At 46.0% G+C, this 240,085-nt stretch overlaps 1 protein-coding gene across 5 annotated transcripts; it reads left to right on the top strand.

Annotated features, from left to right (window-relative positions):
• The first annotated feature begins 14,305 nt into the window (after window positions 1–14,305).
• SFMBT2 (Scm like with four mbt domains 2) lies at window positions 14,306–133,918 on the top strand. 5 transcript variants are annotated; one of them, XM_054989227.1, is made up of 21 exons: window positions 14,306–14,387; window positions 23,938–24,095; window positions 28,436–28,530; window positions 30,865–31,105; window positions 55,555–55,643; window positions 59,917–60,163; window positions 64,135–64,232; window positions 77,952–78,053; window positions 81,180–81,327; window positions 92,220–92,302; window positions 96,588–96,714; window positions 103,987–104,100; window positions 108,425–108,467; window positions 110,962–111,032; window positions 111,699–111,838; window positions 114,381–114,490; window positions 120,626–120,801; window positions 123,050–123,228; window positions 125,384–125,632; window positions 129,748–129,876; window positions 131,033–133,918. In XM_054989227.1, the coding sequence occupies exons 2-21, from the start codon at window positions 23,990–23,992 to the stop codon at window positions 131,171–131,173; spliced, it is 2,688 nt and encodes an 895-aa protein (XP_054845202.1). In that variant the 5' UTR covers window positions 14,306–14,387; window positions 23,938–23,989; the 3' UTR covers window positions 131,174–133,918. The 5 variants fall into 5 exon arrangements, with proteins under 5 accessions (XP_054845202.1, XP_054845206.1, XP_054845205.1 ...); XM_054989231.1 differs by lacking the exon at window positions 14,306–14,387 and adding an exon at window positions 15,383–15,457; XM_054989230.1 differs by lacking the exon at window positions 14,306–14,387 and adding an exon at window positions 16,302–16,407.
• Window positions 133,919–240,085: the final 106,167 nt, after the last annotated feature.

The raw sequence follows: 240,085 nt of genomic DNA, 5'->3' as shown, positions 1-240,085 counted from the left end.
TTGGTCTGTAGTAGGAAACTAAGATTTGGGTCCAGCAGCACCTTAAAGACTGACTAGATTTCCAGCTTTCTAACTCTCTTCTTCAGAGTTAGAGCTCTGATGAAGGGAGTCTGACTCTTGAAACTCATACCCCAGAAATCTTGTTTGTCTTTAAAGTGTTACTTAGGGTTGCCAGGTCCCCATAAGCTTGTGAAGGGCAGGAGCATGCACACTACCGGCTTGATTACATCACTTCTGGAAGTGACATCATCGCACTCTTGGGGAGCGTCTGGGGCCTTCCTCACACCAGCCAGGTGGGTGGTGGCAGGAGGTAGATGTTCGAAGGGGGGATCCCCCACCCCCAAGGGGGGACTGGCAGCCCTAATGCTACTGGACCAGAATCCTGGTCTTCCTTGGAAGTCTCCCATCCAAGGCTTTTTTTCTGGGAAAAGCGGTGGTGGAACTCAGTGGTGGAACTCAGCGGTGCACAATAACATCATTTTGGGTCAGCTGGAACAAGGTGGGAGTTTTTAAAAGTTTAAATCGCCCTCGGCGAAAATGGTCACATGGCCAGTGGCCCTGCCCCCTGATGTCCAGACAGAGGACATGCCGCGACGCAGAGGGCAATCTAAACTCCCCTCTGTCTGGAGATCAGGGGGCGGGGCCACCGGCCATGTGACCATTTTCAAAAGGTGCCGGAAGTCCATTCCACTGCGTTTCAGCTGAAAAAAACCCTGCTCCCATCCAATTGCTAACCAAGACTAACCTTGCTTAGCTTCCAAGATCTGATGAGATCATGCTTGCCTGGGCTATCAGGATTTCCCCTACTCCTCTGCCACTCACACTGGAGTAAATACTGTAGTTACTAGCATTGCCAACCTCCCACATTTACAACTGATCTCCAGACTAGAGAGATCAGTTCCCCTGGAGGAAATAGCATTGCTGGGAAGTGGGCACTACAACATCGTACTGTGCTGAGCTCCCTCTCTTTCCCAAATTCTGTCCCCCGCCGTCTTCACCCGCAAATCTACAGCAATTTCCCAACTTGGCATTGGCACCCCTGGTACTTATTAACGATATTTCAGGGCTCTTGCATCCAGCTGTTTCCCACTTCACCCCAAAACCTCCTTCTTAAGAAGATGAGCTTGAAGAAGTGGTTACCAAATAAATGCTGGTCTGAGCAACTGAGATAGGGGAGGAAGCTAGGCCCAGATTTGCCAAGATAAAATGAGGCGATATTCAGTTTCCCCGCAAGAGGCAATTACTTACTGCTTTCAGCAGAATCTTCATAAGCAGATCTATAAATTTCATGTAAGCTTGGAGAGGGAAGGAATAAATAATAACTGGTCTTCTTATTGGGATGCAGTTATTTAAAGAGATCATTATATTTCTGGTTATTTACAGAGTCACTCTTTTCCAAATTTAAGGAAAGCACCCAGAGAACTGAGACTCTTATTGATGGTTGCAAGCTATTTGGAGGGCAAGTTATCAGTGTATCCCTACTAAAGATAGACTGTGTATATGTCAAGGTAGTTATATCGAAAATCTAGTCTATTATTTATTGTATTGGCCATTGCATGATTCCCCAAGAGGGACATTTTTGTCATTTCAGCTTTCTCAAGGTATTCATCAACATCGCATGATATAATTATTTAACCACTGTCTGATGAAGATAAATGTATTTCTTATCAGGTTGCTTTATTTGCAATCTCACCAAAGAAAATTTGAGCAAGCTACAGAGTCTAAAAACATCGTTTTTAAAATATAAGTAGGATTTGAGTGCGATGACACCTTAGAAACCATCACGAGTTCCGGAGTGTAAGCTTTTGAGTGTTGGAGCTCCTTTCTTCAGACAGGTAGATACGTGGAGCCTCCATTAACAGTGGCAATATACCAGACACAAAGAATAAAAGAAAAGCTTTGGTGCTTTGCTTCTGAGAGATGCCTGAAGAGGGGAGCTCCGACTCTCAAAAGCTTACACCCTGAAAATCTTCTTGGGCTCTAATGTGCCATTGGACTCAAATCCTGCTGTTCTACGGCAACCCAACGTGGCTAACCACGTAAAATATAAGTGATCCTTCTCACTAGTATGGATCTATAGACATGGCTCCTCTAATTTATTAAAGATGTCAACTTGTTGCTGAAACACACTTAGATTGCTGTGTGGAAGAAGGCAATGGCAAACCACCTTGTCTCATCTCTTGCCTGGAATGCCCCGTGGATAGGTTCGCCATGAGTCACTTGCGATGTGACGGCCCATTCTTCTTCAACCCAGCGGCCTGCAGCCTTTAATTAACCTGCCATCAATTAACCTGCCATCAATTAATTTAATTAACCTGCATCTTGCTCACACTGTTTCTAAAGGATGAGACAGATTCGTGGGGTAGATATGTAGAGCCTCCATTAACAGTGGCAATATACCAGGCACAAACGTCAAAGGAAAAGCTTTGATGCCTTGCTTATGAGAGGAGCTCAGAGCAATCTGGAGGGTGCTGTTGGAAAGAGAATGCTGGACTTTGGTCACACTTTCCACTCCCAGTTTCAGTTGTACCTTTTAACTTCACCCTGGCTAGCCCAATCTCATCAGATCTCAGAAGCTAAGCAGGTCCGGCCTTGGTTAGTAATGGGATGAGAGACCTCCAAAGAAGAGGTTGCTATGCAGAGGCAGGCAATGGCAAACCACCTCTGTTAGTTTCTTGCTTTGAAAACTCCAGTAAGAGTTGCCGTAAGTCAGCTGAGACTTGAGGGCACTTTACTGTACACACACACACACACATTGAACCTCAGAGGCACTTTAGTTTGAAATTTCATTTAGTCAAAGCTGGCCCTAGATCAAATGGTGCCCTAGGCATGAAGCCTCTTTATATATATATATATATATATATATACACACACACACACACACACACACACACACACACACACACACAAATTTGCATGCTGCCATATGCCCCTCCACCAAAGCAAAGCAAAATGAATACTGGGTTAATGTGGATTTGATACTTATTAAACATACAATGTCAGATTGTATTTTATGATACCACAAATATGCTGTTTCAACCGGCCCTGACAAGATCAATTTTCTCATGATTTTTAAAAAATAAATGTAATGCTGACCATGCAGGGCATCTTTTCTAATTAAGCGGAATTGTTCACCCTAATTATTTTAGCTCTTGGGCTGATACTGGAGTAAACACTCCCCCACACCAGCAAACCTGACACCCCCACTAGGGTTGCCAACCTCCAGGCAGTGGCTGGAGACCTCTCAGAATTACAACTGATCTCCAGGCAACAGAAAGTAATTCTCCTGGAGAAAATAGCTACTTTAGAATGTAAACTCTATAGCACTATACTCTGCTGAGGTGTCTTCCCTCCCCAAACTCTGCCTTCCCCAGGCTGTACCTCCAAAATCTCCAGGAATTTTGCAGCCCAGAGTTGGCCACCCTACCTTCCTCCTATGGGGGGTGCTGCCTTCCTTTGAATCCAGCCCAGTTTGTTGTGATTTCTAATCAGAATTTCCTCTTGATTTACTCCATCACTATACATAACCTGCCGCTCTTTTTTAGCAATGTGATTTCCAATGGGTGTTTAAGGGGAAATAATCTTCAGGGTTATGCAGCATCCCAAGGTTAGACAGCAGGGAGTGATTTTTCAGTCTTAACACAAAAGAGGAGGAGGGAATCTTTTTGCAGGTGGCAGTTATTGATCTAGAAGTAGGCCAGTATATAAAACCAAACAAAAAGAGAGGTCTCCACCCCCAGGAGTAGCTGGGTTCATCTAGTGTGCAAAAATAAAGAGGAGTCTTGTAGCACCTTCAAGATTGCAACATTTTGTTGTGGCAGAATTTTCCACAGACTATCCACATCTTCAGATGCGCTGAGCAGATATACATTATGCTGGCATTTTATGTATGGAGTATGAAAAAAAATTCCCTCCCCACCCTGAAAGTATCTGCATAGAGAGGATCCGTTCATTGCATCTGAAGAAGTCGACTCTAGTTACTTCTTCTGAGAGTCTGTGTATATATGGGAGGTTTATTTTGCTCCTCTGATTCCTCAGCTATTATTGCTGTGAAATTAATTGCATGTGTATTTATCATCTGCTGCTTTTTTCTGCTGTCATGCCTTTAAATATTAACTGGTGTTTTAATCCTGTTTGCAATTGATTATATTTGAAAAGTTCTATTGCACCCTTGTGTGTGCGTGTTTTACCCTGATATGCTGCCTCAAGTTCTTTGTGGTGGCCTATAAATAATTTTTTTTAAAAACTTGAGTTCAGAATGCCTGTTGAGCATGTATTGAGTATATTTCCCTCTTAGCCTGGTTCCAAAACCTCAAGTTGGCAACCCGACTGCCATGTTGTTGTTGTTGTTGTTGTTGTTACTGTTATGCATTTCTTACTGAGATCCAAGGCGGATTACTCCATGCAAGTGAAAATACAACATAATCCACAGCGAGGACAATCACTGAGCAAAGTACAATAATGAACAACAGTTAGGGCATTTACAGTGAAATCCCAAGTAGAGTTACTCCGGTCTAATCCCATTGAAACCAGTGGGCTTAGACTGGAGTAACTCTGCTTAGGATTTCACTGATAGTGAAAAGCAATACAATACGTAGCAGTAGCAGAAAATTTGAAAAAAGAAGCATAAAGCCAAGCACAGAGATAAAATCTTTCCGAAACAAAGCATAACTAATTTTCATGGCATGTTTAGCAACATGAAAAGCTCCCTAGTAGATCATGTATGCTTATACCAGCAGACAGTACCCAGCAGAGTAACATATAGTTCCCATCCCTACCAATGCATCTCTCTGAGCTACTTCTTTCGACACTGTCCTATAATCTGGGCAGAAAGCCCGCCTGAATAATTCAGTTTTGCATAGTTTGTGGAAAGCTGGGAGAATGGGAGCTTTCCTGAACTCCTCCGGCATGCTGTTCCCTAAGGTGGGGGCTTCCACAGAGAAAGCGTATACAACTTCCTTCCAGCTGTCCACCCACACCTCTTTCTTCTTTCCATCCATCATGACCCCATGATGGAATATTCATACAACTCTGACTGTCTCAGAGAGGTAGACTTCGTATGTGTGTGTGAAGTGCTGTCAAGTCGCAATTGTCTCAAGGCAACCCCATAGGGTTTTTCAAAGCAAGAAGTGGTTTCCCATTGCCTGTCTCTGAGTAAAGGCCCTGGACTGGTGGGCTCCCATTTAAGTACTAACCAGGGCCGATCCTGGTTAGCTTTCAAGACCTGACCAGACCAGTCTAGCCTGGGCCACCCAGGTCAGGGTTAGACCTCAGGCTAAGGGCCAAGCTACAAGTGAGGAATGACACTTGCCTGGCAAGTGAACAGACTCACGTGTATTCCTCCCTGTTCACTTGCCATTCACTTGCTCTCCACCTGATCAAGTGGAGCGCAAGTGGAGGGCAAGTGAACAGGGAGGAATACACTTGAGTCTGTTCACTTGCCAGTCAACTGTCATTCATCACTTGTAGCTTGGCCCTAAAAAGAGAGAAGGACCCAAGGGTATTCATCTGAATGGGGTGGGGTGGGGTGGGCAGTAGCAAGAAGAAGGGGCAGCTTGGAAAGCCAGTAGCACTCCCTTTTTTCCAAGAATTGCAGATTCCATGGAAAATCATATTTTTAAAACAGAAACAGTTCACTTGCCAGGCAAGTGTCATTCCTCACTTGTAGCTTGGCCCTAAGTAAACGGCTGCGGTCTAAGGATTGCATTCTAAACCAGAAACTTCTTCCCAGCAGGTGGTGCTATCTGGTCAGCATTCAAGTTGCCTGCATCCTTACTTCTGCTGCTTGAGAAATGAAGCAGATTCTATAACACGGGTGCAGAAACTTTCTCGGTGCTTGAAAGAAACCGAATTGCAGCTGCTGTGGCAGAGGGTGAAACAGTCAAATCTGAGCTGTGGGATACATGCATGGACTTTGGTTTACTGCATGGCAAAATCTTTTTGCAAATGGAAATGCCACAGGTTGATCATAAATAAATGGTGCCCAGGATCGGCTCTCTAGCCAAGAGAGTGTTGGGGGTGAGAAAATAAAGAGGGTACCCTGTTGGGGCTTGACTGGCTACCAGCCATGGGCAGCATGGGGGGCAGCTGTCATTGCCTCGTGGACCCAATTCCCTGCTGACCGTGTCTAAGCCAGGCCCCTGTCGCTACAGTGCCAGTGTCTCCCAGGCCCAGCTCCGTACACAGACAGAAGAGGATCCAAGCTGTCCACAACTAGCTTTGCCCACAGTTTCATCTTTTGCAGTAGCTGAACCCCCAGGCTCGGCAGATCCTCTCTCCAGCTAGTCCTGCCTAGAGAGATGTATGAAACATTTTCTTTGTGACTTTCTTCACAATACTGTTGTGTCCCTATCCCATCTGGGGTTACCAGCTCAGTGCTGGCACCCAGTGGGCAGTTAGAGGGGCAGGTGTCATGATATCTGATTGGACTCATGCCAACGCCATGACATCATTTCCGGTGTGAACAGCAAGTGATGCCATCACATTACAATGGTACTCTAGGATCCATCAAAAACTCTATAGTCTAACCATTGAGTTCTGGGAGAACCCTAAGATGTTGCACCAACACAATGACATCACTTCCGGTTTGGGCCAGAAGTGACATCATGAAGTCAGCTTGATGCCACATCGTCCTCCACGTTTCCCCCATCACCTCTGATGGCAGAGAATGGAGGGTTGAGAGTAGCTGCTCTGACAATAGTGGACCTGGCCTCCTTAATCCTATCCCATCCATTGAAAAATCAGTGGGATAGTTTTACATCTGCCTAGAAATAAATGGCATGTTTTCACACAGCCACGCGCTCGGAAGATCACGCGAAACTCACAGCATAAAAGCGTCTTCCCAGCACGATTTCCCGGCACGATCCCGTTTAACGGCCCTTTTTCTGACATCATCGGGCCATTAAAGGGGATCGTGCCGGGAGATGGTGCTAGGAAGATGCTTCATGCTGTGAGTTTGCACGATCTCCCGGGGCGCATGTGAAAACAGCTCCACTTTGTCCTGCTTTGAGCGCTGTCTGGAAGCAGATACCTCCAGAGATGTCATTGGAAAGAGCAGAGTGCCAGCTGTCAATGAGGAACTTCATGTTGTTTATGCTGGTGGCGTTCCTTGTGGAGCAATGCCCAGGGCTGTTGAGCAGAGGGAGGAAAGGGGAGCATTGCCCTCGCCTCCTTCTAGACATCCCATTCATTTCTCCTCACCCAGCAAAGATATAAATGCTTCCACATTAGGCCTGAGTCTCAGTCCCTTGGGTGGCTTCCCCACTTTGAACTGTAAACAACAGAGATTCACATCACTGAATCAAGCCACGGTTCAGCCCTCTGTATTCACGCATCAGGCAGGCTTTCTTCCTGTTTTCTTAAAACACTGTGTTTTTTATTCCTTTCGTTGCCTCCTTTTGGGGTTTTGGTTTAAAAGTACCATCAAAGTGTTGCAAGACTGCTCTGAAGATGAAAAGAAGCGGGTAGGTGAAGGACTTCACAGGCATCGGCCAATCAGCACTGATGCAGTCGATTTGCCCACATGATGGGTTATTATAACATAGCTGTATTTTTTTAAAAAGCATAAGAGAGACACAGGGCAAATTAACAGGGATAAAATCAATCTAGCACATGCATGGGTGAAACATTTTTGGTCCGTCTTTGTAGTAACGATGGCAAAAGAAGCAAATACTCAAATTAGCCTCACGTGCAGCTGGTTTCTTCTGTAGCTCCACAACCTTGCCGCCACCCCCCTCCGCCCCCCAAACTTGAAAAAAACAGTTTGCATTTTCCTTTTATTTTACATTTTAAAATATCACAAAAATCGCACAGGAATTCATAGGCATGCACATCTACAATTAAAATGTATTACCATTTTCACACCATTACTATCATGTGCCTGTTTCTATTAAAGATTATGGTCTGAATAATTAACACGGTGATTATAGGAAAGTTAATAATGATAATAACTTATAATAATGTTTGTACCTGTGAGTTACACTTAATGTGGGCTTTCCTCTATTCTAAAAACATATAAATTTTCTCTCATTTCCCATTTTGAAACATGGTTTCTTCTGTGGACCCACTACTCAAGCATTATCTGTAACATCCTATCAAGATAGCAAAGAGTCCAGTAGCACCTTTAAGACTAACCAACTTTGTTGTAGCATAAGCTTCCGAGAACCACAGCTCTCTTCATCAGATGCAGATCCTATCAAGAGTTACTCCAGTCTAAGCCCATTGATTTCAAAGGGCTTCGATTGGAATAACTTTTCTTAGGATTGCACTGTAAGTCTGTCTGTACTGAATTTTTATGCCATCTCTCCAGAGACCCACTCCGAGAATTAAGGTTGCAATTAACATCTGTGAATGTTTAGGCAGCGTTCATTTATTTGTTCCCTAGACAGACAGACATAGATATAGCCATAGCTATAACTATAGATAGATTACACTTGACAGTGGTGTTTTATTTTTGCAATTTTTTTATTGAACTGCTTTGGGTGTGTTTATACTGTTATATTGTTTTAATATACTGTTTTGGTGCCTTGTTCCCTAGTTTGTAATCCAGTTTGATTCACAGTTGATCACGTTAAATTCTCCTTCTTTCAATATTTCAATTGTGTGACCTACCTTGAGTTTCAGACAGAAATGACCAAGATGAAAAAGAAACGTCTCCAACACTTCAATCATTTGGGTTGCCCTTTTCTAGCGGTGCAAAACTCTAGCTAGATTACTGACCCCAACATGAAAACTAGATATAACATCCCTCTCTTTCTCTAATACCAGTAGATAACACAACAGTATATTAACGTATATGTTTGTGAGAGAGAGAGAGATGATCCCTGTGGCTCCCCGTGGAATTCCGGATAAGGTTCAAGCTTCTGGTTCTGACCTATAAAGCCCTAAACGGACTGGGACCAGCATACCTGAGGGACTGCCTCTCCACATATGTACCTCGGAGAGCTCTTAGATCTGCAAGTAAACACCTACTGGTGGTCCCTGGCCCCAGGGAGGCTTGGCTGGCCTCGACCAGGGCCAGGGCATTTTCTGACCTGGCCCCAACCTGGTGGAACTCTCTGTCGGAAGACACTCGGGCCCGCCAAGATCTCATATATTTTCAGCGGGCCTGTAAGACAGAAATGTTCCACCAGGCATATGGTGAAGGCCAGCGCAGGATCCATCTAATTAGCCTCCCTGCCAGTCTCCTACCAAATGGGGGGCCCTGTATGGTCCATCTGCCCCCCCGCATGCTTGAGGAGTTAGAGGTTCACCAACCCACACCTCCACCCTTTTCTTCCCTTGTGTATGGTGGGCAGGGAAAGGGGGAAGGGTGCACCATCTCTAATGCTGAAATCCATATTGGTTCTGAGTTGTATTTTACTGGTTTTATTTGTTGTAATTTATCTATGTTTGTAACCCGCCCTGAGCCTGCTTGCAGGGCGGGCTAAAAATCCAATCAATCAATCAATCAATCAATCAATCAATCAATCAATCAATCAATCAATCATAATTTTATGAGATCTATGGTGCTTTTTCCTGGCCATATCTGACCCAAACTACTGAAATAAGGATGCTACAAAGGGATTTTTCCAGATAAGGTTCGTGTTTGTATTAAAAATCATCTAGGAAGTGACCATTCCTTTTCAACAGGGCCAGTGTGGGCATATTATAATAAAGATCATATTCCATAGCAACTTTACAAGTTATTCCAATTATATGATCTGTTTGAGTCCGAGCTACTATGAAGAATTCCGTTGCTGACAAACCATTCTTCTCCTAAAAGGCTGGACTAAGGACCAGGGGCCTTAATGTGCACAAGCGGTCCCCTGTCCCTCACTCACCTTCGCCCCTGCTGGTTTCCACCTTTCTCCCCATCCCACCCTATCCTGGAATGCTTAAAAACTCCTTGCAAATAGAAAAACTAGCACCCAATGCAAGGAAACTGGGTAGGTTTCCAGTGCTCTTTTTCTATTTGCAGGGAGAGTTCGATGCCAACGTTCCAAGCTAGTGTTGGACACAACCGGTGTCCCGAATGTCGCTTTAGCCAATCATAATAAGAGACGGATGCGGAGTCCTGTGGATGAAGCAATCTATAACCATTTATTAAACGATGGAGGGACAATGGTTACACAAAGAGTAAAAGGTCCCCTCGTGCCCAGCACTCATCAAAGCTACAATAGCAGTACAAAGCAATTAATACCTTTTGGTTAATTATAATATTTGTTATTCTATCAGCTCAGAAAATGCAGTGGCCTCCATTGGCTCAAGTGGGCGACCACCTCTCATGATACAAGTGTCTAAGGGTATTCTGATTGGAAGAAACAACTTAGGTCAACAACATAATTACAACATTGCCCGATTGCCATTTCGCATCTTATCTGTCCTTGTTTCTCTCTCTGAAAGGAACATCTTTCTTCCTTTCCCGCACATCTCTTCCATAGGCTTCTCATTCATGCCCATTCCTTTGGTCTATGCAACATTTAGTAAAGGCGCCCCGTTGTCGCTTCTGGCAACCTTGTGGGTTTCAAGCAGAGAATATTTCTCTGGGTTCCGTGAGAGAGAGGCGCTCTCCCTTCCCTAGGAATATACTTAAAGTTACATTCAGCACCCCTTCTTCTTTGTGGTTTTCTCTCAGCCTTGAAAGGTTTTGCTAATCTAGTTAGCTTTCATGGCAACATTTTGCATAGGCAGTTTCACAAAGGGGTTTCTGTATCAAGTAAGGAACAGGCGTCAAGGAACAAGCAGGTGCTCATTAAGCGCCATCTACCTGGTAGCAAGCTTCACAGTACTTTGATCTTACTTCTCACAGTGATTTACATGTGTAACATACATTCTGCTTTGGTCTTTTGTTTCAAGTCTCATTTTCTTGCAAGTTGCGTTACAAATACTACATTAGCTCCTGAGAATAGTAAGAGTGCATAACAGTAATAGAAGGCACATAAAGGTACATAAAATCTCTTTCATTAAATCTATTTCCCGCACTAGAATCCATCACGTGAAATGGTGCAATCTGTTCTACCACCTCAACAAGCCGGACACTTCACTGTCCTGCATGTGTGAACCAGGCACAAGGTTTCTCCAGAAGTGGAACTTTGGAAACACACGTTGGTTGTAAAACGACTGTTCTGTGATTGCAATTAGAGATTCTGCATCCTGAAGATCTTGTTCTCTCGGACGACATTTTTCAAGCGATGAAATCTGCTGTTCAAGAAGAGCTCTGGGGGTATCCCAGAGGGAGAGAATGTACATTTGTGGCTCAATGAAAATTGAAGAGGTCGCTCATTTATCGGCCCATTTCTAAAAAGGATGTGTAATGGGCCCATGAGATTCCAGATAACATTTTGGCTAGATGAAGAAGAGACGTTTGTAACCTATAAAAGTAGCAGGATTGGAGGCTGTATTGGGAAGGCAGGCTATTAATTGTAAAGAAGAGGAAATTTAATAGCAACTTTGGGTATTGGCAGTGAGGTTTTGCAGTGAAAACTTATGCAGAATTACTGCAGTCTCTCTACACCAGACATCTTACACAAGAATGCCCCAGTGTAGGGAGACGCCATGCTAGCCAGGAAGCATAGTTTAAAAAGACAGAGGCGAAGGCTCTGTCAATTTCACCTCTCTACAGAGCAGGCAAAGATTGCTCCTCAGAGGGTTTGTTAATTTCCTCTTCCCCTCTTCCATTGCTCTGTCAATTTCACCTGCCCTTAGGGGAGGCAAAGAGGATAAAATAAGGTGCAACACCACTATGCAACACCATCTCATCATGCTGCTAGTTCGACTTCCATTACTGCCATGAGCTCAGCAGGTGGCTTTGGATAAGCAGTTGGGTTGAGAATCAGCACTTTGCTGGTTCGACTCCCACTACTGCCATGAGCTTGGGTAAGCTGCTTCTCTCAGGCCCAGCTCCCCATCTATATTGTGAGATAATGGTAACAGTGACTTTGTTCACCACTCCGAGTGAGGCACAAATCTGCCTAGAAGAGTGGTATATAAGTACAGTTATGTTATTAGTGTCAGTGTTAGTTTTAGTATTCTTAAGAGGGAAGAGTTAGGCTTTGAAGGCAGTGAAAAAGATGATCGTCACTCTGTGTTTTCCCTACCGTTCTTTCAAGGAGCCCAGAGCAACATGCCAGGCTTTCTATTTCTCTCATGTTATCTTCACAAACACAACAACCCTGTGAGGCAGGTTAGGCTCAGGGAGAGTTGCTGGCCCTAAGTCATTCAACCGCAACATACCTCACAACACTTAACCACATTTTACCTGCAAAGGTAAAATGGAGCAGCCCTGTGCACAAGAAAGGAAAGAGAAAGGAGCATGCTCAAGGAATATAAAAACAAAGTACACGAGCACAAGAAGGTATCTCAGAAACAAGGGTGTATTAGTGAACGGCAAACTGGAAACACTGCCTGAACCCACAACGTGAAAAAACGCAACAAGCATATGAGTGTGAACAGGGCTTTTTTTCTGGGAAAAGAGTGGGTTGCCCTCGGAGAAAATGGTCACATGGCCGGTGGCCCCGCCCCCTGATCTCCAGACAGAGGGGAGTTTAGATGGCCCTCCGTCTGGAGATCAGGGGGCGGGGCCACCAGCCATGTGACCATTTTCAAGAGGTTCTGGAACTCCGTTCCACTGCGTTCCCACTGAAAAAAAGCCCTGAGTGTGAACAACATCCAATGCACCAGTAACCAGTGTATAAACTGACAGAAAAATGAACAGTATAAATGTAGAAATATATCATCTGTCAAAAAGGAGTGAACACACCAGATAAACTACGGATTGCTAGCCGGACTCCGTTTTGAGTATATTTTTGGCTGTTTCCACACTGCTCACCTTCATCCGGAACGCTGCGGAATGTGGCGAAAAAAACACAGAACATAGCGTCTTCTCGCACGAGTTTTGCGCGAAACTCGCGAGAGAAGACACTATCTTCCGTGTTTTTTTTGCCACGTTCTGCAGTGTTCCAGATGAAGGTGAGTAATGTGGAAACGGCCTTTGCCAGACCATTTTTGCGTTGTCCTTTTTTTTAAAAAAAAAATTAACATCAGCTAATGCTATTTTGCATCTTGTAGAGTATGGGCCAGAAAGGGCTCCTACCCTATTTGAATTGGTGGCTGTTTTAAAATGAAACAAACAGGATAACAGATTTACTTGGAAAAGAGTTTAGTTGGCAATCCGTAGTCTGGTGCAGTAATTCTGTTTTGATGGATTGTGTATTTCTACATTTTTGTTTATTTTTTCCCCTGTGAATTCACACCCTCCTTATTGATACATTGATTATTGTTCACAATTGTATGCTTGTCACATCTTTTCATATTGTGGGTTCAGGGGATGTTTCGAATTTGCATTTCTGCTCCAACATTTTAAATATACCTTCCTGTCCTTTGAGTTCGGTGGGTCTGAAGAAGTGAGCTGTGGCTCACAAAACCTCATATCCTACCTCAAATTTTGTTAGCCTTATAGGTGCTACTGGACTCTTGCTCTTTTCTATTGCTTTCTGTCCTTTGTTTTTGTAGACCTATGCACGCACATAGGAATTGGAGAAATTTTATATTTTGTATTTAGTCTGGATTTTGTGATGTATTTATTGTCCTGTTCTACCTACTTATGTATTTATAGTTTTGTATTTATGTGAGATATTGAGACCCGCCCTGAGCCTGTTTGCAGGGAGGGAGGGCTAGAAATTTAATCAATCAATTATCCTGGGATTTATAAAATACACATAACATAAAAATCCGCTGGGGTTAGAGTTGCCAGCTCTAGGTTGGGAAGTTCCTGAAGATTGGGGGCTGGGGGGGGGGGCTGGGGAGGATGGGGTTTGGGGATGAAAGAGATCTCAGCTGCGTATAACTCCACAAAGTCCATTTTCTCCAGCCACCACCTGGAGGTTGGCAGCCCGACATAAATTCCACCCTCCGAAGTATCGACCTTTCCCAAGGGAATGGTCCTTTGTAGTCCAGAGACCACTTGTCATTCCGGGAGATCTCCAGGCTCCACCTGGAGGTTGGCAACCTGGCAGTGATAAGCTCAGTGGGCTTTCTGAACAAGCGTGTTTTTTGTGGGGGAGGGGGGGAGCAACCTCAAGCCCATTCTCAGGACTGCCATCCTTCCTTGCAAGCCGGCTCCATTGAACTCTGCAGGACTTCCTTGCGAGTAAGCCCCGGCCGGCTGGCGCTGCACAGAGGTCGCTGCAGGAGGCGGCGGCACACAAGCGCACACAAACACACTCGCAGTCACCAGAAGCCAGAGAGAGAGAGAGGAAAAGTCAAATTGAGCGTCAGGCATGCGCAGTGCGCGGATGCCATATTGGAAGGAGTGTGTAGCGAGCGAGCGAGGCGGAGAGAAGCGAGAGGGTCGCTGGTTCGCGGCCGGACGTAGCCGGTTCGTCGCTGGGGAGGGAGATTTCGTGCAGGTAATACGGGGCGCGCCTGGCAGCGGTTCGAGCCCCGAGCTGGGCGAGGATGGAGTTTTTCTTGCGGGGTGGGATGGAGAGATTTGGGAGTCCCCTCCCTTCTTTTTTTGGCAGGTTTATTCGCAGACAAGGGTGGGACGCGCCAGTGCATTTGTGCCGAGCTCCCCTTCAAAGATGCAAGTTCATTGCAAAGTGTTTTCCGTCTGTGCGGCCTCTGTGGCTTCCTTTAAAAAAAAAAATCTCAGGACGTCCGGCTCGACCCCGCGCACATTTACACAGGAGCAAGCCCATGGAGTGGGATAGGGCTTCCCGTCTGCATAGAGTTGCAGGCGTGCAGCCCCAGCCTGAGCTATGCCTCCTTGGAAGCGAGCCCCTCTGGATACAGCGGGCCTTACTCCCGAGTAAGACTGCAGCAGCTTTCCATCCGTTGGGCGAGCCGGCCCCAAAAAAAAACAAAACGACGGGGCTGAGGGCGAGTGCAACTCGGCTCGGGCTCCGGACCGATGCACGCCTGCCTCCCTGAAAGGAAGCTCCGTTGCACACCGCGGGGCTTGCTTCCGAGTAGAGAAATAAATGCACCCGATTGGGCTGGCGTTGCATGCTCGCGCGCCGTGCAAATGAATAAAGAGGGCGACGCACAATTTGCGTGGATGTTTGGAAATGCGCCGGAACAACGCAGGGTCTCTTTTAAAAAAAAAAAAATCCGTGCTTTTTGGACGCGTTCCTCCTTCATAAATCCCATGTGATCTTTGTTCCGAATCGAGGAGCATGGATGTATCTTTGGAAAGAGTTTCACTTGAGACGGGAGGGGGTTGGAAAGAGCGGTGGGGCAGAGCTCTTGCAACTGCGCCGAAGATGCTCCGGAGGGTGGCTGGAAATCTCTTGCTTTCTCTCTCCCCGACGCGTCCCTTTTCCTTGCAGTTATTGAGTTAACGGTGGTAAATGGATATTTAAAGAGCGTGTCCATTTCAACATGGCGGGTTTCGGGTAGAGGAAACTGACACGACGGAGCAGCTCAGGGCAATCCTAAAGCGGTTTTGCCCGCTCGGAAAGAAGTCTCCCTGTATACGGTGAGGCTTACTTCGAGGTCACCGCGTTTAGGATCGGGACGGGCGGACCTTGATAATGAATAGCTGTGCAGTCCTGTGGCATCTGAAGAAGATAGCTTTGACGCTCGAAAGCTTACACCATTGTCGGTCTCTAAAGTGCCACTGGACTCCAGTCCTAGTATGCAATCCCAAACGCCCCTTCCTCAACTGTATATATTGGAAGGGGAATTCCAGGAGGACTCGAATATAACTTACTCGCAAGTAGTAAATAGGCAGGCGGGAGCGGGGTTCCGACTAAACCGTGCGCAGGATTGGATTGTAGGTGCCCTTGCTTACTCGCAAGTAAGCCAGCTGTGTTCTGTGGCATTTGTTCCCGAGTAAGCGTGATGATGGCGGAGGGGGTGCAGAGAGGAGTTAGAAACTGACAGTGCAATCCTAAACAGAGTTATTCCAGGCTAAACCCATTGAAGTCAGTGGATTTAGACTGGAGTAACTCGGCTTCGGATCGCACTGTAAATTTTCCTTTTTCCTGGAGCAGAGGCGCACCTTAAATACAAAGGCTGCGATCCTGTGCGCGCTTGTTTAGGTCTAAGGATCTGGTTAAAAGTGGATTGTGCGTGGTTGTTTGCGGGATCGAGACCCCGGGGCTGCCTTTATTGGTGGGGAAAAGGCACCGGAGCGGGCGCGGCTGCGCGCCCGGCGGTGGTCACATTTGGTGGACTTTGGATTCTGCGGGTTTTTTTGTTACGCGCCCCGCCGCTGTAGCTCGGATTATGCGAGATTTACAACCCCGAGGTTTTCTTGGTTTTTATAACCAAGGAAGGACTTCGTTTTTACAAGTGTCTGCCGGCGCTGAAGATGGGCCAGGAGTCGAGATGCGTTTTCCACTTTTCTTCCTGCCTGCGTTTGGCCACCGGGGAGCCCTGTACACACGAACGCGCATCTGTTTTGCAAGGAATGAGAGCCAATACGTGGGTTTTTTTTAAATAGAGAATAAAACTAGGACGTGGATCAGAGTCTGGTTTTATAGCAGGTTCGGCTGCGCATGGCTTGAACACAGGACCTAATGGGGGTGCCTTGCTCTGGAGTCATGGTTCATATTTCTTCAAGTCTGTATTGGATTCCTGCTAGTTTTAAAAAGTTGCAAATTTGCATTTTTATACCCTGTTACATTGTTTATTGAAATGTCTTGTGCTGACTCGCCCTGTGTAATCCGCCTTGAGACTCAGTGAGAAAGGCGAACTATAAATAAGGTAAATAAAGCAATAGCCCAGGTACAATCCGTGTAGAGCGTAAGCTTGGTTTTTCCTTAGAAACTGTAGGTGGTTTGAGTAGTTCTCGTTTTATGTTCCCCGCGTGTACAGCTGAACGTGTGTACTGTTCTCCAGTTTCATTTGCCAAGCGGGCAGGTGTTTGCGGGTCGAATATGGTTTCAGTGTAACGTGTGAACCGGGACTGCGTGTACATGTGTTGCAAAAATACATGGTGGGCAGCCCGAGGGAAACCAACCTATGCATCCGATCACATTTTTATCCCGCCCTTCTTCCCAGGGAGCTTGGGGCGGTGGACGTAGTTCTCCGCTACTCAAGAGTAAACCCTACTGCATTCAGTGGGGTTGCTTTTTCTTTAAATGTGCCTAGAATTACCACTTCACAGTGGGATCTGCCTCCTAACTCAGTAAATCCAGTTGGCTCCAGTATGACGTGCTCAGTTGCAGACCTACAGGGGAGTAAAGCCGCTTTACGCCTCTTTATTCACATCCAGCGCAGAGTGAATCGGCTCCCTGCTGAGCATGCGTGGGTCTGCCAAGCTAACAGGCGCCTAGGCGTGGTTTTGCTCATAAATTAACCCGGCCTGCTTCAGATTTACTCCCGAGTAAGCATGCCCGAGATCAGGCTTTCCCTTTTCTCGTGTCGCGAGGGCGTCCGAGAGGCGCCGCTGGAAAAAAATTTGGACTCCCCCAGTTCCCTCCTTAGGCGTTCCTCCGTGCGCTTACTTAGGTGTAAGTAGTAGGAGCGGGACGTCTGTGTAAGCATGGCTAGGCGGCTGGAGCTGAGAAGGTTCCGTGGTTGGAACGGCTCGATCGACGGAAGGTGTTTTTTGGCAAGAGGTGGGAAAGGAAGACGCGCGCTTCCTAACGCGTGTGGACGGGAGGGCGCAGCGAAGGCGAGCGGGGCAACTGCGTGGCAGGAAAGCCGTCGGGTGGGATAGGGGGAGGACTGGGGGCCGTTTTTGTGCAAGAGAGCAACTCCAGCTGAGCAAGCGAGGCATAGGTTGTTGGTTCCCAACCTCCAGGTGGCAGCTGGAGATCTCTTACAATCCACTTAGAGAGATCAGTTTCCTCTTTTCCTTGAGGCTCCACCCTTATCCTAGCCTCGCCCTCCCAAGACTCCGCTGCGAAATCTATGGCATTAAAAACATTGGCTTGACCAGCCCAGAAGTCAAGGTTTGGGGAGAGAGCTCAGCAGGGTATAATGCCATAGAGTTCACCCCCCAAAGCAGCCATTTTTTCAAGGGAAACCGCTCTGTCACCTGGAGAGCTCTCCAGGCCCCACCTAGAGGTTGGCAACCCTCACCTTTTAGGCTTTAATTTTAAATGCGGTGTAGTGCTCCGTGGCGCAGAGTGGTAAGCTTCAGTACTGCAGCCCAAGCTCTGCTCATGACCTGAGTTTGATCCTGGTGGAAGCCGGGTTCAGGTAGCCGGCTCAAGGTTGACTCAGCCTTCCATCCTTCTGGGGTCAGTAAAACAAGTACCCAGTTTCCTGGGGGTAAAGTGTAGATGACTGGGGAAGGCAATGGCAAACCACCCTGTAAAAAGTCTGCCATGAAAACGTCATGATGCGACGTCCCCCGGTGGGTCAGTAATGACTTGGTGCTTGCATTGTTAGGATTGCCAGCTTCCAGGTGGTGGCTGGAGATCTCCAGGAATTGCAACAGATCTCCAGGCCACAGAGATCAGTTGCCCTGGAGAAAATGGCTATTTGGAAAGGTGGACTCTATGGCATTATAGCATGTTGAGGGGCCTACTCTCCCCAAACCCTGACTTCTCCAGGCTCCACCCCCCCCCCAAAATCTCCAGGAATCTCACAATTTGGAGCTGGCAACCCTAAGCATCGTTCACTGGTTTTTGTATGCTGTCTGATCACACTGTGGCCGTTTTCACAGGTCTTTACATAGTGCAGAACTCACAGAACGAGGTTGTCTTCATGGAGCGATTTCTGACATCATCGCACATGGTGCACTGACATCAGAAATCATGCCATGTAGACACCCTCGTTCTGTGAGTTGTGTGGCCTAAATCTATGCTACAACCTGCCGTTCGTCTCAGTGAGAAAGGAGAAAGTAAATAAATAAAATAGTGGTTCTGTGTGAGAGTTGCTGTTCTAAGGCCAATTCCTGATTGGAAGGAGGCAATGTTAGAATAGGGACTCATGCAGACTCACAGTGGGCAACCTCTTCTCGGGGCTCCTGTTGTGTTTTTGCATAGGGGTGTGATGGGCTCGTTCAATAAACGTATGTTACAAAATTATCCACTCCCCACCAGAGGTAGATTAGAAGAAGTTAAGGCTAAAGCAATGGGTCATGCAGAGATACAACAGGCAGCCCCCTCTGTGGGTTCATGGGACTATATAATGATTGGGTTTATTTCTTGTGCTACGCAAGATTGATTTAGTGCTTTAAGCGGAGGTCTGGAGGGTGAAGATCTTTGATGCTCAAGAGAACTAAAGGGCCAGTACATTGAGGCTGAAGGAGTCTTTCTTTCAAGGACTCAAAGCAGAATTGATTTGAACATGCATGAAATGATGCAGTTGAAACTTGATGCAGAGAGAAAAGCCCATTTTGCAATGCTGTTATATGTGTTTTAAACACCTTCCACACTCCGGCTGTCTTGTATTTTGTGAGACAGCCGCTGCTTAGCTGAAGACGAAAGCCTCTCGTATTAGAGATTCATAATTGTTGAGACAGGAGGAATTCTTGGTTTTGTTCTGTTGGAACTTTTGTTCTGTTGGAACTTACGCTGCTGGTGCAAAATTGCCTCTTCTTTCGGAAGCCTTCTGGTTTTCAGTGTGTGGGGGAGTTATTGCTTCAGATGAACGGCTCTGCTTAAAAATCTGTTTTAAGGGTTGTTAAGAGAAATTCTCTTCATTCCTCTTTACCCAGTTTCTCCCTGAAATCCAGAAATCCTTTTCTTTTCCTCTTTTTAGGAATTTGGAGAAAGTTACTAATCAATTCCTTTTTGAAGAAAGGAGGGGCAGGAGTCTGCAGAATTTTAGAATTTAACTCTGTAGATGCTCAGAGGCAGGCAGTGTCTTCCCAAGTCTTCTTTTCTTCCTGCTCGAGCATCACTTTGGGTGTATAACATAAAACAACTGCAACATAAGAGAACTGCAATCTTTGCCACTTGGTTGTTTCTCTCTCTTGGGTTGTATTCGTGGGACCCCTTAATTGTAGTGACGTTTTTTAGATGTAATACATAATATTTGTTGTTTTTAGTTGTTTTTAATGTCGTAAACTGCTTTGGGCCTTGTTTGAGGGAGAGGCGGCATAAAAATCGAACGAAGGAATAAATAAGGACTGAAGTTACAAAAGGGCACCTTGATTTTTTTCAAAGGGAAAGAGAATAAGAGGAACCAGTGGCTACATCTAAAAAAGGGAATTTCAGAAAAAGAAATTCTCCACCCATAACAGCCCTGTTTTAAAGAAAGACCATAATGAGTGGTGTGGGGGGGGGGGGGAGGGGAGGAAAGTGCCATCAAGTCACAGCTGACTCGTGGTGATCCTGTAGGATTTTCAGGGCAAGAGATGAGCAGAGGTGGTTTCCCGTTGTCTGTCTCTGGGAAACCACCCTGGACTTGTATTGTCGAAGTACAGCCCGGAAAATCCACAACAACCACCCTGGACTTCCTTGGTGGTTTCTAGTCCAAGTACTAACCAGGGCTGACCCTACTTAGCTTCTGAGATCTGATGTGTTCAAGCTAACCTGAGCCATCCAGGTCAGGGTATAATGGGGGAAGGGTTATTTATTATTTAGTGCATTTTTATCTTGCCCTTTCTCCTCCGCGATTGGTGTGTACATTGTTCTCCCCTCCTGCATTATGTCCACACAACAACCCTGTGAGGTAGGTTAGGACAAAACAGAATGTTAGGTCTCAGGTCACAAAGTTTCATGATGTGATTTGAACCATATACAGTTTAACCACAGCAATCAGTGCTTTTTTTTTTTAAAGAAAAGAGCAGCAGAAAGTTAGGGGGGGGAACAGGATATGTGCAGTTGTCTTTCGAGAAGTTGTGCCTATGTCACTATTTGGTGTAGTGGTTAAGAGCAGCAGGACTGTAATCTGGAGAACCAGGTTTGATTCCCCGCTCCTCCACTTGAAGCCAGCTGGGTGACCTTGGGTCAGTCACAGCTCTCTCAGAGCTCTCTCAGCCCCTCCCACCTCACAGGGTGTTTGTAGTAAGGATAATTATAACATACTTTGTAAACAGCTCTGAGTGGGCATTAAGTTGTCCTGAAGGGGAGTATATAAATTGAATGTTGTTGTTGTTATTATTGCAGAGAGTGCTTTTGAGATGTGGCAGGGAGTGAAACTTCCTCTGGTCGGTGGTAAACTGACATTTATGGCTGGTCCTAGTTTGGTGGACAGAGTTAGAAGAATTTGTACTTCATTATAGAAACCTCCAATGCTATCCAAAAACACAATGTATCAGGGCAGGAGTCCACCACCCTAAACATTGGTAGAAAAACACTTTCATTAGAAGCCCACCATTTCAAAGGAAGCGGGGACTATTTTGCACATGAATGGGCCTTCCTTAATGGCACTGTTGTGCAAGAGAACAGCTGCTGTTCATATGGGTTGTTTAAAGCCGTTCACGGACTGGGACCTGCATACCTGTGGGATCGCCTCTTCCGTTGCGTCCCCTGCAGGGCGTTGCGCTCTGCAGACAAGCAACTCCTGGTGGTCCTCGGCCCGAAGGACATCCGTCTGGCCTCGACCAGGGCCAGGGCTTTTTCTGCCCTGGACCCGGCCTGGTGGAACGCTTTCCCACTGGAGATCCGGGCCCTGCGGGACCTGTTACAGTTCCGCAGGGCCTGTAAAATGGAGATGTTCCGCCGGGCCTTCGGCTGAGGGCCAGTGGGTGTCCCCCTTCTTCCACCTAAGACCACCACTTTTTCTGGGACTGCCCTCGGCCGTGTGCTACACCCATATATACAGACTCCCATCTGTTTAATTAAGTAGCCTGCGCCTGGACTATTTTAATGATTGTATAAAGATTTTATAGTTTTATGATTATGAATGTTGTGAGCCGCCCTGAGCCCATTTGTGGGGAGGGCGGGGTATAAATCACATCAAATCAATAAATAATACATTGTCTTGTGGTGTCTGGTTTGGTGTAACCAGTCCTAGGTGTGTGATGTTGCTTGATTTTCCAGTTATGGGGAGAAAGCTGTCCAAATCCGATGGAATGGAAGAATAAGCTATATGAATCCACATAAATGGCAAAATTAATATACACTATAGGCCAATTTCAGAATTTGAAGAAAAATGGAAAATGTTTTTGATTATATAACTGAAAATTAAGAATACTTAAGAACAATTATTTTGAGATATGAAGACAGATGGAAGGATATTTAAATAGAAGTGAAAACTTAAGAACATATATAAGCAAGTTCTATATAGATATATGATTTAATTGATGATGATATTTAAATGATAGTTTATTCATTATGTTTTTATATGATTTCAATGATGTGTTTAGGTTTTATGTATTATCTTGATGATTCTTGATGACCGTAGTAGTGGATGATTGTAGAGGTATGATTTAGAAGATTGTATGACTGTAGCTTATGTCTTAGGTGTTTCAGTTTATTAATTGAAAAGATAAAAAAAAAGTTTTTCCAGTTAACAAAATAATGAACATGCATTTATAAGCTGAGTTGGGGGGAGCTTGCTGCTATAGAGATTTCTTTCGGAGAAGCAACATTGCTCCACAATTGATACTTAGTTTGTATCTGCCTCTCCAATAGTCACCACTGTGCAACAGGAGTCGACCTCTTCTCTGCACTTGGGCTAATTCACATGTTACAAGGTTCTGTATAGAGTAGATGGAAGTGGCCAGAGAGTTCCTTGCTCAGAACGTAATTGCCAGGTACACGGGGCCTAAATCGATTGGGCTGCAGACAGAGGGGTTTAATCCTTCCACCCCGTGCCATTATTTTTCCCACTGGGGAATTTTTGGCTCCCTGTGGCTATTTCAGATTGGGAATATGGCAGGAGGGGGCAGTAGGGTTGCCAGGTCCCCCTACTCCCCTCCCCCAGCGGGAGGTGGGAGGCCTGGCATCTACCTGCCATCCTGTGGTCATGTGCATGCTGCCGGCCTTAGCGATGATGTCACTTTCAGGCAGTGACATCATCGCATGGGCTGCAGGCCACCCTGGGAGCGCTCCTGTGCTCCACAGGGGCCTGAATCGGACTGATCCAGCCCGGATTGGGACACTGAAGAGTGTGTCAGTGTGCCACACGGCCCAGGAGTATATCTCAGGAGTCGCGTTCCCCCTTGCTGGCCAGGTAAGTGGGGGTGCGGGGTGGGAATCCATTGCCCTCTAAGAGGAAGGGTTATGCCAAGGGTTGCCAGATTCTGGGGCGGGGAGGGGGACGCAGGAGATCTACTGAAATTAAACTAATCTCCAGACTACAGAGATCATTTCCCCATAGGAAACAGTTGCTTCGTTAGGTGGACTCTACTGCATTATACCCCGCCGGGGGAACCCAGCACTCACCCTCCGTGGCGATTGGTGTCCCTTCTTGCGTGCGCACATAGCATGTGCGCGCTCCCAGCATGTGTGATGATGTCAGTTCCAGGAAGTGACGTCATCACGTGAGTCAAAGGGTGGCCCGGCGTGCGTTCCTGCACTCACCGAAGGGCTGAATCCCCCCATGGGCCCAATCTGGCCCAAAACGGGACCATTGTGGGGTGCGGGGGCATAGCACAGTGGGTCATGGAGGTGCGCCATGCTGCTGGGGGGGTACCCTGGGGGCATGCCCCCCCACTGGCCAGGTAATTGGGGTCAGGGGGAGGAGGTGGGAACGGGATCCCCTGTCTTGGGTGGGGGATTGGCAGCCCTATACCCCGCCCTCCCCATGATGTACCGCCCCCCCAAATCACCAGGAATTTCCCATCATGTGTTGACAACCCTAGTTAGGCCACAGCCCCAATCTTAATCAGGCCTATGTTTGTTTGAGCATTAAGTTCTAAGCATGGAATTCCCATAGAACAACTGATTGACCTGTCAAGTGACAGCCACAGAGAGGATAAGAGAACTTCATAATGTGTGGATAGGCTCAGAAGCTGGGGTGTGGGTAGCCTTTGCTCCAGTGACTCCGAGGTCCTGTAGGCCTCCTGCTGCTTTGACTCAAACCTAAGTGATTTGAAAAAGGTCTGGAGAAATGTGCTTCCGTGGCTGACAGAGTCTTCTTGGTTTCTTCCCTCTTCCCACACAGGAAAATTGTATCCAAGGATGAATTAGGAACCTGAGAGCCCTTTGTCTGCGTGATGGAGACCAGGGGGTCTGTGATCTTCAGCATGCAAGAAGCTCAGCGCCTCTCAGTGGAGAAGAATCCAAGCCCAGCCAACGGGAATGCAGAACCGTTTGAATCAGGTGGGCTAAAGACGGCATCTGCCTCGGTTGCATGTTCGTGTCTACTCTAACCGTTACTGTGCAATCCTATGTTGAGTTACTCCAGTGTTTTGGTGGGATTAATCTGGAATAACTCTGCCTAGGATTGCGCAGGGTGTCTTCCAATGTCAGAACGGTTCACTGAGGGGTCCATAGCTCAGCGACAGAGTGCACGCTTGGCTGTTGGTTTGTTTATTTATTTTCAACCAGCTTTCTACCCAAAGGTCCTCCAAGATGCTTGACAAAAGAAACGTATTTAGAAATGTTACCGATTTTAAAATGTTATTTAGATCTGTTATTTAGATCTGTGGACATCTGCAAATACACAAAAAGCTTATTGTCACAAAACCACAAATGGATATTTCATTGGTTGTCATAGAAGGGACCGGTGGTGACCTGCATCCAAGCAACCATAGCTGCTTGGGCTTACTCTTGTGCAATTAGGTGATGACAATGTCCATAATCCTGAAGCGCTCAGCCAGAAGTGTTTCTCATAGTCCCCCATGGAAGGGTCGGTTCCAAAGATGTTAGGTGGGTTAATGTTATCCAGGGACTAGAATTTCTTCCATGCGTGCTTGCTTCCCATCTGTTCAACTTATATAGTTGTAAATGAACAACCAAGGGCACAGTAAGTCTTCAGTATTTGTTCCTCCCAAGGAAACTGAGCCTGTGAAAATTCTGTCCCTGGAACTCTTTGCCACTTGGGGGAGAGGGAGAGTACGGCATGCTGTTAGAGCCCCCCCCCCCAAGCCCTACATCTGAAATTTGTGCTCTTCCCTGGGCATCTTGTAAAGTCTGTTCCTCTTTATTTTAATGTTTGCAAAATGCATTTTTCCACTTTGTAGAACCGGATCTCCCAGAGCAGTAATTGCAATACTGTTATATCTGCCTTTTAGTTCATAAAACGATCTGGGGGGAAGTTCCTTAATTGGGTTTGTCAGCAAGTCCCTTTAATGGCCCCGTAGCCTTAATGATGGATGAGTCTGCAGACAAAGGTCTTCTTGCTTTGCCGTGATAAATGCTCACTTTACTGGGCAGTTCGATGCCTTTGTTTGTACAGAGCACATCGCTTTGGAGCTTTCTAGGATCAAAAGCCGGACGATGAAATATCTGTTTCGGGGGCTTTGCTGCTGGAAGATTTTGCTGTTGTTAAACTGTTACGGAGTTGTTAAACTCTTATTGAGGCTCGGCAGTTAGATCTAATCTGCTTTAGAGATAGTCCACGGGGGAGTTTTTCCTGCCCAAGCGCCACTGAAATGAATGACTTGTACAAAATGGCACCTGTGTATTTCAGTCTGGGGTGGGGGAGTAGCTCCTCTGAGGAGCGTGAATCCCTTATAGATTGGTTTGCCAACCTCCAGGTGCGGCCTGGCAATCTCCTGGAATTACAACTGATCTTCAGATTACAAGACAGTTCGGTGCAGTGGTTAAGAGTGCGGGACTCTAATCTGGAGAGCCGGGTTTGATTCCCCACTCCTCCGCTCGAAGCCAGCTGGGTGACCTTGGGCTAATCACGGCTCTCTGGAGCTCTCTCAGCCCCACCCACCTCACAGGGTGTTTGTTGTGGGGATAATAATAATACTTTATAAACCACTCTGAGTGGGCATTAAGTTGTCCTGAAGGGCGGTGTATAAATCGATTATTATTATTATTATGGATCAGTTGACCTGTAGAAAATGGCAGCTCTGGAGGGTGGACCTTAGGGCATTATACCCTGTGAAGGTCCCTCCCCTCTACAAACCTAAACCTCCCCAGAATTTACACCCAAATTTCCAAGGATTTCCTCACGTAGGGCTCCTAAACCCCTGGTGGGGGTGGGTGATCCCCTGCCCTGAATATATGTTGCCCACTGCCATTCCAAGTGGTGGCAGGGGTGGGGTGGGGAACCTGGTGTCACCACAGGTGTGACAGTGTAACCTCTGGAGACAACCTGGAAGTGATGGCAGGTAGCTCTAGGAATCACTGGGAACCCTGTGGTTTTTCCAGCACTACCCACTTCTGGATTTTCCCCAGAATTAATGTTGTCACGTCTGTGAAGACACCCTGGCACCATGTCCCTGCCTCAGCCCTCCCACCTTAGTTAGCAACCCTTGTTTGGAGATAAGTTTAACCCCTTCTTTTTGAAGCATCTGCATCAGAAAGGGCCTGCAACATTCAGACATAGCATTTTCCAGCTCATCTTAGGGTCACTCTGCTTGTTACATTAGAGATCCGCAATCAGATTTTCTGATGTGCAATTTAACCTTCAAAAGCAGTCTCGCGGAGCGGGCCGCTTGGAATTGCAGCCAGGGTGCTGTGGAAATGGGGTTTTGTGTGTGCGGTGCCCTCAAGTCGTAGCTGACTTATGGAGTCCCCTGGTGGCGTTTTCATGGCAAGAATCGAACAGAGGTGGGTTGCCGTCGCCTGCCTCTGCAACCCTGGTCTTAATTGGAGGTCTCCAGCCAATTACTAACCAAGGCTGACCCTGCTTAGCTTCTGAGATCTGACAAGATCAGGCTCATCTGGATTAACCCTCCTCTTACCATTTTCCCTATAGAAATTACCTCCAACCCCCTGGATGCTCGTGGCTTGTAGAGGGGAATGCCCCAGACAACTAATAACATACCTGTCTTTCCCCCTTACTAAGTCTAATAGCACATAATGAGGCAGGGGATGATTTCTATGGGGGAAGGGGTGCAGGAGGAAACAGCAGGGACCTCTGGCTTTAATCCAAATCTCGACTGCTTTGAAAATGGCTTAAGTGCACATTGGGAAATCTTGTCATGGATCCTCAGCAGAGGCCAAATCCATGTGTTCCGGGTAGCCAGTTGGCATCTAACCCACGCACTTCAAGCAAATGGCTACTCCAGAAATGAAATCAGAAGAGCAATTAAACCAAGGATAAATCAAACAATCAAGGAAAAACAGTCTCCCACAGGAAAAGTGTTTTTGCCATATATCAAAGGAATCACTGATCAGATGGGAAAGCTTATGAAAAAGCACAGCCTACAAACAGTATTCAGACCCACCAGAAAAATACAACAGATGCTATGATCAGCAAAAGATAGTAGAGACCCCCTCACCTCTGCAGGAGTATACTGCATACCCTGCAGCTGTGGACAAGTTTACATCAAGACCACACAGTGTAGCATCCAGACAAGAATAAAAGAACATGAAAGACACTGCAGACTTGGCCATCCTGAAAAATCAGCAGTGGCTGAACATAGCCTAACTCAAACAGGACACAGTATCCTATTCCAGGACACTAAAATACTGGACAACACTTCCAACTACTTCGTCAGATTGCACAGGGAAGCCATTGAAATTCATAAGCATAAGCACAATTTCAACAGGAAAGAAGAGACCTTAAGAATGAATAGAGCATGGTTTCCAGTCCTGAAAAACACCAGGCTAACAAAATACTCTATACCTGACAATAGCCCTGCAGAGAAGATTAGCATATCAAGCACCAATCCATATGCAAAAGAACCTCCTCAGGATACAGTGAAGCCTCCCTCCATTAGCATTCCACACCCTGGGAAACTCTTACAGGATGACTCAGCCCAACCCCACCTTCCTGAGTAGATATAAATTACCTGCCAACTTCTTTTCCACACTGTGACACTGAGAGATCTCTGTCTTTTGGTGCTACATCTTTGAAGATGCCAGTCACAGCTGCTGGCGAAACGTCAGGAACTACAATGCCAAGACCACGGCTATTCAGCCCAGAAAATCCACAACAACCATCAGTTGGCAGAATTTTTTATGTTATTAAGGGATGATTTACCCATTGCTGACTGTGTCCTGTGTTACAGTTAGAAGATAGTTGCAGATTCTCCTCGATACTCATGTATGTTATGCTTTATTCAGATGCTTGAAACCTGGCACCCTGAGTTCAGGAACTTAGAAGAACTCACATCTGATTATTTTGCAGGGCACAAGGTAGGGACCCCAGACCCAAACTACACCCATTGTTATGTGTCAGTTGGCGGAGAGGCTGTGTTGTATAGTGGATGGAGGCAATTTGGGTTCACATCCCTGATCTTGAGAAGATAAAATGTGGGAGGGGAAAAGGTGTGTACATGGCCCTGAGTTCCTTGGATTAAAACGTGTGTGCACACACGACAAATCGGAGAGCTTGATGTATACGAGTGGGCAGATCCACTCGTAGAATCGTTTTCTCTCCGGAGCGGATGAACTGTCAAAACCTTCCTGCCTGCTAAGCACAGCGATTGAAATTTGCATTTTGGCTATAATGAACATTGTTGGCTTGTAGGCTGTCGGTACAGGAGACAAAATTGCTTGCAGTAACCCCCTTTTTCTCTATTTTTTGTGGTTTTTAGATGAAAGTTCAAATTCTGAGGATGATGATTTCAACTGGGACGAGTACTTGGAAGAATCGGGGTCGAGCGCCGCCCCTCACACTTCATTTAAGCATGTATGTACTTGGCCAGGATTTTCTAATCATACTTGTTCAGGAAGAGAGTTTGAAATCGGGGAGGCCGAGTCTGACAAAGACTCAGAAGGAACTTCTCTTTTCTGGGGTGTGAGAATATGGGGAGTGGTGAATGTTGTTTTTTCTTTTTCCGTTGAATCTGAAAAAGTTTTTTTAAGGGGGTGGGTGTGGTATAGTGAGTAGAGTGTCACTCGGCCTTAGAGATGCCAGGGCCTACCCATTTGGGGCCCAAATCGGTCCTCTGCAAAGCGCGTGTGCTCTCCCACGCCTGCACAATGACATCACTTCCTGGAAGTGATGTCATTGTGCTTCCCCAGGAGCATACACATGTGAGGAGCACTCTTCGGTCGCCATGAGGGTGAGTACCAGGTCCCCACCCTCCCGCTGGGAGGGTAAGGGAACCTAGCAACCCAGCTAGGCCTGGAGCAAAACTCTGGTTAAAATCCTCACTCACCCATGAAACTCACTGGGTTATAGGATAACAAATCTACATTGGGGATTTCCTGGAGATTTGGGGGTGGAGCCTAGAGAGGATGGAGTTTGAGGAGCGGAGGGATCTCAGAGTCCACCCTCCAAAGCAGCCATTTTCTTCAGAGGAACTGGTGTCTGTCATCTGGAGAGCAGCTATAATTCCAGGAGAACTCTAGGTGCCACCTGGAAGTTGGCAACACTTCCTGGTGGCCGGTCAGTCTGTCTCTTAGATGAACTAAGACTGCCGGGGGGGGGGGTCGGAACTAGAAAAAAATCAGGGAATTGTTTTCTTGTTCTCCTCCAAATACTTAAAAAATAATCCCATTCAAACACTGGACATTTTCAAGGGCATTGAAAATAGAATTCCTATGAAATGTTTTCTCTTTGGGTGTGAGAAAAATACTTTTCAAGGCATAGCTTTACTTGTTGAAGATGTATAATATGAAGGTTTTTATATAAGACACACAGTGAAGCTTCAGCCGCAGCGACAGCGGAAGAATCCGCAGCAGATCCTTCCACTGTCGCTGCGGCTGAAGCTTCACCGATGCGGCCGCTTTCTCCAGAGCAGCTCCCCGGGAGCAGGCAGCCCGCAGGACGCCCTGAGAGAAAGTAGCAGCTGCCCGCCCCCAAACGAAGCCCTCTTGTGGCTCTTCAGGCAGTGATTCTAACAGAGAGGGGAAGGACCACTCGGACTTCACTTCCCAGGTAACTTTGCGAGAAAAATCTAGAACATAAGAACATAAGCAAAGCCATGTTGGATCAGGCCAGTGGCCCATCCAGTCCAACATTCTGTCACACACAGTGGCTAGAAATCCAGTGCCATCTAAAGGACTGTCAGTGAGGCCAGGACACCAGAAGCCCTCCCACTGCCTTCCTTCCAGCACCAAGACAACAGAGCACCACCTCCCCACAAAGAGAATACCATCTATCTCCTGTGGCTAATAGCCACTGATGGACCTCTGCTCCATATATTTGTCCAGTCCCCTCTTGAAGCTGGCAATGCTTGTAGCTGCCACCACCTCCTGTGGCAACGAATTCCATGTGTTTATCACCCTTTGTGTAAAGTAGTATTTTCTTCTATCTGTTCTAACCCGACTGCTCAATAATTTCATAGAGTGCCCACGAGTTCTTGTATTGTGAGAAAGGGAGAAAAACACATCTTTCTCTACCTTCTCTAACCCGTGCATTATCTTGTGAACCTCTAAATCTAGTGTTCTCCACGTGAAGGAAGTCACTTGTAGTCACACTCTTAGAGGAAATGTTTTCTCTATGAGCGAAATACTTTTCAAGGCACAGTTTTACTTGCTGAAGATGTATAATATGAAGGTTTTTATATCAGACACACAGAATTACAGAATGACAGTTTCTGTGTATACTTGTACACATGCACAACTCTCAAACCCAAGGTGCATTTTTTTGCATCTAGAAGGTGCAGCTGTCGTCATGAGGGCAGAAAACATAACCTTTAATTTCTTTCCTATTGCTTTGCTGTGCCTGTCTTTAAAACTAAGACACATGTGCCAAGGTAGCATAAGGTGCAGAAGTTTGCAGCTGTCTCTCTAACATGTCTGTCTTTAAAATTAGGAGGGGGGGGGGCGATAAACCAGATACATCACTCTGAGCTTCTTAGAGGAAACAGGATTTTAAAAAATGCAAGTGTCATCACCTAATCTGTGCCCGATTCTTCTGATCCTCAATGTAAGACCCACTGGAGATGTCAGTCCCAGCAGGCCATAGCTCAGATTGGCCGAATTTCGTTTCCACCAGGCTGTAGTCCTATTCCTCCAAGGAGCTTGCGCCTTGCTCCTTAGAAATAGCAATATCATTCCTTTCTTCTTGTGCAAGGTGGAAACCAGCCTCCAGAGCAGCTTCCAGCCAGGGATGAAGCTCGAAGTGGCCAACAAGCATAATCCGGATACTTACTGGGTAGCGACCATCATCACGACATGCGGCCAGCTCCTGCTGCTGCGTTACTGCGGTTACGGGGACGACCGCCGGGCTGATTTTTGGTGTGACGTCATGACGGCTGACCTCCATCCTGTGGGCTGGTGCACCCAGAACGGCAAAGTGCTGATGCCGCCAAACGGTGAGTCTGGTACATTCTTCTAAGGTTACGCTGAAGTGCTCGAGATCTTCCAGTAATAGAGAACTGTGTAAGATGCTGGAAGAGCAATGTCGGCATTTGCAGCATGTTTTCTATTGCTAAATAGAAACTGCGGCGGGGGGGGGGGGTGCATTGGGATCGTGGCCACAGTGTGAGTAGAGTTTGAACTTCTTCTCCGCACCTTTTCTCCAACCATAAGTGGCCGCCTGGAGTTGGGGATACAGATATGCTGGGGTAGTATGGAGGGGACTGGTGCTGGAGGAAGGTACGTTCAATCCTCTTTCTCCCACCTGCCTTGATCCAAACAGAGGCTTTCCATGGCTGCTGTTGAGCAATAAAAGCATGCAGGACATTCGGTGAAGGATCATGAACACATAAGGCTAATAACTCAGATTATCAGTCCATTAAAGTCAGCAGTGTCTATTCAGAGTGGCTGTGCCTCACCGGGGCTTCAGGTAGAAGTCTTCCTCATCACCTAATCGTTCTACCTGAAGATGATGGGGATAGAACCTGTGACCTTCTACATGCCAGGCAGATGTTCTTCCACCGACCCCTTCCAGCACTGTCATGTTGCTCTGAGGGGCCATCTTGGACAGCAACAGGAAGCTGACTTTTGGCAAGCAAATCCCAGTTAGTAAAATCTGTCCTCTGCCCCTGTTTCAGTTACTAAGTACCGAGGGATGCTCAAGCGAACCTAATTTCATGTGTCCTCCCTCCAGCTTTCAATGCACTCACTCGCACAGTCGCACCTCATTTTGCTTCATATGAATACATCTATATGTTTGATATCAGTTCCTCCTCAACTGTTAAAAGTATTCCAGGCTGTTCACAACTGCCAGATTCCCAGTTTCCCCCACCTCCCACATCCGTTCGTTGAAATGCAGATCTTGACACTTTCTCACACTTAAGCAGGGCTCATTTTGAGGGGGAACGCGCAGGAACGCAGTTCCGGTAGTTCTCCAAAGAGGTCACATTTTGGGTCCAAATTGGGCCTAAAACAGCCAGGATTGGTCCGAAAATGGCCAGGATCAGGCCTCTGATGGGTGGCAGATCACTCTCCCACTCAGCAGCAGCTCAATTCTGACCATTTTGGGCCCATTTTCAGCCCTCTTTTGCCATTTTGGGCCCAATTTTGGCCCTGAATGGCCAGGATTGGGTCCAAAACAGCCAGGATAGGTGAGGTCAGGGGGTGTGGCATATGCAAATCAGTTATGCCAATGACACACTTCCGGTGATGTCAAGGGGTGTGGCATATGCTAATGAGTAGTGCTAATGAGTTCCTGCAGCTCTTTTTCTACGAAATGACCCGACTTAAAGAAACGCAGCTTGGCAAGTCAGAGGAGCCTAAAGGACTTGTTCTGCAGTGTCCATCCCTGAGAGTTCTTGCTATGGAAACGGAGCTGAGTTGGAGCTCTGCCCTCTCGACTTGGCGCTCCTACTCACTTGCAAGTGTAATCACGCAAAGGGAGCTCCCGTGAAAGCAGCAGTGCCAAGCGAGAGACAGCCTGAGTGTCAGTTGAGGACGGCGCATAAAATCCTGCACTTGAGCGCCCCCCAAATAATTCGTAACGTGTATTTCCACTCTTACGAGAGTGGCGTTTAAGTGAAAACGTCTCCTGCCTCCTTCGGCCTGGTATTCAGAGGTACACTGCCTCTGAACTTGGAGGTTCCACTTAACCCTCCTGGCTAATTTGCCACTGATTGACTTCCTGAAATTGTCTAATCCCTTTTGGAAGCCAACAAAAACGGGCAGCAGTGCCAGAGGAGGCAATTAATGAGCAGCATTGCTGGTGAAGGGTCCAAGCCGTGAGCCCCTGGCTGTTGCTGGTGATTGATCCTGTATGCCAGTGACCCACTGGGAGATTTCCCTGTAAGTTAAACAAGCAGCCCTGTGCAGGCTTCAGGGAGTGACACTTTCCCCCTCCTCCTCCTCCTCCTTTCTCCTGCTGTAGCCCACTGAGATTTTGTTCCTGGGGTTAGTGGTTAGTGTGTGTGTGGGGGGTGTGTGTGTGGGATTGGACAGAATAGTTGCTCCTACTTCCAGGGCCAGGGCCAGGTTTTCTGGCGCCTGAGGCCAGATACCTGCACCCAGGGGGAGCTTCAGGGGTGTTGCTATGCCCACGTGCATGTGCGCAAAGCGCATGCGCACACGCGGACTGCGTGATGACATCACTGCGCATGACATCATCATGCAGGGTATGCCGCTGCAAGCCTGCTGTCCCATTGGCAAGGCAGGCAGCTGGGATGGCACGTGGGTGGCCTTCCACCCTCCCGCTCAGTTGCCCTGAACTGTCGCAGCCACCTGCCATGCCTGGCTGGCCTGCAGCTGTGTGCTGGCGGCGGCAGCGGTGGCGGCAGCACGAGGCAACTGAGTGGGAGAGCTGGGAGGCTGCCTGCTCAGTTGCGCTGCACTGCCACCGCCAGCACACGCTCCTGGCTGGGCACCTGCAGGCCAGGTGTGGCAGGTGGCCAGGGCAGCACACGGGAGCGGCTTCCCAGCCCTCACGTTCAGCTGCCGGCGCTGCCACCGCCAGCCCCATGGTGCGCACCCCAGTCCCCAGTCAGCACTCGAGGCGGCTGCCAGCACCACCTCAATGGACGCACCAGCCCTGCCTGCTTCTGCAAATGGAAGTGCTGTTCTGCTGGAGGGGAACTGCTTGGTTGGATTCAAGAGCACGGCTTGCTTCGTTTCAAACCAACCAAATTGCTATGGCTGTCTTCCGAGGCCTGGTTTTGGGTGCCCCTGTCTTTTTGAGAGCAGGCAGGTGGCAGCTTGGGAGAGGGCCTTCTTAGTGGTGGCCCCGAAACTCTGCAATTCCCTTCCCAGAGAGACTTGCCTATCCTCTTCTTTTACTGATGGGTGATGGCTTTTTCATTTTGTCTGGCATTCTCCCAGCGATCCCTGCTTCCTGCCCTGTTTTTGATAACTTGTTTTAAGTGTGTATTTTATGATGTGGTAGGTGTATTTTAACTTGGCTTTAATTGTAAGAATGATGGATTTTTGTTTGGATGTATTGGTTTTTATTATATATTTTTACTATGTACGTTCTAAACCTATTAGCCACCTTGGTGGCACTGGTGAGGGCAGAAAGATGGGGTATAAATTCAATAAATAAAGAATTCTCTAAAATACAATCAAGAAAAATACAGAAACCATTCACAAATGGTGGTAAAATAATTTCTGGAGTGTTGCTAAGCCCTTATTGGCTGAATAATCCCAGGTTCTTAGAAAATGCAGTTGGATCTCTTGATGAATTCCATTTCAGCAGTTTCCCACTGGACTCTCCCTTAGAAGTTCTTTTGCTAAGGAATGGCTTTATTAAGTCTATGTGTTTTTTACTATGCTTATATGTCAATAAATTAATAGAAGCAAAGCAGAAGTGAGAGCAAGTCCGTGAATATTACTGAAAGGGTTGTGGCCTTGGCTATAATAAATTTGTTTGAATCATGTGGAGTTCGGATTTTTTTTTATTAGCCTCCCAAACTAAGCTTTCACGATTTCTAATTAATTCTGTCGGACGGAGAAGAAGCTTGGGTGGCCGGGGATTATGCAGTGCCATAAAGCGTATAATAAAATAAGGGGTTCAAAGGACAAGAGATTTTTATCATGTGCCATAATAGAAACCAGTGATTGGTGTATAGCTTGAGGCTTTGTGGAGATGCTGAGCTCTGCTTGGCTTGAGCTTGTGAGCGTATGTAGAATCCAGGGCACTTCTTACAAACCTCCAGGGTATATTGTATGGGTAACCCTCAACTAGAGTGGGTTGCTATGCTGGAAACCAGATGTGCTGTGTGTTCTGAGACCTGGAAGTTGACATTGGGAAGGACGAAGGACCAGTTTGGTGTAGTGGTTAGGAGCGGCAGGACTCTAATCTGGAGAGCCAGCTTTGATTCCCCACTCCTCCGCCTGAAGCCAGCTGGGTGACCTTAGGTCAGTCACAGCTTCTCAGAGCTCTCTCAGTCCCACCCACCACAGGGAGATTGTCATGAGGATAAAATAACACACTTTGTAAACTGCTCTGAGTGGGCGTTAAGTTGTCCTGGAGGGCAATATATAAATCGAATGTTGTTGTTGTTATGTTGTCGTTTTGTTGTTGTTAATTCATATAGTGCAAAAATGTATTCTGGAGTTCTGTGCCTCCCATTCTTGCAAAGGCCTGATTTGGGAACATGGCTTGCAGGCCGCTTCCTGCGTCTAAAATGGAGCCACTGTTTACCCCATTGGGGAAACTTGCATACATGCTGATGGCTAGATGCGTATTTCCTTACTGGGGCAAATGGAGCAAATAACAATTCCCCAGGGCAATTGCAGGTTGAGAAAATGGCCCAGGGCAGGGGGGGAAGGCAGGCTCAAGTCTTCTTCCCCTGTGTGCCATGGGTCCATACTGGGCTCATGGGCACCTGGGAAACATGGAATTCCAGCATGTCTCTCTGCTGTGTGGATAGGCGTGTGGAGGAGGTGTGGCTCTGTGGGATTCACCCGCAAGGCTGAAGACAGATGCAGAGTCTTGGTAAGAGTCACAGCAGGTTCCTTTCCTGTCTGTATAACCATCAAGTCAAACACTGGTTCCTCTTTCAGGGAGGTCGCCATGTTCTCACTTCCAACAGGGATCTTCTGCTTTGAGCTGCTAATCAAGGCCAGTGGGGGAAAGAAGACCCCCCCCCCCCAAATCACAGAGGACATGACATCGTTTCCAAAATAAACCCAGAAAGCATGTCATGCTCTAGGATTCAGTAGAAACTCTATGGTGAATCATAAAGTTATCATTAAATCCTAGAGCGGCATGATGTCCTTTCCAGGTTTGCCCCCAAAATAACATCCTGCCATTGGTGTGATGGCACCAGCCCATGTTTCTGCCCCCATAGTCTTGCCATCGGTTGGCAACCCTATCTTTCAGTCTTGAGTATCTCTTAATAGGCAGGAGGGAGTAGGGAGGAGAGAGACAGAGAGACATCCCCCCAGAAGTAACTGAGAGCGGAACTACAAGTGACAAAAGGCACAGATTGGACACTTGTCAGCTTCCCTCCAGTTTTGATGGGAAATGTAGGCAGCTTGGCAGAATGTTGGACAAGTGACATTTGAAAAGTCCATTGGACAGCAGTCAGAGAGGCAAGTTGCAAGACTAGGATGCCTACATTTCCCATCAAAACTTGAGGGAAGCAGACAAGTGTCCAATCTGTGCCATTTGTCACTTGTAGTTCCACTCTTAGTGGCACAGAAGACATTGCATGTTCTTCCCTAACCCTCCCACCAAGGGCCAGTCACAGCTTGGCAGCCCTAGGCAAGACTGACCCTCACTGACTGGCCCGAGGTCACTGTGATGTTTGTGAGAAGTCTGTTCCTTGAATCCAGGCCAGTGTTTTAGACTGCCCAAGTTCACTCCAGAGCTTAATGTGGGCAAGAACAGAGGGGAAAGGAAGTTGTTTGCTACTGTGGTTGCCCACAGAGCAAGAACCTGCCTTATTAAACTCTGCTCCTGCTTAGAACCACACTGCCTCTTTACTCTGATTCCTGGCATTAAGGACACAACACCCAGCAGGCTTCATGACTGAGTGGGCATTTGAACCTGGGTCTCCTACTCCAACCCCTAGATCAAATTGAGTAGCAGCTCTTTTTAATCTGCAAACCAAGTGCATTGAGACGTTGTCCCCATCCCCCCTCCAGTTGTCACCTAATCGTAGCTAACCTATCCCATTTAAGTATTAAAATTAACAGGAACATGCTGTAAATTGCATTAGAGAAAGAGATGGCCCGAGATGGCAGGCCCGTGTGCCTGAGCGAATCATCGGGACTTGATTTATTCTTTGGCTTCTGACAGGGAGCTGCGAAGTAGCTGTTATATGGCCCCAATAGAACATAATGGTTTAACTCACTGGCTGTTGTCATTTCTGTTGGCTTTTAGCATCTGGAAGCACCACAGTTTGATTGTAATAACTTGCAAGGGTGCTCAGGTGGTTCGTTCATGTATTCGTCACTTGATGGCTCTAGCATCACATGGCGGCTTTTGTATCTGGATGATGTGTTATTTGTTTCCAAGTTAAGTCTGTTGAAGCAAAAATAAATGGTTGTTTCATAGCACCCTAAAGAGTAAAAAATTTTGTTTGGGCAAAAGGTCCAGCAGATGCATGTGGTATTAATTACATATTAATTATTATAGGCTAATTGCATTCTGGTTGGTTAATTTGTTTATTATTATTATACTTATAGTCAGCTTTCCCCATGAACAGGCTCAGAGCAGTTCATATTAATGAACACAATATAAAAGCTAAAAACAGGTAACATGACAATAAAATTTACAATTTAGTAAAAACACAGCCGCGTACATGTTGCAAAGATTCATCAACATCAAAAACCCTTATAGCAGGGTTGCAAGTTGCTAGATGTATCGCAGACCATAGGGCAACCCGCCCCCCGCCCCCCACCCCATGGCAGGAGGCTGCTAGGATGGCTTCCGTGCCTCAACCACAGTATCCCTGGCGGAACATCTGTCTTACATGCCCAGCGAAAAGATAGCAAGTCTTGCTGGGTACGAATTTTCACAGACAGAGAGTTCCACCAGGTTTGTGCCAGGGCTGAAAAGGCCCTGGCCTTGGTCGAAGCAAGGCAAGGTGACCCTCCTTGGGGCCGGGAACCACCAGTAGATGTTTTTCTAGTGAGTGAAGGGCCCTCCGGGGAACATATGGTGAGAGGCGGTCCCGCAGGTATGCTGGTCCTAGTCCATTAAGGCCTTTAAAGGTTAAGACCAAAACTGTGAACCTGATCCAGAATTCCACTGGGAATGACTTTTCAGAATTTCTACAATCCTATGGACATCATGATACTATCTTTAAGTCCTGTGAAGGAAGGAAGGCAGGATAGAAAATATAATAAATTAAAATGATCAAATACAATATTTACTTCTTATTAACATCTTTATCATACTGTATGCAAAATAATAGCTGGGTGCTGAGTCCTGGGCCGTGGCCGTCCTGAACCAGGATCCGTTAGCCTCAGACAGAGATGAGCGAGAGTTTGACCAAAAGGTCCTCCCTTGGGCCGAGTATCACCCTATTCTGCTTCCCCTCCTCGGCTGTAGTCCCTTCTGAGCTGGGAGCCAGAGCATGAGTCTTCCTGCCTGGAGCCTTTTAAACGCTGCAGCTGGGTCTCGGGCATGCCCATTGGGCTCCCTTGACCCAGATCCCCTAAGCGGATGTGGCCAAACCCATGATGGACCAATAATGGCCACTGAGCAATCTTTCCTTTGCTGCCCCCCTCCCTGCCCCAAGGTGGCTCCACCAGACAGCTGATTGTCAAATGGCCGGCTGTTAAAGGGCCAGCTGTCATTGATCAGCCACCTGGCATGCAGATCTTTACAGGGCGCAACTGTGGTTCTACTGGGCCCGATGAACTCTGGGTTTGATGCTGCGGCGTGCTAAGAACAGGGGTGAGGGGGTGGGGTCTGGCATTGTGTTGGGGGGGAAATCGAATTGGATGAACATAAGTTTACCAGGCACAGCCTGGCAACCAGCAGGAGACTGGGAGTCAGTGAGGACATGGGGGACAGCTGTCAGTGACGGCATGATATCACTTCTAAGAAAATCCAGAAGTGATGTCACGCCTCTCTAGGGATCATTGGAAATTCTGTGGTAAAAGCATAGAGTTTCTGGTAATTCCTAGAGAGGATTGAGTGGTGGTGGGAAACAGGAGCTGAGGCTGGCAACCCTAGATGAACTGTATCTCTTAAACATTAAGGCAGCTAACCGAAGGTGATTTAAAAAAAATTAAATTCAGGTGAAACAATCAAACTTAACTAAGTTTAGGTTCAATTGTTTGTAGAAATTAAGACAAGCAACAGAGAACCAAGTTATTGTTTCCGCTCCTTCCTCTAACCTTTACATAGAGCACTTGAAGCTGCTTTATCAGACTGTTGCTCAACCTAGTCCAACATTGTCATTTCTGAGTGGCGATATCTTTCCAGGGTATTGGGCAGGAGAGCAGTCCTTCCCAACACTGACCGCCTGAGAGCTTAGGTGGATACTGCTGGGACTGAACATGGGACCTTCTGCGTCGCAAGCAGTTACTTTACCATTGAACCCTGATCTCTCTCCTGAAATATTTAGGTCTTTATTTAGACATTTCTACAATTTTTCTGAATTGAGACATGTATTCTTTAACAGAGAAGGTGAGAAGGGACTGTAGTTTGGAAGCAATCGTATCTTAACAGTTGTTGGAGTCCAAATAAAACGTTGATGCTTTTTACTTAGAGTGCTACATAGGACTCCACCTTATCTGGCAATGTTGCCAATACTCCCCCACATGCATGCATGCGCGCGCGCGCACACACACACACACACACACACACACTGAACTACACAAGCTATCGGAAAATTGAACAGATAATTGAATTGAGATTCCTTCCTTTTGCAGTTGAGAAATCATAGCTAGGAAAAGGTAGTTCTATCCCGTCTCTTCCCTAATGTTATCCAGATACACACACACACACACACACACACAAATATAAATATATCGTGTCTCATTTTTAAATGGACGTCATTTGAATTGCAAACACAAACCTCTCCGTTTACCCTTCAGAGCAAAATGAACTTTATTTAAATGAGAGAATATGCTCTTCATTTCAATGAGTGGATGTTGATTGTAGCACTAGCAGTGACAAAACAAGAAGCTGTTCTTCTGAGCTATGTAGCCAGAAGTATCCAGGCTTTCTAAGACAAAGGACTAAATCTCATGCTCTCTGCAATTCCATCAATATTCCATATACCATCATAGTCCCTATTTCCTCCTCAAGTGGGAGGGGGACAGGAAGTAGGGTTGCCAGGCCCCGTCAACCTCCCGGCGAGGGACAGAGGCCTGGCACTTACCTTTGGGGAGAGGGGGGTGAGCACGCGCGGAGCGTGCATGCATGCCCCCACAGGCGCAGTGACATCACTTCAGGAGTGATGTCATCGCATGGCCCCTGGGCAGGCCTGTTTTCGGCGCTGCACTCCTGCGCTCCACAGTGCTGGAAATGGGCCATTCTGCCGCAGATTGGGCCTGTTTTTGAGGTGCTGTGGAGTGCAGGAGTGTTCCTGCACTCCGCAGTGCCTCAAAATGGGCCCAATCTGCGGCAGAACGGGACCGTTTTAGGTGCTGCAGAGCGCAGGAGCATTCCTGTGCTCCACAATGGCTCAAAAATTGGCCCAATCCGTGGCAGAATGGGCCTGTTTTTGGTGCTACGGAATGCAGAAGCGCTCCTGCACTCTGCAGCACCTCAAAACGGGCCCAATCCACGCCGAAACGGGCCCATTTGGGGGTGCTGCAGAGCGCAGGAGCACTCCTGTGCTCTGCAGCTGCTGAAAACGGGCCCAGTTTTCTGTGGATCGGGCCCATTTTGAGCACTGCAGAGTGCAGGAGCGCTCCACAGCGGCCCCGATCCAGGTCAAAGCGGGCCTGATCCCGGTGACTGCAGCACATGGGAGCACACTGTGCTGTGGGGGAGTGCGCAAGGAAGGTGTGCGCCCCCTGCTGCTCAGGTAAGTGGTGGCAGAGTGTGGGGAGTGGGGGCGGGGGATCCTGCACCCCCACTGGGGTCTGGGATCCCTAACAGGAAGTGATGACAGAATCTCTTTCTCCCCTACTCTCGGGCATGGTGTCATGTCTGTCTGTCTACATACATGCCATCATTGTGTCGCTGACATTTCTTGTTCACTACTGCTGACATTATGCAAGAGCCATGCTACTGTATTAATGTGTATTAATTAATATGCTCTCTCTCTCTCTCTCTCTCTCTCTCTCTCTCTCTCTCTCTCTCTCTCTCTCTCCCTCCCCCTGCATAACTGTAGTGCAGATGTTACTGAGGACCCAAGCAAGGGCCTCTCCCTTATCTTAGAGAAATATGTGAGTCTCGGCTAGCTGTAACCTTGAAGTGTCTAAATGTCAGTTTCAGCTACTAACCCCAAATGCTGGGAATAAGTTGTTGTCTATCTGATTCATAGTCATAACTAAGCTGAGTCTCACAGAACCTGTGTAAGCTGTGCGTCAAAACTCTGTTGTCTGAAGTGCGGGAAAATTAAGTATAACCGAGATTGCCTGATTTGAATTGCCACTTCTGTCAAACTCTGTGATGGCGTGCAGACCTGAACTGTATGGATTCTAATAAACCAATGTGTGTTCACTGTAGATGGGCTTGAGGGATCTACCTGCCAGGGACTAACACATGGTCTCAAATAAGTCACAAGAAGTGGGCTCAGGCAGTAAATAGAAAGAAAAGATGGACAGGACAGCTAGATTATGGTAGTGAAGATTAACAGACTTGCAAGAATCAAGAATTGGAAGAGCAAGTTTCGGGTGCCTTCCCACCCTCTGCCTGGACTATAAGGACTCCTCCTTTTTTCCACTCCTCATATCTGATGAAGGGAGCTTTGACTCTTGAAAGCTGGAAATCTTGGTCTTTAAGGTGCTACTGGACCAAGTCTTGATTTTCTACGAAAGGCCAACATGGCTACCCACCTGGAAGAATTGGAAAGTAACTCTGGTATTGCTTAGAAGTAGGGAGGATAAGCAAAAGCCAACAAACAGCAAGGGATCCAGTCAGCATGTAAGGATCAGTTATACAGTAAGTTATAGTGAGAGCCCATCTAAATCTGGTCTCTCTGGTCCAGTATTTTACATGGGGTTGCCAACTCCAGTTTGGAGATCTCTGTCCTGAATCTAGTCTGTCCTCCGAGAATTTTTCTAATTCTTTTAATAATAATAAAAAAGTGAATGGCTGTCAAATTTTGTGTCAATGATTTTCAGAATTTTAAATGTGGGCTGCTTCTGGGCTGCCCATTTTCCGCAGCTTCTGCACCCTGAACTGGCCGAGTAATCAGGGCCGGCCCACCCATTGAGGCCAGTGAGGCCACCGCCTCAGGGTGCTAAGGTGCCAGAGGGGCACCGGCCCAGGGGCAGGGGCACGCGCCACGGAGCTGCTGCCGCCACCGGCGACCAGGAGCGTGTGCTGGCGGCGGCAGCGTGGGGCAGCTGAGCGGGCAGCCTTCCATTCAGTTGCTCTGCGGACCAGGCACAGCCAGCGGCCAGGCCAGCAACTGAGCGGGAGGGCTGGAAGGCCCCCCCGTTTGCACGCCAGCCCCTGCGTGATGATGTCATATGCAGTGACATCATCACGCAGTCCGGTGTGCGCGTGTGCACGTGTGCGCATGCACAGAGGCAGCATTAAGCTGCCTCAGGTGCTAGCAACGCTGGAGCCGGCCCTGCGAGTAATACTTGCAGCTTTTAAGAGCCGCTTGAGCCAACTGACAGACAGAGAGCAGCTCATAGCTGGCTGTACTTTCCATTCCTAATAATATGCTTAACAAGGCAGGAAAGTGCTCTTGTCCCTTTTTTACCCTTGTGCAACTGCAATCTCTAACTCCATAAGAACTGCAGATTCTGTGCTGGGCTAGTTTCCTTGGCCGATGGTGTGGTTGAGTTCACACAGCATTGGCCTTGAGATGAATTTGTAATTCTTACGGAGTTAGAGATTGCACATTAACCCTGCTTAGGGTCGCAGCCTTTGGAACAAGATGTTTCGTTATGTTTGTGTATGTGTGTTGAATGCAGGTGGCACCAAAGCCTTAGTTCACTAGGGTGCTGAAAACTCTTGGACCTACAATAGAGACAAAGATAGGCTTGCCAACCTCCAGGTAGTGTTTGGAGATCTTCCAGAATTACAACTGATCTCTAGACCACAGAGGTCAGTTTCCCTGGAGAAAATGGCTGCTTTGGAGGGTGGAATTTATGGCATTATGCCCTGTTGAGCTCCCTCTCTGCCCCAACCCCAGCCTTTCCAGGCTCCTCCTTGGAATCTCCAAGAATTTCCCAACCCAGAAGTGGCAACCTGAGTCCTACCGCAGGACCCCATTTGGTTTCTTCAGAGAGATACAGATGGTGTCAGACAAGGGGGCGTTACTCAGGTCCTTGGCTTGGGAACCTTTCCACTGATTTTATATTTCTGTTGCCCCTGGGCCAGGCTTTTCAGATGTGGCATCCCTTGATGTCAGCTTCTCCCCGAGCTCACAAACCTCTAGCGCATTAATGCCACAATGCCCACAATATGCAGTCTGCACCAGTCACGCACTGCGGCCTGTCAGGTACACGGTATGCCCACTCTTTGTGGGGAGGGGGAAGCCTTCTGGCCTATAATCGCTTTTAAAAACAACAAAATGGTTGTGCGGGAACATATGAAGAGCAAGACCACACAAACGGCATATAATGACTTGGAAATAGTGTTATGTCTGAAGAGAAATAGAGAGTGGGAATTTATGGAAGGTTTAATGAATAGATATTTTTTGCCGACTTTGTGCTTCGGCAGTAGTGGGTGACCGGGGCAGAAAGCAATAAACAAAGGAGCCGGCTTCGGGGGTTTGTTTAGGCTTTTAAATTAAACTAATTTAATCAGCTTCTGCAGTCATGCTTGATATTGGTTTATTTCTGTGTGCTGTACTGTATGCAAAGCGTAGTTGGGGGGGTTCCTCCTGTACTCTGACTGGAGGGCACTCTTTTCTCAAGAGTTTTGTGTTTTGATTTTTAAAGATGCCTGGCAAGTTTGGCAAAATAACACCTTAGAGTTGAGTTTTCATGAGTGAGGACACTGCCTTATTCGCCATCTCCAGAATTCTCTTCTGCAACCAATATCTTATTACATTGAAAACACTGATGTAATGGCTTGGCATCGCAGTATACTCGGGACTAGACATGGGCACGAACCGCATTACGAACCAAAAAAACCCACGAACCACCTGATCGTCTGTTTGCGATCCGTTGGTTTGTGAGGGTCCATGGCCAACGAACCAGCATTTGTTGGCAGCCCATTTCATTGTGTTCGCCCGCGGTTCATGAAGCCAGACAGTCAGGCACCATCAATCAATTCCCTTGGAAACGGAGCTGGGGGAATGCCTGAACTCTGTCTGCACTCCTTCTGTCGCCCTGGAAACCCAAATCGAAGCCCAGCTTACCTTGATCGGCAGGTCTTCCTTCCAACCATGGAGCTTACAATTGGTTACATGGGAAAAGACACCTGGGGGAAGGGGTGTGTGTGTTCTGTAGCCATGGGCACTCCAATCTCATCCCTGCAAATCCTAATAGGCAGTTCTGATGGCCAACCCCTTGTATACTGGGCCAATGTCAACCGGTGGCTCTAATTGTATTGAATGGGAGTTTCCTGGGGGCCTTGGATTGGAGAGGGTATAACTCCAAGATCCCTATGGCAATCTTGACCAAACTTGGGTACTGGCTGGAGGAGAGCCTGCTAAACACTCCCTGGGAATATGGGCTCTCTAAGTCCAACGGGGGCCATTCTGACACCCACGAACCTCGAACCGGTTTGTCAGCGGGCAATGTTTGTTTCGGCTCATTAGTTCGGCTTCGTCGGCGGCATCAAACCATGAACCGCTGGTTCATTAAATTTTTTTGGGTTCGTGCCCATGTCTACTCAGGACTGCCAAAAGGAAGCATTTCTTTGTTTATTAGTTTGAGGAATTTCCTACCACAAGGTAGGGAGCACTCCTTTCGCTTCGATGTAGGGTTCCCAGGTCCTTATCCCTTCCTGGCGTGGGGGGGGGGACCTGGGACTTATCCTCCGAGGCACTCTGGAGAGGCGTGATGACATCACTTCTGGGAAGTGACATCATCATGCCAGCCATGGGGGTGCTTCTATGCTTTTCTGGCCTTTTTGGGGCCAAAATTGGTTCCAACAAAGCCTGGGAGCACACCGACGGCCAAAGCGATCCCCTCACTTCAGGACGTGATGTTGTTGCATCCCCTGGGAGCACACCTGGTGCACACTTTTCCTGGTTTGCCTGCTGGTGGTGAGCGATTTCTTGGGGGGTTTACTGTCTCCTGCCAATAGGCGGGCAAGCCAGCAAACTCCTGGGAGATGGTGGGCAACTGGTAAGCCTACTTAGACTGGCTGAATGGAACCTCAGAGGCAATGTTCGTGTGATTGCCTGTTGCTGGTGGGGGGACAACAGAGCAAGGTTTTGGCCTCTGTGCTCCTTTTGTGTCCCTTCTGAGAATCAGGCCGGCCTATTTGGGAAATGGGATCCGGGCCGTGGATCCAGCCGATTTAGATGTTGCCGACTATCCATCTTTCATTACCGAATGTCTCTGTTTCTCCCTCCTTTTGAAACACAACGTAAACAGGATATTGACTTTAATAGGAAGTCAACAGGGATTTCAAGACATGGATTGCTGGTAGCATCTGGGAAATCTCAGTCAAGACAGATATAGGGGTGCTGTAATATTAGAGTTTTCTCAGCAAAATAGCCTTTTGTGTCTTGGGCAGTTGAGTGCATATAAAATCCTTCCTTCTGTTGAATGAGGACTTAGCCTTGATATTATTCATAGATTTTTAAAGCCTGCAATGCTGCACAGGAAAAGAGGGCTTATTTGGGGTATCCTTTCCATGAAGATAGGTTCAGGCGGGTAGCCATGTTGGTCTGCAGTCGCAGAGCAAGGTACAAGTCCAGTAGCTCCTAAAAGACCAACAAGATTTCCAGGGTATAAGGCTGTTTTCACACATCTTAACCGCTGTGCAAAATCGTTCAAAACTCATGGAACAACGGCATCTTTTTTTTCTTGAATTTTTTTATTAAAACTGTAAAACCCACGAAAATAATACAGTAAGATAACAGTGTAAAACAACAAGCAATACAACATAGCTTTCTGAAGTACAAGAAGATACAGCTGGTTGTATAAGTACATGTTCAGAGAGAATATTAGCAGTATCCAACTTGGTAGCACAAAGTATAAGCATGTGTATATATATATATAATATACATATATCGAAAACCTAAATAAAACTTACATATTTACATACATGTTAAAGATTTTCAGTCCAGGTAAGGAACTATTATTTTCTATATGATCAAAGAACGGAAACCATTTCTCAATAAAGTTCGTGGTGTTCGGAAAATGCTCTATATGATATATTTTGTCGTATAGTTTTTCAGAAATGAAATGATCCCAGATTTTAGAATACCAATTATCAATTGAGGGGATAGATTTTGTTTTCCATAATGTAGCTATTGCACTTTTCGCAGCTACTAGCAAAGTGCCTATAAGATCTTTTCTTATCTGGGGAATCAGGGTCTGGATTTTGTCCCATGGGTCCAGGAAAAGAAACTCTGGTGCAAGAGGGATCTCATACCTTGTTATATGCTTGACGACATCTTCATGGCATGATTTCCTGTCATGATTCCGTTTCGTGGCGCCATTTCTGACATCATCGCTCCATGAAATGGAGTCATGATGGGAAATCGCACCATGAAGACGCTGTCGTTCCATGAGTTTTGTGCAACTTTGCATGGCAGTTAAGATGTGTGAAAACGACCTAAGCATATACAACTTGGAAATCTCGTTCGTCTTTAAGGTGCTACCGGACTTGAATCTTTGGGTATCCTGTATACCTTGCCAGTATTTCACATCTGAAAAAAGGAAAGCACTTTTAAAGTGCCTTTCTCTGCACCCGCGTTATTACTCGACCTACCAAGCATTGCAAATAGCCAAAGGCTTCTCTGTGGCTGTTGCATTCATTTATAGCCATCGCCTGTTCTATGCCAGTTTGAGAAGGTGTTTGTTCTTTTGGTTAATGATATACTAGAAAAACATCTGTCCTTTAATGCATTGCTCGGAGTTCAAAATGGAGCTCACCAGCTGTAGCATGCTAAATAGCTGTAAGCCAGGAGGGGCGGAGACATGCAGAAGGTCCCAGGTTAAGTCCCTGACATCAAGAGATCAGATAGCTTGTGATGAAAAAGACCTTTGCCCGGAGAGCTGCTGCCAATCTGAGTAGACAATGTTGATATAAGGCAGCTTCATGAGTTCCTGTGTGTTTTGCTGCCATTGTGTGTAGCATCCATGCACGTTCTTTTCATCCTCATGGGAGCTCACTGGGAGAAGAAATCCCAGCACCACCCCACACACAATCTTCTGTGCTTTTCTTATTTCCTCCTCCTCATGGTGATACCCACTGCTGAGAGCGCTGGGTGCCATTTTGGATAGTTGATGCTGATAAACCTGATTTTTTTCAAAAAAAAATAGTACTTTTTAATTCCACTCTTCAAAAAGCTCAAGATGATGTTCATCTTCTCTCCCTTCCTCCGTTGAATTCTCACAACAACCCTGCGAGGCAGGTTAGGCTATGATTAGCCCAAGATCACCTAGTGAGCTTCATAATTAGGGTTGCCAAGTATCCGGTATTCACCAGGACAGTCCAGTATTTGGGGGGACTGTCCAGGGAAAATGTTCCCCAAATACCGGACACCTCACCCTTCTCTTGCAGCCATCCCTGCTCCATCGCCTGGCCGCCCAGTCTACAGTGATGGCATGACACTGCTGCTAGCCCAGAGAAGTGGCCAGCCAGCTTGGGTGCCAAACCAGCCTCCTGTAGCAGTGCAGCTCCAGCCTGGACGCCTGGCTTGCTTCTGCAGCCGCATGGCACTAGCCGGAGTGGCCAGCCAGCCTGGGTGTCCAGAAGTGAGGTTGGCAGGGGTCATTTCGTAGAAAAAGAGCTGGAGAAACTCATTAGCATAACTCATTAGCATATGCCATGCCCCTTGACATCACCAGAAGTGTGTCATTAGCATAACTGATTTGCATATGCCACACCCCCTGACATCACCTATCCTGGCTGTTTTGGACCCAATCTTGGCCATTCAGGGCTGAAATTGGGCCCAAAATGGCAAAAAGGGTTTGAAAATTGCTAAAAAGGGGCCCAAAATGGTCAGCTGCTGAGCGGGAGAGTGATCCACCACCCGTCAGAGGCCCGATCTGGGCCATTTCAGCCCCAATCCAGGCCGAAACGGAGCCAAAACGGCTGAGTCAGGTGGGTGGGGCTACCTGTCATGTGACCTCTGGGGAATTACCGGAACTGCATTCCTGCAGTTCCCCCTCGAAATGAGCCCTGGAGGTTGGCATGCTGATGCACTTCTGTTAGTGATGTCATTGCGCCGATCGTGAGTGCGAGAGAGAGTGTAAAAAACCTCCTAAATTATAGCTTTGGCTAGCCCGTTACATGAATAGCTACTTTTGGCTATTTAATATAAGGGTATATGCATATATATAAGATGTTCCAGCTAGAGATTATCTGGCTCCTGAGTTCCATGCAAATAAAAAATATCCATACAAATTCCATGCAAATAAAAAATATAACAAATGAGGATACTGCTAGTATGTATGTCTAGAAACTCAAGCTGCTTTCCCACAAATCAGGTGTGGATTAATGTTTTTATTTTGGGGCCTACCACTGTGCCCTTGTTTGTGTCCGGTGGGGAGAAAAAGTTCTTTTTCCCCGTTAGAGAATCAGTTGTGATTTCTTAAGTGGAGGTTGCACTGTTTGTAAGCTTGGACCACTGCATGTTTCTTGATGTGTGAAGGAGACTGATTGGATGTTGCCATGGTAATGTAAAAATGTCTGAAAGCAAAGACAAAATACAGGTTACGTGGCAATCCGATACAAACCCGAATGCACTTAAGGATAGAAGTTGGAAATCCTGAGTTTCAGGTACAGCATCTTCTCCTGGTAGAAGGGCTTCTTTCTTCTGAAATGACATACGTCCTTTTGGCAGGATACATATGGGCATGTCTGCAGTAAAACAAAGAGGTGGGATTTATGAGGCTGTAAAAATGAAATAAGGGTCGCACTGGGATGTCATGGAACATTTTTTAATGAAATGACCACACGCCGTGTTTGCGAAAATGTCTCCTCTACCTTTAATATAGTTGAGAAATTTTTGAAGGAAGGAAGACGTTTATTATGCTGTCAACAAAAATAAGACAAGTTCCCACCCCAAGTTGCTTACAGCCTAACTTTTGGGAAGACTGCAGAGAGAGAACGTGCAAGATAACCAGGTGTGAATGAAAGCAAGGTGTATTTTCTCTTAAGATTGATAGGAGAGCCAGCTCCAGGTCAGGAAATTGCGGAAGATTTTGAGGGTGGAGCCGGGGAAGGGTGGGGTTTGGGGAGGGGTAGGACCTGAGCTGGGTTTCATGACATACAGCCCACCTTCCAAGGCAGCCATTTTCTCCAGAGGAATTGATCTCTGTCATCTGGAGATCAGTTGTAATTCCAGGAGATCTTCAGCCACCACCTGAAGGCTGACGATCACAAAGGTTGAAGACTTGGGCGTAGTGTGTTAGTGTAGGAAAAAGAGATGGCGAAGCCCTGAACTGGCAGAATGGGCTTATACCACTTGGTGAAGGGGTTCCCCCTTTGAATGTTTCTTCACATAAAACATATTCTATGCAAATAAAAAATTAAGCGCCTTGACCTGGATAGCCCAGGCAAGCCTGATCTCGTCAGATCTTGGAAGCTAAGCAAGGTTGCCTTTGGATAGTAATTGGGTGGGAGACCTCCAAGGAAGACCAGGGTTGCAGAGGCAGGCAAGGGCAAACCACCAGTGTTAGTTTCTTGCCATGAAAACCCCAGCAGGGGTTTCCATAAGTCAACTATGACTTGATGGCACTTTCTGCCACCAGAAAACGTAGCATAGCATGGACTTTCTGTCTACAAATCCAGTTTTCTCTTTGCAAGGAGAGCTCTGGAGAGCTTTCAAGGGAAGTGCGAGGAGCTGATGCTGGTGACGGAAGGGCTGGTGATTGGAAGAGACTAGGAAGCCAGGATGAATATCCGGGTCAAAGTTTTAGTTCCAGCCTTCCTCCAAAGAACTCAGGCAGCAAACAAAAGTTCACTCCACCAAGTGTTGCCAGTTCCAAGGTGGGAAATTCCAGGAGATTTAGGGGATGGAGCCTGAGGAAGGCATGTTTTGGGGAGGAAAGGGACCTCAGTGGGGTATAATACCATAGAGTCCACCATCCAAAGCAGCCATTTTCTCCAGGCAAACTGATCTCTGTCATCTGGAGACAACTGTAATTCTGGGAGATCTCCATCCACCACTTGGAGGTTGGCAAGCCTATCTCTGCCTCCATTGTGTTCTCACAACAGCAGTGTGAGTAGCTTAGACTGAGAGCGGGACCACAAGTGACGCCTGACACAGGTTGGACACTAGTCAGCTTCCCTCAAGTTTTGATGGGAAATGTAGGCAGCTTGGCGGAATGTTGGACAAGTGACAGTTGAAAAGTCCATTGGACAGCAGTCGGAGAGTCAAGCTGCAAGACCAGGATGCCTACATTTCCCATCAAAACTTGAGAGAAGCTGACTAGTGTCCAACCTGTGTCAGGCGTCACTTATGGTCCCGCTCTGAGAGATTGTGACTAGCCCAAGGTCATCCAGAAAACTTCATGGGCAAACTGGTGTATGAACCTGGTTCTGAGTCTCAGTTCGACACCCTAACCACTATGCTGTACTGTGAAGTGGCTCTGTATTCACATGCCCTTTTAACTTTTGAATTAGGGCATTTACCACTGAAAATGCTCTTGCTGTGATAAGGAACGTCTAGGATTGCCAGTGGTCCAAAGCTTAAAGACTGATGATGTCACAATGAATAGCAATAGGAAGAATAAAACTTCCACAAACCACCGCATGACACCCCTGAATGTGGCCCTTAAATTCTTAAGAGGCAATTTGGGAGCAGTTCCTCTAAGGCCTGGTTTCTGTGGTCAGAAGAGAATTTTGTGGGTAGATTGGTTGTGCGGGTGTGTGTGTTATGTGCCATGAAATCACTTCCAACTTATGGTGACCCTATGAATAAACGACCTCCAAAACATCCTATCGTTAACAGCCTTGCTCAGATCTCGCAAACTGGAGGCCGTGACTTCCGCCTGTTTGGTTGATGATTGAGTCAAAGGATAGAAAATATTTAACAATCTCAGTTTCTTCATTGTCAGCCTTAAAACTGGGCAATTCCTCAGTAATCATGACTTATGTCTTCTTGATGTTCAGCTCTAATGCTGCTTTGGCACTTTCTCCCTTAACCTTCATCAAGAGTCATTTTTTTGTATGAGTAACATGGCGTCATCTGCATATCTCAGATTTTTAATGTTCCTTCCCCTAATTTTCACTTCACCGTCTTCTAAATCTAATCCAGCTTTCCTTATAATATATTCTGCATATAGATTGGATAGAGGGATAATACATGACTTTGTCTGACACGTTTGCCAATTGGTAGCCATTCTGTTTCCCCATGTGCTGTCCTGACAGTAGCCTCTCGTCCAGAATAAAGGTTGTGCATCAACACAATCAGATGTGGCATGCCTGGTGGATCGGCTTCCTGCAATACCTGCCCAGCTGATCACAGCAGGGAACTGCAGGGCATGTTCATAGGAACCTCTGCACATTCTGGCCTCGAAAGACAACCTGGCAACTGGTGGAGGATTTGGGGGGGGGGGAGATGGCAGACAGTGGAGAAGCTTTTCCCATGCAATAAGCATAAGACAATGACATCACCTCAGGTGGTGACATCATGGCATCCCCACCAAGTTGGAACCGCTCTAGTATTTGGACAAAAATTCAACGTTTTTTGCCCAAACAACGGCTTTACCCAGTAACATGATGACATCACTTCCATGTGCACAGGAAGTGATGTCATTGTATCAACAGCGATGTCATGATGTTAGCTGGAAGGGCTCCACAGCGACGAGTAAGTCTCCCTGTCTTTTTCCCGGCCAGCCAGCTAAGCAGTGTCGAGGGGCACGGTCTGGGGGTGGGGATTCCCTGCCCCCCTAGCAGGGGGGCTGGCAACCTTACAAAAAACAAGCATCTCCTTATTTTACTGGTGATGGGTTTTGCCATTTGGAATTCTTATAATCTGACAGGGTCTGTGAATTATCTGTAGTCCTGGTTCCTTTAGAAGCAGCCAAGTCCAGGCTGAGCTAACTAGAAGTGCTCATGAAAATGCCTTTGCTCTTGCAAATATTGCTTTAATTAACTTGTTGTTGAGCTTTTGGCGTATGGAAAACGCATTTATTTTTCTTAAATAGCAAAGTAAGTAGATGGGCTTTGAGGAGATGGAGATTGTGAGATGAAATCTGTAGGGAAAAGCCGGAGCCATTTATGCACACAAACCCTGGAGCTAACACTGCACTTTATTATAAGGGCCATAAATTTGCTAATTCCTCCGGAGACGTTATTCAAAGATAGCGTTATGCAATACTTAGTGGTTAGTTATTTCATTTTTTACAAGCGACAGAACAGTCGCCTTTTAATTTTGCTAGTTTAAATAGATTTGTGTCAAGCTATAAAACCAGAAATGTAATAACGTGTGCCTTTCAGAGAGGGTAGATTTAAATCGTAGCATTAGCTATATCATAGTTTTGAGCCCAGTATGCAGCAGGGTTCTACCTACAATCTTTGGGAAATCTTGGAGGGCACAGCCTGGGGATGGTCACTTCTAATCTGCAAGAGGCAACACTTCCAGATGGTGCTCTAGGAATCCCATCCCCAGAACTCTATGGTAAAAACCAGAGAGATTGGGAGGATTCCTAGGGTATAACCTGAAAATTACATTCCTTCAGTGTCAGATACCTCCCTTTTTTTTTTCCTTCTGCCACAAATATCTCCAGTAGTAGGAATACTGGTATGGCAAGGGAGAATCTCTGCTGGAAGTGGGGGAAAGCTATTGTGTTCTCACAAGAAGCCTGTGACATAGTTTAGGTTAAGAGACAGATTTGCCCAAGCCCACCACCATGACTAAGGGCATTTTAAAAAAATGTCGGGGAGATAAAAAGAGAAAAGCATCTCTTTGCAACAAAAGGAGTCTAAAACTTTTTTTAAAAAGGAAGTTGGAAGCTCACAGAATCTGTTATATTTGTTGTTATAACAGTATGTTGATATAATAATATTCAATTCAGTCAATTTATCTAAAACCAGCACACATCTGAACAATGCAAAATACAGAAAGTTCGACCAAAATATTTTCAATTGCCAATTAAAAAAAAAATTGAAAAAGGCCCGATGGCCAGTGTGAGTGGAGACTGGGCTAGGGAAACTGCGGGGAAACCTGGCCATGTGGAGGACTTTGCCACTGCCCTCTGTCAGCAGTTGCACCAACAATGGGAAAACCACACACACCTGTCCCCGAGTGATTCCGCACACATTGGATAATGCACTTCCAATCCTCTTTATAGTTCATTTGGAACGGATTTTTTTGTGTGCGGAACAAAAAATCCACCTCAAACGATTGATAAAGTGCATTGAAAGCGCATTATCCAACGTGTGCGGAATCAGCCCCCTTGTGGAAGCCAGCGGTGGTGAAAGGGAAAGCCTTTGGAGTGATGGTAGCAGCCAGTTCTTCTGATTGGCAAATGGCCCTTTTGCCTGGGGGGTGGGGTACAAGTTAATTAAATAGCCAATTCATAATAGTTCCATTGTATGGCTTTATTAGGATTTGTCATGCTGTTCTTCCTCTCCTCCACAGCTTGCAAATTATACAATCAATTGATTTTCTTTTATGGGTAACATTTTACAGCTTTTGACACCTGCCATTTGGTTGATGCATTTGCTGATGTCAGATTTTGCTGTGGGCTGTAAATCTTTTTGTTAGTATTTTTTCTTAGCTCCCCCTCCTACAAAGTTACCCTGCTGTTTTAGGAGATCTTGTTTAAATATGCTTGCTTTGCAGTTCTGCTGGATATCTCTTCCCACTTTTGAACATTTTATCCACTGTGCAATTGGTTGACTCCTACTTTCCGTTGTGGCAGAACAGGGAACTGTGGGTGTACTTCATATAAACAGTCCAAAATCTCTATCGGTGCTCTGCCCATTCTCCCTTCCTGCCCCGTGAAACTTTCTCTGTCTTGCTCTAGGTGCTAGATATGGTGGATGGGGGAATGAGGGAGGACACGCAAGAATGGCTAAGTTGCAATATCACTTCTGGGGAAAACCTGGATGTAGGGTAGTTCTAGGAATCGCCAGAAAATCTATGGTAAAACCATAAAGTTTCCAGCGATTCCTGGAGCTACCCTACATACTATGACATAGCCAGTATTCCTGTTCCTTAAAAAAAATCTCTTGCTGACACAGAGAGGCCCTTCCTCAAAAGCTACCTTTCCCCCATGTCCTTTAGTTTACTCTCCATCCTCCTCTCAAAATTTAATCATCTTTACCCATACTTTTGCCTCTCCTTCTCCTCCTGTTGTTTTCCTGATTGTCTCTTTTAAATTGTAAATTCCTTGGGGCCCCAAACTCAAGGAGCATGTTACTGTGTGTACCCAAAAGGAAGACTAGGGTTTTTTCTCCCCAGGTATACATTCAAGGGGGGAAATGGGTCATCTTTAGAGGCAGGCATGAACCGAAATATGAACCAAAGTTTGTCATGAACCGGGCCAGTTCGTGGTTTGTGGACCAGCGGTTCATAGGAGCTCATTCCTCACAAACCACAATTTTAGCCCAGTTCATTTGGTTTGTATTTTGGTTCATCACTGCAGACAGCCTGACGCCAATCAATCAGTTTCCTAGGCAAAGGGGGAGGGGCGCTCTCTGCAGACCTTCCGCTGACCTGGAAGTGACATTTCCACTAATCGAACAAACCAGTTCTTGAACCAGGGCAAGTTCATGAAAGTTTATGGTTCATGGTTTGTGAAACGCGACGAACCACAAACTGCACGGTTTGGAATTTTCCCGTTTCATGCTCATCTCTAGTCATTTTACTTCACCTACAAGTTGCAAATATGTTCAGTAAAAATTTGGGGGGGGGATGTACATTTCCTTGGGGGCATTGTTGTCTTGCATTCAAAAGCAGGTTAATCTTTTTGGGTCAAATACGGTAGTTTTAGTTGTGGGTGGCTGAAAATATAACTGTCCCCAGGAGATCTGGGAATCTCTGTTAATTGTGAAACACTGGCCCACTGCTCTCAGAGGATCGGTGGCAATCTGCCAAATTAGGTTTTAGATGTAGGAGTTCAGATTTGAATCACTGTCTAGCCATGAAGGGGGGGTCTCATGATGAGTGGGGGGCATTCACTGTCTTCTGTACCATTCTCACGTTGCCTCCGGGAGTGTAAATGAAGTTGGAACTCTAAGCTAAGAAAGAGAAATGATCACCCTGACCAGTTTCTAAAGCTGAGTGATGGAGACATTGAAAGTAATTTCCACAATGAAATATTTTCTGGCACTTACTCAGAACTTCAAATGGTCTCAATTAAAAGCAAAATAAAAAAAGAAGTGCAATACAGCTTTCATCATGGTGGTATATCTGCACTGCAAGCATATATAGTATAATATCAGTTTAAAAGTCATGGCTCCTGTCCCCCTGCCCAGAAATCCTGGGAATTGTAGCTTGGCGGTGCTGAGAATTCTACCTAGGACAACTGCACCAGCTTCCAAAGTCTAGGGCCTTAGATTCCCTGAGCAGGAGGAATGGTGGCTCTTCAATGTAGAGAGGTCATGGAAATGCTCTCAAGAAATGAAAAAGAACCTCACACAGTTTCAAAGAAACCATGCATGCTCTGTCTCTGGATATCGCCATTCAGCCGGTCTAGATCTTTGTCCTCAGCCAGTTGTGTCTTTATCTTGTTTCAGCTATCAAAGAGAAGTATGCGGACTGGACAGACTTTCTCATACATGACTTGACGGGCTCCCGAACAGTGCCTGCAAACTTATTGGAAGGCGTATGTATTCCGTTAACATCTTCTCTGCTTCTCTTGCAATATTTGTGGTACAACAATTTCTTTTGCAACGTTGCAAGGCGCTATGGTTTCCTGCCCCCCCGACTCCTAACCTGAAGAGGGAGGGTCATAAAATGTAATGTAAAATACACAATTTTTTGCATGTCACAGGATAATACTCTATGCTGATGGGAGCAGAGGCATGGACCTATTTGTTCAGGTTTGGTTCCCAGGACCTTTTGAATGCCTGGATTTTTTATTTTTATTATGGAAAAGTTAAAAGATAGAGCAACATAAGAAAAATAAGACATAACGTAACAATAGCACAACTACAAAGAGCTAACAGAGGCCTACACAACAAAGTAAAAACAAAAAAGTAAAAAACATAATAAGCATATTGTTGGTCTGTTACAGTTTTTTCCCTACAGCACTTCTTCCTTTAGTATCAATCAGCTTGTGGTCTAATTAATATCCTTTTTCTATATCTCATCTTCTTAATATCTCCAAATCCTTACTCTTAAAAATCAGAACCACAAATCATTAATTCATTTTTTTCTTTGGCCGTTTCCACACACGTTGAATAATGCACTTTCAATGCACTTTAGTTATCCTTAGAAGTGGATTTTTTGTTCCACACATGGAAAATCAGTTATAAATGTTCACTAAAGCGTATTGAAAGTGGATTATCCAACGTGTGTGGAAGCAGCCTTAGACTCTCACAAGAAGTCCATAAAGGGTTATATAAACAGTGTTTATAAACAGTTTATAAACAATAAATATAAACAGTGTTTTGTCTCTAATTAGCACTGTAAGTTTGGCCATCTCAGCTAAGTCCATCCAGTCCAATCTTCCAATGAGGGTAGATCCTTTTACTTCCATTTTTGAGCATATAAAAGCTGTGCTGCTGTTACCATATATAGAATTAAAATACCATACTCTTTTTTTCCAATTTTTTATCCATAATTCCCAACAAATAGAACTTTGGTTTAAACTGTAAGTTTACCTGTAGGATTCTCTTCATTAACATATGTAATTGTGACCAAAACTTTTTCGCACTGTTACAAGTCCACCAAAGATGGTAAAATGTTCCTTCATGCTGATCACATTTGCAGGGGTCAGTTCGTAGAAAAAGAGCTGCAGGAACTCATTAGCATAACTTATTAGCACATGCCACGCCCCTTGCCATCACCGGAAGTGTGTTATTAGCAAAACTGATTTGCATATGCCATACCCCCTGACATCACTGCAAGTGTGTCAGAAGGCAACACCCACCCCTCAGGCTCCACCCCCAAAAATAGGACTTCTTACTGTTTTTACAACCTAAGTCATAAACAGCAACCCTCATCCCACAAGAGGAGAACCAAAAAAAAATAGTTATTATGTAACTTAACAGCAGCTTCCAAAAGTTTCTGCAGATTTCAATACAATAGGACTACAATGACAGACTAGAACATAATACCACCCCCCAAATGCTCCTAAAATATGACATACCAATGGGGAGGAGATAATAGCAACACTCACCACCACTCAGCACCACGGCTTGCAGGCCAGGAGGACGGGCCGCGCAGGCTCGAGCGGCCCAGCTGGCAGCGGGGCTGGGTCCGGGGCAGAAAAGGAATCACGTGGGCGGGGCCACCACCCACGTGTTCTCTTTTCAGAGGTTCCGGAACGGCGTTCCGGCGCGTTCCCCCTCAAAAGAAGCCCTGCATATTTGTAATGTAAAGTAAAATACACACATTTTTGCATGTCGCCAGATAATACTCTATGCTGATGGGGGCAGAGACATGGACCTGTTTGTTGAGGTTTGGTTCCCAGGACCTCTTGAATGCATGGGTGCAAATTCTTCTCTAGGGGATGAATTATGAAGATGATAGGGGGCTGTGAGATTGCCAGCTGCAGTTGGGAGGAATTGGAAGGAATGGGACACGCTCTAGTGTTAGCAGTCAGACCCCCTCTTCTCTGCTATGGGGGCAGTTTATAGATGGAATATCATAAATACCCTTTCCCATATATCCTAAATCCAGGGCACTGCCTAGTCCAGCACGGATGATCACTGGGCAAATCCGGTGGTTAAACTGTAGTGCTTGAGAGGAATCCTAGAGAGTGGCCCTACATCTCTTCTATCTTTTTTGTTCTGGAACTGATGTTGAATGCTGCCACGCACTCATATTTCCCACCAGCTTATGAAGACGTGGCAGGAAATGGGAGTCGTTGCTGGGAGACCTGGTCCCGGGAGGTCCTTCACACCAGCATTCCAAATAGTTGTTTGGGGTGGGGAATTCTGGGACAGGTTAACCATTTCCTAGTCTTGCTAACTCCAGAGAAGAGCAGAGGTCACTTCAGCCACACAACAACCCTGTTACTAGCAAATGAGTAACTTGTGATTTGTGCAATTACCCCAAGGCACACTTTAGCTAGCAACTCAAATGCCAGTACATACTTAAACAGACACACACCACATACCTGGTCAACGCAGATAATTCACCTATTACTGGTTAGACCGTTTATTGGTTAGACTGTGCAAAGGACTTAGTGGACTTTGATTCTTTCATAAGACCAAAGAAATGTCCTCTTTTTTTCTTCTCCCTTTTTTACAATCATTACAAAAGTAAATAACCAGTTTGGTTTTGGAACAGACAAAATACTTTGTAACCAATACTATTTGTAACCATTTTACTTCTGTAAAGTGGGGTGATGTCCAGTAGCTTAAATGACTTTAAAACAGAACGTTTTTATTTTATTTTATTTACATTATTTACGGTCCACGTTTCTCTGAGATTCAAGGCAGATTACATAGAGTCTTGCTAGACAAGACATCTTACATGAGGATGCTCAAGTGTAGGGAGATGTAATGTTAGCCAGGAAGCATAGTTTTAAAAGACAGAGCCGAAAGATCTGTCAATTTCACTTCTCTATATACAGAGCCAACAGAGATCACTCCTCAGAGGGTTTGTTAATTTCATCTTCGCCTCCCCAAATGCTCTGTCAATTCTTCCCTTCCAGGAGGGGAAGATGAAATTAACAAACCCCTGGAGGAGCAATCTCTGGGGCTCTGTGTAGAGAGGTGAAATTGACAGCCTTCGGCTCTGTTTTTTTAAACTACACTTTCCAGCTAACATTGCGTTTTCCTACATTTGAACATCCTCGTATGAGATGTCTCATGTATAGAGACTCATCATGTAAGTCAATATAAACCATGGCAGGAACCAAACGAACTGGTTTGTGAACCGGGGCAGGTTCGTGAAAGTTCATGGTTCATGAAATGCGACGAACCATGCACAGTTTGTTTTTTTTCTGGTTCGTGTCCATCTCAAATCACTGCATAGCATTAGCTGCATTTATGAAGAACTGAACAAGAAGAACATGTCCTCTGCTCCAACAACCCAGCTGGGTATTTTCATTTTCAGTAAAATAAATCATAATGATGTCTCTCCTCCTTAACCATTTCCATATGGCAGTAAACCTGTCTCTGATCTTCCCAGTATTTAATGCCGATGTGTAACACAAAGGAGAAGAATATTTAGCTGACTAGAACTTGCTTTGAGAATTCTGTTCATTGTGAACTTTGGATATGTGAATGCACTGAAGGAATTCCTGTCTTTAGTAGAATTTTAAAAGGCAAGAGATTTATCCAATGGTGAAAATGCAAAGTTTTGCACATTTGATCATTGTGTAACTTCTGATACTAGAGTGATAATTCCTATGCTAAAATATCAGTCCGTCACAAAAAAGTGGTTTCTTTCACATTCTAAAATGCTGTATTTGCCCCTAAAATTAATTCTGTATTTGACCCTAAAATTAATTCAGATGTCAGAATTTGAATTGATAGAATCATATGAATGTCACCCCTTGCCCTAAAAAACTGATTTTGAAACTCCTGTTTCAAAAACTTTTTTAGGGCAAGGAGTGAAATTCACATGTTTACGTATGAACATATCAATAAACATATGAACATACCTCTGCACTTGGGGAAAAGTTGTGCTAATGAACAGATTTGGGGATTTCCCCCCCCCAAAAAAGACCCATTTTGTGAAACCAATTTATTGTTGAGAAATTCAGCTCCGCTGTTTATCTTTCTGTTTTTTTCCTTTGCTTCTGTGCTTTGAATGCATGCCTGGGTTAAAATTAGGAGGAAGGCGAGACGGCTGGTGTAGCTGAGATAAAAGACGAAGAAACCGACAACCGTTTTTTTTTTCTAAATCTGCTGCTGTCTCTGTTACCGTGAGAAGACTTCAAATAAAGTTTAAAATAAGGAGTTTTGCTTCTATTCAAACAGCCTCTGCGAGGGAAAAATCCTGTAGACCTCATTACAGTTGATTCCTTAATAGAGCTGCAGGATTCGCAATATCCCTTTCAATACTGGATAGTTAGTGTTCTTGAGAATGTTGGAGGAAGATTACGTCTTCGCTATGTGGGAATGGAGGAGACTGAATCCTATGACCAGTGGTTGTTTTACTTGGATTACAGACTTCGACCAGTTGGTTGGTGTCAAGAGAATAAATACAGACTGGCTCCGCCAGCAGGTAAGGGGGAGGGGACTTCCAGAAATGTATTAATTTTTTAACCTCTGACTGATGCGTTCTTTATTTTTTTTGGTTGTTGTGGATTTTCCAGGCTGTATCGCCGTGGTCTTGGCACTGTAGTTCCTGACGTTTCGCCAGCAGCTGTGACTGGCATCTTCAGAGGTGTAGCACCGAAAGACAGAGATCTTACAGGATGACTCAGCCCAAACCCACCTTCCTGAGTAGATATAAATTACCTGCCAACAAGACAGAGACTGTGACACTGAGAGATCTCTGTCTTTCGGTGCTACACCTCTGAAGATGCCAGTCACAGCTGCTGGCGAAATGTCAGGAACTACAGTGCCAAGACCACGGCGATACAGCCTGGAAAATCCACAACAACCATCGTTCTCTGGCCGTGAAAACCATCGACAATTCATTTTTTTAATTTTTAAATGTTGTGATTCTGCTTAGCTGGAATTTTTCTTTAGTCTAGTACTACTTATTCAATATAGGTCAAAACTGGTTTAAAATCTTTCTTATAACCGACTGTGAGTGGGTTGCCAGTTTCCCGTTGGGGGCTGGAGATCTCCCAGAATTACAATTGATCCCCAGCTGACAGAGATCCACCTCCCCAGGACAAAATGGCTGCTTTGGAGGGTGGACTCTATTGCATTATACCCTGCTGAGGTCCCGCCCCTTCCCAAACCCCACCCATTCCTAGCTTTTCTCCCAAATCTTCAGGTATTTCCTAAACATGAGTTGGCAGCCCTAGCGTAGCAGTTACATACGGAAGATCTGGGTTCATCATATCTCCACTCTGTCACAAAGCTGACTTGGGCAAGTTGTTTTTTTCTCAGCTTAACCTACCTCACAGGTTTGTTGTGAGGGTGAAATGAGAGGAGGAAAGGAACCTGTGCCACTCTGCGTTCCTTCTCAGAAGGGCAGTATAAAACTATACTCGACAGATATTATTGCAGATTTTAAACCGATTTGAAATCAGTCCCATCCTATTTACACTTTATGGCATTTTTGTGTTTAGAAACAGTATATTTAAAAAAATGGAATGTCTATAAAGGCAATCAGGCACATCTTAAGCAGTAAGAGAAATGTTCGGTGTCCCTAGCAGGGCCGTCTCTGCTGTTAACTGCCCGGAGGCAGTTTTGAGAAGTTTCATATTTGCTTAACTTCGGTGCCCCCTCTCCAGAGCCTTGCTCACAAATACAAATAATACCATAAACTCATAAAAACCTTCAATTTCCAATATGCAAAACGAACATGGGGAATTACAACAAAAAACAGCCGCCTAAAAAGGTTCCCAGAAAATACTCTTCAGGCAAGAAGTAGAGAATAAAACAAGCGAAAATGGCTAAAAACTCATAGTCAAAAACTTAGATAAAAAGCAGTACTTACTTACCTTCTGACATTGGGGGCCGGTTTTTACTAAATCGATCCCTGGTGCGAACTTGTGCTTCCATGTCATGCCGGGAATCATATCATTCTTGGCATGACACAGAAGTGTGGTGGTGGGGGGGGGGGGTTGTTGACTCATTCCTGCGCCCCCCCCCATACCTGGGTGAGAGGTGGGGTGAAACTGGGAGCAGGGGATCCCTAGATCTACCACATCCAAGTTTGCGCATGTGCATACTTTCTCTCTCTGATACCAAATGGTGTTTGCTACTATTAAAAGAATTCAGGGCCTGGGAGTGAATTACATCGAACTGGCTGAAGAAAATACTTACCTATGATGCCAGAGGCCCAGTGGTCACTGCTGTTCTGTGCTGTGGTGCATTAACTATGCTTCCAACAAGACAGTGTGCATACCAACCACTGTAAATATAGCCTTGAAAGATTGATGTTCCTCTTTAAGTGTACATAAACTCATATCTATCCCTCTTCTTTGTGTTGGTCCAACATTGGTGTCGGTGATGCAGAGGTGATGTATAAAGACACCCTCTTTAAAATGGCGAGTCTGCAAATCCGCACTTCACAAGGTCTTAAATCTGTTGAGATCAGCGTGTAAAATTGCCTTTTAGTTTCATCGCAAAGGCAATCGCAAGCATATCTGCTTTCCCCCCTCTTCTCCCACTCCTCAGAAACACAGAACAAAAAATGATAAATTCACTGCTAGGATTTGTGTGACTGAAATCTTTTGCAGCGGCGCATGGTGGATTTGCCATTTATGGCTTTGTAAAGCAACGTGCCAGATTTATGTCTGTAAGGCAACAAACTAGATTTCTAGCAACAGCTTGGAGTGCCTATAATCTCTGTGGAAGAGGAGATACCAACAGCAAGGGTCACTGGTTACTACAGTTGTGTGCTATAGCAGATTTGGCCCAAGCCTGGTTTACTGATTACACAAAAAGCTAGCCCTTCTCTCCCCTTGTGTTCATCTCATATGATAAAAGCTCCAATTAAGCGCTCACGGTCAGTGTAATTATTCTACCACCATCTGTCCTTCCAGCCATCTTTTCTACTCTCGGGCTTGATCCTCACATTTGTTTTTGGACTGTAGAACTGCTTCCATCTGTTATGTTTGTGTGTGGTGATTGGATGCAATTGTGTATAGTGATCTGAGAAAACGTACACCTAGCTTTGCAAATGTGGGTTGAGGGAGACTGGTGGCCTATGCTACTCCTTTTCAAATAATGGTGGTGATTGTGATATGTAGGTACTGTTTTGTGGAGGGTTGCCAGGCCCAGCAGGAGACCTGAGGGTAGGGACATTGTGGGAGTGGCTGTCTGCAATGACATAACCATAGAGTTTCCATAAACTGTGACGTTTCCAGCAATCCCTAGAGCGGCATGACATGATAAACCATAGAGTTTCCACCAGTTCCTAGAGAGGCATGACATCACTTCCAGGTTTTCCTTGGAAGTGATGCCACACCATCAGCCTGAGGGCTGTGTTTTATTTTTTTCCTATCACCACTCTGAATGGAGGCAAGGGTGGAGGCATCCCCACCCCTGAGAGGCAGGGGTGGGGGATCCCCTGCCAAGGAGTGGCAGCTCTAGATCTGTTGACATTAGTGGGCTTAGAAAACTAACTCTATTTAGGCTGGCACTACAAATGGCTTTAAAGGGGATTTCATCAGAGTCATAAGCGGCTGGTCCATCATTGTCTTATTAGCTATGATGTTGAAGTAGAACCTCCATGTTCAGAGGCAGTACTCAATACTTGTTGCTGGCAGGGCAGCAGGCCTTTCTGTTTGAAAATACACAAGGCAACTTATAATAAATCATAAAATGTTGATCCATATTAAATACAATTTGATTTAGGAGGCTGGGATGGTTAAGAGGCTCCATCTTCTTCGCCTTTGGCAAAACGTAAAACCACAGAGTTTTAGTAGAATCCTAGAGTGTCACCCCTTGGTGCGATGATGTCACTTTTGGGTTCACGCTGGAAGTTGTGTCACACATTCAGAGCAATAGTGATTTGCATATACCCCCGCCCCCCGCCCCAAGCCTCCTGCCAGTTGCCAATACAGGCCACAAGTACAGTCTGAGAGGGGGGAAGACGAGAAACAGGTGAGCCAACCAGACTGGCAGAAACTTTTTGTACACTGAGTGCCGTTAGCTATATTGGTTCAAAGAAAAATCCAAAGTGGAAAGCCATGCAGTACGCTTCACCAGGAGCAACAAAAATTCCACAAACTAGCATGCAAGTCCCCTAAAAGTCCTTAGTAGACTGGATGTCCCGCATGAGAATATTAAAGAAAGGAAGGGGGAAGGAAAAGAGGGTTCCCGAGGGATTCCTGAGGATGCCTTTCCAAGATGATTAAAGCACCGAGTTCAATAGAGATCTCTGGAACTGTTTTATAATGAGTTTGACACGGCCACGCTGTTTAGAACGAGTCTAGCAATACTACCTTGTGAATAGCTGTATAATAATCTTTTTGTTTGCTGTTATAAAAATGTCCACATGTTCTTTACTCATTGGAGAACCTGGTTGTGTTGCTTAAGCATCCGCATAACTTTTGCCATTTCTTATAGAAATCTATTCTCTGAAGACCGTGTCTCATTGGCAATCGGCTCTAGAAAAATCCCTTACTGAGGCCGCAAAGTTTCCTCTCCCAATGGAGGTGTTTAAGGTAAAATCCACTTTTCTGTCTTCGGCTGGAATCCACCGAAATGTCTTCATTCTAAGCTAACTGGGCTGGAAGGAGGAGGCATCACAGAGGGTTTTGCTTGATTGTCCTCATTGTTCCTCAGAGATGGTTGTCCCCTTCCCTGCCACCATTTTGAACTCTGGGCAGGTCTTAATGAATCTCCTGTGCTCTCTGTTGATGCTATCTTTCTTTTGTATATTTAGAGGTGGATTGGAAAGCCTTTTGGGGTACAGTTTCCATGTTTGATGCTGTTTTGTCATGGAGAGCAATCGAACCCTGATCTCTGCCCATGAGCAGGGGTTCCATTTGCCTCAACAGCACATGTTGGAGGGAATACATGGAGCTGCCCCCTACTAGACTGTTGGCCCACCCGTTCTTTTGATTCCAACTGGCAGCCTAACTCCAAGGTCTCAAGCAAAGGTCTTTACCAGCCCACCTTCCCAAGATGCTTTCAACGGGAATTAGATCTGAAGCTTTCAGTGTGCTGTTGAACTATGGGCTTCCCGCATTACGGCACATAATGGTAAATTGGCCAGCCGCTGTGCCAATCGCAAAAGATGCAAAACCACGAATTAAAAGTATCTTCCACCCAGTGGCTACCATTAAAAGCCCCCTCCTCATGAAAAAGAGCACCACCCTCATGAAGACTGAGCATGCTTATGGAGTAGGGTTGCCGGGTCCCGTTACTTTCCCGGCACTCACCTTTCTTCTTCTCTTCATGCATGATGCGCAAGTACGCTCCTGGTGCCAATGTGATGATATCACTTCCGGAAATGATATTACACTGCCAGCCACGGGAGTGTGCCCACGCTCCGTGCAGGGCTGATTCTTTGAGAATTGGCTCGTTTGGGGCCAAACGAAGCGTGGCCGGTGCAACGACATCCCTTCTGGAAGTGACGGCAATGTATCCAGTGGGAGTACACATGCTACTCGTGTTCTCTGGCTGCCTGCCAGTGGCACGCAATCTCCAGGCAGCTCAAAATGACCAACGGGCACCTGGGATCCCTATTCAGGAGAGCAATTGAGAGTCAGTTAAAGGGAAAGGCCGGGGGGGGGGGGCAGAGGGAGAAAGCCCTGAGAGATTAGACAGATTCTTGAAAGAGACAAATCTGTAGGTGGTGGGATTCCCAAATCGTTCTTGACACTTGTCATTCTTTTTAGCCTTTCCAGCTTTGAAATCTTTATTTGGAAGGGGTTTTTTTAATGGCTGTTGTTGAGTATTGACTGCCTACATAACAACCTTAATGGCTTTTAAAGGAATTATCTGTTTCTTTTACTGCTGACCCATTTGCCTCCCACTTAGCGTGTTGTATTCTTCTGTATTGTAAACTTGGTCGCTGCCTGGCGGAAGTGGTTTTTTGTCTGCAGAGCGGCATGTAAATGTTTGGAATGAAATAAATAATACCCCTGCTGGGCTTTTGAGGGACGGACGTATGAATTGGTGACAATCTGTGAAAGTCTAGTAGTGAATATGCTGTACCTTGTCTGAAGTTTTAGCTTGTATTCTGGATTTTCATGAATGATCGAACAGGCTGTGTTATTGCTCCTGTATCGATGCAAGCTGCTTCGAAGGCCCAAGGGGCATCAAAACAGAGGCAAAACAAATATGTGTTATTAATTATTATTTGGTGTGACCTGGATAGCCAAGACATGCCTGATCTCGTCAGATCTCAGCAGCTAAACAGGGTTGGCCTTGTTTAGTAATTGGATAGGAGACCTCCAAAGAAGACCAGGGTTGCAGAGGCAGGCAACGGCAAACCACCTCTGTTAGTCTCTTGCCTTGAAACCCCAGCAGGGGTCGCCATAAGTCTCCTATGACTTGATGGCACTTTCCACCTCCAATTATTATCTATAGGTTGGCTCTCGCAAATCCATTCTGCTAGTGGAGGTGTTTTCCTCTGGCCAAAAGACATCTTGCGGAAAGGGAAGGTTTCTTCCACTGAACAAAAGCACTTCTACTAGTGGAATGGATTGGCAGGACCCAACTTACTTTCTTTCTCCATTCCGTCACAGATGCACTAAAGAGGGGACCCCCCCAAGACTCAAAAGGGAGGTAGAATCCCTCTTTCCTCTGCTGCCTGGTGCCAGCTCCAGCTGCCCGCTGTGCAGGCCACCAACCATGTGACCATTGGTGACCTGGGGCCATGTTTTCAATCCCAAACCAGATCCACCAGTCAGATGGTTACACTCCACTCCTTGGTGATCCCTACCCATTTCCTTTCTCCTTCTTTGCTGGGAATATGTTGCCCAGGTGTTTTTGTGTGACATCCGCGTGTTGCTGGCTACTTTCTGGTTTTTTTAAACTCCCATATTTTTTGGAGGGTGGGGGTGTCAATTTTTCAGATTTTTCTCAGGTTCCCCCCAATTTTCTGAAGCGTATACACTATTCCTGGATGTCCCTGTAGTGTGGATTTTTTGATCCATATGGCAAGGCCCTCCTTAAAAATTAGTTATGATAGGCATATTCCCTCCACGACCCAGGCAACATCCCCCGGTGAGTTCTCCTGACTTCCCCTTGCTGAAATTTTAGTCTTCCGTCAGCAACATTTGTCCGAGTAGTAAATTCTCACACTGAGTCCTCTTGCTGGTGAATACCGGCTTCTCTGCAGTGGGGATATATCAGTATGGAAAACACTGCAGGGTTAATAAAAAGAGAAGGTGATGAATTGCAAAGCAGTCCAGAGTAGCTTACATACTTCCTGTGATATAGTACATAATGGGGGTTTCTTGTTACTGCTTTGAAAAACACACTCGGTTCCTGTGGAGAATGAATCGTGGATTCATTAATGATCACCGTAGCCTCTAAAGCCCTAAACAGCAGGGAATGAGGGTGTTTAAAGAACCACCTACCGTTCGGACCAACGTACCCATTAAGGTCTGTTTCAGAGACCCCGCCCTTTGTGTTCTCTCCCCTTAAAAGTAAGGCGAGAGACCCTAAGAGATTGGGAGTCTTTCTGTCCACTAGGGACCACCCAATCTTTTTTTTTATTACTAAGTTTATATAAAGGAAATGACAACATAACAAAAACCGCAGCTATGCAAAAAAATAGCAAAGCAAAAAATATAACAAAACAGACAAGAAACTAAGTAAACTAAAAGGAGGTTTCCAGTTTTCTTGGCAACAAATATAATGATCAAATTTTCTCTCACTTTTATGTTACAAACAAAAGCTCTTATTTCTTAGGTCCAGATTCCTTATTCGGCAAACCCACAGAGCATCAAATCATTATTATCTATTTTATGCAAAAAGTCTGGCCTCGGGACCAGCCAATCTGTCTCCTTTTCATTGTTGTTTGATTCCAAGGTTACCCAAGTGAGCCGTTTCGTTTCTCCTCATTTGCATTGCTTTTTACGCAACTGATACAAAAATAGCATTGAGAAATGCTTTCATTTGAATTTGGGAAGTTCAGCGCCAGGAAGGAGAACCTGTATAAAGTAATACTCTTAAGTATAACAATGTAAATAATTCAACTCAGTCCAAATAGACAATCAATGCGTACAAAGGTGCAGAATAACAATCATTGATATATAGGGGTCATTTCGTAGAAAAAGAGCTGGAGGAACTCATTAGCATAACTCATTAGCATATGCCACGCCTCTTGCCATCACCAGAAGTGTGTCATTAGTATAACTGATTTGCATATGCCACCTCCCCTGACATCACCTATTCTGGCTGTTTTGGACCCAATCCTGGCCATTCAGGGCTGAAATTGGGCCCAAAATGGCAAAAGGGGCTGAAAATGGCTGAAAAAGGGCCCAACATGGTCAGGATCAGGCCACTGATGAGCGGGAGAGTGATCCACCACCTGTCAGAGGCCTGATCCAGGCCGTTTTGGCCCCAATCCAGGCCGAAACAGGCCCCAAATGGCTGAGAGTCAGGTGGGCGGGGCCACCTGACATGTGACTTCTTTGGGGAACTGCTGGAACTGCGTTCCTGTGCGTTCCCCCTCGAAATGAGCCCTGCTGATATAACAGGTAAGTAATCAATCACTGAAGCACAAGGACGCCGGATGTGACTGTGTTTATTGCGTTGTTGATGGTGCTTTAAAGTATATTTCACTCACCATTTACTTCTGTGCTGTATGGTGGTAGCTTTTCAATCCCTGAAAAGGTTGTCTAGACGAAACGTCAGAATCAAGCCGGCGCCGTATTTAGGGCGGGGCTGTCTTGCTGGTTGCATCCCGTCCTCACCGGCTCCACCTGAAATAGAAGACGAAGAGATTTATTACCTGCCTAATGGACATTTTTGTGACTGAATGCCCTTAACGGATCAACTACTTACCTTTGGATGTACTGACTGTATTCTTTGAAGGGATTGATTACTTACCTGTTATATCAGTGATTGTTATTCTGCACCTTTGTACGCATTGATTGTCTATTTGGACTGAGTTGAATTATTTACATGGTTATAGCCGGCTCAAGGTTGACTCAGCCTTCCATCCTTCTGAGGTCGGTAAAATGAGTACCCAGTTTCCTGGAGGTAAAGTGTAGATGACTGGGAAAGGCAATGGCAAACCACCCCATAAAAAAAAGTCTGCCAAGAAAACATCGGGATGCGATGTTCCCCCTGGGTCAGTAATGTCTCGGTGCTTGCACAGGGGACTACCTTTACCTTTACCTCTACTTAAGAGTATTACTTTATACAAGTTGATATTACAAGTGTTGATTGTTAATTACCTTACTTGTGTGATTTCACCTTTTGGTTGTATATTCCAGTAGGATCCTCTTTCCTACGTGCCTAGAAAGGAGAACCGGGCATGCAAGGAAAGGGGGTCCATTCATTGAACTGCCAGTATCTCGCGTCATTGAGCCTGCAAGTACATTTGAAGTATGATTGTGGCGTAGAATCATTTAGATAGCTTTGAATCCTGCAAATACTGCAGTTTGTTTTTTTTTTTACAAAAATTTAGCCAATTTTCTGGCTCTTGTGATTATGAAAAGGGGGAGAATGTGCAGGGCAGCCTTCTCCTGAGAACAGGCGAGCAATGCATCAGAGCATCGCTTACTCGAACTGGCAGTCGCTGTCCAGGCTCTCCATAAGGGAAGAGTCTTTCCCACCTCCATTACCAGGTACGCCAAGGATCGATCTGTGGACTTTCTGCGTGCAAAGCATGTGCTTTACTACTTCTAGCCTTGGCTCTTCCCCCATTGATACCTCACTAGTTATTTTCATCAGTAGCACGCCGACAGACCCACCTGTTTGGACTCACAACAGTGGTTTGTGCTGCCCCCACAAATCCATTTAGGAGAGGGGCCGTGACTGAGTGGTACAGTGTCTGCTTTACATGCAGAAGATCTTAGGATCAGTTCCCGGCATCTCCCGTCAAAGACCAGGTAGTAGGCGATATAAAGACCTCTGCCTAAGACTCTGGACAGCTGCTGCCAGTCTGAGCAGACACTGATCAGGATGGGGAGCCGTGTTAGTCTGTCTGTAGCAGTAGAAAAGAACAAGAGTCCAGTAGCACCTATAAGACTTACAACATTTGTGGTAGGGGATGAGCTTTCGTGAGCCACATCTAGGATTGCCAGTCCCCTGCTGGGGGCGGGGGATCCCCTGCTCCCACACCCCAGCCCCGCTTACTCGGCCGGTGGGGGAACACGTCTCCCAGGGTGCACTGCCAGCAGCGCAGAATGCTCCCATGCGCTGTTGTGCATGGATTCGGGCCCAATTTGGCCAAATTGGGCAACTGTGGAGTACAACAGCACTCCCGTGCTCCGCAGTGGCCCAATTATGGCCTGATTTGGGCCAAATCGAGCTGCTACAGAGCACAGCAGCACTCCTGTGCTCCACAGTAGCCCGATTCAGCTCCCCCCGCCCCAAGGAGCGCATGAGTGCTCCCTGGGTCGCACGTGGCCTGCGTGATGATGTCACTTCCTGGACACGAGAAGGTAGGTGCCGGGCCTCCCTTCACCTGGGGGTGTTGGGGGACCTAGCAGCTCTAGCCACAGTTCACTTCTTCAGATACTCACTGAAGAAGTGAGCTGTGGCTCATGAAAGCTCATACCCTGCCAGAAATTTTGTTAGTCTTATAGGTGCTACTGGACTCTTGCTCTTTTCTACTGAGTAGACGCTGCCCTTGATAGACGAACTGTCTGACTCAGTAGAAAGTACATGTTCAAATGTGTTCACGTGACTGTCCCCAACGGTGTAGAGGGCTGAGCTCTGCAGCTTTGTTCTTTGCCAGAGTTTTCTTTCTCTGTCTTTTACGAATTTTTTGTGCTTCTGCTGTGGCGTTGTAAGATGCAAGTGGGAACGCAGGATGCCATTAAGATACAACCATGTTATCTGTGCTGACCTTTCAGCGGTCCAGAGCGGCAGGATGTGAGCTCGCTATGGGCAATGCGCTGTATTTTAAGGAGCAGATGCTCGGAGCTCAGGCATTCAACTGCTTACGCCAGAGCTATACGGATGGGCTCTGTACTCTTGGGAAAGATTTGCACTGGATTTATGCCTCTTCTCCCGAGTCCTCTGAATTTTTATGAATGTTGCTGAAAAATGACTACAGCTTTGGGGACTTAGCAACAACAAAAAAAGCCCTAACTTTTAGTCAAGCCCAGATCCAGTTCCAGTTAGAGAGTATCCTGTTCTGGCAGAATATATTCTCTCTCTCTCTCTCTCTCTCTCTCTCTCTCTCTCTCTCACACACACACACACACACTCTCTCTCTCTCTCTCTCTCTCTCTCTCACACACACACACACACCCTTTTAAAGAAAGTTTGTTTGTTGAAGCATTGGGGTTAATTGGCAATGTTATAGGGGCAGGGGAGAAGAAAAGTGTGTCCCATCACCAGTGGTGTTGCAGGCACTGGCCAGTATGTGTAGTGGTTATGAGCATAAGACTCTAATTTGGAGAGCCGGATTTGATTCCTCACTCCTCCACTTGAAGCCAGCTGGGTGACCTTGGGTCAGTCATAGTTCTCTGGAGCTCTCTCAGCCCCACCCACCTCACAGGGTGTTTTGTTGTGGGGATAATAGTAACATACTTTGTAAACCGCTCTGAGTGGGCATTAAGTTGTCCTGAAGGGTGGTATATAAATGGAATGTTATTATTATGTTATCATTATATACTTAGAAGGGTTCACATTGTGTTGAGGTGCAAACTGCAGTTTTCCAGGGGTAACATATTATGGTTTATAGCTAAGGAAAAGAGATTTATGTTACAATAGATTTCCTGTCTATCTAGGCTTTAGATTCAGAGGTGGGGGGATCACCTGTTTTGTCTTTGCTTTTCATAGAATGCTGCTAATTTCACTGCCCTAAGAGATGTGTGCAACTTTATTGTATGTAAACAATAAAAATTATTTCAGCCTCATTACACAAAGGTTATATGCCTCATGGGTGCCACTTGACTAGATTATCTAAAGCTTATAAAGCCTTCTCAGAGTCACAGCTATAAAAATCACATTATTGTGATTTGAGTAAGCCCTATAAAATCCTGTTATTTAGTAAATTATAGTATAGTGCAGTGAGATAGCTGATATGTTGTCTGTTGTAAAAACTCTCATTTCCTTACTTTTGTCTGCCATGTAGTTATGATTTTATACCCTGCTTTTCTCCCCAATGGGTTTACACCATCATTCTCCTCTCCTCCATTATATCCTTACAACAGCCCTATAAGGTAGGCAGGAGTGAATGACACAAGGTCCCCCTGTGAACTTCTGTGGCAAAGTGAGGCAATATCACTTTTGTGTGGGAAGCAAAACACTTTCTAAGTGTTTTCATGGGAATATTTATGGCAAGGCCACAGTGTTAATTCACCTGGATACCACAGAATATTGGTTCTTCGTTTTAGCAGGGGTGACAGGGTCTCATGGATTAAGTTTCCCTTACTGTTGAATTTGGAGAAACTGGGTTGAGCTAGGGTTGCCGGGCCTTCACCAAGAACCCCTGGAGCTTTTGGAGGTGGGGCATGGAGGGGGAAAGTTGCATGAAGCGGTGATATAATTTCTGGGTAAAGACCAGGAAGTGACATCCCTGTGTCAAATGACATTCTTGGAATCCCCCCTCAAAAAAATCTGCAGGAAAGACCATAGAGATTGGGGGGGGGATTCCTAGAGAGTTGCTCAACATGGTGAGATCACTTCCACATGGCATTGTCCCCCCACCAATTCCCCCCTGCCAGTCTGAGGGTAAGGGTGCAGGTGGGAGTTTGCCTGCTATCAGAAGACAACTGGCAGACCCAGGTTGAGTGCATCATATTTAGGGTCCACTCAGTATTATCTACTCTGGCAACAGCCCTCCAGAATTTCAGGCATAGAAAGGTTTTTCTCAGAAAGTGCTATGAGACCTTTTTAGCTGGTGATGACAGGGACTAGTCCAGAGAGCGGTCATGTACTCTGCCACTGAGAGCTAAACTACAAGAGACGAATTACATGAGGATGCTTACATGAAGGGAGTCGCAATGTTAGTCAGGAAGCTGAGTTTTAAAGGACAGATTGGAAGGCTCTGTCAATTTCCTCTTGCTCCCCAGAGGGTTTGCTAATTTCCTCTTTACCTCTGTCAGTTTCACCTCCCCTTCTAAGAGGTGAAGAGGAAATAAACAAGCTCTCTGAGGAGTGATCTTTGCTGGCCAACTTTATTATATCATAAGCTTTCGAGAACCACAGCTCTCATCATCAGATTCGTCAGATGTGGTTCTCGAAAGCTTATGCTACAATAAAGTTGGTTAGTCTTAAAGGTGCTACTGGACTCTTTACTAGAGATGGGCATGAGCCAGGAAAAAAATGAACCATGCAGTTCGTGATTCATCACGTTTCATGAACCACGAACTTTCAAGAACCTGCCCCGGTTCGCATACCGGTTCGTTTGGTTCGTCACTTCCGGGCCAGCAAATCACCACTTCTGGGTCAGTAGAAGGTCTGCAGAAATCCCAACCCCCGTTGCCTAGGAAACTGATTGTTTGGCACCAGGCTGTCTGCAGTGACGAACCAAACGAACCACCCTAAACTTTGTGGCGGTTCATCAGAAATGGGCTCTGATGAACCGCTGGTTCGCAAACCACGAACCAGCCTGGTTCATGATGAACTTTGGTTCGTATTTCGGTTCATGCCCATCTCTACTCTTTACTATTTTGTTGCTACAGACTAACACAGCTAACTCCTCTGGCTCTTTTAATATGAAAAACAGCCTTGGAAGATCTTGTCTAGGAGAAGAAAAACAGCAAGGAAATTGCATTATTTCCCCCTTCATTATAGTTGTTATAAATTTGGTGCAATAAGAGACTTTAAATATGATATGATCACATAAAATGTTGGGTCCCTTTTAATAAAAGAAATTTGATACACTGAATAGCAGGAATAAGCATTTCCTCTCCTTTTTCTCCTTTAAAAAAATCCTGGCCCGTCTCCGTTTGTTGTGCGCAAAGGAATTAGGGAGCAATTCATCTTAACAGTGTGTCAATTTGAGTCTAATCCCAATTAAAAGCTTTCCTTTCACTCCAGTGGAAAATTTCCCCTTAGAAATTATGTAAATTAATTGGCATCTTGTAGGGAAGCATATGTTGGAATTTCACAAATTCCCTTTGAACGCAGGCAGCCGTCACAGCCACGTGGAAAGATGTTTGGGGTTTGTTGGGGTGGGTGGGTTGCATGATGCCTGCTTCCACCAAAACTTAACAGGGAGCCACCTTCCCCAGCCCCACCAAGATCTCTGGACGATGTCCCCAGAGATAAGCAGAGAATCTTAATTATTATTTGTCATGACCTATGTATTAAATTTTGACCCTGCCTTTCCTCCAAGAAGCTCAGAGTAGCATGAATGGTGCTCTTCTCCTCCATTTGATCTTCAGAACAACCCTGTGAGGTAGGTTAGAGTTAACGGCCCAACATCACCCAGCGAGTTTCACAATGCAGTAAGGATTTGAACCCAGGCCTCCTCCGTTGTAGTCTAGCAGTATAACTAAAGTGCCACATTGGCTGTAAATTAACGTGGGTTCAGTTCAAACAAGGGAAAAAACAAAATGGATGGGGGGGGTCAAGCTGAAAAAGCAGAGCCCAGTCTCTCTTGCATATTAGAGTTCATGTGAGCGACTTGAAGCCCTGTGAGTATGGGCCAATGGTTGTGCTCTTTGAAAGGTCCAGGACAGCAGCTGGTGCTGAGATATCTGCCCATCTCTCCAAGCAGTGTTGGACTGCGGCAATGGAAGGAGGTGGTCCCAGATAGTGGCAGACTCTCCCTGCCCTTTTGATCTGAGGCCACGGAAGTGAGTGTGAGTTGGAAAGAAGACTCAGCCGGAGAACTGATAGGGGTGGGTGTGGATTTTTGGTTCCCTGTTACCCTTGTCTGTTGGCAGGGCAATCTGCAGTCATGTTGGAGACCCATAGACTTCCCAATTGTCCATGCCCAATGGGAATGTTCTTTGTGTGTTATGTGCTGTCAAGTCATTTCTGACCTATGGCGACCCTATGAATGAAAGACCTCCAAAATGTCCTATCTTTACCAGACTTGCTCAGATCCTGCAAACTGGAGGACGTGGCTTCTTATATTGAGTCAAGCCATCTTGTTTTAGGTCTTCCTCTTTGCCTGCTGCCTTCCACTTTTCCTAGCATTATTGACTTTTCTAGCGGATCTTGTCTTCTCATGGTGTGACCAAAGTACGATCGCCTTAGTCTTTTCATTTTAGCTTCTAAGGAGAATTCAGGCTTGATTTGATCTACTGCCCACTTACTTGTCTTTTTGGCCGTCCATCGTATCCGCAAAACTCTCCTCCAGCACCTACCCTGTCCTACCCTTGAGAAATTGAGGAGCAGGAGAAAAAATGGCCTCAATAGCAACGCTCTAGGAATTTCTCCCAGTCTCTATGGTCTTTATCATAAATATTGGAGAAATTGACATCACATCCTTCCCAAAATCCAACCCTCCCCAAGCACTGTCCAAAAATCTGCCGCCAGCATTTTCCTAGGTAGTATTGGGAACTTGAGAGACCCATGGGACAGCAGGGGAAAGATCGTCATCTGTGTAGGTGGCCACAAATGAGCCACACCCCATTAAAGGGACATTAACTCATCAACAGTTGATTGGCAGTGTCCCAGGGTGGAGCAGCGGGCAGGGGCACAGCCACACAGCCAGCCAAACCTAGTGGTGTAAAATAGAGCCAATAGATGGGCAGACAACAGACAATCCGGGCCTACCGTCCTTATAAGGTAGGGTAGGCCTAGGATGTGTGACTGGCCCAAGGCCACCCCATAATTTTCAGGGTTGAATGGGGACCTAAAACTCGGATCTTCAAGAGCTTAGGCACAACTGATGCAAAACCACTGGGAAAATGTGTTCTTAAACAGGAACATTTGAGTGTAGAAAGAGAAACGGATGCAAAAACAGCAATTCCCAATCCCATTTCTTAAAAGGGAGAAGCAAAGCCAAGATGGTGCCTTTTGAACCAAATGGGACTGTTTAAGAAACTTGGGCTCATCTCTAACTATCTCATCTCTAACTATTTTGTCCCTTCCAAAGGGACCTGAATAAAAACCTTATTAATCTTGTAATAACCTTGGGAAGTTCCCGGGCTTGGAACAGCCGTGGTGGAAAGTATAAGCAACTCTAGGCGTCTTGTTAAAAATTCATTTATATACCATTAGGAAGAATTTGTTTTATTTCTTTTAATGTTTACTTTATGAATGTTCGTAATTTTCTAATATATTTTCCTTTTTGTAAACTTCTTGCATGTAATAAAAAAGGCTATTAAAAATACATTAGTTCCACGAAAATAAATATATTTCTGTCTCCAAGAGAAACTGTTAAATGTGGTGTATAACGTTGTAAGCAACGAGGGGGAAAAAAACCTAATGCAGAGTTCGGAGTCTATACAAATCACCTTTGATCGAGAATCAATTGTAAAAATGGCCAGCATCGGCGGGATATTCATTGATCGCTTTCGGTTAAAGGCATTCTTACTGCAGGTTTTTGAGAAGAACATATTGGTTTCTAAATTGCTGTTTAAACCTTCCGTAGAATGAGCTGTGATTGTAAATGTAGAGATAAGGCAGATATTCCTTTGCTGCTGAGAGATTACTCTTGATCTAAGTATATTGGAATAAAAAACGTACTCCATATATGCCTTAAGGATTTGTTTCATAAAGGCACAGTTGAAACGTTGGGGTATGTGCAAAGTAAGGCATGCTACCAGCTCTGTAAAAATTCATTCTTGGTTCTTGGGGGAGGGAAAGGGGGTGTAGCCCCCACTTGGAGCTCTGGTTCCTCCCATTTAAAGTTTCTTTTTAACAGACTCTTAAATACGTGGCATGGAAATTTCCCATGAAAGAGCTTGGGGTTTTTTTTTCAAAAGAGAGAAATTTCAGATTAGAAAATAACGAATGGCAGCTAATTCTATACCTCCAATAGGGTTTCCAGCCCAGCCTGAAAAAAAAGCTGGAGACTGGAGGGGTGGGGACCGTGGGAGGCAGTCATTGGCCAATGGCATGACATCACTTCTGGGAAGACCTGGAAGTGATATCTGTCCTTTCTAGGAAGCGCTGATTTCTGGTGATTCCTGGAGAGGCATGACATCTTTTCAAGGTTTTCCTGGAAGTGATGTCATATCATTGCCAATGATGATTTTTTTAAAAAATTCTTTCTCTAACCAGTGTTCTTAAATGTTGGTAAGAAAGAACCACTGGGGATAAGAGATTCCCTGCCCCCAGAAGGCATATGACAGCTCTACTGCCCTTGGTGACTCTCAGCACTGCTATGAAGAAAGTGCATGATGTATTTTGGGTGCATAAGATAAATGGGGTCCAGATTTTTCTGGATGCTTTGACTATGATGGATTCAGACGACTCTTGGGGTAAGAGTGGACTGTAAACTAAATATGAGCAGTCAGTGTGATGCAGTGGCAAAAAAGGCAAACTCAGTCTTGGGTTGTATTAAAAGGGCCATTGCATCGAAATCGCAGGAGGTCATAGCCCCTCTCTATACTGCCTTGGTCAGGCTGCACCTGGAGTATTATATGCAGTTCTGGAGGCCACACTTCAAAAAGGATGTGGACAAAATTGAGAGGGTGCAGAAGAGTGCAATGAGGATGATCAGGGGTCTGGAGACTGAGCCCTACGAGGAAAGGCTGAGGGCCTTGGGAATGTTTCGTTTGGAGAAGAGGAGATTGGGGAGGGACATGATTGCTCTCTTTAAATATTTGAAAGGCTGTCATTTGGAGGAGGGCAAGGAGCTGTTCCAGTTGGCAGCAGAGGCTAGGACCCGAAACAATGGGCTTAAATTACATGCCGAAAGGTACTGGCTGGATATTAGGAAAAACTTTTACACGGTCAGAGTAGTTCAAAGGTGGAATCAGCTGCCTAGGGAGGTGGGTGAGCTCCCCTTTACTGGCAGTTTTCAAGAAGAGGCTGGATGAGTATTTGTTAGGAATGCTTTAGGCTCATCCTGCATTGGGCAGGGGGTTGGACTAGAAGGTCTGTATGGCCCCTTCCAACCCTGTGATTCTGTGACTCAGATTCTTACACTTCTATTTCTTTTTTTAAAAACTTAATTTTTTTCATAACATCCATCAATACAGATCAACTACAAAGATGGTCGCGTCTCTCTATTGATAACGCCATTTAAAGGAGGAAGCCAAATTGTGTCTTGTCATTCCAGTGTAGTAAGAACTCACTGACATACAATGCATTAATGCACAGTTGCAGTGCTTCGCAGAACTTTTCTGAAGACTGTTTGCAACTTTTTACGGGGGTCTAAATCTTTTGTTTCATAGGATCACGCTGACTTGAGGAACCACTCGTTCGCTGTGGGGATGAAGATGGAGGTGGTGGATAGAAAAGAGCCATACAGGATTTGCCCAGCAACAGTAACTAAGGTAAGAACGCAGAATGGTGATGACAAGAGAGGGCTGGAATTATTAGGGTTGGGTCAAAATGTGTGCCTTTGTGTGGACTCTTTTACCCACTGCAAAAAGCTCCTGTCCGTTTAGTGATTTCTTGTTTCTTAAGGTTAGAGGCTGGGAAATGGGCAAACGTGTTCGCCAAATGACAACAGGAAGCCTCAGAGCCAAGCTACAAGAAACGAATTACACGAGGAGGAGCACGTGAAAGGAGTCGCAATGTTAGCCAGGAAGCTGAGTTTTAAAAGAGATCAGAAGGCTTTGTCAATTTCCCCCTCTCTATAGAGCCAGGGAGATTGCTGCTGCTCACAGGGTTTGTTAATTTCCTCTTCGCCTCTTAGAAGGGGGGTTGAAACTGACAGAGCCTTCCAGAGGCAAAGAGGAAAGTAACAAACCCTGTGAGCAGCAATGTCCCTGGCTCTGTAGAGAGGGGAAATTGAGAAAGCCTTCCGATCTCTTTTAAAACTCAGCTTCCCGGCTAACATTGCGACTTCCTTCATGTGCTCCTCCTTATGTAATTCATCTCTTATAGCTTGGCTCTGAGTAATTTGTGCAGCACATCTGGAAGGGGGGCAGGATGGAGCCGTGTGAAGCATTTGAAGGCCCTCCCCCATTCCCTTGCACTGCCTGAGCAGTTGCAGTGACATTCCCCGGGGGGCAGGAGCAAAATTTGACAGAAACCAATTAGACTTCTCCATGCTCACATTTAACCAGATTGTGCCTTTCGTATTAAATTAGAAGAAAAGCAGGAGACCAAATGAAAAGGGAGGATGCAATGCCAAGGGTTGAGGGCCTTTTTGCATATTGTTCAGTAACAAACCCAGGTTTGCACCTGCCAGGTCCTCTTAGAGCGGGACCACAAGTGACGCCAGACACAGGTTGGACACTTGCCAGCTTCCCTCAAGTTTTGATGGGAAATGTAGGCAGCTTGGCGGAATGTTGGACAAGTGACAGTTGAAAAGTCCATTGGACAGCAGTCAAAGAGTCAAGCTGCAAAACCGGGACGCCTACATTTCCCATCAAAACTTGAGGGAAGCTGACTAGTGTCCAACCTGTGTCAGGCGTCACTTGTGGTCCCGCTCTCAGTCTCCTGGCAGGAGGGAGGACTCTACACTCGCTTTTGCATTGCCCTGGGAGTCCTCCTTGTGTGCATGTTCGGGGCCCAAATCGGCCCGTTGCAAAGCACAGGAACACTCTCAGGGCAGAGTGATGACATCACTCTCAGGAAGTGATGCCATCACTCTCAGGAAGTGATGCCATCACTCCCAGGAAGTGTTGTCATCACTTCCAGGAAGTGATGTCATTATGCTGCCCCAAGAGTGACCCAGGAGGCCCATTCCTGAGCCTTTCCCCGCTGCCAGCCCGGTGAGTGGTGGTAGGGGGTGGAGGATGGAAGTAAGGGATCCTCTGCCCCCATCGGGGGACCTTGGATCCCTATCACCTTAAAACTGATCTGGCTTCCTCATGAGCACGTATGTGTGATTCAGGTGTTCACAAATGCCAGTATGTTCCCCAATGGTTCGTCATCTCTTTCGTTAAGAAATTTTAACTGTATATCTTTTTTTTTGAAAAGTAGTGTATGAAGCAGCCGTGGCACTCCTGTGTTCAAAGAACAGTAGTTAAGTAATTTTAGCCTCTGGACTTTGAGGGTCTTATGGAGGCCCTCCTTTAGATAGTTAATGCATACCTAAAATGCTAAGCTCCCAGCTGCTGAGCCCATGATCAGGGGCCCTGGACTTTCACCCCTAAATCCAGTGTTGATAGCATCGCTATCAAACAGTAATCTCATTTATGATCAGTGTGGTTTCAGAATGTTATAGTGAATGCCTAAAACCTCAGATTACAGGACAAACCTTGGATTTTATTATGAAATATCCAAAACAGTTATTGGTTGATAATGATAATTGTGTAACGTGATTGTCTGAAGCAGAGAAATGATTTCAGTTTGGCGACCCGACCGCACCTTTTCGTCTTTGACAGCCTTCTCATGTGACTATTGAGACACCACATTTTGGTCCTTTGCTGTATTGTGTATATAACACTATTGCTGAACATGGTTCTTTCTAAGGATGTCACATGTATCATGGATTTTCTGATGCCTGCAAGTACACAGAGCAGTCATTCACTGCTGCAAATAAGGTCCAATTTATACATGTGGCAGAATGAAGCACGGAGAAAGTGGCTGAATGAACCACACTACTTCCTTTTGGATAGCAGAGGACTTATAGAGGGATCACATTTTGGAATGCTCAGTTACGTTCAAAGCTCCTTGTAAACAAACAACCAGCAAGCAAACAAAGGGGTAGAGCTGTGGTGGTTTTCCAGTGGTATAAAGTTTTTAACGTGAAAGATCATTTATAGCTAGAATCGTGCGCCTGCTTTCCAAAGTGGAAGGATCCGTTCTGGGATTTCAGCATTCTACCCCCTCCTTTTCTGGAACGTGCCAGCATTAATCAAAATGATACACTGATCACAGGGAGATTTCAATTTTCACATGATGTACTTATTCTTTAAAGTTACCATTCGCCTTTGAAAAACTGAGTTGTTAGCCGCTGCAGGAACCTTCAAGACTCCATGATGATTTTATGGGAATTTTTTTTTGCTCATGGCATTATGATAATGCTCCCAAGGAGCGATGCTTTTGGTATCTTCCACCATACACAATTAAAATACATACACAATTTCCTTTTAAAAATCTCGCAATGCCTTATGGGATTAGAAGCCTCCATAGCTCTGGAATGGGAGAGACTTTCTGATGGAACCCCCCCCCAAAAATACTGGTTAATGTTTACAACAGATATACCCACACTAGATATCACCTCACGTCTGGGAACATTGTAAGAGATTGTTGAGACTCAGCCTGAAGTTTTATAATGTTCTTAACAAGTCACAAGAGTGTGGAGGAAATCCGATATAGATGCAAGACGTTGCACAATGATAACTCACCTGCGATGCACAACGGTATTTTGACTTTACTTTGTGAAAACTGCAAGCCTACTTCGTTGATACGTATCCAGAAAAAGGAACATAGAAGTCTGAAGTTGTTTGAGACCACATGAATGTACGCAAGCAATTAATGTTGTACGTTTTGGTTTTCTTCAGGTTTTTAATAATCATTTTGTTCAAGTAACCATTGATGACCTCCGCCCTGAAGCTAGCAAAACTTCAGTCCTCTGCCATGCTGATTCCCTAGGAATCTTGCCAGTACAGTGGTGCCTTAAAAATGGAGTCCATCTCACACCTCCCCAAGGTCTGTATTTCTGTACTTCCTTCAAAGTGTTATGTTGTTTGGATATGATCCCCCGTCCCTGCCTTTGAACCCAGTTTTAGAGCTGTGTAATCCAGGACTAGAGACAGAGAGTGTTTTGTAAGTGGTAGAAAGAGACAAATAGGATTTGTTGGTTTTCAAGTGTTACAAAACCAGCAACACCTGTTTGTTGGGACAATGGTTTTGGGTTGTTTTTTTTTGAAAATTATTTTTATTTCAATTATTAACAAAACTGTTTACAATATGAAATACAACATAGGTAAATGGTTGAAAACTACATTACAGAGAAAGGTAAAACATGGAAAGACAAATTCAAGTTGAATGATCTGATATATTTTGGATTATAGATTCAGGATTGTTTGGTATATTTTATTGGGAGGATATAGATTTTCTTTAGAAATGTTTTCAAAAAAGGGGAACCATTTTTCCATAAAATTTGTTGTTTTGGGGAAATTTTCAACTTGATAGATTCCATCGTTGGGGACAATGGTGAGATAAGCATTTATACCACAAGTATGAAAGCTTCTGTGTTATACCATCTTAAGTGCTTGGTTGAGAACTTTTGCAGACTGGTTCCAACCAAGTTTCTTAACAGGAGTATCCCCCCAGCGTCATGCAGAAAACCTCTTCTGAAACTCAGATGACTTTCTGAAGCAGTTTTGTTTGTCACTTGGCCTGTCTGACTGCAGATAAAATGGAGAAAAAGTTGAAAATGCCTAGTATAGCCCTTTGGATCCCAGACTCTGAAAAGTAATTACCATCTGTCTAAAACACAGGCGGATTTCTTCCTGTAGTGGTTTTGAGTCTGGTTTCTGTTATATTTACTAAATGAAAGGGGAAAGGCAAGAGGCCAAGATAATCCTGATTGTCGAGATGAACAATAACATTCCAAATGCATCCAAGGGTAAAATAAAAGAAAACCTTCGAATCAAGGAATTTGACAAAAAAAGAAAAGCTGCTACCGGTACAAAACATTCGAGGCTTCTGAAGGCCTTCCAGCAGCCAGTGAAAGCCAAGAAATCTCTTTTAGCTGAAGAGCACGTGAGCACAGCCATTATATGAATCCTGATGGTCTTTTAATAAATGGAAACATTCTCTTCCTGTACAAAATAGCACAATTCCTGTTACGCCTAAGGAAAGAGCTGCTACAGGTGCCAAGCTTTTGAGGCTTCTGAAAGCCTGGTAGGAGCCACTGAAAACCGAGAAATGCCTGGTTCAAATATAACTTCAGCCATAAATTTCTAAACATATGCACTGTTGCTGCTTAGGCCATGCATGCAATAAATGGCTTAATACTTCTTCATTCACTGAAGCCTCTCTTTCCCACTCATTAAAGCCTGTTAATTGCATGGAGGAGAGCGAGTATCTGGCCTGTTACTTTATAGTAAGTCGGAGGATAGCCAAACCTTCCTGGCAGTTATTCTCCTGTATCTTAGAGCAGAACCACAAGTGACAAAAGGCACAGATTGGACACTTGTCTGCTTCCCTCAAGTTTTGATGGGAAATGTAGGCAACCTGGTCTCGCAGCTTCGCTCACCGACTGCTGTCCAATGGGCTTTTCAACTGTCACTTGTCCACCATTCCGCCAAGCTGCCTACATTTCCCATCAAAACTTGAGGGAAGCAGACAAGTGTCCAGTCTGTGCCTTTTGTCACTTGTGGTTCTGCTCATAGGCTGAAGGGTTTCTGGCCTCTGTTAACAGGAGCCTGCTTACAGTGGTTCCCTGGAGGTAGGGTTGGGTAGGGACCAATTACACCCAGAGAAGATACGGTGTGGTCTCCTTTTGTGACAAAAAGGGCACCTGAGAGCCAAGCTACAAGTGACGCCTGACACAGGTTGGACACTTGTCAGCTTCCCTCAAGTTTTGATGGGAAATGTAGGCGTCCTGGTCTTGCAGCTGTAATGGAGAGCCATTGTAATGGAAACAACGCTTGTTTCCAGACTGCATCAGGGGCCAACAGGCCTCTCTTAGTTGGCCGTGTGACGGAGAGGTGTGACGGACTGCCGCTGAAGTTTGTAACAGCGGCAGCAGTGAAAGTCTTATACATTTGCAATTTTCAGAGATGTTTGGTGAGGAGGTCTGTTGGCCCCTGATGCAGTCTGGACACAAGCGTTGTTGATGACCGGTTCCTTGTCGGGTCTCGGTCCTGCAGAGTGTTCCATCTCCTTGTTCCACCTGTTGAAAGAAAATGAGAAGAGTACATCTATCTAAGAGCTTACCTTGAACAGGAACGAGGGGTCCTCACGGCTTCTCTGGTTTTCTGTCTATGTTTCATCTCTGCTTTGAACTCTGATATGAACTTGATTGCACCATTGGATATTTCTGTCTTGGCCGATTTTGAGCTGTTTATTGCACACTGTTTGCTTATGTGATTTGATATGCTTATAACAGTATTGTTATTTATTCATTGCACTGTGCCACTTTAATACACTAGAATTTCAGAACCTGACTGACTGTATCCCTTAGTTGTGGGTTTCCACTTTGATTACTCTGTAATGGAGAGCCAAGCTGTAAAACCAGGATGCCTACATTTCCCATCAAAACTTGAGGGAAGCTGACAAGTGTCCAACCTGTGTAAGGTGTCACTTGTAGCTTGGCTCTAAGAAGATACAGCCGCCCCTATCCGGGAACATTACTGCATTGATTTGTCACAGCAATGATAAGTGTCCTCCTACACCACCACACTCCTGAGGAAGAAATTCTGCGAAATCTGAGCCTTTCAGCTGGCCCCAGATTGGGCGTAGGACTGTGATTTGCTAAGCTCCACAGCAGCTAATGTACAAACAACTAAAGAAGAAATAGGACACACTATTGCTTTTGGCACAGTCTTTATTTTGAAAGAAGCAACGGGACATAATAATTGCCCTTGGCAGAGACTTTATTTTGGATAACGGGACCAATTACACCCAGAGAAGATACGGTGTGGTCTCCTTTTGTGACTCTCCCGGACTTTTGTTTCCTTGCTTGCTTATATGAATGTCATATGAATACTTACGATATTGAGTTCTCTTGATATAATTTGGTCATCCTATTGGTTATACATGAAACAATAGAAATGACTGTTAGCATTTGTGCTTTAAACTGAACCAAGAGTTGTATTATTTTCTTTTTTCCCGTGAGGGTTTCCTTCTTTATCGGCAGTTTCACACGGGAGTTGCCACTGTTGTTTGCTTTGTAGCCTCCAGGTGGTGGCTGGAGATCTGCGGGAATTACAACTGATCTCCAGACAACAGAGGAGGAAATGGCCTCTTTGGAGGGTGGGCTGTGTGGCTGTATACCCTGCTAATGCCCCTCCCCAAGCCCTGCCCTCTCCAGGCTCCACCCCCAAAATCTCTAAGAATTTCACAACCCAGCTCTAAGGTAAATACACACTGGCTGATCCCACACATGTTGGATAATGCATTTCCAATCCTCTTTAGAGATAATTTGGAACTGGATTTTTCGAGTGTGAAACAAAAAATCCACTTCCAAATGATAGCTAAAGTGCATTGAAAGTGCATTATCCAACGTGTGCGGAATCAGCCACTGTCTGCAATTCTGTACATAAGAATGGATCCAGACTTAATTTTCCCCTAACAGAAGGGGAAGAGCAATTTCTACCACTTCTCTTTTCCTGCTGCAGACCCTCGATTTGGCTTCCATGCTGTTCCAGGGGTCCCCCGTCCCCCAGGAGAAACATTTTGGGGAGACCAGTGGGCTGCAGCAGGAAGGGGAGGCAGAAAAGTTCTGGTGCACTGACTTGCATGAGTGGAAAATATCGCGTGGATCCAAGCCATAGGAGCATACATGTAGAAGCACACACCAACATAGCTTGATTCAAGAAGGTCAAACTACACTTCCACGTTAAGGCGATTCTGGGTGAGTGTAACTGCTGCTGCAAACATGAGGGCATTTAGCATGGCAATGAAGCATCCACACAGCACCCCGCTCACTTTCCTTGACTACCGCCCCTGCCCGCGGTCACAATTTGCTCCCCTCCTGCCAAAGGGCTTTTAAAAAGAAATTGGGAATTGCCGGATGGCCGAGGCTAGCGTGATCTTGTCAGATCTCAGAAGCTAAGCAAGGTCAGTCCTTTTTGGTACTTGGATGGGAAACCACCAAGGAAGTTCAAGGTCCCTACACAGTGGCAAGCAATAGCGAACAACCTCTTTAAAAAAATTATTGGTGAGTACATGCAATATTATTCAATATACAAATTCCCCGTCTTATCTAAATTATATCAGCCCCCCTTCCCCCCTCCTTACTGACTTCCAACAGCTTGCCAACCCCAAACCCCTCTTATTACTCAAATTACTCTTAACCATAATTTTTCTAAATCCTATATATGTTATATCACTTATTCTAAGCATGTTCAAATTCTTCTATATCTCCAATTTTCTAATATATCAATCTACATTTCACTGTTTAAACTATCTATTTTTAATACAATCTCCTTATTACTAATGTTAGCTTAGATTAATTAATAGCTAAGTTTCCCCATTAATGGTAAAGTTACTTCTCTCTCCCCTTTATAAAGTCACATATTAATAATTCTCAAACTGCCACAATCCTCCTTTCACATCCCATTTTTTTTCTAGATATTGTTTCAATTTCTCCCAGTCTGCAATATATTCTCCTGGATCAAGATCTTTAAGTTTTCTTGTCATTTTGTCCATCTCAGCCATGTACAGCAATTTGTAAATCCAATCTTCTATAGTTGGTATTTCTTGCACTTTCCATTTCTGCGCATACAAAAGTCTTGCTGCTGTAGCCATGTAAAATAAATAGCGAACAACCTCTGAGGGTCTCTTGTCTAGAAAACCCTATGGGATCGTCATAAGTTGGCTGTGACTGAATGCCACTTTCCATCACCATAGCAATCTAGAGTTACAACATTATAACATTCAAAATATTTTGTGGCCATAGATCGTTGTTATAACACTATAGTGACCTAGCAATTCTCAATTTTTTAAAGCCCTCTGGTATATGTGGGAGGGGGTAAATGGTGGCTGTGGAGGTGGAGGGAAGGAAAATACGGTATAGTGGTTAAAGCGTTGAATTAGGATCTGGTAGACTAAGGTTTGATTCCCCACTCTGCCGTTGAAAATAGTTGGGCACCCGTGGGCCGGTCACACAACCTAACCTACCTCACAGGGTTGTTGTGAGGTTGTAATGGAGGCGAGGAGAAGGAGGTAATCTTACCCAACTAAATGTTGGGTAAGACTTACAGAAATGCACACCTTCCTGTCCACATGACATCCAAAGGTGCTTTGACTGCAGTCTTTCTGAAAAGACCATACCAGATCAGATGTGGGACAGGTTGCAGCAGAACAGGGTAAATACCTGGCATGTCACATGGATGCTCCCAAAACAGCTCTGTGGTAAGGAAGCCGAAGGGGAGCAAAACATCCATGTGGAAACAGTCTAAGTTTCTAATTTAATTTCTCTCTTTCACTTCAAGTTGTTGGGAAGAGAGAAATGGAAACAAAGCAGTAAGGAGAAAAAGAATGTGCGGGTCTGTACTGCCTTGGTCAGGCCGCTCTTAGAGTGCTGTGTGCAGTTCTGGAGGCCTCATTTCAAAAACGGTGTGGACAAAATCGAGAGGGTGCAGAGGAGAGCGACGAGGATGATCAGGGGTCTGGAGACTGAGCCCTACAAGGAAAGGCTGAGGGCCTTGGGAATGTTTAGTTTGGAGAAGAGGAGATTGAGGGGGGACATGATTGCTCTCTTTAAATATTTGAAAGGCTGTCATTTGGAGGAGGGCAAAGAGCTGTTCCAGTTGGCAGCAGAGGGTAGGACGCGAAGCAATGGGTTAAAACTATATGCACAAAGGTACCGGCTGGATATTAGGAAAAACCTTTTCACGATCAGAGTAGTTCAAAAATGGAATCAGCTGCCTAGGGAGGTGGTGAGCTCCCCCTCACTGGCAGTTCTCAAGAAGCGGCTGGATGAATATTTGTCAGGGATGCTTTAGGCTGATCCTGCACTGGGCAGGGGGTTGGTCTAGAAGGTCTGTATGGCCCCTTCCAACTCTGTGATTCTGTAACTTCTGTTTCCTAGACCTTTGATTCTCGCTTGGTGCCAGCCCACAAATGAGTACCCATTAACAGCTGCCACGTATAAGCAGAGAGCACACACTGTTTATATTTATTAAGCTGGCTTTATAGACCTCTTTCCTTAAACGTATTAGCAGTTGTTCTGTGGTGCACACTATTAAGGGGAGAGAGTTTTCCATTTGCTAAAAGACCCTCACGCTTAATGCAACTTAATATGGTCACACGCTCGTGGGCTATGATAGATGCCAACAGCTGGAATCTTTACAAAGTATGCAGTTTGGGTTTGCTATATTATAGATTGTAATTAATAAAATATTGACATAAAAAATACACTGCCAATGTTTTGAGCATGGCCGCCCTCCAAAGAAAGCAGTATGTGCATGGGTGGTAGGCAGATTGCTACGCACAGCTGCCATTTGCAACCGGAGAAAAGTCGTGGTTCTGTTTTCAGAGAGATGGCTAACAGTTACAGAATTCAAGACCGCCTAACGAAATAAAGCTACTCCAAGTCAGTTTCATACGAAGTATTAATCATACATTAAGTGTTATTAATTGCCGTTCAATTCATTCACAATCATTATACAGTCTTCCTCACCAGGCCTATAAAGTGCTTAGTGCAGATCACAGATATTATTATTGGTAATGACCATTCCACCTCATACTATTTTTTTGTTTTGTCCAGTAGTTCCAATTATTTGTATAATGGTCCAAATGGTCACAAGTCCATTATAGGTCCAATAGCACATAGATAGAAACGTCCATCTGACGGGATGACCGGTTGAAGGTCCCGTTTCCGGATTCCCTTTTTCAAAGATGGAAGATGTAGACTGTTCCGACGTTACTTTCAATAATTACAGACCTTGTGCAAAGCACAAACACATACACAATAACACTTCATGCACAGATCTGACCAGTTTCTTCTTGCCCTCCATGCATCTGACGAAGAGAACTGTGATTCTCGAAAGCTTATGCTACAATAAAGTTGGTTAGTCTTAAAGGTGCTACTGGACTCTTTTTGATTTTGCGACTACAGACTAATACGGCTAACTCCTCTGGATCTACTTCATGCATTAAATCCCATAGTCACTTACTTCCATTTAAATCACTATTATCCCAGCGTCGGGTGCTGCTTCAAGTGATGGCTGTAAGGAAAATCTCTAGCGCCCATGTCCAATGAAAATCGGCTACACAGACAGTTTTGCATTCACACTCGGTGGTGGAGAGTGCCCTCAAGTCATAGCTGACCCCTCGCAGAATTTTCATGACAAGAGGCTAACAGGTGGTTTGCCGTTGCCTGCCTCTGCAACCTGCTTAGCTTCTGAGATCTAACAAGATCAGGCTCACCTGAGCTATCCAGGTCAGTGTGCATTCACACTTAACTCCGTGTGAAATATGAAACCGTTCCAAGATGAAATTCGCACGTGCCTTGGAAAATGCAGGAAGGTTGCTGTACCATTTGTAAAGACGTTTTCCTGCCTGGCCATCGATCCGTTCAGAAAGCTGATACCAGCGCGTTTAAAAGCAGCTTTCACAAGCACGTCCAACAGCAGGAGAGAAACTGAAAAGCACTTGTGGCATGTATGAGTATGATCTGAGAACTTGTTATTTTAAGGATCAGAGAAATGGCACAAGGGTGCACGACACTCTGAAAACGTAGCAGGTGTCTAGACGGGAGGCTCAAAGGACACTGTTCTGAATTTCCCAAACAGTTGATTTCCTAATTAGCTTAATTGTAAATCTTTGAGAAGTTCAGAGTGGTTTCCATGGGGATCCCATTAGACCTCCCATCTATCAGCCCCCAGCCCAATTTCCTGCCTCCGAGGAATTCATAGTGATGCTCTAGTAATTTCCCTTAATCTTGACAATAAACACCATAGAAACTAGTAGAGGTAGCCTAGAGCATCACTCAAAAGTGATATCGCATCATCTCCAAATTCCACCCTTCCCTGTCACACACCCCAATCTCCAGCATTTATCTTGGCAGTGTTGGGAACCCCCACCTTCCGTACAGTTTATCTATCCATCTACTTGTGTTATACAATAGTAAAGAGTCCAGTAGCACCTTTAAGACTAACCAGCTTTATTGTAGCATAAGCTTTCGAGAACCACAGGTCTCTTCATCAAATGCATGCATCTGACGAAGAGAGCTGTGGTTCTCAAAAGCTTATGCTTCTGTTATAGAGGTACTCGTGCCATGTTTTGTTGTAGTTCCAGAGAACCAGAATCCAGAATAGATGCAAGTCAGGTCTTAACTTTAAGGCATACTCTCTCTCTCTACAGGCTGGATCTAAGCTAGGTGCTGTGAAAGAACTGGGTGGGCCTCATTAGGGTTTCCAGATGGCTTCCCCCCCCCCAACCAGAGTGGATTGGGACCCTAGCGCATACCATTTTTTCTTTCCTTCATGCTCTCATGCACCCGCCTCAGCATGATGATGATGTCACTTCCAAGCTCAAGACGCTTATTGAGCTGGCTGGCAGCTGGCCAGCCACTCCCTGGGCATGTGCCATGCAGCAAACCAGACTGGCAAGTGCGCCAGCCACTCCCTGGGCATGCAGTCTACCAGGTGAGCAAGAGCACATGTGCCACACAACAGGCCAGGAAGATGAGTGGGCTGGCCACTCCCCAGGTGTGTGGAAGGCAAGGAAGTCAGGTGATCAGGAGTATGCACGAAGCAGGTGACCAGTATTTCATTTCGCCCGGACAGTCTGACAAAAGACCGGACTGTCTGGGGGAAAACCAGACACCTGGTAACTCTAGGCCTCATCGTGTTGTCTTTGCTCATATTCGTTTGCCCTAAGTAGTCATAGCCTGTTGACCTAAAAAGAAGCTCAGCATATTCCTCCGTGCTTGGTGCATCTTGCTCTAATATATTTTCATCCCATTCGGCCTTCATGACAACCCTGTCATTTAGGTTAGGCACAACTAGCCCAAGGCAAGTCACTGATCTTCTTGATAGAGCTGGGATTTGAACCTGAGTCTCCCAGATCCTAGGAGCCCCGTGGCGCAGAGTGGTAAGCAGCAGTACTGCAGCCCAAGCTCTGCTCACAACCTGAGTTCAATCCTGGTGGAAGCCCGGTTCAGATAGCCGGCTCAAGGTTGACTCAGCCTTCCGTCCTTCCGAGGTCGGTTAAAGGAGTACTCAGTTTCCTGGGGGTGAAGTGCAAGATGACTGGGGAAGGCAATGGCAAACCACCCCGTAAAAAGTCTGCCAAGAAAACGTCGTGATGTGACGTCCCCCCATGGGTCAGTAATGACTCGGTGCTTGCAAAGGGGACTACTTTTACCTTTTACCCTCCCAAATCCTAGTCTAACACTCTGATTACTATGCTACAACACAATGTGGAGTTCCGTGCTGAACAAGAAGTGTGGGGGCGGGGGGAATTCCAAAATTTGGAGTTTTGAGGAGCGGTTTGTGCATCTTCCCCCTTTATGTCCATCTTGCTTCACTAGAGTAGTAATACCTCCTAAGATTCCGCAAGTTTTCCATTTAAAATTTGTCCATCTCTCCTCGTCATCTGCTCTTCACTGTTCCCTGAGACTGTTACCTTTGGATACTCAGTGAAAAAACCATAAAGTTAACAGTTTACAGGGTTGTTTTTGACCTCAGCTTCTTTACAGAAAGAAAATGGCAAGTGGAAGTGCTTTGGGGACAGTGTTTACTGACGTGTAGGTGACAGTATTGCTTTCCATATGGGGAGGGGCTTGTGTAGTTTCCTTGTTACTGCTGTGGCTGCCAATTCAGCTCAGCAGCATCGGGGCTTCCACGTGGCAAGTTTCCGTCATTTTTCTTTCCCCAATTTCCACAGCAGCTATTTCACCCCCACCACCATTGGGCTTTTAAAAAAAATAGACGATTAACATATTGTCAGACAGTTATAATGTAATAACAATCTGTCTATCAGGTTCCCTGAATTCCCAGCTTTCATTTTTTTAAAAAGTAGGTCTCTAGCCCCTTTCATTGCAGAGACAGGAAAATCTAGAGTTGCCAGGTATCCGGTTTTCTCCCGGACAGTCCGGGTTTTTTGCTAGACTGTCCAAGGGAAACAAAGTTGAAATACTGGACACTTGTGTGCGTGCCTAGGATGCGCCCAGGCGGGTGAGCCTTACACGAGCCCAGGGAGCGGTCAGCCCACTTGCCCTCCCAGCCTGCTTTACACCCCCTACTGGCCCGATAGTCTGACCTGCCACAGGTACCTGGGGAGCAGCTGGCCAGGCATCTGCCCAGCCTCTTACACTCCAGCAATGATGTCACAGAAGTGATGTCATCACGCTGGGGCCAGAAGTGGGCATACATGCAAAGGGAAAAAAGGATAAGTACCTGGGCTCCCATCCAGTTTTGGGAAGCCATCTGACAACCCTAGGAAAGTCATGTGGGTGCCGCCCTAGCGCTCTTTCTTAAAACCTCACAGCAAAGCAAGTCTGGGAAAGATCACAGGGCGCTAATTTATTTACTTTATTGATATCCCATCAATCTCCCCAATGGGGCCCTGAAGTGGCTTACATCGTTCTTCTCCGTTTTATTCTTGCAACAACCCTTTGAGGTAGGTTAGGCTGAGAGTGTCAACCAGCAAGCTTCGGTGGCAGAGTGGGGATTTGAATCTGGGTCTACCAAATCCTAGTCTGTCATTCAAACCACCACACCATAATGGCTTTTATGAGGAGCCATTGTGTGCGCTCGAAACAGCCAATTTACAGATGATCGGTGCGCATTTATCTCCATCCGCACATTGTGTCCTTGCAGGAAACCATTGTTTATGAAGTACCCTTTGTTATATCCTTGTATGGAAGCCCGATAACTGTGTGATGGAGTTTTTTTGTGTTCTGGGTATTACTGCAGGTTATTCCAGCCATGACTTTGACTGGGCGGATTACCAGAAGCAATGTGGGGCGGAAGCCGTTCCAGAGGTCTGCTTTAAAAACGTAAGGCTCCTGTTTTTCTTTTTATAATATCTGTCTTGCAATTCTTGCTGTTCCTTTGCCCCCCTTGCTTTTTGCGTGTTTTCTTCAACGTTTTTTCTTTCCAGTGCTAGAAAACAGGCAGCCAGGAGGACTGCTTGAACACTGAAAAGGAAAACATGATGTAAAAAAAAAAAACCACATTCAAATGAGATCGCCACGTTCTGCATGGTGGGGAAACACATGTAGAGGGAAGAAGAAAAAACGAATGAGGGGGAAGAGCACGTTCGTGTATTCAGTGAACCCCTAAAGCTGCCTTGTGCAGAGTCAAGGCGCTAGTCCACCAGTTTTCAGTATTCTGACGCACAGCAGCATTTCAAACATAAAGAGGAGTCTTGTAGCATCTTTATTTATTTGATATATTGTCGAAGGCTTTCACGGCCGGAGAACGATGGTTGTTGTGGATTTTCTGGGATGTATAGCTGTGGTCTCGGCATTGTAGTTCCTGACGTTTCGCCAGCAGCTGTGACTGGCATTTCAGATTGCACAGGGAAGCCATTGAAATTCATAAATATAAGCACAATTTCAACAGGAATGAATAGAGCATGGTTTCCTGAAAAACACTAGGCTAACAAAATACTCTACATCCTACAATAGCCCTGCAGAGAAGATTAGCATATCAAGCACCAATCCCCATATGCAAAAGAACCTCCTCAGGATACAGTGAAGCCTCCCTCCATTAGCATTCCACACCCTGGGAAACTCTTACAGGGTGACTCAGCCCAAACCCACCTTCCTGGGTAGATATAAATTACCTGCCAACATCTTTTCCACACTGTGACACGGAGAGATCTCGGTCTTTTGGTGCTATACGTCTGAAGATGCCAGTCACAGCTGCTGGTGAAACGTCAGGAACTACAGTGCCAAGACCACGGCTATACAGCCCAGAAAATCCACAACAACCATTTATTTATTTGGAACATTTGTTTAAATACAAGTGAAATTTTCCTCCAGCATAAACTTTCAGGGACTAGAGTCCACTTTCTCGGATACAGCAAATGGATCCTCAGTATGCAGTTGTATGTAGGCAGGATTTTGGGGGGGAGGAACAGCAAGCAAGGTCAACAGGACATGAAATGTAGGAAGTACAGAGTGAAAATGTAATTATGTAAAATTCTGATCTAATCAGGAAGAAACAGAGACCATTTGCTAAATACCAAGATAGTTAACACCAGTAATGGGGTGGGATTATAAAATAGTCATAGGGCCAAGCTACAAGTGGTGAAATGACACTTGAACGGCAAGTGAACAGACTCGCATTTATTCCTCTCTGTTCATTTGCATTCCACTTGCACTCCACTCAATCACATAGTGGAGTGCAAGTGAACAGGGAGGAATACATGTGACAGCCAAGCTACACGTGACGAGCCAAGCTACAAGTGAAGAGTCTGTTCACTTGCTGTTCAAGTGTCATTCGTCACTTGTAGCTTGGCCCACAGTTACATAAAAATCTTAACTCCAGGTTCAGCCCCAGAGAGGGAGGAAATAGTCAAGGTCTTTTCAGCCCTTCTGTGTGAGATTCTTTAATTGGACATGTCCAGAACTGAATCTGGTGTTTGGTTTGGTTGCCTGTAAATTGAGCTGTCTGTCTGTCTCTTTTGCCTTATACCCTGCCCTTGGCAGCTTACAACAGAGAATATACAATTAAAACATCATAGGAACTATAAAACCAATATGACAGTATTGTAACAGCTACACATTGCAAGCATAAAATGAAATGGGAAATGTGGACGCATAAGAGGAAATAGGAATCTTGCTGTTGGTTGCTTCAATTCAGAGGGGTTTTTGTACACGTGTGAGTCCCAGTGCACTGGGCCCGTGAAGCTTGTAACAACAGCGCAGTGAACGGATTTGCTCACAGGAATTCTGGGCATACTCTGGAGCATTGCAAGAGCTTGGAAGCGAGAACAACCGATTCTGCTACCTGTTTTTGTCATTTGTATTCGTCGAATCAAATAAATTGTACAGATTAGCATTTTTCAAAAAAGATTGTTCTGAATTAATACAGTTCTCTCTGGTCTTCCCGTCCGTGATCAGCGTGAAATCGTTGGGCCATGAGCATAATTTGTTAAGTGGTCTGCCTGAAGATTAATTTTGCAATGTCTGTTAGCTGCAACTGTTGATCTCTGCATTCAGTGGAATGTGATGCTGGCTTCCAGGAAGGGCGGTTAACCATGAAAGCCTAGTGGAACCTCCCTGTTCAGGGGCAGTGTACCTCTGAATGCCAGCTCCTGGGAGCAACTTGAGGGGACTTCAGCCTCTCTGCCTTGCTTGTAGGCCCTCCCAAGAGCACCTAGCTGGCCACCGTGCTGAACAAGATGGACCACTGGAGGTTCATATCGTCTCTTATTTTCCACAATTATTTTTACCTAGCAGCTCTCCATCCATTCAAGGTGGCTCGTAACAACTATTAAAACAAATGTTAAAAAAAAAGTTCTTGAAACTGGGGTGAAGAGATAGTTGTACTCATTTCAATCACTTCTTTGTCCAATTTCGAAACAGAGGGTTCAATTATATGTGACCCTGGGAATTCCTACCTTTAAAAAAAAATCACAAGGGGCATAATTAAGGTTAGGACTAGACATGGGCACGATCGGAATAACGGACTGAAAATTGCCCCGATTTTGGCGTTTGCGCCATCGGGACCGGGCTGATCGGTTCCGTCCACGGCTCCCGGTTCAGCACTCGGGTGGGGCGCTCTATTCGGTCTCGATCGGATCGATCTGTTTATGTTCGGGATTGCAGTCTGCAGACAGTCTGGCACCAGCCATCTGTTCCCGAGGGAACGGAGCCCCGTGGAAACGGAGCCTGGGGAATGCCGGAGCTGTTTGCCCTCCTTCTGTCGCCCTGGAAACGTGAATGGAAGCCCAGCTTTCCTTGACCAGCAGGGCTTCCTTCCAACCATGGAGCAGCCAGAAAAGCGTGCGCCCATCTCGTCCATTTGGGAGAAGAGAGGGGAGGGCGGGGGACGGGGGTGTTCTTCTGTTGCCATGGGAACTCAAATCTCATCCCTGCAAAGCCTGAGAAGTAGCTCTTACGGCCAAACACAGCCCTCCTGCGTAGCAGACCCAGGCTTTATAAATAGCCATGTGCTGCGCAACAAAGTTTCACTTTCCGCTCGCGAGTGGAGTGGGACAGAGGTGGGCTCTCGCTTGCCGCTTTTGGAGAGAGAAAGCGCAAGAGAGAGAGGGAGGGAGCTTTAGCTTTGGGCTTCAGCGGATAGGGAATTAGGGAATAGGGAGCTATCTCCTCTGGTTCCGCCCCCCCCCCGTGACAGTACCGGCACACTCCCGTGGGGACAGACCCCCCCGCCCCCTGAGGGGTGGTGGCTCGCCGCTGCCTCCACAGGCCTGCCGGGCCCGGCGGCCGCCATCCTCCTCACCCACCATTCCTTTAGCGCTGGAAACCGCGAGGTGCCCTCCCGCGTCGGCCTTCCCGATTCCCAATTCTGTATCGGAAACGGGACTTGATCAGTGAGGTTCAGGTACCTGGGTTCGGTGCCGCCACGGAATCACGATCAGCTAAATCGGGATTATTTTTTGGACCGTGCCCATGTCTAGTTAGGACCATTGAGGGAGAGATTTTAAATCCCTGCTCCATGTCCTTTTCCCATCCTGAAACTGTCCCAAAAGTCAGTATTTGCCTTAACATGCAGATAGCCAGAGATGATTTTTAAATAGTGCACAGCCTAGAATGGTCAGATTTTGAACTTCGGTGTTTGGATTTTGCTAATTTTCCATTCATTTGGGTGGTTTCCTCCCCAGTTTTGGCAGTCACCCTCTCTCCTCTACTCCTGCATTTCTTTTAACACTGCTCTGGTGAGTCCTTTTTCAACAGGATCTAGGTAAGAGGTAATTTTAAGAGGGCTGAAAGAGACTTAGAGAGGCACATCGTGTCCCGTACTGTAAATTTACCAATTTCTGTTGTCCTGCTGTTTGCCTTTGACCAAATAAGGATGTTGGTCAAAGCCATACAACTCCCACAAAAGCAGTTTGTCCACAGGTGAAAATGAGGCCAGTACACTCACCATGAGGAGCACGCGCACACACACACACACCCTGTATTGGCATGTCAGAGCGAAAAAAGGTGCATTAAAATTAGTTGATAGCTTCCCTGATACAGATTGCAGATACGAAGAACGAATCTTTCTTTTAAATCACTTTCAATTCTCTTTTAAAAACCCCAAACCCGAAATTACCCCTTGAGAGAATGTTGGTCTTCATTTCTGTCCCCTCCCCTCTTGTTTTAGGTATCCTTCAGCCGCGGCTTTATGAAAAACATGAAGCTAGAGGCTGTGAATCCCAAAAACCCAGCCGAAATTTGTGTGGCTTCTGTCACCTCAGTGAAGGGAAGGTTAATGTGGCTCCACTTAGAAGGTAAGCTACAGTTGTTACTATATCACATTGGATTTTTCATTTATTATTTGATATTTGGGGTTTTAAATTCTAAACAAATGGTTAAAAGATTTTTGGGCTTGTGTGTGAATTTTACCTGAATTTTACCAAACGTGTATTTCAGCAACACGTTCAATCAGCAAACCCCAAAGGATTTTTAAAAAAATATTTTACCCATGATCAAATATCGGATCAGTCTCCAAAAGTACATTTGAATTAAACGTTTTGCCTGGTTGAAGAACAGAGGTGTGAGAGCTAAACTACACAAGACGTATTACACGAGGATGCTCAAGTGAAGGGAGATGCAGTGTTAGGCGGGAAGCTAGTTTGAATTTCACCTCTTTATGGAGCAGCAAAGATCCTTCCTCAGAGGGTTTGTTAACAATTGACAGAGCCTTTGAGGAGGCAAAGAGGAAATTAACAAACCTTCCCAGGAGCCATCTTTAGGGGCTCTGTAGAGAGGTGAAATTAACAAACCCTCTGAGAAACTATTTTTGCTGGCTCTGTAGAGAAAATTAACAAACCCCCTGGAGAGCTATCGTTACTGGCTCTGTAGAAAGAGGTGAAATTCAAACTACGCTTCCCAGCTAACATTGCATCTCCCTTCGCTTGAGCATCCTCATGTAATTTGTCTCATGTAGTTTAGCTCTGAATGTAATGTTGTTAAGTGTGTTATTCCATAGCTCCCAGCTATAGCTAGTAATTAAAGTATGAAACCAAAATGATTACTTGTGACAGGGCTGCAGGCGTGGTGGGAATTGTCTAGGACAGGCTTGCTGGTCATGACCTCCCACTTATGCTCACGATTTGGACTGTGACAGTGTTGTGAAGTGGTTAGTGTTAGACTAGGAGCTGGGTTCCCATAATCAGTTTACCATGGATTGCTGGGTGACCTTGGAACAATCTTTACCTCTCTGCCTAATTTACCTCACAGGGTTGTTGTGAAAATAAAAAGAGTGTGGGGGCAAGGACGTGGGGCGTGCCATCAGGCAATGGTAGCCATAAAGTGTCTGGTGATTTTTAGAGCAGCCTGACGGCACTTCTAGATTGATTGATTGATTGATTGATTGATTGATTGATTGATTGATTGATTGATTGATTGATTGATTGATTGATTGATTGATTGATTGATTGATTATATTGGATATTTAGCCCATCAGGCTCAGGGTGGGTTACAAACAGAACAAACAATACATAATAAATATCATATACAAACACCATTAAAATTTCTACATTTACCTCAGATGTGACATAACTCTGTTGCACCAATTGGTGATTTTTAAGGGTTTTTTTTTACCATTTTCCCGCTGCTAGAGTGGTGGCAGGCCACAGGAACTGAGGGCAGGAAATCTCTCCTCCTTTGCAGGTAAAAGTTAGGCCTTCTCTTGATGGTCTCTCCAGACAAAGACTTTGGCTGCATTGTGTATAATATTGGCTTTTCCCTCAGCCTGACCTGGAAACTAATTAGTTGAAATAAATGGCAGGGAATAAGAATTTCTTCGTCAATGCCCAACTTTTGCATGTGGAAATCTGATAATTTTTTTTTGTTTCATTTTGAAACCTAGCCAGATTTTTTTTTTTTGAATTTGTGCCAAATTAAATGAGGACAGCACATAATTACACCTTTTGTCTTCTCTTATTTTACTCTGGGGGCTGTCAGGGATGGAGCTGTATGTTCTCTCATAGACAGAGAAGCTTATTTTACACACACACACATCTTGAGCATCGTGACAATACCAATAGAGAATAATAATTCAGTATAGAAGAACTAATGATGCTTCAATTCGCTTTCAGCGTCTCTCTGTTAATAATCTCTTGGAACGAGGAGTTGATGAGGTGCTTATGGGCTTCGTTTCTCGAACGCTTAGCTGAGTAGATGTTTGTCATTAAGCCTACTTAGTTTAATGTGAGACCGTCTTAAAGAGAGAGCGAGAGTGTTGTAGGATTGCCTACTCCATTTAGAATATACTAGGGTATTTTTCCTCCTTCCCCACTATCCAAACTACCGTCTTGCCTACTCCAGCTGATATAGGCTGTTCTCTTTCTTTAAAAAAAAAACCAGTACTAAAGGCCAGTTAGAATATTCATACGATATCCTGGAGTCAGCTAGGTCATAGAGAGACCTTTTGCCATTTCTTCTTCATGCCTGTACTCATGTATTACACGGCTCTGAGTGGTTGTGGTAGCTGTCTGTTCCGACAAGGCATTGCACTCTGCCCAAATCTCACCGTATTACAAGTTTTTCCACGCACATACTGAACTTCAGCGACCCAAATAGATATTAGTAGAAAGCTCTCTGAAATAGTCCTGTTCAGGCCTTTTCTCTCAGGGCCAAACCACACGAGACGAAATACACTTGAATTACACTCAAATACACTCGAATTACCCGTGTAATTCGAGTGTATTTTGTCTCGTGTGGTGAGACCCTCAGTAAGGCCAAACACACTGCCCAGTGAGAGGGGGGATAGATTGTTAGGCTGACTTAAGTGTGTGATATAGGGTACATACCAGGAAAAGAAAGTTAATCAGCTATTAGGGTTGCCGGGTGTCTGATTTTCCCCTGGACAGTCCGGTTTTTTCTTGGACTGTCCGGAGGGAGCAGGGTTAAAATACCAGACATATGAATGTCCAGTGTTTTTATGCGTGGGGGAGAAGTGGCTGGCTGCTGGAGTACAGGAGCTGGTGGCAGTGCCAGCCGGCTTCCTGCTCCACCTCCTCCACCTCCCCCCTGTGTCAAAGCAACCCAGACTCTCGTACGCTGGGGAAGCGGCCGGCCAGCCAGCTCAGCCCCTTCCTGCGTACCAGCAATGATGCGACTTCCGGAAGTGACGTTATCACACTGGAGCTCGGAGTATGCGTGCACATAAATCAGTCCTGGGGTGAGTACAACCATCCACCCTCCCCCAGTGACCAGTATTTCCACAGGGACAATCTGGCAACCCCATTAGCTGTGTGGGACCCAAGTCAGAAAGATAACTAGCACGTCAAATTGAATCTGGGAGCCAGAGTTACGGTTACCAGTTCCAGGTTGGGAAATTCCTGGAGGTTTGGTGAAGGAGCCTTTACAGGGTGGGGTTTGGGGAGGGGAGGGACCTCCGCAGAGTATAATGCCATAGAGTCCACCAGCCGTTTTCTTCAAGGGAACTGATGGCCTGGAGATCACTTGTAATTCTGGGAGATCACCAGCCACCACCTTGAATGTGGCAACTCTAGCCGGGGCAAGCGCCTCCAAGTTGGTGTAATGTGTTCAAGCCAACTTCATCAAGTGAGCATATGCACCGCCTTCGCTCCTATTTGTTCCTGTGTCATTGCTCTGTGCTGTGTTGTTGCACTCATGCTGTGCATTGTTAACTTTTACTTGTTCGTTTTAGGGTCTATTACCAAGTTTTAGGGTTTGCATTTCTAAAAGGAATAACGTCAGTCCTTTTTATGGGTTAATTCTGCATTGATTTGAAAAACTGGATGTCACCAAATAATCCTTTTGGTTACATTTTCACAGCAGGATCTCTAAGCATTGCTGCCAAAAACCACACAATCATGTGAACTGGAACTGTTATTTCCCCCTCTTTAAGAGTGTTTATGGTTCTCGTCTTCTGCTCTGTCCACCGACCCATCTCCAGCGTTTAACACGTCTTGTGTCTCTTGGTTGGTCCTTGAGTGTTTTTCGATGACAAATGAATAAATCCGGACAAGGGAAACAAAATCCAAAATGCTTTTGATTTTCAAGCACACTGTACCAACGTGCACCTTTGTATTGTATTACTGCAATAATCATGCAGAACTTTCTCCATTCTGGCACGGGAATCCAAATGCCTTTTGCCCAGGTAGCGTTGCTGTCGCTTGGGAATTGCATTTTCCCAGCAATCAGGCTGTGATCAAAAAATGGAATTCCCCCCACCCTGCCCTGCTTTCGAATACAACCAGTCTTAAAGGTGGAAAATCACATGTGAAGAATGGCAAAAAATATATAACGAGGTTATGATAGGTCAAATTTCAAGTGAATATATTATCAAGTTTACATAAACTTCTATACACTCATTCTCTCTACTCTATACATAACCATTAGATATTCTAGAGCAATACAAAATTCAACAGGTGCAGTAGAAAACTCCATCTGGGAAGACATCCAACAGGTAAGCCTCAATAGTAAAATGTAAGAAGAATCAAGGTAAGCACTGCATATTCATAAACTTTATGCTGACTTTTCCCCTTTTTCTTTTGCCATCCTCCATGTGTGGTTTTCCACTTTCAAGATTGGTTGTAGTCGTTGGAAGGAGCCTCCTTGCCTGTTTTTTCTCTGCTTCCAAATACAACACTTTTGTGTTCAACCATTCTACGAGTCACCTTTGGAAAAAGGAAAGAACCGTGCCGGTCTCATTTTGCCCATTTTTGTTAGCCAAGTGGAATTAATAATGCTTAGAGGCACAAGGCAAAGTTCTGGAGTGCCTCTCGTGTAGCCAGGTGCTATTCCATCCCATAGGGACTAGGTACATGCTACGATTGGGAGAAGAAGAAAAAGACTGTTGCTTCATGATTGTGTGGTTTAGGCCTAAAGAAATGTGCAAAGATTGGCAACAGTCTCAGACACTGGAGTAAGAAGAGAGAGGGAGCTGCCAGAAGGAACAGGGGTAGAGGAGATCACCGAAGATAAAGAGAGATGTAAAAAGAGGACTTGCTACAAGTTTTTCAGCTCTGCTGTCTCCCCACTATGCAATTGGCAGCACAGCAGGGAATTTTATACTTCTTCAGCCTTTGGTCTTGTCTCTAGGGTAGATTGCTTGCCTTGTTTGATCTTTGGTAAGAAGGATGGACAGGTCCCCTAAGCCTCCTGGAGGGGGGAGCTTGGCGCTCACCTTTCTTGTCTACTTGTGCAAGCTCCTGGGGCAGCACGATGATGTCACTTCCGGGAATGACATCATCACATAGGGCCTGGGAGCGCTCCGCCCCAAATGATCTCATTTGGGGCCCAAATCACCCAGTGCAAAGCGTGCATTCCCAGGGCAGCATGAAGACGTCACTCCCAGGAATGATGTCGCAGTGCCCCGAAAGCGTGCCCGGGAGGCCTGTTCCCTCACCTCCCCCTGCCCCTGGCCAGGTGAATGGTGGTAGGGGATGGAGAGTGGGAGCAGGGGATCTCCCACCCCCACCGAGGGACCTGGCAGCCCTATTTTAAGACCAGATGACTACTTATCATTTTCTATGCCCATCGTTAACCTTATTTAACTTTTTAAAAATTCAAAATTGTTCTGGGGACAGGTGGGAGAGTGGGGTATGTAACGTCACAGGTATCAGCCAATCAGCACTGTCTTCACCCAGCCTCAGCAGGGTGTGATGCCATAGAGTCCGTCCTCCAAAGCTACCATTTTCTCCAGGGAACTGATCTCTGTAGTCTGAAGATGAGTTGTAATTCCAGAGAAAGCAGCTAAATCACACCAACCTCTAGTCTAATCCAATAGTCTCTTTTTAACAGCAGCCAGTAGATGCTTTAAAAATGTAGAAACCTAACAACAGTGGGGTGGGGTAGGGTATAATGGGACTTGAAGAAAGATTCCCCAACAACACAGAGCAGTTGACTCAATGTTCAATAATTTGACTTCTTTGTCCTCAACATTCAAGTGCTAACCAAAGATAGATGTCGATTGGCATCTTAGCAAGCCATTATACCAACTTAAGATGATAATACCTTACAACCGTGTGATTAGGATCCCTGCAGAGGTCCTTCCCTACCCCAAGCTCCACCCTCCCCAGGCTCCACCTCCAAGTCTCCTGGAATTTACCAGCTCAGAATTTACCTGTGACAGAATTACTAGAACATAAGAGCTGGATCGCTCCAATGGTCCTTTCAGTCCTGCGTGTTTCCCACAGTGGCCAGCCACAAAGTTGATGACTTGCATTGATGAGGAAAGGTTGGAGGAGCTCCAGGCCATGTTTAGCCTGGAGAGGAGACGACTGAGAGGTGATATGATAACCATCTTCAAGGGCTGTCATATAGAGGATGGGGCAGAGTTGTTTTCCATTGCCCCAGAAGGTCAGACCAGAACCAACAGCTTGAAAATAAATAGTTTGAAACTCAACATTAGGAAGAACTTCTTGACAGTTAGAGCAGTCTCTCAGTGGAACAGGCTTCCTCGGGAGGTGGTGGGCTCTCCTTCTTTGGAGGTTTTTAAGCAGAGGCTAGAGGGCCATCTGACAGCAGTGCTGATTCTGTGAACCTGGACAGATCATGAGAGGGAGGGCAGGAAGGGTTACATCAGTGCTTCATTCTTGTGGCCCCTTCTTACATGCCCAACGTAATGTCAATCACCACCTTGGGGTCAGGAAGCAATTTTCCCCAGGCCAGTTTGGCTGGGGATCCTGACAGTGTTTTGCCATCTTCTGGGCATGGAGCGGGGGTCACTGGGTGTGTGTGTGGGGGGGCGGTCATTGTGAATTTTCTACATTATACAGGGGGTTGGACTAGATGACCCTGGATGTACCTTCCAATCCTATGATTCTATGATTCAGCTTTGGAATTGTTTAAGTTGACTGGAATATTGCTTTAAATTTGACTGATTTACAATAGAAACATTGATTAGTTAGATTTCACGGCCTGTTTGCTTTTTTTCTTTCAGCAGAATTATGTTGCTTTAAAAAAATGCATCAGCAACATTTATTTTTGTACTTCATTGATACCCAGGGCTTTTTTTCAGGTGGAATGCGGTGAAATGGAGTTCTAGCACCTCTTGAAAATGGTCACATGTCCGGTGGCCCCGCCCCTGATCTCCAGACAGAGGAGTTTAGATCGCCCTCCACACCACTCCAGCGGCACGGAGGGCAATCTAAACTCCCCTCTGTCTGGAGATCAGGGGCGGGGCCACTGGCCATGTGACCCTTTTCGCTGAGGGTGATTTAAACTTTAAAAAACTCCCCCCGCCCCCCCCCGCCAGGAGTTGCCCCCTATGCTGACAACCCACTGAGTTCCCCCACCTCTTTTCCCAGAAAAAAAGCCCTGTTGATACCCCATTTTTCTTCCCAAATGGGGAAGGGGATCCAAAATGTCTCCTCTCCTCTATTTTATCCTCACAACAAATCTGTTAAGTAAGTTAGGCTGAGAGGTTGTGCTGCTGTGTGTGTGTTTCCTACATGCGCACATGGAACAGTGGTGTGTTTGCAGAAGGTAGATTTTATTTCTATGTATTGTTTAATACGATGCTCTGCATTTGCTGGAGCAACCTTCCTGGCTTTAAAACTTGCGTTATACATTTGTTTTTATAGGGTTACAAGTGCCTGCTTCAGATTACATAGTTGATGTAGACTCAATGGCCATTTTCCCGGTCGGCTGGTGTGAAGCAAATGCTTACAAGTTATCGGCCCCACGAAAAGCAGTTCGTAAGTAACGAGAGAATTAATTTATGTTGGTAACTGTGACTACGATATTCCCGCATTTAATCCTTAGCTAATGGAAGGCAGTCAGATTTTGTGAGGTTCCTAAAAGCGATGAGATCCAGGACCTCGTTGCTATCTGGCACGTGCGAGTCGGGGTTCTATCAAACTTTTCATCGCTGCTGGTTCCAAATCCCTATTTCCTTTTCGCTTCTGCAAGTGATCTTTACATCTCTTTCTTACGTTGAATTTTCCAACAGATACGCTTGTTGCAGGGCTGGGAGTCTAGAAATCATGTGCTGAGGGAGTCTGGATATTAAACCCCTGGTCGCCAGTTCAATAGAGGAAGTGGTGGCTTGCAGTGAATTGAATGAGGTGCCTGGTCAAGATTCAGAGAGAATGTAAAAGGAATAGCGTTGCCCAGTATCCCACTTTTAGACGAGAAACGAAAGTCTGTTTCATTCCAAGGTTCGTCAAGCGGTGCAAAAATCCCACACCTCTCCTGCAGTGTTAGCTCAGATCTTATTGCGGGAGAAAGTTTGAAGATACCGAGCAGGGCCGGCACGCCCATTGAGGCAGGGCTGGCCCCTGCCTTGAGCGCTGAGGCGCCGGTGGGGGCACCGTTGGGGGCACTGGGGGGCGGAGGCGTGCGCCGCGGACCTGGCATGCCTGGCCTGCAGCTGCTGTAGCCTGCCAGCCCTCCCGCCCCCTGCCGCCACTGACGCCACCAACACATGCCCCCAGCCGGGTGCAGCAGCCGCAGGCTAGGCACAGCAGGCATCCAGGGCAGTGCGCGGAACCTCCCCAGCCCCCCCCCCCAACTGTACTCTGCGCACCTTCCCAGCTGCCCGCCGGCCAATGGGACCACACGCACTGATGTCATCATGCAGTCCGGGGGCACGTGTGCATGCACTTTGTGCGTGCGTTCGTGCATAGGGGCAGCCTCGAGCGCCAGAAACCCTGGCGCCACCCCTGATAACGAGGGCTTTGAATAATCTGGATAACTGTTTTTTATGGACGAGAAGGGGGAGGGGGCAAAGAGAGGGGCTTGGCTGATCTTTGTGCTCCCGGGCTCTTTAATTTTTATGATTCAGCTGGCCAAGGTTGTTTTCAGGCTGCCTGGTGAATGTAACCCCCTCCCTCCCAAAAAACATTGCAGGGGGGGGAGTATCAACTGTCTGTTTACATTAACATTTACAAGTCAGATTTAAAAACCTGCTTCTCCTTTTTAAAAGAGCAAAACATGCTTGATTTTAAAATCAGGGAGCCATGCCTAATTTTGGAGGCTGCGGCTGAATGCTCGCTGTGGAGCCTGGGAGCTATTAAGGCCGTGGAAAATACACCAGGGGACAGCCAGGCTTTCAAAATGTAATCACCCGATATGTTTTTTCTCAATGCGAAAATGAATTGTATTGTATGTAACTAATTTGGTTTATTAAGTATAGGTTGCATAAAAGCAAGATGTGCAAACGTGGGGGTCATAAGGCACTATGTTTTTCCTGGCAGAGCAGCATGATGGTTTACGTGCATTTGCTCACAGCTCTGGAGAAATAGCAAGTTAGGGTTTAATGTCCCAATGAGTGCAGTAAGCGGAAAGGGTTGCCCGGTCCCCAGGGGCCAGACCAACGTGTTGTTGTGCGGTGGTGTGGTGGTGGTGGGTACTTACCCCGCATTATCAGCTGATGATATAATTTACAGTGCAATATGGAAGCAACAGGTTGCACCAGGGGCCAATTCTCTTTTAAAAATTCTCTAAGAATTGGCTCAAAACTTAGTGTTTGGGGCCAGCTTTTAGAGGATCAGCTTCCAGCACAACCTGATGTTTCCTCGTTGTTCCAGAAATTATGCCATTGGTTGGCAACTCGGGAGTGTGTACACCCATTTCAGCCATAAGCCTCCCAGTTCCCTGCACCTTCCCCCCTCCCCCCACCAGCCAGGTGAGTGGTGACAACGGTGGCTAGGGGTGGAGGATCTTCTGTTCGTGCTGGGAGACTGGCAACCTCCATCAAAAACTGGTGGGCTGGGCAATACTGGTGGTGATGGCCCTTCAAGGTTCTGCCCTAGTCTGTTCAAGTGTTTCCTCTTATAGTAAAGAGTCCAGTAGCACCTTTAAGACTAACCAACTTTATTGTAGCATAAGCTTTCGAGAGCCACAGCTCTCTTCAAAAGATGCAACTTTATTATAGCATAAGCTTTTGAGAACCACAGCTCTCTTCGTCAGATGCAACTTTATTGTAGTATAAGCTTTTGAGAGCCACAGCTCTCTTCGTCAGAAGCAACTTTATTGTAGCATAAGCTTTCAGATGCAACTTTATTGTAGCATAAGCTTTCGAGAACCTCAGCTCTCTTCGTCAGATGCAACTTTATTGTAGCATAAGCTTTCGAGAACCACAGCTCTCTTCATCAAATGCATCATTTGACAATGCCTCTGACGAAGAGAACTGTGGTTCTCGAAAGCTTATGCTACAATAAAGTTGGTTAGTCTTAAAGGTGCTACTGGACTCTTTACTATTTTGCTAGTACAGACTAACATGGCTAACTCTGGATCCTCGTACAGGGGACTAAGATCTGAAAGAGGTTCGAATCCCAGGTCTGGCTTGGAAAGCTGATGGGTGACTTTATCCCACTTGCAGACTCGTATCCATTTGTGATGAGATCTAGTACAGTGTAGTGTTTACAGTATCAGACTAGGATCTAGGAAATCCAGGTTTGAATCCCCGCTGTGGGTGATTTCAGGCCACACTCCCAGCCTAGCCTACTTCACAAGGTTGTTGTGAGAATAAAATGGAGGAAAGAGGAATGAGATAACAACAACAACAACAACAACAACAACAGCATTCAGGACAACTTAATACCCACTCAGAGCAGTTTTCAAAGTATATTATTATTATTCTCGCAACAATCACCCTGTGAGGTGGGCGGGGCTGAGAGAGCTCCGAGAAAGTGGGACTGACCGAAGGTCACCCAGCTGGCTTCAAACAGAGGAGTGGGGAATCAAACCCTGTAAGCCAGTTATGGGCCCCCACTTGGGAGAAAGTCTGAGTATAAATGAAGTCTACAAATAAACTTTGAAAAATATGACCCTTCACCTGCAGTCCTTTGAAGCAGAGCAGTCTATTCTACCAACTTGGCGTTCTGTCATTTCGTTACCACCTCTAACATGTATAACAAAAGCCTGGCAGACCCAGAAATTCCCCGGCAGAGAGAAATATCTAATATGAACAACTTCGATGGTGACATGGAATCTCCGTGTTCGGCAGCAGTGTTCTGGCTACCAGAATCTTGGGGCCAGCCTGAGTTAATGATGCTCTTTCTTAGTAGTGACTAAATCATTACTCGCTAAAAACTGGAACTCGTTGAAAATACCAACAATTGATAATTGGATGACTAGAATCTGGGATTTTTATCTCCAGGAAAAAATTCATGATAAAATCTACCGATCAGAACACTTTCCAAAAAAACCAAACTTCACAACAAAATAGTATCCTTTTCTTGATTATATTTCTAACAGTAATTTGCTACTGCCTAAACACGTGGCAACTTATGTTATGCTTTTGTAAAATTTTAGAATTATGATAGTTTATGTAACATGTAGACATAAGTTGTGTTGTTTAATTACCTTGAGAAAGCTTATAACGGATTCATTCTGTATTTTCCCTCCTATTATTCATTGTGATCGTATTTACTAATGTTGTATTTTGTTTTAGTTACAATATGTAGATTGATATATTGTCAAAAGCTTTCACGGCCAGAGAACGATGGTTGTTGTGGATTTTCTGGGCTGTATCGCCGTGGTCTTGGTATTGTGGTTCCTGACGTTTCGCCGGCAGCTATGACTGGCATCTTCAGAGGTGTAGCACCGAAAGACAGAGTTTGACACTGAGAGATCTCTGTCTTCGTACACCTCTGAAGATGCCAGTCACAGCTGCTGGCGAAACGTCAGGAACTACAGTGCCAAGACCATGGCGATACAGCCAGGAAAATCCACAACAACCAACAATATGTAGATCACCTTCTGTACTTTTTATAAATAGTCAATGTTGAATCTAATAAAGTTAAAAAAAAAAGAATCTTGGGGCCAGCCTAAGAAAGGCTATCCACACCACACCAGTCTAGGGAACTTCTCAGAGGTTTTTAGCTTGCTTTGGTTGGAGAGAAAATGCTGTACTAGGTGCATCTTCAGGCAGACGCAATAAGGCACTCGTGGTGTTCTTATGAAAACGTGAGGAGGTCTAATCTAGCTTGTAGTTCCCATCCTAACACAGAGAGCTGAATATGTAAGACCTTTGCAAACCTATATTGCAAAACTCCCTTCCTCTCATTTTTGCAGTACAAAGGACGAGAAAGATTGCAGTGGTGCAACCAGAAAAGCAGTAAGTAGGCACTTAAAATGTAACTAACAATGCTGCTGTAATATGTAAATAAATAAGATTTGCTCTCTAGGATGGCATAAAGCTACTAAGCTGAACAATTTGGTGTTCAGAAGCGTACCATTTAGCATGTGCACGGATACCTCCTTAAAATAATGTGTGTGCGTGGCTGGAATGCACATTGCCTGACTCAACAGCTTCATGTTTACCTCTGTAGAATTAAGGGACTGTATCAAAATGTTAGACTGACTTGTTTCGGGAATGGAGAATAATTCCTATCTGTGCCAAACAGGTCAACATAGATTACAAGGATCCTCTGGGAGCAGTTCTGAGAGAAAGGTTCATTGCAGCTAAAATGCTGACTGCAAAAAGCTAGAAGTGTACTAAACATTTAAATCGAAAGCCCAGCTGGAAAAAATATGATAAATAGCAAAATCATCTAAACTAATTGAGATTGTCTGGCTAAGAGAAGAAAAAATAAAGAAGCTAGTGTTTAACAAAAAAAGAACTGGAAAACATGCTATGATTTCTGTCTCAAGAGTTAAATCTGAGTATTGACCAGTATAATTGTATAATACTTTTATTCTACAGTTTTTAAATTGTTCTGCTAAATAATGTAAGTCGTTGCTAAGAACGATCGTATCAATGTAAATACAGGTGGTTATTTTTGTAGTAATTGTGGTAGTTTGTTATAAAATAAATAAAGTTTTTTTAAAAAAGAAGATATCCTCTAGCCACAGTCCCGAGAGATGGGTTAGGTTTAAAGAAATGGCTTAATAGTAACAATGCTTGACATTTGTGTGAGGCTTTTGAATACTCAAAGTGCTTACTTTGTAATCTTTACATCAGCCCTGTCAAGTAGGCCAAGTTAATATCTCTGTATTGCGGATGAGAGGTGGCTGTGATAGATGGAGAAATGCTTGTGTCAGCCAGTCGCAGAGGCATGATTTAAACTCTTGACTGTATAGCTGAGCTTCTTAGCTAGATTTGCCCAGAACTGAAGAATAAGCTTCATTTCTCAATAGACAACCAACCCCAAAAATCAAAATCTATAGATAATAAACAGTCTGAGACAGCCTCAAGACTCTCTTGAGTTTTGGGGATGACTTTCCCATAAGGTGAGTTTCCCACACTGAAATACTAGGGTTGCCAAACTCCAGGTAGGGCCTGGAGATCTCCTGCAATTACAACTGATCTCCAGAGGTCAGTTCCCCTAGAGAAAATGGCTATTTTGGAGGGTCAGCCCTACGGCATTATACACCACTGAGGTCTCTCCCCCTTCAAATCCAGGATCCCCCCCTCAAATCTCCAGGAATTTACCAACCCAGAGTTGGCAGCACAATTTCATACAGACTTTTATGCTATCTCTCAGCCTCAAGACCACATCTGCATTATGGAGAAAATAATCCTGGCCTACCTCATAAGGCCCTTTTAAAGATTACAGTACGATGTGTGCTTTGAACTGTGAAAGTGCCATTCTAAAGGTTCAGTTGCTGGTTCGAATCCCATTATTTCGTGGAACTCAGCAGGTGGCCTTGGGGAAGCCACTCCGCTCAGCCCAGCTCCCCAGCTGTATTGTGGGGATTATACACCAACTTTGTTCACTGCTCTGAGGGAACCGCTAATCTCTGTAGAAGAGTGGTATATAAGCGCTGTTGTTGTTAGGTTCAGGGTTCATTTCGAGGGGGAACGCACAGGAACACAGTTCCGGCAGTTCCTCAAAGAGGTCACATGTCAGGTGGCCCTGCCCACCTGACTCTTGGCCATTTTGGGCCTGTTTCGGCCTGGATTGGGGCCAAAACAGCCCGGATTGGGCCTCTGACAGGTGGTGCATCACTCTCCCACTCATCGGTGGCTCGATCCTGACCATTTTGGGCCCCTTTTCAGCTGTTTTCAGCCCCTTTTTGCCATTTTGGGCCCGATTTTGGCCCTGAATGGCCAGGATTGGGTCCAAAACAGCCAGAATAGGTAATGTCAGGGGGTGTGGCATATGCAAATCAGTTATACTAATGACGCACTTCCGGCAATGGCAAGAGGAGTGCCATATGCTAATGAGTTATGCTAATGAGTTTCTCCAGCTCTTTTTCTACGAAATGTGTAGATTTCGGAGGAGCCCTTGACTTTTACTACCGATGAGTGGAGGAATAATTGTAAGACCCTTTTAAAGAAGCTACTCACAGCTTTCATGTTAAGTGAGATCCAGTTTGTACAGTCGAGAATGTTAGACTTGCTCTTGGGTTCGAATTTGCACTCAGCCCCAAAGCTTGCTGGATGTCCTGAGCCAACCCCTTTCTCTGTCAACCTTGACACATTCCACTGGGTGGCTGCCAGGGTAAAATGGGGAGGAGTGACCCCTTATGTGCTGCCCCATGCTTCTAAAAAGCAGGCAAGGATTTAAATGTAATAAACACATAGAAAGTTTTGTCTGGTGTGAAGTGTTACTGGTCCTTCCCCTAAATGGCGTATAACGGAAATGCACTGTTCTGTTATCAAATAGGCTACCGTCTGCAGTGCCTGTGGAGAATATGCTTCATGACCCTTGTATAATCCCTCAGCCCGATGCAATGGGTGAGTTTTTGGTGGGGCTTTTGGAGAGTGCGAGGAAGCTCCTGTAGATTTCTTGCATGGAATGCTAAACAAGTTGTTTGATGAACCAAAAAGTCAGGTTTTTTCCCCTGTCAACATGATTGTATTAGATGCTGTGACGGACCGCCCCTTCACTCGCCCACTAGGAGGCAGATTTTCCCGCCAAAATTCAAGTTTGCCTCATAGAGGAGGAATGAAGCGGGAATCTGTTATAATTGGTGGTAGTAGTGGGATTCAAAAAGAAAACCCACACCCCGGAAGAGACAGGAGGAATTGTCATGCTGAAGGCTGGTTCTCACTGGCCAATCAGAGAGGAGGGAGCCGCTTGTCAATCAATTCCATTCCAGGCAATTGTTAACTCTTTCCCTGATTGCTGCACTTACGAAACCTTCTTTAAATTGCATGCCGTCAAAGATGCCTTTAGCACGTTCCAATTTTGTCTCAGAGCTCAAAATTGAACTGTAGAGTAATTGATCCACATTTAAGTAATCTTCAATATTATCCTTAAATGCATCCGGGTTCTTTCCCCTTTGCTTCAAGAGTGTGGGAAAGTTGCTTTACTCTTTGGGAAAGGGAAGGAAGAGAAATACTCAATTACGATATATGCAACATGAGCCAGTGCAGGCACCCTTGTCTTCTACTCTACAGGTCTCGTCAACGGGCGATACAGTTGTCCTGCCCTATTCATCAACCACCGTTGCTTCTCAGGACCCCATTTGAACAAAGGAAGATTAGCAGAGCTACCTCAATCTGTTGGGCCTGGCAAGTGTGTACTTGTTCTTAAAGAGGTGAGATTCATTGGTCATGGAGCTTACTTCCATACAGTGGACTTCCCTCTAACTGGGCTAGAAGTAAACAAGGTGGGGGGGACAGCAGTGAGGTTGGGGTGCTGGCTCCCATAAGGAGATTACGGGCCCAGAGAATGGAGAGAGACCCTTGACTGGGGGAAGAGAGAAGCAGGGAAGAAAGTATTAAAAGTTCTCTTCCCAACAGTCGCACCTATACAATGAACCAGTGCAGACTCCCAATGCTCATATTGAGAGCTAAACTACAAGAGACGAATTACACGAGGACGCTCACGTGAAGGGAGTCGCAATGTTAGCTGGGAAGCTAAGTTTTAAAAGAGATGGGAAGGCTCTTGTCAATTTCCCCTCTTTATAGAGCCAGCAAAGATCACTCCTCAGAGGGTTTTTGTTTGTTTATTTCCTCTTCGCCTCCTAGAAGGGGAGGTGAAACTGACAGAGCCTTTGGGAGGCAAAAAGGAAATAAACAAGCCCTCTGGGGAGCGATCTTTGCTGGCTCTGTAGAGAGGGGAAATTGACAAAGCCTTCCGATCTCTTATAAAACTCAGCTTCCTGGCTAACATACCTATATTCCTCAAACCGCTGAGCATTTTACAGGGTAACCCTTCCACAGCCTGTCATGAGCCTGTCTCCTGCTCCTAGCTCAGCACTTTAGCACGAAACTGAAAATTCACAAGACTATCCCCCGAACAGTCGGTACAAAGTTCGCTCCAATAGCAAATGAAATAGCCTGGCTGTGCTTTCTCTCTTCTGTGAACATTGGCTGAGGTGGAGGGGGGGTGCACCTCGGGATCTCATGAGCTTTGATGTGCTGAGCACATGCAAATGCTTACCACCCCCCATCCCCCAAATCCCTTTTGGAAATCTTTCCGGTTTCTCTCTACCCTGTTGGTATCAAGTTTAACCAAACTGTTCCCCTGAATGGAATTCCAGTGGAGATGTTAAACCCAATTAGATCTCCTTCCTCAGAGAAGTCAAAAAGGTGAGATCCCCCCCCTTTCCTCCCCAATGTTTAACTGTGTGTGAGATTGTGAAAGAATGTTATTGCAAAGAGAACATGGCTAAGGTGATAATGGACTCCCACGTGAGGTAGACATGAAGCTCAAGCAGCTTGAAGAAAATAAGAGCTACTGATACCACCTCTTCATTTTTCATCCTGGAAAGGAAACTACTCTCTTCTCAAAGCACGTTTCTCTGACATGAGTGTAAAGATTAGTACGGGTCATGTGGCCAGACAAGGCAGTCAAGGGGGGGGGGAGCTATAGAGGAGGAAAATGGACTCAGGAATTCCAGTATTTATTATAAGATGTACACAAAAACAATTAAAAATTTAAAAAGATAAAAGTCTGAATATCAGATCACATAGTAAGTACGTACACGGTTGTAATATTTCATACACAAGGATGGATTGCCCAATGACTAATAACAATTACATCCAAATAAATAGTATCTCATAGACACCTGATGGAGTACCTAAAAACAAATGGACCATATGTGTTTCGGCCCCTAAAAGGCCCTTCTCAGTGGTCAATGTATTATTGTGATAAGCCACACACATCCAGGAGTAAATAAAACCAATAATAGTTATACTAAAATTAAAATGGCCATTTGATTGCAACTTTTGATGGAGTCTTCACACATCCGGGGATAGGAGATACTTTACACCAGAACAACATTGAATATAATAGCCAGATGTGTGGGTGAAGTTACTATGAGAAAAGGAAGCTGATGACTTGCCGGCAAGCTGGGTTGGCACTGGGTGCAAGACAAAGTGGAGGTGGGATTAGTTGGAGGAGGAGGAGCGTCCATCCTGCGCTGGCCCAGCCGCAGGGTCAGCGCCATTTACACCCGAGCATCCGCAGGAGCAGCTTGTCACCCACCCTCCGCTGATTAAGGACTGTTGGGGGGTACTGTCACAACTTTATGGGTTGGCGGTTTTGAGGCATTGGGCTGGATCCCAACAGGGTGAGTGGGCCTTTGGGATTGCTCACCCCGATGGATCTGGAAGCAAGGTTCGCCAGGCAGGACTAGCGACAGAACAACGTGTGCCAAGGTGCCAGCGGGAGGCTGGCAGGTGTTGCATTGGTCGGCAGCCAGGCCTACAATGCCAACGGGGATCCGTGCCCAGATGCCAGGCCAGTGCTTCATCCAGCTGTAATCAATAAAGTTGTGGCCATTTCTAACCCAAGCAAGTGTCTGGTGTGATTCTTAGCCTCAACACAGTCTGACATAGCACATAGGTGACAAACAATACATGGTTCTCTGTATAAATCCTAGTAACTACGCATCATGCAATTCGCAGACAGCAACACCTGGCTTTCAATTTTTAATTTGAAGGTGCCACAGAGCACATGTGCTCTGATGCTCCGAAGTCATCAACTGCAGTGCCAGGCAAAGAATGTGGCTTCCCGAAAGATCTTATTGTCGGTGACCCTTTTCTTGCTCCAGAAGACAAACTGGAGCGCCCCACAGATTGGAACACCATCCCACTAAAACGAGCGCCTCTCCCCTTGCTGACTTTCCACAGGTCCTTCGCATGGTCATCAACTCGGCTTACAAGCCCGGGAGCGTTTTACGGGAGCTGCAACTCGTGGAAGACCCCAGGTGGAACTTTCAAGAGGAGACGCTCAAAGCAAAGTAAGGGCTTCGTTCAAGGGCTCGTGTTTTGTTTAAAACTTGCACTAGGAAAAATGAGCAGACCAAAATTAGGACACTTTATATATTCAACTCATGAATATATATTCAACTCATGAATCTTATGCAAATTACACAATATACAAAATGTACATGAATAGTTCTCATACACAAATAAACACAAATGCCCTCTGATGAAGTGACATACGAAACAAGCAAAATTACCCGGAAGCTTGTCGGGCATAAATAGCATTTTGTTTGCTTTCCTCCCACATTTGTTGCTCACCGCTCCTCCTTAAGAGACTACTTCTCTGGACGTGAGGGATTCCTCGTCCGTTGCCACTTACCTTGCGGCTGAAGAGACGACGAAATTACCGCAACAAAGACAGTAAAAGACTTGTGGCTATTACGGTCGAGGCTTGGCCTCAGTTGGGACTTTAAATGAAAACACTTGATAATCATTAGAAAGTTTATTTGTGTATGAGAACTATTCATGTACGTTTTGTATATTGTGTAATTTGCATGAGATTCATGAGTTGAATATATAAAGTGTCCTAATTTTGGTCTGCTCATTTTTCCTAGTGCCAGTTATATTGGTGAGCAGTATCATAATAGCCCTTTCTTATATCATTTTGTTGAAAACTTGAGCATAGAGCCCTTTCGGGGAGGGGGAATTGTTGAAAATGTTATTGCATTCCTTTAGTGTCTTGTTTTTATTTCATTTTGCTTTGGCGATTTCTGTATAAACACACTGTGTGCATCTACTGCGCCAAGTAACCGCAGGTCTGCTTTTCACATATCTTGCTGGATGTTCAGCAGCAAATGCATGTCCGGGCAGCTACTTCTGGGCCGCAAAGCAGAGAGGGATGGGATTTGCAAGAGGGTGGCTTAACTCCGCCTGTCGTTTTTTTCATGCCCTTATCGTCCTTAGTCCTTTGACCTCACTTGAGACATGCCCGTGGGCATTTGGGTGTTGGGGGGATTGAAAGGAAAAAGCAGAGGTGGGCATAGAATTAAGCAGTCCCTCTGGGAATCATGCTACCCTGCCCTCCAGCAGAGAAGTGACAGCTGAGATCCCCAGATCCTGATCTTAAGAAAGCAATTACACGCTCACAGTAATTTGCCTCTTGGCTGGACGTATCCAGTCGCCTCTCAGCTAAGGTGGAAATGCAGCCGTTCTTTGCCAAAGGACAAATGGTGCCCTTTTGTGCATAATTTGCATAACCTCTCGAGAGTATGCAATGACGTATTCTGCAGTGTATTTAGCTTGCTTCAGTATTTATTTTATTTTTATTTATGTTATTTATTGTCCTCTTTTCTCACTAAGACTCAAGGCGAATTTCACAGGGTGAATGACTGCAGTTAACAGGGTGGGACATCCCATAAGTAATGTAATAGGATTAGGATTGCAGAAATCTGAATCAGAGCGGAAATAAAGCATAAATATTATATTAATTAATGGAGAAATCACATAGTAGGATCATACGTAGAACTACAGATAGTATGTACTATACACAGTAGTGCAATCCACAGTCCGTTATATTGTTACCCAAGCATCTTTATAAACCATTTTGTTACTGTACAGCTATTACCTGTGTAAATAATTCAATTTTGCCCAGTTTTCAGAATACTAGGAGGGTGGAAGCCTTCCTGGGTTCATCAGGCACATCATCCCACAAAGTGGGGGCCACAGCAGAGAATGCACATGTACAGGCAGTTGTGGTTTTGCGCATTTACAGGGTGGCACCTTGAGAAGGCCCCGTTCAGATGAGCGAACCTGCAGTGGTGGACTCTAAGGAGAGAGGTGGTCCCACAGACATCAGGGTCCCAAGGGCATGAAGGGCTTTGTATTTCATTTCATTTATTTTATTTATAGCCTACCTTTCTCTCCAGTGGGCACCTAGCTGGCTTACTTCGTTCTCCTCTCCTCCATTTTATCGTCACAACAACCCTGTGAGGTAGGTTAGGCTGAGAGTGTGACTGGACCAAGGTCACCCAGCAGGCTACCATGGCAGAGTGGAGATTCGAACCTGGTTCTTCCAGATCCTAGTTTGACACTCTAACCACTATACTACACTGGCTTTGTGTGTGATAGCCAGTACTTTGAACTGAACCCAGTAACTGATGGGCAGCCAATGGAGGGACTGCAGAAAAGCCAGTTTGGTGTAGTGGTTAAGAGCGCAGGTACTGGCTGGATATTAGGAAAAACTTTTTCATGGTCAGAGTACTTTAAAAGTGGAATCAGCTGCCTAGGGAGGTGGTGAGCTTCCCTTCACTGGCAGTTTTCAAGAAGAGGCTGGATGAATATTTGTCAAAGATGCTTTAGGCTGTTCCTGCACTGGGCAGGGGGTTGGACTAGAAGGTCTGTATGGCCCCTTCCAACTCTTATGATTCTATGACTCTAATCTGGAGAACCGGGTTTGATTCCCCACTCCTCCACTTGAAGCCAGCTGGGTGATCTTAGAACAGTCACAGCTTCTAGGAGCTCTCTCAGCCCCACCCACCTCACAGGGTGTTTTGTTGTGGGGATAATAATGACATACTTTGTAAATCGCTCTGAGTGGGCATTAAGTTGTCCTGAAGGGCGGTATATAAATCGAATGTTATTAAAAGGAGTAACATGCATGTTCCTCCTAGCTCCTGATGATAACCAAGCTGTGGTCTTCTGCACCAACTGGAGTCTCTTGAGTTTACCTCAGAGAAAGACCTATGTATAGTGTATTACAGTACTGAGTCCAGGAGCTCCTATAAGACTAACAAAATTTGTAGTAGGGTATGAGCTTTCATGAGTCATAGCTCACTAGAGTCACTAGAAGTGAGCTGTGACTCATAAAAGTACACATCTTCCCACAAATTTTGTTAGTCTTATAGGGGTTACTGGACTCTTGCTCTTTTCTACTGCTACAGACAGACTAACACGGCTACCCATCTTGATCTGTCTACAGCACTGAGGTTCTCTTTGGCCTCTGTAGCTGGGAGAGCTTAGAAATCTACTTTTAAAAAAATTGATGTGGTTGTTAGTGGTGGTTCTCCTATATGAAATTCTTCCTCATATGAAACTTGTGCTGTGCACAAAATAAAAAAGGCCAGATTGTAAAGCCCCATTCAAAGCAAGACTTTCTCCATATTCGTAGATATCTAAGCTTGTTGATTTTTCCCCCCTCCTTCAAAGTTCCCTTATGTGGGTCATTACTCTGGTGATCTTTGATCCCCGTTCGCTTTAGCCTCGCTTGTAATATGTTTAATTGGAAAAGCAAAATGGATTTTACGGAGGAATCTTTAATGCTACAATTGACACGGGGCCCAGTGAACTTTAAAGTCTTACAGCGCTCCCGGCTAATAGGCCTGATGTTTTTTATTACTTAAAGATAGCTGGCAAAAATGAAAGGCCTGTTGGAACGGCAATTATGCTATTAATAACGTGAATAGTGGAGCTGACGACATTTGGTTCAGTGGTCTTTTTTTTTTTCCAGTCGGGCTTCTACCCAAGCAGCTTGTTGAAAATAACAGGGAAGGGGTTTTCGAACTCTGTGCTGGAAAATTGTAAGATTCCTTGATGGACTTATCCAGGGTTCTTAACAGGAATCACCAATCGCAAAGAAGCTGCATGAAAACAAAACTTGTCTGCGGTTAATTGCCTCCAGTGTTGTTCTGAGTAGCATATAGGATGCATTTACACAATGTGACCAGGGACCCCCGCAGGACAGCGTGGTGTAGGGGTTAGAGTGGTGGACTACCACCTAGGACCACCGGGTTCGAATGCCCGCTCTGCCGTTGAGGCTCAACAAGTGACGTTGGGCTCGTCGCAATCTCTCAGCCTAACTTACCTCACAGGGTGATAGTTGTGGGGAGAAGGTGAAGGTCAGGAGAACTAACTGTTAAGCCACTTTGATTCCCCAATAGGGAGAAAAGTAGTCCGTAAATAACTAAATAAAAATGGGACTTAGCAGCACCTACCCAAACAGCGTATTCATCCCAGAGTACTCTGCAACGTGTAGGGGGCCCATGACAGATGTACAGGGCCATATAAGAAAACGGGTTCATGCTTGCGGGGGTTCCCTCAAAAATGTAGAAACCAGTTTGGTGTCGTGGTTAAGAGCGGCAGGACTCTAATCTGGAGAACCGGGTTTGATTCCCCACTCCTCCACTTGAAACCAGCTGGGTGACCTTGGGCTAGTCACAGCTTCTTGGAGCACTCTCAGCCCCACCCACCTCACAGGGTGATTGTTGTGAGGATAATAATATTAACACACTTTGTAAACTGCTCTAAGTGAGAGTTAAGTTGCCCTGAAGGGCAGTATATAAATCGAATGTTGTTGTTGTTGTTAATTTATGCATGGGTTAATTGTGCAGTTTTGCATTACTTGGAAAACTACAAGGCAAGAGTCCAGCCGGCCCAAGGAGGTTGGACTGGAGGATCCAAACGGCACATGATGGCAAGAGTTCTGTGATTGACTCCCTTGCTCCTTTCTTTTTCTTCTATATGGTGTTGCTACTGCCAGCAGGGCCGGCTCCAGCATCTCTGGCGCCTGAGGCAGCTTAAGGCTGCTGCTGTGCGCGCATGTGCATGCACCAGACTGTGTGATGTTGTCACTGCATGTGATGTCATCACGCAGGGCTGGCATGCACACGGGGGGCTTCCAGCCCTCCCACTCAGTTGCTCTGTGGGCCGGGCGCAGCAGGCAGCTGGGGCAGCGCATGGCGGCGTACATCCTCCCAGCCCTCCGGTTCAGATGCTCCGCGCACTGCCCTGGCCTCCTGCTGCGCCTGGCCCGCAGCTGTGTGCCGGCGGTGGTGGCAGCACAGAGCAACCGAGCTCAGTGGGGCGCGCCCCCACCCCTGGGCTGGCGTCCCCTCAGGCACCTTAGCGCCTGAGGCGGCTGCCGGGCCAGCCTCAATAGGCAGGCTGGCCCTGACTGCCAGTCTGTTAAATTGACTGTGGAGAAAGCACAGGATTATGAGAGTGCTAATCTGTGGGTCCCCAACACTGCTGAGGCTGTGAACACTTTCAGGATTCTGAGAAAAATCCCGCCCCACAATTCCCGTCATGGGAAGAAGGATCAATCCTTAAATGACTGCAATGGGGGAATTCGCATTTGGGGGAAGGTTCGAAGCCTATGAGGGAGGCCGTTATGTCTCAGTTGGTGTTTCTTGCAGACTTCTGGGCTCTTCTGAAGTAGTTTCTGTTCCAGTGAGGTAGAAGAAACCCAGTACAATGTTTTGCTTTGGGGAAGTGGAAGTGGGTGCCAGGAAACACATTGGCAGGCACTGTGGTGCCCACAGGTGCCATCTGGGCCATGTGCATATGTGTGTATGCGTACCATCCTTTGTATGAGAGCCAGTTTGGTGTAGTGGTTAAGAGTGCGGGACTCTTATCTGGAGAACCAGGTTTGATTCCCCGCTCCTCCGCTTGAACCCAGCTGGGCGATCAAGGGTCAGTCACAGCTTCTCAGAGCCAAACTACAAGTGACGCCTGACACAGGTTGGACACTTGTCAGCTTCCCTCAAGTTCTGATGGGAAATGTAGGCAGCTTGGCGGAATGTTGGACAAGTGACAGTTGAAAAGTCCGTTGGACAGCAGTCGGAGAGCCGAGCTGCAAGACCAGGATGCCTACATTTCCCATCAAAACTTGAGGGAAGCTGAAAAGTGTCCAAACTATGTAAGGAGTCACTTGTAGCTTGGCTCTCAGAGCTCTCTCAGCCCGACCCACCGCACAGGGTGTTTGTATGTGGGGCTAATAACATACTTTGTAAACTGTTTTGAGTGGGTGTTAAGTCGTCCAGAAGGGAGGTATATAAATCGAATTATTATTGTTATTATTATTATTATTATTATTATTATTATGCATAATAACATGGGTAGTACATGCGCACACATAAACATGCCACAATCTGCCCCCATTTAAAACTGTGGAGGAGATGTGCCCTTTGGCTCTACATGTACGTAGATCTATGCACTTGGTGTCACATTGCAAGTGATACAACAATGGGAGGTGAGTGCATACAGTGACAACAGCTCCCAGCTCCATAAGTGCTGAAACTGTCTCTAAGAGGAGTACCTTTTTAAAAATTAAAAAAACTGCCAAGTTTTTAATTAATCAAGTAATGCGCTGACCACGTTGCACCTTGCTTCCACAGATACCGAGGGAAAACCTACAGGGCAACTGTCAAGATTGTCCGCACGTCAGACCAAGTCCTGGATTTCTGCCGGAGGGTCTGCACCAAGCTGGAATGCTGTCCAAATTTATTCAGCCCTGTGCTGGTTACCGAAACCTGCCCAGAAAACTGCTCCGTCCATACGAAAACAAAGTATAGTGAGTACTAGTAAGGGGGGGAAAGACAGATCACAGCATTGGCGCCTACTTATAGAAGGTTATTAACCATCCAGGTTCCCACAAGCCAGTTGGGACAGCTTGTGTCTGGGAAGATGAAAAATGCTGCTTTTTCATCTGGACTGCAATATGTCAAGAACAATTAAGTGCCATTTGCAGGCTAAGAGTTAAAGTAGACATTAGCTGATTCCGCACACGTTGGATAATGCACTTTCAATGCACTATAGCTATCATTTGGAGGTGGATTTTTTTGTTTCACGCTTGAAAAATTCAGTTCCAAATGATCTCTAAAGAGGATTGGAAGTGCATTATCCAACGTGTGCGGAATCAGCCATTCTCGTGTAGGGCTGCAGTATGAGACAGTGTTTGTTGGCACTGTTTCTCTTTGCTTCTCTAGAGATTAAACTGGTTGGGAAAAATGAACTGGGGAATAAGGCAGGGAAGCACCTGGAAGGGCATCCGTGGGGAGTAATTAAGCCGGCAACATGGACAAGCTAGAGCAAAATTCACCTAAGAGACTCAGGCAGGAGGTAGAGATGGAAAGGTCAGCCCCCAAAGTTTAACCTAGACAATGAAGATATAAGTTCTACTTGACTGAGATGAGCCAGCTGTAGACATGAGCTGACTGGCCGCTTTCTTACACATTGGATAATGTACTTTCAATACACTTTAGCAACCATTTGCAACTGGATTTCCCTGTTTCATTGATAATGCATTATTCAGCATGTGTGAAAGAAGCATAACGCTAAGCAGCTGATGAGCGCTAAACAGCTCTTTAGTGCCAAACAGTTGATCAGAAAAGACAGCAGTCCTCTGTATTGTGCAAGTTCATAGTTTTGGGGGGGGGGGGGTAGTGGCGTTGGCTCTGCAGTAGAACTGCAAGATTTGAGTCTAGCAGCACATTAAAGAGCAACAAGATTTTCAGGGTATAAGCTTATATTCTGAAAATCTTGTGGTTCTTTAAGGCGCTGTTGGAGTTGAATGTTGCTATTATGCCTGTTGAAATCAACACACGGAGGGCATAAATAATATGGCCACATCTCCCATCGATACAAATCACAGGCTCGTGAGCTTGGAATGTATACGTGCAACAAGGCTTTTTTAAAGTGTCTCTGATTATAGGGACAGCATCTTTTCACGTACACTTCCTATATGTGCAGGCTTTGTGGGATTGGGTATAGCTGCTGCTTCTACTCTATCTACATCATTTTTCAGTATATATAATACTAGCTTGATACCTGTGCTTCGCTATGGTATTTAACTACTTTAAATCCAGTTATAATACTTATGGGTATGTAACTTTTGTGGGGGGGGTGAGTTGGTTTTATAGTATAATAGCATAGTACCCAAGCTTCACAAAGGTTTTTGGATAAAGCAAAGCGTGTTGAGGGGATGAGGTGTGGAATGTTGTGAGCCCCAATCAGGCCGCATATGCAAATGACCTTGAAAGGCTACCCCAATCAGGGAAGAGTGGCCAAGCTGGCAGTGGGCAGGGGGGAGCAGGTAGCAGCCTGCCAGCCACACAGGGAAGCTATATCTCTTTGGGAAAACACATTTTACCCCTTTTGACCCCTTTAGGAGGTGGATTTCTTAAAATCCCCTCTTAGTGGGTGTTTACATCATGAAAGGAATGTCCTCCCCAAATTTCATGTTTCTGGGGCCAGAGTGTTGGACTGAGCGTTAATGAGTCAGTCAGGACACCTGTCTTTATATATACAGATTGTCTGTAGAGGGCTATTTTCTCCTCTAGTCAGCTGTTCAGTGCTATAGAGATGATTAACTATAGAGCCGTGCCCTCACCTGAGCCTAGATGCGTAGCAAACCCAAGGAATTCCCACCCCAGGGAGATCGGTCCGTTCCCCTCTGTCGTTATCTGTTTCACCTGCTGTTCCCTCGCCTGATCCTCCTTCCTGTGTATTTAAATGTGTATGTGTTTAATTGTTGTTTTTATTGTTTTTATACTGTGTATCACAAAAACACGTTTTAATGTTTTTGATCGTTCTTCACCTCGGAGACCCTAAGCTGTGTAGAGAGGCAACACAGAAGTGTTTAAAATAAATAAATAAACAGCACCTGATCTTTGCTTAGCCTTAGTCAGCTTTTTAGGAGCGCTTTCAAGGATGTACTTTTTAACAAAAATGTGGTCAAGCTGCTGTTGCATAGATTAGCCCCGCAGGCCTTTGAATGGTTTGATATGATCTTGGGTTCTCCTGCTCTCGTTTTACTCCAGCTTATTACTACGGGAAGAGAAGGAAAGTCATTAAGCCTCCAGTTGGTGAGACCCGCAGCTGCAACTTGGAGAGAAAACACGGCAAGCCAGCGAGGCGTAGGAAGAGGCGAAAAGCCATCTTAGCACAAAAGAAAAGGCAGCTGTCACCAACCGATCTGAACACAGCCGGATCTGCAGAGGTGAAGTCGGATTTTAATCTCCCTTGTCAAACCTTCTAGGACATGATTATTCTTTTGTAAACCTGCAGTGGTTGGGAGGTCTGTCTTGTGTGTTACAATCTCAGTGTCTATAGTGAGTTGTTACTAACTGGGCCATGAAGGAATCTTCTCATCACCCGAAAGCTCCAGTGATGAAATCTTTCACTCGGTCTTTGCTAAAGTGCTGCATAGTGGCTAGAGCAGGGGTGGCCAAACTTGCTTAATTTAAGAGCCACATGGAATAAACATCAGATGTTTGAGAGCCACAAGACATGATGCATTGAAGTGACGTAAGATGAAGAGGTGGGTTTGGGGGAGTGTCCTGAAAGTGACATCACAGGAAGGGGTGGGGTTTTGCTGCAGTATGCTGGAAGTGACATCAGAAGGGGTGGAGCTTGGGAAGAACCATCACCTGACCTTTGACTTGGAAGTGACATCACAAAAGTGATGTCACATGCTTGCTAGGCTTCATCCCCAAAGTCCCCAGGTATTTTCTGAGTCAGGCCCGGCAACCCAAATATTTTTATTGGAAAGAAAGAAGGAAGGAAAAAAGGAAAATGGAGGGAAAGACACGGGAGGGAGGGAAATAAGCTGAACTAAAATAAAATGTATGGCCACGGTCAGATACCTCTGGGAGCCACACAATATGTCTAGAAGAGCCACATGTGGCTCCCAAGCCACAGTTTGGCCACCCCTGGACTAGAGTGTCAGAATATGATGTGGGAGACTACAAGTTGGAATACCCACTCTGCCATGGAGGCTCACTGGGTGACCTTGGACCAGTCACATCCACTCAATCTAACCCACCCCAAAGGGTTGTTGTGAGGATAAAAGGAAAGAGGAGGAGAATGTAAGCCATTTTGGGGTCCTCCCGTTGGGGAGAAACGCAGGGCAGAAATGAAGTTAAATGAATAAATAGTTGAAGCAGATCCATGAATGCAGCAGAACGAAGTGGCAGAATCGATTAGTGCTGGGGGACACTTTTTAAACGGGGGGAGGGGTTCCAGTTGCCAGATTCTGGAGGTTTATTTTAAAACTATTTTACTGTCTAGGTTGAAACATCCAGAAAACCAAAACTCTCTACAGATGTTACAAGGTGGGGGTTGCTATAGCATAGTGGTTAGGTGGTTGGGCTGTGTATCAGCATTCTGCTGGTTCGAATCCCACTACTGCCATGAGCTCAGCAGGTGGCCTTGGGTAAGCCACTCCTCTCAGCTCCAGCTCCCCAGCTATATTGTGGGGTTCTGTCAACTTCACCTCCCTTTCGGGGAGGAGAAGATGAAATTAACAAACCCTCTGAGGAGTGATCGCCACCCTCTCTGTGTAGAGAGGTGAGCCTTTGGCTCTGTCTTTTTAAACTGTACTTCTCGGCTGACATTGCATCTCCCTACACTTGAGTATCCCTGTGTAAGACGTCTCATGTAGAGAGACTCTTAATTCTCATATGAAGTGAGCTGCGTTTTCACGCAGCATCCTTTTGAAGAAAGTCTCAGTCCTGTTTAAGCAGCTTCTTTATAGAGAACTTTTTCTCCTCCCTCTTGCATTGTACTAGAACTCAGGAGGTGCTCAGTGAAGTTACTGGGGAAATCGGTTCAGGACAAACAAAGGGAATACTTATTTTCTCAACAAGTCCTTAAACTGTGGAACTCATTGCCAGTGGAAGGAATGCTGGGTGTGAGCTGAGATGGCTTTAAAAAGGGATTAGACAGATTGATGGAGAAATCCATCCATGGTTATTAGCCATGGAGTTGGATCCAGACTAGCTGTGCAGTTTTCACCTATTTCCCCCTTCCACTGCAGCCCCGTTGTCATTCTTTGGGGTCCCCTCCCCCCAGGAGCAGCATTTCATGGAGATCAGTGAGATGCAGTGGAAGGGGGAAGGCAGGAAATTTCCATTCTGCCACTGAATAATGTCATCTGGGTCCAAGCCATGGTGAATCAAGGGAACCTCCATGTTCAGAGGCAGTCAACCTTTGAATCCCGGTACTAGGAGGCAGCATTAGAGGAAGGCCTTGGCCGCCAGGTGAGACGGCTGTGGTGGATGGAATGGACAACTGGTCAGATCCAACCGGCTCCTCTTAAGTTCTTAATGCAGTAAGTTAATTGTGGTTTGCCTTTGTGGTGGGCATCATTGCAGGAGAGTGATGAAGAAATGCCAGAGGCCCTGGAAGATGAGACGTGGAGTGAAGAGACCGGCCCAGAGCTTCATGATGATCAGACAGACTACTCGTCTGCAGAGGTGCCTCTGGCCAGGCCCAGGAGTGCTATGAAGCTGCGAAGCAGTACAGAATCCGAGCGATCTGCTCAAACCGAGCGAGGGAGGAGGGCTCGGAAAGCTCTCTCTTTCTTGTGTGCCAAGGGGCCGAAGAGGGCTCGGATCAAGCAAGTAAGGGTCTGTGTGGTCACCTGTCCTTTTTCATGTCATTACGATTCTTGGATGCTCCTCTGAAAACGGTCTCGGCTGTGAGCCAAGAAGATCGGATTCTGCAGAAAAAGCCAAATTCTGCGAGCTGAATGATTTCTTAGCCATGTGCATGAGCAAGAATCTCTCTACTTGTATGTGTTTTGTTATGCCTCTGGTTGTCGCAAGGAGATGTTTAAAGGGTAAAGCCAGGCAAAACTCTGAAGCTCCATCCCTTAAATATGGGGTGTCCTACATCTCATCTCCACCTAAGTAGAAAAGACTGCTGATTTTTTCCTTGAATTACCCAGAACATTAATCTATGCTGAGAGCCACGTGAGCACCAGGAACTGATTGAATCCTGATGCTTGCTTTTCCAGCTTCTCAGGAAGAGAAGAGTCTTTCTTAATGCTTGTTACTTGCAACCTCCATTCAATGAGAAAATTGAAGGTAGCTTAAATTGCTGTTAAGTAGCAGTGAAGTATTACTTATTTGCAGGGAATAATCTGAAGAGCAAAGGAGAACCAGTGAAGTGTAGTTAGTGGTTAGAGTTTCAGGTTAGGCTCGAGGAGGTCCAGGTTCAAATCCCCGCTCTGCCATGAATGCTTGGACCTGTCACATCCTCTCAGACTAACTCACCACACAGGGTTGTGAGTAGAGATGAGCATGAAACGGGAAAAACAAACCCTGAGTTTTGTAGTTCGTTGCGTTCCACGAACCACAAACCACGAACTGTCACAAAATTGTCCCATTTCGTGAAATGATTTGTTAGGTTCATGATTCGTCAGATCCTGGGGCCCTACAGTGGCTGCCTTCATACCCAGAGATGCCAAACTTGCAGGGAGACTTCAAAGGCACCCTAGCCCAATAACCTCCCCAGCAAGGACAAGAGCAGAAAATAAGAAAGTTTTTTCAGTCTCTCTTGAAGTAGCAGCAAATCCAGCCAAAAGCTCCCAAATCCACTCTCTCTCACTACAAATCCCAGCAACAGCTCCTCCCTCTCCCTCTGTATACTGAAACTGAAAGCATGAGGCAGAGAGCTGTGCCTTATATAAGAAACGCTCACACAGAGCAGAAAGGAGTTCTCTAGTTGGCAGACAGACCTGCCTAACAGGGTTTGGAGGGATGAGATTGGTATTCCCATGGCTACAGAAGGCCCATCTCCTCCCTGCTCATTGCTCTTATAGAACAGAATGGGAACTCTCAGGTTGTCAGGGAGAGCTGCCTGTCAAGGTTATGTGAGCTATGATTAGGGTTTCCATGGCAACAAAAGGTCTACACACATTCCGGTCCTATGTTGTCTAGGGAATCGTTGGATTGGCGGCAGCCTGTCTGGCATCATGAAGCATTCACAAATCAAATGAATTGGCCCCCAAAATCGTGGATTTTGTGAAAAACGCAGCCCCACAAAACACGTTTTCACGATACATGGATCGGCCCAATTCATCACAAAATTTGATTCATATTTCAATTCATGCCCATGTCTAGCTAGTTATGAGGATAAAATAGAGGAGAATGTGGTAAGCCACTTTGGTTCCCCTTGAGGAAAAAGGAGGGGTATAAATGAAGTACATAAATAAGTAGTTCCCTTTAACACACTGGTGTTGAGATCTTAATAACTGTGGTGGGAGGCAGGAAAATCTGTTAAGAGTTACTCTAGTGTAGTAGTGGTACTTAGAGCAAGACAACTAAGGTTCAAATCCCCACACAGCCAGGAAGCTAGGAGACCTTGGTCTAGTCTGTCTCAGGCAAACTCACTTTGCACGGTTGTTGCAAAAACAAAATGGAGGGGCACAATATATGTATGCCAGCCTGAGCTCAAGAAGGAAAATGAGAGAGATGAATTCCTATGCTAATCTTAACTGAAGCAGTTTTCCAGTCCTCCACAAGTTAAAGTTAATTGGAACATACTGCAAACATCATCTGGCCTAGTTAACTTCAGTCCTGAGGGAAAGTTCAAAAATATTCTTGAAAGGCAGGGCAATGTGGCAGCAGGGGGTGAGTTTAAAGGCTATCTTTGAAGACAGACATAGATAAAGAACTCTTCTTTTTCCAGCTATCAAAAAAATTGAGAAATAGTTCCACAACCGCTTCGGGCATTTTCGGGGGGAGGGGGTAAGAAGTGTGTTTCTCACCATAGGCAGCATCTTGTCAGTACTTGCGGCATTCACATGTCTACACATGGTACAGCACTGCCAATCCAGGTACTGGGAGCAAACATCGGTAATTACCGGTGGCAAAACTTCTGGCAATAATAATTTTACTGAAATGCAAAATCAGTTTCAAATGAGTTTTAGGTGAGACTCTGTACTGTCATCTGCATTTAGGTATAGTCAAGTTTTATTTTTCTTATATTTAAATGCTGAATTTTAATTACATGATCCATTTTTATGGACCATATAATGGACCATTTTTATCTATTTTATAAAATATCCTGTTTACCATATATTCTCCGTTTTATAGATCTTTTACTTTTAAACTACTGCTATTTAGTAATTTGATATTTGTGCCTGATTTTAACTGTATTAAATCATGCTTAAGGCCTATAGCTATGAAAAGCAGAATAAATGAAAAAGTAATTAAGAAGGTAATTATCAGGTAGTGTTAGAAAAAGGTAAAAGAAACATGAAAAACCAGTGTGACCAGAGACTGTACCAGGATTGGTGAAAAAAAATCCTGGGAAAAGCCATATATTATGGATAGTAGCATCTCTACTGATTCCGATCTCTGAAAGGCTGGATACAGTCAAAAATTAATCACGAGGAACTTCCTAAGTATCGATGGTTGTTGTGGATTTTCCGGGTTGTATCGCCGTGGTCTTGGCATTGTAGTTCCTGACGTTTCGCCAGCAGCGAAACGTCAGGAACTACAATGCCAAGACCATGGCGATACAACCCAGAAAATCCACAACAACCATCGTTTTCTGGCCGTGAAAGCCTTCGACAATATATTCCTAAGTATCCTTGCAGTTCAATGAAGAAAGAATACACTTCCTAGAGACTAGAGAGAATGTGGTTTTTAACAGAAGACTGTACGCATTACTGTCCTTAGATGGCTTTAGCTGTGAAGAGAGATTCTTTCTTAGGAGTCAAGGCTGGATGCTAAAAGCCACTGTGGTGTAGTGCTTAAAAGGGTCTGAGTTAGGGGCCAAACTAGACGAGACGGCATCTCGGGGCCTCCGTGAAGAAGCCACTGCCATTTCAAAATAAGTTAAAAATGCTGCGGCAGGCCTGATCACAATTGGATCCACAATGCAGTGCTCATGTTCCCCCTACCCACCGTTTCAAGTGCAGAAACAGCTGGGGGGGTGCAGCCATTTCAGCACTTGAACAAGAGCACTGTGCTGTGGGCCTAATCAGAATCAGGCCCTTGTCGCACTTTGTAGTTACTTTAAAATGACAGTGGCTTTCTCGTGGCTGGTAGGAGGACCTCCAACTTTTTAGTTTGGACCTCCAACTGGGGAGCCTCGGGTGCACTTCCCTGCTCAACTATGAGATGTATTGGGTGTCCTCAGGGTTCATTTCGAGGGGGAATGCATAGGAACGCAGTTCTGGCAGTTCCCCAAAGAGGTCACATGTCAGGTGGCCCCGACCACCTGACTTGGCCATTTTGGGCCCGTTTTGTCCTGGATTGGGGCCAAAACAGCATGGATCGGACCTCTGACGGATGGTGGATCACTCTCCCACTCAGCAGCAGCCCGATCCTGACCAATTTGGCCCCTTTTCAGCCATTTTCAGCCCCTTTGTGCCATTTTGGGCCCAATCTTGGCCCTGAATGGCCAGGATAGGTGATGCCAGGGGGCGTGGCATATGCAAATTAGTCATGCTAATGACACATTTCCAGTGATGTCAAGGGGTGTGGGATATGCTGATGAGTTATGCTAATGAGTTCCTCCAGCTCTTTTTCTACGAGATGACCCCTGGGTGTCCTTATGCTCGTCCTCCTCTCTCGCTCTCTCTGTTTAGCCTACACAGCAGGGTTGTTGTGAGAATAAAAAGGGAAAGGGAGAATCAAGTATGCTGCCCTGCGTTCCTTGTGGGAAAAGATGAGATTTAGAAAAGCTATCAATAAATTTAAAAACTCCATTTTTGCCCTCCTAGGAAATAAAGCAAGAACCTGAGGAGAAACTCATTTTGGATAGCAACCCACTGGAGTGGACTGTTACGGATGTTGTGAGGTTCATCAGGCTGACAGATTGTGCTCCTCTTGCCAAAATATTTCAGGAACAGGTAGGCCAGTTTATTTTCATGCCTTTTCTGTGTCAGACCTGGTGCAACGTAGTATCTAAGACAACGAAGGGGGAATCCTGATTCAAATCCCACTGCTGCCACAAACACTCTAGGTGGCCTTCAACAAACAACATTTCCCCATCTGCTACATGGAGGACAATAGTAAAGCCTCCCTTACAGAGCTCTTGTAAAAATTTCAAGAAGAGAGACAGTGTTCTATACTGGTTAGAACACTGGGAGACCTAGGTTCAATTCCCTGTTTGTTGACCTTGGGGCAGTCATTCTCCTTCAGCTTAACCTACCTCACAGGGTTGATGTGAGGATCAAGCAGAGATGCGGAGAACCTTGCATGCTGTCCTCCTGAGCTCTGTGGAGAAGGGCAGGAAGGAAATGCATAAAACAAAATAAATAAGAGAATGTGTGCAAAATGCTTTAAACACTGAACATGATACAGAAATGCAAGTTTTACTCTGATACCTTCACAACTAGAACAAAAACAAATTCCCTCCCAAGTTTTCCCCAGTGTGCTTCTGTGCTGATTTTGAGTATCTGGTGCTCTTCATTGGTATTTGACATCCTGTCTCAGGGGTCCCCAACATGGTGCCCGAGGGCGCCATGGAGCCTGCTGATACCTTTTGTCTTGCACGGCTTCTCATTGGCCATTTGAGATTCGATTGGCCATGCAGGGTTGTAAAAATGTTGCTTTGGCAGCAGCTGCCACCACAGCTCATGGATCTTCATTGTACAGCTGGCTCCACCTCCTGCAGCAGCCATTTTGTGTCTGCGCCCACCACACTGTCAGAATTCTAAAGGTGCCTGCAGCCTCAAAATTGCCAGGGATCGCTGTCCTATCTGAAAACTTCATAGCAGATTAAATATTCTAAAGGCACCTCTCTCTTGGTGAATTACCCCCTGCCCCACACACGCGTGCGCGTGCGCGCACACACACACAGTGAGGACTCACAAAGGCCATAATGAAACCCCCTATCCCATCGCTTATTTCCCCTGAGTCCTATACTCCATTTGAAAAAATAAAATCTTGAACAAATAACCTCTTCTGACAGAGAAAGCGCCATTTTGCCCCTTCCACCACCGGCAGCCATTCTTGGCTCCTGCAAATCTCTAAGATATTCTGCTCTGTCTCTTTCTTCTGCAGGATATTGATGGCCAAGCTCTGCTCCTGTTGACGCTTCCGACAGTCCAGGAATGCATGGAGCTGAAGCTCGGCCCAGCCATCAAACTGTGCCACCAGATCGAACGGATCAAGCTGGCTTTCTATGCCCAGTACGCCAACTGATGCCTCTGCTGCCTGCTCTTCCGCCTCCTTTCTGGCACCTGAGATCCCCAGTGTTCAGCAGCACAGAGAGAAAGACTTGGCAAGAACTAACTTTCAAGGAAAATAATAAAGTGAGCCCGAACAAGCATTTGAGCCATTGTCGAGGAGGCCTCAGAGTGACTGTCTTGCCATTCTTCATAATGCAGTAAACCTTTGGGACCCATAGGAGAAGCCAAAAATTATTCCAGAAGCCCTCTTTTGCTCTCTCCAGCTCTGGAGCAGCCAAGGTGGTGAGAGAAAGATCGACACCCATGGCAGATCTGCACTTTACAGTTCTGTTTGTTTTCTGTCACTTTCACTGTCATGGCTTCCCCAAAGAACTGTGGGAAACGTAGTTTAGCATATTGCTGAGAATTCTTCTGGAGATTCTCCCCCCCCACACACACACACACACTCTCACACATTACAGGTCTCACAGTTCCCTGGGGCATAGGAACAGATTTGCTATCGTCCAGCTGGATCCTTGAATTCGCCTAGAATTATAACTGATCTCCAGACTACAGAAATGGTGGAGGAAATGGTATTTTGGTAGGTAGAATATATGGAATTGCATCCTCATTAAGCTCCCACTCCAAACTCCGCCCTCTCCAGGCTCCTCCCCCAGGTCGCCAGGAATTTTTCAAGCTGAGGTTGGCAACCATACATAGGAATGATTGTTAAACTTGTTTTTTTGTAAGAATTGAAGAGGGCAGGGGGAGCACCTAAGGTTTTCTGATGGAGATATTCGCTGACAACTACAGTTCCTGGGATTCTTTGAGGAGACACATGAGAGTTAAAATGCTTTAGACCAGCCCTCTCTTCAAAAAGAACCTGTTAATTGGATCTAGGGTTTCCAGCACTTCCTTGGAAAGTGCTGAGAGATTTTAAGGGTGGTGCCTGGGAAACAATGGAGTTTGGAGAGGATGAGATGTCTCTTCTGAGTAATGCTTTAAGAATTTCCCCCTATTTTCTATGATAGTGACCATAGACACATGGGGAAATTCCTAGAGTGTCTTTATGGAGGCCGTTCCCCCCCCCCACTCCTCAGTTTCTCAAGGACAGGGGATTGGGGTTAAGGTCAGGGGTTTACCCGTCACAGGAGGAAAAATGGCAAGCCTAGCAGGAGCAGTGTTTGACAGGTGAGTTCTTCATATCCATGCCTGAATTACCCCTTCCTCTTCCTGCCCAGGTACAGCTTTGTATGTGATCAATTTTCCTAGAGGCATATCATTTCTGTGTAAGTACAGCTGTGGGGATAACAAAATGCATGCGTGTGTTGCTTATGGAATTCACCTGCTTTTTCATACACAGAAGTGACATCCATGTGCGAACCCCTTGGGGGGCAACAGAGAAGGGAAATAAACATGTTTACAACATGGAACCAGCTCCTGCAATCCAAGATTTACAGCGAAATCCTAAGCAGAGTTAGTCCAGTCTAAGCCCATTGATTTCATTGGGCTTAGATTGGAGACACTCTGCTTAGGATTTCACTGATTCCTTTTCCAACTCTGTAGGCTGTGATGGGGTTCTTCATGGATTAATTTTTTTGCCCCCTAGGAATTTTTCCAGTACATAATATGTGCATTATTTGCAAATTATTGAGTATAATTTATAATGGTTTAGCCAAGGAAGAAATATACAAGTTTGTGATCCCAGCAAGATCCCAGAGTGGATGTAATTTGCCCTCTTCTTTCTGCTCAGTTCAGAATTCCTCGATAGCTGCACCACCACCCTCCCAAGGCAATGCTCTGTAAACCTCCTCCCCGTTTCCATTCAGCTCCAACCCACACGACCTTTGCTTCACCATCCATAACTGAAAAGCACATCCTTCTCTCACTCCCACCACTCTTGAGAACACGGTTGCCTCGAGAGAACCGAGTGTGTGCCGTACAACTCGGGCAGCGACTTCTTTTTGAAAATTCTGCCTATCAGATGCAGGGGGTAGGACGAAGGAGGAGGAGAGAGAAAGGATTTTTTAAAAAAATTAACCCCCTCTTCCTCCAAGCCCTCAAGGTACGTGTTCCCCCTTCCCCTTTTTATCTTCACATGGGAGGTTTGGTTGAGAGAGAATGATTGTCCAGTATCTCCGAGCGAGCTTCCACACCCGAGTGAAAATTCAAACCTGGGACTTTCAGTTCCCAGCTTAACATTCTAATCACTACCTTAACTAGATCTCAGGAAACCAACCTCCCTCAGGTTTTTTACTTACACCATCAGCTTCTGGACTAGGCTGAGGAAAGCTAATTACACAACTGAGACCTATTTGCATCTACAGCCCATCCATTGAAGTATATGAGCAGAAAAGTCCCTACGGAATTAGGGTGGCAATGGATAATTCTGCCACCCTTTTCTTGATTGTTAATAGCTACAGCTGGAAGGGACAGCCTTAGGTGTGTGGTATGATCAACTCCCTATAACTCTTTGGCTTTTATCAAGAAACGAACCCGCTTACAATCGAAAAGTATTTTGAAAGCAAATCTAGAGACAAAATATTGTGAAAATTATACGTTTTACAGGACATGAGGATATACTGTTAATTCTTCTGTACAAGATGGTATTTGGTATGTGTGCATATATATAGTATGTATGTATGTATATGATTTTGTGTAAATAATGGACAAAAAATCTATATTTAGAGTTATATTTTAATTTTTATGCAAAAAGAAACAACCCTCTTTTTACTTGAAGAATTGTAAGCCAGGTTGTTAATAAAGTCGTACGAACGCTTCTCTTTCTGTCTAAATGCATTTCGGGCATACATCCTTTTAACAAGACATTAGACAATTTCATTGGGAATTATTAACCATATGAACCAAACACAACCTTCAATATTCAGAACCCTCTGAGATATTGGCAGTCTTCCAGGAGTAGAGATGGGCATGAACCAGAAAAAAACCAAACCATGTGGTTCATCAAATTTCATGAACCTGTCCCCGGTTCACTAACCAGTTCATTTGGTTCATGAAATCATCACTTCCGGGTCAGCAGAGGGTCACTTCCAGGCCAGCAGAAGGTCACTTCTGGGTCAGCAGAAGGTCTGCAGGAAGTCCATCCCTTGTTGCCTAGGAAACTGATTGAACGGCACCAGGCTGTTTGTAGTGACAAACCAAAAAATGAACCAGCCTAAAGTTCGTGGCGGTTTGTCAGAAATGGGATCTGACGAACCGCTGGTTTGCCAACCACAAACTGGCCTGGTTCGTCATGAATTTTGGTTCGTGCCCATCTCTGTCCAGGAGTGGCTGGCCAAATGTTGGGAATACATTAGTTTGTTCCTGCATTGGGCTGGGGGTGGACTAGATAGTCAATAAGGCCCTTCCAACTCTATGATTGGTTGCCAGTGACCATCAGAATAGCTGTCATTCATGTTCTGCTTCCGAAAATGTGGAATAACCCGATAGAAATCCAGACCTCTGGTCCTACTAAGGTCAATACTGGGTTTGTTCTGATGTGCAGCAGCTCTCCCGGGTCTCGGGTGAAGGCTTTCACATCAACTACTGCTTGGTCTTTTTACTTGGAGTTGTTGGGAATTGAACCTGGGATCCTTCTGCAAGTGATGCTCATTGGGAAGGCAGAGAACTTGAAAGACATTTTAATGCCCACTTCTGGAGTTCATCAGACCCTTGCAGGCTCAGTTAAGAGCCTAGGGGTTATACTGAGTCTAGCGCTACTACTAGAAAAGCAAGTTAAGGCAGCCACAAAAAATGCTTTTTGCAATTTCATTCTAGCCTGGAAGACGGCTTCCTACCTCGACATGGCCTATCTGGCCACCTGGATCCATGTTATAGAAACATCAAGACTTGACTATTGTAATACACCATATATAGGTCTCCCGTCTAAGTTAACTAGAAGACTCCAGTTGGTGCAAAACACTGCGGCTTGACTGTTATCAGGAGCAAGCAGGAGCATGAACATCACGCCCATCCTGCAGTCACTCCATTGGCTACCTGGATTCAGCAAGGCTCTTCTCATATTCCACCAGGCACAAATCCACCTGGAAGGTCTCCAAAGCCAGCTCCATTGAAATGAGTGGGAACCACTCCCCAGCGCCACCATCTTAAATGGAGCTTGTGCTTCTTGAAACAAAAGCGAGAGGTGTTTTTTTTTTCATGAGCAACAGAGGTTAATAGTCATACCTCAGTTGATCCAACAGGTATAGGATACTTCACTTTAGGGTTGCCAACCTCCAGGTGATGGCTGGAAATCTCCAAAAATTATAACTGCTCTCCAGGCTACATAAATCAGTTTCCTTGGAGAAAATAGCTGCTTTAGTGGGTGATCTTTATGGCACTATACCCTGCTGAGGTCCCTCTCCCAGCCCTGCCCTCCCCTGGCTCCACCCTCAAAATCTCCAGGCATTTTACAACCCAGAGCTAACTGCCCTACTCCACCGGCTTGCAAACTCAATATACTAACAAATTGACTTTTAGCTGGAATTATTTTGCGTACTTTTATTCTGCTGTTGCTAGTCATGGGGCATGAGTATAAAGCTGTGAGGCTTTGACAGTCTTCCTGGGCCCCTCCCTTGCTTCTGAAACAGCACGAGGCATTGCACACATGACATCAAGTCTACTCCCATGCATTCATAAGGACCAGAATCCTTTTTTGGAAAAAAATTAAAAACACAAAAGCTGACATGACCAGGATACTGATTTTTTTGTACTTGTCACAGAGAACTTGAGGCCATAGAGCCAATCTAGATATTACTTTGTTCATGTTCCCACAACTACACAGCTACTGCAGTGAAGCTTCTTTTATAAAAGTTGACCCTCAAAGGAGCTCATAATGCCACCACTGGGGGGCCTCTGCTCCTGCCTCCCCCCCCAAGCCATTTTCCCATGGGAAACAGCTCTGTGGTGGAGTTACTTGCTCATTTTTGCTGCTCTACAGAGTATTTGTGCACGTGAAGCTGTAAAAATGGGGAAATAACTTCCCCACCCCCCATGTTTGGTGTAGTGGTCAAGAGTGCAGGACTCTAATCTGGAGAACCGGGTTTGATTCCCCACTCCTCCACTTGTAGCCAACAGGGTGACCTTGGGTCAGTCACAGCTTCTCAGGGCTCTGTCAGCCCCACCCACCTCACAAGGTGATTATTGTTGTGGGGATAACAATAACATACTTTGTAAACCACTCTGAGTAGGTGTTAAGTTGTCCTGAAAGGCTGTATATAAATTGAATGTTGTTGTTATATGCTGTTTTCCTGTGAGAAAATGGCTTGGAGGGAGGCAGGAACAGAGCCCCCCCCCCTTCTTAAGCCATTCCCTGCAGCTATTGTGTAGCTGTGGGGAGCACAACTTAGTTCTGTGGAGAATTCATGAAAAAAGTAACATCTAGCTTGCCTCATAGTCTTTGCCCCGGGGTATAGGAAATAATAACACAGGAAGGAACAGCTAAAAGGAGGGTAGAAAGCCAACAGAACGGGCCAAAGATGAGAGATCTGCTAGGAATAGTAATCCAAACCGGCAGGCTGGTTTGGACTGACCTGTAGCCTACATTCACTGAGGGCCTCGCTACAAGTGACATCTTCCACGCGAAGGGCACTTGATCATTTTCGCAAGTCTTTCTGGGTACTGAAGTCCCTCTCCCACACCCCTTTTCCTTCTGTTCCTCCCCGTCTCCGTTAGCACGGCTGCCTGAAGAGACGGAGAAAGCCTACGAGAGCAGCTTTTGCAAATCATCTTGCTGGGGGGTGGGGAATGCTCTAGAGAAAGCTGACATGTGAAGTCCTCCCCTCTCTGTTAGAACTGTTAGGATCGCTGCCTTAAAAGTCAGAGAAAGCCTGCGTTTGCAAATCGTTTCTCTAGTCGCAAGCCTGCTCTCAATGATCTTTGGGGGCGGGCAGCTGCAACTTTCTAAGCTTTCTCTAGAGTATTTCCCCCCCTCCCCGAGCAAGACGATTAGCAAAGTTGCAGCGGGCAGCTCGGGGAGGGGGGGAATACTCTAGAGAAAGCTTAGAAAGTTGCAGCTGCCCGCCCCCAAAGATCATTGAGAGCAGGCTTGCGACTAGAGAAACGATTTGCAAACGCAGGCTTTCTCTGACTTTTAAGGCAGCGATCCTAACAGTTCTAACAGAGAGGGGAGGACTTCACATGTCAGCTTTCTCTAGAGCATTCCCCACCCCCCAGCAAGACGATTTGCAAAAGCTGCTCTCGTAGGCTTTCTCCGTCTCTTCAGGCAGCCATGCTAACGGAGAGAGGGAGGAACAGAAGGAAAAGGGGTGTGGGAGAGGGACTTCAGTACCCAGAAAGACTTGCGAAAATGATCAAGTGCCCTTCGCGTGGAAGATGTCACTTGTAGCGAGGCTCTATGTAGTCCTGTCTGCAGCGCCCCACTGGAAACTGTGAATGTGTGGGGCAGCCTGTGCATGAACATGTCCCAATGTGGGATGGGGCAAAGGTCACAAAGATGAACATTGCATTCAACACCACATTATTTTGCATAGGTAGGCCTAATCTAAAACGATAACAGAAAGGGCTCAAATCCTGAAAAGCCCTTTTCTTTAAATACTGTATCATATTGCTCTTCTCCAAAACAATGCAAACCAACTCATTCATGTGACCTTTTGAGGGAATGCCAAGTGTAAGGGTTATATTTGAAAAGCGATCACTGTTCAATACACGTGTAACTTTTATCGACGCTAATGACTTTCCGTCTGCATGAGCCATTAGGGGGATATACCTTCTTTTGGCAGTGCGGCAACCTGCGATTCTGTCAGAAAACATGTCTAATAGGTTGAGATGTCAGGTAGTTACAGCTCTGGCAGTCAAATGGTGTAATTACCGAAAAGTCTCGTTAATGACAAATAAACGGGCGCACAGCTGTTCACTTTCTTGTGCCATATGCTTCTTGTCTGGGAACAAGTCCACCAATCACAAGCACAAGCTGCTCATACACAAGCCACACCAAAATGTACGACAGTTCCCCTTCATTTCACTGCTCACAAAAAGGCCACTGCATGGCGCGCTCTTGAGATCTTTTTTTAAAAATTTTATTTCATTTTAAACCCAATGGGAACCCAAAGCAGTTTACATCAACCTTCTCACCTCCATTTTATCCTCATAAGAACTCTGTGAGGTAGGTGAGGCTAAAAGCCCGACCACACGATACAAATTACACGCGAATGACACGAAAACTTACTTACACGTGTTCCAACGTTGTTTTCAACTACATGCGCCAGGACTGCAGGACCTCCATCGAACCCATGTTTGCGGTGGCACAGGTTTTCTCCGCGTACCTCCAAGATATCCCTTCTTGCATCTCCACTTTGGACAGATAGGAAGCAGAAGATATAGGAAATAAGGACGCTTTGCATTGCCGACTTACTGATTGTGACCACGTACATGCGCCATCGTGGCTAAACTGGAGCAGAAAATTTTGAATGCGTGCCTGGACCAGGACACGTTGTTACCAGAACTGCTCTTTATTATAATGGGGAATTAGCTATAGCAGTCTGTAACTTAAAATTAAGCGCGGATCATAACCTATGTATACGGAGGCCCCGATCCCAGACACTCTAGTGAAAAAGAGGCAGACTACAAATGGGTTCCAAACACGTGTATTTAGTGTGGCGTAAGCCTAACTTGCACAATCATACAAGAAACACACAAGATCTAGGAAATACAGAGTATGAAATACAGAGACGTTCACATTAGCTGGTTCCCAACGATGATAGGGGAAATACTCACTTATCCTGGAGCGAAGCAGAGACACAGCAGCGAGGGTGGCCCAATGCCAGCACTGGGACCACAGACGGACAGCAAGGAGGTCTGGATAGGGAATGGCCTGAGCACCGAGTGGTCTGGGAGACCAGCTTAAATACCCCAAAACGTACCCTGGGGCAGGTGCTGTACTTGGTGGTTCTCACAGATTAAAACAAAGGGTCTAATGGGTTACTGAATGGCTTGGATGGGCCACTTTGGTAATCTGATTGTGATAAGTGACACCTCAGGAAGAGGGGACAAAAGAGGGAGGGGGAAATCCAAGTGGGCTGAAAGGATGTTCCAGCGGACAGGGCTTGTCCTGATGTCATCGGCTCTGGAATGCGGAGGTTTCTTTGAGATGCATTCTCTAAGTGCTTGGGATGGTCGGCACTTAGTTCCTTCTCCGGGGCGGCTCCTAAGATATGCAGAGCGGGGCGAGGTACTCTTGCTGCGGACGTGGTGTGTCCGCTTCGCCGAAATGGCTTCCCAAAGCAGTCTCTTCCTCTGGGTCTTCTGGGTGCCTGAGAACATGGATGCCGGCTGGGCATAGCTGGGGCTGGTTAGCAGGCTGCCCAGTAGCGAGGGCAAGCTCGGCGACCGGCTCGCGGGAGGCTCCAGGCGGGAACTGACCAAGGAGCGCCTAGCCAGGCTCGCTGGAGGTTTCCCCGGCAGGCGCCCGGCTGCTAGCAGCGGCTTGGGCCCATATGAGGCAGGCTTCCATGGAGGCAGCGGGAACAACACTTTAAAACACAGTCCAAAGCAGGGAACAGGCACGGTCCGTGGCAGATGGCAATGCAGGCACGGGGCACACTTGTAACAGAGTCCAAACACACACTGGGAATTCCAGATACAGGTCAGGGCAGGGCTGCCCAGAAAGAGAGTCCTTTGCGCAGTTATCCAAACATGGAGTCAGTAAACTACACAGTCTATTGCAGCAGCAAGATAATTAGCAAGCAGGCAGGAAACTGACACGTGTATCAGAACACACACGTGCAAAGCAGTCTTTGGTGCAGCAGTAAAACAGCAACGCAGGAAACTTTAACACAGTTCATAGCAGGCTTTAAAGCAGGGGAGGGGGCCTATTTGGCAACAATTCCCCCCCTCGGAGACCCCGTGCCGTCAGGCGCACGGGTCTCCGAACTTGACTTCAAAGGCGAGGTGGTCGGCAATGTCCGGTGGTCGAGCTTCGAGCGGAGAAGGAGTGGGAAGGGAAGGGGGAGGAGGCGTCACTCAAAAATTTAGTTTGGAGAACCACCTAACCGAATAAGTGCAATTTAGATCAGCCAATGGGCTGCATGTCTCTGGGTTCACCCCAGGGGGTGTGCTAAGTGCAATCGTCTGAATAAATAGCAATGAGTAATTCATATGCAGTGGCAAATTCATGGGTATAGGGTTAAAAGCAAAGGCAATTCATGAGCCAATTCATGAATACAGGATTAAAAGGCGAAGGTGATTCATAAAAGTACAAGCAATTCATAGATAGGTGATAATTCATACAGGATAAAAGTGAAATGTGCAAGCAAGGCATAGAACAATTCATCAAGGGTGGAACAATTCATAGATGGTTAAAATCATAAATACATATATAGGATTAAAACAATAACTCAGGAAGTTAAAACCAATTTCATAGATGATAGCAGCAATAGTAAAAGCAAGTGCGGGGAAACAATTCATGAGGGTAAGCGGCGGAGGGGCTCATAGGGGGCAGAAAAATAAACTTTGCAATTAAAAGACCAATTCATACAGCCAGATTAAAACCAAATTCATAGAGTTTAAAATCAGGGATAAAATAACCTTTAAAAGAGACCGTTCAGGGGTGGTCCCGGTTAAAACCCAATTCATAAAATAATAGATATGCTAGAATTACCTCGGCGGACGGAGTCAGGTTAAAAAGGCAATTCAATAGGTTAAAAATCAAATTCATAGAGATAAAGTTAATAGGGGGTGATAAAAAGGGTCCCAGTTCATGGGAGGATCATGGGCGCACTTGCAGTAGATAGAGGGAGGGACTAGTTCGGGGCTAAATTCATGGGAGTAAAATTCATAAAAAGCAATGGCAAGAAATTCATAAAACAATAGGGCAACAAAGATCACAGATGGCTCAGTCCGCAGTAAAGCTGCTGGACTGGGTTGTATATATACAGGAACAAGCAAGCTTAGTCCATGTGTTCCAAAACACACTTCCACCCCCCCTTGCTGTCTGCGTCAATCCGCAGAGCAGGGTCGGCAGGCGGCGAGAAGGGCTCCAGGCACACAGTTCTAGTCCTCATGGAGGTGGCGCTGCTGGCGGTCGTTTGGAGACGGGCCGTGGGCTGGGAGGCAGAGAGATATGTCCCCCCCTAGTCCACAAGAGGGCCTCGGAGCGGTGTCCGGCAGCAAAGCGTCCATGGGGCTGGTTCAGGATCCGTACACATAATAAAACATAGTCATAGTTCATAACAACATAAGCAAACAAACAAGGGTTAAAGGAGGGCGCCAAGAACAACCATTAGGGCAAGAGGATGTCGGGGTTGTAATGATCCAAACGGTAGGACAGTTGGAGTTGCTGGAGCTGTCGGCGGCTCCAACAGCCCAAATAAAGTAGTGAGGCACATAACAAAACTTGGAAAGCCAAAATAACGATGATCGGGTGCAAAGCCAAATTGTAAATTCCAGTGGCAGTGGGGCTCCAGCCAAAGAGGGTTTCCCACCACGAGTGCTCGCCGGTGGTCTTAATCCGCTGGGCAAGATCCAAAATCTCCTTTCCGTTGTGGGACACAACCAAAGCAGTGGTGTCCCCGTCCCTCTGGATGCTCTGGAGGGTGCGGTGGAGCTGGGGGTGGGTCAGGAGCTCGTGGATTAGCTCCAGACCGATGCCAAGGGAGACTGGCTTCACATACCAATAGATGGAGGGTGCCACCAGGATCTCTTCTTGGGTCCAGACCGGTACCGTGTAGGTGAAGTCGCAGGCTGCTACCGAAGACAGGTTGCAAAAGCAGCGATTGACTCCCGGGATCACGGGCTTGAGCTGGAACGAGTTCAGGATCACAAAATCGCAGGCCGTTCGCACGCAGGCACATCCTTTCCCAAGGTAGACCACAGCGGAGCTGTTCTCCCGGACGACCTCGAAAGAGCACTCGTTGAGGGCGTCGACTTGCGGGGCTACACAGGGGTGATGAGGTGCAAAGGCTTGGTCTTGGCAAATGAAGCCGGTCTGGTCTCGATGCTGGCACCCTTGGAGGCTGACGAGCTGCCATCCGGTCGGGGTGAAGCGGGCCCAATGGTCGGGGTGGCGGGCGTAGAGGACTTCGGTGTCGCTGACTTGGAGTCCCAGAGGCACAACTGGATACACATGGAATGACTCGTGCGCACTGGCCGTTAATAGAAATAATTTAAGCTCCTGGGTGGTCGGTGAGAACGAGGAATTTACAAGAGACCACCAGGATTCAAGCTCCAGTTCTATGGGTGACAATTTGGGCATAATCAATCTTTTAATTTCCAGGGGCAAGTGCCCGTCCGTGGCTTGCCGAATTAGCCCCATGGCCACAGCCTGGTTTAATTGTTGGGCCTGCATACATGCCATAGCTATCGACACGTTGCGTTCAAAAGACTGCGTTCCTTTGAGCAGCAGAGAAAAATCTCTTTCAATTTGACTCTCCCAGTTAACTAAAACGGAGCTGATCTCATGTTGCCCATTCGAAATGGAATTTAGGGACTGCACCACCGGTTTACCTAAGTCGGAGATGCTAGTCGTGACATGGGCAAACTTATTAGCGCGAGTCTCAATGTTGACCGAATCCATGATTGCTAAGCCTCCGGCTGCAGGAGCAGTCCAGTCGGCAATGCTTTGTTTGGCACGCGAGAGAGAGGGGGAGGGATCGATCCACAGTTGTAGCCATGCATTCCAACCCTTGCTACCGGCCTCCAGATAGGGAGCGCACTGCGGCAGCCTCTGGGTTACATTGAGCTCAGCTAAGTCTATGCGGATCTCTTTCAAAGACATTTGCGGGCGGACTAGAACTCTCTCTCGAATGTCAGTTTTCAAAACATGGGAGCCCACTATATGCGTGCCGCCTTGGCTTAATTGTTCATTGCTAGCAATCAAAGGGTCAATTTGGATGGTGTGGGTCTCCTGGGTCCGGATCAGCAGGGAATAATTGCCTGGTTCATGAGTCAAATTTACAAAGAGCAGCCCAAGCCGGTGAAATTTCTCTACTAGGGGCTTGGTTTGGCATTCGGGCGTCTGTTGAACCAGTATCCAATCGGGTGGGCCGTGTTTGGCCAGGTCTTCCTCCTTAACAATCCAGGTCAGGTTCTCCCAGCGCTCTATAGCAAAGGAGAGAACTGCGCCTGAAGGGGGCGTGATAGTGACAGATGCAGACTCAGTGGTAGTGGTGCCTAGTAGGATGGTCATTCTAAAGGGGTCTCCTGCCTTCCATACTGCGGCCGACACTAAAATAACTTCACAGTATGGTCCGAAAGCCTCAGTGACAAATGGCGAGGTTTCGAAGTTGGCAGGGGTGGTATATTTGTCTACCACCGGGACTGCGGTGGGGGCTGGCCTGATACGGGGAAGAAACATACATGGAATTGGAGCAAGTGGTGAAACCGTATCAGTAGGCGAGTAGCACACTAGCTCTTGGGACATAGTTTTCACTCCCACACATAAAATAACAAGCTCTGGGAGTCAGATTCACTGCTCTTCGCAACTGCGGAAGTTAGTGCGATCCGTGGGGGTGGTCATATTGCTCTGCTGCACAACCTTACAGACCATCATTTCGTTTCCTGCCAGTGTATTAATACATCTCCAGTGGGGGTAGGGCATTAATTTGGACGGGCGTCCCTCTATTAGGGTGCCTGCCAGCACGAGCAAACACAGAGTAGCCAGGTGCCTCATCTCCTGGCCTTCTTTTCCTTTTTGTGACGAAAATATCCTGGGGAGGCCTGCGGATATAAGTACAGGTCCCCTGAGTTTCTTGCAGCAAAATAAAGTGAAGCAGGGAAAAAGAGGGAGGGCGTTTTTCTGCCAGGACTGTCTATTAAGCGGGGTTCGAACGAGAAGTCCCAGGGCACTAAGCGAGCCTTCCAGCTTGTTGCACTGGGGAACTCCTGTGCGGGGGCTTCTTCCTAAAGCATGTATATTTCAGAGGGTAACGTCTTTACGTCGAGCGAGGGTCGGCTGTGCGTTAGGTGGGATTATGCAAACTTGCCCCAGGGGTCCCTGGGTGCCTAGACTATGTGGCCTTCAGGTGCCCCTTGCTCGGCAGCGTTTATCGTTGTTTTTATTTTGCGGGTTGAGAGCTATCGGTCCGGCTTGGCCTGGCCTTGCCGTTTTAAAAGGAAAAAAACTAGAGAGCGGTTTCCATTAACTATAAGGGTTGCTGCAGACGGGGGCCCTCGCTTTAATTTTCAAAAATAGGCCTTCGTCATATATTTGCAGGACAACCAATTTTTGGAGGGGCTCCCTCGGGGGGGGGGGGGCGTTTTCTGGTTTAAAAAAAAAAAGAAAGGTACACTGGGCGAGCGAAAAATAAAAGTACACTGAGCGCAAAAAGAAAAATACACGGAGCTACACGAAGCACGAAGCATATGGGTGTGTGGTGCTTTTAGGTTGCCCTTACTTGGGAGGCCTGGCAGGGCTTCATTATATCTTCAACACGTCTCCCCCCCTTCTTTTCCCTTATACGGTACGGGCAAGGGAAAAGATTTCAGTACGTGGGGCGAGCGGCTGCTGGCGGAAAGGGCCGAAGTGGAGCCGAAGGTGCTCGGCAGCGTTTATCGAAAAGCGGCGGAGGCGGCCGAGATCTGCCGGCGCCACTGGGTCTGGGTTATTCGGGGGTCATCTTGGCGCGGGGGATCCTGGCTATGTAAATGAGGCACGCTGCCCCTTGTGCGTAGCGAACGCACCTCAATAACATATTCCAGGGGTAACATATTTACAAAATACTGGCGGGTCTTTTACCTTTGCACTAAAGCGTACTGGATGGTGGCGCCGTATAGCAACTCACCGTGACGAATATGAACATTAGTAAAAGAGGGATGTTGGGCTATCTGGGGGTTCTTTTCCAGGGGAGGCACGGCCCTCAAAGCCAAAGCCGACCATCATGCGAAAGCGTGGGTCTGGCAGGTGAGACCCCGAATCTACGTAGATGCGGGATCTTCACCAGCACGGCGGGTGAAATGTTTTCAAATACAGAGATCACCTTTATTGGTGTGTCTCCAATATTGGAAATGCATTCACTTTTGGGCTAAAGCCTCTCCAAACACTTTCACACACAGCAAATCTCTTTTGCCTGTGCAATTTTTTTTCCGAACATGCGGCTTAAAAATCCAATTAAGAATCACTCTCGGTGGTGGTCCTATTTGGCTTTGGTTGCCGTGTCTTCCCCAAGGGTCCCAACTGTGGGGCCCGCCTAATGAAGTTAAAGAATAGAACTGGAAAAACTTTTGACATTCACACCTACATCTACATATTCTACTGTTTCTTTTATACTAAGGCTACAAAGGTCTGGTCTAAGGGGACACAGGGTATCTCTGGCCCAGGGTGAAGGGATATCTGGCGAATCACTGGGCAGAGGGGGGCTGGGCTGGTGGCGGCTCCCCCAGGGTCATACACAGGAGGGGCGGTTTGGAGCGGCTTCCCTTTCCATTCCTTTAATTGAGAGGCATGAAAGTATTTTAGCCAAGTGCCTCCTGTCTTCCTCTGGATAGCTACCTGATAGACGGCTGGGGAGACTCTTTTCGTGATGGGGACTGGGCCTTGCCATTTGGCTGCTAGTGAATGCGCCTTTTGCAAAAACTTCCTGTACAGAACGAGCTGTCCTTCCTCCCACTGCCTTGGGTTCCTGACCCATCCTAATTTGCGGTCCATATCTTTCTGGGCTGCACCCAACTTCTGGGCCACTTGCATGTGGACGGCGTGTATGGATGAGAGCAGGTCCTGGACCCAAGCGTCATTAATCACTACGGGCTGCATATCAGAAGGGAGCTGCGTATCTAGCCAGAAGGCTTCCGGGAGCTGCATCCTTCGCCCTGTCATTACCATATGGGGTGTGAGCCCGTGAACTGCGGTGGTGCCTCTGATGGCCATTAGGATTATGGGGAGTTTTTCATCCCAATCTCTCCCGGAGGAGCAAACCATTTTGCGGAGGGCCTCCTTGAGGGTCCGGTTGGTTCTTTCTATGGCGCCTGAAGCTTGAGGGTGGCCGGCTATGTGGAAGCGTTGCTGGATGCCTAGCGCCTTGCAAAGCTCCTGGGTGACTTCTCCGATGAAGTGTGAGCCTAAATCAGAGTCCATGACTCTCACAATGCCCCATCTTGAAAAAACATTATTAAACAGTAGTTTGGCGGTGGTGGTTGCATTGTTGCGCTTACAAGGAAACGCTTCGACCCATTTGCTAAAGGGATCTATGACAGTGAGACAGTAGCGATTGCCGCGAGGAGTGGGGGGAAGGGGGCCGATAAAATCAATCTGGATGCGAGCCCAGGGTCCGTCAATTCTCTGATGCTGGAGGGGAGCTCTAGGTCTGGTGGGGTCTGCATTGACCATAGCGCAGGACAGACAGTTGTCTACCCATTGCGCTACTTCGGTGCGCATGCCAGGCCACCATCCAACCTCTTTGACCCTCTCCAGAGTCAGGTCCTTGCCTCGGTGTCCCTGCTCGTGGACAAACTGAATCAAGTCGGCCCTGACTTCCAATGGCACTACCCAGTGGCGTTCACCGGCTGTATCTACTGCCCAAACTATGCCTTCCTCTTCTCGGATCATTAGTCTTCCTGTCTGATCTCTTCCTGCGGCTAGGAGGTCAGCTACTTCTGGGTCAGATATCTGCAGTTGTGCTAGGTCTAGTGTTCCTGCGATTCCCTGAGCCTGGCTGCGGGCTTGTGCGCGGGTGGTGACAGGGTGGAGAGGACAATCGGTGGCTGGTTCCGGTAAGGGAGCATTTTCAGTGGCGGCTGCCTTGGCTGCGAGGTCTGCCTGGTCATTCCAATAAGCGGTCTCTGAGTTTGTCTTTTGGTGTCCTTTGACATGGGTAACCTGCGTTGGGCCTGAGCGGGACTGAAGGAGCGCGGCTACTTGCTGCCATAGCTGTAGGTGGGCTACGGGTTTCCCATCACTAGCTCTCCACCCCTGATTCTGCCATACCGGGAGCCAGACCGTGGCGGCTTTGGCCGTCCAATCCGAGTCTGTGTAAATGGCAAGTGGGCTTTCTGGGGGCTCAAACTCAAGCACTGCCAGAAGCGCTTGCACCTCAGCTGCTTGGCTGGAATGGGGGTGGGCTGGACCCTTTAGAGTGCATGCGTCGCTCACTCGCACAGCGCCGTAGCCTGTCCGAGGGGAGCCTCCAACGTGAAAGGAGGAGCCGTCGCAGAACCAGCATGTGAAGCCATTCAGTCGGGCTTCCTCTAGCGGGACTCCCCAAGTGACTGGCCAAACAACCTGCGGTGGCGGGTCCAGGGGGCACTCGTGCTCGGTCCCGGTCACTAACAGGCCGTAGGGAGCTGGTGGCTCAGTGGTTTCCTTTTTAAACTCTACTCCGCGGTTGACCAGGGCCAGGGTCCACTGTGCTATGCGGGCGTTTGAGACTTGTCCATCTTGTATTTTGCCAGACAGAATATATTTGAGGGGCGTGTGAGTGGTTTGAACTATTGTGCGTGAGCCTCCTATGATAAATTCCCAATGGGTCAGACTCCAAACTAGAGCAAGGCACGTCTTTTCGCATGGGCTGAACTTGGTCTCTACTGAAGTTAGGTTGCGAGAGGCATAGGCTACTACTCTAGCGGTTCCCGCTTGCTGCTGGGTGAGCGTGGCTCCTATGCTCTTGTCTGACACGGCTAGCTGAATAAAGAATGTCTGGGTAACATCTGGATGGGCTAGGGCCGGGGCTGCGGCCAGGCTGCGCTTCAGTTCGGCTAAGGCTGTCTGTTGATCCGGTCCCCACTCCCAGGGAGTGTTCTTCTTGAGGAGGGCATAAAGGGGGCGAGCCTTGTCTGCAAAGGACTCGATGAAGTCTCGGGAAAAGTTAAAGGTTCCTAGAAGGGCTCTGAGGGAGGAGACATCAGTGGGTGCAGGCAGCTTGGAAATGACCTCCATTTGCTGGGCATCCGGGGTGCGACCCTCGGGTCCCAGGGTCAGACCCAGGTACTTGGCGCTGGTCTGAACCAATTGGGCCTTTTCCCTGCTTGCCTTGAACCCAGTCTCGCGGAGGAGTTCCAGGACTTCCCTGGTGATCTGGCGGGCTAATTCTTCCGTAGGAGCGTGGACTAAAATGTCATCCACGTAGCTCAGTACGTGGGGCCTCGAGGAGGGTTGGAGGCGTTCCCACATCTGAACTACATGGGCATGACAAATACTGGGGCTGGAGTGGAATCCCTGGGGTGTCCGCTTGAATGCGTATTGCTGGCCGCGGAAGGTGAACGCGAACTTGTACCAGCAAGACTCATGCAACCGGATGGAGTGGAAAGCGTTGGCCAGGTCTATGACCGAGTAGAACCGGGACCCAGCGGCAATGGCCGTCAGGATCTCGTTGTACTTGGCCACAACCGGGGCAACTGGAGGGGTGGTGGCATTCAGGGCACGGAAGTCGACCGTCATTCTCCAGGTCACTCCATCTGCTTTCAGAACTGGCCACAATGGGGCGTTGCAGATGGACTGCATCGGGAGTATGACGTCCCACTCAAGGAGTCCTTCTATAGTCTTGGCTATCCCTGCCTCAGCTTCCGCTGGGTACTTGTACTGTCTCTGGGGAGGGGGGTCCTTTCCTTCAATCAGGACGCAGGCGCCCTTCACTATCCCACACTCGGCCTTGTCTGTCACCCAAACTTCGGGAAAGTCCTGAACCCAGGGGTCTCCTGTGATGGGGGCGAGAGGAAGGGGGGCCTTAAGGGCTGCACATCGATGGACTGCATTGACAAAGTCTGGGCCTCCTGGGATGCGCCACAGGAGCCCATTTGCTAGGTCAATGGTCAGTCCCTCGGCACGGAAAAATGGCATGCCCAAAAGTCCATCATCTTCTCCCCGGTTTGCGCATGCCGAAATCCGGGTGGCCAGGTTCCCAACGGAGAGGGGGATATCCTGCCAGACCGGGGATTCCTGCATGCCGCCTCCAAAACCGGCGAGCTGCATGGTAGTAGAGGTCTGAGTTCCCTTCGTAACTAAGGTGGGCCGGAGTATATTAAGCGAAGCTCCGGTATCTATGAGGAGGGTGGCAGGCTTCTTCTTTTCCCCGGGAGTCCCGATCCCTGCCTTTACTGTCGGTCTCCCCCATGTGTCCGGCTTTAGTTTGGCAACTATGCCCACGGAAGGAGACTGGGACTCGGGGCGACCCTATTCTGATCCTGCACCCTGGTCGGTGGAAGCGGCGCTTCCTCTAAAGGGGTTGTTGGGGCTCGGGCGTTCCCGGACCGCAGCTATCGGGGGACTCGAGAAGGGAGGGTCTGGCGGTAAAGGGGGCGCCGACGGGGGTACTGGGGGCTGCTGCTGGTCTTCCCACTCCATGATCGCCTTCATCAGAACGGACGTGGGCTTTCCATCGAATAGCTCCATGTTCGCTCCAATGTTTTTGAGGCGCATCCACAGTTCCCAACGGAGGGGGTCCCTGGACTGGGGCGTGCTGCCACGGTCCCGGTAGCCCTCGTGGTCGCCCTGCTCCCCAAGCGTTAGACTGATCTGGAGGCGGGTAGACCTGATGGTTGTACGGGTGTGATGCTCGCGAGTGAGAAGGGGCTAGGGGCGCATCCTGTGATCGGGGCTCGTGGGGTCCCTGCTGGGAGGAGGAACCGTAACTCGGGGTGGGTGCAAAGGAAACTCCCGGGCGGTAGTCCCTTGGCCCTCTCCCCCGGTTGAAACTGCTGCTCCTTCCCCTCAGGATTCCTCCCCTTGCCTCCGAGTACGAGTTGCGTCCCTGCGGTCGGTACTGAGAGTGGGGGCCATGATTGGCGTAAGTGACTGCACTTATTGGCTCGCTCTCCTTCCTACGAGAGGCCGGGGACTTCACATGGCGGATGGCGCCGGTTTCTCGCAACAGGCCAGCAATGCTCCTGATGCGAGCTTCCAGGTCTCCCCATGAGATGCTCCCAGGCTCTACTCCTGCTAGGGCTAGGCGAGTGGTGCTGTTGAGTCCATCTATAACTGCCCTCCTGAACTCTAACTCGTCAAAGTCGGGTACATCGCTGGCATCTAGGTCCACTTCGTCTGCCAGCTCAGCGAGAAGCTGCTTTCTAGCTAAATATGCCTCTGGGTCCTCTCCGGGTTTTTGAGACTCTGCAATGTACAGAGCCTTCAAACTCTTAGTGGGCCATAGGAATGCGCACAATTCTTTGATGGACCCATACTGACTGCGGGTGGCTAACTTTCGATTAGAAACGTAGGCATTAAGGGCTGTGACTATTTCGGGGCTGGCGCAGTGGCGGGCCAGTTGGGCTACATCGGAACCACTAGCGGAGGGCTGGGAGGTGGTCACATGGGTGAACCACTGGATAGCCGTGTCTCGGTTTAGGGGTCCCATGCGATCTGCTATGGCTTGGAGCTCGTCGGGCCTCCAATTGCGGGTTTCCTTAACGACCCGGTCTGTCTTTCTGCCATCCTCGTCCATGGATACTATTTCTTTAGTGGCTATTGGGTGGAGGGGCTGTGGGGCTTCCTCGGGCTGGGGCGACTGAGACGCCCAGCTATCCTTACTATCTTCTGGGAGGGCCAAGAGGGCTGAGGGGTGCACGGCGGAAATTACGGCCTGTTGCATCCCCAAGTGTCGCTTCAGGGCCTCTAGCTCCCTCTTACAAGCTGAATGGTCCGCGGCTGCGGTTTTAGACTGGTTGTGGTCCGCCATGAACCGGGCGGCATGGGTGAGCTTAGTAATCTCTTCTTGTCCCTCAGTTAATGCGTGCTCAGCCATATCGGCACGAGCGGTGGCCGCTTCAGCCTTGTGCTGGGCGTCCTGGAGGGCAGTAGTTAATCCGTGTTTTTCTAATATGAAATTGACGCGTTCAGCGCGCCACTCAACTGCTCTTCTCTCGTACTCCTTTTCCTGTTCGGTTAGCTTAGTCCTGAGAGTCTGGATTTCTAGACGCAAGGCGTCCTGCTCTCGTTCTGACCTCTCCTCTAACTCCTCCTGCGCTGTGTGCAACTTACTAATGAGGGACACGCTGTCCAGTAGGGCGGTGAAAAGTGCCCAAGCTCCATATCTGTCCTTCTTACTTGACCTAGGTTTCTCCTTGTCACAAAAATCTTGGAAGGCACTCCTAACTATCTGGAGCGGGTCGGGTCCCTTGAAGGAACCGGCTTCCCAGGGGCAATCTCCCTTCTTCACTAGCCACTTCTCCAGGCGGGGCACGGTGGGGTTTGCCCGGTACATTTTACTTTTTATTTAAAACTACTTAGGGGTTTCCCCCCCCCCAACTTTTCCTCTCTATGTTCCTTTGGGAGGTTTATCCTTCCCTTCGGTCCTCAAGGATTTTTACCAGGGGGTTTCAAGGTCCTACTTTTAGGTTCACAAGGGTATTCTAAGGGTCCTACACTCGGTTCTTCTCCACCGGGGGAGAAGGGAAAATTCCTATTCCCGTTTCAAGCTTGCCTACAAGCCACGGGACCAGGAAAAGTTTACTGGCTCAGAGGGTGCTCCCAAGCTCTCTAAGCCCAAGAACAAAAACGCTCAGTGCTCCCAAGCCTCTGCTCAGAAGCCAAAGCTCAGGGGTCTCCCAAGCCTATACTCGGAAACCAAAAAGTGTCCCCAAGCCTCTGCTCAGGAACTGCTACTAAGGGGTCTCCCAAGCCTATGCTCAGGCAACCGGAAATGCTCCCAAGCCTCTGCTCAGAAGCCAAAATGCTCTCAAGCTCTCTACCCAAGAGCTAAACTCAAAGTGTCCCCAGGCCTCGCGCTCAGAGACAAACGGTTAAACTGTCTCCAAGCCTCGACCAAAAGACTAAATGCGCTCAGGGACTGCCTCTGCAAGTCCCCAAGCAAAGTGCTCAGGAGTAAATTTACTGTACTCCCAAGCGAGGTGCGCTCAAGAGTTCTAACAACTCCCAAGCAAAAGTGTGCCCAAGAGTCCTACTGACTCCCAAGCGAGGTGCGCCCACGAGTCTGACTTAAAACTCGCAAGCGGAAAGGCGCCCAAGAGTCTAACTTAAAACTCTTAAGCACAGTGCGGCCGGCTGCCGCGGGGCTAGAGGAACCTGGCTTCAGATTCCCAAAGCTAAACTGAACGAACGGACTATCGATCCCTTCACGTTTCCTCCGGAGTGGGGATTGAAGCCTAAGTGCTGGCAGGAACGGGGTTTGGACGGACTTAGGAGAGACGGGGGAGGGCGGAAGAGAATTTTATATGTGCTGCTTCAGGATATATATAAATCTATAGAGCCTACTTCTGGGATCCCACCCACATAGACGTGTTTAGGCGGCCCGGAAGGTGGCCAGGAACTTCACCAGTTCAGAGGTCCTCACCCACAGTACACCGGTTATAACGGCTGGAGGGCCTCGCGGTGCACCACAAAAGGCAAGTAGTCCAAAGCTGGCTGAAGGAGGAAATGGGGGAAAAGCCAACCCACAAGATAGAAATGCTCGCTAGAGCCACACACACTCACACTTTTAATTCCCTGAGCTAAATTGCGCTCTTTACACAGAGGTCTAGAAAATTTTCCTCTAAGTCAGTTCGCCGAAGACACGCATGTCGACTCACGTGTATTCACACGAACTGGGTTATGCCCGCATCCACCACCAGTAAACTGTTACCAGAACTGCTCTTTATTATAATGGGGAATTAGCTATAGCAGTCTGTAACTTAAAATTAAGCGCGGATCATAACCTATGTATACAGAGGTCCCGATCCCAGACACTCTAGTGAAAAAGAGGCAGACTACAAATGGGTTCCAAACACGTGTATTTAGTGTGGCGTAAGCCTAACTTGCACAATCATACAAGAAACACACAAGATCTAGGAAATACAGAGTATGAAATACAGAGACGTTCGCATTAGCTGGTTCCCAACGATGATAGGGGAAATACTCACTTATCCTGGAGCGAAGCAGAGACACAGCAGCGAGGGTGGCCCAATGCCAGCACTGGGACCACAGACGGACAGCAAGGAGGTCTGGATAGGGAATGGCCTGAGCACCGAGTGGTCTGGGAGACCAGCTTAAATACCCCAAAACGTACCCTGGGGCAGGTGCTGTACTTGGTGGTTCTCACAGATTAAAACAAAGGGTCTAATGGGTTACTGAATGGCTTGGATGGGCCACTTTGGTAATCTGATTGTGATAAGTGACACCTCAGGAAGAGGGGACAAAAGAGGGAGGGGGAAATCCAAGTGGGCTGAAAGGATGTTCCAGCGGACAGGGCTTGTCCTGATGTCATCGGCTCTGGAATGCGGAGGTTTCTTTGAGATGCATTCTCTAAGTGCTTGGGATGGTCGGCACTTAGTTCCTTCTCCGGGGCGGCTCCTAAGATATGCAGAGCGGGGCGAGGTACTCTCGCTGCGGACGTGGTGTGTCCGCTTCGCCGAAATGGCTTCCCAAAGCAGTCTCTTCCTCTGGGTCTTCTGGGTGCCTGAGAACATGGATGCCGGCTGGGCATAGCTGGGGCTGGTTAGCAGGCTGCCCGGTAGCGAGGGCAAGCTCGGCGACCGGCTCGCGGGAGGCTCCAGGCGGGAACTGACCAGGGAGCGCCTAGCCAGGCTCGCTGGAGGTTTCCCCGGCAGGCGCCCGGCTGCTAGCAGCGGCTTGGGCCCATATGAGGCAGGCTTCCATGGAGGCAGCGGGAACAACACTTTAAAACACAGTCCAAAGCAGGGAACAGGCACGGTCCGTGGCAGATGGCAATGCAGGCACGGGGCACACTTGTAACAGAGTCCAAACACACACTGGGAATTCCAGATACAGGTCAGGGCAGGGCTGCCCAGAAAGAGAGTCCTTTGCGCAGTTATCCAAACATGGAGTCAGTAAACTACACAGTCTATTGCAGCAGCAAGATAATTAGCAAGCAGGCAGGAAACTGACACGTGTATCAGAACACACACGTGCAAAGCAGTCTTTGGTGCAGCAGTAAAACAGCAACGCAGGAAACTTTAACACAGTTCATAGCAGGCTTTAAAGCAGGGGAGGGGGCCTATTTGGCAACAACGTGCTCATTGATAGAATGCTGGACACGGGCATTTGGGGTAAGACAGGACTCCTGACACTCGCTCAGTCTCGTGTAATTCGTATCGTGTGGTTCGACTCAAAGAGGGTGTGACTGGCCCAAGGTCACCCAGAAAGCTTCAACAGCAGAGTGGGGAATGGAACCTGGGTTGCCCACATCCTAGTCCGTCACTCTAGTCACTACACCATGCTGGGTCCTAGTGTTCAAAGAGGTCATTTCTCCCTGACCCCTCCAGTCTCACACAAATGTCCCTATGCATTCTAGAATCCTGCCATAAGTAAAGGGTAACGCACAGCAGAAAAAGCTCAGTTTTGCTCCAGGTGATTGAATCATGGAAGCCAAACCCACAAGCAGTCGTATGTTCACAAGTGGTCACAAGTGAAGCTTTGTCCATCTTCTGTTTACCTTGATGTATCTTTTTGTGTGTGTGTGACATTTTTCTTTATTTAGACTATGAACAATAAGATAAAAGCTATAGACAACAAACGCAGAATATAAAAAAACATTTTAAAAAGAAGATACATTCACAATACATAAACAAGTGAAAAAAGAAAAAAGAAAGAAAAACCCTTAAACTAAACTACAGATGGAGTTCAGATTTTCTCCGCCATAAATATAAATGATTTTCAGTGTCTCGCTTATTCTAAGTTAAAGATAAGAGCCCTCTTTTTTAATTGTTCGTGATTCTTAATTCATAGATCCAGATGTCATCAAGTCCTTATTATCCATTTCATGTAAAAAGTCTATAAACGGTTTCCATTCAGTCAAAAATGTAACTGTCTTTTCCCTAATCATTGAAGTAAGTTTTGCCATTGACGCAAATTCCAACACTTTTATCCACCATGTTTTATCCACCATGTTTCTGAGGTGGGGACAAAGCATGCCGGTAATAGCCAGAGAAGGTAAGTTTAATGAACAATGATGAGGGATGATGGAGAGTGCCCTTAAGCCATAGCTGACTCCTGGAGACCCCTGGTGGGGTTTTCATGGTAAGAGACTAACAGAGGTGGTTTGCCATTGCCTGTCGCTGCAGACCTGGTCTTCGTTGGAAGTCTCCCATCCAATGACTAACCAAGGCTGACCCTTTGTAGCTTCTGAGATCTAATGAGATCAGGTGTACTTGGCCTGATCCAGGTCAGGGCAATGAACAATGATAGCGGGTGGTTAATAGCTATAGCACACCTCTTGCCTCCATGAAAGGGGCTCTCCAGTTGAGACTCGATGCTGTCATCTTGACTGTCTTTTAGCACTGGATCCATTGGAAAGCAACACTTGGTTGGGTGTGTGTGTGTGTGTGTTGTCGTTCTGAGGCGCAGAATACAAATTGAATGTCGTCATTGTTGTTAAAGGACTCTGGGGGATTTTTTTCAGTTTACCAACTTCTTTGAACTGTTCATAGGATTTTTTCTCCCCCTCACAAATAAAGTTGGAACCAACCCTGGGGTCAGTATGAGACTCGGCAAGGTTTGGCAGTCCAAAGGGCCAAGCCCGGCATTTCAGGCAGTGTTAACAACAGCAAGAAGTTTATAAAATTATATGTAGGGTGGAGGAAACAGACAGAGGAAACCTTTTTTTTCTCCCTTTCCCATTGTACTAGAACTTGGGAGCACCTAATGATGTTGGTGGGCAAGAACCACAAGATATACTTCTTGATTCAATGAGCAATGGAGCTGAATAGTAAAGAGTCCAGTAGCACCTTTAAGACTAACCAACTTTGTTGTAGCATAAGCTTTCCAGAGCCACAGCTCTCTTGGTCAGATGCATTATCAGTTTTTGAAACGCACAGCTCTCTTCGTCAGCTGCATTGTCAGCTTTCGAGAACCATAGCTCTCTTCATCAGCTGCATTGTCAGCTTTCGAGAACCATAGCTCTCTTCATCAGCTGCATTGTCAGCTTTCAAGAACCACAGCTCTCTTCATCTGCTGCACCGTCAGCTTTTGAGAACCATAGCTCTCTTCGTCAGCTGCATCATCAGCTTTCGAGAACCACAGCTCTCTTCGTCTGCTGCACCGTCAGCTTTCGAGAACCACAGCTCTCTTCATCAGCTGCATTGTCAGCTTTCGAGAACCACAGCTCTCTTCATCAGATGCATCTGATGATGCATCTGACGAAGAGAGCTGTGGTTCTCGAAAGCTGACGGTGCATCTGACGAAGAGAGCTGTGGATCTCGAAAGCTTATGCCACAATAACGTTGGTTAGTCTTAAAAATGCACTGGACTCTTTACTATTTTGCAACTACAGACTAACACGGCTAACTCCTCTGGATCTATGATAATGGGGCTGAGGGATTCACTGTCAGTGCATGTACTGATGGCCGTGGGACAGACAGCTTTAAAAGGAGGTGAGACAGATTTGTGGAGGAGAGAGATCCATCAACAGCTACTAGCCCTGGTAACTAAAGGGAAACCTCCATATCGAGACACCAAACCTCTTTAATTCTTGCTAGGAGGCAAAATTCGGGGAGGAGAGGGTTGCCAGCCCCAGGCTGGGAAATTCCTGGAGATTTTGGGGGTGGAGCCTGGAGAGGGTGGGGGAGGGGAAAAGGAGGGGCCTCAACAGGGTATAATAGCATACAGTCCACCCTCCAGAGCAGACATTTTCTCCCAGGGAACTGGTCTCTGTTGGCTGGAGATAAGTTGTAATTCCAGGAGATCTCCAGCCACCACCTGAAGGTAGCTGCCCTGGCATCTGCTCTCTGTTCCAAGCTATCCATGGTAACTGGTTGGCCCCTGTGTGAGACAGGATGTTGGATCAGAGAGACTACAGTCTGACCCAGCAGGGCTCTTCTTTTGTCCTGACGGTAATCAGAACAGAACTGCATGCAGGTGGCTGAGGACAGATTTTCCAACACATCAAAGCCTTGTTCCATGCTGGGCACTGTAAATGGTGTGATAAAAATACGACAGCATCGAGAGCTGGCTGAGTGGAACCAGCAGAGATCTCTAACAAAATATTCTCAGTATTCTCACCAAACTACAGTCCTCCAGATTATTTCAGGGAAGCCTTAGTTGTTAAACTGGTGAAAGACCCATATAAATGAGAACCTGTGTGGTACAGTAGCAAAGAGTCCAGTAGCACCTTCAAGACGAACCAACTTTATTGAAGCATAAGCCAGTTTCGTGTCGTGATCAAGAGTGCGGGACTCTAATCTGGAGAGCCGGGTTTGATTCCCCACTCCTCCACTTGAAGCCAGCTGGGTGACCTTGGGTCAAGCACAGCTCTCTCCGAGCTCTCTCAGCCCCACCCACCTCACAGGGTGATTATTGTTGTGAGGATAATAAGGACATACTTTGTAAACCACCCTGAGTGGGCATTAAGTTGTCCTGAAGGGCAGTATATAAATTGAATGTTTATTGTTATTAATTATTAATATTTCAAGAACCACAGCTCTCTTCGTCAGATGCATGGAGAGGATGAAGAAACTGGCGAGAGATATATAGGTGGTGAGGGGAGGGGGAGAGAGGGTGCAGGGAGTGAAGTCCATGTAGATGCAAATCAGTTGCAAAACTCATGAAAGAGGTGGAGTGCGCAATCCAGGCTGGGTGAGATCCCTTCCCCTATTGTTGAATCTGAATGGAATGCCTGAAGGCAGTTACTTCTGGTACTGAGATAACCATCCAGAGTCTCTATTCAATCCAAGTCTGACCGAGTCAAATTTACATATGAATTCCAATCCAGCAGCTTCCCGTTGGATTTTGTTTTTGTGTGGTACAGTGTGTCAGTTTAAGGCTAGGGAGACCCCAAGTTCAAATCTTGACGGACCCATGGTCGGATGTGGTAAACGCAACTGTTTGTGTTCACTGCGGGAAGCCATCAGAGATCTTCCACTACAATGTAAAACTTGTTTTTCATCCTTTTTGATAAAGCTGCACATACAATCTAGCACATTGCTGCAGCTGCAAAGGTGCTGGTGCATATTTGGAATGCGCTTCCATGGAAGAAACACTTTTGGGCTCCCTTCCCATGAATCAGACAGGGGCAGCCACATAGACTAGGCCATGTGCATGCTGGAGCATTTACGAGGTTCTGGATTGTGGCAAATGGGACACAAAGGGTGTATGCCCAGCCACAATACAGCAGCTCCACAAATCAGCCTAATGAAAAGCGTCACTTCTTATAAACCCAGCGCCTGGCTGAGTCATTTCATTTCATCGCTGAGAGCAGTGTATTTGTATAAGTGATTCATGTGTGCCTTGTCAAAGCATAATGTACACTGATCGCACAAAGCCAGCGTGCGAGAGTACTTTAACTGCATTTGTTTTAATATCCTGACTTAATCTTGATGCTTCATTAGGTCACTGACCTGTTAATTAGAGGCAATGTACGGAAGGACGTTTATCTAGTTAATTTACTGAAGGAAAAAAAATCGGACTTGCTTTTCTGTTACTATGCAACGTGCTGGCTGGCTCAGAGGAGAGAGAGCATTGCATAAAACCTGGCTGTCGATGGGCTTTGCCTATGGTTGCAAACTTTTAATTTAAAAAGACACCGGAACCTCAGAGGAACACACAAGGAAGTCACTGTGAAGAGAGGCCCCAGACTCACCACCTCTTCCTGTAACTCTTGGTTCAATAGAGCCAGGGCTGGCATCAGCATACGCCATGGTGGGGCAGCTGTGGAGGCTCACGTCTCAAATTAGGGCCAGTGTAGTGATCCCAGGTCCCCCAACCTCTGCCTCTCGCCTCCCACCACCACTCATCTCGGCAGGAAGGGGGAGGAAGGCAGAGGAATAGGCCTCCCGGGCACACTCCCAGGGCAGCACGATGGTGTCACTCCGGAAGTGATGTCATCATGCTGCCCTGAGAAGGCTCCCGGCCTCTGCATGATTGATGTCACCTCCAGGAAGTGATGTAATTGCACAGGGCCTGAAATCACTCCCACGCATCGCAGCAGGCCGATTTGGGCCCCAAATAGGCCCCCAATAGGCCACCCTATTGGTGGCCTATGCTGAAAAAGTTGAGCGCCAGGTCCCACCCCCTCCTGCCAGGAGGATAAGGGGACCTGGCAATCCACTGCCCCCCCCCCAATGAACCTGCCCTGCTACTTGGCTGTCCATGATGACCTGCACCACCAGGGAAAGAGCATACAAGTAATGTTTGCAGCTGCAACATGAGTGGTGGGAAGGCTCACAGAGGAAGGACACACAGGTGGACAGCATGGAGGGGCTCACTATGACTATGCTGATATTGATTGTATTGAATAATATGATTGAAGACGTTTGATTAATTATTGTGGTGGTGGATACATCTTGCCCCTGAGGAGGTTGTGAACACGAAACAGCGGGATCAAGCCGGCAGTGCATGTTGGGCATTGTGGGCTTTGTCATCTGCATCCCACCGGCTACAGCTCCACCTGGAAAGAAAGAATACTATTTATTGACTTGACTACGTATACTTACCTGTTGGATGTCTTCCTTATTGGATCCTATAATACTCCTAATTGTGTGGATATTTGTGTAGGTGCACTAAGTTGTGATTTCGAGGTGCACCGAGCCTTGATTTTGTTATATCATACATTGTGATTCTTTGACTGGACTGAGAGTTTTTTACGCCATTATACTATTTTGATACATTTTGTGATTGATTATTGTTTCCTACTCATCATGTGCTTTCACTCTTTTTGGTTACTCTTTCGAGTAGGTTCCTCTTTTGTGGTTCTACCTGGAGGCTGGCAACCCAACTTGGTTACTCTGTTTACACATGGGCACCGTCCTAACCATACTGCTAACTTCAAATGAAATCTGGTTTCGCTAAAATAATGGTAACACCACCATATGACTGGCCTATGTATCCCTGATAACGTTCTGGCAACTGACTGAGAGCCAAGCTACAAGTGACGCCTGACACAGGTTGGACACTTGTCAGCTTCCCTCAAGTTTTGATGGAAAATGTAGGCATCCTGGTCTTGCAGCTTGGCTCTCCATTACAGCTGCAAGACCAGGATGCCTACATTTCCCATCAAAACTTGAAGGAAGCTGACAAGTGTCCAACCTGTGTCAGGCATCACTTGTAGCTTAGCTCTGAGATGAAAATGGCTACTTTGGAGGGTAGACTCTATGGCATTATACCCTGCTGAGGTCCCTCCCCTCCTCAAACCGTCTCCTCTCCACCTCTCAAATCTCCAGGGATTTCCCAGCTAGGTCCCCCAGAGCTCAACCCAGGGGACAGAGGGGGTTGCTGGTGGGGCACACCAGAAGAACTTGTTTCATGCTTGTGCACAGCACAATAGCGCTCTGGATTGCTTCTACACTGTGTTGGGAATGAGGTCATTCCTGGAGTGGTGCAGAAGCATGTGGTCGCACCAGGGGCTGATTTGGTAAAAATCAGCCCCCAATCTAGTGTTGGGGGCTGATTTTTACCCAATTGGTCCCTGATGCAACTTCGTGCTTCCACCTCGTGCTGAGAAAAATATAATTCCCAGCGCAATGCAGAAGCGATCCAGAGTGCGCAGAAGCATGCTCTGGGGGGAGGGTCAACCCATTCCTGTGCTCCCCCCCGCCCCGCTGGCCAGGTGAGCGGTGGGAGGGGAGGGGAGGGGAGGCTGGGAATGGGTTCCCTATTCCCAGAGCAGAGTTGGCAAACCTAATTGCGGGCCTGTATTTGGAAGCAGGTTATATATTTTTAAAACATCTTTTGATCACCTCCAACGTGTCACACAGAACTTCCTGGCTGCTTCTTATCACCGACCAACCAGGATTTGTTGGTCGACCTCTGAAAGCAGCCCATGGCTTCCCGATGCAGCGGCTCTTTGAAAGGCGCTTCCTGCGGCTTTCTTTTCCAATCCATTTGCTTTGTGATGGAGCACATTTGAGCAGGCTAATGCTAAGGAGGTGAGGAAGCTGAGCATATTTCAGTTATATGGCTTTTTACAAGCATTAAGCACACACTCTCGTAATAAACAACTCTGCCAGAGCTAATACTCAGTAAACGGTATGGTTTATAAGCAATTAGGGACTCTGGATTACAAAATGGCCCCGTTCAGCACAACGGTGCTTTTCAGCAGAAGAACGCAACTCTAACAGTGCATCGGTAGGTAAGTGGTTTGTAAAACAAAAAATCAAGAAGATATCGTTTTCTTTAAAAATCAATTCATGTTTTGGAGGTTTTTGGTCCGCTCTTGAATATTCGCAAAAGAACGAAATAACAGGCCCTGTTCACAGTTCCAAGTGCTTCCCCTCCCCATGATCAAAAAGAGTCCAGTAGCACCTTTAAGACTAACCAACTTTATTGTAGCATAAGCTTTCGGGAACCACAGCTCTCTTCGTCAGATGCATCAATAAAGTTGGTTAGTCTTAAAGGTGCTACTGGACTCTTTTTGATTTTGCTACTACAGACTAACATGGCTAACTCCTCTGCATCCCTCCCCATGAGTAACTGTATTTTGGATAGGGTGCAAAAATGTGATTCTTTGAATTATTTGTCCAACTAGCAAACGTGAAGGTTCTGAGATGAATCAGAGGAACGTCTTTTCGGCATTGCAAGGAAATCGTGATGACTTATCGTTTCCTGTGTGTTTCTTGAGGTGGTTTCCTTTTCAGAAAAGGAAAAGACTCTCTGCAATAGACAGTTATTTGGTTCTAAGTTCTCCTGCAAAATTGCAAACTTTGACTCAGTCATACAGGATGCTAAAGACAAGCTTATGAAACAGCCTGACTCGGGCCACTGGTCTGTGGCTCAGGCGTGTCTAGTCTGGCTGGCAATCTTGGGTTGCCTGTAGATCTCCTAGAATTCCATTTGATCTCCAGATGACAGAGATTAGTTCCTCTGGAGAAAACTACTGCTTTGGAAGGTGGCCTTTATGGCATTATACCCCTCCTCAAACACTGCCCCCCCCCAGGCTCTACCCCCAAATCTCCTGGAATTTTCCGACCCAGAGTATGCAACCCTCCTGTAAGCAGCTCTTTGGGATCTCAAGGAGGAGAAGGGGCTTTCCCAACCTCAGAGATCCTTTCTCTGGAGATGTCAGGAACCTTCAGCATATAAAATGTGTGCTATGCCACACAAAGCATGCACACTCCCTAAACAGGGCTATTCTTTCTCTGGCCTTGTCATCTGAATGCCACTTGGCGTGGCATTAAGGTAGCCAACTCTGAGTTGAGAAATTCCTGGAGATTTGGGGATGGAGTCTGAGGAGGGCATGGTTTGGGAAGGGGGGGACCTCAGTGGGGTATAATGCCATCGAGTCCACCTTCCAAAGAAACTATTTTCTTCAGGGGAACCAATCTCTTTCATCTGGAAATCAGTCGTATTTCTGGGAGATCTCCAGACCACCTGGAGGCTGGCAATCCTGGGTGGCATATTGATGCTGGTTAGGGTTGCTAGTCCCTTCCTAGGGGCAGGGGATTCCCCGCTCCCAGCCACCCCCACCACCCCCACTTACCTGGCTAGCAGGGGGGGGGATGTACCTCCTGGGGCGTACTCCCTGGCAGTGCAGCATGCTCCCATGCTCCTTAGTGGCCTGATTTGGACCAAATCGGCCTGATTCAGCCCTCTGAGGATCGTGGGACTGCTCCCAAGGCCATCACGTGGCCTGCGTGATGAGATCACTTCCTGGAAGTGACATCATCGCAAGGGCCACTTCACACGCATGCAACCCCAGCACCAGAGAGTTAAGTGCCAGTTAAGTGCCCACTGGGAGAGTGAAGGGACCTGGCAGTCCTAATGCTGGTGACCATGTACTACTGTTATGACTCCTAGGTGACCGACGGTTTTGCAAATATTGATTTTACTGTAGAGGCAGACAATTTTTTAAAACCTTTGGGGGCTTTATAGAAAGGGGGGGGCATTTTCCATTGTTGCACTACCCAAAAGGCTCACGGGCAAAAGAGAAGAGAGGATCCACTTAAACACCTGGGTCCACTTTGCTCTTCCCTCTGCACCTTTTGGTTGGTGCCAGAAGTTGTGGAGTCAGAGAGATGACATGGAGTGGTGGCTCTGAAATTCAGGCTCATCTGCTTTTGTTTAAGCTTATTTCTTTTGGGGGGTTCATCTTCCTTTTGGGTAGACACAATAGAATTAGAAGTGGATAATATAGGAGCAGGGGCGGTGCCAGGATTTCTGGGGCCCGAGGCTGGGGGCAACACCAGGTCTGTTCCTGCCTCTAGGTGTGCGCACGTGTGTGCCCCAGACTGCGTGATGACATCACTGCGTGTGACATCATCATGCAGCAAGCTGGCCCCACTGGTGTGGCGGGCAGCTGGGATGGCACGCGGAGGCTACCCACACTCCCAGTCGGGTGTGGCGGGTGGCTGGGGAGGTGCACATGCATCCTCCAAGCTCTCCTGCTCCGTTGTTCTGCATGCCGCCCGGGATGCCTGCTGTGCTTGGCCTGTGGCTGCTGCGCCCAGCCAGAGGCGTGTGTCTGCGGGGTGGGAGGGCTGACAGGCTGTAGCAGCGGCGGGCCAGGCACGGCAGGTGGCCGGAGTAGCATGCAAGTGGCTTCCCATCTCTCCCGCTGAGCCGCCAGCAGAAGTCAGAAGTCAGAACCCTCACTCCGCACTTCAAGTTCAGGAGCACCCAAGATTTTGAGCTTGCTGTGAGCTTGTGTTAATACTCCAGAATGCATTCTCTGAACTCCATTCCCCTGTGCAAGTGTTCATACATCATTAGTTTAATATGACAAGCATGATGCTTAATAAGGCTGGCAAGAAATATCACTAGGCCAGCCTCGAGAACAATTCCCCGCACCAGTTATGACGATGACGTTGTTTTGCTGTTGGTCTAAGAGCCGGCTGGCTGTTTGTACTCGTTTTTCATTTTTTGCCTACACCGATGGTGTGTTCGGACTGCATTATCATCTCCATAAAAATTTCATTCTCAGCCATCAATGTGTATAAGAGTCTTTACAATGCAGCATCCGTGAGGCGCATTTGTCTGCCTTTCATCAAAGCTCCAAAGAAATAATTGCTCAACTTTTGCCCTTCTCTCCCACGCTCAAGCGATGGCATCCTGTCAGAGCGGAAAGTTAGCTGGAAAATCTCAGGTTCAAAACTCACCTCAGCTCTGAAAGTCTCTGGGTAGACTTAGGGCTGTTTTATTTTATTTATTTATTTTATTTAAAACATTCATTAGCCACCTTTCTGCTTTGCAGGAACTCAAGGTGGCTGACAATATAAATAAAATAACAATAATAAAAAGTTTAAAAATAAATGTATTGTCGAAGGCTTTCACGGCCGGAGAACGATGGTTGTTGTGGGTTTTCCGGGCTGTATTGCCGTGGTCTTGGCATTGTAGTCCTTGCATCTGAGACCCTGGGGAATCGCTGCCAGCCAGAATAGGAAATACTGACCTTGAGAAACTCATAGAAGGCGACTTCATTTGTGTTCCTCACCCAGGCAACTGCCTAACGTCAAGGCCCTCTGCTATCCAGGAAGGAGGCAACAGAGATGGATTGGTTAAAACACCAGGCCCTTCCTCTATGCTTTCAGCTGCTGCCTGTTAGCAAGTGATACATTTCTTGGCTTGAGCATCCTTGACGGGGAACACATCACCTGCTGAATTTTTATAAGTCCAGCCAGCAGCTGTAAAAAGCACAGGATCAAGGAAAGTAGAGGGGGGAAACTGGCATCCAGTTCTCGCATGCAATATTTACAAGTGCATGGGATTTATATCCTCCAACATTTGATCCGAGATAAACTGAAGCAGCCAGCTTCAATCCATGGGTGAGGACCACATTTCCCAGTCTGCTGGTCAGGGCCTCCCCATAGACTTTCCTGCTGCTGCTCAGCTGGGTGGCAGGAGAAAAATACTGCTAGCGGGGTATAATGCCATCGAGTCCACCTTCCAAAGAAACTATTTTCTTCAGGGGAACCAATCTCTTTCATCTGGAAATCAGTCCTATTTCTGGGAGATCTCCAGACCACCTGGAGGCTGGCAATCCTGGGTGGCATATTGATGCTGGTTAGGGTTGCTAGTCCCTTCCTAGGGGCAGGGGATTCCCCGCTCCCAGCCACCCCCACCACCCCCACTTACCTGGCTAGCAGGAGAAAAATACAGGAGGATGGGGGAGACAGGCAGTGTCCTGATGCACTGCGGTCACTCCCCATGTGACCAAAATTCAGTGCATCACTGTTTACCATAGAGTTTTGCTCAAATGCTAGAGAGTCCCGGCAATGTGCTGATGTCACTTCCAGTCACACCGGGAGTGGCTCCAGCATGTCACTGCTGACGTTCCCCCACCTGGTGAGTCTCCCACTAGTTGATAGACTTGTGCTGGCAACTCTAGTTAGAACCCTCAGGCATATCACAAACTTGGCTCACAAGTCTCTGTAGAGCTGCCATATTTTGCGGTCTGCTTTATAAAAGAACCTGCACCTAGTTTTGTGTTCACCTGTATAGAGCATGGATGTCACACCTCCTATCTCTTTTTGCACATAAAGTGAGAAGAGCATCAGAACAGTGAGGACCAGTGGATAGGATTTTTCCATGGTTTTGACCCTTGGCTTGTTCCTCCCACAGTGTACCTCCAGGTGCTTGGCTTGTGTTTTCTGTCCCAGGCCCTCTTGGTCAACTTTCTAGGCCTTGGCCTTGATGCAGTTGAGGTCATAACTAGAGATGGGCACGATCCAAAAAAAATTAACGATCCAGCTGATCGTGGATCGGGGCCAGCAATGATCCCAAATAAACGATCCATACCGATCATCTCCCGTTCCCGATCCGTGGATCGTGGATCATGAAGGCAAAAGCGGAGGGGCACTCCGCTGTTCCCAGTGATACAGGAACAGTGGGTGATGCCGACGGCATCTGTGTTTGTGTTTGGCCATCTGTGTTTGGCTGTCAGAGCTGCCTATCAGGGTTTGCAGGGATGAGACTGGAGTGCCTACAGAACACCCCCTTCCCCCTCCTTCCCCTGGGTCTCTTCTCCCAACTGGTGGTTGCTTTGCTGCTCCATGGTTGGAAGGAAGCCCTGCTGATCAAGGAAAGCTGGGCTTCCATTCGGGTTTCCAGGGCGACAGAAGGAGGGCAAACACAGCTCAGGCATTCCCCTGGCTCCGTTGCCAGGGGAATAGATTGCTGGCGCCTGAGTGTCTGGATCCCCGATCCGAGTCCGATCGCCCCAATCCAGGCTCCCCCCCCCCATCGCTGGATCATTGGCTGTGGACGATCACGATCCGCCGGGTCATGATCGCGCGATCACCATTATCGTGGGTTTTTTTCAATCGTAATGCGGATCATGCCCATCTCTAGTCAAAACTCTCGGTCCACCATTTCCTGTCATGTGAATATGTGGTCATCTTAGGTCCTGTCACATGCTTGCTGCTCTGCAGGTGTCACACTGCTATCTCAGGAATAGAGATTCCAAGTCTGAACCGTCATGTAGCCTGCTGGCCCTCATGGTGACCAGTAAAGCATCTCCCCCAAAGAGCCTTTGGCTTACACGAAGAAAAGATGTACAGGAAATCTCATGGCCTTAAGATGTCAGGAGTGCAGGGGAAAGATTTCAGGAACACTTGGCCTTAAGATGTCAGAAGTGAGGGAAGATGAATTTATCAGCACATTAAAAGAGGGTCTCTCAATCAAACACAGAATTGATAAGAAACACTCCCAGTTGGTTGCCAACCCCTGGAAACTTTTGGGGGATGGAATGTGGGGAAGTGGAACATCACTGACACAGCAATGTCACTTCTGGGGAATCACTGAGAAGCAACTTCCCCACCACTTTAGAAATTCACCCAATCTGTATAGTAAAAGTAATAAAAACGGGGGAAATCCCTGGAGCCTCATGGACATCGCAACTGGAAATGATGTCATTTCATCAATGATGTCATCGTCCCATTTTCTCCCACTGGGAAAGAGGACAACAGTGTGAGAGAGACAGTGGGATAAGGCTACTTCTCAGACACACCAGGAACAAATCTACAAAACGAACTGCAAAAAATAAAGAGCCTCCTGCTCAAATGCATATTAATTTTTTTAAAAAAACTAAATAGGAACATATCCTTTGTTTGGAATTTGTTCTTGTTATTAAAAAAAGTGTTTGAATTTGGCCAGAGAAGGAAGAGGCGTTTCTGTTCCTAGGCAGCTGTTTGGGAGACAAAGAACCCTACATGTTTGATCACCAACAGATATTACAAAATTATCATCTCGAGGTGAAGACTGATATAATATTTTTAGATCAATAGGGATATTTTGGAAGCAATCTGTCCCGTGTTCAGTTCAAAGATTCCTTTGCTTTCCAGCACTGGAAGCAATTCTGTAAGTTTGCAGAAAGCTGTTATGCACAGAACTGACTGGCTCGTACCTGTGCTGTCACCAAATGTCCTGCTTTCCCAATCATCGAAAGGATTTTTTTCTTCCTTTTTCAAAGCGAATTTCTTTTTCTAAAAGGCAATTAAAAGATAATACATGTCCGAGTGAACATAATATAGCAAACCAAAAAAAATAGAGGTACAACATAACCAGCAGTTGATTTGTTAATTTGTTTGTCAGTCAAGTTTGCATGACCGCTGTAGAATTTGCTACAACTTTTTTTTTTTTGGATATACCCCCAGTGCTTTTCTCTCGAAAGGAAGCTGACCATGGAAATCTGCACACGAACTTTCCACCAATGCGGGTAAGGGCGCACCATAAAAGAGAACCAGGCTATTATTCATACCTGCTATAAACTCATTTTTAATAGGCTACTAAATGGAACCAAGATAGTAATTTTGAACTTCACTCCCGTGTCCAGTTTTCACATCAGAGAACGCTATAAAGTGCCTGTCATAAGGCAGACATCAGAGATTTTTTTTCCCCTCATAAACTGTTCTCCATCAGTTGTTACGCTTCAAGGGCTTTCCCGCAAGGTGCTAATAAAGTAAATGAGAGAATGGGAAGCAATCAATGCTACCTGTCTTAAATACTCGAACCTGACTTCTTTATTTCCATTGCAAGCTCAGGGACACTGTTTGGGGACAGCAGCGGAAGGCCATGGAAGAAATGTACAGCCTAGGGAGATGACAGGTGGCCCTTTGGTTGCTAACCTGGAGTCAAAAGAGATGTGGAGAAAGTAAGGTTGCCAGCCTCCAGGTGGTAGGCATACAGGAGGCACCCCCAGTGATAGAAGCCAAAAAACTTGGCGGTACAACCACAACTGGAGGTAAGATAAATGATACGAGGAAATACAAATAGTTTATAAATATATTTGAAAATGCGAAAGTGACTAGTGCTCTAGTAAATATTTATATATATTTATAAATACTTAAAAACCTTAATATCCTTAATGGAGGACAATAAATAACATGCAATACAAAAATCCAAATTCATATCAGTGTCGGCCACCTAATAAGCTAAGTAACAGTCTCTTCAAGTATCACAATCCCATAATGTAAATTGCTGTTCTTTTTTTTCCTCTTTAGGAGGAATGTTTAGTGCTCTAAATATTTATTAGAGCGCTAGTCACTTTCGCACTTTCAAATATATTTATAAACTATTTATATTTCCTTGTATCATTTATCTTACCTCCAGTTGTGGTTGTACCACTGAGTTTTTTAGCCTCCAGGTGGTGGTTGGAGATCTCCCAGAATTACAGCTGATTGCCAGGCCCTAGAGATCAGTTCCCCTGGAGAAAATGGCTGCTTTGGAGGGTGAACTCTATGATATTCTACCCTGCTGAGGGCCCTCCCCAAACTCTGTCCTCTCCAGGCTTCACCCCCCAAATCTCCAGGAATTTTCCAACCTGGAGCTGGCAACCCTAAACAGTTCATTAAGAGAACTTGCTAGCAAACCACTGAAGGGGGGGAAAACTGCTCACCCCTCATTCACTTCCCAAAATGGCCTTCCAGGATATCTAATTGCTAAGGCTGGTATTACTGCCTTAGCAAATGCCTCAATATTTTGAGTATCTGTAATTTTTTCCCCCCTCAGCAAGAGTAAATTCGGCTCACAGGTGGCTTTTTCTACTGAGGAACCAGCAGGGATGAAAAGGATTAAAATGTTCCTCTCCCCTCCCCACTCCAGTTCTCCTTGATAAAGCGGTCCTGGAGGCTGCATTTGCACAACAAGGGGAGAGCCATTTAAAATAAATATGGAAGAAATGTAGGATGCGGTTGAGACTTTAGTCTGATGGGTTTTTTTCTTCAATGAAAGAAATTCTATCATACAGAAAGTTACCAATTTTAATCAAGTTACATCAGAAGACACAATGAATTAGATCAAACAAATGGGAGATCCGCAAGGACTTATGGGGCATCTCATTTCTCCTTCCCCCAGTATTACCTCTTTCCCTTCCCTGAAAGCTCCCATAACCTCTCTCCTTTCCCTGCTTCCTTCTTTCCTTCCCACTCACCATCCAACCAAACTTTTGCCATTTCCACATGTCCTTAAAGGGACGACACACTTGCCAAATGCTGGGGGCTTTCCCTTTTGACTCCAAATGTCTCCATTTTCAAAACAATTGCAGGCTATTTGGCTTCTGGTTTTTGGCACCTTTTCTGGGACCGCACACAGCTTAAAGGTTTAAAGACAGGAAATACTGTTTTGGTTGCCTAGCAACAGCCACTGAGGGCATTCATTTCTTAAAGCTACAGACCTGGTTTCTATCATTTTGGAGAGTTTTAATCCCCCAATATATTTTTTTTATTTCAGATTTTTCTGCAGATCCGGAGCTTTTCTCAGGTTTATAGATATATCTGTCTTCTCTCTCCATGGCCCAGGTCTCTGGATTTACATATCCACAGACTGGGCCATGTTGAGAATTAGCAATATTGATTATCAGTCTTGATACTAAAAAGGCCAAAGCCAGATAGCTTAGGAAGCAAGACAATCAGGTTTCATCTTATTAAAAAAGCTAGACTAGTCTATAAAATGTTTTTAAGAACCTTGAGCTATTTGCAAGAACTCCATCTCAATCATTTCCTACTGGAAAAACATAGTATTTATAATCCTGACAGAAGGTCGTTAGAAGAATTCTAACTAGCGCATTTATCATGCTGAGTTCAGGTTAATCCAACATAGGGATATATTGACTCTCCCCATCCCATCCCACACTGCCCCCTCCACACACACCAAAATTGTTACACATGCTGAATACTTGGCAGTGAACACATATCACTTTGCTATTGGATTACATAAGATAACACTGCCCAGAAGTGTTAGTAGCTTATGAATATCTGACCCATCGATCTTTCTCGCTCTCAAAAATAATCAATTTTCCTTGCAAATAGAAGACCAAATAAGAACTCTCAGCCAGAGTAATGTGCTCAGAGGTTCATTCTGCAACGAGAAACGTTATCTTAACAGTACCACAAGTGAAGTTCCCCAGTTCACAAGATACAAAGGGATCGATCTGGTTGGTCTTTAAGGCGCTACTAGACCCGAATCTTCCTCTTCTACTACAGACCAACACGACTACCCACTTATAACTAAGATATGAAAAGGTTTCCTTCCTTGGGCCTTGGTCTAAATTAAAGTATTATTTGTTTATTTATGTAATTTAGTCATACCCTGCCTTTCTCATTGTAAATGGCTTACAAAATAATAAAAGCTAACACTAAAATGTTACAATCCAAAGGCATTACTCGTTTCACAAAGTTCCAAACAATGTGGGCTGCAGTGCAGCAAAAAACATTAAACCAATTTATTCACAAGCAAACTAAAAAAAAAACCTGAAGACAATGCTTGATTAACTTGTGGAACTCACTGCTACAGGATGCAGGGTTGGCTACATTTAAAGATGGCTTTAAAAGGGATTAGACAAATTCATTGAAGGTAGGTCTATCAACAGCTGAGAGGGCTAAATGGAATTTCCATGCGCCAAGGCAGTAACCAGTTGCTGTAGGTCAACATGCAGAGAAAATGTTGGCCTCTGTGATTTTGCTTGTGGGCCTTCGGGTTCATTTGACTTGCCACTATAAGAAGCAAAATGTTGGACAAAATGACCAACAGGTCTGATATGGCTGGGCTCTTCTTGGAAGTATCTCTCTCTATGATCCTCCAAGTCAGGAGTTTCCATGCAACACTGATTCCCAGTGACAGGATCAAGCTCAGAGTAAGTCTCGGGGGACAGGTACCAATGACTCATTTGCAGCAGCAGTGGTCACACTGTGTCCCCTCTCTCTGGGTTGTGGCATCGGACCCCTTAGGAAAGAAATGGCCTTTCCATCCCTCCCCCTTGGTATATGTGCTATGACCACGGGTGGAAGTATTGGCTTCTCCTCTTTCTCTGCCAGGTAGTTACATAGCAGGCAAAAAAATTCACCCCATTTGGAGCACTGTTGTAGAGTCTTAAGTTGGCACTGCCATCGAGGAGGTCTTCTTTTCTGGCCAGTGACCTCCAGTGGTTGGGGACCCATAAAGAAGGACCTCAAAAGATGACTTCAGTGTCTGGCTAACTGCTGTCACATAGTGGTTAAGTGGTTGGGCTGCAAGTCAGCACTCTGCTGGTTCAACTTCTATTACCATCATGAGCTCAGCAGGTGGCCTTGTGTAAGTGGTTGGGCTGTGAATCAGCACTCTGCTGGTTCGACTCCCACTGCTGCCATGAGCTCAGTAGGTGGCCTTGGGTAAGTGGTTGAACTGTGAATCGGCTCTCTGCTGGGTTGACTCTTACTGCTGCCGTGAGCTCAGCAGGTGGCCTTGGATAGTAGCTGGGCTGCAAATCATCACTCTGCTGGTTCAAATCCCACTACAGCCATGAACTCAGCAGGTAGCCTTGGGTAAGCCGCTTCTCTCAACCCTAGCTCCCTGGCTGTATTGTGGGGATAATAAAAACACGGACTTTGTTCACTGCTCTGAGTGGGCACTAAGCTGCCTAGATTAGCAGTATATAAGCACAGAGTTGTTGTTGTTATCAGATTTTATTCTTATAAAACTCCACCCTCCAAAACTCCTATTTTCACCAGGGGAGCTGATCTCTGTCACCTGGAGATCCATTGTAATAATAATAACTGCTTATATACAGCTCTTCTAGACAGATTAGTGCCCCACTCAAAGCAGTGAACAAAGTCAGTATTATAATTATCCCCATAATACAGCTGGGGAGCTGGGGCTGAGAGGAGTGGCTTACCCAAGGCCACTTACTGTATAGGGTTGCCAGCTACAGGTTGGGAAATTCCTGGAGATTTGGGGGGGTGGAGCCTCGAGAGGGTGGAGTTGGGGGAGGCAAGGGGGTTCAGCAGGGGATATTGCCACAGAATTCACCTACCAAAGCAGCCATTTTCTCCAGGGAAACTGAACTCTGTGGCCTGGAGATCAGTTGTAATTCCAGGAGATCTCCAGCCACTACCTGGAGGCTGGTAACCCTTCCTACTGAGCTCATGGCAGTAGTGGGAGTCGAACCAGCAGAGTGCTGGTTCGCAGTCCAATCACTTAACCACTGTGCTACAGCAGGAGATCTCACCTGGAGGATGGCAAGCCACAGTACAGCAGTGTGTCATCCAAAGTGATTGGGGTTTACCTGAATGATATCTGCAAGGGATAGTTCAGGGCTTATCTCAATGTCCTCTTAGACCCTCCAAATCTGATCCTACAAGGCGGTGAAAGCAAATGCATAAGCAATAAGAAGCCTGTTGTTCTATTGCTTTAGGCAGTGCAGAGAGACAGAGAGAGAGAGAGAGAGAGAGAGAGAGAGAGAGAGAGAGAGAGAGAGAGAGAGGACTGGTTCAGCAAATGTGATTTTACAGCGTGCCAGCACAATTTCCATGCACTTCTAATTTTAGCCCCTCTTTCAAGCATGAACTTAAAACAAATGGACTCATGCAAGGCAGGCGGAGAGGTTAATGGCGTATTAATGGAGAATCAATGGGGTGATGGATGTTTTCTCCCCTCTGTGAACTCCCGCAGGCAACTTTTGCAAAGGTGCCCAGTGTGAGTTTGGAAGAAGGGGACGTCGCCGTGCAGTGATCAGACGCACACACGCATAAAATAGCTTGTCGTGGGGCTCTGGAAAATGGCTGTGTCAGACTGGAGGTCAGAATCTAACGGGAGCTTCCCTTCGGAAATGTTTAAGTACTAAACTGATTGCAAGAAGCGCTCTTCCCATTATGCTACTGCGACTGCATCTTGATTTTATTTTTAAGACTGAGACTCTTGGATCTTAGAACAACTTCTGAAAGATTCTACCGATTCATACTTTGAGTACGCAGGCTAGGTCTCTGTGTACTCTGCAATGTGCCAGTTCTGTTGCTTGTAAAAGAAAGAGAATTCAGGGTATACAGAAAAAGGGGTAGGATTGACTCTGACTGGCTCCGTTAATTTGTATAGTAATGCCATCACTGCCAGATCTTGAAATGAAAGTCCAGGTCCTAGCCACCCTGTCCCAGCAGAAGGGCTGCAAATATTGGCCGTTTCCGCATGGCTTACCTCAACCCAGAACGCTGCACAACATGCCGAAAAAAACGCGGAAGATCACGTTTTCTGGAGCGAGTTTTGCGTGACGTTGCGCAACGTCGCGCAAAACTTGTGCAAGAAAACGTGATCTTCCGTGTTTTTTCGGGATGTTGCACAGCATTCCGGGTTGAGGTAAGCCGTGCAGAAACGGCCATTGACTATAGCTAGAAATGGGTGCTCTCCTTTCCAGTTAACCAACATCTTTCTTGATTCCTCTATTTTTTTTCTTTTCTCAGTAGGGTTGTGAACTTCCAGGTGAGCCTGGAGAACTCCCAGAAATACTCCTGGTCTCCATACCTTAGTGATCAGTTCATCTGGAGAACATGGGTGCTTTGGAGGGTGGACTCTATGGCATTATACCCTGCAGAAGTCCCTCTCCAACCCCACCCTCCCCATGCCCCACCCCCAAATCTCCAGGAATTTCCCAGCCCGGAGTTGACAACCCTGTATCTCAGCAGAAAATGGGCAATTATGCCCGGGATCCCAGCTGCGTCTTAGAACCCACTGGGTCAATTTCCTGTTTCCTGTGAGAAGGACGCTTGGGGAATTAGGGTTCCAAGCACTGCCTTGACAAACGCCAGGCGATTGGGGAGGTGGGGCCTGGGGGTGGAGTTTGGGAAGGATATGACATCACTTCCAAGTGGTGATCTGGGAACTTCCCAAGACCATAGAGACATGGGGGAAATTCTTAATGGAAGCCATTTCCAGCCATTTGTGTCCCACTCCTCAGTTCCTTAAGGGCAAGGGTTTACCTGCTGCAGGCAAGCCAATGGTAAGCCAGGGAGAAGGAGTCCAGGATTCCTTTGCCCTGATGGTAATAGCAGGGCTAAAAGGAGCAGGAACGACGAGACACTCCCCAGTTCTCCTCTCCCACGAAGCACAGTCATCTGAGATGCTTATTTCCTGCACCGAGAATAGGGTTCCCAGCTCTGGGTTGGGAAATCACTGGAGATTTGGGGGGTGGAGCCTGGACAGAGTGGGGTTTGGGGAAGGAAGGGGCCTCAGCTGAGTATAATACCATAGAGTCCACCCTCCAGAACAGCCATTTTCTCCAGGGACTGATCTCTGTCAGCTGGAGATCAGCTGTAATTCCTGGAGATCTCCAGCTGCCACCTGGAGGCTGGTAATCCTAACTGAGAAGCACTGGACAGAGATAACAGGAGTGTAGCTCTCTCACACAAGAAACATACTTTGCTGCCTCTAGGTATTTCTTTGCAGAAATGGGAGATTGCCCCAAGGTCTCTCTGGTAGTAGTGTTGCCAACTCCTGCTTAGGCAATTCCTGGAGATTTAGGGGAAATGCCTGGGAAGGGAGTTGGGGAGGGTAGGTAGCTTGTGGGGACCTGTTGGTGTGTCAAGATGCTGGAGGCATCTGCCATACCCATACCTTTGGGGGAAGGCTGGAGGCTATGATGTTATGATCTTCTGTTGCAGTTGTGTTTCTTCGCTCTCCCAGAATGTGAATTCTTCCTCTCAATTAGACTATGCTTGCTCCTAGCCACTGGGAAAGGAGCCCACATAACCTTCAACCCTGTGTCCTCCCCTGTGCAGATAGTTCCCGGCAGAATTAACCAACCTCTAAGAAAGGGGGAGAATATTATATGATATCTGTTCTTGATATTTGGTTGTGCCTCATTCCTGACAATGACCCTCATAAGGTCATGATACTAGAACTTTCCAATAAAGCTTTATTAACCCAGTGGAGTCTTTTGGAAAGCTACTTGGCAGATCTTTACATGCTGTATAGTCCACCCTCTGAAGCTGTCCACTGATTGATATAGGCCGTTTCCACATGTCTTACCTTCTGCCGGAACATCGTGGAAGACAGCGTCTTCTTGCAAGAAATCGCGCCAGGATTTCACCACTGTGTTGCTTTACGTCCCGTCTGTTGCTTTAAGTATGTGCTCCTATGTACTACCTGTTGCTTTAAGTATGACCCTACTGTGTAGTTCTATGTTGTCGAATGTCAGCCCTAGAATTCCTTATGCTCTGTTTCAGCATTTCTTCAACTCTGTATCAGATTTTTGCTAATGTTTTGTCTTTGTAAACGTGCATTTATTTACCCTATGGCATTGTTTGTTGAAATGTCCTTGATATTGACGGTACTAATCTCACGCTGTGATTGATTGATTGAATTTATATTCTGCCCTCCCCACGAATGGGCTCAAGGCGGATAACAACAACATTTAAAACCAACAATAAAGCATAAATAACAGACAGTTCAGTTCAATAAAACATCACCCTAATGGCAGCTATACTTTCTTAACTCCAGCCAACACTCCCCACGGGGCGGAGGAAGGTAACCAGATGACCAGGATGAACCAACTGGTGGTAACCAGAATGGGGTGGCGGGGTTACATTACCCTCCCCTAATAGGAGACCGGCTGGAAGGCCTTGTCCCAGCCTCAGCTATACATCTGGCAGAACATGTCTTGTAGGCCCGGTAAAAAGATGGTAAATCATGCTGGGCCCAGGTCTCCGCAGACAAAGAGTTCCGCCTTGAGTTTCAGTTAGAAAGGCAGACTATAAATAACGTCAATGAATTAAATAAATAAAATAAGGATGCTATGTTTATTGCAATGTACGCTGCAGTTATAAATGTTGCTGGCTGTTTAAATTTTAAAAGTGTGTTTCATGCCTTAAGTATCAGATCCCTTCTGTATATTTTCTTGGGAAAACTTTATAGTTTAACAACTATCCATTTTGAACAAAGAAGGCATTGAGAGTCCCAAGCTTAAAGATGCTGCCGTGTTATTACCTAAATGACCACTGCCCTTCTCCGCTTAAAAAAACTTAAGATGTGGTGGGATTTACATTGCTGTGATTCTGCAGGGCTGTGTGTTTGAATGGTCAGAAATCACAGACTGAATAACCTGGATGGGAATACAAATTCAAGGCAGAGGGAAATGCAAGTGACTTTGGTCTCCAAGTGAAATAATTTTAAGTGCAATGTTATACTTCATCAAGATCATCGGTGACATATAGCAAACCTAATCACAGGTGGGCAGGAGGTCAAGGAGAAAAAGATCCATTAACGCTCTTTGCTTGTGGAAGTCATGTGCCACATGCAGAAGCAGAGAAACTTGAAAGGAAAATTACAACACAAGACTGCTGAAATTGAGTTTATTTGCAAATTTAGAACAATGGATCCTACTGGGTTGAAGCAGGACATGGGATTATTCTCGCATTACATATGCTAATTTTCTACACTTCACACTGCTGCTCTATCAAGCTAACTACATGTATTGTAGCTAGCTTCCTGACACTCCTATTTACAATATCCCTCCCACTCTCTGCCTGGATTATAAGGACCCCTTTCTTTTTCCACTCCTCGTATCTGCCAAAGGGAGCCCTTACTCTCAAAAGCTCATAGTCTGGAAATCTAGTTGTTCTTTAAGGTGCTACTGGACCCAAATGAAGATGTAAGAGATTCTCTATCACATTTTGATCCTGCCATTCATCCAGGGAGCTCAGAGCAACATATATGGTTATCCATTCGTCCATTTTATCTCTACAATGACTCGTTATTGACACATTGGCATGCCTGGAAGACAACAGGCAAGAGATCCCTGAAAAATTATTTTTCCAAACCAGAAAAGAGTCCAGTAGCACCTTTAAGACTAACCAACTTTATTGTAGCATAAGCTTTCAAGAATCACAGTTCTCTTCGTCAGATGCCAAACTTGATGCATCTGATGAAGAGAACGGTGATTCTCGAAGCTTGTGCTACAGTAAAGTTGGTTAGTCTTAAAAGTGCTACTGGACTCTTTTCTATTTTGTTACTATAGACTAACATGGCTAACTCCTCTGGATTTTTTCCAAACCAGTGGTTCTTCATCTTTGATTCTCTCCTCCTCTCCCTAGAATACTTCCAGGTATTTCCAGAGACCAAGAAGAAAACATTAAGTGCTGAAGAATCAGACTTTCTTTGAAATGTCCACGATGAAGAGACAAGCCAGTGTTCAGCGCCAACACTGAAACTGAAGAAGCGATTTGCTTCATCAGCGGTACATGCAGCAGCATAAACTTCAGAGTATGATATGAGAAGAAATTGAATGCAGTGGACTTTAATAGGTTCCATATAAGATGTAGGAGGTGTACAGTACAACAAACAAAGCTATCATCTTCTAATCCACTGACTTTAACGGACTTAGAAGAGTGCAACCTAAAAAATCCAAAATGTTCTGTGGTTCAATCTTTCAAGAAAACTGGACAAAGATAATCATGTTAATTAAGGAAAATGCCAGATATATATTGTCCGTGGGCCCTGAAATATGCCTTCTGAATAACATAAAAGGGAAAAGAGAAGTTCTGATACGGAGTTGGTTATAAATCTTTTATATGCCACTCGGAGCTGTGTGGCAACTAATTGGAAAAATAAGGCTTCTGCTCTTGATGACTGCCTAGGGAAGCCACAGAAAATGGCTTGAGATGATGAAGTTATTAAATTATATTAGAATAAGAGGTAATAAATAAACAGACTCTCATAAAAAGGTTTTTTTCTGCACACTGTTGGAACAAGAAAGGTAGTAACAAGGTGCAACCATTTTCCCATTTCTTCATTAAAAAGGGGGGATTTTTCAAGCATCCTTCTAGGGAACACAGCTGATGCTCTGATTAAACCGAAGAAAGCTTTTTAGCCCTAAACATAATGCAAGGCAGGTCTTCAGATTTTGCTGAATTTTGACCTGCCATTGAAATCCTCACCCCGCCTCAGAAATCTGAATGGGCCCGAAAGGCAAATGGCCAGGTGTTACTTTCCTGTTAAGAAAGGAGAATGAATGGTGTATAAAGGCGACAAACCACCAGAATGAGAGTCCTTCCTTTGTTTTTCTTAGCCAATCACTATCTCAGACCTGAGCTCCTTTTACCATAGCAACTATGACCATGGGCAGCCATCATATATGCCGTCATGCCTCAGGTGGGGTTAGCCACCTTACGCTGCCACCACTCTGGGATTTAGGGTCCCTTGGGAAGAGTTAGGGCCTCCCAACCCTTCTGACCTCCACAGCTTGGCCAATAAACAGGCGTGAGGACCCAGCAGACTAACAACAAACAGAAGGATTTATTTACAAGGAGGTCAGTTAATATTAAACAAACAAGCAATCAAGAAGCAAGGTGCATTAGCAACAATAGATGGGTGAAAGCAAAATAAACAAAAGGCCCTAGTGCGGACTGAACTCCCTGTCCCTCTGTCTGCCAGGCCTGTCTTCTCACCCTACCTGGATGAGGGCCTCTCCCCCTAGCAGGAACCTCCTCTGACCTGCTCCCTGGGAGAAAGAACACAGACTTTTCCCCCTCCATATAGCACCAGCCCCCTGTGCTCTGATTGGCCAAAAAGGGTGCCAAAACGGCCCAGGGGCTCCTGGGAATCGTAGGCAGGCCTACCCCCACTGCTAACAGGCTTCTGAGGCCTTGCTAGGCCTTCCTGGCACATATGCCTATCTGCATATCTGCCATGAATGTATTCTGTGTTATGTACTAGTCCTCTGAGGGCATGAGAAGTTTCTTATTGATGTTAGTTAAGGCAGTAGATTATCTCACAAGTATTTACTTTCCACGCTGCCTCCAGAAAGTGTCCTTGAAGGCTGGCTACGGCCAGCTCGAAATGTATCCTTCTTGGGAACTGAGATGGTTTCATTCTTTGTTCTGCCAAGTCTAAACCTAGCTTCTCCCTTTCACACACCCCGCCCCCCCCCCCCGGGCTCTTTCGCACCCAAAACTTTAACAGCCCTTACCCTGATGGTGGGAACTTGCCCTATAACTAACATCACCAACCCTATTTACATCACTTCTGCCAATTCAGCTGTCTGAGCACCTTGAACTTGATGGATCTCTAATCAAGTTACTTCAACAAATATACCTGTGTTTTTGCTGTGGAGAACTTGGGGGTTCTACCTTCCAAGGACTGACAACAGCTAAACAAAGGAATGGTGCCACATTTATGAACCGGTGGGACGGACCATGTCTTGTAACTCTAAGAGAAGGAACCTATCCTCCACTCCTGTCTGAAGAAAGGAGCTCTAATTCTCAAAAGCTTATACTCTGAAAATCTTGTTGGTTTCTAAGCTGCCACTGGATTCAAATCTTGCTGTTCTCCTACAGACAAACACGACACCCCACCTAAAACTATTTTCACTTTAACATCTTAGGGATAAGTAAAAACAGGGTCAGAGGATTTGCAGTTGTACCTATTTTCTGAAACCTTGCACACATTTGCCTTCTTTATAGGCATGCATGCATTTCAGTGACATTTATTAAACTCTTTTGTAAGTCAAATACTGCTAAGTCTGATTTTCTGTGATCATTCCAGGCCCAATTTGTACACGCTTACCCAGGAGAAGGTACCGGTGTGGTTACCATGTACCCACTTACGGCAGGCAATCTCCCAGTGATTTACTCCATTATGCACCACCTTTCCGAGCTGTGGCAGGAGAAAAATAAAGGGGGAAAAGGCTCTAGTCTAGGCACAAATACATCACTTCTAGGTACAACTCAGAACTAACAATGAAAAGCTCTAGGAATCTCCAGGAACTCTATGGTATATCATAAAGTGATTCCTAGAGCTGCCTGTTTTCACTTCCAGGTTGTACCTGGAAATAGTTTAGTGACAATGGTAACATCACTGCTCTCTCTCTCTCTCTCTCTCTCTCTCTCACACACACACACACACACTCACCCCACCCCCTCCAACCCTAGCCAGGTGGAGTGGGCTGAAGTCAATCCTACCATCCCATAAGCACATATGGGTGTCTGCTAGTCTCCAGAGCAGCTAGAGCAAAAGAGCCAAGTGGGAGATGCAAATAGAGAGCTGAATCTTTTTATGGTAAATCAGAAAAGAGTGCTGAAGTGGCAGGAGATGTTCTCTGAAGGCTCATGGTAGCAGCAACCAAAAGGAAAGAAAAGAGGAGCAGAGAAAGTAGGGGCTCCAAGCAGGACAGAGGATCCAGGAAGGCGGAGGAGGTTTTTCTTTCCCACATGAGCAGAAACAGAGCTTGTGAGCGCCATTATGCCACAATTGAGGTGGCAGAGACTGAAAAAGAGGCTTTCCTTAGGTCATGGCTGAGGTGAGATTCAAGCCAGTTCATAGTTGGCTCTCTTGAAGCCTGTTCAGACATTCTGAAGATGAAGACAGTTCATACCCAGAGGGGAGAATGAGATTGGGCCCTTTGGCTCCAACAGAGACCAATGCATATTCATTAGCTCTGTGTGCTACATGTGTGTAAGCTGTAGGGGCTGTTTGTGTGATCTGGCACTTTGCATTTTGCAGTGTACAAAATCTCACGAACAGAGTCTGAACACTTACAAATTGATCCCAACCACTCCTTGATCTTGCATGCATACAGAATATCTGAATAGGGAGATAATTAACTACGACGCTCACACCCACTCAGATTACACAATGCCGCATGAATTTGGAAACACAAAGGTCCATCTCTCTGCTCAGCAGCTGTAATGAATATTCCTTCCTCCAGTCTGGTTTCCTGAAAATTAGACACCAGTGCAACAGTAACATTGTCAGCAGCAATAGATGTGTGCCGCGTCATTACAATCAAGGGATATTTCGAGATATTTCTCAAAGGAGGGACAGTTGCCTTTTACCAGAGTAGAAACCAGAATTAAGCAGACACTCGGATGGGATGTCAGAAAGCGTGTGCTAATTAGTTAATGGCTGATGGCCCTTTCATTCAATCGGTTTGTTTTCCACAGAAACCTTGGGCTCTGCAAAAGAGAGATGTTTTTGCAAGCTGGTAACCTGCTTTGTGTGTCCAAAGAAAGAGAATGCATTTGGAAATTGCAAATAGGAGCCATCTGTGATGAGCAGGGCCAGTTCTATATGGAGGTGTTTTAAAGTAGTTGTCTCAGAGCCAAGCTACAAGTGACGAATGATACTTGAACGGCAAGTGAACAGACTCACCACGTGATCAAGTGGAGCCCAAGTGGAGCACAAGTGAACAGGGAGGAATACATGTGAGTCTGTTCACTTGCCATTGCAGTGCCATTTGTCACTTGCAGCTTGGCCCTCAGGCAGAAGATTGGGGGGGGGGACTATGAGCTCCCACCCCTGCCAGTACCAGTCAGCTTCCCGCTAGCCCACTGGCTGCCTCCCTGACTCCAACTTCCACCTTGGAGGCAGAGAAGGCAATCCTCATCCTCTCCTAACACCCCCAAAACTCTTTAAAGAGAGATTTAAAGAGCTGCTATAGCATAGTGGTGAAGCGGTTGGGCTGCAATACAGCTCCCACTTCCACTGTCCACCCCTGCCACCTAGGGATCGCAGACCCCCCCCCCCGTGGGGTGGAGGACCCCCTACTCCCACCCTCGACCCCCCTGCCACCATTCACTTGGCCAGTAGGGGAAAGGAGGGGGAATATAACTCCCAGGCATACCCTGGAGTGGCGTGGCAATGTCACTCCAGGGAGTGACCTCATCACATCACTGCAGGAGCATTCCTGCGCTTTGCAATGGGCCAATTTGGGCCTCAAATGGGTCAAATCGGGCTTGTTTGGGGCCCCAGTCAGCCTGCTGAGAAGCTCGAGAGTGAGCCTGGACCCTGTGCAATGACATTACTCCTCTGGGAGCACACATACACAAAGCACACATGCAAGGACATCCAAAAAAGGAGAGTGCTGGGTTTCTCCCTTCTGGCCAGAAAGGTAAGGGGACCTGGCAAACCTACCACTACTACTCACCTGACCAGCAAGGGGGAAAGGTTGGGGAACAAGCTTTCTGGGCATGCTCATGGTGTGGTGCGATGATATCACTCCCAGGAGAGAAATCAACATGCATGCTCCAGGAAGGCTCCCATGCTTCACACCAGGCCAACTGTTAAAGAAATTGGCCTGGTGCAAAGTGCGGGAGTGCCCCTGGGGCCTGCATGATGATGTCACTTCTGGAAGTGATGTCATTGCACTATGTATGCACATGTGAGGAAATTGAGAAGGTAAGTGCTGGGTCCCCCCTCCTCCCACCGGGAGGGTAAGGGTACCTGGTAATGCTAGAAGCAGCACTCTGCCTGTTCGAATCCCACTACTGCCGTGAGCTTAGCAGGTAGCCTTGAGTAAGCTGCTCCTCTCAGCACCAGCTCCCCATCTGTACTGTAGGGATAGTAATAACTCTGATTTTGTTTTCTGCTCTGAGTGGAGCATTAATCTGTCTAGAAGAGTGATATAAAAGTGCAGTCATCTATGATATGAAGACAAGTGTCTTGACTGACTCATTAACGCCCAGCGCAAACCCCTGGACCTAGAAACATGAAATTTGTGGAGAACATTCCTTTCATGATACAAACACCCACGGAGAAGAGATTTTAAGAAATTTGTCCCCTAAGGGGGTAAAAAGGGGTAAAATGTGTTTTCCCAAAGGGATACAGCTTTCCTGTGTGGCTGGCAGGTTGCTGCCTGCTTGGGTCTCTGCCCACTACCAGCTCGGCCACTCTTCTCTGATTGAGCCAGCCTTTCAAGGTCATTTGCATATGTGGCCTGATTGTTCCTCACCCCCCACATTCTAAACAGTCTGCAGTTGCTATGGGGAGTCATTGAACATGTCCTGAGGTAAAATACACCTCCCAGTCTTCCCCTCTAGGATTGCCAATCTCCCTGTGGGGCCTGGCTTTCCTCTGTGGCTCGCAGGCTCCTGCCTGTTTGCACCCCCCTCTCTCTGATCGGTCAGCTGTGGAACTCTGTGTTCTGAGGTAAAAATCAGGTAAAGGAAACTGCAGATAGCTGAAGAAAGACAGTACAAGACTCCTGAATAGGGATAACATGTTTCACTTTATTCAAACACCTTTATGAAGCTGGAGAACTACAAAACCAACTTTAAAAAAAACCACAAACCAAAAAATGTTCAAGATAGTTATTACTATAAAAGCAGAGTGGGTACCTATGTATACCACTTTCTGAATGTTCACAATCCCTTCTTCTTGTGAGAGTTTGGAAACCATTTGTGGTTGCCCGTTGCCTGGGCAAGCAAAATTGTGGCTGCAATGGTTGTTGTGGGTTTTCCGGGCTGTATTGCCGTGGTCTTGGCATTGTAGTTCCTGACGTTTCGCCAGCGGCTGTGGCTGGCATCTTCAGAGGTGTAGCACCAAAAGACAGAGATCTCTCAGTGTCACAGTGTGGAAAAGGTGTTGGCAGGTCATTATTGTGTTATTATTATCCCTACAACAATCACTACAACAATGAGAGAGCTCAGTTCACTCACTCCTGACATCCAGCTGTCAGATTCAAAGGCAGTTTGGGGGAACCCAACCCTTTGGGCCTAGATTGCCAGTCTGGTGTCGTAGTTAAGAGCAGCAGGACTCTAATCTGGAGAACCGGGTTTGATTCCCCACTCCTCCACTTGAAGCCGGCTGGGTGACCTTAGGTCAGTCACAGCAATCTCAGAGCTCTCTCAGCCCCACCCACCTCACAGGGGGAATGTTGCGAGGATAATAATAATAACACACTTTGTAAATCGCTCTGAGTGGGAGTTAAGCCACCCTGAAGGGCAGTATATAAATTGAATGTTGTTGTTGCTGCTGCTGTTGTTATAGATTGCGTAATTTAGGGTTCTGTATTTAGACTGGGGCTGCCAGTTGTTGACTACATAGTTATAGCAAATATAACGCTTTCCCCATCTCTCTCTCTCTCTCTCTCTCTCTCTGGTAAACCCCTCCCCCCACCTTGTAGCGATAATGAACTAAGTCATCAGTAGCTTCAGATGAAATATACTTGTTTGACACTCTGGGATAACTTGAATGCTCGGATTGATTTACACCTGACAAAAAAAGAGAAGCAAATTGCATCAACGGGAGCCTTTCTTTCAGCTCAGGGTACCTCGGAGCGCCGCTCATTAGTCTCCCAAGTCTTCTTTCCTAATAACGTGTTGTGTTTCAGATGTTTTCATAAGCTGCCTTGCTCTAATAAATGAAATTACACTCCAGTGGTAAAATGTTCCCATAAGCAATCACAGGAATGGAGTCTCCGCACGCGAGTACCATCGAGGCCATTGTCACATCATCAAGATGTAATGGGAGCTGGTTATTAGTTTTATCCAAGCCTGACGGTTTTGATGTTGGCTTATTGAGAGGAAGCCAAATACACTAATGGTGGTGCCGCAGCATAAAAAAGCACCTAGGCTTAGAATCGCAAGACCCATAAACCTGATTTACACATGAAAGTAAACGAGATGCAAAGAGGATCACATTTTAGAGTGCTCTCCTATGATGAAAACTCCCAGCAAACTGGCATAGCAAGCAAACGGAGGGGCTAGAACTTTCCCCCATATTACGATAGTCATTAATTTGCCAAAAGTTTGTTTATGTGAAGGAACATTCAAAACGAGAATCTATTCTGCCGCCTGATGAGGGTTGGTGACCCCAGGAGGTCCAGTTGTCAATGTTTCAATTATCTCTGCTCACCTGGAAGTGAAAACTGGTTGGACAGGGGAGGTAACATACCAGCATCAATGGAGTAGGACTACCGCAAAAGACCACCAGGGATAAAAAGAAGGCTGAACAGCTCTGGAAAGAGGAGAGAGTGTGGGGAAGAAGACCAGGCAAACACTGTTACCTCTGGGGGCATCAAGGGGCATGCTGTATAAGATCAAGCCAAGGGTCAGCGCCCTGGAGGAATTCTTACCATTGCAGAGTGAGTTGTCCTTGCAGTTCTGCTGCTCCTCTTAATGTGCACATGAAGAAAAGCATCAGATCCTTCCAGAAGACAGCCAAGAAAAAATGGTGGCTCTGTATAGGGTTGCCAGGCCAACCGATGGGAGGGTTGAGGAGACGGACATGGAGAAAGGAATGGCAACACAAGCTTAATAAAGTCACTTCTAGAGGAAACCTGGAAGTGACAGAGGTAGCTCTAGGAATTGCCAGAAACTTAGAGATTTTCCCGGAAGTGACGTCATCATGCTATGACGCCTGTGAGCTCTTTGTTTTTCCCCCGCCGCCAATGGGAGCTCAGAAGACCAGGGGTTGGCAGGCCAAGTTGTCATGTAACAGGTAAGACCTTGTGACCCACCTGTGGATTCCTATCCATGGCTTAAAGGCCACACACATAAGCTGTAGCTCTTCCTCTTGCCCCTCTCCACTTCATATATGTACTGTAGTGACAGGGAATGAGAGCACTCTGGTATCCATGCCCCTTCACAGCAAATGAGGGCCAAGCTACACATGACAAATGACACTTGAACGGCAAGTGGATTGAGTGGAGGGCAAGTGAACATACACTTGCTGTTCAAGTGTCATTCGTCATGTGTAGCTTGGCCCTGAGTCAACTATGGGAAATATAGTTCAACAAATTAATTTGCTTATTCCACTTTATGTTCAGAGCACATTGGGGGGGGGGGGCAAACCTCAGAATTCATTCCCTGAAACAATAACCCCCCCTCTCACCCCAATTCTAAGGCTCTATAGTTCCTCTCCATCAAAAAAGCATGTTTCATTCCCCTGCCAGATTGAGAGATAAATAACAGGACCTGTTTTTAAGAACCTGAAAGCAGGCAGGGAGTGAACCGATCACCATGGCAACCTTCGAAATGGCTGCCTCCTCAAGGAAAGCGCACTCTTCCTTTGGACAGGGGACTGCATAATACAACAAGTGCTTTCACATTGTTTTTGGGAAAGCCTGTGCACTAGGAGACAATCAGAAATATTTTATCAACAGTACTGTATAAAATTTTCATGAGTGCCCAGATTCAAAGGGAGTACGCAATGTATCCACCTCTAAGTGCACAATTTGTTTTTTCTTAAAATGACTAAGTGCTTATACAGAGTGCTATATATTTTTTGAAACCAGAATAAATGTAATTTCATCAAAATTACATAGAAAAATAGACATATATATATATAGCATCCATTCACAAATACAAACAGCTGATAACTCACGTGACATACAAAAATACAATCTATACAACCGACTGTGCAAACTTATATCTTCAGAGAAACCGTCTTTAAAATCTCTTCTAACTCAGTCGGCAAGAAGCTCCATGGAAGATGCAACACAGCAGGTAAGTAGTAACAAGGTAAAGTGAATTCAATGAGTCTGTTTATTCTCTCTGTAGAAAAAAAAATTGTACACTTAGAGGTGGATTCATTGTGTACTCCTGATTTGGTTTTCTGAAGATCTGCTTGCATTTTTCAGGAGAACCTTTTTTTGTGTTGCAGATTCAAAGGGAGGCAGAGTGTAAATAGAGGACTGGTGGTCAGGCCCACGGAGTTTGTGTTTCGACTCCTGATTAAATGCTGCTCAAATAGAGTAAAGGTTCCTTTCTGGACTCATACTGTGCGGTGGGAGGGAACACTACTCCCGTTTATTCCTTTATTTAAATATTTATACCCCACTTTTCTCCCTTAGGGAAGACAAAGTGGCATACAATAATAGTAAGAAAAATTAGAATATAACTGAACTGAAAAAACAAACCATACTACAAACTACATCTTAGGCTGGTCCTAAATATGGATGTTTGAACACTTGCTGGTTCGGCACACATTCTGTTTGCCAGTCTCGAACAGGGAGCTGATTTTCAAAGATTGGTTTGACTGTTTGTTGACCAGTTTTTGACCCATTCATGCGTGTTTGGCCCAAGGTTATAAGGGAGTGTGTGGCAACTGGCAGAGGGCTGTGGGCAGGGATATGTCAAGTCACTTCCAGTTAAAAAAAAAACAGAAGTGACATCAGTAGCTCTAGGAATCACTGGAAACTCTATGATTTTACCATGGAGTTTCCCATGATTCCTAGAGCTATCCTATGTCTCTTGGTTTTTTACCATAAATGACATGGCACCACAAGCGATCCTGCAAGGTTTTATTGTTTTTCTCCCACCACTGCTCTGAGCAACAGCATGCAACAGGATTGGGGGGATTCCACACCCTCATAAAGAGAAAGACCTCTAGTTTGACAGATTGCTTCACTGTATTCCTTCTTCCTAGCAATTCAGTTCAGTTTAAGTAGCTTTTAAAGAGTTCTACTGCCCCCTTCCTTGCTGCACAACTGCTCTTCTCAGCAGGCAATTGTTTAACTAGACAACTGTATCAATCACAAATCATATACATCAGTCATCATGAATAAATGCTGCGTTTTAACAAAATCCTACCAATTGGTGTTTGTCTAAATTGGAGAACCCCCAACGTGGCACCCATGAGTGCCCTGAGGCCTGTAAACACCTTTCCTGGCACCTGCTAAGTGTATCTAGAAGGCAGGCAGAGCCAGGTTGGGATTTTGCTCAGTATGTCTTTTGCAAATAGCTGTGCAAATGTTTAAAGTGGTAAAGAGTCCAGTAGCACCTTGAAGACTAACCAACTTCACTGTAGCATAAGCTTTCGATAATCACAGCTCTCTTCGTCAGATGCATCTGATGAAGAGAACTGTGGTTCTCAAAAGCTTATGCTACAGTAAAGTTGGTTAGTCTTCAAGGTGCTACTGGACTCTTTACTAATTTGCTGCTACAGACTAACATGGCTAACTCCTCTGGAACTATGACCAAATTTTTAAAGTTGATTTGGCAGCAGCTGCCATCACAGTACAAGGATCTTCACTGCGTGACTAAAGCTAAGCTATGTGTACATACAAAAACATTTTTAAACATTATGTTCACTTTAAAAGGCATCCTCTTAAACAGAGCTTCTGCCTGAAATGTTAAAGAGTTATTAGAGTTACACATAACCTCACTTCCTGACATTTTGTGTTTGGCTCTGCCTCCTGTGGCAGCCATTTTGTGGTCAGCTCCACCTCCTGCGGCAGCCATTTCACGGTTACACCCACCACCCTCTGTCAGAATTCCAAATGCACTCACAGGATCAAAAAAGTTGGGGACCCCTGGTACGCAGGCTGATACGACCTTCACAGGTAGGGTTGCTGGACTTCCCACTTGGATGGGAAACCTCCCACTGGCAACCTAAGTTACCTGTAACTGCTCCGTGTGGCGTTGGGGAAAAAAATTGAGACCTGGTGGCACCATGATGCTAGGTAGCTCTAGGAGTGGCTGGAAATTCTATTATTTTACCATAGAGTTTTTGGTGATTCCTAGAGCTACCCATTGTCACTTCAAATGATGTCATCACACTCACTCTGCCACTTTTTTTTTTTAAAAAAATCCATCTGCTGCCCCTTGGAGTGGTGGTGGGCAACAGAAGTTTATGACAGCGGATCCTCCTCCCCCACCAGGGGCTTGGAAGCCCTAGTTATGGTTATGCAATCTGGTGACCCCCCCCTCCCAAATGGACACAGTAGAAGTATCTGCCCTGGGAGGGAGTCAAACTGTAAAGCCAGACCAGATAGTCATGCTTATACCTTTGGGGCTCACAAAAACCTTCTACTGTTTAATTAGGAGATTAGTACTTCAATGGGTTTCCATCCGTTCTATTCTTGAGGAGCAACAGGGAGCATCACATTGGGTCGACAGCAACCTTAGACAGCTCTTACTTTATGTATATTTATTTATTTATTTAGAGATTTATACTTCACTTTTCTCCCCATGGGGTTCAAAGCAGCTTACAGCATCATTTTCCTTTCCTCCTCTTTGTCCTCACAACAGCCACCTGGTGCGATAGCTTAGGCTAAGAGATAGTCACTAGCCCCGGGAGTTTTTGTGGGACCGCGGGGATTCGAACCTGGGTCTCTCAGATCTTAGACCTTCACTTTAATTGCTACACTCCACACTGACTGTTAGAAAGTCTAGTAAGTTCTGTAATACAGCATAGAGTTACCAGTGAGGGGGAGGAGCCATTAGATCATTGGGATTGGGGCAAAAAAAATCGTATTTTTAATAACAGGGAAGAGGATTATCAACACATAAAAACATCTAAAGAATGATAGCAAATTAATTTGCTCTCACAGCTCTCAGGAGGACAGTTGGAGATTATCCTGCACTCGATGCAGTGCAAATTAAGATCTGTGTATCTCAAGAGAGAACAAGGTGACAGGTGTATACCTAGCTAATAGCTTTTTTGGGGGGGGGAACCAAATCTCCGAAGGATTATATATTGCCTATTGTGAAATCTGCAAGAATAAACTGCTTGCCCGGAAATGTTGGCTTGCTTGCTAACAAGGCCTCACTGCAATTTAGCCGTCACATAAATCAGGACTCAGCTCTCATTGCAAAGATGTTTCATGTTTATTTGTTGTCTCCTTCACTGAACAGCTTGGCTCTCTAGACTTTCTTCGACACCTGTCGGCTTCTAGCCCTTAGAAAACCATGCTGAGCTAATTAAATTAACTTGGGAGGGGCTGCCGCTTAGGGGTAAAGCATAAGCTTTGCATACTCAAGATCCAAGGATGATAAAGTTAGCTTCTACGGAGTGGATTTCTTGCAAAAACAGACATAGTCTGCAAATATTTGAAACAATTTAGAACGTGCTTTTGGAATGCTTCGATTAAACATTTGGCTACGGATAGATATGCTTGGCCTCTGGGATTCTTTCTCATTCTCCGTTCCCCACTGGTGCCATTTTTCTTTTATATTTATGCATCTTTTTCTTCTCTTTTCCTTTTTAAGGAATGCTAATGATGTTGTCACATGATGAAGTGATAGTTGAAGAAGAGCAATTTGGACATGCATATATTACAAATGAAATGCACGTTTGCTGGAAATTGGGTGGTTATTTTTGTAATGTGGAGGGAGGGAGATGTTGTTGAAAGACCACTATTCTTGGGGAATTTCTTGTAATCGTTGAAAATCAAACCTCTGTAGCATAAAAGAGGAAATCAAGGTCCCATGTTTAATCCTGAGCATCTCCAGTTAAGGAACTGTATCCACCAGTCAAGATGGAAGCATAATGTACAAGTCATTAGAAGCAACCTTGCCCATTTCCTCTATGTTATTTGGACCTCACATGGAGCATTGTGTCGAGCTCCAGATGCCACACTTTAAGAAATATTCTTGAAACAGGTTCAGAGGATGGCAAAGTAGATTGTTGGGGGTCTGGGAAACAAGTCTTATGAGCAAGGCTTTTTTTCAGCTGGAACGTGGTGGAACGGAGTTCCGGAACCTCTTGAAAATGGTCACATGGCTGGTGGCCCCGTCCCCTGATCTCCAGACAGAGGGGAGTTGAGATTGCCCTCCATGCCAGCGGAATCCCACCACCTCTTTTCCCAGAAAAAAAGCCCTGATAGGGGGACCTGACTACCCTCAACAATAATTGGGCCAATGTCTGCACAAATCATGACAAAGAAGAATCTAAACTCGCCTCTGTCTGGAGATCAGGGGGCGGGGCCACCAGCCATGTGACCATTTTCTCCAAGGGCAACCCACTGAGTTCCACCACCTCTTTTCCCAGAAAAAAAGCCCTGCTTATGAGGAAAGCTTGAAGGAACTGGGTGGACTGTGTTTGGAGAAGGGAAAGGGAGATTTGATGACATTCTTCAACTACCCAAAGGGTAATTACGTGAAAGAGGGCAAAGACAGGATCTCTGCTACTCCAGAGGGCAAGGACAGATAAAATACCCTTCAGAAGGAATAGATTGACCACATAGAGAGATTTCTTACCAATTAGGCCATTATCTGTGTTCTGCCATGAGACACAGAGGGAAACTACAATGGTATAGCGTGGGGCGGGCAAGAGGGATGGTTGCCCCATGTGCATAATTTTGGGCAGCGCCATGGGGTGCTGCATCGAGCACAGCCTGTGCTCCGCAAGAGGCCACCCTTGGCGCCCTGGCCACCTGCTGCGCCGACAGGGCATCCAGCTTGCTGGGCACTGAGCTGGCTGTCCTGCAGCTGAGGAGCACATCGGGCAGGCAGCAGCGGCATGGGGGGCTGCTGTGGAGGGCTGCTTGATGGAGACAGAGTGTCAGACTCTGGATGATAGAATATAGCAGAGAGATCCCAGGGCCGATTCCAGATGACTAACCTTAAGGCGCTTCATGCCGTCCTCTTCCGGATCGCGACGGGGAAAATGCGAAACATCGCGTTTCCTCGCGCGAGTTTTGTGCGTTGTCGCGCAAAACTCGCGCGAGGAAACGCGATTTTTCACATTTTCCCCGTCGTGATCCAGAAGAGGACGGCATGAAGCGCCTTAAGGTTAGTCATCTGGAATCGGCCCTGGTTCATTGTAGCAAGACAGGTTCTTGATTAAATGACTTTTATTCAGAAATCAGTTCTTTCCATATTCAAATCAAATCAATCAAATCAAATCAACTACCTTTATTGGCATTAGAAATAATAATAGTCGACAATCAGAGATAGGGACAATCAGAGACAGGGATATTCATATCCAAAGATCTACTTAGGAGTAAGTTAAGAAACTAAGCAGTTCTAGCAAAAAGTTGACCAGAATGTTTACATAGGAAAAATACATCCCTTTTCTACCCCTGTTCCTTCCCCCTCCCAATTTCCAAACAACCTAGTGTTGTTCTTGCTGTGTGAGAACATTATGCATGTTTGTGCTATCAGTCTACAAGGAGAGGAGACATATCACAGTCAGGAAGAAGGCTTCAAACTGGTAAACACCCGGCCACCTGGGAACGAGTGAGAACTCAGTGGAATGTTAGCAACAAGAAACAGAACTATATCTGGCAATACAAAATGGAGTCACAATTGATAGAATAAAGCATATACTTGTCAGCAGAAATATTGGCATGAATGAATGGGCACAGTCAAACATGACACAGAGAGGTGAGCAATCCAAATTGCAGGAGCACTCCCGTGCCCTGTGCTATGATTCCAGTGATGTTATCACACAGTCCCGGGAGCATGCATGTGCTTTGAGTGCGCGCATGTGGAGCCCGGGAATTGCCCCAGGCACTCCAAACCCACGCTATGCCACTGGGGGGTTACATGAGACACCCGGGCTCATGTCTGATCCAGCTAGGTTTTTGCAAGAGAGAAAGAGAATCTGTGATGTGATTCTCCACCAAGGAGAAGAGCTGTGGGGGTGGGATGCTCTCTCCCGCTCTCTCTCTCTTACTAAAACCCATCCTGGATTTCCTGCCTCCTGTTATGTCCATCATCCCGTCCCTGAACTCCTGGAGGAAAACCTGAGCAGAGGCTTTTTGCAAGAGACAGAGAGAGAATCCCCCCTCCACTCTTCCCCCAGCGGAGAACTGCATGGAGCAGCTGTCCTTTGTAAGTTTACACTATCCAGGGAATCTTATGGGACCTGACAAGTGAGGAACATGTGTTGGGCCTCTTGTGTAGTTTGGCTCACAGATATCATTATATTAAATGCTAAATGTGCCCCACAGAGTATGGATTAGGGGTGTGCGTAATGGAAACTCATGAAACAAGAGAAAAAAATGTATCAGTTCTATGGCTGCAGCACCCCAGCTGGAACAAACAGGTAAGTGATTGTTCCGTATTGTCTGCCCTTGTCCCCAAATCTCACAACATAATGTCACATTATTTCCTGCACCATAGTTGGGGGTGCATGGCAAGGCTATAAATATTACTAGGGAGAGAGGGTGGGGTGGAAATGGTGGCCAATGGCTGCAGAGTAGGGGTGGCCAGGGGAGAAGAGCAGAGACTTCGCATAAGGTTCCCAGGTGCTCGCCAGTGGCAGGCAAACTCCTAGGGATTTTCCCCCTCATCCACCAATCGCCCAGCGATCAGCGGGAGGGGCAAGCTCCCAGAGGTTGCCTGTCACTGGCAGGCACCTCAGGATTGCACGCCACATGCATGCTCCCAACTGGCAACTTGACATCACTTCCAGAAGTGACATCTCGCTGCCTGCAGCAGCGTTCCTGCACTTGTTTGGGGCCAATTTGGGCTCTGTGCAGAGTATGGGAGTGCTCGCGTGGCCTGCTTGGTGACATCACTTCCAGAAGTGACATCATCATGCCAGCTCCAGGCTGGCTTGTAAAGAGGGCTGGCTTTTGGGCTGGCTTGTAAAGAGGACCTCATGCAGCGCACAAAGTGCCAGGGACTCCACCCTCCCGACGGGAGGTGAGGGGTACCTGGCAATAGAGACGGGCACAAACTGTGAAAAAACCGAACCATGTGGTTCGTGGTTCATCTAATTTCACAAACCACAAACTACGAACTTTCACGAACCTGCCCCTGGTTCACGAACCGGTTCGTTTGGTTTGTGGAAATGTCACATCCAGGTCAGAAAATCATCACTTCCGAGCCAGCGGAAAGTCATTTCTGGGTCTGCAGGAAGTCCATCCCCTGTTGCCTAGCAAACTGATTGATTTGGTACCAGGATGTCTGCAGAGACGAACCAAAAAACGAACCAAACAAACCAGCCTAAAAGTTCCTGGCGGTTCGTCAGAAATGGGATCTGACGAACCATGGTTCGCAAACCACGAACTGCCCTGGTTCGTGCTTAATTTTGGTTCGTATTTTGGTTCATGCCCATCTCTACCTGGCAACCCTAACAGGGCAAGCAATGAGAGAAGGAGGGAGAGGTGGAGGGGGGAGAAGATGAATGGCAGCAGGTCATTGGCACTACTGAGAACAGAGAAAGTGACGAACCTGTCAAGTTGATTGCTCTAAGCCTCAGGGAATCACATGAAAGGTAAGGGGATGCGTCACAAAGGGCTTCAGGACATGATATACATTTGTGGTCCAAATAAGATCTCTTCTGGGGCTGAGAGCCAGTGAACATTGGAATCAGGCTGTCATTGGTGGCTGCAATCATAGCCATTAGACCCCCCAAAAGATGTTTGACTCCATAAGAACCAAAGTGTCGTCCTTTGTTTTAAATTAATGACCGCGGCCTGAGTTAAAAGCCTGTCGTTTCAGCAGCACTCACCAAGAACAATTGTTGCACCAGAGAGTGATGGGGAAATGGAAGCCTTGGCGAAGTGTTAACAATTTAGCCATTAATCCACTCCTAACGCTTTATTACGTGTCTCCTCTCTCCCCAATCTGGCAGAAAATTGTAGCACTCGGGAGGCCCTCCCCCGTCCTCCAGTCATTTTCAACATGCAATCATCACCTCCCTAAAGACACATTCGTTTTCCTTGGCCAACATTTGCTCCATATGTGGAGCTGCATGTCTGCTTGCTCCGGAGGAATAACTAGGGTTGCCAGCCTCCAGGTAGTGGCTGGAGATCTCCCAGAATTACAACTGGTCTCCAGGCCACAGAGATCAGTTCACCTGGAGAAAATGGCTACTTTGGGGGGTGAGCTTTATGGAATTATGCTATGCCAAGGTCCTTTCCCTCCCCAAACCCCACTTTCTCCAGGTTTCTCCAGGTTTCACCCTCCAGATCTCCAGGAATTTCCCAACTTGGAGCTGGCAACCCTAGGAATAACTGATCCAAGCATACCCACACTGGTCGTAAAAGTTAGAACATAAATTCATTAACATACAAATCTTTGAAGGCTGAGAAATGACTTTGGCTTCTGAACTATTGGGCTGGCTTGTAAAGATAAAGAAAATTTATCAAGGCCTGATCTAACCTACCTCACGGGGTTGTAGGTAAAATAAAATTAAGAAGAGGAGAACAATGAAGAAGAATGGGTGGAATAAAAATGTGTAAGCAAAAGAGGAATATCTAGAGCTTTTTTGCCATGTTGCGCAGCGGTCCAGGTTGAGATAAGCCGTGCAGAAACGGCCATGATGTCTCTGGCCAGTAATGGCCATCAAGTGCTTTATGTTTATGTTATGTGCGGCTAATCTGTGGTGACCCTATGAACGAAAGACCTCCCAAACATCCTATCATTAACAGACTTGCTCAGATCCTGCAAACTGGAGGACGTGGCTTCTTTTATTGATTCCAGCCATCTCATTTTAGTTCTTCCTCTTTTCCTACTGCCTTCCACTTTTCTTAGCATTATTGACTTTTCCAGAGCATCTTGTCTTCTCATAATGTGACCAAAGTACAATAGCCTCAGTTTTGTCATTTTAGCTTCTAGGGAGAAATCAGGCTTGATTGGATCTAGTACCCCCTTATTTGTCTTTTTGGCTGTCCATGGTATCAGCAAAACTCTCCTCCAGCACCACATTTCAAATGGATCAATTTTCTTCCTGTCAGCTTTCTTCACTGTCCAACTTTCACATCCATACAAGTGCTAAACTAGACGAAAAAGTGATTCAAACCAGCATTATCTGTTTATGCCCCTCAATGTATTTCTTATCACTATTCCTATTGACCAGGGGTCAGCCCCTATTGTCCAGTTCCCCTCTCTGAGAAGTCATGGCTCCTAATTTGCATTATCTTTCCTTTGGAGGCTCCTGTATTAAAATATTGTTAGTATCTGTTGCATGTGTTTCCCTTCCTTTTGGTTCAATATAGCTGAAGATGGGGGAGGAAATAAAAGGTAAGTTTGTGGGTGGGTGGGAAGGAAAGGAGGAAACAGAGAAGGGTGAGGATATGGGAGGAGGGAGAGGTACTGTAACTCACTCTACGCAGGGCTTCCCTTGGGTCTGACCTGGAAATTGCAGCCGGTCCAGAACGCTGCTGCACGTGTCCTGATGGGTACCCCACGCAGGGCACGTGACTCCAATTCTGCAGCAGCTTCACTAGCTTTCCGTGGAATTCCAGATCAGGTTCAAGGTTTTGGTTTTAATCTATAAAGCCCTAAATGGACTGGGACCAGCATAGCTGAGGGACTGCCTCTCCTTATATATACCCCGGAGAGCGCTTAGATCAGCAGGAAAACACCCACTGGTGGTCCCCGGCCCCAGGGAGGCTTGACTGGCCTCGACCAGGGCCAGGACATTTTCGGTCCTGGCCCCGACCTGGTGGAACTCTCTGTTGGAAGACACTCAGGCCCGCCAAGACCCTTTGTCCTTTTGGCGGGCCTGTAAGACAGAGATGTTCCATCAGGCGTTTGGTTGCAGACAGCATTTAGATCCACTAAATCAGCCTCCCTGCTGGTCTCCTACCAGTGGGGATGGGGGGGCAATATGTGTTGTTTTTAATGAATATGAATTTTAACTTTATTTTAATTGTATTTTAATATGTTGTTATCCGCCCTGAGCCCGCTTGCGGGGAGGGCGGAATACAAATTTGAAATAAATAAAATAAATATGACCAACTGCCCTCACGTACGAGCATCAGTTCATATCTCCACCCCCTCTCTTCTCCTTATATGGGTTTCAGGGAAGAGTGAAGGGAAATCTTGTACTGGAACTCCGGGGATTTACGTTGCGGAGCTATATTTTATGCCGCTGAACTTGGATCTTGGATCTTGTGATTCTGTGATTTTACTGTTTTATTTACTGTTTTTATTTATATGCTGTAATCTGCCCTGAGCCCACTTGCTCAGGGCAGATAATGATAATGATAATGATAATGATAATGATAATGATAATGATAATGATAATGATAATGATAATGATAATTCAAGGGGAATATTTATTGTTTTCATTTACTTCATTTACACCCTGCCATTCTTCCCAGCTTACAACAGCTGATGTGGTTCTTCTCCATTTTATTCTCACAACAATCCTGTGAGGTAGGTTAGGCTGAGAGTGTGCGGCTGACCCAGTCACCCAGCAAGATTGCAGGGCAGAGTGGAGATTCGAACCTGGGCCTCCCAGATCTGGCACTCTAACCACTACACCACTACTCCACTCTAGAGAAAACATTCTGCCCTTTTGGACTTCCTTAAATCATGAGTGAGCTTCTCTCACTCTAAAAGTGATTTGTTCTGATTTTCAATCACTCATTGAGAGATGCCATACAAATGTCCAGATTGCCAACGAGCAACATTTTTGCACGTCTCGGGCAGCTAAAATACATCACCATTTAGCTGCATGGCTCAGGCAGCTAAAATACATCACCATTTTTAAAGAACAAAAGATGTTGACAATGAAGCTAATATATTTTTAGCCTCAAACGGCTGAGTTCAAAGAGACCACATGCTGCATTCTTGGAAACAGACAATATTAAACTAGAACTGAGCTCCCAGAATTTTAATATGGTCCCTCCAGCAGATAACAGTCTGTTTTTCCTCCACCCATTTCATTAAATTGCTAGAATAGCTGTGGGCGAATGTAGAAACAATAACAACATACGTCTGTTTGCGCAGTGGAGATTCGGCTACGATGTTGTACATGGGTTCCTGCGGTAGCCAGGGACCCAATTAAGGACAGAGAAAATCAGCCCTGCTGCAGTTAGTTTTGTAGAAGCTCCAAGAAAGATGAAATTTTTAACAATAAGAGTTTTTACAGAGATCCAGAGTTTTAAATGCAGTGGCATGCTACCCTGTCCACATTACAGTAAACACACTTCCACCCAGGGCTGTTTTTCTTGGAAAAGAGGTGGTGGAACTCAGTGGTGGAACTCAGGACCGCACAATGATGTCACTTTGGGTCAGCTGGAACAAGGGGGGAGGTTTTAAAAGTTTAAATAGCCCTAGGTGAAAATGATCACATGGCCAGTGGCCCCGCCCCCTGATCTCCAGACAGAGGGGAGTTTAGACTGCCCTCCACGCCGCTGAGCAGTGTGGAGGGCAATCTAAACTCCCCTCTGTTTGGAGATCAGGGGCGGGGCCACCGGCCATGTGACCATTTTCAAGAGGTGCCGGAACTCCGTTCCACCACTTTCCAGCTGAAAAAAAGCCCTGGGCTTAGAAGGGTGAAACTCTGCTTACGATTGTAACGCGGTGGAACGGAGTTCCAGCACCTCTTGAAAATGGTCACATGGCCAGTGGCCCCGCCCCCTGATCTCCAGACAGAGGGGAGTTTAGATTGCCCTCCACGTTGCTGAGCAGTGTGGAGGGTAATCTAAACTCCTCTCTGTTTGGAGATCAGGGGGCGGGGCCACCGGCCATGTGACCATTTTCAAGAGGTTCCAGAACTCCGTTCCACTACTTTCCCGCTGAAAAAAAGCCCTGGGCTTAGAAGGGTGAAACTCTGCTTACGATTGTAACGTGGTGGAATGGAGTTCCAGCACCTCTTGAAAATGGTCACATGGCCAGTGGCCCCGTCCCCTGATCTCCAGACAGAGGGGAGTTTAGATTGCCCTCCGTGCCGCTCGGCGCAGAGGGCAATCTAAACTCCCCTCTGTCTGGAGATCAGGGGGCGGGGCCACTGGCCATGTGACCATTTTCACCGAGGTTGATTTAAACTTTAAAAAACTCCCCCTTGTTCCAGCTGACCCAAAGTGATGTCATTGTGTGATCCTGAGTTCCACCACTGAGTACCACCACCTCTTTTCCCAGAAAAAAAACCCTGGGTGTCACCTTATCTCATGTTCTGCCAAACTCTGACTCGATTTGCACATGCAACAGAATGAGGCGATAGAATGGGCAGCACCACTTCACATTTAGGAATTTCGCCCTATATCAAGATCTCCCTGCAAACCAAAAACTAGCACAGCAAAACAAAACAGGGTCGAAGCTTCTTCCAGCTATGCTAGTTTTCTATTTGCATGCAGTTTTTTAATGCAGAGGAGCATTTGAAACTGGAACGTGCCACCTTCATTCTGTCCTGGAGGGCCAGCGGAAGCCAAGGCCTTCCTCTGATATTGCCTCCACGGTATTAGGAGGTTGATTGTCTCTAGCTGTTGAGGTTTTCTTTATCCACTATTCCCAGTAGCCATTGAAGGACCTTTCCTCCACGAATCTGTCTGATACCCCCTTAAAGGTATCTACACTTGTGGCCATCACTATGTCCTCTGGCAGACATTTGCACCATTTCATTACTCCTTAAGACAGACTTCCTTTGGCCTCTTCTGCATTGATTGCCCATCGGCTTTGTCATTCAGCCACCTCATTCTCCCACTTGTATAAGCCAGGCTTTAAATGCACTCAGTTGTTGCACATGTCAGAGTGTCAGTTTGCTAGTCAGTTCTCAAGCCAGAGCTACGCCATGTTCTTGTGTTATAATCTGTAGTTGTTTAGTTCTCTCCCTCTAGGCCCAGGTGCTGCCCAAGCCATGGGAGCGAAGAATTCTTATCAACCCGTTCTGGCCGACCTTTGACGTCCTTGCCTTCCCAGGCCTTCTAGACAGGACTAAGGGGGGAGGCTGGGAATGGGTGTTTGAAGTGTTGTTACTTTCGTTTTATGTGTCATTCTCAACGAAGCTTTCGTTCAGCCAAGGCTTTTCTAATCCTTGCAATATGGAGACTGTATCCTGAGCATTGTCTTTCAATAAACCTTTTGGAATCAAGAAACCTTGTGCTTCTTGCAGAAGGGGGGAGACGAACTCTAGATAACTGGGATTCCATAGTCTGACAGCACACCTGAACCGTTTGCGGGGAGCATCCTGCAATCCGGCAGCTGAATTTCTTGACAAAACTGTTAAATTGTTCAATGATGAAAAGCTCCCATGGGCCAAATGTGGATCCCTGATATTCCACAGACAGAAGGATGAAGGAAGTGCTGGTATCCTATTGGCTGGGAGAATTTCATATGAGGGAGCATCCCCGAATGTAATCCTCCTCCTGTACCATGAAGTGGTATATTCCAAGTTCACCCCTCATTGTACAGTATGCCTGCCAGTCAAATGGTTTCAAGGGTTCCCAAGAAGTCTTCCCTATTGCATCATATCTGGCCCAGATTCATTTCCCTCCATTTTTGCCAGTCTTGAGCCCTGAAGCCATCAGAAGAGGACAGCCCTTGACAAAGTGATTTCAGAAGCAGAAGAAGAACCAGCTGAGAACCAAATCATGGAGGCCTTGGTAACGCTGCATGGCCTTGCAACTGGAGGGAATCCGAGGGGCGGGGACATTGGGCATCATCAGTGAAGTGACATCATGCCTCTCTATGAATTGCCAGAAACACTATGGTAAAACCATAGAGTTTCCAGTAATTCCTAGAGAGGGCTGACATCATTTCCAGGTTTTCCCCAGAAGTGACATCACACCATTAGCCTGGAAGTACATGTTTGTTAATTTTTCTCCTGCCGCCGCTCAGAGCCAGCAGTGGGTGCTGGCAGGACATCCCCTGCCATAGTGGGACAATTGGTAATCCTAGGCCTTGGGCAGAACAGCAAGTGAGGTTTGTTTTTATATAACTCTCTTCTTAATAGCTGTGTAAGTGCCTTTCGTGTTTCTGCTATTTATCCAATTATTCCCCTCCCCCATTTGCATCTCAATAATCGCAAATCCCGGCACTGAGTGTTGACGATTCACTCCTTGGTTTGAGACAGCAAAAGCATAGAAGCCCGTTGGGCTTAGCAACTTTCTAGAATTCTGACTGGTTGAGTAATTCTTCAAGCTGACAAGTTTCAAGAAACAAGGGAGATGAACAGGAGTAGCTATAGTAACACCACTATTGCGCAGAAGTTCAAATCATCTCAAAACAATCATCCGTACAAAGAAAACTGCAAAGGAATAACAGCAGCATCTGGTCTCAGTTGCTAGAAGACCTGAACAGCTTTAAAGATGATCATTAAAAGCTTATTATTTGAAAGAAAGATTGTTCAGAGGAAATCTTCCTTACACTACAGAGTGGCTTCCGTAGGCTTAGATTTGCAACAAGGCTTTTTCGTATGTATCACTGCCCATACGGAGTGAAGACGCTGACTATCTAAGGATTCTAGCTTCCTGGTTTGGTTTTAAAATTAAGAGCCATACTAGATGTTACGTGTGACATGAGCTGGAACACAAGTGCCTGACGACTCACTGTCACACATAACTTGTATGAAGTGGGTTTGCTTACCTTAAAAGTGCTAGCAAAGCACCTAATTTGGTTCCCACTAAGCTATGAAAACATGCAAGAGAAAGCCAAATGTATTGACCTTCTAGAGAGCTGGAGACACACAGTTTGATGTCTGGGTTATACATAAGGAATGCACAATTCTTTTAGGAACTGTTCTTTTTTAAGAAGTCTAAAATAATATGTTGAAACTAGCATGACAGACAATTTCTGTTTCATTCCAGGTGTGCATCACTTCTTTAGAAATTTCACTTAGAAATATCTTTTACAGTTTCCAAATATTTTACCTGTGAAGGAATATTCAAATTCTTTAGATAAAATCCATTTACCTCAGGATATGTCCACCTTGCTTCCACTAAGAAATTTCAGTAGCCTCATCAAATTTCTTTGGGTTTCCCTCACAAATCATCAAATATTTTAACGGGCAGTTCCAACTGACTTGTTCATTTGCCAGCTCTGGTTGCCAGCTCTAAGTTGGGAAATTCCTGGAGATCTGGGGGGTGAAACCTGGAGAAAGTGGGGTTTGGGGGAGGGAAAGGATCTTGGCATGGCATAATTCCATAGAGTCCACCCTCCAAAGCAGCCATTTTCTCCAGGTGAACTGATCTCTGTGGCCAGCCACCACCTGGAGGCTGGCAACCTTAGGTGATGGTAACTCTGGATCCCCATGCTAGACTTTTGCTGAGGGCCCCAGAATCACTACGACTACTCCTGAATGTAATTGATAGGTGTTTTTATGTAAATAGGCCTTCCACTTTCAATATACTGCAATCCTGCAAGGCAGAGTTGTCATCTCTGAGTTGGGAAATTCCTGAAGATTTGAGGGGTGGACCCTTGGGAAGAAGGAGTTGAGGAGGGGTATAATAACATAGACTCCATCTTCCAAAGCAGCCATTTTCTCCAAGGGAACTGATGCCAGTAATCTGGAGATGGGTTGAAATTCCAGGAAATCACAGGGCCCCACCTGGATCTTCTTGACAAGCCTACTACAAGGTGAAGTCAGCATTCGTCTCCTTGTGTTGTAGGTGGGTGCTGAGGCTGTACCAATGAGTTCCAGGTGAAGGTTAAAATTCAGTGAGGGATTTGGCAGCTCCCATTCTTAACAGCCGCCTTATACCGTTTTCAAGGAGCAGCTGCTGTTAATGGAAATCTATTATAACAGTTGAACTTTGGAGAATCCCTTTTCGCCATGCTAGGTCTGAAAAAGAAATCAAGCCCTAACAAGAAACGCTGCTGCACACGGAAAGGTTACACCAGGGATATTTTTTGCTGAATGGGGGTTACCTGAAACACAGGAAAGGAGGGAAAATGGTCAAAAGCAAGCAGGCACTGTGGCACTCAGCAAAAAATTGGATTGTAGAAGAGGACCTGAAAGAGTTAGCAAGGGAAGGGAAATCCCATATCCTCAACCTCTGCTTCATTCCCCTCTTGCTCTGCATCTCTTTCCCTCCCTTGTCACCTTGTCCCATTTTCCTTCCCCTCCCCAATCCATTGAATCATCCATTTTCCCTCCTTTTCCCGGCAAATCCCTACTTGTTTTTTATTTTGGGAAGGGGGCATCCTGGGTTGCTAGGAAAGCCAAGGTATTGTCTGTTTGTTTTTTGACAACCTCAGCACAAGGGCAGTCATTGCTTGCTACTTTTGTGGGATATGGGGTTAACCTCCTATTGTTTTATCTTTGCCTTTTTCTGCAAATCCGGGGGCTCTGCAAGCTTTGTAGAAAGGCATTCCCTAGCTCTGGATGGCTCTCTAGACAGACAGACAGACAGACAGACAGACAGACATGCTGCTGCTTTGCATGCAGAAGGCCGTGAATTTGATCACTAGGATCACTTCTGAAAGGATCTCAGATGTTTGGGGTGGGTGGGAATTCATTGCCTTAGAGAGCTTCTGCCAGCTGGAATTAGCAGTGTTGAATTAGATGACCTGCATAAGGCAGCTTTCTACGTTCATATCATTTATGACAGGCGTGCCAAAACTTGTCGCAAAGCAGAAAACAGATTGCATCCAACCATGGAGAAAATGTAAGTACAGCCTCAAAGAGGGTCAATTTATACACCAGTCTGAGTAAATAAGTGCTCAATTCTTTAAGTGATTCTCAGGACTGGGACAAGGGAATTTCCCTCATTAATTTATATAGCACATCACCAACTTGTGGAACTCACTGCTGATCAGCAGGCAATGGGACAAACCCCTGGGAGATTGCCTGCCACCGGTGTGCATCTGGGAACCCTAGCTGGGTTTCCTAGCTGGGAAACCAGAAGCTGCTGCCAAGCCAAAACAGCCGCTCAGTGCGGGCTACTTGGTGATGGAGAGGAACATGTGCAGACGCAGCCACACGCATGCAGGTACAGCGCTGGCGGGACACGTGCGCAACTCCAGGAAAGGGCCACGGGTGGGCAGGAACAGACATGATTCCTGGCACTCGCTCAAACACGTGTAAATCATAACGTCTGTTTTGGCTCTTAGACCCAGTGTTGCCAACAGAGTCGGTTATTTACCACCTCTAACATCCAGCTTCTTGTTGAACAAACCACTGCCCCCCGCCAAAGAAAAACCAGAACTTAAAACAACCAGATTTTGTTCAGAAAAAAATCCTTGAGCGCCCTGTGGATTGTGTAATTTTGCAGTAATCAACCAGCCAGCCTAAGGTTGGGGTTGCCATGGAAACGAACAAAATGAAAGGTAAAGGAATTGGGTGCTTCTTGGCTGAGAGAAGATCTTTACTTACAGAGGGATTTTGTGGGATAGGCAGTTAACCTTCCGTGCCTCACTATAAAATGATTGTCCAGTGCTAGGGTTTAAATGGAAAGGGTCAGGATTTTCAGTTATATATATAGGGCTGCCAGGCCTTCTGCTATGTTGAGAGGCCTCCCTCCAGCTACCTCATCTGTCCACCACTGCTTCATGCAACTGTGCAATGATTTTTTTTTTAATAACAGCGATAACAGCTGTGCTGCAATGTCACTTCCAGGTAAAACCCAAATGTGACATAGAGCTCTAGGAATCACCGGAAACTCTGATTTTACCTGGAAGTGTCATTGTGATGTAGTACTGACCCCCACCCCAATTTCCCTGTCCCAACCCTACTAGCCCTATTTACTTCATTTATCTTCCTCTATTATCCCCAAAGGATCCTAAAGTGGCTTACATCATTCCTCTTTCTTCTATTTTATCTTTACAACCAACCTAGTGGAAGAGATTTGGCTAAGAGTGTGTTTCTATCCCAAGGTCACCCAACAGGGTTACCGGGTCTTTCTAGACCCAGAGGAGTTCGCCGTGTTTGTAAATAGTAAAGAGCCCAGTAGCACCTTTAAGACTAACCAACTTAATTGTAGCATAAGATTTTGAGAATCACAGCTCTCTTTGGCAGATCCTTACACAGGTTCTGTCTCAATAAGACTTCACTATGAGCAGTAAAAGTATCTTTATTGATAAGCTACTAGTCTCATGATCTTACTCCATTTTTGCCAGGAATGATGGTTATGTGCAAATATCAAACATATATAGGCTTTCAAAGCATGTGCCAACACTAAACTTCCCCACCCCCCGCCAGTCTAATGATCTAGAGGAGTTGGCCATGTTAATCTGTAGTAGCAAAATAGTAAAGAGTCCAGTAGCACCTTTAAGACTAACCAACTTATTTGTAGCATAAGCTGTCAAGAGCCACAGCTCTCTTTGTCAGCTGCATCGTCAGAAGAGATGCATCTGACGATTCGGTTTCGTTTTCTCAGCCATGTCGGACGCTCCTCTCCGCAGGTCCGGGAGGAAGCGCCCGAGCACTCTGACCGGGCAGCTGATCTGCGAAGATTAGCCCCCAGGACTCCCAGTGAGGGAGGCAGGGTCCGGGACGCTGCGGGAAGAGCCCTCCGAAAACCTATGCGGGGGGTAAATTGCCCGTTTGTCCCTATGGAGGCCGGCAGACGTGCGCGGCGCCTCGTGTGCTGCCGGACCATGCAAAACGGCAAAGAGCAGAACTAGGCGGAAGCCTGCAAGTAAGCGAATCCCTTCTGTTATTACAAGCGCACGCGAAGGAGTGGTGGGATCTGAAGCTAAGAAGGCTAGTTCTTCCCCCTCGCTGAGTCTCAGAATTTGGCTGGCGGTCCCCCCCACCTAAAATGGCAGCGAAAAAACAGAGTCCCGCCCTGGGCAAGTCAATCTCGGCTGCCCTGCAGGGGAAGGGAGAGTCACTCGAAGAACTGGTGCGGAGGTCTGTTACCGTAGCCATAAAACCCTTTGTTGACAAGCTGAACGAAACAGATCAAAGGGTGGGCTTAATTGAGAGCGAAGTGAAAACCATTAAGGAAGCAGCGGAGGGAGCAGAGAAGTCTGCTCAGGAAAGTGCGTCACTCGTGAAGGCTACGAATAAAGAGTTAAAGCTGGTGGAGAACCAGCTGATCGGGCTACAACTGGAACGAACACAAACAATTTTGCATCTCCAGAATGTGAAAGAGGAGAAAAATGAGGATTTATGGGGTTTGGTCTCGGAACTATTGGCGACACCCGCGAAGGCAACTAAAGAAGAGGTTAAAAGCGCCATTTTGGAGGTCCGTAGGGCTTCTTCAAAATATGCAACGAAGCGTCAGCTGCCTCGCGAGATCATCATCGATTTCTCATCTAAAAGGATCCAAGACATCATCCTATACAACTCATACAATGCGGATCTGGACTTTTGGGGTAACGAAGTCAAGATACTGAAAGACGTCCCATTTTTAGTTCGGAAAAGATGTTTTAAGTATAAAAAGCTTGCAGCTTTTCTGAGGGAACGTGGAATAAAGTACAAATGGTTATTTCCTGAAGGCATCTGGTTTAGTTACAAAGATCAAGCTTACAAGATATTATCAGAAGATCAACTAAGGGATTTTGAGGATAAAAATCCGGAATTCCAGCGAGACACCAAGCAAGAAGAAAACGAGAAGTCTGAGGGGCGGGGGGAGGAAATGAGCACTGCGGCTGCAGTTGCTCAGAGAGAACTGCGTCCAGGACCCAGGAGGGGGAGGAAAACTTAATTTGAATTTGAATTGTAATTTGCATTATGTAAGGTCGACCACTCCATCAATATTATACAAAGCTTTAGTTTTTAATAATGGCAGTATGAAGGGAAAGCATTCTGTGTAGTGTAGATGTTATATGTTGTTGTTTGGGTTTTTTTTCTCTTTCCTTCCCTTGTTTCCCTTCTTTTCCTTTGTATTGTTAGTTAATGTAGTTAATAAAAAAAAAAAGAAGAGATGCATCTGACGAAGAGAACTGTGGCTCTCGAAAGCTTATGCTACAACTAAGTTGGTTAGTCTTAAAGGTGCTACTGGACTCTTTACTATTTCCCCAGTCTAATGGTCAGCTAAGCGGGAAAATAGCAGGGATGATGTAAGACCTTTCCAAGGCCATTCAGGTGCCTCTTACCACCAGAGGAGAGAGGACACACAGATAAAAGTGGGAATGAACACCTCCCCTCACATAGGCCATTTACACACGGCTTACCTCTCTTCACAATTTCCTGGTAGATTGCACAAAAAATGCGGAAGATCGCGTTTCCTCATGCGAGATTTGCACAACGTCACATGACATCGCGCAAATCTCGCTCGAGAAAACGCGATCTTCCGTGTTTTTTGCGCGATCTGCCGGGACATTACAAAGAGAGGTAAGCCGTGTGGAAACGGCCCATAGTTTCACCTCTGCAGTTCAAGCACAGAATATTCTCAGTTTTAGGGCTTCTTTCCTGGGAAAAGAGGTGGTGGAACTCAGTGGTGGAACTCAAGACCGCACAATGACGTCACTTTGGGTCAGCTGGAACAAGGGGGGAGTTTTTTAAAGTTTAAATTGCCCTAGGTGAAAATGGTCACATGGCCGGTGGCCCCGCCCCCTGATCTCCAGACAGAGGGGAGTTTAGATTCTAAACACCCCTCTGCCTGGAGATCAGGGGGCGGGGCCACCAGCCATGTGACCATTTTTAAGAGGTGCTGGAACTCCGTTCCACCACGTTCCCGCTGAAAAAAAGCCCTGCTCAGTATTAATCACAACATATAGCATGAGTATGCTTATAACAGCAGGTTATGTGGCTGGGCATGACAGGCGATGACAACATGACAGGTGATGGCAAGCACCTGGCACTAACTGTATGCGTGCTCTTGTGCTTCACACGATAACGTCACTTCTGGAAGTGACATAATTGCATGCAGGGCTGGGGGCGCAAGTGCCTATTTGCCCAGGGCTGCCTGCCAATGGCAGGCAATTGCCGAGTGGCCTATCTCCTCCCACCAGTCCCTAGTGATCACTGGGCAGAGGGGCAAAGCAGTGGGCACCTGGGAACCCTGCCTAGCAAGCGCTGAATAAAAATAGTTGTTGATATATGTAACCCTCAAGAAGTATTTGGTTTAGCCTAGTTGGTGGAATCGATGTATGGCGTTTAACAGCTGAGGAGAAGGCTGTTTGCTGGGGAGTGTGATAAGATTTTATGGGCTCTTGTGTAAGGTAACTAGAAAACTTGGTATGTGTGAGTTAATTAGCAGAGGGTGTTAAATTTAGTTTAACTGGAACTATTGTAGTCGTTATATTGTTATTGCAAGCTGTTATGATTAGGGCCAGGGCTTTTTTTCTGGGAAAAGAGGTGGTGGAACTCAACAGGGTTGCCAGCACAGGGGGCAACTGCTGGCAGGAGGTGGTGCCCCTGGTACCACATGCGCACATGCAAAGAGCGTGCACACTTCCAGGACCTCACAATGACATCACTTTGGATCAGCTGGAACAAAGGGGGAGTTTTTAAAACTTTAAATCGCCCTCAGTGAATATGGTCACATGGCCGGTGGCACAGCCCCCGATCTTCAGACATGGCGTGGAGGGCGATCTAAGCTCCCCTCTGACTGGAGATCAGGGGGTGGGGCCACCAGTCATGTGACCATTTTCAAGAGGTGCCGAAACTCCATTCCACCAGCCCTAATGAGGGCTATATCTTTCAAACTGCAGATTACAATTTGGTTACTGCATTGTCCAGCTGGTTGGAACCGAATCCTTTTGAAAGAGAAGTGGTTGAAAAGAATCCTGCACCCTGGTGGGCTTAAGATGTGGGACTTATCTCAGCACAAAGTGTTGCAAGCAAGAACCACTACTTTGCTTGGACTCGGAAAGAGTACTTGTTGCATTTTCTGTTCATAGCTATATTTATGTATTCGCTCTTTCAGTTTTGTTGACTTGTTCTGTATGGTGGAAAGTTGAGCTAAAGACATTTTTACTCTAAATCAATTTGTCTTGCAAATTCTGTTCCTGAATTAGCCCCATAGAACCGACACAGAATAAAGTTATATATACATTTTGCAAGATGGCAAAAACAAGCACCGTATCGGCTTTCCCTAGCCAAAGCTTGAGCCTGTGCTTTGGGAGAGTGCTAAGAGCCGAATGAGGACCCCCCACCAAGCAACCTTCACCATGAGAAATAGTCAGTACCATTTTGAATGACCTCCATAATTCATCATAGTTCTTTACAGGGGTCATTCCGTAGACAAAGAGCTGGAGGAACTCATTAGCATAATTCATTACCATATGTCACGTCCCTTGACATCACCAGAGGTGTGTCATTAACATAACTGATTTGCATATGCCACACCCCCTGACATCACCTGTCCTGGCTGTTTTGGACCCAATCCTGGCCATTCAGGGCCGAAACTGGGCCCAAAATGGCAAAAAGGGGCTGAAAATGGCCCAAAATGGTCAGGATCGGGACATGACTGAGTGGGAGAGTGATCCACCACCCATCAGAGGCGTGATCCGGGCTGTTTCAGCCCCAATCCAGGCCAAAATGGGCCTAAAATGGCCGAGAGTCATGTGGGCGGGGCCACCTGACATGTGACCTCTGGGTAACTGCCGGAACTGCATTCCTGCATGTTTCCCCTCGAAATGAGCCCTATTTCTTTATGTGTGGAAAGCTTTGCAAATCAAGAGTAGGCCAGGAGGGGGGCATTCGGCGTGTCGGCCCATCGGATTTGCCATTCCTAGGAATCTCATTGAAAACCAGCCTTTTACAGTGTGTGACATGACAGCTTGCATTTAAAGAAAAAGAAGTTTTAGGAACATTTCTGGCTAAAAGAAATCAGGGATGGTTACCTCCCACCCCCAGTAGCAGAACGTCAGACTCCATCTACTTGACCTGCCTGGCTGTGTCTATTTATCTGGGACTTTCCCAGAATTTGTGGTGAATTGTTCATACTTAAGTGGGAAAGTTATTCAGAAGTTTCCAAACAGGAAAAACTTTCTGAAGTCAAATAACAACATATAAAGTGAAGACCACCTTCTGTTATCCACCTTTTATGTTTTGGACACAAATCATAGATGCTGAACTAGACATTTACCCTTGGGCTCTAGATCTTTCTGTTGTTTATTGGGAAAACTGATTTTCTGCTCGTTTTACTGAAGCTCTGCCTGGAAATACAGTATACCAGTTTAGAAAGGATTGTAGCCAGAATTTTGGAATTGAGATCTGAATACAATTGAGAGGGGGCATCAATGAAGAACTATAGGACAGATGACATATCAGAGCATGTTAATGTGAACCACAGCTTTCGTTTATTGGGGTGGCCAAATGAATGATTGGGGGGGCCTGGTCCCTATGGGCCACCCCATAGCTACAGGCCAGCTGGCTACAGCCTTGCAAAAAAGGTTGCTGGTCCCCTGATGGGAATAGGGGATTCCCCTGCTCCCAGCCTCCACCCCTCACCACCACTCACCTCGCTGGCAGGAGGGAAAGGCATGGGAGCAGCCTCCTGAGCAGAGATGGGCAGGAACAGCAGTATGAAAAAAAAAAGCCACGAACAGCCCAAACTGCTGTTTGTGAACAAGCTGTTCATGAGGCCCCATTCTAAACGAACAGGTGGTCGTTGCAAGACTCGTTCATTGCTGTTTGTTGCTGTTCGTCAAGCCAGACAGTCTGGCACCTGCAATCAATTCCCTTGGCAACTCAGGCAGGGATTGTCTGAACTCTGTCTGAACTCCTGCTGTTGCCCTGGAAACCCCAATCTAAGCCCAATTTAGCTTGATAGGCAGGTCTTCCTTTCAAGTGTGGAGCTCCAAATTTGTTACAACAAGCGAGCAAAGAGCAGGGGGGAGGGGGGCTCCCAGCTCTGACTTTGCAGACAGTGAAGAGACAGTTGCTGTTGGCATTTTGATAGAGAGAGTGCATCGGAGCTTGAATTTTCTTTGTGTGTGGTGGGATAGGGATCTACCCCTTCAAGTTCCAGGGCTGCTGCCAGGCTCAGGGACAAGCTATTATTTATTATTGGTACATTTCCTGCTGTCTGCTCAAGTAAGGATTCTGAGAGTGGTGCAGTAGGGATCTTGACTTGGATGATGGCTGGAGGAGAGCCTGCTGGCCCCCACGAACATCCAACCACGGACATGTTCGTGAACAGGGCCATGTTCGTGGTTGTTCGTGATGGCAACAAACAGCGAATATCATGTTCGGGTTTTTTTCTGTTCATGCCCATCTCTACTCCTGAGGTGCTCTCCAGGTGCAGCCTGATGCCATCATTCCCAGGAGTGACATCATCATGCAGGCCCAGGAGTGCTTCTGGACTTCATGCCCAAATCAACCCCACGCAAAGCCCAGGAGCAATCCTGGGGTCTGCGTGATGACATCACTCCTGGAAGTGACATCATCGCACCAAGCTGGGATGAGCCAGGTACCCTTCCCTGCTAGGGAGACCTAGCAACTTACTTGCAAATATGTCCACAAAATTTACTAGCATACAAACATATCAATTACCCATGCTGCTCATGCATGCAAACAGGGCAATCCTAAGAACTCCTGCAAGAAATCTCCACTGAATAGACTTGGATAGGTTTCTGAGTAGCCCAACCTAGAAAAAAAAGAACCATATCTTTCAGCCTTTTCTATGCCTGGGCATAATTGGGAATGGGATATAAATTTGTTTAAATAAAAGAAAGGAAATTTCTTAGAAGAGATCCAAAGGTTTAGATATCATTTTTAAAAAATCTTTATACAAATGCAGGGCTTTTTTTCAGCTGGAACGCGGTGGAATAGAGTTCTGGCACCTCTTGAAAATGGTCACATGGCTGGTGGCCCCACCCCCTGATCTCCAGACAGAGGGGAGTTTAGATTGCCCTCTGTGTTGCTCAGTGCAGAGGGCAATCTCAACTCCCCTCTGTCTGGAGATCAGGGGGCGGAGCCACCAGCCATGTGACTATTTTCACCAAGGGCGCTTTAAACTTTTAAAAACTCCCTCCTTGTTCCAGATGATCCAAAGTGATGTCATTGTGTGGTCCTGTGCTGGCAACCCACTGAGTTCCACCACCTCTTTCCCCAGAAAAAAAGCCTTGTACAAATGATTAGCTCAAACTATCTCTGGGTCTCTGTACAGATGACATTCGAGACTGGTTCTGTTTTTCGAACTCTTATTTGGTTCTTGTCATTTGGAACTCAGAATGGTTGCTTTCTTGTTCCAGAATCCAATCTCTCTCTCTCTCTCTCTCTCTCTCTCTCTCTCTCTCTCTCTCTCTCTCTCTCTCTCTCTCTCTCTCTCTCTCTCTCTCTCTCTCTCTCTTATAATGACTACCATAATGCCAAAGTCACTTGAACTTCACAATGTTCAGAGTATTACAGGATTAGGTTGCTGGTTTCCAAGGCAACAATTTGTATGTGAGTTAAGTTTTCAGGGTAAGGTTTTTCCCACGAGAGGCAGGAGCTGATATAAGGAACCTGGCCAAAAAGTAATAAATGTTCTTTCCCTGTCAAAAGAACGAAAATACTCTGGTGAACATACAAGGCTGTGTTTGAAATTGTAACCCTTTTAAACTTGATTGTGTTCTGCGATGCTTCAAATAAATAACTCCGCTTGCACGGTGGGGAGAAAAATGAATAGAAACATCATAATAGATGGAAACGTTGCTTACCGCAGGCAGGATGAAGAGGAAAGAAAGAAGAGGCTCATATCATTGTTGTAATTGCTTTGTGACAGCATCAAAATGAATAGTGGGAGAGAGAGCTTCCAAGCAACACAAAGCCATCCCTGTTCGTGCAATCTAACAGTCTACTGTGTATCAAAGGGTAACAGAAACGATGCTTTTAAGGCCAATTTGCACCCAACTTTGTCTAAAGCAAAATTAGAGCTCAAAATTGGAGTTTCTTGATGACATGAAAAATCTGTTGGAATTTTGAGGACTCACAAAATACTTGGGATACTGAAATTTCATAAAGGAACAGACGTATACTGTTGCAATGTGTTCCATGGGGCAGTGGCTCGGTGAGAAAGAACCTGCCATGCATGCAGAAGGTCCCAGGTTCAATCCCTGGCCTCTCTAGTTAAGCCCTAACCTGGATGGTCCAGGTTGGCCCAGTCTTCTCAGATCTCAGAAGCTAAGCTGGGTTGGCCCTGGTTACTGGTTGGATAGGAGACCACGAAGGCAGTCTAGGGCTGCTATATGGAGGCAGGGGATGGCAAACCACCTCTGTTTGTCTCTTACCTTGAAAACCCTATGGGGTCACCATAAGTTGGCTGAGACTTGATGGCAATTTACACACACATCTCTAGTTAAAAGGTTCAGGTAGCAGGCAATGGGAAAGTTCTAAGACCATGAAGAACATTGTCTACCATCAGAGTAGACAATAGTGATTGTTATAGACCAAAGGGGTTACTCAGCAGAAAGCAGCTTCCATGCATTCACGTTGTTCCACACAATCTGTGGTTCGAATGTCCCTCAGCCAATTATAAGAAGAGACAGATGCAGAGTCCTGTGAATGAAGCAAATCTATGATGTTTATGAAACATGGAGGGGCAGAGGTTACACAGAGAGTAACGGATCCCCTCGTGTCCAACGCCCATCAAAGCTACCATAGCTGTGCAAAGCATTTTATACCTTTTGAGTAATTACAATATTTGTTATTCTATTGGCTCAGATATTGCTGTGTTCCCCATTGGCTCAAGTGGGCTACCATCTCTAATGATATAATAGTCCAGGGGTATGCTTATTGGAAGAAAGAACTTTGGTCAACAGCATAATTACAATATTTCCCAATCGCCATTGCTTATCTTATCTGTCCTTGGTTTATCTCTAGGAAGAACATCTCTCTTCCTTTCCCACCCATCTCTTTCATATGCTTTTCACTCTGCCCCCTTTTCTGGTCCATGTAGCATTTTACTAAAGCAGCCCCAATGTCGCTTTTGGCAACCTTGAATGCTGGGCTCCGTGGGAGGGGAGTGCTCTCCCTTCCTGAGGAATGTGCTTGAACTTGTACTTAGCACCTATTCCCCTTCTCTATGTCTTCTTCCCAGCCTTGAAAGGTACAGCTAATCAGATTAACTCGCAGCTAGCTTCCTTCTTTCAGTAACACATTTTCTTTCCTCTTTTTCTATTGCTACATTTAGCATAAAGCAGCTTTACTAAGAAGTTTCTGTATCAAATCATGAGCAGGTGTACTGCAGGTGCAACTACCTTATAGCAGGCTTCACAGTGGCTAGTCTTAGTCTTCACAGTGACTAACATACATTCTGCTTTGGTCATTTTGTTTCAAGTCTCATTTTCTTACAAGTTGCATTACAAATACTACATTAGCTTCTGAGAATACTAATGCATTGAGGTAATAAAGGCACATAAAGGTACATGAAATATTCTTCATTAAACCTACTTCCCACAATGTGGACAGGGGGTTCTCTGCCTTTAACAACTGCCAGAGGGACTAGAAGAACCAACAGATGCAACATTTTCCCAAGCATACAGATGTAGTAATAAGAAAAGCTGTTATTTTGGTTTCTGCCCGTCAGGCAGCCGTTAAGAATACGAAGGGTATCTCTATAACAGAGGTCGCATCTGCTTACTAGTAAGTTCAAGTTTATTCAAGTTTAACGGCCCATAGGCCATGCATTATTTAGAAATTAAAAATCACAGTAAAACAGAAGCTTGCCACGTCCACAATGCAGCTTTTGCAAAGGCTATCCAGAAGTAATCTTAATCTTGAAGCGTCGAGGATGGCCAAGTACTAGAGATGGGCACGAACAGGAAAAAAAAACCAAACGTGATGTTAGTTGTTTGTTGCCATCCATGAACAGGGACTCACGAACATGGCCCTGTTCACGAACATGTTCGTGGTTGGCTGTTCATGGGGACCAGCAGGCTCTCCTCCAGCCATCATCCAAGTCAAGATCCCTACTGCACCACTCCCAGAAACCTGACCTGAGCAGGCACCAGGAAAGGTACCAATAATGAATAATAGCTTGGCCCCAGAGCCTGGCAGCAGCCCTGGAACTTGAAGGGGTAGATCCCTACCGCACCACTCCCAGAAACCTTACCTGAGCAGGCAGCAGGAAAGGTACCAGTAATAAATAATAGTGTGGCCCAGAGCCTAGCAGCAGCCCTGGAACTTGAAGGGGTAGATCCCTACCACACCACTCCCAGAAACCTTACCTGAGCAGGCAGCAGGAAAGTTACCAATAATAAATAATAGTGTGGCCCAGAGCCTGGCAGCAGCCCTGGAACTTGAAGGGGTAGATCCCTACCGCACCACTCCCAGAAACCTGACCTGAGCAGGCAGCAGGAAAGGTACCAATAATAAATCATAGCTTAGCCCAGAGCCTGGCAGCAGCCCTGGAACTCAAAGGGGTAGATCCCTATCCCACCACACACAAAGAAAATTCAAGCTCCGATGCACTCTCTCTATCAAAATGCCAAAAGCAACTGTCTCTCCCTCTGCACTGTCTGCAAAACCAGAGCCTCTCGTAACAAATTTGGAGCTCCACACTTGAAAGGAAGACCTGCCTGTCAAGCTAAATGGGGCTTAGATTGGGGGTTCCAGGGCAACAGCAGGAGTTCAGACAGAGTTCAGACAATCCCTGCCTAAGTTGCCAAGGGAATTGATTGCAGGTGCCAGACTGTCTGGCTTGACGAACAGCAACAATCAACAACGAACGAGGCTTGCAACGACCACCTGTTCGTTTAGAATGGGACCTCACAAACAGCCTGTTCGCGAACAGCAGATTGGGTTGTCCGTGGCGTTTTTTGGTTTGTATTGCTGTTCGTGCCCATCTCTACCAAGTACTCCAGTAGCCATTTCTTAAGAAATCTCTCTCTGGCTATTGTATATTTTGGGCAGTAGAAAAAGATATGGGACAATGAATCAACCACTGCCAAAGGACAGTCACAAAAGGATACAGCTACTAGCAAATTTTGGCCGCAATTAAATTTAAAGCCAAATATAAAGGATCCTTCTTTGGTCAAGAATCTACAGTAATTTCTAGGGACCAAAAAGAGTAAGAATTTCGAAAGGAAGGCAAATTTTGTCAATTTTCGGAGGTAACAATGGTGCTGCTGAACATTGTTTTTTTTGCTATTCTTTTTTTCCACTGGGGAATGTGGAACTGTCTGCAAGGCCTCCTCAATGTCTTTATTTCAATGTATAAATTAAATCTCTGCCCGCCACTCAGCCCTGGGGCCTCTCAGAGAAGCCTTACAAGAAAACCCAATCGGCCAACCATAATCTACAAGTCAAATGCATCCCAGACCGACAACTCAGAGACCACAATAATGAAATCTAAACAGAAGTGTGATAAGGCAGCAATGAAAACAAATCAATATCAACCCAGTTACAAAAGCTTTATAAAACAGCAGGAAGAGAGGGAACACAAAGGTAATCAAAACCTAAAACAATCATTAAATCATAAAGCAAAAAACCCCAAAGTGTCCACTAATACTAAAACACACACAAAAAAATCACAACGTTATCTGCTGGTGTCAGCAACTCTACAGAGCTGCTGTCGAATGAGTAGCAAAAAGGACAGCATTTCATATCTGGGGTGCCCCAACGGAAAACACTCGGCTTCTTTTACCAGCACCCCTAAGGCAATGCTGGACCTCAGCTATTAGCATGCTACAAACTCTAACATGAACATGATCGCTAGACAAACATATCTCAATCCACAGATTTTTAGGTGGGTAGACATCTTGGTCTGCAGTAGAACATCAGGATTGGAGCCTGGTAGCACCTTAGAGACCGACAAGATTTTCACAGTGTAAGCTTTCGAGAAGGGAGCTCTGACTCTCAAAATCTTACCTGGAAAATCTTGGGGCCAAACCACAAGAGACAAATTACATGTGTCTATGCGAGTGAATATAATCATGTCTGTTTCTACCCACCCGTGTCTATCTTCCCCGAGGCAAGCACGTGTCCTGTAGCCCTAATCCGTGCACTTAGGGTCTATACATGTAATCACAGTGGTGTCTGCGGACAGCATCAGCGATTCGCCACTGTACAGTGGCCACTTTTGTCTGCTTCTGCTTCCTAACCAGAAGAAAGGGTGGGGGTGGATGGGGAAGGGGAGGGTGAAAGAGGGGAAAGGGATGCTTGTCAGGAGGTCTGAAGAGAAATGCAAAGGCGGAGGGGGGAAGCGGGTGCGCCTGGTGGAACCTCCTCTCTTAAAACCATCGGTTCAGCCCATCTCCTGACCAGGAGAAGGGCGGGGAGAAAGAGGGAAGCTTGGCAAAGTGGATGTGCATGATGGGATAGCACCCCACGTCATGGAGGAATGCTGAAGAAACCTGTGCCAGCCTGTGCCAGAACAAACATGGGGATGCGTGCAGTGTGGCCATGCTGTGCGAGTGGACAGGAGAGCTATGAGGAAACACGTGCCATTCACGTGCCATCCGTCTCGGGTAGTTCTGCTCTAAAGTGCCTCTGGCCCCAAATCCTGCTGTATCTCATTCAAACTCCCTTGATGCAAGGTAAACTGATCAGTTCACCTCTGCAGCCAGTGTGATGTAGTGATTAGTGTCAAACTAGGATGTGGGAGACCCAGGTTCAAATTCCCACTCTGCCACAGTCACTTGGTGGATGACCTTGGGCCAATCACACACTCGCAGCTAACCTTCCTCACAGGGTTGTTGTGAAGATAAAATAGCGGAGGGGAGAATTTTATAGACAACTTTGGGAAGAAAAGTGTGACTGATGAAGAGAGCTGTGGTTCTGGAAAACTTAAGCTACAATAAAGTTGGTTAGTCTTAAACGTGCTACTGGACTCTTTACTATTTTGCCCCCCTGCAGGATCTTCTTCTCGTCTTCTTTGTACATTGCTATGTTCCAACAGGTTGCTCATTTTGTAAGGGCAAAAGTCTTCCTTGAAGCTCAGCAAGAGTAGCAATTCCACACAAACACAATTATTCATACTTTGTAGGGCCTTTCTGTTCGTGCATCTTTAAGACCAAGGATTTGATAGAACTCGCCCCCCATATCTCCACTGAAATGTACAAGCACGCATTTACTTCAAATTGCCTGTCATTGACTAAATGATGCCCCCAAACAGGCAAGTCGAAGAGAACCTGTGGAGCACAGGATCGGAGGAGAAAATGGGATGTTATTGGTTCATCCTCCTCACCCGACTAACTGGCTAGGAGGCTTTTGTCGAGCAGTTGCAAGACTGCTGGCATGAAGGACATGTAGTTCCCCCTCTAACCATCTGTTCTGGTGGTGCTAGTGAGTAAAGAACTGGTGCCCGAATCTCAGCCTTGCATTATTTGAGCCCAGACAATTGCAGCATGATAGGAAATTGATTGGTATTGATTGATTTCATCACTCATAGGCATTATAAGTCTCTTTAGAGGGAGTACAGTGTGGTGGAAACTGTACGCATCAGGGTGATATGTTGTTATCCGCCCTGAGCCTGCTCGCGGGGAGGGCGGAATACAAATTTGAAATAAATAAATAAAATAAAATAAATAAATTTTTAATTCTTACACTGAGATTTCTGCTACATGATTTTGGTCTTCTGCATTGAGTGTGAAGGGCAGTTTTTAATTCCTCTTGTTTTTAATCTTGGGTTTTCATTTATGCTTCTCAGGGGTCACCTTATTTAGGGCTGGTTCCTGGTGGGACACTTTCCTTTAATGTGTCAAAGAGGGGTGTAGAAGAGGCAACCGAGCAAAGATCCTTTCTCCTATAGTATCTAAGGTCAATGTTTTCAGCATCCATAAAAACATCTTCTGTCCCGTCAGCACATCCTGGTTTTCCTTGTGCATTCGTAAACGCATCTCCTCTGTGGTATACTACAGTCCTCTCCAGGTTTAATCTTGTCGACTCTGTTTTCTTGAACGTTATTGCCAAGATCACTTGACTAATTCAGCTTCTAAAGTACAACTGGGAGGGTTATATTTATGGCAGCCTTGACAAGGACAGCCAAATTAACTGCAGCAAGTTTGGAGAGGAAATAAAAAAAGGATGCTGGTAATAATACAGAACTGAATGTACAAAGGACTTGAGCACATTTAATAAGGCTCCCTACCTCCCCAGGGAAACATTTTGGAGCAAGGGAATTTTTGAGTAGGAGGTTTGTTTAAGTGCTGAGCTGATGGGTGTGGTTTATTATTTTTTAAAATGGCACAATCTTGCAAGATGGAGTCTGACCTCGGTAAGAGCTTGCATGAGTAGAAAGTGCCGTCAAGTCATAGTTGACATATGGTGACCCAGTAGGGTTTTCATGGCAACACAGGTCTCCAACAGGTAGTTTGCAAGCTACCAGGGCTCATTTCGAGGGGGAATGTGCAGGAACGCAGTTCCGGCAGTTCCCCAAAGAGGTCACATGACAGGTGGCCCCGCCCACCTGACTCTCCGCCATTTGGGGCCCATTTTGGCCTGGATTGGGGCCAAAACAGCCCAGATCGGGCCTCTGACAGGTGGTGGATCACTCTCCCACTCAGCAGTGGCCCAATCCTGACCATTTTTGGCCCCTTTTCAGCTATTTTCAGCCCCTTTTTTGCCATTTTGGGTCCAATTTCGGCCCTGAATGGCCAGGATTGGGTCCAAAACAGCCAGAATAGGTGATGTCAGGGGGTGTGGCATATGCAAATCAGTTATGCTAATGATACACTTCCAGTGATGTCAAGGGGCATGGCATATGCTAATGAGTTATGCTAATGAGTTCCTCCAGCTCTTTTTCTACTAAATGACCCCTGCAAGCTACTAATAGCTTCTCCTAGAAGACAGAGGAAAAGATGGTGAAAAGATCTTCTCTAGGCTTTATTTTTTTAAAAGCTTTTATTTCATAGGACTTTTCTCTGTGCCGATATAGCCTCATTTCCAGTATTCTTCCTAGTCCATGTCCTATTTCTTTGTTGAGATTGTCCTCAGCTTTTGTCCCACAATCTAGTACTAAGATTGCAAACCAGATTTTACTACTACTAAGATGGTAAACCAGATTTTATAGGCAGCCCCAGTTTGAGTACAAGTGGTTACTGCTTCCTTTGAATTAGTTCAATCTAAATTTTTGAGAACAGTTCTCAAAGTATCTAAGTGTGGACCATGTGTGGCTGTTTAATCAGAAACCAGTCTTACATGATTTGCAGTACAATCCTAAGCAAGTTACTCCAGTCTAAATCCATTGAAATCAATGAGTTTATATTGGAGTAACTCTGTTTAGGATTGCACTGTAAATAATCTGATTTGGCTGGCAGCCTTTGGATATAGGATCCGGTTTATGTTCATTCGTGGTCAGAAGGATTTTCTTTATAGCTGAATGATAGATTCTAACATTTCTACTTGGCTTAACCATAGAGAAAAGAAACTGACCTCTCTCCTCTTTTTTTACAATCCACGGGGGCCAAGAAAGCTACTTCAGCAATTCATGACCTTAAAAAGGATATAGATTTTCAAGAAACATTGGTTAAAGCCCGCAGCATGTGTTCTCCTCTTCTATGTAGCTCCAATGATTCCACATCAATATGCATATTATTTACCAATATTAACCAGCCCAAGATAGAGCCATGCTTTCAGGCAGGCTAGATTTAACATGCTACCATCTGCACGGGTAATAGGAAGAAACAAAAATATTTCATCTGATTGTAGATTTTGTCCCTGCTCGGATAACAAAATAGAATCTCCGGCTCTTGTGTTTTTCCATTGTAGATTTTATGTGCAGGTACGCCTGGATTTATTTGAACCTGTGCTGGCTGTCAAAAGATTGTTTTCTGAACAGCAGACTCTCAGAATTTTATTAGTAGGGGATGATCAAAAAACTACTCTATATGTAGCCAAGTTTTTATATTCTGCAATGAAAAACGGACTGAGAGGCTGTCTTATGAATAAGTTATTCCAAAAAATGTTAATTAGATTGCCTGTTGTGCTTAATGACATGAAAATAATATTGGTGATGTTTGTATAACTGTATTTTCTTCTAGTTTTTTCTTCTTCTCTATGGCTTGTGGGCCGTAATAAAAAAACCCTGACTGACCGACAGATGGACGGACGGACAGACTGGTGAGCTTTTAGTTTCCTTTATGTCAATCACATGCCATTGATGCACATGAAAAGTTGACAAGTATACACATTTTGACATGAACAATTCGCTGCAAGGAGACAGGAAACGGTGCCCCAAAATGAACAACTCTCAGGTCCATTTCTTGCAAGGGAGGAGCAAAATCGAACAGATCAAATCAAACCAGGAAATTTTCAAAAAAAAATTCCCACCTCTATTTGAGATGCAATCAACAGGTGGCGAAATCTCCTTCCCATTCCCCTCTTTCCCCCCGAAGTTCTTCTCCAGCTCATGGTGTGCAATAAGATTTTGTATCTGTGCAGACAGCATTTGATGCACCTGAATTAGGCTTCGACTTCTCTGTAGGAGCATTCACAGAAGTTCTTGGCACCCTATTCATTGAAGGACCACACGCCCCTGAATGAAGCCAGACACCCAATTGTTATTTTAGTGGCCTTCCACCAATCGGTTTGCTCAGCTTCGGGACTTTTTCAGACATGGGACCAATCCCAGAGAATGGGTTGCTGGAGGAGATACAGAGGCCAGTATCACCACCTAGTTTTAAGCAGACACACAAAGCCATTCTAGAGGGCTTTTAGCTGAGGAGACACAAGTTTTGTTTGGGGATGTCAGTAATTTTGGATCCATCATTTTTGATGCTTTATTTTACACTGAAAGAGGGTGGAAAATGACATCAAGTTCTAGTTGACTTATAGTGACCCCTGCTGGGATTTTCAAGACAAGAGACTAACAGAGGTGGTTTGCAACAGCACACAGTAGCACATAGTATTAGAGTCTGTGATCCTATCTCTGTACTAATGTATCCCTCTAAGACCATTCCTTACAGTTCAGCCCTCCTATCTCAGAGTGTGTCTGTACAAGACATCTTACACAAGTATAGGGAGATGCCTCCCCAAAGGGGAAGTGAAATTGACAGAGCCTTCAGGGAGGCAAAGATGAAATTGACAAACCCTCTAAGGAGCAATCTCTGCTGGCTCTGTCTTTTTAAACTATCCTTGTGCAGAGAGGTGAAATTGTCAGAGCCTTTGATTACTACGCTTCCCAGCTAAGATTGCATCTCCCTACACTTGAACACCCCTGTGTAAGAGCCAAGCTACAAGTGACAAATTACACTTGCCTGGCAAGTGAACAGACTACGTGATCAAGTGGAGGGCAAGTGAACAGGGAGGAATACACATGAGTCTGTTCACTTGCCAGGCAAGTGTAATTCGTCACTTGTAGCTTGGCTCTAAGATGTCTTGTGTAGAAAAACTCTCAGTTAAAAAGCCCACTTGGATAATTCAGTTTTGCATCATTTACGGAAAGCCAGGAGAGTGGGGGCTTTTCTGACCTCTTCAGGTAAGCCGTTCCATAAGGTGTAGGCCACTATAAAGAATGCATGTGTATGGTTAGTTTTGCCCATGTGCAAGTTGGCAGCTGCAGAAGGTCCCGTTCAGATGAGCAAAGCTACCATGGTACCAGTACTGAGTTGAATGGAGGGGCACGGTCCATGAACATTTCATACCCTTCAAAAAAACTCTCCATTCAGATAAGCTTTTTTCCTGTGGAACAGCATGCAAAAACACCTTTTCACATATTTTAAATCCAGGCATTTATGCACATCATCACAGTGTACTGGCATTTCAAAAGGCTTATAATACGTATTTACATACAACAACTGACTTTTGCTGCCCTGACATCAAACAGAGCTGCTTTTTCTGGTGCTGGAAGTGGCTAGCCCACTCTTCTAGACTACCAGGGCATTTGCAATTTTTTTTAAAAAATCAGCACAAAAATATTGCTGTAGCATTATAAAGTTAAGCGTAGCCGGTTCTCTGAATTCCCAGCTTTTATTTTTTTCAAAAAGTAAGCCTCTAGCCCCTTCCCTTGCAGAGATATAAGGGGAAAGGCATATCTCCAAAAGAGAAGAGGCTAGAGACTTACTTTTTAAAAAGATGAAAGCTGGAAATTCAGAGAACCTGCCGCATCTATCTTTACAATGCTATAGCGCTATAGCAGTAATCACTAGCCATAAAAAAGATAGAACATGCTGGAAATGGGTAAGAAAATTAAAAAGGTGGTGCTGGCAAAAACATCACCACCATATAAAAAGGGGCACTGCAGTGCACAGAAAACTTCAGAATGAAAGAAAAGGGTTAAAAAAAAAAGAGCTCACTGCAAACGGGACACAAGCGGCTTTGTCTGAAAAGGTTAAAAAAATTCTGTTAGCAACCGGCAGCCAAACCATTTGTGGATAAAATGGCACAAAAAATCCACTAATAACCAGCATCCAAAATAGTTTATGAAGCCTGTGTGAAAAGGGCCAAAATGAATTAATTTAATGCACATTAGCAACCATATCACCCCACCGCAACGGGGATGAACAAAGAAGGTGCATATCGTTCTTCCAGGTAAAATCTAAGGGTGCCAAAGTTGGAGCATATCAGAGGAACAACCGCTGCAGGCAGAGAAGGGGAGATCGGCAGACCTGTAGGAGGTGTTTTTATTTTTTTGAAAAGGTGAACTCTCACAGCAAAAGCCAAATATCATAAACGTTTGGTCCATCGCTAAAAGATGCATCTCCAGAACATCTCTCCGCGACATATTCCTCTTTTCCTTTTGCTCACCTCAAATGGAACCCTTTTTGTTAGTTCCTAGAATTTTCCCCTTCTTTCCTCTTTTGACAGACAGCTGGGTATGTGGGAGTACCCATGCTAGCCAGTTCTCAGGATACCCTTCAGATCAAGAAGGAGGTTAGTGTGTTATGTTTATGTTTTTCTTGTTCTCTATGTTTGTTGTTTATTGTCTTGTGGTGTGTAGTTTATAGTTTAAATAAAGAAAATTTTGAAATTAAAAAAAAGGAGGTGCTGAGGATTCAATGCAGTCTCTGATCTTGAATCTACCATCAGAAGTCTCTGCCCGTGTTTTTCCACCCTGTCCCCTTTAATTGCAAAGCTGTGCATTCTTGGCTCTCCCCGGGGCACATTTATCCAACGTTCCTGGCAGCTGCTGCACTTCTGCTTACAAACGGCAAGTGTCATGTTCGATTTGAAGGAAACAATAGACTTTAATTAACAAACCATCTCCAAAGACAAGGGCAAGTCTCACTAGCTGCTGTACCATTGCGAGATTAGACCCAGGAAGCAGCCGGGGAGGGGTGGGGTGGGGGAACGGGACACTAGATTCTTGTATATCCATCATGAATGACCATGGATGTCAAAATCGGGGTGGTATCAAGGGCTCAGTGTGGGAGGAGATAGGGAGAAGATGTCCCCCATCAGTGAGAACTGAAGGGATACATGAAGGGGGTTCAGCTGTATGGAGAGGGAAAAGAGGAGGCCATTTGCACAAGGATGTAACTAGTAAAACCTGGGAATCAGAAAGCAGACTTTAACAACAACAACAACAACAACTGCTCTTATATATCTAAGACAGATTAGTATCCCACTCAGAGTGGTGAACAAGTCAGAATTATTATTATCCCCACCATGCAGCCAGAAAGCTGGGCTTGAGAGTAGTGGTTTGCCCAAGGCCACTTGCCGAGCTCATGGCTGTCAAACCAGCAGAGTGCTCATTTGCAGCCCAACCACTTACCCAAGGCCACCTGCTGAGCTCACACCCATAGTGGGAGTCGAACCAGCAGAGTGCTGATTCACAGACGAACCACTTAATCACGATGCCACAGCAGCTTTTTATGACCCACCTGTATTGACCCAGAGATTCTCATCCGCCATCCCTGATGGTTCTCCCGGCCACTCAGGTCCCCTAGGAGCCTCTAAGAGCTCTGGTCGTTTGTTTTGAAGCAGCTTCCTGGGTTCTTTTGAGTGTGCGTGTACCTCTTTAGCAAGCAACACCGGACACAGGCTGGTAAAATATAGTATTGGAGTTAATTACAGAAAGAACACAGGAGCGTGTGCAAGGCAGAAACTGCTCTTGAAAAGCATTTAGACAAGGCCAAAAACAAATAACAGCTTGCTGATCTAAATATGCTCTAACTAGCTAAAATACTACCGGCTGGCTGGCTAAGCATTCTCCGAGTTGGTTCCAAAGCTGGTTGATTTTACCAAAGCCCATCCATGCCAGCTTATTCTAGGCATCCTGGAGGCATGGAGCAGAGGAGCTCTCTCTCTCACATTGCTGGTAGTTGGCAGCAGCTCTCTAGTTGGCAATGGCTAAGGAACACGCGACTCTGCTCCTCAGAGATGAGTTTGAGTGAATTTGTAATTACATCAATGAAGCGTGGTTTGGTTCCTTGCCCCTGAGGAAGTCTTGGGACGAAACCTGAAAAGCAAGCCGGCCCCAGTTTGGGCAGGGCACAGATGGGCTTGGACTGTCTTCATCTCGGGTTCCATGCTTTGTTTCTGCATGAGAAGAATCAGGGCTTTTTTTCTGGGAAAAGAGGTGGCGGAACTCAGTGGGTTGCCCTTGGAGAAAATGGTCACATAGCTGGTGGCCCCGCCCCCTGATCTCCTGACAGAGGGGAGTTTAGATTGCCCTCCGCACCGCTCGGCAATCTCAACTCCCCTCTGTGTGGAGATCAGGGGGCGGGGCCACCAGCCATGTGACCATTTTCAAGAGGTTCCGGTACTCCGTTCCACCACGTTCCTGCTGAAAAAAAGCCCTGAGAAGAATACAGATGTATGAACTTTATCCACATGTATAGTCTTTCTCGCCTGCTTTTTCTTGTCTTTAGTGGAGCTTCATTCCTTGACTTGGTCTTGAGAGATTTAAAGAGACAGCATTTGTGAAGATTTATATGCTGCCAGTCAGGCGGACAAGTACTTGTTATGTGTTTTCACAGTTATTAATTATTGTATATGTATTTGTGAATGGATGCTTTACAGTTTTGTATATAGGTCTATTTTTCTATGAATTTTCTATGAATTGATATTGTATTTATATTTTCCTTGGCACTCTGCATGAGCACGTAGTCACTTTACAAGTAAATATTTATTAACATTTTCATAGAGGTTCATTTACTCCCGTTTGTTCTTTTTTGGATTTTTGAACAGCCACAAGGTAACAAGACTGGTCAAGACTGGTAAACTGTCTAGAGACAAAGCGGCTTCTTGAAATCTAGCAGGGTATCAGCCCACTCAAAGAACCAATCAAAGCTCAACTTTTTAATTGGACATTACAGCCCTGTGAAGGTTTAGGGAGTGTGGCTAGAGCTGAGATCAGCACCAAGCACTCGTCGTCGCCTTCTCAAGGTCACTCTCTCAGGAGAAGAAAGCAGCCCAGGTGCAGCTAACTAACAGCGCCTGCGCCTTTCCCCGTAAACAGGCCTAGTAAGGATTCTTGCAGGATATGAGGCCTGAACCAAAGTTTTACTCTGCATTAGGTGGTACAAGGCCTGCTCCTTACACCACCTTAGCCCACTCCTAGAGTTGCCATAGAGTTTCCAGTGATCGCTAAAGCTACCTTTTGTCCCAGAAGTGATTTAACAACTTCAGTGACATTGGTGAGGTCACATGCACACCCCTTTGTTTTACCATAGAGTTTATAACAATTCCTAGAGCTACCCTTTGTCACATCCAGGTTGCACCCTGAAGTGATGTGGTGATGTCTGTGGCATTGCTGTTTTCTTTTTTCTTGTGCCACTGCTTTGAGGGACGAGGGCAGAGGGCAACGGGGATTGTCAGAAGGAGACAAGCCTACTGAGCGGTGAATTCAAGATACTCATCAAATTCCAAAGTGTGTCCACCTTCATCTGGAACAGAATCTGATTTCAACTGGGGGGGCAGTTTCACCTAGGTGACCTTGGGTCAGTCGCAGCTTCTAGGAGCTCTCTTAGCCCCACCCACCTCACAGGGTGATTATTGTTGTGGGAATAATAATGACATACTTGGTAAACCGCTCTGAGTGGGCATTGAAGTTGTCCTGAAGGGCGGTATATAAATTGAATGTTGTTGTTATTCTGCACTAGTTCCAAAAGGCCTGTAGACAGTAAACTTGACAACCGCCCCAAGCGTGCCACTTTCAAGGGCTCCATCTGAAGTTGTGGGGTTTTTACAGTGTGATCCTGTGACAAGTTAACCCAGCCAAAGCCAACTGAAATCAATGAGCTTAGACTGGAGTAACTCCGCATAGGATTTCACTGTTCGCCTCCAACACCACATTCGTAAGTTACCACGGACTCACATACATCCTGCATGCACATCTGTTTATGAGCAAGATCCAAAGTGCGTTCACGTTGCATTGCAAGCGAAGCTGGAGAGCAGTAACTGGATAAATGTGGGGATGAAATCACACTTCCATCTAGTTGTACATGTGCAACATGAGAATTATTCAGCATATCTCTGAAAACCAGGCCCTGGGGATAAGAACTGGGGGAAAGACCTACGCCAACTTGTGAGCACTCAGAGGCATAAGACTAGAAGTGTTTTAGAAAAAGAAGGCCTGGCGAGACGAACTTTTGATTTGGTCTGGCAAAGCAGTTCATTTTGGCAAGACTGTCAAAAAGCAAAAAGAACATACAATGCCAAACACTAAATTCTGCTGCCCTCTTGTGTCTAAAGACTGTATAGCATTAGTCTGTATAGCATCATGAGACCGAAGAAAGGAGCTTCTAGCCTTTTTTGTACTGGTGACTTTTGCCGCTTTTGGCTCCATCCTTGTGCAGGCAGAAAATTCGGAAGAGAACCCTTGAAATGCTGCATTGAAATATGAAGGGGGAGTTAAGCATCTGGAATTTATAAGTAAACCCAAAGAGGTACGGGGCCAAAGGTGGCAAAAAATCACCCGTGCAAAAAAGGACTCATGTGTGACAGCTTACACTCTGAATCTTGCTGGGCCCTTTTCACACTGCTTACCTTCACTCGCAATGATGCGGAACATCGCACAAAAAATGCGGAAGATCGCATTTTCTCACGTGAGATTTGCGCAATGTTGCGCAAATCTCGAGCGAGAAAACGCAATCTCCTGCGTTTTTAGCGCAATGTTCCGCATTGTTGCGAGTGAAGGTAAGCAGTGTGAAAAGGGAAATGAATCCATGAGAGATCTCCTTTCCTTTCCTTACTCCCAGGGATAGAATCTGCAAAACAAGAGTCACGTGGAGTTATTCTTCTATTGTCTACCTTTCTCACAGAGAGAGCCCCCATATGTACCTGTGTGAATTTGACCCACTGTCCACTTTGGGACCCAATCTCCACTGTTAGGGATAGCATGAACCTATCAGTGGGCAATGCTAATGCGGCCATAATTCTTTCTTTGGCAGGGTGTTAAATGTGTCAAGATACTTTTGTGGATCAGCGCACTCTGATAAATCACTTGACCAAAATGACCTAATAGCAAGTAAAGCTAGGCTTCCCTCTGGGAATGCTATTTTCCTGGGTAAGCACGACAAAACGGCTCAAGTCCAAATGAAGCTGCCTTACCCGAGTCCTCTACAGACAAAATGAAACACATCAAAATCAATGCGCATAGAGGGAGAGTGGGTATGAGCATGCTGGCCCTGTCCCCTGCTTACACATAACTGCCAGCTCAGAATAAGGTGTCTATGAACTTAAGAAGTGAAGGTGCATGGACTACATTCTGAGGCTTGTTCAAAAAAGTAGCATTCCTGACTCCAGGGACAGAGCTTACATGTGTACATTTCCTAAGAAGTCCATACTTCTGAAGTGCCAAGTGTTCGGGCAGGCAGCCCTCTCATTTCTGCTCCCCCTCCAAGTGTGTTGAGTTCACTGTCATCGGTAGAAGGGTCAGGAAGGGTCAAGTCTAGACATGGGCACGAACCAAAAAAATTTAACAAATCTGTGGTTCATGGTTCGGTGCCGATGATGATCCCGAAGTCGCGAACCACAACAGACATTTCCCGTTGCCGAACCAGTTTGCGGTTCACGGTGCTCAGAACGGCCCCTGTCGCACTTAGAAAGCCCATATTCACAGGGAGTGTGTAGCAGGCTCTCCTCCAGCCAGCACCCAAGTTTGGTCAAGATTGCAATAGGGATCTTGGAGTTATACCCTCTCCAATCCAAGGCCCCCAGGAAACTCCCACAAAAATCCAAGCTCAATTATACTCTCTCTGTCTCTCCCCAAAGGCTAGCAAGTAGCAAGAAACAGCTCTCACACTCCACTGCTCACTGAAAGTGAAAGCCAGCCTAGGAGCGCAGTGCTTTTTATAAGCTGAGGTCCCATACAGCAACGCAGGAGGTCTGTGTTTGGCTGTCAGAGCTGCCTATCAGGGTTTGCAGGGATGAGATTGGAGTGCCCATGGGTACAGAGCACCCCTCCCCCTCCCTCCCCCGGGGTGTCTTCTCCCAGCTTGTAACCACTTTGCAGCTCCATGGTTGGACGGAAGACCTGCCGATCAAGGTAAGCTGGGCTTCCATTCAGGTTTCCAGGGCGACAGAAGGAGCGCAGACAGAGTTCAGGCATTCCCCCGGCTCCGTTTCCAGGGAAATTGATTGATGGCGCCTGACTGTCTGGCTTCCTGAACCACAGCCAAATGCACCGAACCAGGCTTCTTCCAAACACAGGTTCGTTGGACGAGGACAATCACGAACTGCCGGATCACGATCGCGCGATCGCCAATTTCGTGGGGTTTTGAAGTTCATAATGCGGTTCGTGCTGATGTCTAGTCAGGTGTATGAAGTTCAGTATTGCCTACTGTGTTTGGCAGTGGCTCTCCGGGATCTCTGGTGGAGTTCTTCCACATCACCCGCTATTAAGTTCTTAGCTGGAGATGCTGGAGAATGAATTGCAAACCTTCCTGATGGAAAGCAGTTGCTCTACCGCTGAGCCAGAGTCATGCTTCCACCCCAAAGGTGAGCCTATTTGTTTCCTTACTTCCTGGATCCTGCCCGGATCACCATCCCAGCCACTGCAGCATACCGCAGAGTACCGTTGCCAATCTCCAGTCTTTTGGAGATCTCCCAGGAGTGCCTCTGATCTCCAGACAACAGAGATCAGTTCCCCTGGAGAAAACGGCTCCTTTGGAGGATGGACTCTATGACAATACACCCTGTTAAGATTTTCTTATTATGAGACATAGAACAGACTTTTCTTATGCATTTTAATATATTATACATTTGTTAAAAGTTATATCGGCTATGTAGAAGCAGCAAAGGTATGTAATATTGACCATGTAGCAATGATGAAACCAATAATGTAGTTGCAAAATAGATATGTTAGAAAATTTGTAATTTAAAATGTTGAATATAAATGTATCCTAACACAGGGCCAAGCTAGAAGTGACGAATTACGCTTGAATGGCAAGTGAACAGACTCACGTGTATTCCTCCCTGTTCACTTGCACTCCACTATGTGATCGAGTGGAGTGCAAGAGGAGTGAGGAATACACATGAGTCTGTTCACTTGCCATTCAAGTGTAATTCATCACTTGTAGCTTGGCCCATAGGTAAGTATCATTGCATCTCATAGAAAGTGTCTTTAAAAAATTTAATGAAGGGGATGTTGGGGAGAAATCTTTTGTGTTTTAGATATTCTGTTATATAGAATTATTTCTCATTTATACAATTATGTTATATAATCTCTTTTTCCTTTCTGTATCCCTTCTTACTCTTATTCTGTTTTGATGTAGTGGTTAAGAGTGGCAGGACTCTGATCTGGAGAACTGGGTTTGATGTCCCACTCTTCCACTTGAAGCTAGCTGGGTGACCTTGGATCAATCGCAGCTCTCTCAGAGCTCTCTCAGCCCCACCCACCTCACAGGGTGTTTTGTTGTGGGGATAATAATAACATACTTCGTATACCACTCTGAGTGGGTGTTAAGTTGTCCTGAAGGGCAGTATATAAATTGAATGTTAAATGTTAAAAAATAAAATATATTTCTTTAAAAAATACACCCTGTTAAGGTTCCTCCCATCCTAAATTCTGAACCCAGGCTCCATCGCCAAAATCTGCAGGAATTTCCCAACTCAGAGTTGCTAGCCCTATGCACGGAGAACTGAACGGCCCCCCACTTACCACTGAACCTTGGTCTCACTCTGTCCTTTGTTAGGAAATGGACTGAAAACTGAAAGTGGGTATTAAGTTATCCTGAAGGGCAGTATAAATCGGTTGTTGTTGTTGTAGATGATGATGATGATGATGATGATTTTTTTTAACCTAAATTCATGTCCTATATGCGGGTGTGGAGAAAAGCCAGACAACTGCCATGGTTTGTTGTAGTGGTTAAGAGTGGCAGGACTCTAATCTGGAGAGCCAGGTTTGATTCCCCACTCCTCCGCTTGAAGGGTGGTATATTAATGGAATGCTGCTGCTGTTGCTGTTGTTGTTATACTGAATAACAACTTCTTCCCTAGTTTTTTTTTGGGGGGGGGAGTTGCCTTTTGAAATAATATTGTTGAAACATCTGGATCATTCAAGGCAAGTAAGTCTAGGTCTGTTCGGTGCGGCTGAGGATTGCAACCCTACACTGTACTGTTTCCAGGTTTTCCTCAGGGCAATGGTTTATTAAGAAATCGCAGAGAAGGGTAGTTAGAGGATTTGGTGTCTAGTGGGTTTAAAAGGTCAGCTTCTTAGCAAATCTGAGAGTCCGTTTAGGCTGCGTTCTGCAGGGCAGATATAAAACACGGAGTATCACGGGGAAGTGAGCACCTGCTAGCCCGGGCACTAAGTTTTCAGTGAATAGTTTTTAAAAGGTCATGACAGCCACATGGCACCCTGATTCAGATCAGAACCATAGTTTGAGGAAGAGAAAAGGGCTTGAAGTCTACCACCCCTGCCCAGGTTTGCTAAGTGAATCTGATCCCCTCCTGATAGCAGTGCTGTTATTAGGCACCCCGTCCTTGCTTGTCTTTCCCACCAAGCAGGGGTGGAAGGTTTACGCCCTGGCACTATAGTCCCAACATACATCATTACTGAGTGTAGCATCCAGCTACTGTGACAATCCAAAAATTGGAGTTCCCCGGGTCTCCACTTTGACCCAGCCTCTGCCTTGAATAGCTGAATGCCAGCCAGAGTAGACAATTGCACGAATTCACCACTGAAACTTGCAACGAAACTGAAACTTCAAGTCCCTGCAGCTACTCATGATGGGCCTGATTCTGATTGTGGCAATGACACAGGGAGAGGAGGAGCTTGGCCTTCCCTCTCCCATGCTGTTTTCGGCAGCTGAAATGACCTGGGAGGGGGTTGAGGGTGTGTGTGGAGAAACGCCATTCTGATTGTGGAGTTAACTTTCTATGGGCTGCAGAGAGGCAGTTCTGGAGTGGAATGTGATTGGAGGGAGAGCAAGTCAGTTGATGGAGGGGAGTTGGGAGTGGACAGTTGGTGGCTGAAGAGTTGAGGGAGAGATGGCTCCAAGGGGAGAGGTAGATCTAATGTAACCCCAGGTATCAAAGGATCGGGGCTGCCCTACACTACATCGAATTAAGACATGAGTATAGAGAAGCAGAGGGAGATAGAGTAGGGATTTCTGTTTCTGTTTTATTATTCCTTCCGTTCACTGTATATTCGCCTGTGTAAAGTTGGAAGTTAAATAAATGAGTTTTGGAATTTATGAAGGAAGAAAGCTCTTCTGTTCCACGTAGTCCCCCAACCGCTTGGGCCTGCTAGCAGCGGAGGGAGGTTAGGAGGATGTCCCGCCTAACCAGGACCCCATACAGGGACAGTGGTGGCAGCAACTACCCAGGGACAGGAGACAGCCTCTTCAGGTGCCAGGCCAGAGGTGAAAAAGGAGGGGTAGGCAAAGCAGGGTCTACCAGTGGGAGGAAAGGCCCCGATTTGCCACAGGGTGGGGGGAACAGAGCTCTTCAGCTGCCAAAACCGATGTAATAGAAAAAGCAAGAGCTCCTCCCTCCACATCATTTCCCAATCAGAATTGGGCCCATCTGTGCTTTTTATACACAAATTGCTGCAGAGACTTGCAGTTGCAGTATGGCTTCAGGCGCCCGTGACAAACTTGTGAAAAAGGTTGTGTCTAGTTTGACTCTGGGAGTCTCTCTACACGAGACACCTCGACACATGCTTGTCAAGTGCAGGGAGACACAATGTTAGGACGCATAGTTTAAAAGGACAGAGCTGGTGGAGATCGCTCCACAGAGGGTTTGTTAATTTCATCTTCGTCTCTTGGCTCTGTCAGTTTCACCTCTCCAGTCTAAAACTGTGTGGGATGGCAACCAGAGGGCAGCAAGGAATGGAAATGGGCTGAAGCTGCCTTCCAGAGCCGGGCTTGGACCTCGAGAGGTTATAATGGGCCAAAGTTTCCCTTCTGGCATTTCACAGCCCCTTCACACAGCTCCAGTGTATAGCAAAGCCTTTGCCCTGCTGCCGGCTCTGTCTTTTTAAACTACCCTTCCTGGCTAACATTGCATCTCCCAACACATGTTCTTCATGTGTCAAATGTCTCATGTAGAGAGACTCTGATAGTCAAGAAGAAGCAACATTTCCCAACAAAGGCACAACACCGCTGTCATTTTTTAAAAAGCCAGTGTTGCCCACTTTCACTTTATTGCCAAACCCACCTGTAACACTTCATTTTTACTTTCTGGGATCTCGCCAAGCAATGCTGATGAAGAACTGATTGCAATATCTAACACTATAACTTAGTCATACTTTGTTTGGGTCTGTGTAAATTCTTATCTGCATATGCTGTTAGTCTTGATTTAAATGCTGGATGCTAGACGGCATACACTGGCCTTCTGGTTAAGCATCGCCCTATTACATCCTTAGTTTTGATGGCTCCTGGTGAACTTTTCTTAATATTGTAAGCTAGTGTTTGTTTTTGATGTTATGTATTAGCATACAGACTTGTTCTATTTTGTACGTTATATTTTGCCTGCTTTTGTGCTTTCTGTCTCTTTTTTCTCTGGTCATGGACTGTAATAAAATAAAATCAATCAGGTTCTAGAATGCTTCTCAAGGAAATGAGTGCCCTTCTAACAAGAAGTGTGTCTGTAATGACCATTTAAAATCTCTGTCAGGATCTAATCACGAATCTCCAAGACTCTTCTCTGTTTTGTCTTTCTCCATAAAGAAATTAGCAGCCCCCAAAAGCAAAAAACGAGGAGCAATGAATTTATTTATTTTTTAATGCAAATAACAGTCCTGGGGACAATTCAAGAGGGTGTGAACTGTTTCCTTCGAGCCATTTTCATAATCCACTCCCCCAGACTGCTGTTTGCTTGGGCAGTGGAAACACGCACAGACAGAGAGAATCACGATATAACCACGAGCAACCAAAAATGTAAATCGTGACAACTTACTAAGAGGCAATTTTGCTATAATCAATAATCAATGAACAATATTTTTATCAAAAGCAATAAATAAGACCTATATAAATTTCATCAGTATATGCAATAAAGAATGCCAGTACCACATTACATTCACAGTGTATGTTTCAATACCCTTTCGTGCTCATCAAGTGCTAGCGCTTATTTCCAAAAATTTATCATTTCACTATTTCAATATACATTATACAATAAATGCTATGCAATAAATAATCAGACCGATATTGCACTAGACCCCTTCTGGTAAGTTCACAGGTAGTTCTGGGTAAGTGTAGATGATGGGGGAAGGCAATGGCAAACCACCCCGTAAAAAGTCTGCCAAGAAAACGTCGTGATGCGACGTCCCCCCATGGGTCAGTAATGACTTAGTGCTTGCACAGGGGACTACCTTTACCTACTTAGCTCTGAGTAAACAGATTATAAAGCACTTAAAACAGTTCAGTACATCCAGTCAAAATCCCAAGATGTTGTGGATTGAAGCGCAGCCAACCTTTGGAGCCCAAGAGTCCCGTGTGACTGAACGGGCCGTCCAGTTTATTTTATAATCCTGTTTTGTTATCTTCCTCAGTGCAGTCACATGTTCAACTCTATAAGCATCCCAGTGGTTATTGCTCTCAAGTGGGTGTCCTCACCTAGCTCCTTCAAAAGGCTGTCGAAGGCTGTCCTTTGAGCCATTTTCATAATCCACTCCCCCAGATTGCTATTTGCTTGGGCAGTGGAAACATACAGGCCCCCCCAGGGCTTTTTTTCAGCAGGAACACGGTGGAACGGAGTTCTGGAACCTCTTGAAAATGGTCACATGGCCGGTGGCCCCGCCCCCTGATCTCCAGACAGAGGGGAGTTGAGATTGCACGGAGGACAGTCTAAACTCCCCTCTGTCTGGAGATCAGGGGGCGGGGCCACCAGCCATGTGACCATTTTCTCCGAGGGCAACCCACTGAGTTCCACCACCACTTTTCCCAGAAAAAAAGCCCTGGGCCACCCTATATTGTACCCATCTTTTTTTTCCAGGAGAGCAAATATTGGCCCTCGGGGTGGCAATTGATGTCATGAAAATGCTGTGAGGGGAAAGATTTAATCATCTCTGATCCTCACGTGATGTCCCCAGTCCAAGTCAGCCTCCCCGAATGCTACATCCATTTTTTAAAAAATGTGCCTTCTTTGATGCAACTAGTTTGGCCTTGAGATTGAACATTCAATTCTTGGTATTTCCAAGTATGATCCGTATGAAAATCGACTGGTCTGAATCACAGTTCATGAAAATTCAAGCACAGTCACCGTGGTTAAACCGTCAGACTCCGGGGATTTAAAACATTTATAAAAACGGACAGCAAACATAACAAGAAATCCCTTTGTTGATGATTGAGAAGAAAAACATACTTTGAATAGGAATTCACAGAGAAATCATTAATAAAGAAAGATGGAGACTCTTGATATAATTCTTTTGAGGCTTTTGACCGTATTGGGTTTCTTAATTACAGAGGTGCCTGCCTACGTTTAAAAAAATTTAATGTGATTTGGATAATTTATATATAAATATACAAGGCAAATGAGGGCTGATTCTGCTCTTAAATGACAGGAGAGATGTCCTTGATGCTTTCTCAGTAGCTTGTTTCAGTTTTAGGTGAGTAGCCGTGTTGGTCTTCAGTAGAACAGCAGAATTTGAGTCCAGTGGCACCTCAGAGACCAACAAGATTTTCAAGGTATGAGCTTTTGAGAGTTAACGCTCCCTTCTTCAGACACCAGAAGGCAGCTGTGACTCTCAAAAGCTTACACCCTGAAAAACATCAGTGGTAGAGGGAATGGATATGGTAGGAGTGGCTGGCACAAGGGGAAAAGTGGAAATGGCAGAGAAAAAATCCACACCTTTCCATCCACATGGTAACCAAACATACTTTGAGTATAGACTTTCCCGAAAGATCATACCAAAGTAGGCGTGGGGAAAATCCCATGGAGGCAGATGAAAACTTGGGAGACGGACAGCCCAAAATGCCTTCTGAACTTTTCAAGGGGATGCAGAGCCAAAGGTCCGTGTGGAAGCAACTGTATTTCAAGGCATAGGACCAAACATGCCCTTGCTTCCAAACGCCTCAATGGATCTTTGTAACAAAGCACAGCTGTAAATTCATGAGAGTGGATTCTTAGGAACCTTTGCAAAAGCGTTTCGAAGCTGTTCTGATCTAACCACAGACACCCACACACTCCGCTGGCTTGCTGTGAGGGAGGCGAGCTTCACATCGCCTGCCACCCAAAGACCCATGCAAAAGTAAAAGAAAAACCCACACGTGAACACAGGAATGGAGGCCAAAAGTTTGACTCTAGTGTGCATATTGTAATTCCTGTTCCATGAAGATTTTGCTTAGGACTGAAGGCTAATTCGTGCCCAAGTCTGCCCTGATCATATATAAAACAGGAGGTGGTCCAATTGTTAAAATATGTGAGGGGAGATATGCACTTTCAATGCATTTTCACAATCCTTTAGAAGTGGATTTTTTGTTCCACACATGGAAAATCAGTTTCAAATGTTCACTAAAGAGTATTGAAAGTGGATTATCCAACGTGTGTGGAAACAGCCAATGAGTGACCCCAGAGACTATTTATTGGGCACTGCTAGTATACTTTTCTGAGAACCAGAGGCCCAGGAAATTCTACCCCAGGCTGTTCCCCTGTTACCATAGTATGGCCTATTTATGTTCTAGAAACACCAAAGATTTTTTCATGAATCATAAGATTATTTGCATAGAAAGGGTTATAAACACATCATGCCAGCCCCTCAAATTCCACACAGTTTTTATTCCACCATTCTGTCACTCAAGAGTGACCAAGAAACTGGGCCTAGACTTGATACCCATTGCAGTGGGTGGAGTCAAATGGAGAAGGCAGACGTTTAGCCCTTGCGACAAGACCTCCCTTCAGTTCCCGTTTTTATTTCCCTGTCCCTCAGAAAACGGCTGCCATCATTCTGAGGAGGAAAGTGACTCGATATTGCCATGGAAGCAAAACTTATTTAACGGTAGTAGAAAAGAGCAAGAGTTCAGTGGCACCGATAAGACTAACAAATTTGTGGTGGGGTATGAGCTTTCGTGAGTCACAGGCAGCTCACTCCTTCAGATACTCCAGTAGCTCCTATAAGACTGACAGCATTTGTGGTAGGGTATGAGCTTTCTCACAGCTCACTCCTTCAGACACCGAAGCTCACAAAAGCTCATATCCTACCACAAATGTTGTCAGTCTTATAGGAGCTACTGGATTCTTGCTCTTTTCTACGGACTAACACGGCTACCCTTCTTGATCTTGCTCAATAATAACAACAACAATATTCAATTTATATACCGCCCTTCAGGACGACTTAACACACACTCAGAGTGGTTTACAAGGATGTTATTATTATCCCCACTACAAACACCCTGTGAGGTAGGAGGGGCTGAGAGAGCTCTGAGAGAGCTGTGACTGACCTAAGGTCACCCAGCTGGCTTCAAGTGGAGGAGTGGGGAATCAAACCCGGTTCTCCAGATTAGAGTCCTGCGCTCTTAACCACTACACCATTCAGCATTCTGGGGAAGAGCAATAGGCCCTTCCTTTCCCATTTTAAGGAAGCTATGGGATTACAAAGGAGGCAGGAATGTTTCTGACGTTTTCCTCCATGGTAGACAGGTAGGGTTGTCAGATTCCAGGTAGGGCCTGGATATCTCCTGGAATTATGACTGATCTCCAGACAACAAAGATCAGTTGCCATGGAGAAAACGGCTGCATTGGAACTCTATGCCATTATACAGGGCTGAGGTCCTTCCCAGGCTCCACCCTCAAATCAAGGAAACAGAGAAACCTCTGAATATACAGAACACCAGAGGGCGGGCTAAAAGTCAAATAAATAATAAAGGAAAATGGAGCCAGGAAAATCTGATCAGGGCCCAAGGAAACCCTGGGGGGACATGGAGGGGGGAATTAGAGGGATAAAAGGAGCGTGTTGGTGGTTTTTTCCCTAAGACAGGGAAGTCCAACAGAGAGGTACAAAGAGGAAATCGAAATTGTCCAAGATTTTCTATTCCTTGGCTCCATCATCAACCAACAGGGAGATTGCAATGAGGAAATCAGAAGAAGATTTGGAAGAGCAGCTGTGAGGGAGCTAGGTAAGATCCTTAAAGAAAAAGATGTCTCTCTGGGAACAAAGATCAGGATAATCAAAACTATGGTATTCGCCATTACGATGTATGGATGTGAAAGTTGGACACTGAAGAAAGCTGACAGGAAGAAAATTGATCAATTTGAAATGTGGTGCTGGAGGAGAGTTTTGCGGATACCATGGACAGCCAAAATACAAATAAGTGGGTTTTAAATCAAATCAAGCCTGAATTCTCCCTAAAAGCTAAAATGACAAAAAAGGCCACCTGTGTATAGAGAGGCTAACATAAAAACCACTCAGTCGCTCTGCGTGGCTCCAGAAACTGCTAGAGGGCAGGGGGCACTTCAGGCTTCCCTTCTGTGCCATTTTTAACAGAAACGGCAGCAGGAGAGGCCTGTGTGCTCACAGGAAGCCTACAATAAACTTCTATATTGAAGGGGGGACTACAATTCCCATGAGTACCAATTGTTAAAGGGACAGTACATAGTTCTGACTACACAGATACTGAGGCTTTCTAAGCTGTGGTTACAGTACAGTGCCCCTTTTCTTGGGATCCACATGGAACCTGAGGAAGGGGCAAACAACCCCCTTCCAGCTATTTCTGGTAGTGGAAATGGTACAGGAGGAAAACCTGAATTCCCACTTTTCCCCTAGTAGTATTAGGAGTAGGGTCGCCAGCTCCAAGTTGAGAAATTCCTGGAGATTTAGGGAGAGTGGAGCCTGGAGAGAGCAAGATTTGGGGAGGGGTGGGACCTTAGCAGGGTCAAATGCCCTAGTTCCACCCTCCAAGGAAGTTGTTTTCTCCAGTGGAACTAATCTCTGTGGCCTGCAGATTAGTTGTAGTTTTGGGAAATCTCCAGTCACTACATGGAGGTTGGCAACCCTAGCTAGGAGCCGCATTGATCACCTCAGAGGTTTTTAATGGTTAGCCTCCACATAAACGCATGACTGTGGCCCAACACGTGTCATCCATAACATGTATTTTGACCCTCCAGTCTTGCAAAGCAGAGGGAAACTAGGGAATAGGCCTTAAATCTATACATTAACTGTGTAAGTAAATCTTTACGTAGGTTTAGAAAGCCTGAGGGAAATTTGTCCTTTTCTACCGTCACAAGGTGGACTGGCAGCTTGACATTCTCAATTTCTGTAACATTTTAAACGACAATGAAACAGTTTTTCCAAGCCAATTCTTTCGCAAAGCTACATTTGTATAAAGCTGATTCCATCCTGAACTCTGCAAGCTTTCTTTCCTCTGCAGAGAAACAAAGTTCTGCTTTTGTTCATCTCAAGTCTCCTTCCTGGAAGACAGGAGGACAAGGTTACAATGGGGCAGGGGACGGGGCAAGATGTTTGTCATAGCAGGCCTGAGGAAGGACTTAGTGTGCCTCACCACCAATTCTACATATTTACCTCACAAAGGGCTAAACTCCCTTATTTTACCAAACACTTTTAGGCCAGGACTTCAGATTTCTCTACCATCGTAGTTTGCTTGGTGATGGGTTGCATAGGTGCCAGTCCTGTTGTCTTGTATAAAATAACACACCACCAAAATAGAGAATGACAGTTTGTTAAGTGTTTTCCCAGCAAAATAAAGAAAAGGGCTTCAAAGTTCCTCACACACAGGGACCAAGAAATAAATTATACCACTTCGAACCCATACCCAAAGACATGTCACACCTCCCAGCAAACACCCTGTTGCCAACTCTGAGCAGGGAGATTCCTTGAAATTTGGGGGAGGAGGCTGTGGAAGGCTGGGTTTGGGGAGGTGAGGGACCTCAACAGGGTCTAATGCCATACAGTCCACCCTCCAGAGCAGCCATTTTCTCCAAGGGAGCTGGTCTCTGTCATCTGGAGTTCAGTTGTAATTCTAGGAGAACTCCAGGCCTCACCTGGAAGTTGGCGAGCCTAACATATACCACTCTAAATGTGAGATTGAGAGACAGGAGACAGCATTGGACATGGGAGGAAAGAGGGAGAAATGAATTTTGTTCTTTCTTAGGCTGTGTTCTGATTGCAGGCGTGGGTAAAAGCTGATACAAGTTCCCACCAGAGATCTAAGTATCAGCAAGGTATCGGTGTAAAATGTACACTGTTCCAAGTAGCGCTATCTTTTGCAGTTCTGTAGGTGTTATATCAGAAAGCTGCAGTTTTTCCATATAAGTTGCAAAGTTTTTCAAAATAGTTCCCAGAGCTCCTATAACAATGAGGACTACTGTTGTATTCTTCATCCAGAGTCGAGTGGTTTCTATTGCCAGATCGCTATATTTAATCATTTTTTCTTGTTCTTTTTCTTCAACTCTGGCATCCCCAGGAATTGCAATGTCAATTAGCCAAACTTTTCAATTTTTTCCACAGCTGTTATGTCTGGTGTATTATAGTTAAGGTGTCGGTCAGTTTGTATTCCAAAATCCAATAAGATCTTGATTTGATCATTTTCTAGCACCTTTGCCACCTGATGTTCCCATGAATTCTTTGATACTAGCAGATTATACTTTCTGCTCGATGACCAATGAATCAGCTTTGCAACCTCATGTCTAGCTTTGGAATCTTTCTGTACAATTTTGCTGCATTCACACAAATAAGGTGAGACACAGTTTCATCTTTTTCCGAGCAATGTTGACATTTTGGATTTTCACTAATTTTCTGAATTTTGGCTTTCATAACATTTGTTTGCAATGCTTGTTCTTGTGCTGCGAAGATCAGGCCTTCAGTTTCTTTCTTGATTGTACCCATCTTCAATCATGCCCAAGTCA

Source organism: Eublepharis macularius, chromosome 9, assembly GCF_028583425.1.
Source record: "Eublepharis macularius isolate TG4126 chromosome 9, MPM_Emac_v1.0, whole genome shotgun sequence".
In the NCBI taxonomy this organism is placed as follows: domain Eukaryota; kingdom Metazoa; phylum Chordata; class Lepidosauria; order Squamata; family Eublepharidae; genus Eublepharis; species Eublepharis macularius.
Note: the sequence above shows the minus strand (reverse complement) of the source record. Positions and strands in the feature narration are given on the sequence as shown.

Bases quoted from the DNA above. Each gene is read 5' to 3' on its own strand.
- SFMBT2 (XM_054989227.1), top strand. From the start codon at position 23,990: ATGGAGACCAGGGGGTCTGTGATCTTCAGCATGCAAGAAGCTCAGCGC. The intron at 60,164-64,134 runs GTAAGGGGGAGG...CATTTCTTATAG, and splicing joins CAGACTGGCTCCGCCAGCAG to AAATCTATTCTCTGAAGACC. The intron at 108,468-110,961 runs GTAAGTAGGCAC...GTTATCAAATAG, and splicing joins GTGGTGCAACCAGAAAAGCA to GCTACCGTCTGCAGTGCCTG.